General features: G+C 41.9%; 10 protein-coding genes across 20 annotated transcripts; 5 read left to right on the top strand and 5 right to left on the bottom strand.

Annotated features, from left to right (window-relative positions):
* Positions 1-6,062: 6,062 nt before the first annotated feature.
* Positions 6,063-50,498, top strand: desi2 (desumoylating isopeptidase 2). Its single transcript, XM_021576341.3, has 5 exons — positions 6,063-6,393; positions 34,262-34,334; positions 36,312-36,405; positions 46,435-46,576; positions 49,476-50,498. Exons 1-5 carry the CDS (start codon positions 6,346-6,348, stop codon positions 49,743-49,745), a joined length of 627 nt encoding a protein of 208 aa, XP_021432016.1. The 5' UTR covers positions 6,063-6,345; the 3' UTR covers positions 49,746-50,498.
* LOC149974572 (proteinase-activated receptor 2-like) lies at positions 49,923-54,154 on the bottom strand. Its single transcript, XM_090212916.1, has one exon. The coding sequence runs from the start codon at positions 52,411-52,413 to the stop codon at positions 51,550-51,552; it is 864 nt and encodes a 287-aa protein (XP_090069042.1). The 5' UTR covers positions 52,414-54,154; the 3' UTR covers positions 49,923-51,549.
* Positions 54,155-56,026: 1,872 nt separating this feature from the next.
* On the top strand, positions 56,027-57,071 carry si:ch211-132e22.4 (G protein-coupled receptor 4). Its single transcript, XM_036956112.2, has one exon. It carries the CDS (start codon positions 56,148-56,150, stop codon positions 57,000-57,002), a length of 855 nt encoding a protein of 284 aa, XP_036812007.1. The 5' UTR covers positions 56,027-56,147; the 3' UTR covers positions 57,003-57,071.
* Positions 57,072-57,810: 739 nt separating this feature from the next.
* lhb (luteinizing hormone subunit beta) lies at positions 57,811-59,467 on the bottom strand. Of its 2 annotated transcripts, XM_036955522.2 has the most exons (4): positions 59,377-59,467; positions 58,781-58,915; positions 58,458-58,653; positions 57,811-58,254 (listed from the first exon to the last, which is right to left on the bottom strand). In XM_036955522.2, the coding sequence occupies exons 2-4, from the start codon at positions 58,843-58,845 to the stop codon at positions 58,009-58,011; spliced, it is 507 nt and encodes a 168-aa protein (XP_036811417.2). In that variant the 5' UTR covers positions 58,846-58,915; positions 59,377-59,467; the 3' UTR covers positions 57,811-58,008.
* Positions 59,468-59,509: 42 nt separating this feature from the next.
* Positions 59,510-63,414, top strand: cox20 (cytochrome c oxidase assembly factor COX20). Its single transcript, NM_001165068.1, is given in 4 exon segments — positions 59,510-59,619; positions 59,984-60,098; positions 62,319-62,382; positions 62,932-63,414. Coding segments are annotated over 4 exon segments (357 nt in total). The 5' UTR covers positions 59,510-59,589; the 3' UTR covers positions 63,080-63,414.
* Positions 63,415-64,083: 669 nt separating this feature from the next.
* On the bottom strand, positions 64,084-65,937 carry smim28 (small integral membrane protein 28). The gene is made up of 2 exons (XM_090212915.1): positions 65,650-65,937; positions 64,084-65,544 (listed from the first exon to the last, which is right to left on the bottom strand). Exons 1-2 carry the CDS (start codon positions 65,875-65,877, stop codon positions 64,894-64,896), a joined length of 879 nt encoding a protein of 292 aa, XP_090069041.1. The 5' UTR covers positions 65,878-65,937; the 3' UTR covers positions 64,084-64,893.
* Positions 65,938-66,180: 243 nt separating this feature from the next.
* On the bottom strand, positions 66,181-110,735 carry arfgef3 (ARFGEF family member 3). Of its 9 annotated transcripts, none has more exons than XM_090212912.1 (33): positions 110,605-110,735; positions 108,119-108,170; positions 105,533-105,614; positions 105,048-105,179; positions 103,881-103,949; positions 96,788-96,901; positions 96,383-96,428; positions 95,570-95,654; positions 95,150-95,254; positions 94,574-94,904; positions 94,274-94,386; positions 93,097-94,073; positions 92,708-92,874; positions 92,334-92,499; positions 92,065-92,172; positions 85,778-85,993; positions 85,220-85,330; positions 84,807-84,957; positions 84,308-84,595; positions 82,619-82,752; positions 82,348-82,493; positions 81,783-81,962; positions 81,566-81,707; positions 81,164-81,295; positions 80,894-80,994; positions 80,426-80,699; positions 80,096-80,272; positions 79,666-79,780; positions 79,470-79,572; positions 75,085-75,216; positions 74,628-74,758; positions 72,244-73,486; positions 66,181-70,774 (listed from the first exon to the last, which is right to left on the bottom strand). In XM_090212912.1, exons 3-33 carry the CDS (start codon positions 105,566-105,568, stop codon positions 70,583-70,585), a joined length of 6,417 nt encoding a protein of 2,138 aa, XP_090069038.1. In that variant the 5' UTR covers positions 105,569-105,614; positions 108,119-108,170; positions 110,605-110,735; the 3' UTR covers positions 66,181-70,582. The 9 variants fall into 9 exon arrangements, with proteins under 9 accessions (XP_090069038.1, XP_090069039.1, XP_021432011.3 ...); XM_090212913.1 differs by having other exon boundaries at positions 81,173-81,295; positions 105,048-105,176; XM_021576336.3 differs by lacking the exon at positions 110,605-110,735 and adding an exon at positions 109,342-109,774 and having other exon boundaries at positions 80,894-80,997; positions 81,173-81,295.
* A 1,842-nt stretch (positions 110,736-112,577) lies between these two features.
* Positions 112,578-119,250, top strand: LOC110499286 (p53 apoptosis effector related to PMP-22). The gene is made up of 3 exons (XM_021576328.3): positions 112,578-113,007; positions 116,318-116,458; positions 117,683-119,250. Exons 1-3 carry the CDS (start codon positions 112,587-112,589, stop codon positions 117,892-117,894), a joined length of 774 nt encoding a protein of 257 aa, XP_021432003.2. The 5' UTR covers positions 112,578-112,586; the 3' UTR covers positions 117,895-119,250.
* A 19,460-nt stretch (positions 119,251-138,710) lies between these two features.
* On the bottom strand, positions 138,711-153,830 carry tnfaip3 (tumor necrosis factor, alpha-induced protein 3). 2 transcript variants are annotated; one of them, XM_036956110.2, is made up of 9 exons: positions 153,456-153,830; positions 151,945-152,286; positions 144,574-144,764; positions 143,520-143,661; positions 143,080-143,250; positions 142,692-142,872; positions 141,562-142,451; positions 141,052-141,269; positions 138,711-140,877 (listed from the first exon to the last, which is right to left on the bottom strand). In XM_036956110.2, the coding sequence occupies exons 2-9, from the start codon at positions 152,249-152,251 to the stop codon at positions 140,581-140,583; spliced, it is 2,397 nt and encodes a 798-aa protein (XP_036812005.1). In that variant the 5' UTR covers positions 152,252-152,286; positions 153,456-153,830; the 3' UTR covers positions 138,711-140,580. The 2 variants fall into 2 exon arrangements, with proteins under 2 accessions (XP_036812005.1, XP_036812004.1); XM_036956109.2 differs by having other exon boundaries at positions 152,971-153,534.
* A 20,314-nt stretch (positions 153,831-174,144) lies between these two features.
* On the top strand, positions 174,145-175,854 carry LOC110499285 (oligodendrocyte transcription factor 3-like). Its single transcript, XM_021576326.3, has one exon. It carries the CDS (start codon positions 174,352-174,354, stop codon positions 175,096-175,098), a length of 747 nt encoding a protein of 248 aa, XP_021432001.3. The 5' UTR covers positions 174,145-174,351; the 3' UTR covers positions 175,099-175,854.
* Positions 175,855-229,426: the final 53,572 nt, after the last annotated feature.

Below are 229,426 nucleotides of genomic sequence, written 5' to 3'. Positions count from 1 at the left end.
GGGAGGCTAGCACTGGAGTAGTATGATCAAATTTTCAGGATTCTAGCAGCCGTATTTAGCACTAACTGAAGTTTATTTAGTGCTTTATCCGGGTAGCCGGAAAGTAGAGCATTGCAGTAGTCTAACCTAGAAGTAACAAAAGCATGGATTAATTTTTCTGCATCATTTTTGGACAGAAAGTTTCTGATTTTGCAATGTTACATAGATGGAAAAAAGCTGTCCTTGAAACAGTCTTGATATGTTCGTCAAAAGAGAGATCAGGGTCCAGAGTAACGCCGAGGTCCTTCACAGTTTTATTTGAGACGACTGTACAACCATTAAGATTAATTGTCAGGTTCATCAGAAGATCTCTTTGTTTCTTGGGACCTAGAACAAGCATCTCTGTTTTGTCCGAGTTAAAAAGTAGAAAGTTTGCAGCCATCCACTTCCTTATGTCTGAAACACAAGCTTCTAGCGAGGGCAATTTTGGGACTTCACCATGTTTCATTGAAATGTACAGCTGTGTGTCATCCGCATAGCAGTGAAAGTTAACATTATGTTTTCAAATGACATCCCCAAGAGGTCAAATATATAGTGAAAACAATAGTGGTCCTAAAACGGAACCTTGAGAAACACCGAAATGTACAGTTGATTTGTCAGAGGACAAACCATTCACAGAGACAAACTGATATCTTTCCGACAGATAAGCTCTAAACCAGGCCAGAATTTGTCCTTGTAGACCAATTTGGGTTTCCAATCTCTTCAAAAGAATGTGGTGATCGATGGTATCAAAAGCTGCACTAAGGTCTAGGAGCACGAGGACAGATGCAAAGCCTCGGTCTGATGCCATTTAAAGGTAATTTACCAACTTCACAAGTGCAGCCTCAGTGCTATGGTGGGGTCTAAAACCAGACTGAAGCATTTCGTATACATTGTTTGTCTTCAGGAAGGCAGTGAGTTGCTGCGCAACAGCCTTTTCTAAAGTTTTTGAGAGGATGCATTTAGTTTTACTTGCATTTAAGAGCAGTTGGAGGCCACGGAAGGAGAGTTGTATGGCATTGAAGCTCATCTGGAAGTTAGTTAACACAGTGTCCAAAGAAGTGCCATAGGTATACGGAATGGTGTCGTCTGCATAGAGGTGGATCAAAGAATCACCAACTGCAAGAGCGACATCATTGATGTATACAGAGAAGAGAGTCGGCCCAAGAAATGAACCCTTTGGCACCACCATAGAGACTACCAGAGGTCTGGACACCAGGCCCTCCGATTTGACACACTGAACTCTATCAGAGAAGTAGTTGGTGAACCAGGTGAGGGAGTCATTTGAGAAACCAAGGCTGTGTAGTCTGCCAATAAGAATGTTGTGATTGACAGAGTCAAAAGCCTTAGCCAGGTTGATGAATACGGCTGCACAGTAATGTCTCTTATCGATGGCGTTTATGATATGGTTTAGGAACTTTGAGAGTGGCTGAGGTGCACTCATGACCAGCTCTGAAACCAGATTGCATAGCGGAGAAGGTACAGTGAGATTCGAAATGGTCGGTAATCTGTTTGTTGACTTGGCTTTCAAAGACCTTAGAAAGGTAGGGTAGAATAGATACAGGTCTGTAGAAGTTTGGGTCGAGAGGTCGATTAGAAAGGCCTGTTCGCTGAAGTTTTTTAGGGAGCGTTTGACAGTGATGAGGGGTGGTCGTTTGACTGCAGACCCATTACGGATGCAGGCAATGAGGCAGTGATCACTGAGATCTTGGTTGACAACAGCAGAGGTGTATTTGGAGGGCAAGTTGGTTAGGATGATATCTATGAGCGTACCCGAGTTTACGGATTTGGGGTTGTACCTGGTGGGTTCATTGATAATTTGTATGAGATTGAGGGCATCAAGCTTAGATTGTAGGATGGCCGGGGTGTTAAGCATGTCACAGTTTAGGTCACCTAGCAGCACGAGCTCTGAAGATGGATGGGGGGGGCAGTCAATTCACATATGGTGTCCAGGGCACAGCTGGAGGCAGAGGGTGGTCTATAGCAAGCGGCAACAGTAATGGATGGATTTTTAAGAGTAGAAGTTTGAATTGTTTGGGTACAGACCTGGATGGTAGACAGAACTCTGCAGGCTATCTCTGCAGTAGATTTCAACACTGCCCCCTTTGGCAGTTGTATCTTGTCGGAAAATGTTGTAGTTAGGGATGGAAATGTCAGGGTTTTTGGTGGACTTTCGAAGCCAGGATTCAGGCACGGCTAGGACATCCGGGTTGGCAGAGTGTGCTAAAGTAATGAATAAAACAAACTTAGGGAGCAGGCTTCTAATGTTAACATCCATGTAACCAAGGCTTTTACGGTTACAGAAGTTAACAAATGAAAGCACCTGGGGAGCAGGAGTGGAGCTAGGCACTGCAGGGCCTGGATTAACCTCAACATCACCAGAGGAACAGAGGAGGAGTAGGATGAGGGTACGGCTATCAGGACTGGTCGTTTAGTGCGTTCAGAGCAGAGAGTAAAAGGAGCAGGTTTCTGGGCGTGAGAGAATAGATTCAAGGCATAATGTGAAGACAGAGGTATGGTAGGATGTGAGTACATTGGAGGTAAACCTAGGGATTGAGTAATGATGAGAAAGATATTGTCTCTAGAGACGTTTAAACCAGGTGATGTCACTGCATATGTGGGAGGTGGAACTAAATGGTAGGTTAAGGCATATTGAGCAGGGCTAGAGGCTCTACAGTGAAATAAGACAATAATCACTAGCCAGGACAGTAATGGACAAGGCATATTGATATTAGGGAGAGGCATGCGTAGCCGGGTGATCAATAGGGGTGTGAAATGAATGTAGGATAATATAACACATTTGATCTGGTAAAACATAATACAAACAAAAAAACATGCCTTTTAAATTTTTTTATGTTGTTCCATCATGTTTGAAATGCAAGATAAGGCTATAATATAATATTGGAGGTTAGGGGCAATTTAGATTTTGGCCCCTAGATGGCAGCAGTGTGTGTGCAAAGCTTCAGCTTGATCCAGTGAAGAGTTGCAAATGTGCTGAATTGGTCAATTGATACATTTTCAAGTACATAGCTATAGAGAACATACAAAAATGATATGGTTATACAAAATTTAAGTTTACACACTCCCAGGAATGTCTCACAATGGATCGCTAGCTTATACACTGTCTTATACACGTCTAGATAGGCCGTCATTGAAAATAAGAATTTGTTCTTTAACTGACTTGCCTAGTTAAATAAAGGTAAAATAAAAACTAAATAAATAGATGGTGGGGTGGGTGTGGAGCCATAGACAGAAGGGGCTCAAACTGTAGAACCCAATTCCTACATTTGAATATAAAAATAGATTTTATCAAACAAAACTATGCTACATTTTATCTCTGGGACCCTCAGGATGACAATTACTACATGTAAGTATATTATTTACCATCAGAGGTGAATGTATCAAACCAGTTGCCACGATAAGTTTTTTGTTGTTTTGCACTCTTCAAACAATAGCATGGTATTTTTTTATTGTAAAAGCTACTGTAAATTGGACAGTGCAGGTAGATTAACAAGAATTTAAGCTTTCTGCCCATATAATACATGTCTATGTCCTGGGAAATGTTCTTGTTACTTTCAACGTCATGCTAGTCACATTAGCGCATGTTAGCTCAACCGTCCCGGTATAGGGACACCGATTCCGTAGAGGTTAAACAGCATGATCATTACACAGGAGCACCTTGTGCTGGGAACAATAAAAATACACTTTCAAATTTGCAGTTTTGTCACACAACACAATGCCACAGATGTCTCAAGTTTTGAGGGAGCGTGCAATTGCCATGCTGACTGCAGGAATGTCCACCAGAGCTTTTGTCAGATAATTGAATGTTAATTTCTCTACCATAAGCCGCCTCCAACGTTGTATTAGATAATTTGGCAGTATGTCCAACCGGCATCACAGCCATAGACCATGTGTAACCACGCCAGCCCATAACCTACAGATCCGGCTTCTTCACCTACGGGATCGTCTGAGACCAACCACCTGGACAGCTGATGAAACTGAGGAATATTGGGCATCCCTAGTGGCGAAGCGGTCTGAGGCATTGCATTGCAGTGCTAGAGGCTTCACGGCAGACACCTGGGTTCGATCCCAGGCTGTATCACAACCGACTGTGGTCGGGGGTCCCATAGGGCGGCGCACAATTGGCCCAGCTTCGTCTGGGTTACTGGAGGGTTTGGCCGGGGGGCTTGACTTGGCTCATGGCGCTCTAGTGACTCCTTATGGCGGGCCGGCGCCTGTAGTCAGTTGAACGGTGTTTCCTTCGACACATTGGTGTGGTTGGCTTCTTAGTTAAGCGGGCGGGAAGTGAGGTTTGGTGGGTCATGTTTCGGAGGACCTTCGCCTCCCGACCCCGTTTGGGAGTTGCAGCGATGAGACAAGATCGAAATAGGGGAGGGGAAAAAAGGGAACTGAGGAATATTTCTGTCTGTAATAAAGCCCTTTTGTGGGGAAAAACTTATTCTGATTGGCTGGGCCTGGCTCCCAAATGGGTGGGACTATGCCCTCCCAGGCCCAACCATGGCAGCGCAGTAAAATCGTTAATTGTTGGATGTTGCATTTATATTTTTGTTCAATATACATGCATGTATGGCTTTTACCTTATTCTCACTCTATGCTATTCTATAGTTACTGTCTATGTGACTATTTTCAGGAATCAGCTGGCAACTAGAATGCATTACTGGAAAGTATTCAAACCCCTTTTTCCACATTTTGTTACGTTACAGCCTTTTTCTAAAATGGTTTAAATAAATAAAAATCCTCAGAAATCTACACATTACCCCATAACAACAAAGAGAAAACAAGGTTTTAGAAATTTTAGCACATTTATAAAAAAACAAATAACAGAAATACCTTATTTACATAAGTATTCAGACCCCTTGCTATAAAGACTCGAAATTGAGCTCAGGTGCATCCTGTTTCCATTGATCATCCTGAGATGTTTCTACAACTTGATTGGAGTCCAGTAGTGGTAAATTAAATTTATTGGACATGATTTGGAAAGGCACACACTTGTCTTACAAGGTCCCACAGTTGACAGTGCATGTCAGAGTAAAAACCAAGCCAGGTGGTTGAAGGAATTGTCCGTAGAGCTCAGAGACAGGATTGTGTCGGCACAGATCTGGGGAAGGGTCCCAAAACATTTCGGCAGCATTGAAGGTCCCCAAGAAGGCCTTTTGGTAGGCCATCATTGTAAATAAGAATTTGTTCTTAACTGACTTGCAAAGTTAAATAAAGGTTAACAAAAATAAACGAACTCAGTGGCCTCCATCATTCTTAAATGGAGGAAGTTTTGAAACACCAATACTTTTCCTAGAGCTGGTCGCCAGGCCAAATTGAGCAATCGGGGGAGAAGGGCCTTGGTCAGGAAGGTGACCAAGAACCTTATGGTTACTCTGACTGAGCTCTAGAGTTCCTCTGTAGAGATGGTAGAACCTTCCAGAAGGATAACCATCTCTACAGCACTCCACCAATCAGGCCTTTATGGTAGAGTGGCCAGAAGGAAGCCACTCTCCAGTAAAAGGCACATGACAGCTCGCTTGGAGTTTGCCTAAAGACTGATGTTTAAGAACCAATCCTAAAAGTAATGTTGAACCTTTTGTATCTTTATTTCTTGGTATATGAGTACTCTTTAAAATAATTGATAATAAACCAAGGAGAATATAAACCAAGGCTGGGTAGTTATGTATAACCTTCAATTTTCATGACGATTTTGCTAGATTAGCTGGCTCATTTAAAGCAATAGCAATTTGATAACATTTCTCTGAGGCTTCATAAAATGTTGTATTTATAAATGTTAGGTTGAGTAATGGATAGCCGATCCTGTCAATCTCATCAGCGATTTCCAGGTTGACTAAACGACTGTCGATGTATCGTTCGAAACAGCACAGCAGTGGCCACCCGTTACCTGAGAATACAGTCGATTTTCAGTTGGATATTTTTGTGGGGGAAAAAAATTCAACTTGGAAAGTAGTTCACATGATTTGGGTTTATTAGAAGAAATGTCATTTTGGTGTCTGAATGGCAATTTCACGCAGAAAATATTCACTTTCGCTAACGACTCCCTTTCATCGCGAACTGTCTCCAGTAGCTAGCCTGCCAGCTAGTCGACTGCCGTGCACAGCTGTTTGCTTATGGAGAAAATTGGACAAAGCTTTCGGATGCGGGGCTCTTGTGGTGAACTGAATGTTTAATTTGCCTGTTAGTACGATTAACTAAGTCAAGTAGTTAGCAAGCTAACTACAGAAAAAAGATTACTAGTTAACTAGAAGAGGGTGTGTGGATCGAAGCAAACTGGCGAAAGTGCACCAGGATCCGAAGAAATTCCTGATGCCAGTAATGGCAAACGAGCCGATAATTTTGAACGTCTATGATATGGTAAGTTGTGTGTAGGTAAATGTATCATTTTCATTAATCGCATACGGTACATTTTAAGAACACACTTACCAGAATACACTAACTCGCATCTATTACTAACTCGGTAACGTGATTTAATTGGCGAGCTAACGCGTTAGTTAGCTATAAAGTGAGCTAGCTCTCCAGCTAGCTCTCCAGCTAGCTAACAAGATTCGTGTCTGAAACTGAGGATGGAGCATTGGAAGAGCCCTGAACTATGGCTGCTGTATGGCTATGGAAATGTTAACCCCCAAACTAACGGTTTAGTTAGGCTGCCAGCCAGGATCAGGATGTTTGTCCCCGGGGCATCTGTTTTGTAAATTTGTCTAAATCAAAATCTGCCGTTGGTGGGAAACCAGATTTTGGACTCACATCTTCCAAATTCGTTTACTGACGTTACTAAGAGTGACCAAAATGTTAAAAAAATTATATTTGTGTACTTTACTACATTATATAAATAATTACCTGTCTGATTGAAAGCACATGTATATAAATGGCATGCATTGAATAATGAATAATGAACAAGTTGTCTTGTTATCCTGTGAATGAACTATTTAAGTTGAATTTCCATATTAGGAGCTGTGCGAGATGTGTGTTTCTCTCCAAATCTGCTGCTGACTGACCCTGATTAGCCTAGGCCCTGTTAAGCAGACTATGGGTAAAACATTACCCACAGTGTAGCAACAAAAAAGTATTTGACTTTTAGGTCTAATCCAATGTGGTCCGGTGTTTAAATGTATTAAGCCACAACATTCTAATTGCTGTAGTTGTCTGTTTGATTTAATGACAGGAATATGTTAATACAGTTCAATACTGTGTCTAAAGGATACCAAATTATTATTAGTAAAATATTTGCCCAGTAATTCTCGGTCTGTCAGATGGTTGATGTGAATGATCTTTACACCTCACAATGTTCATCCTAAAGCAATTGAATCGGGACTTGGTTATGATAGTACTACTATTGGAAGAGTGCAAAGGTCCTCAGAACAATAAAGTAATTAATAAATAAAAAAAGCTCCTTGTCACAATCGGTCAATGACCAATGTTTTTGGAGTGTCACCTCCTCTTTCCTCCCAGTCTAACTCAATAGCTCCCGTGTTCTAGGTTCCATAGCTCTGGTTTGCTGGAAAGGTTGTATTTCAGACTTCTCCAGTCCTGTTTAACCTTTCAGCTGACCCAAAGTACTGGACCAAGCATGGTGCTTGTTAGATTGGTAAATTGCATTCTGGCTTGAGTATCATAGCTGTGGATGACAACCAAGTGGAAAAAAATGTAGGTGTTGGGTGTTTTGGAACTTTAATAATTTATGTTTGCTGGTGTTTGTGTCTTGTTTCAATGGTGGATTTATGTTGCTGTGTGACATTTCTTGTTAACCTTGTCTCCCAGTCTTGATGTCTGCACATTGACTGGACTGAATGGATTTACCATGCTTTTAAAATAGGCTGACTGAATGCAGTGTTTTAGATGGCTGCTGCTTGACACCACCTGTCCTGTTGTTGATGAGATGTAAACTGACACTGAATGAGTTTGGTACAGGACTGTCTAAGCGGCCAAGTTAGTCTTGTATGCATAGGCTGGTTCAGCTTATCCTACAGTTTTATAGTTGTACAGTATTTGCATTAAATGTCCTCTGATCTATTTAGAGGATATTTTAGTGTCGATTCCCTTTTGTATGATAGCCTATATCACTCACTTGCACTAACAGCAATGGGCTTTATGGCTATAGTTTAAAGATTAGGTTCCACATTGAAACAGCCTAAAGGGCTCTATTAAATTTGTATCACTGAATTTTAATGTAATTTCCGATTTAGGTGACATCTGCAGAATTTACTGTGAATACAGTCTCCCCTAACGTGGGAACTTGGCCTCTAAATTTCAATCATGCTGTAAAGCTGAATTTCTGTGTTACGGATTGAATAGAACCCCAAATATTTTCTATTCGAATTGGACATGTAAAAAAAGACAAAGCCTTTTCATATTTGGCTTTGCTTGTGTTTGCCACAAGGTACAAGCTCCATAAGTTATTCGCTCTATTTTATTGGATCTTGCTCTTAGAGGCTGCTGATGGAATGCCTGTCTTTGTGAGTGCACATTGTCAGCACTGCCAGGGGTGAGGTCTACAATCTGTCATGCTAGCCACAGAAGGCATGGTAAGAGGTCCTCTCTCTCCTGCATGGTTGGCCATTAGCCATCTCTGGACAGTGACAGCATCTCTTCTTTCACATGACTGGCCAATGTCCATGAATGGACACTGTCATACCTCCTCCTCGTGTGTGTGTGTGTGTGTGTATCCTGCTGTCCAGCCATGTATGGCACACACACACAAACACGGTCGCCTATCCAACTGAGGGGATGATCATTATGTTGGACCACAATTCTACTGTCCATACTTCTGATTGGTTTTCAGTTTATTAATCCTCCTTTTCATTAACTATTTGCCAATTAAAGATCTGTAGCCTACTTGAGCATCTTGTATACCCATCCTGCTGTATCCACATTCCACACCCTTTATTAGCTCATTGACATTGGCCTGACTGAAGCTTGGACACAGCAAATGTGGTAACCTTAGTGGGGGTAGGTAGCCTGAAGACATCTAATGGTATTGATTTCACTTGCTCAGTAAAAGCATGTGTCCAGCTGAGCCAGCCTTGTTAGTACTCAGTAGTAGCCTACCTCATTATGAGATTCTTGGAACTCACCGGATTCAAAATGTTCTACCATCGTGAGGCTCCTTTCGCTATGAGGCAGAATTACAATAGGAGCAAGTCGAGAAAATCACAAAGGTAATTTGGATGGATTTTTTTGTTTTTTGTTGGTGAGGTAGGTTGTGATTATCATGAGCTCATTTAGGCCTGATTCTATATAGGCTATTGCCATATAGCCTGTTGGTTTATTTTGTGACCTGGAAGGAGAAGAGAAAGGGCAATGACAGAAATTTTTAAGCGAGCCAACATAAAGTTCAGGAGAATCCCTAACGTGATTCAGTGTTGAAACTGAGTTCTCTTAAAGTAGGCTGTAATAAAGCCATTTCCAGCAGATGATAGCCACCTTAATCTCAAAAGTAAAATCTTGCTTAATTTGTTCAGCTACAAGATTTACTTCTGGGTCTATACGTGTTACAAATTGAAGGTTCCGGCGTTTGGGAAGTCTCCACCGTCGCAAAAGGAAACTCAGCCTTCTCCCAATCCTGATACGTCCATATAAACAGTGACCCATTCCAGCAGATTCTTCGGTCTACATGAAGAATCTTCCCAGGGGAGATTTATAGCCACCATAACCCAACATCCTATGGGGAAAAAAGTGCACTCTCAAAGCAACAAACCCCTCTGTCCTTCAATCAAATAACAATGGGGGGTACATGTACATTTAGGAAACGAACAGGAGAAACCTCAACATACATTCTCACATCAAGCCAGTGTCTGGATGCCTGATTCCTCTCCTCCCTTGTGATTCATCTCACCCCACTCTATCCATATTGCCTTCCCTTTCACAGAGAAACCAAGCCAGGGAGGTATATCTCAATCAGATCTGGGGAAAGCCCAGGGCTTGTTTGACTAGGAGCAGCATGTCAGCTGTTGCTATTTGCAGATTTGGGTTGTTGCGGTCTCCTTTCTCTGCTTTAGATCTATCTGACAGGAGTTTCATTGCTCCTGCAGGCTCCCATCAGGAGGAAAGCAGCAGCACAGGGGAAAAAGGGTCTTTTCATGTGTCCTGAGGGGGATGAGCTCCTACATCCTAGTCCTAATGGAATCAGACTCTGTTATTCCTTCAATGGCTGCTGCAGAAATGAGCCTTCATTGAGGGGAATCAGTCTTTCCTTTGTCTCATTGATGCTTTTTAATTTATGCATGCACTGTAAGCATACTTTACATTATCCGTGGACTATGGATGACACATTTTCAAAATCAAGAGAAATTGCATTGCTACTGAGCATTAAGTAGCTCTCTCGCAGCTTTAGTCTGGTGTTTTTCTTCCTTCCCCTCCTACAGTTTTCACACGGATCATTTCATGAACACAATACTGAGAGGTTGTTGTGTGACTCAGACTGATGGTTAAGACACTGATGCTGTTTTAAGATAGGCTCGCTCGATGATTCATTCATTGACTCCCCCAATTAGTGTACAGTGGTTGATCAAATAAAGAGTGATGAAACTCCAGTGCATATCATATCTCCTGCATAACTGGATTTCCCTTGGAGAGCTGAGTGTTTTTGCAACATTGGTTAATTAGGAAATTATACTGTGCACCACCTGTTCGTGGTGATACCATTTGCCTTGTCAAGATGAGCTGGTATTAGGATTAGGACTAGCCGAGGAGAGCGATTTCACACTGTCCATTTTTTGCATTGCAGTGTCTCAAAGAATTCTGGAAACGTGTTCATATCGCATGTACTACCAGATAATCACAGGGGATGTCTGGCTGCTATCCTGAGGCGGATATGGGTTGACTTGGGATCTTTTTTTCCCCGTTATCCAGCCATGTATTGAATGCAAAAAGTAAAATAGGCTTGCAATTTGTTTTTGCTAGGAAATCTCCCTGCCTCCTTAATGATAGCAGCTTCAGCCAGACTAGTTTATTCAGCGTTGGGAGTCTGAGGACCTTTCCCCTGGATAGACAGAGCTCTCCAGCTCCACTTAGAATCACATTAGAACAGTGCCAGACAGGCCTGCTCATAATCACAGAGCTGGGAGGCCAACCTCTCTCTGCACTTTGAAGGATGCCTTTAATAAGCTTTAAAGTAATTGGGGTCAGAGGGATTCAAAGCTGAGGAGGAGAAGGTGTTAGTGTAGTGTGTATGCCCTCAGCTGTAGCAACCGCTTCTGTTTTGCGTTGTTCCCTTCTAGGTGTTGCTGCATATGAAAGCGTCTGTGCTATTTTAGTCTATTTCCAATGCTATGGTCTGAACTTGGAAATCTGAGTGATACATTTATAGCCATCTGTTTTTTTCTCCCCAAAGTATTCCTGTAATGAGATGACTGTGCCCTCGTACATTGACTCTGTACCGGTACCCCCTGTATATAGCCTCGCTACTGTTATTTTATTGCTGCTCTTTAATTATTATCATTTATACATTTTTTTGCTCTTAACTGCATTGTTGGTAAAGGGCTTGAATTTTTTTGGGGGAAAAATGTATTTCACCTTTATTTAACCATGTAGGCCAGTTGAGAACAAGTTCTCATTTACAACTGCGACCTAGCCAAGATAAATCAAAGCAGTGCGACAAAGACAACAGTTACACATGGGATAAATAAATGTACAGTCAATAACACAATAGAACAATTTATATACAGTGTGTGCAAATGTAGAAAGGCAATAAATAGGCCATAGTGGCGAAATAATTACAATTTAGCATTACAACTGGGGTGACAGATGTGGAGATGATGATGTGCAAGTAGAGATACTAGGGTGCAAAACAGCAACAAATAACTATGGGGAGGAGGTAGTTGGGTGGGCTATTTACAGATGGGCTGTGTACAAGTGCAGTGATCGGTAAGCTGCTCTGACAGCTGATGCTTATAGTTAGTGAGGTAGATGTAAGTCTCCAGCTTCAGTGACTTTTGCAATTCGTTCCAGTCATTGGCAGCAGAGAACTGGAAGGAAAGGTGGCCAAAGCAGGTGTTGGCTTTGGGGATGTCCAGAGAAATATACCTGCTGGAGCACGTGCTACAGGTGGGTGTTGCTATGGTGACCAGTGAGCTGAGATAAGGCAAATACCTACCTATACCTAGCAAAGACTTATCGATGACCTGGAGTCGGTGGGTTTGGCGACGAATATGTAGTGAGGGCCAGCCAAAGAGAGCATACAGGTCGCAGTGGTGGTTAGTATATGGGGCTTTAGTGACTAAATGGATGGCACTGTGATAGACTACATCCAATTTGCTGAGTAGAGTGTTGGAGGCTATTTTATAAATGACATCGCCGAAGTCAAGGATCGGTAAGATACCCTCGTAAAACTGACTATGTTTGGCAGTGCGACTGAAGGAGGTTTAGTTGCGAAATCGGGAACTTTGCATCGGATCATCGCTGCTAGCTAGCTGCTACCTTGTGGCTAATGCGGCTAACACCCCTGTCCCGAAGGTAGCACCAGTTAGCCGCGAGCCAGGCGCATCTCCCGGCTAGCAAGCGAAATAACTACAATACCTCGTTCTCCATCTGGCCTGGACCCTTTGTCAACACGGCGCCCCGCCGTACCATCACGACTGGTCTGCCGCCGTAACTCCATCCGCTGTGCCCTCAACCGGCCTTTGCCGGATGTCGGAGCAGACACTTTTACTTGCCCTGGCCTGCTAACTTTAAACGCTGTGTCTCCCGCTTGCTAGCATAGTAACGACTTCCCTGTTTTATCTATTGCTGTTCACTGGAACCTATGATCACTTGGCTACATAGCTGATGCCTGCTGGACGGTTAATTAATCACGGTTCTCCATTTTGTTTTATTTTTTGTTTATCTGTCGGCCCCAGCCTCGAACTCAGGCCCTGTGTGTAGTTAACCGACATTCTCTGCCCATCCATCGTCATTTTACCTGTTGTTGTCTTTGCTGATTAGTTGTTGTCTTACCCGTTGTCTTAGCTAGCTCTCCCAATCAATACTTGTGATTGCTTTGTCTCTCTCAAATGTCAATATGCCTTGTCTACGGTTGTTTAGGAAGTTATCATTGTTTTAGTTTACTGCGGCGCCCCTAGTCCCACTCAACATGCCTCAGAAGATACCTCTTTTGTCCCACCTCCCACACATGCGGTGACCTCACCCAGCATAACTAGCGCGTCCAGAGATGCAACCTCTATCACTCAATGCCTGGGTTTACCTCCACTGTACCCGCACCCCACCATACCCCTGCCTGTACATTATGCCCTGAATCTATTCTACCACGCTTATAAATCTGCTCCTTTTATTCTCTGTCCCCAACGCACTAGATGACCAGTTTTGATAGCCTTTAGCCGTACCCTCATCCTACTCCTCCTCTGTTCCTCGGGAGATGTGGAGGTTAATCCAGGCCCTGCGTGTCCCCAGGCACTCTCATTTGTTGACTTCTGTAACTGAAAAAGCCTTGGTTCTATGCATGTTAACATCAGAAGCCTCAGCCTAAGTTTGTTTTACTCACTGCTTTAGCACACTCCGCCAACCCTGATGTCCTTGCCGTGTCTGAATCCTGGCTTAGGAAGGCCACCAAAAATTCAGAGATTTCCATCCCCAACTACAACATTTTCCGTCAAGATAGAACTGCCAAGCTGGCCATGCTTTCCTCCTGGCTACCTCAACCCCGGCCAACAACTCCACACCACCAGCAGCTACTTGCCCAAGCCTTCCCAGCTTCTCCTTTACCCAAATCCAGATAGATGTTCTGAAAGAGCTGCAAAACCTGGAACCGTACAAATCAGCTGGGCTAGACAACCTGAACCTTCTCTCTCTTTCTAAAATTATCCGCCGCCATTGTTGCAACCCCTATTACCAGTCTGTTCAACCTCTTTTGCATTGTCCGAGATCCCTAAAGATTGGAAAGCTGCCGTGGTCATCAGCCTTTCCCCCTGAAATACAGGGAAGGAGAGACTCTTGTGATGCCCTTTGCATTTCTCAGAAATCTCATAGCAGAAATGAGATGACTGAAAGATCAATTCAGTTCTCCACCTCTACCCACAACCCAAATTGACTCTAACAGCTATTGGCCTTTCCTGAAAGAACACAAATTGAGTCAAAATCAGGTTACCCAGACCCAATTGAGTTACTGTACCTCTTTTTGTTTATTGATTTACTGTACCTCTTTGTTTATCTGTCGGCCACAGCCTCAAACTCAGGCCCTGTGTCTACCTAATTGACCCCCTCTGCCCATTCATTGCCATTTACCCGTTGTTGTTTTAGCGCTCCCTACCAATACCAATTGCTTTATGCCTCTCTCTAATGTCAATATGCCTTGTCTACTGCTGTTTCGGTTAGTTATTATTGTTTTATTTCACTGTAGAGCCACCAGTTCCGCGCAACATGCCGTAGACATCTCTTCTTGGGTATGAGTTTCTCCCATTTTTCTCTGCAGATCCTCTCAAGCTCTGTCAGGTTGGCTGGGGAGCGTCACTGCACAGCTATTTTCAGAGATGTTCGATTGGGTTCAAGTCCGGACACTGGCTAGCCCACTCAAGGACATTCAGAGACTTCCGAAGACACTCCTGCATTGTCTTGGCTGTGTGCTAGGGTCGTTGTCCTGTTGGAAGGTGAACCTTTGCCCCAGTATGAGGTCCTGAGCGCTTTGGAGCAGGTTTTCATCAAGGAGCTCTCTGTACATTGCTCTGTTCATCTTTCTCTCGATCCTGAATAGTCTCCCAGTCTCTGCCGTTGAAAAATAACCCCACCGCATGATACTTCCGCCATACATGCCTCACCATAGGGACGGTGCCAGGTTTCCTTCAGGCGTGACTCTTGGCATTCGGGCCAAATATTTAAATCTTGGTTTCATCAGACTAGAGAATCTTTTTTCTCATAGACTGAGAGTCCCTTAGGTGCCTTTTGGCAAACTCCAAGCGGGCTGTCATGTGCCATTTACTGAGGAGTGTCTTCCGTCTGGCCCTTCTACCATAAAGGCCTGGTTCGTGGAGTGCTGCAGACATGGTTGTCCTTCTGGAAGATTCTCCCATCTCCACAGAGGAGTTCTGTTAATGACCATCGGGTTCTTGGGCACTTCCCTGACCAAGGCCCTTCTCCCCCGATTGCTCAGTTTGGCAAGGCGGCCAGCTCTGGAAGATCCTGGTGGTTCCAAATTTCTTCCATTTAAGAATGATGGAGGCCACTTCTTGGGGACCTTTAATGCTACAGAAATGTTTTGGTACCCTTCCCTAGATCTCGACACAATCCTGTCTAGGAGCTCTACGGACAATTCCTTCAACCTCACGGCTTGGTTTTTGCTCTGACATGCACTGTCAACTGTGAGACCTTATGTAGACAGGTGTGTGTGCCTTTCCAAGTCATGTCCAATCAATTGAATTTACTACAGGTGTGGCGGTCACAAAATGAAGCCAGCCGGTGATTGTCAATTAATTAACCTGTAATGAACTGTTAATTAACAAACACATTTAGCATCTCCTAGCTTCCACACACAACCTACAAGCCACTGATGAAGACCTTTGGAAAAAGTCTAAATCCATGTAATATAGCCTACACCTTCATAAAGGTGCCCCATTCAAAAAATGTAGAACTAAGAACAGATATAGCCCTTGGTTCACTCCAGACTTTACTGCCCTTGATCAGCACAAGATCATCCTGCGGCGTACTGCATTAGCATTGAATAGTCCCCGCGATATGCAACTTTTCAGGGAAGTCGGGAACCAATATACGCAGTCAGTTCGGAAAGCAAAAACTAGCTTTTTAAAACAGATTTGTATCCTGTAGCACAAATTCCAAAAGGTTTTGGGGCACTGTATAATCCCTGAAGAATAAGAGCACCTTCTCCCAGCTTCCCACTGCACTGAGACTAGGAAACACTGTCACCACTGATAAATCTACGATAATCGAGAATCTCAATAAGCATTTCTCTACGGCTGGCCATGCTTTCCACCTGGCTACCCTAACCCCGGCCAACAGCTCTGCACCCCCCCTCAGTAACTTCCCCAAGCCCCCCACTCCCCTGCTTCTCTGTCACCCAAATCCAGATAGCTGATGGATCCCTACAAATCAGCTGGGCTAGACAATCTGGACCCTCTCTTCCAAAAATTATCTGCTGCCATTCTTGCAACCCCTATTACTAGTCTGTTCAACCTCTCTTTCGTATGGTCTGAGATTCCTACAGATTGGAACTCGGCCGTGGTCATCCCCCTCTTCAAAGGAGGAGACACTCTAGACCCAAACTGTTACAGACCTACGGTTGAAGTTTACATACACCTTAGCCATATACATTTAAACTCAGTTTTTCACAATTCCTGACATTTAATCCTTGTAAAAATTAGGAATGTGAAATTCAGAATAATAGTAGAGTGATTTATTTCAGCTTTTATTTCTTTCATCACATTCCCAGTGGGTCAGAAGTTTACATACACTCAATTAGTATTTGGTAGCATTGCATTCTAAATGGTTTAACTTGGGTCAAATGTTTTGGGTAGCCTTCCACAAGCTTCCCACAATAAATTGGGTGTATTTTGGCCCATTCCTCCTGACAGAGCTGGTGTAACTGAGTCAGGTTTGTAGGCCTCCTTGCTCACACACGCTTTTTTTTCTGTTCTGCCCACACATGTTCTATGGGATTGAGGTCAGGGCTTTGATGGCCACTCAAATACCTTGACTTTGTTGTCCTTAAGCCATTTTGCCACAACCTTGGAAGTATGTCCATTTGGAAGATCCATTTGCAACCAAGCTTTAACTTCGTGACTGTTGCTTCAATATATCCACATAATTTTCGTCCTCATGATGTCATCTATTTTGTGAAGTGCACCAGTCTCTCCTGCAGCAAAGCACCCCCACAACATGATGCTGCCACCCTCGTGCTTCACAATTCGGATGGTGTTCTTCGGCTTACAAGCATCCCCCTTTTTCCTCCAAACATAACGATGGTCATTATGGCCAAACAGTTCTATTTTTGTTTAATCAGACCAGAGGACATTTCTACAAGAAGTAGTACGATCCTTGTCCCCAGGTGCAGTTGCAAACCGTAGTCTGGCTTTTTTATGGCGGTTTTTGGAACAGTGGCTTCTTCCTTGCTGAGCGGCCTTTTATGTTATATAGGACTCATTTTACTGTGGATATAGATATGTTTGCACCTGTTTCCTATAGCATCTTCACAAGGTTCTTTGCTGTTGTTCTTGGATTAATTTGCACTTTTGCACCAAAATACATTAATCTCTAGTAGACAGAACGCATCTCCTTCCTGAACAGTATGACTGCTGCGTTTTCCCATGATGTCAAGCAAAGAGGCACTGAGTTTGAAGGTAGGCCTTGAAATACATCCACAGGTACACCTCCAATTGACTCAAATTATGTGAATTAGCCTATCAGAAGCTTCTAAAGCCATGAAATCTGTTTCTGGAATTTCCCAAGTTATTTAAAGGCACAGTCAACTTAGTGTATGTAAACTTCTGATCAACTGGAATTGTGATACAATGAATTATAAGTTAACTAATCTGTCTGTAAATAATTGTTGGAAAAATTACGTGTCATGCACAAAGTAGATTTCCTAACCGACTTGCCAAAACTAGGGTTTGTTAATGCAACCGCTGTGTCAGATTTCAAAAAGCTTTACGGAAAAAGCAAACCATGCAATAATCTGAGTACGGCGCCCAGACAAACGCATACATATATCTGCCATGTTGGAGTCAACAGAAGTCAGAAATAACATTATAAATATTCACTTACCTTTGATGATCTTCATCAGAATGCACTCCCAGGAATCTCAGTTATACAATAAATGTTTGATTTGCTCGATAATGTCCATAATTTATGTCCAAATAGCTACTTTTGTTAGCGTGTTTGGGAAACAAATCAAAACTCACGAAGTGCGTTCACTAGTTGCAGACAAAACTTCAAATAGTTCCGTGACAGTCCGTAGAAACTTGTCAAACGATGTATGGAATCAATCTTTAGGATGTTTTTAACATAAATCTTCAATAATATTCCAACCGGAGAATTTCTTTGTCTTCAGAAAAGCAAAGGAACGGGAGATACCTCTTATATGAAATGCGCGTGACCAGCTGCTGGCAGACCTCTGACTCATTCCCCTCTCATTCAGCCCCCCTTCATAGTAGAAGCCTCAAACAAGTTTCTAAAGACTGTTGACATCTAGTGGAAGCCTTAGGAAGTGCAACATGACCAATATCCCACTGTAACTTGAATAGGGGCTGAGTTGAAAATCGACCAACCTCAGATTTCCCACTTCCTGGTTGGATTTTTTCTCAGGTTTTTGCCTGCCATATGAGTTCTGTTATACTCACAGACATCATTCTAACAGTTTTAGAAACTTCAGTGTGTTTTCTATCCAAATATACCAACAATGCATATATTAGGAACTGGGACTGAGGAGCAGGCAGTTTACTCTGGGCACCTTATTCATCCAAGCTACTCAATACTGCCCCCCAGCCATATTAACAAGAAATTTGTGGAGTGGTTGAAAAAACGAGTTTTAATGACTCCACCCTAACTTCATGTCAACTTCCAACTTAAACTGTATATCCATTCTGCCCTGCCTTTCTAAAGTCTTTGAAAGCCAAGTGAACAAACATATCACCGACCATTTCGATTCCTACCGTATATTCTCCGCTATTCAATCTGGTTTCCGAGCTGGTTACGGGTGCTCCTCAGCCACGCTCAAGCTGCTAAACGATATCATAACCACCATCGATAAATTAAAGTACTGTGCAGCTGTCTTCATCGACCTGGCCAAGGCTTTCGACTCTGTCAATCACCGCATTCTTATCGGCAGACTCAACAGCCTTGGTTTCTCTAGTGACTGCCTCGCCTGGTTCACAAACTACTTCTCAGATTGAGTTCAGTGTGTCAAATCGGAGGGCCTGTTGTCCGGACCTCTGGCAGTCTCTATGGGGGTCCCACAGGGTGCAAATCTCGGGCCCACTCTCTTCTCTGTATACATCAATGATGTCGCTCTTGCTGCGGGTGTTTCTTTGCTCCACCAATACGCAGATGACACCCTTCTGTATACATCTGACCCTTCTTTGGACACTGTGTTCTCAAACCTCCAAACTAGCTTCAATGCCATATAACACTCCTTCCGTGGCCTCCAACTGCTCTTATATGCTAGTAAAACGAAATGCATGTTCTTCAACCGATCGCTGTCTGCACCCGCCTGCCCGACTAGCATCACTACTCTGGACGGTTCTGACTTAGAATATGTGGACAACTACAAATACATAGGTGTCTGGTTAGACTGTAAACTCTCCTTCCAGACTCACATTAAGCATCTCCAATCCAAAGTTAAATCTAGAATCGGCTTCCTATTTCGCAACAAAGTCTCCTTCACTCATGCTGCCAAGTTTACCCTCGTAAAACTGACTATCCTACCGATCCTTGACTTTGACTTCCAACACTACTCCGCAAATTGGATGTAGTCTATCACAGTGCCATCTGTTTTGTCACCAAAGCCCCATATACTACCCACCACTGCGACCTGTATGCTCTTGTTGGCTGGTCCTCGCTACATACTCATAGCCAAACCCACTGGCTCCAGGTCATCTAAGTCTTTGCTAGGTATACCTCTGCCTTTTCTCAGCTCACTGGTCATCATTGCAACACCCACCCGTAGCACGCGCTCCAGCAGGTATATTTCACTGGTCATCCCCAAAGCCAACTCCACCTTTGGCCGTTTTTCCTTCCAGTTCTCTGCTGCCAATGACTGGAACAAATTGCAAAAATCACTGAAGTTGGAGACTTACATCTCCCTCACTAACTTTAAGCGTCAGCTGTCAGAGCAGTTTACCGATCGCTGCAGCTGTACACAGCCCATCTGTAAATAGCCCATCCAACCAACAATCATCAACATCCCCATATTTGTTTTTCTGATCTTTTGCACACCAGTATTCCTACTTGCACATCCTCATCTGCACATGTATCATTCCAGTGTAATTTGCTAAATTATGATTACTTCGACACTAATGTTCTATTTAATGCCTTACCTCTTTACTTCATTTGCACACACTGTATACAGATTTTTATATTGTGTTATTGACTGTTTGTTTATCCCATGTGTAACCCTGTTGTTTGTCGCACTGCTTTGCTTTATCTTGGCCAGGTCGCAATTGTCAATGAGAACTTGTTCTCAACTGGCATACCTGGTTAAATAATGGTGAAAAGAAAAATAATACTGAACAGTAGTCTAGGTGTGACAAAACTAGGCCCTGTAGGACCTGCCTTGTTGATGGTGTTGTTAAGAAGGCAGAGCAGCTCTTTATTATGGACAGACTTCTCCCCATCTTTGCTACTGTTGTATCACTATGTTTTGACCGTAACAGTTTACAATCCAGGGTTACTCCAAGCAGTTTAGTCACCTCAACTTGCTAAATTTCCACATTATTCATTACAAGATGTAGTTGAGGTTTAGGGTTTAGTAAATGTTTTGTCCCAAATACAATGCTATTAGTTATGGAAATATGTATGACTAACTTATTCCTTGCTTCCCATGCCGAAACTCACTGCAGCTCTTTGTTAAGTGTTGCAGTCATTTCAGTGTCCTTAGGTAGCGGTATGACTTTAGCTTCCCTCCAGGCCTGAGGGCACACACTTTCTAGTAGGCATAAATTGAAGATGTGGAAATATCGTCCGCCGTTATCCTCAGTAATTTTCCACCCAGATTGTCAGACCCCGGTGGCTTGTCATTGATAGAATTCAAAAGTACAATTCTTGTCTTCCATAATTTGGTCTGATATACTTTGTTGTGTCGTGTCAGCATTTGTTGCTGGCATGTCATACCTACAATTGCTTATCTTGCCAATGAACAAGTAATTAAATAGTTGGCAATATCATTGGGTTTTGTGATGAAGAGCCACCTGATTAACTGAATGATGGAGCCGAGTTAGCCTTTTTTCACAATTTTATTTTAATGTGCTCCAAAGCTTTTTAGAATAGTTCTTTTTTTTTCATAGTATAATTTATTTAGTTTAGTCACATGATTTCTTAAATTGCAGTATATTTGCCAAACAGTCGGGCTGCCAGACTTATTTGTCATACCTTTTGCCTAATCGATCTCAACCATACAATTGTTCAATTCCTCATCAATCCAAGGGGATTTAACAGTTTTTACAGTCATTTTCTTAATGGGTGCGTGCTTATTAGTAACTGGAATAAGCAAATTCAGAAATGTGTCCAGTGCATCGTCTAGTTGCTCCTCATTACATATCACAGACCAGCAAATATTCTTAACATCATATGAATCAATACAAAACTTCTTGTATGTGACATCTTATACACAAATTAGGCCCAGCCTTTGGTACTTTGGTTTTCTTTATTATGGCTACTATATTGTGGTCACTACAGCCTATGGATTTGTAATCTGCTTTAAATAAACATTTTGCAGCATTATTAAAGATGTGATCAATACATGTTGATGATTTCATTCCTGTGCTGTTTGTGACTACCCTGGTAGGTTGACCGATAACCTGAACCAGGTTGCAGGCACTGGTTAGTTTAAAAAATATATATTGAGTGGGCAGCTTGATGAGAGCCAGTCAATATTTAAATCACCCAGAAAATATACTTCTCTGTTGATCACATACATTATCAAGTATTTCACACGCATTATCCAGAAACTGACTGTTAGCACTTGGTCTATAGCAGCTTCCCACAAGAATGGGCTTAAGTTGGTGAGGCAGATGAACCTGTGGCCATATTACATCAACAGTATTTAACATGAGATTGTGTCTAAGTTTTACAGGAAGGTGGTTCTGAATATAGACCGCAACACTGCCCCCGTTGTCATTTTTGTATTTTCGGTAGATGTTATAAACATGTATTGCTAACACTGTATCAAAGGTATTATCTAAGTGAGTTTTAGATGGTCAGAATATGAATGTCATCTGTTAGAAGCAAGTGATTGACTTCATGGACCTTGTTTCTCAGGCTGCATATGTTAATATCGGCTATTTTTAGCACTTCTGGGTTGCTTGATTGTTTTTAATGCTTTACTGGGAAGCTTATCAGAAGTAGACTTGCTCATGTTATTTATATTGGAGCTGATAGTGCAGGGTGAGCTGCACACAGTGGTCTTCCTACTAGGGCACACCACCTCAATGCTAACAGTATAACTCATAGTTCATAGGCACATGATTACTGCATACAATAGATGTAGGATCAACAAAGGTATTCAGGGCCGTTCGAGGGACAAATCAAGTTACTTACATTGTCGGCCAACGCCCTTATGATAATGTACATTTAATGCAGCATTTTGATGACTCATTGTCACAATGGTAGGGATTAACTGAGCTGGTCTTGGGTCATTGATAAGTCATTGTTTCAACGCAGCCTTGAAATGAGTGTACAGAGTCCAGGAGCCTTGATGAACTATTTTCGAGAGTTGTCAAAGTTACCTATAAAAGTGATTCCACAGAGCTACAGTAATCTTTTAGGCAGATGTGTAATCCCAGTAGCCTGTTGAATCTTTCACACCCAACGATGGTACTAGACCTGAAATGATTGGCTGTTTTTTGGAATCTTTTAATGTTAAAATCAGTTCTTTAAATTCCGTTTTCAGAGGTTCCGAGCTAGCCCTCCTGATGTCGTTTTGACCCCACATGGACTACAACAGCGTCAGCTCCCGGCATCTTTCGTAGAACTGTCAAAATCAGCCTTGTGATGTCCTGTACTTGTGCACCTGGGTAGCACAGGGTTTTTGCATTGGGAACCAAGATGTTTCTCACCATAGAGCTGACGACGATGACAGTTGGTGATGTTGAATGGGCTGGTCTCTCAGGCAGCCTCATGGTCTCCAAGGAGACCCCAGTTGTCAGAGGACGCTTTCTTTGACTTCCACGGTGAGTGACGTATCTCCATGGCTGGTTGGGTCGAGAACAGCTCCGTTCTCCAGGGAAAGGGGAGAACCCTTCGGGATGGATCCCTGCTGAGCACTGGCCAGTTCGCTGTGGAGAGCCGACATGGCCGCGTCACTTCCACAAGAGCGGCGTCCGGCTACTGGGGTGAAATTAAAAGTAGGCGGTCATGGATTCCCCAGTAGCTTGTGTAGGTTTGCTACCTGCTTGCTAAGAGTAGCCACTTCACCCCTGTAGTCCTCCACAAGCAATTGAAAGTCAGCGCGGTCCACATTGTCCCGGAACAAAGCAAAGTAAACAGCTCCTGCAGCCCTGGGAATGTTCATATAGCGACCTCCATTTGAGACCGCCGAGCCAGCTAGGCTAGCTGGCCTTCTGTGTCTGTCCCCCTATGAGCAATCTGTCAGGATCCCGGGGCAGACGGCAGAACTCACAGCAACTAAGCCAAACAAAGCCGCAGGATCCAAAATAAAAGTATATAAAAACAATATTTATAGAGGGCTCCCAAGTGGCGCAGTGGTCTAAGACACTGCATCTCATTGCAAGAGGGGTCACTGCAGTACCTTGTTCGAGTCCAGGTTGCATCACATTCGGCCATGATTGCGAGTACCATAGGGGGGCGAACATTTGGCCTAGCGTCGTCCTGGTTTGGCCGGGGTAGGCCGTCATTGTAACTAAGAATTTGTTCTTAACTGACTTGCCTAGTTAAATAAAGATTTTCAAGGGAACACTGTCAGCTTTACAAAAACAATAAACCGAGGTCTCGCTTTCAGCTTTCAGCATTCAGCATTCAACAAACATACGTCGCTCTTGGGGCCACATTAGTTCATTTAGCAGAGATTTGTTTCGAATTCCGTGGCAATATTTTATATTTTTTTAGTATGAAGAATACAATTGAACAAAGCTGAATAAAATAAAGGATATTTCTTTCCAAACCATTTGAGTGCACATGCAGCTGTTCTGTGTTGAGTTGGTTAACAAAAAAATATTAATTCATGTAGAGTTATTAATGTAACTTTTGTTCTACAAACAGGCTTTGTTTGGATTTTTAATACATTGCAAGGCTGCATGATTCGACTCTAATGATGTTTTGAAAAAAGTTGCATGAGCTCTTTTGTTTTTTTTGCACAGGCTGTACACACTAAATCAGTCTCTCATTCACCATTTGACAAGCACTTGATAATGCCTCGAATTTCCCGGCGTCCCCTTTGTGTGACCATAATGCCCCGTAAAAAAATCCATGCCTTATGCGGCCAGTGGCCGTTGTGCCTTTGGGCTGAATATAATAATTATCATTACCTTCTTCCTGAGTGATGTGTGCTCCGAAGCGCCTCACTCACATGGCTCTCCATCATGTGATTGGGTCTTTCTCACAGGCTATAAGTGAAGACAGACTCATACGGGACACAACAGCGTGCGTCCTTATCTAAATCCTCTGTGTATATTGAAGATATTGGAATAACTGTCCACACATCTTTGTCTGCCAACAAGATGAGTAAGCCTAACAAACATCAAAAGCACTAGCCTATGGTTATTTACTATCACCCATAGTAAAAAAAAGTAAACCTATGCGAGAAATAAATATTCCAAACCTAGTCTGGGACAGTTGTGGGATGCGATAGATCCCAAATTAATACAACCACTAGTATAAAAAAAAATGTTTTACGCAATGCGGCTGACGCAACATATTAGAATGTTTAGCTTAATATGCTGATAAACTATTAGGCTATTTCTTAACATTATAAACCCAGCAAATCGCACACGGCAGTAGGCTATAAGCGTGAATGTTCCATTAGCGGATAAACACTTGTCAAAAGATACCGCAAATGTGATTATGCATGTAATGCTTTTATTATAGTGGTGCATTTTTATGGTAAATTCTTTCCCAAACTTAAAACTCACCCACTGCTTATGTATTCCAGTTAGGCTCTACACCCCTTGTAAAGCGGAATAATGTGCTTAATTTTAAGACGTTATTTGGCCACTTTAGTTGTGATCCAAACCTTATCAAAAAATATGGGCTAGGCTACATGAGGCGACTATGATAATTTTTTTTATTTTTATAAAACATGCCATTGTTTCTTGCCTTACATCGGGCATCATTCACAAGTTCTTAAAATAAAAATTACCTTGCAGGAGCAGCACTATCTAGTGGTCAGAACCTGGTAATATCAGGATATAGGATAGAACATCAATGACACATTTTTCTATAGGGGCAGGACACAATTCACTGAGAATACATTCCATACATAGGATGAAGAAACTATGCTCCATAATACTTGGATTCCTCATGCCTTACTCATTGTTAGAAAAAGTTCAGTCCAAATTGGATGTTGGGTACTATATTTATTGGATATTATATGAATCCTATAAATAAAAAGAGCCAATTTGGGTGCAGTCAATTAGCTTAATTTCTCAGGTCAAATTATATTTCAAGATATAATGTTGCAGGAATGCTAATCTAATCTGTTTCTAACTACAGAAATTGTTTCAGAACAATCTGAGCTGGTGGGTGTCATGGCTTGCAGAAATGACATGGAACGACTACTCTAAATCGATCACTAACGTTTTGAAGCTGAGCAATTTGCTTGTGCTCTACGTAGTACAGTCATATCTGAATAAGATCATAACCGAGTCAGAAGTGCGTTAATCCTGTTAAATATAAAACGGAAGAGATATTTCACAGAAAAAAATAATCTTCCTTGAGTTTTGTCGGAGTTTACAGTGACGAAAAGAAGTGAACTTCTAACTTCAAGCTGAGCCGTTGCTATGGATACTCGCAGACCCAGACCCATGAGCAGAGCGCATGCAAAGCCTGCCGTGCACAGGGAGCGAGTGACAGAGGAGCAGCAAATGGCTTTACTGAGGAAATTATGTATGATTTCGGACAGGCCCAGACCTTTAAATGTTGAAGTCTCAATCAGACCTGGGTACTAGGGTAGGGGCCTGAACACCGCAGTCATGGTTAGGGCTCGGGCTTAAAGTTCATGCCTGTCCAGGGCTCTAGTATGACTCACTGAGATGTCTCTAGTCATTCACTTTATTCAAACCAAATGCCTAGTGGCAGATTTTCTGAAAGAGCAGATTCAAGTTCTCCTTTTGATTCTAAAGAGAGCTTATCCCTAGCATTTCATGCATACATTAGACGAGTGACTAAGTCAAGCTGCATCTGCATCACTACTCATTTCTGTCTACTTTAGCAACTGTGGCAATTGGGAGACGCAATAATAGTATGTTAACCTCAGTGCTAATGTCACAGGGAAAATACAGATATTTTTTCAATGCAGATGAAAGTTCTGCAATAATACTAGCACTCCGAATGAGCCTGTACTCAATTTGCATGACTAAAGATGTCAAGCTGGATGGAAAAGATTATCTAACTGTTCTCAATTTGAAACAAATCTTGATTGGTTTTGCAATGCAAATGCACACTTATGCATGGAAAAAACAGCTCTGCCAGTTAGTTTCAAGAGTGCTTCTGTTTATGCATCATTTGCTTTTCATGTGCTTATGAGGGAATGGAGAGAATATGTGTAAGTAGGAAAGAACACCCTCTAAAATGGTAGCTTTTCTTTCAAGTAGCCTACTTTTCCCTCTTCAGAGCAGAAGCATCCGTCTGTAGTCGTCACTGTCGTGAAAATTGTATATTAACAACAGGAGACAGTGGGTAGTCTTAATAGATTTTAATATCCTGTGCTGCAAACAGGAATGTATCATTGGGAAATATAAATGTATGGGCCCTGGTGACAATATTGTCGGCCTGTTTTCCCAAACGGATGTTTTGGAGGATTGGGGATGTAAATTGAGGATTCCCTATCTTCAATGACACAGATCAGGCAGCTGCATCAATAATTCAAGAGACACTGGTCCAATCTCAGAGATGGGCTACTCCAGTCCTCAGGGGCCTGATTGGTGTCAAACTTTTTCCCTAGCACCAGTTAACACACCTGACTCCAATAATCAGCTAATCATGATCTTCAGTTTAGAATGCAATTATACTGAACAGAAATATAAACGCAACATGGAAAGTGTCCCATTTTTCATGAGCTGAAATAGATCCCAGAAATGTTCCATATGCACAAAAAGCTTATTTCTCTAAAATGTTGTGCTCAAATGAGTTTACATTCCTGTTAGTGAGCATTTCTCCATCGCCAAGATAATCCATCCACGTGACAGGTGTGGAATATCAAGAAGCTGATTAACCATAACCAGCATGATCATTAAACAGGTGCACCTTGTGCTAGGGACAAAAGGCTTCTCTAAAATGTGCAGTTTTGTAACTCAACACAATGCCACAGATGTCTCAAATTCTGAGGGAGTGTGCAATTGGCATATTGACTGCAGGAATGTCCACCAGAGCTGTTGCCAGATAATTGAATGTTCATTTCTCGACCATAATCTGCCTCCAACGTCGTTTTAGAGAATTTGGAATTATTTCCAATTTGGCCCTACAACCGCAAACCATGTGTAACCACTCCAGCCCAGGACCTCCACATCTGTCTTCTTCACCTGTGGGATTGTTTGAAACCAGCCACCCGGACAGCTGATGAAACTGAGGATCAGCTTCCTTGATATGCCACATCTGTCCGGTGGATGGATGAACAAATTTGTGCAAAGAATTTGAGAGAAATAAGATTACTGTGGGTATCAAATTTCTGGGATCTTTTATTTCAGCTCATAAAAATTGCAACCAACACTTCACGTGTTGCATTTTATATTTTAAGTATACACTACCGTTCAAAGTTTGGGATCATGTAGAAATTTCCTTGAAATAAAATTACTTTTTTTGGTCCATTTTTAAAATAACATCAAATTGATCAGACATACAGTGTAGACATTGTTAATGTTGTGAATGACTATTGTAGCTGGAAACGGCAGATTTTTTTTAATGGAATATCTACATAGGCCCATTATCAGCAACCATCACTCCTGTGTTCCAAAGGCACGTTGTGTTAGCTAATCCAAGTATATAATTTTAAAAGGCTAATTTATCATTAGAAAACCCTTTTGCATTTATGTTAGCACAGCTGAAAACTTTTGCTGATTTAAAGAAGCAATAAAACTGGCCTCCTTTAGACTAGTTGAGTATCTGGAGCATCAACATTTGTGGGTTCGATTACAGGCTCAAAATGGCCAGAAACAAAGACCTTTCTTCTGAAACTCGTCAGTCTATTCTTGTTTTGACAAATTAAGGCTATTCCATGCGAGAAATTGCCAAGATACTGAAGATCTTGTACAACTCTGTGTACTACTCCCTTCATAGAACAGTGCAACCTGGCTCAAACCAGAATAGAAAGAGTGGGAGACCCCAATGCACAACTGAGCAGGAGGACAACTGCATTTCTATAACTTCCTAAATATTTTTTCACACTGGTGGGGAGTGCCAAGATGGAGACACGGTGGCTTTAACACAGCACCGCTTATCGGTCATTGTGTGTGTGTGTAAATCATTAGCCCCATCTGGTGCTTTTGGAAATGGTATTTTTTGGTACTATTTAGCTTCGTTAGGCCTGATAAGTTAACAGTGAGCTGGCTTCAGAAAAACAATTTTATGTCATTTTCCAGACATATCTCCTGTTTATTGGGATCTCTCTCTCTTTCTACACACCATGTGCTTGCTACTCATAGCAGACAGAGGGAAATTAGGTCTGTGGAGGCCTCCAGCCGATCCAGGGGCCTTTGGCGGGCTACACGAGCAGCAGAGCATGTGTCTGGATGTGGTGGGAGCAAAGTAGACTGCCAGAGGCCTTGAGTCACTCCGCACTGACACAGCAGAGGAGCCAGCCACACAGAGACCAGGGTTGTGTTTCTTAGGGAGAGAACTTTTTGAAATGGGGAGCTACTATGTGTAGCTCAGTTGGTATGGGGGACCAATATGAAAATGTATGCACTCACTCTGGATGAGCGCGTCTGCTAAATGACGTTAATGTACTACCTTGTCCAACAAAATGTTTGCTGTGGTGTGCCCTACTGAACGCAACCCAAGGGTGGTTGGGAAGAGAGCTAAACTTTAATAGACCACTGTTCACTGCTAGCCTCTGCATGCACTGTTCTTAAGTACTTGATGTTAAGTATGTTTTAACAGTCCCTTTTCACATGTATGTTACAATGTGTCCAGTCTTAAAGTTACATGCAAGAAATAGGCTTGCCACTACAGTCTGTTAGCTAGGCGATTTATAACTATTTCTTATATCTCTGGTTCCTTGCTATTTCACAAACAAATAGTGATGCGTTTTCTCTTTTGCTTCACTACCAGATGTAGGCCTACAGTATGAGCTGTGTCTTCTCTATCAGTAGCAGGGAATCTCTTGGGTGTCGCTGATCTGTGCTGGATCAGCTCACTCAGCCTAGCTGTGTTTAAGACATCTCCCTGAGTTAATTGGGCTCTTTGCTGCTGCCAAGGTTGTAATGGTGCTGATGGGTGATCGTTTTAATCACCTGGCTAGCCTAGCTTAACACCGCCTTTCGGACAGACCTGGTCGAGCAGATTTTTTAGTGGTTAAGGCTGAAATTATGTTTTTGCACCTATCCTTGAAGTCAGAAGTTTACATAAACTAGTTTTAATGACTCCAACCTAAGTGTTTCAACCACTTCACACATTTCTTGTTAACAAACAAAAGTTTTGGCAAGTTGGTTAGGACATCTACTGTGTGCATGACACATGTAATTTTTCCAACAATTGTAAACAGACACAGTTAATTATAAGTTAAATAATCTATCACATTTTCAATGGGTCCGAGGTTTACATAATTTTCTGTTTAAAAGGCACAGTCAACTATGTCATGGCTTTAGAAGCTTCTGATACGTTAATTTACATCATTTGAGTGTACCTGTGGATGTATTTCAAGGCCTACCTTCAGACTCAGTGCCTCTTTGCTTGACATCATGGGAAAATCAAAAGAAATGAGCCAAAAAAAATGAGCCAAAAAATTGTCGAACTCCATGTCTGGTTCATCCTTCATCTGGTCTGATGAAACATAAATAGAACTATTTGGCCATAATGACCATCGTTATGTTTGGAGGAAAAAGGGGGAGGCTTGCAAGCCGAAGCACACCATCCCAACCGTGAAGCATGGGGGTGGCAGCATGATGTTGTGGGGGTGCTTTGCTGCAGGGGGTACTGGTGCACTTCACAAAATAGATTGCTTCATGAGGGAGGAAAATTATGTGGATATATTAAAGCAACATCAGTCAGGAAGTTAGAATTTGGTCGCAAATGGGTCTTCCAAATGTACAATGACCCCAAGCATACTTCCAAAGTTGTGGCAAAATGGCTTAAGGACATCAAAGTCAAGGTATTGGAGTGGCCATCAAAGCCCTGACCTCAATCCCATAGAACACTGAAAAAGTGTGTGTGAGCAAGGAGGCCTACAAACCTGACTCAGTTACACCAGCTCTGTCGGGAGGAATTGGCCAAAATTCACCCAACTTATTGTGGGAAACTTGTGGAAGGCTACCTGAAATGTTTGACCCAAGTTAAACAATTTGAAGGCAATGCTACCAAATACTAATTGAGTGCATGTAAACTTCTGACCCTCTGGGAATGTGATGAAAGAAATAAAAGCTGAAATAAGTAATTCTCTATACTATTGTTCTGACATTTCACATTCTTAAAATAACGTGGTGATCCTAACTGACCTAAGACAGACATTTTTACAAATGTCAAGAATTGTGAAACTGAGTTTAAATGTATTTGGCTAAGGTGTATGTAATCTTCCGACTTCAACTGTACCGTACATTTTCAGATTTGTTGGTATTTTGGTCCATTTTTGAATTGAGTATTTTCAAAAAGTAAACCATGTCAAACTTGATGGAAATGTATGTTTTCTTTAGTTTATCATACTACTGTTATCAACATTTTGTATGGATTTTAGCCACTATAAAATGGACATGCATCAATCATTTCAAAGCCCATTTCATAGAGAATGTTAAACTTGCCTACTTAACTTAGACCCAATGACCATCTCTTCAAACTAATTAGAAGTTTGGTAGTCTTAATTCCGTGTACTTGTCTTTAACCGCTATTTCCCGAAAGTCACTCTTCCAAAGCGTAAACAATTTTTTTTCTCAGATTCAGAATAATCTTTATACACCAAATTTTGTGTGGTTATCATTACATATATTTTCCAGACTTGCCCAGAGGGAATTGTTGATATGTTTTACATTTGTTTTATTCTAGATAACATTTTATTTGTAAAAAATGCGGCAAAAATGCATTTTACATACACGTCTTGAGTGTTTTACAGATAGAAAGATGAAAAAAGTATTTATCCATAATCTGCTCTGGAAAATTCAGGTTCCGCAGTGTCTTAACAAGTTTAAACAAAATATTTAGGCTGACTGCATCCAGTGTCCAGATTTTTTTTACATTTGTGTGGTGAACCTTTATTTTCAGAATGTAAAAGGCTGCTACTACAATTTCAATAAAGGAAAATGTCTGTACATTTCAGCTGTTTCCAAAGCATTGCTTTGCTATAAAAAAAAAAAAACATACTAGAAAAGTGTTGGCTCAAGGAGAAAATGTTGTTTACACTGCCCTGCTTAGTTTGGCAACTGTCGGGCGAGTGTCGTGTGCTTCCTCTGGAGGGAGTGGTCGAGCATGACAAGTTTGCAAGTTTACATTGCAATAATTTGTGTAGCCGAGGGTATTTTTACGAACATTCTTAGTCGTCTGAAGACCCTCTTTGTTAGGAAAGAGGCTCCTGTTATTCTTTTGAGGTGTGATTATGCTATAAAAAACTTTTCCTATCGGTATGAATCTTTTTTTCTGGGAGACTGCAGTGAAAGTGGGAGGCAGGAGGCCGCCATTTAATTAGCAGCTGTCAAGCTCTCTCTTCTCTCTGAGTTGTGACGCATGCTGTTAAGGACATGACAATGTGTGTTAGCAGGGGTGTGTGCAAGAGTAAGAATGGGGAAAATACAGGCTTATTACAGTAGTCTACGGGTTTTCTGTCAAATAGACAAACGAACATCACCTTGAATAATTTGAAGGTGAGTAATGGCTTGGACCTGAAAGTGACAGACTGAATCCACTGCAATGACACAGACGGAACTGCCAACAATATAATGATGTGGCAGTTCTAACGATCCGTCCGTATTTAATCTACAGGGGCGGGCACGACCAGATTGTACAAGTAGATCAAATTGCCATGGTTACCTGGGGATAAAGGCGTCTGCATGCTTCCGAGCCGAAACAGTTCATGCATACACTGAGTATACAGAACATTAGGAACACCTTCCTAATATTGAGTTGCATCCCTTTGCCCTCAGAACAGCCTCAATTCGTCTGGACATGTCTTTTACAAGGTGTCGAAAGTGTTCCGCAGGGATGCTGGCCCATGTTGACTCCAATGCCTCACACAGTTGTTTAAGTTGGCTGGGTGTCCTTTGAGTGGTGGACCATTCTTGAAACACACAGGGGACTGTTGACCTGGCACATACTACCATACCCTGTTCAAAGGCACTTCAATATTTTGTCTTGCCCATGGCACACAATCCATGTCTCAATTGTCTAAAGGCTTAGAAATCCTTCTTTAACCTGTATCCTCCCCTTCATCTTCACTGATTTGAAGTGGATGTAACAAGTGACATTAATAAGGGATCATAGCTTTCATCTGGTCAGTCCGTCATTGAAAGAGCAGGTTCTTCATGTTTTGTATACTCAAAATATAATATATATTATGATAACATTTTGTGACGTTTTGGTCTTCGGAAAGGTTTTCTTTCTCCTGTTCATGCGCACATTTTTCCCCTGAGGCAAGCTGATGTTCGGTAGCTGAAGTCAACTCCCCTTCGTCAGGTCAACAGTAGGGATTCTTCATTGAAGTGTTTGTTGTCATTCAACGAGAGACCTGGTTTCATACAAATGTTTTCACTTGAGAAATACTATACCAAACATCTTAGTTAGATGTAAAATTGCTCGACTAAGACCTCGGCATAGTCCTATAACTCAATTTTTTTAATTATTTTTTTTATCTTGGATTAATTCAGACTTTTGATCCTAGTTACAGCGTCTTAAGAGGGACAAACGGTACTATTGCAACTTTTTTCTAGTTTTTTTCCGTTTTTTTTTTGTCTTTTTAAAGGAGTATCCGTGGAACAGATGTTCACTTCGCCCAGTAGAGGTCTGCTAGGAGCAAACCAAACCTAGTATGCACAAGCTTTATTAGGTCACTAGCACTTTGGTTTTCCAATTTTGGCTCTGAGTCGGTCATCTATGAAGCGCTCCTGTCTGTATGTCAGATCTGAGAGACTGCTTTGTTCAGCGGAAGGACTGATGGTCCAGATGTAACCTTTCATATTTGACATTTCCCAGGCACATCTCAGTTTAAGCTATGTAGACTGACTGCATGGGACTCTGGGGCATCGACCAAAGAAGGAGGATTTTAGTTCATAGAAAACTATGCTCTCCGATTGTGTGCTGTTGGGCAGTGATTTATTGTTGTCTTTCATTTAGAATAAGTGGATTGAGAACATGAAGTTAGGGCTATAGCCTAACGCGTACTGTATAACCTTACATTACACTAAAATAGCCCAGAAATGTCCTATTCAAAACAAATTATGAGGGAGGTAACATCTATCTTCTGCTTCTCCTCCAGTTGTCTCTCAGCACACTGAGGGCATGTGGAACTCCGTTAGAGTTAATGATCATTAACATGCTCCATCTTAGACTCCCCTGTTTGCTGGCACATCAGAGCCCCGTGAGGCCTAATAAAATTGTGTTTCATTCAGTAGAACAGAGCCTTCAACCTCCTTAGATAATGACACTAGCTCTCTTACTGATGGCTCTCTCCATCAACTCGGAGCAGTAGTAGGACTGGGGACCTGGCTGATGAGAACACGGTGGCGCCAGATGCCAATTAAAAAAATCAAAATAAAATACATTTATTGGTCACGTTCACAATATGCAGATGTTATCGCAGGTGCAGTGAAATGCTTGTTTCTAGCTCCAACTGTGCAGTAATACCTAGCAATAAAATAAAAAAGTAAAAAAACACATAATCCAGAAAAATAAAGAAATTAAGAAGTATCTGAACAAGCAATGTTAGAGAATGTAATATAGAATTGGTATGATGAATATGTCATCCACATCATACAGGGGCAACCGATCATTATCAAATGCATACATGTATCATTACTGAATAGAGCGAGAATGCACATCATCTTGCAACATATGATTAGTATTTTGCTCACTGTTCAGACTGTCAAGCTTGTGTTTTCCACACACTGTCCTTTCATAGAAAAGTGACTTTCACATGTTTTATTCACACCATCTGTTAACCTGTAGTAAACATTTGAAAGAGTACCCCTGTGTATCTGTGTATTACTCATACTTTTCGTCTGGAGGCAGTCGTAATGATCACGGGTGTTTTCGTTTTTTCTTTCAGTACTGGATCAACGAGTTCACCACCAATCTGGGAATTGGCGTCTTTCACTCAGGGATCGAGATCTACGGCAGAGGTAAGGAAACCTCCCCGCTGCTATTTAACAGCCCTGGGTGGGGCTGACTGACCAAAGCTCAACCACACAACCAGGCACTCCAGTGAACTGCTGGGCTGTCAGGTGCTGCTGGGTAGAACTCCTCTGTCTGCAAGGCCTCGTCAAGTAGAGAGGGCATTGAGTCCGATACTATGGTACTATTAGTACCTGACATCAGGACTGTAACAGATGGTGGTAGAAATAAAATAAGGATAGAAGTATAAACTTGTAAGAAGAGTTTCAAATTGTTGTAGCTGCTAACTCGTCTTTACTCATAATGCCTACACGTCTCAGATCCCCCCCCCCCAAAGTACAAGCCATATCAACCCAACCAGAGGAATCTTTGTTAGCTAATTACCAGCTTCACTACAAACCAGACACACACTTTTGCCATTTTATTGTTTCTGGCTATTTGTTATTCAGGATCAAATGGGTTCTTCCTCTAATTAAAAAAATAGACCCAGCTAAATTACATTGCTATGAGCTGCACTGCAGATATTGCGATTAGCAAGATTCAAGACTGCTGTCACACACAGAATCTGCGCATTTGCCCACGTTCGTTTCACGGTGTTACAGCGTGGTAGCCAGGACACCAAAATCGCAGAGAAGTTGAGCCTCACCCTTCACGTTTCACTCTTAATTCTTGCGGAAATTGACCACCTGGTTTACTGTCTGCGTCTGTCATATCTCTGAGTCTATCTTTTTAAAACCGCTTTATTCTAGAATCAGCCTCCCAGTTGCTCTGTCTAGCCTGTGTGTCTTGGAGGATTGGCCTTCAGCCAGGATGTGTTTAGCAGCCACTGCTTTATTGATCAAGAAGGAGAACTGGAATTGTTGTTTTAGTTGAAAACACTGGTGGTTCAATCTGTTAAATCAGCGTCTCGCCTGTGGTTTCAACCTCACAGCTCAGCCTATTAAAAGCTGCTTTCATCTATACATTTTAAAAGAAAGCTCTGAGTTGAAATATATCCTCATGGCAACCCCTTCAGTTGCATGGTAGGATGGACCTGGGTATTTCTAATGCCTGGCTTGTTTACCCTTAATTGAGCTGATTCAGGGAGACTGACAATCCCAGCAACAGATGGTGTGGATTAGGCACATAATTATTGCCTTTTACATTACTTTATGAGCAGCGCAAGCTGGCAATTATTTACTGTGTGTCTGTCTTTATGAGAGTGTGAGTTTGCCAAAACTGACACTGTTTATACATTCTGTGAAATGGATGTGCTGTGTGTATCTATGTCATTTATGGAGAAAGTGCATGAGTTATTGTAATTCAGCACAAGCGTTCAGGTCAGGAGTTAGTAGCAGGCTGCATGAGTACATCAGAGGGGTGGGAACAGGGTCTTTGGAGATCCCCATCCGCTGCATTCATCATGGAGCTGGGAGCTAGACGGACTGATAGCGCTAGACACGGACTGATAGAGCTATAAATACCTACCGCGTCTGCGACTTGGCTTCCTCAGACTGCCTCAGCCCATCAAAACAGACTACAATACTACCCCGCCCGCCCTACACTCACCTCAAACACAGCAATTCCATTATTTTACTTTTAGATCTGTGTATGTTGTTGTGAATTGTTAGATATTACTGCACTGATGGAGCTAGGAACACAAGCATTTCGCTACACCGTAATAACATCTGCTAAATATTTGTATGCGACCAATAGTTAGATTTGATTTGATCACAGGTACACACTCACCTCAAACACAGCAACACCACCGCCACCCGCCCCACAGTCACCGCCACCCGCCCCACAGTCACCGCCACCCGCTCCAACTCATCTCAAACAGAGCAACACAGCCCCACACTTACCTCAACACAGTAACACCACCCCACAGCCCTGTTAATTTCCCACCAACCTCTACTAGTACTACTGTTATGTGCTATGAATCTTTGTATAGTGTGTTTGACTTCCTCTGTGTGATCTGATCAATGGCCTGACCTTTGACCTTTCAGAGTTTGCCTATGGAGGACACCCATATCCATTTTCAGGGATATTCGAGATAACGCCAGGGGATGCCACAGAACTCGGGGAGACATTCAAATTCAAGTGAGTATCATGGCTTAAATGGAGGGCACTTAGGGTTTTCTCACTGTATTTCGAAAAACAAGGTATGGTTAGTTGCCAAATACTTGAGCTAAAACATGAGAACATCCTTAAACCTGTTTGAAGTGGAACCAGTACTGTTGCTGACGTATATGTTCTTTCTTCACTGCTTGTGATGGATTCTGAACTGGTCATTTCTATTCATATTGGTAAAGTAATTTTTTTCCTGTTTAAAGCGGAACATAGGATCACGAGAATACCGTGAAGTCACATAGTGTCGCTTGAAGCAGAAATCCTGAGGGTCACATGAATAGCTAATGGTTACTGACAGTTTTTCTTTCTTCAATTGTTGTGGAGACAACCTGCATGGCCAATTTCTTGTCTTTATCTTGCAATCATTTTGTGACAATAATGCTCCCTAAAATGGTCATCATTATATACTGCCTTCTTGTAAAGGACACTCTGCCATGTTGAAGTGTCGAGCCTTTACAGCTATGTTCAATGAAGCACACTGTTACAATGACAGTGATGGAGGTGGAAGAAGAGGAAAATCCCAGCTGGACTGACATAGAATGTTATGAATACACTTGACTGTATAAGAGTACAGAAGAACGTGTGTGTGGGGTTGGGGTGTTTCTACAGCGTGTCATTGTAGATGTCCATGCATTCATGCAAGCCCCAAGTTGGTGTCTGGCTACTTTTGATTGTGTGTGCGTGCCTGGTTAAGTCTGTGTGTACTGTATGTGTGAGTGCCTGGTTAAGTCTGTGTGTACTGTATGTGTGAGAGCCTGGTTAAGTCTGTGTGTACTGTATGTGTGAGTGCCTGGTTAAGTCTGTGTGTACTGTATGTGTGAGTGCCTGGTTAAGTCTGTGTGTACTGTATGTGTGAGTGCCTGGTTGTCTGTGTACTGTATGTGTGAGAGCCTGGTTAAGTCTGTGTGTACTGTATGTGTGAGTGCCTGGTTAAGTCTGTGTGTACTGTATGTGTGAGTGCCTGGTTAAGTCTGTGTGTACTGTATGTGTGAGTGCCTGGTTGTCTGTGTGTGGGGCTCTATAGCTTGTTTGCATACGTTATGCTCTAGATCAAATCAAACTTTATTTGTCACATGAGCCGAATACAAGTGTAGACCTTACCATGAAATGCTTACTTACAAGCCCTTAACCAACAGTGCAGTTCAAGAAGTGTTAAGAAAATATTTACCAAATAAACTAAAGTAAAAAATAATTAAAAAGTAACACAATAAAATAACAATAACGAGGCTATATACAGGGTGTACCGGTACTGAGCCAATGTGCGGGTGTACAGAACTTATGAACCTCAGCTATCATAGTTGTTGTATCAACTTCAAGTCTGAAATGCATTAATGAAGCCTATGGATAGAGTATAATATAAGAACTCTATTGTGCCAAGGATGCAAGTACCATATACATGTACTGTAGTTATTACCACACATGAGATCCCCACATTGTAGCCTGAACATTGAATATATTCACTGATCATGTACTTTTCCTTGGCAAATAAAGGTGCAGTTCAGTTATGAATCTCTGAAAGACATTCTTTTTCAGTCATATCCAATACCAGGTGTATCAAACTCCATTCTTTGAATGATGCTGTGTCTGCATGTATGTATTACAATTATACACTTCGACAGTGTTTACCGCTCCTGGGAGATCAATGATTACACATTGTAACTATGCAATAGACTAGAAACATGATTTAAGTAAATGCTGATTAATAATTCATATATACATTCTGGGGAAAAACTGCATCTAACTCCCTTCATCTGCATTAATCTGAGGACACAGGATAGTATTTTAATGAGATACTTAATTTCAACCAGTGGAGAATGTGAAACGCTTTATTGAAAGTTCATTATCCAGGTGTTATACATACATAATACATGCATTATAATTGTAATATTATATTATAAATACGAGTTCAATCTGTACATCAATGCACTTATGGTGTGCATTATAAAACGAGAAAGAAAGACGAGGTGGGGAGAGGTGTAGAAGACAGAAAGGGAAAGAGGTAAGAACAGAGGCAGACAGCATATGATTAATGAATTACAGTGCTACCCTAATTCTCTCAGTTCATCACAATTAATCAAATGTTCACATACACATGGTTAGCAGATGTTAATGCGAGTGTAGCGAAATGCTTGTGCTTCTAGTTCCGACCATGCTGTAGTATCTAACAATTTCACAACAACTAACTGATACACACAAGTGTAAAGGAATGAATAAGAATATGTACATATAAATATATGGATGAGCAATGGTCAAACGGCTTAGGCAAGATGCAGTAGATGGTATAGAGTACAGTATATACAAATAAGATTAGTAGTGTAGGGTATGTAAACATTATATAAAGTGACATAGTTTAAAGTGACTGGTGATACATTTATTGCATCCAATTTCTAATTATTAAAGTGGCTAGAGATTTGAGTCAGTATGTTGGCAGCAGCCACTCAATGTTAGTGATGGCTGTTTAACAGTCTGATGGCCTTGAGATAGAAGCTGTTTTTCAGTCTCTCGGTGCCAGCTTTGATGCACCTGTACAGACCTAGCCTCCTGGATGATAGCGGGGTGAACAGGCAGTGGCTCGGGTGGTTGTTGTCCTTGATCTTTTTGGCCTTCCTGTGACACCGGGTGGTGTAGGTGTCTTGGAGGGCAGGTAGTTTGCCCCCGGTGATGCGTTGTGCAGACCTCACTACCCTCTGGAGAGCCTTGCGGTTGTGGGCGGAGCAGTTGCCGTACCAGGCGGTGATACAGCCCGACAACATGCTCTCGATTGTGCATCTGTAAAAGTTTGTGTGTTTTTGGTGCCAAGCCAAATTTCTTCAGCCTCCTGAGGTTGGAGAGGCGCTGTTGCGCCTTCTTCACCACTATGTCTGTGTGGGTGGACCATTTCAGTTTGTCCGTGATTTGTACGCCGAGGAACTTACAACTTTTCCACATTCTCCACTACTGTCCCATCGATGTGGATAGGGGGGTGCTCCCTCTGCTGTTTCCTGAAGGCCACAATAATCTCCTTTGTTTTGTTGATGTTGAGTGTGAGGTTGCTTTCCTGACACCACACTCCGAGGGCCCTCACCTCCTCCCTGTAGGCCGTCTTGTCGTTGTTGGTAATCAAGCCTACCACTGTAGTGTTGTCTGTGGACCTATTGGGGCGGTAAGCAAATTGGAGTGGGTCTAGGGTGTCAGGTAGAGTGGAGGTGATATGATCCTTGACTAGTCTCTCAAAGGTTTTTGAGAGACTAGTCAACTTCTTGATGACGGAAGTGAGTGCTACGGGGCGATAGTCATTTAGCTCAGTTACCTTAGCTTTCTTGGGAACAGGAACAATGGTGGCCCTCTTGAAGCATGTGGGAACAGCAGACTGGGATAGGGATTGATTATGTCCGTAAACCCACCAGCCAACTGGTCTGGACATGCTCTGAGGACGCGGCTAGGGATGCCGTCTGGGCCGGCGGGCCTTGCGAGGGTTAACACGTTTAAATGTTTTACTCACGTTGGCTGCGGTGAAGGAGAGCTCTCAGGTTTTGGTAGCGGGCTGTGTCGGTGGCACTGTATTGTTCTCAAAGCGAGCAAAGAAGTTGTTTAGTTTGTCTGGGAGCAAGACATCGGGGTCTGCGACGGGGCTGGATTTCTTTTTGTAATCCATTATTGACTGTAGACCCTGCCACTTTCTCTTGTGTCTGAGCCGTTGAATTGCGACTCTACTTTGTCTATACTGATGCTTTGATTACCTTGCAGAGGGAATAACTACACTGTTTGTATTCGGTGAAGTTTCCGGTCGCCTTGCCCTGATTTAAAAGCAGTGGTTCGCGCTTTCAGTTTTGCGCGACTGCTGACATCAATCCACGATTTCTATCCACGGTTTCGGTTGGGGAAGGTTTTAATAGTCACTGTTGGTACAACATCACCGATGCACTTGCAAATAAACTCGCTCACCGAATCAGCGTCTACTTCAATGTTGTTGTTCGACTCTATCCGGAACATATCCCAGTCCACGTGATCGAAGCATGGAATCAGATTGGTTGGACCAGCGTTGAACAGACCTGAGCACGAGCGTTTCCTATTTTAGTTTCTGTCTATAGGCTGGGAGCAACAAAATGGAGCCGTGGTCATATTTGCCTTTATGGAGGGCGAGGGTTGGCTTTGTATGCGTCGCCGAAGTTAGAGTAGCAATGATCCAGAATTTTCCCATCCCGGGTCGCGCATTCGAGGTGCTGATAAAAATTTAGGGAGCCTTGTTTTCAGATTAGTGTCTCTAGTGGTGTCTCCTAACCTTCGGGCCAACTGGTGGCCCAAGGCCGGTTATCATAACTTCTTTTGGCTGCAGGGGCAGTATTGAGTAGCTTGGATGAAAAGGTGCCTATTGTAAACGGCCAGCTCCTCCGTCTCAGTTGCTAATATATGCATATTATTATTAGTATTGGATAGAAAACACTAAAGTTTTCAAAACTGTCAAAATATTGTCTGTGAGTATAACAGAACTGATATTGCAGGCGAAACCCAGAGGAAAATCAAAACAGGAAGTGGCTTCTATTTTGAAAACTCCATGTTCCATAGCCCCCTTTGCTGGATTTAACCAGGGATATGAACCAGAATCTTTTTCCTAATGCTTCCTCAAGGTGTCAACAGTCTTCAGACATAGTTTCAGGCTTTTATTTTGAAAAATGAGCCAGAACGATAACATCGCGTCAAGTGGTCACATGAGTTTTGCTCGCGCAACAGAATTTGGATAGGTATTGCTTTTCCCTCCTACTGTGAAAGACGTTTGCCGTTGATATATTATCGATTATATATTTTAAAAACAACCTGAGGATTGATTATAAAAAACGTTTGACATGTTTCTGTGGACATTATGGAAACTATTTGGAATTTCCGTCTGCGTTGTTGTGACCGCTCTTTCCTGTGGATTTCTGAACATAACGCGACAAACAGGTATTTTGGATATAAAAATCATCTTTATGGAACAAACGGAACATTTGTTGTGTAACTGGGAGTCTCGTGAGTGAAAACATCCAAAGATCATCAAAGGTAAACGATTATTTTTGATTGCTTTTCTGATTTTCGTGACCAAGCTTCCTGATGCTAAGTATGCATAATGTAATTTTATGCTATCGATAAAATTACACAAACGCTTGGATTGCTTTCGCTGAAAAGCATAATTTCAAAATCTGGCACGACAGGTGGATTAACAAAAGGCTAAGTTGTGTTTTTCTATATTGCACTTGTGATTTCATGAATATAAATATTTATAGTAATATTTATTCTATGTAGCGCTATGCTATTCAGCGGTTGTTGATGACACTTATCCCAATAGGGGGATTGCAGCCATAACCAGTTAAGAGTGGGTGAGGTGGCAATGACGCGACTGGCTTCCGCTCTCATATCAAACATACCCGCAGACGAGAGACAGATGGATAGAGAGAGAGCATGATTAAGCCTTGTTTTTTTTTATTCTAACACGGTCAGTCATCATAATCATCAGGAGGTGAAATGCAAAACTGACCTTGGATCATTAACTCCGGGACTACTACATCTCTGTACTTCAATGTAAAGCATCTCTTTAATAATACTTCCTTGTTGACCTGACCAAGTGACCTCCCACCTATGATCGTGTTGTGCCCTCTGTGTCAGCCAGTTCAGATGCGGTAGGGGTTTACCAACACAGCTGATATAACCTAGAGGATTTAGGGAGAAGGGGATGAAGTGAAGGGGAGCGAGAGACTGTTATTGTGTGTGGTCTAACCTGGTGTCCACACTAAGTGGTTACAGAGTACTTTATGCTGAAAAACAGGCTCTTTATGCTGACAAACAGGAGATGTCATTATTAGACATAAATACCACTTAAAGTTTGATGATGATTTGATCATTTGAATCAGCTGTGTAGTGCTAAGGCAAAAACAAATGTGCACAGGTGTTTGGAGCATTCCGATATGCCACAGCTGTTGAGGTGTCAGGTTCACCTTAAAGGGTGATTATTCCAACTCTCTGAAAAGGTAGGAACACATATCCCAAACAGAACAGGTGGATAGAATTCGACAGGTCAAGGTATCCTTCCTCCAAACTGCAGTAAGTTGTAGTACTGACATGTCACAGCACTCCAAACATCTCTCCATTAGTGTTCCACTCAAATCTCCGTGGCCCTGTGGTCTTCCTCCATGAATAGGGAACGCTGAGGTGGGTCCGAGGTTATAGAAATGCAAGTTGTGTGTGGCTCTGAGGTGTCTGCATCACATGCATTCCATAACCTCTATCGGAGTAAACCTGAAACGTTTAAATATAGAGGGCTATGTCTCACCACTTGGTTATTGCAAGGCTAACCCCCAGGGAAGTCATGACTTGGCAGCAACAGATAGTCTAATGAAAAATGTCTGAGTGTTTGTGGTGTAAATCTGTAATTTAGCAGCTGACATCTTTAAAAAAAAAAAATTATGAATGCATATGAGACAGGTTCCATGTACAACAAGACAGGCAGAGAGGAAGAGAAAAAGAAAACAAAACAGTTTAACTACCTCTGGTTACGGACACTTTTGGCAGCAATAAAGCTTCCACGGCCTGTTCCCCGGACAGTGAACACCTGGCAATATCTACATTTTTGACCCCTTGATCAGCTCGCACTCTGAAAGTAAAGAAAATAGGTTATTTTTTGTTGTAGATATGAACACAATAACTGAGATATGACCATTCAATCTAAAGCAGCAGATGTCATTTTCAGAATACATCAATACAGCACAGAAAGCTTAACACCAGACTGGTATTGTGGTTGTTTACTAGGTGATGGGAAATATGCAATATGTATACAAAATGATATACTTCTTTGAAAATCCATCTATACCGCCAAAGATGACAATGTATCTTGAAAAAGAGCATTGGAATTAAAAGTGATGTGTTTAACCTATTAACCTGCTTCATTATTTACAGTTGAAGTCGGAAGTTTGCATATACACTAAGGTTGGAGTCATTAAAACTCGTTTTTCAAACACTCCACAAATTTCCAGTTAAGGTGTATGTAAACTTCTGACTTCAACTGTATGTATTACCAACTCCAAGTTCATACATCATTGAAAATGTGTCTATGAATAAGTAAGAATAAAAAAGTAAAATTAACTTCTTAGATTTGGTGTATTTATACATCTTAGTACCTTATCAATTTATGATTTGTATCAATGTGGATGAGAGACTGGGGAGCAGGAACAGAGTATTTTTGCAATGCAACAAAGTGGGATCATTCTGGCAATAATACCTGCACCATCTACACGCTGCAAAGACTCCCTAACTCTTCGCCATTGTACACAATGGCCCATTGCTCTAAGACTTCCTTTGACCATTTTAAAGCCCGCATGGGGCATCCTCGCCTTCATGGCCCTGACTTTCTGGTCGAACTCTTCATCTGACATGTCAGAATAGCATTCCCTGACAGACATATTGTGTTCTTTCATCCTTCTGTAAAAAAAGCTACCCGTTACACTGTCATGAAATATGATTATATATCGACTATGAAACAAATAGGACATGGCCTGCTTATGAGTTGCCATGAAAGAAAGTTAGATTAAATCATCTGAAAACGGCGAGAACAGGCGTTCATAGCTAAATGCTTTTGGTTAGCTTGAGAATAGTAATTGCATGATTTATCATTCTACGGTATGTACGTTACGTTACTTACCGACACTGAATCGTAGGAGATATGTAAAAGTTGGATGGAGGACTGCCCAGTGTTGGTTACCTGAGATGCCATCATCTCACAGTCCTTTGTAGAGGTCCGCTATGACTTCCTTTGAATTGGAAAAAAGTTGCTTTCAGAACAGTTATTGTCAAAGGTTTTGCTCTCGACAAAAAGACACAAATGTAGCTCCATAGCACATAACAATTTGCCTGTGAATAACCAGACCGTCATACAAACTTGCTCTGCAGAATTCTTGATGCACAACCGAAGGTGCTGCCATATCCTGCCAGCACGCCCACAAGCGCCCACAGCACACCCACAGAATGACATGTGGAAGAGGGCGAGGAACGAGATGGGAGTAACAACAGTTTGTTGCAAGTTGGGGAGGGGAGCTAATAGCTGAACAATGGACTATTCAACCTTTTACTAAAGAATAGTCTAATAGCCGAGCTAGGTGTGAAACCCACCTATCACAGACCAGATTTGCCCTAACGACCAAGGGGTAGCTTGCTACTCGATGTAATAAAGTAATGACTTTTCAAATAAGTTACCTTACACGTTATGTTGGCTGACAATTTGTTAGCTACGCTGTCGTTACGAACCACATAGCATATCATTAAAGCAGTATGTACCGGTATGTTAGCTAGCTACCTAACGTTAGTAATTATACATCAAACTTGCCAGTATATGGGGGCCTCTCGGGTGGCGCAATGGTCTCTGTGCCACCAGAGACTCTGGGTTCAAGCCCAGGCTCTGTCGCAGCCGCGACCGGGAGGTCCATGGGGCGACGCACAATTGGCCTAGCGTCGTCCAGGCTAGGGAGGGTTTGGCCTGTAGGTTATCCTTGTCTCATCGCGTACTAGCGACTCCTGTGACGGGCCGGGTGCAGTGCACGCTGTCCAGGTCGTTAGGTACACGGTGTTTCCTCCGACACATTGGTGCGGCTGGCTTCCGGGTTGGATGCTCGCTATGTTAAGAAGCAGTGCGGCTTGGTTGGGTTGTGTTTCGGAGGACGCATGGCTCTCGACCTTTGTCTTTCGTCAATCCCGAGCACATACGGGAGTTGTAGCGCTACAACTCCCGTACGGGCTTGGGAGAGACAAAGGTTGAGAGCCAAGCCTACTCCCGACCGTCACATTGTACAGCGCCATATTTGGACACACCTACTCATTCCAGGATTTTTCTTAATGTTTACTATTTTCTACATTGTAGAATAATAGTGAAGACATCAAAACTATGAAATAACACCTATGGAATCAGTTAAGAACACATTCTTATTGACAAGGACAGCCTACTCCTTCCTCTCTGTTGGGGAATTGAAACCCGGGGAATTGAAACCCGGCGGGCTGGAGAGCTTTGTATGCATCACTGTGTGTGGAGTGAAGGTCTAGAGTTTTATTTATTATTTTTTTTTAATTTTCTGGTTGCACATGTGACAGTTAAGCAGCCCCATGGCACCCCATGGCACTCTGCTACTGATGCCAATGAGTAGAACATGTTCTAAGTAAACTTTGTGTGTTTGTGTATCTGCAATAGGAGCATACTACTGGGAGAGGCTATAAACACCACAGTCATGTTGGTTGAATGACTCAATTGTTTTGGCGTTCTTCTTAAAAAATATATTTCTTTAAATGCAGTATCTACTATAGAATAATTTCCAGGGGTTGCCTTACTATTGTCACGCCCTCTCACATAATGCCTCCAGCATGGATTTCTAGGTCTTTTTTCCTTAACTTACCTTTATCTATATAGCTCTATGTGCACTACTTATTTGTATATAATGTATGTGAACTCCTGTCTGTATTCTGTCTCTAAATGTTGTCTTTCAAGAGCAACACCATATCACCAAGTACAATTCAGAGTGTGTAAATGTCCTTGGTGAATGAAGTTGATTCTGATCTTCAGATGATGGTGGTTGTTGAGTGATGAGGCTGCTCCTGTCTTAGTACAGAATGCTCCAAAGATACTATAGTGGCTAACACTGTGGTCCACTTCTCCCCCACGGCTCATTTTGGTTAGGCTGAGTCACTCCTGTGAAGATGAAGAGCTTCATCTATAATTGAAGTGAACTCTGCCTGTGTTGTCATTGTGCAGATGGTTGTGTAGATTCCATGCATACAGTAGCATTTTTAATCTAAAAGATGACAAAGGGTAGATTATGAAGTCTTAGGCAACATTTTACATCCGCAAAACTGCCCTTGAGCTCGGCAAAAAATCTTGAATACTCACAATAAGTAGGAAGTAGGAATTATAATTTCTCATGGTAAAATGTAAAACATTTTCTTCTATGATGAAAAAATGTGCTTAGAAGTGACCTTCTCTCTCTGTGTTGATCCTGTTCCTGGAATCAGAGAGGCCATTGTTCTGGGCAGCACAGACTTCACAGAGGAGGATGTGGAGCGCATCATGGAGGAGCTGGGGAAAGAGTACAAGGGAAACGCCTACCACCTCATGCACAAGAACTGTAACCACTTCTCCTCAGCCCTGTCGGAGGTAAGGGACGCTCTGAACACACCCACTCTCTCTCGCTCCCTCTTTCTCACCCACTCACGTACATATATTATTTATGCCCAAGCTCTCCTTAAGGAAAGACAAAGGCCTATATCCCTGTGTTGTCCAGGGTGCGTCACAGGGCTGAGCTAGAACATTCTAGGTCAGGGTGCCTGGGTGTAGTGCCACTTTGCCCTGACGTTGAACCTGCCAGGTCCAGCCTAGCACAGTCTCACAAAGAGAAGAGAAGGAGAATCCCCCACCTCCCACAGGACAGACGACAAATATCTCAACCTGTGTTAGTTCAGTGCATTGAGTAAAAGCCAAGCAATATGAGTTTAAAAGTACAGTGTTAGAGCAGATTGGTGGAGCGGGTGAATAATGAGTATGATTACACCCAGCATCTGTGTTGCAGACAGGGATTAGAGAGCTCTGCTACAAGCCCAGACACACTGCCCCAGCTGCCAGGCCTGTCATACACCATTGACAGAAACTCCTCCTGACTCACACACCTACATATGCAAATACAACACACACCTACAGACACACTCATTCTCACACACATGCATGCTCACACAATGCATAGGTTCAGGTTACCCCTGGAGACGGGGGCTCTTCCCTTCTCTGGGCTTTGGTCTCATGCTTACTAAATTAACATTCTCCTTGGAAGAGAAATTAAGATGACCATAACATTTGCTCTGCGGTATTTTACAATGTGACTGTTTGAATAGAATTCCTTGCATAGTTAAATGTTTTTTTATTTATTTTTCTCTACTGTATTATTGACAATGTTTTGTTTATTCCATGTTTAACTCTGTTGTTGTATATGTCGAATTGCTATGCTTTATCTTGGCCAGGTCGCAGTTGCAAATGAGAACTTGTTCTCAACTAGCCTACCTGGTTAAATAAAGGTGGGGGGGGGGAAATAAAAAGATTTCCTCTGAGAACCCAGTGTAATCGACCCAAATTGTTCTGAGAGAGGAAGTTAGGCTTATTGTCCATTCTTACCGAGCATTCTGCCTTCTCCCATCATTTACACCCCTTGGTCTTGTTGATTCCCATCTTTATAATGAAACACTGCACTAATACAGTGGATATTCACTTCTGTGGTGGTTCCTGTCTATTAGGGGCCATCTTGAGCTGTGAAATATGTGTGAGTGTGTTTCCTGGGGACGGTGAAGAGGGAGGTGACTAATACTCCAGATAGTCTTTGGTGTCTCTGACACTGATTATGTCTCTGCATTTGAAAGGCAAATGAAGTGGGCCTGATGACACTCTGGATAAGAACATATTTACAGTGAAACCAGCTCCTCTTCTCCCTCCTCCTGAAGTGTTGAAACACTCATTTACCTCATTGTCTTGTTAACACTTCTACAACCACACACGTCTAGTATGACAATGTATTGTGTAGACTGAGTCAGAGCGTTGTTTCTAGTCATTTACGATCCCCCCCCCCCCCCCCCCCCCTCCAAAAAAATTGTGTTTAATGTAAGCAAATCCTTATTCAAGATGAAATACATACTATGCATAGCCTAAATATGTACTCTTGTTGTAGAGTCCTCTCCCTATTGGATGATATAATTGTTCAGGAATAGAATGGGTATGTCCTCCTCGGTCTGCCTCAGGCATACAGCGCTTCTCTCCCTTCCTTGTTGTGTGGGAAGTATCTGTTTGACAGTTTCATTTTCTGCCAGCCTGATTTGCTCCTGGGATTGTGCACGTTTGCTCCGCAGTGAAGGAATCTGTGAGAGAGAACTTGGAATGCGATTAGCTCTGCAATGTCCACCACAGATCCCCATCTCTAGGTGTGACAGTTATTTATTTCAGACCTGTGTGGTTTCTGTACTGAAATCCTACATCCAGAACGGCAGCCTGTAATTGGTGGCCTAGTTCTCATGGGAAGCCTATATAGACATATGTATGTCTGTCATTGGTAGCCTACATCAAGCCTCATGAGCAATGTCTTGCCTTTTCATGTGAAATGTAGGCAAAGACTAACAACCTCACAATCACATTGTGCAGTTGAGAACATGAATGTCACTGCTCGCAAGGATGTTAACCCATGCACAATTGAAGCCCATCATAGCAGGCTTGTTTGTGGCATTAAGGCTATTTTATAGCTCCATCCCATCAGGCCTCCAGAATGAGGCAGGGCAGTGGAAATGATTATCCTCCTTCTCTTCTCTGCCTCAGTTCTGCTGCTGTTATCACACGTGGCTAGTTTTTCACAGCCAGAGGCTTTTCCCATCCAAGACTGGGTTTTTCCAAAATGGAATAATTCAATTTGACGTCAGGAGGACTAAAGATAAAATCTACAGCTAATAACGCTTTGAAAGAAAGGGCCATTTGTGTTTCTCTGCATTTACTGGGTCAGTTGTTTGGTGTTCACTTTGGACCACATGGTTTGAAAAGATTGGTTTTATGGTTGCACTATTTTCACAGGAAATATATTTTTATTCTGATGTGAGAAATTCTAAGTATGTCATAGGTGTTAGAGAAGTGATAGGGGACAGATAACAATTCAACACAGATGTCTTTGTCAGAGTCTCGAACAGAAGTAAACTCTTCCATTCACTCGGTGATAAAAGGAATGGTCCTGGCTAGTGTCCATTAATGAAGGCATTACATTGTAATGATGTCCATACTTAGCAAGACGATACAGACACACTATTTTCACATTGAAATAGCACCCAGTCCATCAGATGAATAAGGGCCCAATTGAATACAGTCTAGTGCAGTTCATTCTAATACCTCAAGGACCATTAGCTCTATCCTGCTTAGCAGGGCCAAATGCCTTACCGCTACAGTGTCATCAGATCCATTTCCAGTAAGGCCTAGCACTCTAGTATCAGTGCTGCATGTCTCACTGTTCCACTCTGCACTCTTCCTGTCTGTCCATCAGATCCTGTGTGGCAGGGAGATTCCGCGCTGGGTGAACCGGCTGGCCTACTTCAGCTCCTGTGTGCCCTTCCTGCAGAGCTGCCTTCCCAAGGAGTGGCTGACCCCGGCCGCCCTGCAGTCCAGTGTCAGCCAGGAGCTCCAGGGGGAGCTGGAGGAAGCAGAGGACGCCTCCGCCTCTCTGGCCTCCATGAGCTCCATGCCTTCCCCCTCCCTCTCCTCTCCTTCTCCCTCCAGGCTGCCCAGAGTTCCCCGACATCAGCCACGCCGATAGGACTAGTCTCAGGGTTCACCATCGCCTTCAGTGACAGGCTCCGGCAGGGCCCCCCCACATGGACAGGCTTACTGTACTGTACACCACTCTGCCAATAGACACTACCCCAAACCCAACCCACCCCTACCCACCACCCCTGCCTACTGTGCTCCTGATGAGACTTGCCATCCACCAGCTGCATTGAAGCCCCGCCTACACTGATTTAACTGGCAGACTTGAGGTAATGGCTACAGGCTCAGAGTACTGTTGTTTTACACATAGAAAAACAACATTCAGATCATGTTTTGTCATTTCTTCATTTTCTTGGCCTTTATTTTATATACTCAGGACTCTGAAAAATATTTTATATGTTTAGCTTCTTTTGCTTTTCTGACACTTTCGTCATCACTCTATATAGCATTTTTAATCCTCTTTTGTTTACAACCTGTTTGTGTGTGTATGTTTTGAGTGTGTTTTACGATTACCGAGAAGCTACCACCTGGGCCAAACTCCTCCACACTTTTCTTACAACACACACAGCTGATGTCTACCCCCGTGGCAGCTGTGCCTGAAGATTTTTACTGTACCTGCTCGTTGAGCTCTGCACTGTTTCTCTATAGTTGACCTGTTTCTCTCGTTGTAAAGCAGCGGACTCCTTCTTAACCTAGAATATCTAACTTACTTTAGATGTTTTCCACTGTTTTTAGAGTCTTCTGTGTAACTGAAAAGATTTGTATCCCATTTTAAAGTTATTAAAGAAAAATATATGACGTAGATTGTTTTAATGAGTTATAAACTAAAGCTGTTCTTCCTACTGAGTGTGGTGCTGATGTCAGTATAGCTTAATTCCATTTCTAATAGCCAGGAGGGAGTCAGCCTATTTGTGGGCTGCTGCTGTTGCACTTGACTGCAATAACATCTCTGTGACGGAAATCTGATTGGCCTCCATTGTTTGGGATTGTACTTGGCACGTACCTATGGCTATTGAACAACACTCAACTTGTATTAACATGAGTTTTCCTGTTGAAGTAGCAGTTGTTGCCCAAACAGGATATTTTCCCACAGTATATGAAGGCTCCAGACTGATTAATGTTAGCAAAGAGAATCATGACTCCAAAAAAAAACTAGATTCAAGCTTACTGTATTTTCTCTCAAGATGATAAATGTTCTGTGAAACTGACCTACCTGCTCAGGATGTGCTACCTCAATGGGAATTTTCATGGAACTTTGTCAGATGTAGAAGTTCTGGAAAAGTGAGCTGGCCTTCATAACTCAAAAGCCATAGAGCTAACTACTTAACATTTACTCACTGTGCCTTTTTGTCGCTAGATAAGCAATCCTGTTAGCCAGAATTTCCATTTGGAATGAGAACTTAGATTGTCAGACCACCAGGTCCTTGAGCGGTTGCTGGCAGTGTCAACTGTTCTCATTCAGATCTCTGTGTTGACATGTTTTCACCAGCCAAGGCACCAAAGGACCAAGTCCCCGAGATCTACTCTGTGGTGGTGACGTGAGTGTCACTGCAGATATAGCTGTCGTGATGGCCTTTTCCTCTGGAAGTCCTGTTTCTGTTACACCTCTGAGGTGTGATGACCCCTAGTGGCGTAGTGAACACATTGCTCTGTGGAGTTTAAATGAAAAATATGTCCATGAACAGTGCTCTCTGTAGCATCAGTTTATTGAATGATGAGGATGAATTTATTGAAATTGACCTATCAAAGTCAAACAACCATTTTAAAATTATTCCTCAGCACCATTGTAACAGGAGAGGACGATTATTGACAGAATTGAGGAATTCTGAATTTGAATTGATTTATAGTCCGTGCTAAAGGCGTGTCTCAGTGACCGTCTCTGACAGAGTAACCACAGTCTGTGTCTCCTCTGGCTGCCGGCTCAGCTTTTTACAGCAAAGTAAGGACTCCACTACCTCTCTGGGGCCCTTAGTCATGAAGATGTAGAGGAACGGGTCCACTAGAGGATTCAGATACAGCAACAGATTGGCAATCAGCCCTAAGTAGCATACTTCCTCCTTCAACGACTCGAGCAGAATGTTCAGAATGAAGGGAAGAAACAGCACAGTATAATTGGTTAGGATTGCCGCCAATACACCCACAGACCTTTTCTTCTCCGCTGTAGAAGTTGACCTGAAACATAGCAACGCTCTCCATGAGTCGAGGAAGAAAAACAACAGAAAAGGGAAGGGAGTGAGAAGGGCCACTGCAAACCAGAACAAGTATTTAAACACTGCGAGGGCCAGAACAGCGGAGGGTGCTCCCCACATAGCCAGGGAGATGATGAAGGACTGTTTAAGCTTGCTGCAGCTGCTGTAGCACTGGGGGTACGTCACCAGCAGGTGTCGCTCTTGTGCAATGCAAACCATAAAAGTAATGTTGGATATGATGCCAAAATAAAAGATCAGGGTAGCAGTGTCAGCCGATAGGATACTCCCAGTAGCAGCCTGTGGTCTTCCAATGAAACTGAAAATGTCTGAAACAAGAAGGCTGATGACATGGACAGGAACAGGGTTGGGACCCTTGACCAGGTTCTTCATTGTGTAAAGGGCCAATCCAATGGCAGGTAGCCCAACGGCAAAGGTTATCCAGCCAATGACCTCAGCAACACGGTCAAAAGTAGTGTCAGTGTTGTTTGTGTTGTTGTTAACAGACCCTATATTCATATCTTTATCCATGGCGTTCTGGTCATTTGAGCTGGTTTATGATATATTTTTGTGGTGTTTAGTTGCATTTACCGGTATAGTCATTTTGTGACAGTGTCCTCTCATCTTTCACACACTAGAATGACAGCAACAGGAAGAATGTATTAAATACCTTTTAGAAGGAGTATGTGTACAACATTTTAAATATCACATTTGTTTAGGGTGTCAGTGACAGCCTATAGTACATTCTAGGCTACAAACGGCACATAGGCATTCTCCCAAAATCACTTCTATGTCACTCTACTGGCCTCGTTAATAAGACCATGCTCTAACTAGCTACTATTGCTTAAAGGCTACTCACATACTTCCGTCCCGTGTTCATGGAAATTTTATATTTAAAATGTTTCCTGAATTCCATTCATCCCCATAGCATTTAGATAATTTGGCACTGCCTTCCCTTGCCAAAAATAGACAGAGATAATCCATGGCCTTACCTGAAGTAGCTTTGGAGAGAACCGCATGGAAAGAGCGTTGTGAGTTCCTCCTCGGTGTGTTTTACCTTGCTGTTGATGGGTGAACGTCAATTACTGTACCTGGATGATCCCCACAGTAAATGATGCGTCTGGTACCAGGTCCGTGCTATGAATTGGATTGATTTGCTTTTGGCTTTTTTATATAAATGTTTTATTGGTGCTGAATAGCATGGTCACTTATCTTCCTAGAACTGCTAGATAAGCGGTTTCACAGAAGCTATACAGACTCACATTTCCCTAAGTTCCAGTTGAGCTATGCTGATGGTATTGAAAATAGTCAATTTGCATTTTGTACTTTCCTCAGTCTATAAGCCAGGGCATAGTTCCTCCTAACAGACACTGATGTCATTTAAACACATTTCTGGAACATATCAATGAATCTTAAAGAAGCTCAGTCATCCTAACCAACAACACTCAAGAGTGGTTGAACTCATGAACTTCCCTGTCAAAGAACTACAGTACCAGTCAGAAGTTTGGAGACCTACTCATTCAAGGGGTTTTCTTTCTTTTTTTTCTACATTGTAGAATAATAGTGATGACATCAGAACTATGAAATAACACACATGGAATCATGTAGTAACCAAAACATCAAAATATATTTTAGATTGTAGATTCTTCAAAGTAGCCACCCTTTGCCTTGACAGCTTTGCACACTTGGCATTCTCTCAACCAGCTTCACCTGGAATGCTTTTCCAACAGTCTTGAAGGAGTTCCCACATATTCTGAGCTCTTGTTGGCTGTTTATCCTTCACTCTGCGGTCCAAGTCATCCCAAACTAGGTTGAGGTCGGGTGATTGTGAAGGCCAGGTCATCTGATGCAGCACTCCATCACTCTCTTTGGTCAAATAGCCTTTACACATCCTGGAGGTGTGTTGGGTCATTGTCCTGTTGAAAAACAAATGATTGTCCCACTAAGCACAAACCAGATGGTATGGTGTATCTCTGTAGAATATGGTAGCCATGAATTGAAATCAGACAGTGTCACCAGCAAAGCACCATCACACCACCTCCATGATTCACGGTGGGAACCACACATGCAGAGATCATCCGTTCACCTACTGCGTCTCACAAAGACACGGCTTTTGGAACCAAAAATCATTATCCTGTTGAAAAACAAATTATAGTGGGACTAAGCGCAAACCAGGTGGGATGGTGTATTGCTGCAGAATGCTGTGGTAGCCATGCTGGTTAAGTGTGCCTTGAATTCTAAATTAATTTCAGACACTGTCACCAGCAAAGCACCCCCACACCTACATGCTTCATCGTGGGATCTACACACGCAGAGATCATCCGTTCACCTACTCAGCTTCTCACAAAGACATGCAGGGGTTGGAACCAAAAATCTCATATTTGGACTCATCAGACCAAAGGACAGATTTCCGCTCGTGTTTCTTGGCCCAAGCAGGACTCTTCTTATTATTGGTGTCATTCATTGGTGGTTTCTTTGCAGAAATTCGACCATGAAGGCCTGACACTGAAGCATTTATTTGGGCTGGTAACTAATGAACTTACCCTCTGCAGCACAGGTAACTCTGGGTCTTCCTTTCCTGTGGCGGTCCTCATGAGAGCCAGTTTCATCATAGCTTTAAAAGTTCTTGAAATTTTCCGGATTGACAGACCTTCACGTCTTAAAGAAATGGTGACTGTCGTTTTTCTTTGCTTATTTGAGCTGTTCTGGACAGCTTGGTATTTAACCAAATTGGGCTATCTTCTGTATAACACCCCTACCTTGTGATAGAAATTCCACAAATTAACTTTTAACAAGGCACACTTGAATTGAAATGCATTCCAGGTGACAACCTTATGAAGCTGGTTGAGAGAATGCCAAGAGTGTGCAAAGCTGTCATCAAGGCAAAGGGTGGCTACTTTGAAGAATCTCAAATATAAAATATTTATTTCTGTTGTTGGTTACTACATGATTCTATATGTGTTCTTTCATAGTTTTGATGTCATCCATATTATTCTACAATGTAGAAAATAGTAAAAATGAAGAAAAACCCTTGAATGAGTAGGTGTGTCCAAACTTTTGACAGGTACTGTATGTGACCCCACAATTTCAACATTAGTGACAAGTATTTGCACAATATTTTGTTTGTTGCTTTTGTGTGTGGTGGAGGATTATTATCACGTTTCATCATTGTCTCAACATATTGGTTTTAAGTCTGATGGACCTAGACATTGTGACTGACCTATAGAAGTATGGTGGAATATCACTAGTAAGTTTGTTTTATTCTCCAGTAGCTGCCTGTACCACAGCACATCAAGTCTGTGAATATCAAACTAACAGCTTCTTCACCCAAAATGGTGTATGCATATTATAAGATGTGTGCATGAAGTGTACTATGTTACACATCAGATGTAATATTCCTGTTGTCATTCTGAAATACATTGAAGTAGAAACTTAGTGTGGAATGGATTAGGTCCGGGATCTTTTAACCACTGTTAGTAATGTCATGATCTCCCTGGCCAATCAGAAATCGAAGACTGACAAATGCTATAGTAACACAAATTGTGCAATGACTTTTGACATCCTGGAGTGGTGGACTTCCCGTCTCACAGTATTTAAGGCTCAGGCGTACATGCTGTATGGTCACTGGGTGTGCACCGTGAGTATCTGTGAGTATCTGTGCTGCAAAAAAAATAGTCTAGTCATTTAAAAAAAAATGTTTTTACATGTTTCTAACTTTCTAACTGTAGATTCCACATGGTTGCTAAAGGTTTATTTGAACTTTTCTTGTGCTACACATGTTAAACACTGAAATACGCAGTGATGACTTAGTTATTCTTATTTTTTTCTATTATATGATATTCATAAGAAATGTAGTAATGACTCAATTGATTAGTTAATTGCATAAAAAAGAGACGTTTAAGGTATCCTAACATTTACACAATGTAAGAATGTTAATGTCTATAGACATTGCACTTTGACAGGTCTATTTGTGTTACATGTTCAGTTTTACAAAAAATACACAGAACGTAGAACTATTGAGCATACTTCCTGTTTCTTTAGAAGGGAAATGCTTTTAGATTTAGAGTAAAGATGCATAATGCAGCTCAAAACTAGACCTATTTTAAAGAATCATGACCGGGATCTTAGATGTTATAGAGTAAAACACCAGCTATTTCACTTTTTTTCTTAGTGTAGGCACAGCAGGAAAATATTAAGGACCTTGAACTTGGAATCTGAAGAACCCTGCCATTCACTAGTTCCTGCAACAACAAGCAGCATCAAGGATGGAAGCAAGCCTCTGCAATATTTCGGACAACATCACATCAAATAGGAGCCTCATTGAAACCGTTGTACAGTGGACAACATTCTCCATTGGTTTTCCTCTGATCTGTCTGTCAATTTATGCCATGTATTTCCTGATCAGAGCTGATCACATCGCTCCAGTCTATGTAATCAACCTTCTTATTGCAGATCTCATTCAGATTTCAATGAGGCCATTCATACTGTCTGGTACCTGGCAATTTATAGTCATGTTGATTGAATTCTTTGGTATTAGTGCAAGCATTGGTTTCATGGTATGTGTTGCTCTCGAGAGATATCTTGTGATTGCATTTCCTCTCTGGTACCGTTTTCGCCGTAACATCAAATACTCGCTCATAATGTCCTCCATTATCTGGCTTTTTCCTTTCATCCAAATCTCCATGTTTTACCTCACACCGACTATTGAAATTTCACTTATTTTGTTTGCAGTTAACCTCCTCATACCCTTTCCACTGCTTGTATTCTTCCTAGTGGGCACGTTGAAAGCTCTGTCCGTCTCAATCTCTGTGCCAGCTGTCGAACAGAGACGGATTATTGGTTCCCTGGCCCTTGTGCTGGGCAATTACACAGTCCTGTTCCTACCCCTCATCATACAATATCTGATATCAGGGGTAACATGCCAACACAATGTGGAGATTGGGACAATCTTTGAGAGATTCAGCCCCCTTGTGGATCCTCTACTCTATGTGTTCATGAGAAAGGGAGCTAAGGACACTCTGGCCTTCCCCTGCTTCGACAAGCTCATGGGTGACGAGGAGCAGAGACAGGTCACAAACACTATGACCATGACTGATAGTGGAGTAGAAGGCTCCAGGTAGGACAGATCCAGGATAATGGACTGTATTTGTATGATTCACTATGTATCACTCCTATCAACTTTGTTAAAATTATCGGATCGAAACGTTGTCAAAAGCGGTGAATTGGGAGCTTTAACAGTGTGTGGCCTTGTTCTTTTCTTTGTTAAAATTATACCATGCGGGCCTCCCGAGTGGCGCAGTGGTCTTAGGCATACTACAGACCCGGGTTTGATTCCAGGCTGTGCCATAACCGGCCGTGACCGGGAGTCGCAAGGGGCGGCACACAATTGTCCCAGCATTGTCCGGGTTAGGAGACGGTTTGGCCAGGGGGGACGGAACGCTGACGTCAGTTGCCAGTGGATGGTGTTTCCTCCGACACATTGGTGCAGCTGGCTTCCGGGTTAAACGGGCGGGTGTTAAGGAGTGTGGTTTGTGGAGTGCGGTTTCGGAGGATGCATGACTCGACCTTTGCTGCAACTCCCCAACGGGCTCGGGAGAGGCAATGAGACAAGATCGCAATTGGATATCACGAAATTGGGGAGGAAAAATGTGGTTAAAATGTTTAAAAAACCTACTTTACTTTTATTGTTGTTAAAATGTGAAGAGTACATGCCTTGCTTTTTAATATACAATGCATAACATACTGTATTGTACACAGCCCTATTCTTCATTGCACTATCTTTGTTGGGCTTGTATAGCATCTTTTCAGAAAAATATGGACTCCTTTCCTTCAATAAATTGATAATGTGGATATTTGAGATCACTCTTTCTCCTCTATTGTTCCCATTCTCTCCCGGAGTCCCTCTTAAAAGAGGACACCTGAAAGTGGTCAGAGTTGGAGCCAGTTTATTCAGATCCCAATATGAGTACAAGTACATTCACATACAACCTACAAGCCCATGTCTGTAGTACCTATGAAATTTGAGTTCAGTTTGAGTTCACCATACATTGGGCCTACATGTCATTACATGGGCGGGTGTATTATAACATGTCATTCATTACATAGGCAGGCATGTTGGCTGACACGTCACCACATGTCACCATCCGTTAGTACTCTTTGCGTAATGCAGAAGTCTGGCTGCAGGCTCTCGATGGTACAGTCAGAAGTGTCCATGTTACAGAGGCTGCAGTCACAGCTCAGAGCCACAGGGTAGGTGACATGAGGGTCCACCCAAGGGGGACAGTCAGGTAGGCGGATCGTTTCATAGCGGACGTCCCGGTAGGTGCACACATGCTGGTACACGGTGGAAAATGGGCTCTTGAAAACCGGCTCCTGGTAAATAAATACACGGGAGGAAAGGTAAATGTAGATCAATGTTTTCTTTTGTTTTCACGCATTAGGGGTGTTTCTAGTATTTGATACGCAATTATGAAGAACACATTGACAATTTAAGGAAGTTATGGCCTTCTAAATAAGATAACACTAACCACTGTATAGTACATTCAGATGATACTAAACCACTGTATACATTGTACCTTGGTGACGCAGTGGCCACTGCAGATAGGGGTTTGAATGACTAAGCACGTTGGGCAGCCTTCCTTCTCCAGAGACACAGTCTGGTTGATGGGCTGACAGGGCTGCATGAGAGACCCCTCAACGGGTTCCAGGAGAATGCACAGAAGCAGGGAGATCAAGGTGCCTACATGAAGACCTAACATCCTGAAAGAGAGCCTAAGTGAAAACAAATGATTTTCTCTGGCATTAGAAATGGTACAGTGTAAATTGCTTATTATTTGCAAATTGTTGTAATAACTATATATAACAGTAAGAGAAGTCTGATCAATTTAGATAGGTTTACCTGAAGGACTCGAAGGGTTCAGCAGGCAGCAGAAAGTTGTCTTGATGGGCAGTGTGTTTGGGCATTTATACAGTGGAGGAGGCTAGTATTCAGGGTTGGATGCTCTGCTCATGATTTCTCCCCCTTCACAACAACCTTGAATAGAATCCCATGTTGGTAACAGAATGGATTACTTTGACACAATGACTTCCTCCTGACCTCTACTTTGCACATGTGGATGATGACATTGCATCAAAATATTAATTAATTCGACACCCTAATCCCTCAAGAGTTGATGGCTTTATAGGGTCAGATTGACATAATTGTCATAGATTTAGATCCCTGCTGTACACAGGAAGGACATGTTTTAATGTTAATGCTGCACATGTTATCAAGGTCCAAGCAAGTACATTTTGTTGAGATAGAATTTCATTGACAGGATTAACCCTATTAATCACACACTTGTTCATTGGGACAACAGGTAGTCATTTGAGTTATTCTGTGAATAGCCCACTGTTGGATACTGCTCAAGGTTTTGGTAAATCATGCTGTATCAGTTTGAAAGGATTATGACATATAAAAAAGTAAATATATCAAATACATTTTTGAAAGCATACCTTATTTTTCAATAAATAATATGTGTCAGCAATACTTGGAGAAAGACTTCCCGGAACACAAAAGCTTTTGACCACTGTTTCCTTTTATGAACTCGTGGGTTAATTTCTAACGAACCTGCTAGTGCGCATGCTCAGTGTACAGTGTGATTACGAAAGTAAATACAGGCGATGCTGAAGGTAAATTCCTCATAACAGGGTCAATCTAATGCCATAATGGCCGGTGAAGAGGAGAGTGACAAAAAGGTGAGTGTCCTAGACAATGTCATTCAGAAAACACTGTCTGTGACAATGCTAACTTGGCTAGCAGCAACTCATTTGTTGAAGGTCAAGAATATTATTGGTGGTGATGTCGCTACAGTAGTTGCCTAGTTTGCTTCAGTAGGTAGCTAGCTAACGGTAGTGTGCTATAGCTGAGTATGTGTTTCTTCATTAAATGTTTAACTAACGTTAGCTACCCCTCTTTCGTGTCTGCTAGCTAACAGTATGAATGTATGTGATGCTTGATACAAGATACAAGTAATCACGGTTTATATCTCAGTAATTCTCCGTTTATTCTCTGTGTAGTTTCATTTCCCATAATGTGTTTCATATACGGTATGCCATTTAGGGTTTCAAGGTGCTGGGTATTCTGGACGTTCAAAACACACCTTGTGCCAGAGAGGCTCTTCTACATGGATCTGGGGGATCCCTGGCTGCTGGCCTTTTGCACTTTTTGGCCACAAGTACGTTTGATTTCCCTGCAGATTCACTGGCATACATCAATGATTTGTTTGTTTGCGTGTAATCTCAGAACCCATAACCTAATCTCGTGCCAGATACATGTAACTATGTCTTGAGCGATTTGTTTGGATGAAATCTAATCTAATGTTCATTAATATGAGCATAGTAAGAATATATTACTTCTGTCATAGGTTTCTCCATAGATTATATTGACAAGATAGCCGAGTGACTGTTCTAACAATGGAAGTTGCCTCGTGCATCCACATACAGTACCAGTCAAAAGTTTGGACACACCTACTCATTCAAGGCTTTTAAAAAAATATATATATATATATTTTTATTTTTTTACTATTTTCTACATTTTAGAATAATAGTAAAGCCATCAACTTTGAAAGAACAAATATGGAATCATGTAGTAACCAGAAAAGTGTTAAACAATTTAAACATGTCTTCAAAGTAGCCACCCTTTGCCTTGATGACAGCTTTGCACACTCTTGGCATTCTCTCAACCAGCATCAGGAGGTAGTCACCTGGAATGCATTTCAATTAACAGGTGTGCCTTGTCAGAAGTTAGTTGGTGGAATTTCTTTCCTTTTTAATGTGTTTGAGCCAATCAGTTGTGTTGTGACAAAGTAGGGTTGGTATACAGAAGATAGCCCTATTTGGTAAAACACCAAGTCCATATTATGGCAAGAACAACTCAAATAATCAAAGAGAAATTACAGTCCATCATTACTTTAAGACATGAATGTCAGTCAAGAACTGCACTCTTCAAGTGCAGTCGCAAAAACCATCAAGCTCTATGATGAAACTGGCTCTCATGAGGACCACCACAGGAATGGAAGACCCAGAGTTACTTCTGCTGCACAGGATAAGTTCATTAGAGTTAACTGCACCTCAGATTGCAGTCCAAATAAATGCTTCACAGAGTTCAAGTGGCAGACGCATCTAAACATCAACTGTTCAGAGGAGACTGTGTGAATCAGGTCTTCGTGGTCAAATTGCTGCAAAGAAATCACTACTAAAGGACACCAATAAGAAGAAGACTTCCTTGTGCCAAAGAAACACAAGCAATGGACATTAGACTGGTGGAAATTAGACTGGTGGAAATAGACTGGTGGAAATTAGACTGGTGGAAATGGACATTAGACTGGTGGAAAGTCCTTTGGGCTGATGAGTCCAAATATGAGATTTTTGGTTCCAACCCCCCATGTCTTTGTGAGACGCTGAGTAGGTGAACGGATGATCTCTGCGTTTGTAGATCCCACGATGAAGCATGTAGGTGTGATGGTGTGGGGGTGCTTTGCTGGTGATAGTGTCTGAAATGTATTTAGAATTCAAGGCACACTTAACCAGCATGGCTACCACAGCATTCTGCAGCAATACACCATCCCACATGGTTTGCGCTTAGTCCCACTATCATTTGTTTTTCAACAGGACAATGACCCAACACACCTCCAGGCTGTGTAAGGGCTATTTGACCAAGAAGGAGAGTGATAAAGTGCTGCATCAGATGACCTGGCCTCCACAATCACCCGACCTCAACCTAATTGAGATGGGATGAGTTGGACCGCAGATGAAGGAAAAGCAGCCAACCAAGTGCTCAGCATATGTGGAAACTCCTTCAAGACTGTTGGAAAAGCATTCCAGGTGAAGCTGGTTGAGTAAAATGCCAAGAGTGTGCAAAGCTGTCATCAAGCTATTTGAAGAATCTAAAATATAGTTTTTTTTTGGTTATTACGTGATTCTATATGTGTTATTTCATAGTTTTGATGTCTTCACTATTATTCTACAATGTAGAAAATAGTCAAATAAAGAAAAAACCTTGAATGAGTAGGTTTGTCCAAACTTTTGACTGTTATTATGAAACTTATTTTCAATCAAATAAGTCTCATGTAATTCAACACTCTCATAGACCTCCAATCAAATAAGTCTCATGTAATTCAACACTCTCATAGACCTCCAATCAAATAAGTCTCATGTAATTCAACACTCTCATAGACCTCCAAACAAATAAGTCTCATGTAATTCAACACTCTCATAGACCTCCAAACAAATAAGTCTCATGTAATTCAACACTCTCATAGACCTCCAAACAAATAAGGGCTTATCTCACAAGGACAGATTTTGGGCAGAATAAATCCTCTCCTTCAGCTCTTCCTCTATTGCTTCTCACAGTATTTCTCCATTTCTTACACATGCCTTTAATTTGTCATTCACAGGTCGAGTGAAGCGGTCCTTTGACATAGGTTTTGCAGGATTCATGCTTACCACACTGGGATCATGGTAGGTTTTGAAGTCAGTGTTGATTTATAAGCTTAGCCTACTTTTTGGCTAGTTGATGTCCATTAAAAGTGAGAGTCCTTATTTGCTACATCCATTTTTGGACTTACAAATTAATTAAATAGACCCACTGATTCTTGAAATATAAGATTGTTTTAGTCCAATGTTTGTAAACAATATATAGCCTCAACATGGTTAAAACTATACTTTTGCTGTCCTTTCATCCATTGCTCTGTCTGTGAATTTGAGAGTGGTTACTTTTCTCCAGGCCCATCCCTCAGCTTTTTACCAAAACACAGGCGGGGTGACCACTTTATTATTGTCTAATTTTAGAATATTTATTTAGCATATTCATGAGATGTTCTCATCTATTTGTGTAGTACTACAACCCCTATGCAGCCAATTTAGCCTATGCAGCCTATACCCCAAGGCAGCCAATACAGCCTACACCCCTATGAAGCATATACCCCTATACAGCCTAAACCCCTATGCAGGTCCCTATGTATTAACCAGCCCTTTACACTGATGGTCTATTTCTGCTGGCGCTCTCAGGTTCTACTGTAGAATTACCAATGCCAAGCTCCGTATGCAGCAAAGGTTGATCCAAGATGGCATCAAGAACAAGGTCATGTATGAAGGCACGAGTTTGGACACCGTCAGTAAACCAAAAGAGCAGGAGCCTTGCCCTTCATGTCCTTGAGATTATTACATGATCCCGTCGTCAAATCATTGACTCTTTCACACACCCTTGACTGCAGTTCACAATGGCCACAGCCTTTAAATGTTCTTCTATTTATCTGTCTTATTGGATCATGTCAGGCATGGTTTGTCTGACAGATTTGTTATTTCTATGTAAAATATTCTGTAACAAGAGTTGTTTTTGTGCACAATGGTGGATCTATTCATAATTATTTAAGAGATGATTGGTTGTGCGCTGAATAAATATTGACTTTCTGTACAGTGGTAGGCCATCATTGTAAACTAGAATGTCTTAACTGACTTACCTAGTTAAATAAAAATGAGTATGTGTGGACTAAATAAGAGTACTGCAATAGTCTATTACTGGATCACCAGATGGCCACTAGATGGCACTCTGCATCATATCATACCACAGCACTGTAGTAAATCTTCCACACCTCACTATCTATCATCCAGCCCTACTCTCACACATTTGTACTGGAGTGAAAGAGAATGTGTGCGTTCTGGGTCTTTAGGTCTGACACAAAGCTACAGCGGAGAACTAGTCCTCTGTCTCCTGTCCTTCTTTCACTCCTGTTGCCTCTTAAGAGGCATGCATTTCCTGACTGCAAACTGTGTGCAAATCTTTGTCACACCGAGGCTAGGGGCTAAGGCCACAGTGGAGAAGCGGACCTCTCCACAAACTCCCAACACACAGGTGCTGCATCTGTGATGACAGTATGGGTGTCTCGATAGCTCACTGGCCCCTCCAGCTAGGGTCCAACTCATAGCAAAAGTAAAACAATGTAAATTCATATTATTTGCCTCTACCCTGCATTGGCCCTGTGCTGCCACAAAATGGGCCTCTCAGATGGCCTTGTTATTCTCAGTGTGCAGCATTGTCGAGGGCCTACATCCAGCTTACTAAGCAACTTGTGGATAGTTTGTCCCAACGGTCGGTAAATGTCAGTCTGCTGCAACCAGCCAGTGAACTGTTTACAGAAAAATAAATTAAGACAAAAACAATTAGATGTCAAGACTTTAATGTGTTTACAATGAATTGATACATATTTGGACTATCAAATATCACTTTTCTTCAGTTAATGAAAAATATTAAGAAATATCTAAAATAGACCACTCATTTACATTTGGTATTTCATCTTCCTTGATCATGATTATTATATATATATTTTGTTATAGCTGTGCAGTCCAGGAAGGGAGTAATTACATTAGAAATAAGTATTAAATGATATGAATAATTTAACTATAAATAAAAATAGCAAGATATGGTTCTTTCCTTTTTTAAACATGACCAGATGACAGAAGAAATAGCTTTATAGACATTTCTGCAACTGTCAAAAGCTCCTCAGACAGGTGTTAAACAGTATGAAACGCACAGTAACAGTACCATCTTGATCGGCTTATTCTGAATAATTCTGACCATTGACCTCCATGCATTGCTTAACACTATCATGAAAAACTGCACAATATGCTGTACGACACAGCCTAGGAGAAACCCTGGTCTCATACTGTATGTGCTGTTGCCAACTCTTCGGTCATGCTATACATGTTTAGTATGACAATGAAGGAATACAGAGAGGAGTTAGCAAGAGCACAAACAGACTGTTCCATCAGGCTACAAAAGGTACATTTTACAAACACAAAGAGAAGCTGCTCTATGGTTTCAGCTTCTGGCAGCAAGAAATTAAGGAATGACGATCCAGAGATGTTATTTTGATATTGGTCAGGATTCAATCCAGACCGCAGAAGATTTGCGTTGACATTTGCTTAAAATGGTGCATTGCCAGAAAGGAGCTATCCGATTGAATCCTGCCCTTAGTCCGTGGACTGTTCCTTCACTGAGTCTGCATCTGTCCGGGTTTCATCTGTTCTCCCTTGACCAGCAGGTGGATTGGCGCTATTGATGCTGGCAGCTCGATCCGCACCTCTGGAGCTTCTGACAGAGGCAGATCGGTCTATCTTAGGGGGATCCACATCTCTTGAGTTTCTAACAGTGGCAGCTCGATTCAAACCTCTGGAGGTTCTAGTGCCTTCAGCTTGATCAACACCTCTGGAGCTTCGGACACTAGCAGATCGATCCACACCTCTGGAGCTTCGGATGCTAGCAGCCCGGGCTAACTTAGTGAGGGTCTCCTCATAGGGTGTTGGCAGGTATACCATGAGGAAGACTCTGTCAGACATGTCTGTCTCAGAGCTGCAGCTGGGGATATGGTCTCTGTGCAAGGCCAGTGAGGACAGGAAGTCAGTGCTGCTCTCTGGGTCCTGGAGGTCCTGCAGATCTTGGAGCTCCTCCAGGTCCAGGGTGATGACGTTGGTCAGAGCCAATTTGCTGGTAGAGCATCTCCTGTAGACCAGGAAGCCAACAAGGCTGATGAAAAGGAGAGAGGTTGTTGCTATGACAACATAAAGGATGAACTCTTTGCTCATGATGTCCTCACTGGGGGTCAACTCATTCCAGTGGTCACCCTGGTGATAGAGTAAAAGGTGTGAATAACACTAGTTACTTCTATTTCACATACTTTTAAACATTGCATCCATTTTGTTTAATGTGCATCCTGTTGATCAACTCACCTGAGCATGTTTGTCGAGAGAGGGGAGCGGCGACGGCCCAGACCCAGGGACCCAGTCAAGGCTATCTCTGCCCGCTGGCCCAAACTTCATCCAACCGCTATCCAGTAACATCCGCATGATGCTGGGCTGAAAGCCTGGGCTTGGAGCGCAGAGTGGAGCGACAATCAGAGCGATTATCACTCTCGTGTCAGGGTGTACAATACTTACAAATGAGGGCATGACAAGCATGGGTCCAGCTAAGAGATCACTGAGGACGTAACAGTGTCCAATCACAGGCAGGCTTCTCCAATCTCTTTGGATTTACTCACAGCAGCACCACATTTGGCCTACATTGCAAATAATGGTTACGTGGGTGGTTGGTCAACTGATGTGGCGAGTTATTCTGGCTTGTCCCTGTCGGAGAACCAGGTAAAACCCTTTCACCCACAAACACTGTTTTGAGAAAAGTTCCTGACCCCCTCTTAGATGAAGAGAGAGTTACATAATTGAGACCAATATAAATTGTATAAAATAAATCATCAGATCCGGTAATCGATTTGTTTGTTTATTCTACAACACAACATAAAAGCGCTTTGAAATATACTGAGTATGAATACAAACATGAATACATACAATCTGAAGACAAATTACATCAGCAAGGGAGTCAAGCCAGAGAAAGAACACAAACATTATAATAGTTATTTTTTATCAAAGGCAGAAAAAAAGCTTTTAAAAATCACTGACAATATTGGCCCTCTTAGGGCTCTATTAAATCTGTGTCGTTGAAGAATTACTGTAATTCCTGATTGAGCCGACATATGCAGCGTTTACCATGAATGCAGTCTCCACGAACGCTGAAACGTTGCCTTTAAATTTCATGCTGTAACACAGAACTTTCACGATAGGAATTGAATAGAGCCCTAAGCAAGACATTCTTTCTGCCAGGCTTGTGCCATTCGGTTCATCCATAATACCGACCATATAGTCATTCAGAGGAAAATGTACAGAACTTACAAACTGGCAGAATTTTGACGGTATATGTACACTTAGTTGCCGAACAGTCAAATATTCATAAAACATATGCATATTAATAACAATATATTAACCAAATGTTTGTAATAATCAGTTAATTGAATTTTGTTTGGCTAAACACTTAAGATGGCAGAATTAATCTGTTAACAAAACAGTCGTCTTAGTGCATGAAAACGTTACAGAAACCGTCAGGCATGCTCCACACATTCCTTTCTACATTTTAGAACACTTTCACACTCATATTGCCTTAAATTAAGCATTACACAATACACCTCTAGCTACAGGGCCCAGCTGTAAAAGAGACCTTGGTCTCAGTCTGTGTTCTTTGTTGAAATAAAGGTATAATAATACCATTGATGTCAAGTTATTTTAATTCAATTATGTGCTTTTGGTTATAAAACAAAACACATTGAACTGTGTTGAAAACAATTACCATCTCATGGGACCATACTTATGGGTTCCAAAATATTAAATTTTTCTCAAATATTGTTTAAATTGCTCCGAAAGGAATTGCCTTGAATCTTTTTTGAATCATGATCATACAGTATTCATGCACCATTAAGTAATGTGCTCCCACACTGCAGAACATATGGAATTGGACTATTGATGGTTTCAAATAAATGCATCAACACAGTTTGGGGCAGAGGGGTAAAAATGTGTTATAGGAAGCAATGATATTGCCACAGTCTAGGACGGTTAGATACACAAACACTCCGGACGGTTAGATACACAAACACTCCAATCCACGTCCATCATACCATAAACTGATCATTTTGAACAAACTGTGTCAAACAATTGGGTCGCAATCTACCCACAAATTATCAACTCAGACAATAAGGAATAGTCGACGGTTTCTCTCTCAAAGCCGCTTATATGCCTACGCACTCTCTCAGGGTCCTGCTCCCTTTTCATCCTCAATCAGCAGATAGGAAGCTATGGCAGATGATACGTTTCTTGGAAAGGATCAACAGTTAAAAGATAGTGCCTCTATATAACACATTCACAAGCTGCATGCTCAGCATAATTTCCAGAGAGATGATGCTGTAAAAGTATACAACGAATGGAACTTAATAATCATCAGCAGCTTACATCAAGGGCTCCATTCAATCTTTATTGCTGAAGTTCAGCTTTACAGCATGATGAGCCTGGTCTCAGACTATAGGTAACATAAAAAAAATGTACATTTCGGGAAAACTCAAAATAGTTGGTATGTTTTGTTTGGTATGGTTACATAAAACAGAAGGTTACCGAAGGCAAAAACAAAAGGAGGATGTTTGGTTGTAATATAACGCAAACGTATAGTAACCCAAAGGTTGCGTGTTCAAATCTCATCATGGGCAACTTTTGCATTTAGCAACTATTATTTTTTCAGCCACTTAGCATGTTAGCTAACCCTTTCCCTAACCCTACCTACCTTAACGTAAGCCAGCTAGCTAAATTTAACCGCAACAAATTGGAATTCGTAACATATCATACGTATTGCAAATTTGTAACATTGTATGAATTGCAATTCATAACACATCATACGAATTGTAATTTGTAATATATATGGAATGGATGATGGGCATCCACAAATTAATACATACCATACAAATGTGTATTTACTATGATACCCCTGAGTTCAGGTTGGCGTGACTTGACATTTTAACAGCAATATTCCTGTGGAGACTGTATTCAAGGTAAACGCTGTATGTGTCAGCTCAATCGGAAATGACCTTTACATTTCTAAAATCGCCCCAATCTGTAATGCTTCAGCCATCCAGATTGAATAGAGCCCCTAGACACATACAGTGGGCAGGTCTTTGGTCATTGTAGTCATTTTCACCTCCCAAAGTTGATCATTTCATTAAGACAGTAAACAAAAAGGTACATTCTATAATAAACAGTATGTATGCAAAAGACTGTCCCAGGTTGTCAGAAGAAAATACACTATAAAGCACTGTAATAACTAAACTTGACACTGAAAATTCTACCCCCAGTACTGCAATGGAGACCAGATGAGAATACGCTCAACAAATTATGCAATGAAAGCAATTACTAAACTTTTCAATAGTAGAATATTACATTAACTCTCATGACAGAATTCTAACATAATAGCATGTTACTTTCTAGATATCTACATTTAAATGTACTTCTTTTTCAGTTCTTATATATGAAATCATCTTGATTCATTGTAAAAGTGTGTTACTATAATGAGCTTGAGAGTGCTTCCATATAAAAATGTACTATATTCACAAATGCATTTGGCCAACTTCAATTTTTTTCTGATCTGTTTTTTTTTCAATTCTTGCCTATTTTAGAGTACAGTAGAGCTGAAAACCTAATAAGATATATTTATTTGTAATACCTTTTAAGCGCAGACATTTACTACCAGAGATTCAACTAATCTTTGGAGGCCAGCATGAAAATGTCAACTGTATCAAAACATCAGGGAACAAATGTACATTCAAGAGAACATATTCTGAGAGCAGGTGCATCTTATATCTACTAATAAATAATCCACTAAAGTGACTAAAATCCTAGACAAAATTGTGTGGGTGGGTACATAAAAGGCTGTTTTTTGACTGCTCAAATTTACACAAACAGCAATGGCGAACATATATTATAGTGATACATGTACTGAGTGTTCAATCATCTGTCCCTTTTCATTAATACCCAAGCAGATGTCAGCTATTAGAGCAGGGTCAGGGAGGTCAGAGAGGGACAACACGATAGCAATTCCGACATTTCCTATAGAGGGGCTAGCAAGGAGTCCGGGTATGATCAGGGAAAGGCGTAGTGATTGGAGAATCATCATGTTTGGGTCTGACATTATCTAAGGATGACCGTTTCTAGACAGGCCAGGTCTGAGCATGGCTCCAACCCAAACTGTTGTTGAGGTTTGAGGGTATATGAACGAAACATAATCCTGCCTTACAGTATTTGTTGGGTTGTTTATCAACAGCGCTCTCAATAAGGATCAGCATGTGGGGATTTGCTCTCTGATTTCATTGGACATTGATGAGTAACACTCATTGACCTATATGGTGAGATCTCAGGCGTGCTTAGATAATAGCAAGGCTGTATTTCTATCATGTTAAAGAATGGATGGATTTGGGCAGTGGTGTAGTGGAGGGTAAACGCGAGTAAAACAGTTTACCTACCTTTTGCAGATTTTTTTTCCCCGGAAGTATAGGGAGCCTTACTCTTTTCACTGCGACAGCCAATTAGAGTTTATCCACCTATTTTTTCTACCACTGGATTAGGGTCATGTGGTCTGTTTACCTAGAGGGGACTGGGTCACTTTCACCAAGGCCTTGTGACTGGCTGGTGTCATCAAGGCATCTCATCTCCTCTCTTAAACAACATTTGTTAATGTTAATTAATACTAAAGAGAATATCATCCATTTCACTGAGAGGGGCCTGGGCTTGGTAAATAATTTTGCCTGATTTATAGATTGGAATCTTGTCAGAGTGCAGTACACCAATTTACTACTGAAATGTGTAAAGCTAACTGGAACTAATATCTTCATATAGCACAAGATCTGATTTATATACAGTTATTCCAATGTCAAATCACAAATATAAATAAAAAATATATATATTCTTAGTGTAATAGCATATTTGCAGTTGTAAAGAATGATATAAATAATATGTAGTAAACATAAATTGGGGTCTACAATAAATAGCTATGTCAGCTAATTTAAAGACACGACGATTCTATTTTTGGTAAAAAGCTCACTTCCATTTCATTCAGGAGTGACAGCGTTAAAGCAAAACCTAGCAAAGAAACTGCATGACTTCCTGTAAATTACAATCAAACTGAATGACTTCCTGTAAATTACAATCAAACTGAATGCGGCTAAAAGTGGCAATGCAGATTCTCATTGGCTGAGCCTTTGAGACTCCCCTTTACAAACACTGTAAGGAACGCAGCTGCTCCTCACATAGTGATGTCATACATTCTTCCTACGCGACTCAGCCACTCTCGCACTGCCTGGCGCACACGGAGGTCAGTCACGTGACAGGTCAGCTGACTAATGCAGGGGAACACGGCAGGCTGCAGGGCCACGAAGGTAGGGTCTGGAAGGAGCTGGATCTGAGTCAGGATGGTCAGAACCATGTTAGTCCATGCCTAGAGAGAGAGTGAGAGAGGTAGAGAGAGAACGAGGGAACAAGAGAACGAGAAAGAGGATTGAGTGTTTATCCAATCATGAAAAGAGAACTGGACCTGTATCTGGTCATGTTTCCCCTGCATGCGGTCCCACCTGTATCTGGTCATGTTTCCCCTGCATGCAGTCCCACCTGTATCTGGTCATGTTTCCCCTGCAGTTCTACCTGTATCTGGTCATGTTTCCCCTGCATGGAGTCGCACCTGTATCTGGTCATGTTTCCCCTGCAGTCCTACCTGTATCTGGTCATGTTTCCCCTGCAGTCCCACCTGTATCTGGTCATGTTTCCCCTGCATGCAGTCCCACCTGTATCTGGTCATGTTTCCCCTGCAGTCCTATCTGTATCTGGCCATGTTTCCCCTGCATGCAGTCGCACCTGTATCTGGTCATGTTTCCCCTGCATGCAGTCCTACCCGTATCTGGTCATGTTTCCCCTGCATGCGGTCCCACATGTATCTGGTCATGTTTCCCCTGCATGCGGTCCCACCTGTATCTGGTCATGTTTCCCCTGCATGTAGTCGCACCTGTATCTGGTCATGTTTCCCCTGCAGTCCCACCTGTATCTGGTCATGTTTCCCTGCAGTCCCACCTGTATCTGGTCATGTTTCCCCTGCATGCGGTCCCACCTGTATCTGGTCATGTTTCCCCTGCATGTGGTCCCACCTGTATCTGGTCATGTTTCCCTGCAGTCCTACTTGTATCTGGTCATGTTTCCCTGCAGTTCTACCTGTATCTAGTCATGTTTCCCCTGCATGCGGTCCCACCTGTATCTGGTCATGTTTCCCTGCAGTCCTACTTGTATCTGGTCATGTTTCCCTGCAGTCCTACCTGTATCTAGTCATGTTTCCCCTGCATGCGGTCCCACATGTATCTGATCATGTTTCCCCTGCATGCAGTCCCACCTGTATCTGGTCATGTTTCCCCTGCATGCAGTCCCACCTGTATCTGGTCATGTTTCCCCTGCAGTCCTATCTGTATCTGGTCATGTTTCCCCTGCATGCAGTCGCACCTGTATCTGGTCATGTTTCCCTGCAGTCCTACCTGTATCTGGTCACGTTTCCCCTGCATGCAGTCGCACCTGTATCTGGTCACGTTTCCCCTGCATGTAGTCCCACCTGTATCTGGTCATGTTTCCCCTGCATGCAGTCGCACCTGTATCTGGTCACGTTTCCCCTGCATGTAGTCCCACCTGTATCTGGTCATGTTTCCCCTGCATGTAGTCCCACCTGTATCTGGTCATGTTTCCCCTGCATGGAGTCGCACCTGTATCTGGTCATGTTTCCCCTGCAGTCCTACCTGTATCTAGTCATGTTTCCCCTGCAGTCCTACCTGTATCTGGTCATGTTTCCCCTGCATGCAGTTGCACCTGTATCTGGTCATGTTTCCTCTGCAGTCCTACCTGTATCTGGTCATGTTTCCCCTGCAGTCCTACCTGTATCTGAGCCTCTGAGTCTCTAATGGAGACGCTATGGGAGCTTGCTGTAGAACCGGAGCGGGGTCTGATCTTCTCCTGCCTCAGCACCTCTGGCCCGGCACTGAACGAGTGTCTCATGGGCCCCGGGTCCACCAGCTGCTGGGGCCTTTGTGGGTTGGAGGACTCTGGGGCCCTCATCGTCCCTGCCTCGCCCCTGTTCTCTCCCCCCTTGGTCTCCTTCACGAAGGTGGAATGGTTGTGCTGCTGCTTTCTCTTCTTGTACTCCATCATCAGCTTGGTGATGGTCTTGTCAGTGGCGATGGTGTATAGCTTGTTCCCAGCACTCTCCCACCACTCCTTCTTGCGGCCCGCTGGGTCTCTCCTCTCCCCTCTCAGGTGTGGCAGGCTGTCCATGCAGTAGCCAGCAGTAGGGCTGTGTGTGTCCTCCGACGGCGTCTCTGCCAGGTGGGAGCGCACGCTGTCATCTGAGGGTGTTCCCCGGCCGGACAGGCCTCCCGTGGAGGGAGTGGGAGTCTCGGGGGTGGAGGGGAAGAAGGGCAGGAAGAAGAGGGGGTCCCCCCGGAAGACGGGCACTGCCTCGTCCACCAGGTTCTCCTGGTCCAGGTGCATCTGGATGTAGTTGTTGCAGAGGTCCATGCAGAGCTTGTGCAGCCGCTTGACCAGCCAGGCCCAGTCTGCGCTGCTGACCGGCTGGATGCTGAGTGAAGGGATGGTGGCCCTCCACTGGCGCTTCTCCTTCCCCCGCGGGGGACTCACCTGAGCCGTCTCCTCGAAGATGTCCTCGTCCTCAGAGGAGCACTGCTGGGAGGAGTCGGAGCTGCCTTCGCCCTCCTCGTAAAGGATCTTCTTCACCAGCTCAGCAGTGATACTCTCTTGGTTGGTGAGCGTGGCACACAGCAGGGCCTGGAAGTAGATGTTGAAGCTCATGGCAGACTGGCGGTACAGGTTGGCAGCGCCACACACCCCAGACACCTTCATCAGCAGGTACTTGAGGCCCGGGCGCGTGTCGAAGTCTCGGGCTGTGCGGTAGGAGTCCAGCAGCAGGTCGAAGATGATGGCCAGGTTCTGCATGGAGATGTAGCGCAGGAAACCAGATGGTCTAGGATCAGATACTGGGGTGGTCTTCTCCTGGGTCTCAGCATCACCAGGGTGCTTAAACTCCTCCAGCAGAATGTCATACAGGTTCTGGAGCAACACTTGATGAGAGAGTAAGCTAACCACTATAGTTCTGAAAGGAATCCTATAGATCAGATGGAAAAAAAGTTTATTGAAATCATTTATGTAAATAGATTCCTATTTTCCTGATATTTGGTTTGCCTGATTGTCAGAAACATGCAACAACGTACTGGGATTTAAGCTTGAAAGTTTTCCGATCCATTTTTGGACATATAAATTAATGATATGTACCCATTGATTCTTGAGGAATATAACTTAGAAATACCTCATGAGCTTAGTTCAACTGTCGTACCCTATCATCAGAACCCAAAATATAAGCTTGGTTGTTTGTAAACAATAAAAATGTAAACAAACAGTAGCCTCAAAACATGGTTAAAACTATAATTTTGATATCATTGATGGTCAGTCCTTGCATCCATAGCTCTGTGTATGAATTTGAGAGTGGTTACATTTCTCCAGCCCCAACCCTCAGCTGTTTACCAAAACAAAGGCGGATTGACCGATTTGCTATTGTTTCAATTAAGGACTCTAGCTTTAAATCTCAGACATCAATTTCTCCATCCTTCTGGGCATCATATGAGGTTTCTGATAAACAGCATTAAAGAAAAGGTCCTTAACTGAAAGTCAAAAGCAGATTTAATAAAACCATATTGTAATCCCAAAGAGCTTGATCAAAATAATAATACTGTATCAGAGGTCAGAGGACTCTGGGAATTTTCTTATTTTATAAAAAGGGAAAGAATTTCATATCTACGCATGGTGAATAAGACAAAGTCTTCATCATCTGCACAGTAGCTCATGTCATCTGATAACAGATGTTGACATGACATAATATGGTCCATGACATTGAATGGATGCTTAAAGGAAAAATGGAAATATTGAATATACAGGTGGGCATAAATGCTGCTCACAGTAAACCAGAATCATGGTATGGGTGTCATCGAGTGCTCTTACCCAATTTTTCTGTTGTAAGTCCAGCACATGAGAGAGAAATCAGCACATAAGGAGATAGAATATACTGCACATTGAAAGCTACATTCTGAGAATGGGCTGTGAACCTAGACAAACTGTAACACACTATATATAGATAGTGAATAGATTAGAATAGAGCAATGATTCAAAGTTGATGGTGTACTGTACACGACAGGTTGAACACACAGTATACAAAAGCCACCACACCAGCTATGTGATTAAAAGTTGCAAACCTTTTCTGAGTGTGACCATTGGATTGCTGGTCTGAAGGGAGCTCTATGATGAGCACACAGGACTGGGCATGCTCAAAGCCTTCTTTGTTATTGGGGGTTTTAGGGGAGCACTGGGTGTCCAGCATAAACACCTAAAGACAGGAGGAAGATAGGAGACATGTATAAAGTCATACTGAACAATATACATGAATAATGAAATGTACTGTCTACATAGAAGATTTGAGACTTAATACAGAGGTTTGAAATGTTGTTTAATAACAGCTAGATTGATGAATAGTAGTATTTGACACAGGTCGGACTGTGGACAGCCACACATGTATACGTCATTTCACATCAATATGCATGTAAGCCTAGGCCTAGATTCAATCCGGGCTGCAGAAGATCTGTGCAATAGGGCGACTGAAATGTAAAGGTGATTTCCGATTGAGTAAATTAGTGTGTGGTGGTGGAGGGTCACCTGCTGGGCCATGGCTCTGATTCTCCAGTACTCTGCCTCAGCAGAGGGGGAGTGGGACGGAGCGGCCACCTTAACCTCACAGGCGTCCCCAGAGAAGCTGTCTGAACCACTACGGAAACACGCCAGCAGGTTCTACACAAGAGGTAGAGACACAGAAACACACACAGGTTCTGTGTGGCACTCTGGCATGCATGCTGAAGCTATACAGTCTGGAGCACAAGGTTACATACAATGTGATCCAATCAACAGGATCTAGAACACACTGATCAACTGCAACTCTCTCAATCAGACACACATGGAACGTCATACAAACAGTTGAGACAGTGAAAGTATACATACACCTAGGATAATTTTTTATGTCTAAAGAAATTAATGAATGACAGTAATCCCAACATTCATTACTGGAACTAAACATCTAAATTATTGTGGACATTTACTTTTACTAGGGAATTAATGACCTGTCCTGAATGTAGATGACCCTTTTACAACAATTATGACTATTTTATAAAGCCCTTTTTACAGTTGTCACAAAGTGCTTTAAAGCCCCAAAGAGCAAGCAATGCAGAGGAGGAAGCACAAAAAAAGCACAAGCCTGAGAAAGTTGGTCTTGTCCATACAGTATGCCTGCGTGCATATAGAGTCTACCACTATATGTTTTAAGACAGTCTGAATAAACAATGCTGCTAGTGAAGACACAATGCATTCTTAAGTAGAGTAATCTCTTGCAAGGTCTGTTATTGGTAGTAATGCATCATGCATTTAAGCCCTCTTTCTACTACAATACAAGTAGAGACAAGCTTTTTATTTTCTCTCTAAAAAGGCTGCAGCTTTAAGCTTTAAAGAAGATTATATTTGGTCCTCTCATATTGTGCAGGGCTGTGACTGAGGAAAATACTTGTAGTGAGACGTATCCTTCTAAATGTAGCCTACCTAGTGTAGGAATGATATGGGGCTAGATGGAAGCATGCATTCACCTGCTGCCACACACCACAGCCATAATCAGAATGGGTTAAAGGCCCAATGCAGCCATTTTTTATCTCAATATCAAATCATTTCTGGGAAACAAGTACAGTGCATTCGGGAAGTATTCAGACCCCTTGACTTCAACATTTTGTTACATTACAGCCTTATTCTAAAATGTATAAAATATATATTTCCTCATCAATCTACATACAATACCACATAATGACAAAGTAAAAACTGTTTTTTAGAAATTGTAGCAATTTTTTTTATATCACATTTACACAAGTATTTAGACTCTTTACTCAGCACTTTGTTGAAGCACATTTGGCAGCGATTACAGCCTTGAGTCATTTTTGGTATGACGCTACAAGCTTGGCACAACCGGTTTTTGGGGAGTTTCTCCCATTCTTCTCTGCGGACACTCTCAAGCTCTGTCAGGTTGGATGGGGGGCGTTGCTGCACAGCCATTTTTGGGTCTCCAGAGATGTTCGATCTGGTACAAGTCCAGGCTCTGGATGGGCAACTCAAGGACATTCAGAGTCTTGTCCCAAAGCCAGTCCTGTGTTGTCTTGGCTGTGTGCTAGTGTCGTTGTCCTGTTGGAAGGTGAACCTTTTCCCCAGTTTGAGGTCCTGAGTGCTATGGAGCAGGTTTTCATCATTAATCTCTCCGTACTTTGCTCAGTTCATCTTTCCCTCGATCCTGACTAGTGTCCCTGTCCCTGCAGCTGAAAAACATCCACACAGCACGATGCTGCCACCATCATGCTTCACCATAGGGTTGATGTCAGGTTTCCTCCAGACGTGACGCTTGGCATTCAGGCCTAAAAGTTCAATCTTGGTTTCATCAGACCAGAGAATCTTGTTTATCATGCTCTGAGTCTCTTTAAGTGCCTTTTGGCAAACTCTAAAGCGGGCTGTCATGTGCCTTTTACTGAGGAGTGGGCCACTCTACCATAAAGGCCTAATTGGTGGAGTGCTGCAGAGATGGTTGTCCTTCTGGAATCTTCTCCCATCTCCACTGAGGAACTCAGGAGCTCTGTCAGTGACCATTAGGTTCTTGGTCACCTCCCTGACCAAGGCCCGTCTTGGTGGTTCTAAACTTCTTCTATGTGAGAATTATGGAGGCCACTGTGTTCTTGGGAACCTTCAACACTGCAGAAATGTTTTGGTACCCTTCCCCAGACCTGTGCCTCGACACAATCCTGTCTCGGTGCTCTACGACAATTCCTTTGACCTCATGGCTTGGTTTTTGCTCTGACATGCACTGTCAACTGTGGGACCTTATATAGACAGGTGTGTGCTTTTCCAAATCTTGTCCAACCAATTGAATTTACCACAGGTGGACTCCAATCAAGTTGTAGAAACATCAAGGGTGATCAATGGAAACAGGATGCACCTGAGCTCAAGTCTCATAGCAAACGGGTCTGATAACCGAGTCTCATAGCAAACGGTCTGAATACTTATGTAAATAACGTATTTTGTTTTTGTATTTTTATAAAATGTGCCAACATTTCTAAAAACCATAAGGACAAAGCGAAAACGGGTTAACAAATGTGTAGATTGATGTAGAACATTTTAAATGTATTCAATTTTAGAGTAAGGCTGTAACAAAAATGTGGAAAAAGTCAAGGGGCCTGAATACTTTCTGAATGCACTGCAAATACCTTACTGTAATAGCTTTTAATTAATATGTTAAAAATAGCTTTCTAGCAAAAAACTATTTCTCAAGCAAGAATTTTGCAAGGACTGTCTGGGAGTGGTCTGAGTGGGGAGGGGAAATGGATAACTAGCTGTTATTGGCAGAGGTTTGGAACTCTTTCTTATTGTTCTATTAAATAATTCACCATCTGGTGTTGTAATTTTGACTGCACTAGGCCTCTAAACGAGGTGATTTTGTGTCCTATTATTGTAATTTGTTCATGGCATTAATATCACCTCATAAGATCATTACCAGGGAAAGCTTTTTGCATCATTTTCTAAACGGGTGTTGATTATTCCACTGGCCTCAACCCTGAAGAAGGCACAGCGTTGACGAAACATTGATTAGGTTTACCCATTCAATTGTTGGGAGCATATAGAGTGTGTGGCTTGATTTTTACACAGTTTATTCCACTGGTCTAAAATAACCTGTTGAGTCTATGGGGGCGCTATTTCATTATTGGATAAAAAAACGTGCCCGTTTTAAGCGCAATATTTTGTCACGAAAAGATGCTCGACTATGCATATAATTGACAGCTTTGGAAAGAAAACAGTCTAACGTTTCCAAAACTGCAAAGATATTATCTGTGAGTGCCACAGAACTCATGCTACAGGCGAAACCAAGATGAAACTTCAAACAGGAAATGAGCAGAATTTCTGATGCTCTGTTTTCCAATGTCTCCTTATATGGCTGTGAATGCACCAGGAACGAGCCTGCGCTTTCTGTCGTTTCTTCAAGATGTCTGCAGCATTGTGACGTATTTGTAGGCATATCATTGGAAGATTGGCCATAAGAGACTACATTTTCCAGGGGTCCGCCCGGTGTCCTTTGTCTAAATTGGTGCGTAATCTTCAGTTGCGGGCATTTTCTCCTGGGATTCAGGACAGAAAGCACACTTCCACGAACGATATATCATCGAAGAGATATGTGAAAAACACCTTGAGGATTGGTTCTAAACAACGTTTGCCATGTCGATATTATGGAGTTAATTTGGAAAAAAGTTTGGCGTTTTGATGACTGGATTTTCGGGGTTTTTTGGTAGCCAAACGGAGCGATTTCTCCTAAACAAATCATCTTTAAGGAAAAACTGAACATTTGCTATCTAACAGAGTCTCCTCATTGAAAACATCTGAAGTGCTTCAAAGGTAAATTATTTTATTTGAATTCTTTTCTGGTTTTTGTGAAAATGTTGCCTGCTGAATGCTAATGCTAACGCTAAATGCTACGCTAGCTAGCTACTGTTACACAAATTATTGTTTTCCTATGGTTGAGAAGCATATTTTGAAAATCTGAGATGACAGTGTTGTTAACAAAAGGCTAAGCTTGAGAGCTAGCATATTTATTTCATTTCATTTGCGATTTTCATGAATAGTTAACGTTGCGTTATGGTAATGAGCTTGAGGCTGTATTCACGATCCCGGATGGCTAAGTGCAACTGGATAACAACCATGGAAAAATTTGAGAGGAAGTTTGCACCTTTAATTATTTTTAGATGAAACACCATTGACACAGGGGATGGCAGGGGGTTCTGACTACAGGGAGTACAGCTACGACCGGAAGTTACTTTTCGTAGCAGGTAGCATTTTCAGTAACCCTAACCCTTTTCCTAACCTTAAATCTCCTAACCTCCCACGTGAATTATCCTAACCTGCTACGAAAAAGTCAATTCCGGTCGTAGCTACACTACCTCTAGTCAGAACCATGGCACGGCCCAGGTATATACCTTGACAGGCTCCAGGGTGGCAGAGAAGGCATCCTGCAGGGCACAGCATGCCAGACGCCACATCTCCTCAGTGAAGACTGGGCCTACCGTCACCAACACGTACCTGCCACAGGAAGAGACAAACACCTGTCATCTACAGCTCAGTCATACACATTCTGTGTGTGTGTGAGCGTGCACAGCGCAAGTGCATGGTCACCTGATGCAGGAGCAGCCCACTCTAGAGATCGTCTCAGCAGGTTCAGCCACACAGGCCACCAGCAGCTTGAAGAGGTCCTTTAGCATCAGGTTGATCAGATGCTCATAGCCAATATCTACAGGAGGACAGAGATTTGAAGGATACGGACAGAGGGACAACCAGGATCTGGGGGCGTATGTATCAGGGATCTCAGAATAGGAGTCAGGATCAAGTTTTCCTTGCCCATGTAGAAATGTTCAATGTGATCTAAAAGGCAAAACTGATCCTAAATCAGCACTCCTACTCTGAGACCCTGGATACATACGGCCCCTGGGCTACATAAGTTTCACAAAACCTATTTTGTCTGCCTAAGTGCACTTCCATCTCTGCTGACAGCTTTGTGTACACTATGTTTGACCACCACTCAGGAGTCATTCCATGGCCACTGTACCTGAGTGGATGAAGCTTTGAATGTGCTCCACTACCAGCTCACAGCACAACCCAATGGCGTGCTTGAAGTTGGCTGCGGCTATGTCCCAGTACGCATGGTCGCCATGGCTACGCTGGAGCCAGAGTGACATCACAGGAAGAAGAAGCTGGATCACAGAGAATATGGCAAAGCCCGGTCCTATGGAGGTGGGAAGGAAAAAAAACGGTTTTCATGTAGGCTACATTCGTAATGACTATGTTTATCTTATAAAATTATCACCCATGTAAACCAAACTCTAGTGGAGAGTGTTGAATCTGATCTGTCTTTTGGTGTTATGGTATCACTTCTAACCTGGCAAGTTGGTGAGCGCTCTGAGAAGTTCAAACAGCAGTTCCAGGGTGGGGGGCTGGTGCTGCCGGGGGCAGTTTGATACCGCTGCAGTCAGCTGCTCCAGCAGCAGGATCCAAACCTGGATCAAGCCTGTGTCATCGTCAAACTCAGCCAGGACGCAGTCCATGCCATCCTCACTGCTGACAGACTTCTCCTGGGCCCTCATGGGCAGGCTGGCCAGCCGGGCTCCCAGGAACACTGGCTTGGAAGGCATCTTGTAGATTTTGGCAAGCAGCTGCAGAAGAAAACCTCATCATACAGTGTGGATACACTAAACGTAGATGGAAAGTTCTTCCTTTAGCGGGTTGTGTGACCCTTTATTTATCTATTTTAATAGACTTTCTGGAAGCCTGTCTGATAAAAGAACTCATTTTCGTGTGACGCCCATTGAAAATAGCTAAGGTGGCCCATGGGCCAGTGTTTTCCTACCTGAGAGCACTTCCTCAGGTAGTCCAGAGCAGGGAGGCACAGGTCTGTAGAACTGTAGCCAGTGGCATTGACACAGTCCCCAATCTCCTTATAGTCCACTTCTCCTGGGAACAAGGCCAACACACTCACTGATGGCAATCAGAGTAATCAATTCCATTATTTCTTACCAAATAACATGAACATTCAATGTCTCTCCCTAAAAATGTGACGATCATGACAGTAGTATTACACATACACAGAAAAATAAAATGGTGTAATCATCTCATTTACCTGACTTACCTAAACCTTTGACAAACTTCATAAGGCACATGATGTAGTCAGTTGCTGCGTTGGCGAAGACCTGAATGTTGTCGGTGTTGATAAACGCTTCAAAGACATCAAACACAGGTGCCTGAGACTTCCCTGCATTACAGACGAAGCAGAAAACAACCTCAACAAAAAAACAGCGATATACAGGAATCTCCTTCGAGAGAGGAGACGAGGCTCTCCAACATACAGTTTCTCCTGCTGAGACTCTCTCTCATAAGCCATCATTACAGACAACCCAAAGAAACAGAATGCATGTGAATACAATAGAAATACTGTAGCCGGGCAGTACCTGAGGGAATACAATAACACATAGAAACATTGAGCTGTAACAAACTCAAAGACTAGGCTGCCTGTCATACATACCCATGGAATATTCTCCTATCAGGTAGTCTTTCATGTCTGGCTTGTTCCCATGCACAGTCCTCAGGGCACTGAATAGAGGTCTCCAGCCAGACTGGATCTGAGGGGAACACATCTCTACCAGCTCCCCTATGGACGTAACCACCTGAGGGACAAACAATAGGACGTTTCAACTACCGGGTCAACTAATTATAAGAGGTGTGTGTGTGGGACAACTCACCTGGTCCTGCACGTCCTCGTCACACAGCTCCAGCTGCATGATGTGCTCGAAGGGTCTGAAGAGTGCCTCGTTAAAGTGGAAGTGGGGAAGCTCTGCCCAGCTGGTCAGCACCTCCATCAGAACATCATGGATGAAGGACACAGCCTTTTGGGAAACATGGCGCTCTTTGTGGCAGGCAGCCTAGGAGGAGACAGAGAAACAGTAACGAGAACAACGCCCAATGGGCAAAAACTGGTAGAATCAACGCTGTTCCCATGTCATTTCAACAACAAAAAATCTATATGTAAATGACATTGAATCAACTTGGAAAACTAAGGGAATTTCGTATTTTCTCACCAAACTAAATCCAACGGCCGCATGAAATGTTTGTTGATTTCACGTTAGCTCACGAACGTAAATCAAAACTAGATGTTGAACTGATGTCTGTGCCCAGTGGGTCTAATATAGGCCTAATATAACCTGCAGAAAGGGTGAACCTATTAGGCTATACCATATTAGTGATCGTGGAGGAGAGGACATCAGCAAAGGAGGCTACACAGTTGAGACGCATTCCCTGTGCTCCTACCTCCACCAGGTGCGGTGCCACTATGCTCCAGGCCCTCATCATGTGCAGCAGGGGTCTGGTCTTATTCCTCACGATCCGCAGCATGGCCTCCCCCAGCCGGAACAGATGCAGGGCACTACGCCTGTCCATGGTGGACTTGGCCTCTCCTAAAAACACACAGGCAACATTGATGACCTTTGGGACTGTTCTGTTGGTTCTATTTTACTGGGCAAATTTGACCCAGGGTTTTTATCTAAGTCTGTTGGGGATAAGCATGTGCTGTGTTTGGTACCTGGCATGGCTAAGGAGTAGTCTCCTGTCTCAGTGACTGAGTCAAAGAGCTGGGACTGAGATGCTCTCCTCAGCTGGTGCAGGAAACCCACCAGGCTAACCATGTTCAGTTTACTGACAGAGTCCTCAAATAACCTGCAAAAAAGGTCATACATTGGAATCCAAATTATTGCCACTATATTCTTCAAACAGCAGAAAGGAATCACCACAAGCCAATTAGAAAGCTGTGGAACTAGTAGGAGAGTGAAACATCTGCCAGATAAGTGTTTTTATTATTTTCTCTAAAAGCTGCCTAGTGCTTATGTAGTTATATAAGCACTGCAGGCAGGGCCGGATTAATGCAGGGACTCAAGCCTGTAGGGGGCCCAAGAGCCCCAAAAAATAGATAAATAAAATTGTTTATTTATTTTTATCCAACGACAGAAGCCCACTCTGAATGTTCAAAATACACCAGAGAGTAGAATTTTGCCACAGAGGACCAATAGCTAAAAAAAAAAAATAACCGGGGACTAAGTTTTATCACAGGCACATACAGGTAACTTCCAAAACACTTAAAATGTCTTAAAAGGGTGTTGGGCCACCACGAGCCAGAACAGCTTCAAAGTGCCTTGGCAGATTCTACAAGAGGACCTAAACCATGGCAGGAAAATGCACCCCACACATAACATACTGTATACTTTGTATTCCTCATTTACTCAAGTGTTTCCTTTATTTTGGAAGTTACCGGTATGCCTACAGTGGGGAAGGTCGCAATTTGTGCTGCATGCAGCGCCAAATATAGGACAGTCTGTTGTGTTGTGGCCATAGACATATAATCCATAGAAGATTTTTGGAACATCTAACCCTGACAATTTGACTGTTAAACTCATGGATACACTAGCAATGGCTGCCAGACCTGACTTGAATGGGAACTGCCATCTATGGATTATATTTATACGGTTGGTTGCGGCTGTTAGTTTGCCTTTTGCAAATTTCAAAATACAATTGCGGGAAACACATAAGAGTTTGAAAAGTAAATGCCTACCGCTGAAAAGAGAAGACTAATCTTTCTGTAGAACCAATAGATTTTTTTTTCCTTTCTCAACTCCCAATTTTCAGCAGCACTGTTTTTCAAAGTAGTTTATCATGAGACATGCTATGGCCTTGACGAGACCATCACCGGTGAGTAGCCTACAGCTTCATCTTCTTCATTAGGTGAGACAGTGTGACACTGGAAAGTGTATTTAGGTACCCTATAATACACAGTTTATATTTCCTCAGAATATTGTACAAATCTGTGTGTCGCTTCATGATGATTTCTTAATCTGGCCCTGACTGCAGACTATAACTTATCCATGTGTAATTGGCCTATGTCCAGAAGAGAAAGTGCTGCATGACCATGTGACTCTTAATTTGTACAATCAAGAGTACCAAATCACATACTGGTCTGGGTCGAATACAGTCAAATACTTTCATGTACTTGAGCTGTGCTTGATCCACACTGCCACCAGGTGGCCATTTAACATGGGCTGCTGTTTCTTTCACAGACTTTAAATGGCAACTTTTGTATTTCAGCCTAGTCAGTCAACAATAACTATATTGTTTGTTTCATATTGCTACTCAGGCATGAACGTCAATGAAAAAGAGAGCGAGAGGAGAATATGAAACTTAGTATGCTATTCAGACAGTTCTGTAGCCTATACTGCAGTACCTGTCTGCCTGTGTAGATAGGGTGCAGACGGCCTTGGATGCACTGGTCCCAGTCATCAGGCTACGGTCCAGGCCTTTCCCCCCCCTACCCTCCCTTAGCAGCTCCTGGATGGACTGGGGCTGGATGACCGGCTGGCTGCTGAGGGCCAGATCTCTGTCCGGACTAGGCTCACCACACAAATCCAGCCCCAGGTCTACAGCCTGCTGGGCCTGGGTTATGGTCATGGTGGCCTGGGAGCTGCCGTCGCTGAAGTGGCTGTGCTCCAGAGAGCTGACATATTCGCTCACCCTGGATAGACAGAGAGCAGTACGCTACTGTATTGTTCAGTGTGTCGTTACAGATGAGAGTTCACATTATAGATGAGTGTTAGTAACCTGTGGCTGCAACTGTACCGAGAATCCAATGTAATATGCTACCATGCATTTTTCTCAGTGGTTATGGAGAGGGTTGTGACTTTGATCTCTGCATCGCCTGCCCTGCCACAGCTTGGCTGTATTACCTGAAGACATGGGGCCAGCAGTCCTGGTTGTGGCTGCCCATCTCCAGGCCCACGTTGAGGATGGCCTCCATGCAGAGCACATGGGCCGTGTGCAGCCGCACCCCCTGAGGACGTCCCATCTGCTCAAGCTTCTGCTCCACACGCTGCTTGACTGGGAACACACACACCCAACAGACACAGGATCAGATCAGATCCCAGCACTCTGGCTAGCACCGTATCAAAAACTAAAATGTGACCATGTAACTATGGGATCTTTTCTGAAAGGGATTCTTTATCCACTACGTGTCTTGCACAGTAATGACAAATGAAATGTCATCTTTGGTGTATACACTAGTTTTATAGTACGGTATGTGTGTTTGAAAAAGGCAATTGAATCCCTGTGTACAGTATGTTATGTGGGGTGCTGTAAGTACCTTGTGTGATGGCATCTCCAGACTCGCCCACCTCCCTCTCCTCCTTCTCCTCCTGCACACACGAGGCTGCCGCCATCTGGGCCAGAGCCGAGGCACAATTGGCAGCCACACCTAGAGAACGCAAGAATATTCATATTCATTAGAGCTGATGGTAATCAAAGACAAGCTGGGCTGAGAGGGCCTACGGCACCGGTCACAGAGCGCCAGGCCAATATTTTATCATCATATGGTCCTGATTCATATATGTTTTCAAGGACATTTCAATAGCTACACAAATAGACCTATGAAGTATTCAGATATTGTTCAAAATCTAAGCAAAACCTTTGCTTGAGTTTGATTCTCTCAAAACGTGATGTTTTTGTACTTATGTCTTTGTGGACACACATCTAAACCAGACCTGGAATCAAAACGTTTTCTTTCAAATACTTTGAGCCTTTGACCCAGCCAGCCTCTGATCTAAACACACTAGCTAGTGGGTTAACTAAACGCTTCCTGTTGAAGATTATATTCAGTCAGACAGGCCTTATCCACGGTCACCATGATGTTGGATCCTGTTACCTAGAGCACAGCTGAGTCCGGCTGCCTTGCGTAGTCCATCCAGGCTGAGACAGATGGTGTCTCTCTCCCTCTGGCTCTGCTCCTTCAGCCCCTCAGACCCCAGCATGAAGGCCAGGCCCTTGGAGCTGCCCGCCATGCGCCCCGTCAGTGGGGTGGACAGGGTGTCCATCAGGTTCTTCCAGCAGCCCATCAGGATGTAGCGAGCAAACACTATGCCTGAAATAATATGAATGAATGTTGAGTGAGCGAGTGAACCAGACATTTATCTGTGCATTCACCAAGACAATATGTATGAAACAGGGTCAAATGGGGGTTGGGTCAGACCCTTAAAAGCTAGAATCTGCAGCTGAAAGGGTCACCCTGCCTCTGTTTTGGTAAAAAAAACAAAAACAGATGGGCCTGTAGAAATGTAACCATTCTCAAATTCATAGACAGAGCTAGGATCCAAGGACTGACCATCCACAATATAAAATAATTATAGTTTAAAACTTATTAGGGATAGGGGGCAGTATTTTCACGTCCGGATGAAAAGCGTGCGCAAAGTAAACTGCTTGTTACTCAGGCCCAGAAGATAGGATATGCATATAATGGGTAGTTGTGGATAGAAAACTCTAAAGTTTCTAAAACTGCTAAAATAATGTCTGAGTATAACAGAACTGATTTGGCAGGCAAAACCCCGAGGACAAACAATCCAGGGTGGGAAAAAAAATTGTCATAGTATTTCCCAAAGGTTTTCTATGGGAAGCCCTATTTAATAGGAACCTGGTTGCAGTTCCTATGGCTTCCACTAGCTGTCAAGAGTCTTTAGAAATTGTTCAATGTTTTTCTTTTGAGAAATGAAGTATGGCTGTTCATTGTAAGTGTCACTCCAGGTGGACTCTACTGTTTGGTGCGTGTGAACTGGAACGCGCTTCACGTTGTTTTTATCCGGTATTGGAAACAGTTTATCCCGCCTTAAACTTGATCAATTATTTACATTTTAGGATACCGGAGGTTGGATTAGGAACGTTGTTTGAAATGTTTGGACCAAGTTTACAGGTAACTTATTAGATACTTTGTAGTCATGTTGGGCGAGTTGGAAGCGGTATTTCTGAATCAAACGCGCCAAATAAATGGACATTTTGGGGATATAAAGGAATTTATCGACCAAAACGGCCATTCATTGTGTCACTGAGACATTTGGGATTGCGAAAAGAAGAAGATATTCAAAGGCATTTATTATATAGTTATTTCTGACTTTTGTGTTGCCTGTTGCCACCTGCCTGGTTGAAAATGATTTTCATGTGTTTGTCTGCGGGGCGCTGTCCTCAGATAATCGCATGGTCTGCTTTCACCGTAAAGCCTTTTTGAAATCTGACATTGTGGCTGGATTAACAAGAAGTTAAGCTTTATTTTGATGTAATACACTTATATATTCGTGAATCTTGAATATTGATATTTCTGTAGTTTGAATTTGGCGCTTTGCAATTTCACTGGATGTTGTCAAATCTATCCCGCTAACGGAATTGGCGCGCGAAGGGATCACCAACAGGCATTCTTTGAGGCTATACAGTGTTTGTTTACATCAACTTTATTAACAAACATTGGAGTAAAAAAATATATATTTTGGGTTCTGATCAGGTGACAGTTGAAGTAAGCTCATTTATGAGTTACATTCTTCAAGAATCAAATGGGTGTACAGTGCATTCTGAAGGTATTCAGATCCCTTCACTTCTTCCACATTTCATTACATTACAGCCATATACTAAAATTGATTAAATATATATATTTTTTTAGATTTGCAAAAAATAAATAAAAAACAAACTGTTTTTGCTTTGTCATGATGGGGTATTGTGTGTAGATTGAAAAACAACAATTCAATCAATTTTAGATTAAGGCTGTAACGTAACAGTGTGGAAAAAGTCTAGGGGTCTGAATACTTTCCGAATGCAATGTACAGTACCAGTCAAAAGTTTGGACACCTACTCATTCAAGGGTTTTTATTTATTTGTACTATTTTCTACATTGTAGAATAATAGTGAAGACAAACTATGAAATAACACATATGGAATCATGTAGTAACCCAGAAAAGTGTTAAACAAATCTAAATATATTTGAGATTCTTCAAAGTAGCAACCCTTTGCCTTGATGACAGCTTTGCACACTCTTTGTATTATCTCAACCAGCTTCATGAGGTAGTCACCTGGAATCAAATCAAATTGTATTTGTCACATACACATGGTTAGCAGATGTTAATGTGAGTGTAGCGAAATAAGTAATCTAACCTAACAATTTCACTACCTTATACACACACAAGTGTAAAGGAATGAATAAGAATATGTACATAAAAATATATGAATGAGCGATGGCCGAACGACATAGGCAAGATGCAGAATGCATTTCAATTAACAGGTGTGCCTTGTTAAAAGTTAATTTGTGGAATTTCTTTCCTCAATGCGTTTGAGCCAATCAGTTGTGTTGTGACAAGGTAGGGGTGGGTATACAGAAGATATCCCTATTTGGTAAAAGACCAAGTCCATATTATGTCAAGAACAACTCAAATAAGCAAAGAGAAACGACAGTCCATCATTACTTTAAGACATGAAGGTCGGAACATTTCAAGAACTTTGAAAGTCTCTTCAAGTGCAGTCGCAAAAACCATCAAGCTCTATGATGAAACTGGCTCATGAGGACCGCCACAGGAAAGGAAGCCCCAGAGTTACCTCTGCTGCAGAGTCCATTAGTTAACTGCGCCTCAGATTGCAGCCCAAATAAATGCTTCAGAGTTCAAGTAACAGACATCAACATAAACTGTTCAGAGGAGACTGCATGAATATCAGGCCTTCATGGTCAAATTGCTGAAAAGAAACCACTACTAAAAGGACACTAATAAGAAGAAGAGACTTGCTTGGCCCAAGAAACACAAGCAATGGACATTAGACCGGTGGAAATCTGCCCTTTGGTCTGGAGTCCAAATTTGAGATTTTTGGTTCCAACCGCCGCAGAGTAGGTGAACGGATGATCTCCGCATGTGTGGTTCCCACCGTGAAGCATGGAGCAGATGGTGTGTTGGTGCTTTGCTGGTGACACTGTCAGTGATTTAGTTAGAATTCAAGACACACTTAACCAGCATGGATCCACAGCATTCTGCAACGATACGCCAACCAATCTGGTTTGGGCTTAGTGGGAAGGTAATTTGTTTTTCAACAGGACAATGACCTAAAACACACCTCCAGGCTGTGTAAGGGCTATTTGACCAATGAGAGTGATGGAGTGCTGCATCAGATGTCTTGGCCTCCACAATCACCTGACTTCAACCCAATTGAGATGGTTAGGGCTGAGTTGGACCACAGAGTGAAGGAAAAGCAGCCAGCAAGTTCTCAGCATGTGAGGACTCCTTCAAGACTGTTGGAAAAGCCTTCCTCATGAAGCTGGTTGAGATAATGCCAAGAGTGTTCAAAGCTGTCATCAAGGCAATGGGTGGCTACTTTGAAGAATCTAAAATATATTTTGATTTGTTGAACACTTTTTTGGTTACAACATGAATCCATGTGTTATTTCATAGTTTTGATGTCGTCAGTATTATTCTCCAATGTAGAAAATAGTAAAAATGAAGAAAAACCCTTGAATGAGTAGGTGTCCAAACCTTAGACAGGTACTGTACAGTTGTGGACAAAAGTTTTGAGAATGACACAAATATTAATTTTCAAACTGCTGCCTCAGTTTGTATGATGGCAATTGGCATATACTCCAGAATGTTATGAAGAGTGATCAGATGAATTGCAAAGTCCCTCTTTGCCATGCAAATTAACTGAATACCAAAAAAAAACATTTCAGCCCTGCCACAAAAAGACCAGCTGACATCATGTCAGTGATTCTCTCGTTAACCCAGGTGTGAGTGTTGACAAGGACAAGGCTGGAGATCACTCTGTCATGCTGATTGCATTCGAATAACAGACTGGAAGCTTTAAAAGGAGGGTGGTGCTTGGAATCATTGTTCTTCCTCTGTCAGCCATGGTTACCTGCAAGGAAACACGTGCCGTCATCATTGCTTTACGCAAAACGGGCTTCACAGGAAAGGATATTGCTGCCAGTAAGATTGCACCTAAATCAACCATTTATCGGATCATCAAGAACTTCAAGGAGAGCGGTTCAATTGTTTTGAAGAAGGCTTCAAGGCGCCCAAGAAAGTCCAACAAGCACCAGGACTGTCTCCTAAAGTTGATTCAGCTGCGGGATCGGGGCACCACCATTACGGAGATTGCTCAGGAATGGCAGCAGGCAGGTGTGAGGCGAAGACTTTGAGGATGGCCTAGTGTCAAGAAGGGCAGCAAAGAAGCCACTTCTCTCCAGGAAAAACCTCAGGGACATACTGATATTCTGCAAAAGGTACAGGAATTGGACCGTTGAGGACTGGGGTAAAGTCATTTTCTCTGATGAATACCCTTTCCGATTGTTTGGGGCACCCGGACAAAAAGCTTGTCCGGAGGAGACAAGGTGAGGGCTACCATCAGTCCTGTGTCATGCCAACAGTAAAGCATCCTGAGACCATTCATGTGTGGGGTTGCTTCTCAGCGAAGGGAGTGGGATCACTCACAATTTTGCCTAAGAACACAGCCATGAATAAAAAATGGTACCAACACATCCTCCCAGAGCAACTTCTCCCAAAAACCCAGGAACAGTTTGCTGACAAACAATGACTTTTCTAGCATGATGGAGCACCTTGACATAAGGCAAAAGTGATAACTAAGTGGCTCGGGGAACAAAACATCAATATTTTGGGTCCATGGCCAGGAAACTCCCCAGACCTTAATCCCATTGAGAACTTGTGGTCAATCCTCAAGAGGCGGGTGGACAAACAAAAACCCACAAATTCTGACAAACTCCAAGCATTGATAGTGCAAGAATGGGCTGCCATCAGTCAGGATGTGGCCCAGAAGTTAATTGACAGCATGCCAGGGCGGATTGCAGAAGTCTTGAAAAAGAAGAGTCAACACTGCAAATATTGACTCTTTGCATCAACTTCGTGTAATTGTCAATAAAAGCCTTTGACACTTATGAAATGCTTGTAATTATACTTCAGTATTCCATAGTAACATCTGACAAAAATATCTAAAGACACTGAAGCAGAAAACTTTGAAAATGAATATGTGTCATTCTCAAAACTTTTGGCCACGACTGCATATCATTAATATAAAGTAAAAAAATGTGTGTAGCAACTAAGGATAGAGAGCATAAGTAGTACAGCTGTGTAGACTATTGATCAGGAACTAAGCATAATTCAGTATGAAGGAAGGTTGAGTAAGTCAGACCGTCATCTTTGTATTGACCAAGACCTATGCTACAGCACAATGGGGTTGAGTCAGACTCTTAAAACTGTATACAGTACATCCACATGTGTATTGACAAAGACCCCATACCTGTAAAAGCACCAATGGGAGTTAAGTCAGAACCTACACTACATCTATCTGTGTATTGATTCAGCAGCTCTGTAATGTGCTGTGGCCTTATTTGCTGAGAGGCAGTGAACAGACAGGCAGTAAACAACAGTCCCGTTAGACACCTTGAGAGATTTAAGCGCTATAAAAAGCACTCTGTGTGACAATAACATTTCATACAGGGAAATAAGTAGAACTGACAACGGTCCCTTTTCTCCGTTCCATGTTAATATAGTCGTCCCTGTTGATTATGTGTACATAGCTAGCTTATTACATGAAAGCTTTAAAAGCCTAATGGGCAACTCAGCCGCGATTGCCATGGTAACGAGGTTACTCAAGCGCTCGATGGTGCATCTTTTGTTCTCAGTGGTAATAAAAGAGGTAGGCAGATGCTGGCAGCTCTCCATTCCCTCTCCTGTGAGGGACACAAGGAGAACAATATATTTCTCTCTCCATGTAGAGTACAGCATCTAGGCCAGCGTTTCCCAAACTTGCTCCTCGTGACCCCAAGGGGTGCACGTTTTGGTTTTTGCCCTAACACTCCACAGCTACTTAAACTTATCAAAGTTTGATGATTACTTGAATCAGCTGTGTAGTGCACCCCTTGGAATCTCGAGGACCCGAGTTTGGGAAACCCTGATCTAGGTACATACATGCAACCCCAGAGACCAGGGTTCAGTCCCTGTCTCCACCCTTCCCACTCTGTCTCCTCCTAATCTATCTCCCCCGATGTTTGAATAAAGCAAAAAAATACACTACAATATGCCTAAATATCGAAGCAAAATATAGTCAAAAACTGCCTTGTGTAAGCGAGTCAGAAAGGACAGCTGGGGGTACCTTGTGGTGTCAGTACCTGGGGGGTGTCAGTACCTGCCATGAGGGTGTCACTGCCACTCTTGTCACAGCTGAAGGGGGACTGTGTGTTGGCCTTACGGATCAGCTGACCTCCGATGGCACTACTGCCCAGACCATCAATGTCTGACCAGAGACAGACAGAGGACACAACGTGATGAGAGCCGTCATAATAACATAGCAGAACATTTCAAAGACCCAAAGGAGCATTATGTTAATACTTTTATGTTGACATATAAAGAATCCTCATGAATAAAACAGTGTGGGAGAGCTGTGTCCCATCCTACCAGTTAGCATGGTGATGAGGGGTAAGGAGTGTTCCTCTGGTGAGCCCCAGTAGCCAGCCTCCCCCAGCAAGTTCCGGTCCAGAACCTGGAGGTAGAGCTCTTCGATCCAGGCCTGAGACAGCACCACCAGCACCCCACTGCTCTGGATGAGACGAACAAACTCTTTCTGCAGCAGGAGAGAGAATTCAATGGGGATACCATGAGGCCGGGTGGGATCGCTTTAAAATATATAAACCGCATAAACAAAATAATTGGCTACAGTACTATGTCGTGTTCAGCTGATCACAACACTTGTCTTCAGGCTTCCTCTCTACCATACACAGGGGATGTCAGCTTTAGTGCGCCAACACATTGACTCCACAACCACCACTCACCAGGCTGACCAGTACAGGCATGGGCCTCCTGCGGTAGTAGTCCTGGCAGCAGAGTTTGAGGCTGAGGAGCAAGGCGTAGTAGGAGACCAGGTAAAGGCCGTCAGCGTTCATCAGGGCCTGACAGTTCAGGTTCTCACTGCCCTCAAAGCCTGGTGAATGGATGCCGCCTGGGAGAGAGGGTCAGATACAGGGTCAAATAGAAACCATTGACGAAACTAGGACAATTATCTTACCTCGTATCCCCATCAGAAGACATAAAATACTAAATTAGATACTGTAATTACAATGCGACTTTCAATGACTTCTCCACGGATATCTGATGTTCTCACATCCTCCCTTCATTGTCTCATGTCATCTCCCTTAATCTCCTCTCTCTTTGTATCGCTTACCCGCCTGTAGGCCGGAGCAGAATGTGGAGGAGAAGTTCTGCAGGGACGTGTCCACGTCTGTCGTGCTGTGCATCCCCAGCAGGCGAGGCAACAGGCCGGCCAGAGACTGGACAAAGAGCCGAGCGCTCTGCTGGTCAGCCTCCTGGTTCTTCAGTAGCTTCAGGGAAAGGGCTGCCGTCCTCAGGGAGCGATGACCGGGACAATCCCTGGGTGTCTGCTCCTCATCGGCCAGGGAGCAGTTATCAGAGCCCATGTCGGACACATCCGAGCGGCCCGAGTCCTTCTCCGCCGCCATGGAGTACTGGTCACATGAATCAAACTCAGTGCGCGACATCTCCCCCTCATCCACACTGAAGTTGCTCTCGCTGTAGCGCGAGCCGTGAGGGTGCGCCCGGGCATCCACGGACAGGAAGTTAGTGATGTCGGGGTAGACTAGCGCGTGGCTGCGCTGCACCACGTCTGGGGGTCCTCCGGGCTCGGCGCCTGGCTCCCTCACACAGGGGCGTAGCTCAGGGTCAGCGTCCGGCCCGCAGGAGGAAGGCGAAGGCAGCTGGGGTTCTTCACCACACTCCTGCCCCTCTGGAGTAGTCTGTCCCAGCTCCCCATCCAGAGTGGTCTGTCCCAGCTCCCCATCCAGAGTGGTCTTGCCCGTATCTGTGGTGACGCTGATGCTGATGTCAGGACTGCGCTCCGTGGCAGAGATGGCAGAGGGCTCAGAGGGAGCGTGCTCAGACGAGAGGACGTGGCGCTGCCAGCGGAAGTCCGCCTCATTGATCTCCATGGACTCCCGCGTGGATTCTGCCCCCTCTTTCAGCTCATCCAATCGGCGCAGCAGCATGCGGGCCTGTTCTGACTGTAGGCCACGCCCATGACTCAACTCATCCAGAGCTCCCAGGAGGGCACAGGCACACGACACTGAGGAGTAGCAGGCCTCGATGCCCCCCTTCATACAGGCCTCTGTCATGCCATCCATCACCCTGTAGGCACACAGACATCATAAACACTATGTACCAGTTTACAACAGTACTACTTCCTTTTCACTATAGTACATGATGTATGGGTTAGAGGCTTATACAGCAGGTAGACGCATATCTTTTGGTTCACAAGGTTATACCGGTAAAGGTTATACCGGTAAAGGTTATACCGGTAAATAAAATAAGAGAATGTGGGTCCTCACAGTTTGAGCAGGTCCAGGTGAGACTTCCTCTTGGAGAAGGACCTTTTCCTAGACTCAGGCTCTATAACACAGGGACCAGCCAGGTCAAACAAGCGCTGAGGACTTCCCAGAATCTACAAAACGCATACAAAGACACTTTGGTTCATTTTTGTTCATCGCATCCCTTCTGCAACACTCAAACTGGTTCTGTCGATAAAGCAGCAACATTCCACTGTCTAATTCAATTGATTGCTCTATAAACATTATGTTAGGGGATTTGAGGTGACTGGTGAACAGTGAGGAGTCTGGGGCTCGGACCACCTCCTTCATGATCTTGATGGCCTCCACGCGGTGCTGTGGGGGGGGATAGAGCAGGATGCGGTGGTACAGCGACTGCAGAACAGGCTTCATGGACTCCACACAGCCCACCAGGCGCACCAGTTCAGCAGCCACGTAGCAGATGGTCCGCACCACCGGGCCGATCATGGCCGGGGTGGTGGAGGAGCAGCCGGATCCCCGGCCCTGGTCAGACACACCACCTAGAGAGGGGTCTGGATCCTGACACCCCCCTCCGTGGCCGTGGGCCGAGGTGATGGTCTTGTCGTTCACAGGGTTTCCCATGATCACCACCAACGTAGGACAAAGTTGCTTCCTGAGAGCAGGGGACAAGACATGTCACGTGTTTTATGTAGACAGATAATATGGTAACACTTTACTTGAAGGAGCATACTTTATGAAGTGCTCATGTTCTGCTTATGAATGTGGCATGTATGCATTATGAAGACCGTATATAGGGTCCCCTCGAGATAAGAAATCAGACTGAAAAGGAGGCAGGTATTCAGACAGGGAAGCATGACTGTCAATATACTGTATGTGTTAGCCACAGCCAGGCCTTACCAGATCAGGTCTGTGAAGCCTCTGTTCAGGTGCATGGTGGGAGGACAGCTGCTGAGCATGGACAAGATGCACTCTAGGTAGAGCAGCTGGAGCAGCTGGTTCTCACTGTGAAAACAAACAGACCATTAGTCAGAGTGTCAGGCTTTTATCCCAAATGGAACCCTATTCCCATTGGGTTCTGGTCAATAGTGCACTATGAATGGAATGGCATTTGGGATGCAGCCTCAGTGTCTCACCGTAATAAAAGCCAAGCAAGAAACATCTCTATAAAACATTGCTGTAAAACTGAATCATGCTTTGTAGAGGTGACCTTTAAAACAGCTAGCAGGGTAGACAAGGTGGGAGGAATTATGTGTTCTCCGGATGAGAGAGAAACATACAGTTCAGGGCTATAAACTCTGCATAAAGAATCATTCTTACTGGTCAACCCCCTCTAGCTTCTCGCAGAAGACGGTTATCACAGTCACAACGTCCTCACACAGGGACTGTGCAGTGGGAGACACATCTAAAAATGTAAAGGCCAACAACCATTAGAGACACCACACTCAGGAGAACTAACGCAACTGATAACATACCTTATATATAGCCTAACTATGTTAAATACATACATGCGATTCTAAGCTTGGCGTTTTAACTTTTGGGAACATTGGAGAGCTACCGTCCTCTAGATTTTCACTCCAACCCTCATCTAGCCCACCTGATTCTAATAATTATCTAGTTGATAAGCTGAATCAGGTTAGTTCCAACTTTGGTTGGAGCAAAAACCTACAGGGGGATAGCTCCCCAGGAACAGAGTTGGAGAGCCCTGCTGTACAGTATGGTGCAAGGAAGAGATGTGTTTTCGGCTTTTATTCAATTTGTTTAAGAATTCCCTTTATAGTGATTCCAAGTTTGGAGTTTGAACTTTTGGGACTATGCCATTGGGTGCATTGTCCAGGGCAAACTAAATGAAACGCAGCTCTGTTTGACAAATGCATTTGACCCAGGTCTGACAGAACAGTTGAACCACAAGACACACTGCACCAACCCCTCGTAATAGTCTCATCTCTCACACTTTTAGACGTGGACTCGAGGTATGAATCACCCAGCCTTGCAGTAAAAGACGTGTGATGTCTAAACAACCTGTATTCACTGCTTCATAAAAAGGGACATTATAGTCCCTGTGGAGGTATATTCCACCTGGCATGCAAAGGGCAGTGAAGGCTTTTGCTATATAACAGGGCTATAAAGTACCTCTGCGCTGGTGTGCGGGCACTGGTGGGTCTTCGCCATCCACTCCCTGCAGAGATCCACAAGACAATAGTATAGAATTTCAGACACTGTATGGTGGCTTCACTTCATCTATGATTATGCCTGCAATGCATTCCCATGCATATTCAAAGAATTTGTGATCTTATTAGTGATTCTTATAATCACAGCAGTACAACAGTCTACCAAAATGTATAGAACACAGTACTGTATTTTATATAGCTATTTAATGAGGTGATTACAAGCTCTCGTATGAGCTCTCAAGTGTGAAATGAAGATGTGCCTCACTCTAGAACCACTCCACTCCCCACCCAACCTATATTCATTCAAGTTGCTTCTAGTCTGAGTGGGTGATAATGTGAGCGGTCAAAGGTGCCTGGGGTGGCTGACCTGTCTGTGTCTGAGCTGCAGGGCGAGGTCCCCCAGGATCTGGCTGAGGGTGGCCCTCACGGCCGTGTTGATGCTGCGCTGGTGACAGCTGGACATGTACGTCTCGATACACACCTGGAAAACAGGACACACACACACACACACACACACATTACAACATAGCAGGGAGCTTACCGTTACACCCAACGACTATAAATGAAGGTAAGATCTCAAGAAAAAGCTTGCTGGACTGAAGAAAGTCTGACATCAGGAGCGAATGAACATATAATCTTTAAAACAACACTGTGCGATAGCTTCACACTTTTCATTTCTTCCCACTCTACATAAATCAGTATAGAACGGAGGATGACACAAGGGCTGGGAATTGCCAGGGACCTTAAGATACAATGTTATCACAATACTTTGGTGCCAATATGATATGTATTGTGATTCTCACGATTCTATACTGTATGTATAGAGATTTGATGTTCCAAACATGTTGCTCACCATATGTCTGCTGAAGAGGGACAAGAGAGAGCCAGGAGAAAAATAGTTTATCTGTCATGGAAATAAAAGACCTGAAAACAAATTGGCTCCCTATTTAAAAAGAAGATCCAGAAGAAGCTATGAAGGAAAAATACTGGAGTTTTGGTGCAGGTACAGCTAACAAGCGCAAAAATAATATTGCGATATTGTCAATACGATATATCGTCAAAAATAATATCCAAATATGTAACTGTAGAAATGTTTCCCCCATCACTAGATGACACACAGCTAGAGGCCCAGCAAATAAAGCACGACTGGAACATTCTCTTAACCCTCTCCTCTAGTACAATAAAAGCAGGTGTCACCATTCCGAGTGGTTATCCGGCAGGTGAGATAGAACAGAGTGGAAAAGTGTTCCGTCTCATTGTTCACACCTTATCTGCTGGATCCAATCTAAAATAAAGACTCCCAGTCGCTCTGGTAATTAACATGCAGATTCAAATGTGAAAGGCAACTGCTATTACTCACGTTTCTGTTCTGTTAACCAAGAGTAATCCTTGTGCATTTATAATCCATCCTGAGATGTGATTCATGGTATGAATCAACTATACGACTAAAATAAGACTTTAATAGCTTGGTCAGTCGAATTATGAGATGACCGCCTAGACCAATGACTATATAAATAAAGTGACCAGACCAGTTCAGCGGGGCTCCAGGGACTAAGGTCAAAAGGTCAGAAGGCAACTTCAGTTCCTTAAATCTGATTCCAAATATCAACTCTGTTGTTCTCAAAAAAGAAACGTCTTTCTTGGGGGTACTGCATCATAAAGTATAGTCATAGTCAAGGTCACATCTCAAGGAGTGTGTTGACACTAAGGAAAGTGATGATCCCACACACATGCATCTGTTAGTTCTGTGAATAACAAATACATTGAACATGCGTCACTCTTCGAATCCTGGTCAACCTGACCCCAGACCAGAAGATCTGATAAAAGACAACATATTTTTGCTAGGGGGTAAGGATGTTAGGTACAATATAGGATGAATCACAATAATTGTTTTCTAAAAAATGTACTGCAATGGCAATCCTGGTGATATGTAACAATCCTTTGCAAGAACTGTCGCCATTATAAGCATATTAATTATTAATGATGGAATATTAAAAAACGAATATACAGTCGTGGCTAAAAGTTTTGAGAATGACACAAATATTAATTTTCACAAAGTCTGCTGCTTCAGTGTCTTTAGATATTTTTGTCAGATGTTACTATGGAATACTGAAGTACAATTACAAGCATTTCAAGTGTCAAAGGCTTTTATTGACAATTACATGAAGTTGATGCAAAGAGTCAATATTGACTCTTCTTTTTCAAGACCTCTGCAATCCGCCCTGGCATGCTGTCAATTAACTTCTGGGCCACATCCTGACTGATGGAAGCCCATTCTTGCATAATCAATGCTTGGAGTTTTTCAGAATTTGTGGGTTTTTGTTTTGTCCCCCCGCCTCTTGAGGATTGACCACAAGTTCTCAATGGGATTAAGGTCTGGGGAGTTTCCTGGCCATGGACCCAAAATATTGATGTTTTGTTCCCCGAGCCACTTAGTTATCACTTTTGCCTTATGTCAAGGTGCTCCATCATGCTGGAAAAGGCATTGTTCGTCACCAAACTGTTCCTGGATGGTTGGGAGAAGTTGCTCTGGGAGGATGTGTTGGTACCATTTTTTATTCATGGCTGTGTTCTTAGGCAAAATTGTGAGTGAGCCCACTCCCTTGGTTGAGAAGCAACCCCACACATGAATGGTCTCAGGATGCTTTACTGTTGGCATGACACAGGACTGATGGTAGTGCTCACCTCGTCTCCTCCGGACAAGCTTTTTGTCCGGGTGCCCCAAACAATCAGAAAGGGGATTCATCAGAGAAAATGACTTTACCCCAGTCCTCAGCAGTCCAATCCGTGTACCTTTAGCAGAAAATCAGTCTGTCCCTGAGGTTTTTCCTGGAGAGAAGCGGCTTCGTTGCTGCCCTTCTTGACACCAGGCCATCCTCCAAAAGTCTTCGCCTCACTGTATGTACAGATGCACTCACACCTGCCTGCTGCCATTCCTGAGCAAGCTCTGTACTGGTGGTGCCCCGATCCCGCAGCTGAATCAACTTTAGGAGACAGTCCTCGTGCTTGCTGGACTTTCTTGAGCACTCTAAAGCCTTCTTCACAACAATTGAACCGCTCTCCTTGAAGTTCTTGATGATCCGATAAATGGTTTATTTAGGTGCAATCTTACTGGCAGCAATATCCTTGCCTGTGAAGCCCTTTTAGTGCAAAGCAATGATGACGGCACGTGTTTCCTTGCAGGTAACCATGGCTGACAGAGGAAGAACAATGATTCTTAGCACCACCCTCCTTTTGAAGCTTCCAGTCTGTTATTCAAACTCAATCAGCATGACAGAGTGATCTCCAGCCTTGTCCTCGTCAACACTCACACCTGTGTTAATGAGAGAATCACTGACATGATGTCAGCTGGTCCTTTTGTGGCAGGACTGAAATGCAGTAGAAATGTGTTTTGGGGGGGATTCAGTTCATTTGCACGGCAAAGAGGGACTTTGCAATTAATCTGATCACTCTTCATAACATTCTGGAGTATATGCAAATTACCATCTGAGGCAGCATACTTTGTGAAAATGTATATTTGTGTAATTCACAAAACTTTTGGCCACGACTGTGTGTGTGTGTGTGTGTGTGTGTATATATACACACACACAGTCGTGGCCAAAAGTTGTGTGAATCATATACATACATACATACATACACACACATACTGCTCAAAACATAAAGGGAACACTAAAATAACACATCCTAGATCTGAATGAATGAAATATTCTTATTAAATACTTTTTTCTTTACATAGTTGAATGTGCTGACGACAAAAATCTCACAACAATTATCAATGGAAATCAAATTGATCAACCCATGGAGGTCTGGATTTGGAGTCACACTCAAAAGTAAAGTGGAAAACCACACTGCAGGCTGATCCAACTTTGATGTAATGTCCTTAAAACAAGTCAAAATGAGGCTCAGTAGTGTGTGTGGCCTCCACGTGCCTGTATGACCTCCCTACAACACCTGGGCATGCTCCTGATGAGGTGGCCTCCCTACAACTCCTGGACAGTCTGTGGTGCAACGTGGCGTTGGTGGATGGTGCTCAATTGGATTCAGGTCTGGGGAACGGGCGGGCCAGTCCATAGCATCAATGCCTTCCTCTTGCAGGAACTGCTGACACACTCCAGCCACATGAGGTCTAGCATTGTCTTGCATTAGGAGGAACCCAGGGCCAACCGCACCAGCATATGGTCCCACAAGGGGTCTGAGGATCTCATCTCGGTACCTAATGGCAGTCAGGCTACCTCTGACGAGCACATGGAGGGCTGTGCGGCCCCCCAAAGAAATGCCACCCCACACCATGACTGACCCACCGCCAAATCGGTCATGCTGGAGGATGTTGCAGGCAGCAGAACGTTCTCCACGGCGTCTCCAGACTCTGTCACATGTGCTCAGTGTGAACCTGCTTTCATCTGTGAAGAGCACAGGGCGCCAGTGGCAAATTTGCCAATCTTGGTGTTCTCTGGCAAATGAAAAACGTCCGGCACGGTGTTGGGCTGTAAGCACATACCTCACCTGTGGACGTCGGGCCCTCATACCACCCTCATGGAGTCTGTTTCTGACCGTTTGAGCAGACACATGCACATTTGTGGCCTGCTGGAGGTCATTTTGCAGGGCTCTGGCAGTGCTCCTCCTGCTCGCACAAAGGCGGAGGTAGCGGTCCTGCTGCTGGGTTGTTGCCCTCCTACGGCCTCCTCCACGTCTCCTGATATACTGGCCTGTCTCCTGGTAGCGCCTCCATGCTCTGGACACTACGCTGACAGACACAGCAAACCTTCTTGCCACAGCAAACCTTCTTGCCACAGCTCGCATTGATGTGCCATCCTGGATGAGCTGCACTACCTGAGCAACTTGTGTGGGTTGTAGACTCCGACTCATGCTACCACTAGAGTGAAAGCACCGCCAGCATTCAAAAGTGACCAAAACATCAGCCAGGAAGCATAGGAACTGAGAAGTGGTCTGTGGTCACCACCTGCAGAACCACTCCTTTATTGGGGGTGTCTTGCTAATTTCCTATCATTTCCACCTGTTGTCTATTCCATTTGCACAACAGCATGTGAAATGTATTGTCAATCAGTGTTGCTTCCTAAGTGGACAGTTTGATTTCACAGAAGTGTGATTGACTTGGAGTTACATTGTGTTGTGTTCCCTTTATTTTTTTTAGCAGTATATATCCTTATTTTTGAAAGAAAAGCACATTTGTCGTTCATTAAAATAACATCAAGTTGATCAGAAATACAGTGTAGACATTGTTAATGTTGTAAATGACTATTGTAGCTGGAAACGGCTGTTTTTTTCAATGGAATATCTACATTACATAGGAGTGATGGTTGCTGATAATGGGCCTATGTTCCAATGGCACGTTGTGTTAGCTAATCCAAGTTTGTCATTTTAAAAGTCTAATGAATCATTAGAAAACCCTTTTGCAATTATGTTAGCACAGCTGAAAACTGTTGTCCTGATTAAAGAAGCAATAAAATTGGTCTTCTTTAGACTAGTTGAGTATCTGGAGCATCAGCACTCCTGGGTTTGATTACAGGCTCAAAATGGCCAGAAACAAAGATCTTTCTTCTGAAACTCATCAGTCTATTTTTGTTCTGAGAAATGAAGGCTATTCCATGCGAGAAATTGCCAAGACACTGAAGGTCTCGTACAACGCTGTGTACTACTCCCTTCACAGAACAGCGCAAACTGTCTCTAACCAGAATAGAAAGAGTGGGAGGCCCCGGTGCACAACTGATCAAGAGGACAAGTACATTAGTGTTTAGTTTGAGAAAGAGATGCCTCACAAGTCCTCAAATGGCAGCTTCATTAAATAGTACCCGCAAAACACCAGTCTCAGTGGCGACTCCGGGATGTTGGCCTTCTAGGCAGAGTTGCAAAAAACAGCCATATCTCAGACTGGCCAATAAAAAGAAAATATTAAGATGGGCAAAAGAACACAGACAGTGGCCTAGAAGTCCAGCATCCCGGAGTCGCCTCTTCACTGTTGACGTTGAGGCTGGTGTTTTGTGGGTTTGATGGAGCTACAATAACGCTGATCTATCCCCTAAAAAATGTATTTAAAAAATGCATTAAAAAAAAAGACAACTCTCGCTATTTCTCCCCCTGCCTGGTGCTGACGTAGTGGAAAGACCACTTCAGACATCAGTGGCCTTTAATGTCGTGTTCCCTTGCCAACGAGATTAGAGGAAGAACGAGCACCTTGTTTGACTTGGTTTGTTAAGGTTACAGAGAGGAATTAGTTAGGGACAGTCAAGGTCCTCTGTGTCTCTTCCTGTCTGTCTGTACCAGGGATGAGGAAGAGCAGGGCATGGACCATCTCTGTGACACATCAGCAAAGAGATGGATGAGAAATAGTATTCACCCACAGAACACGTCATTAAAATGTATCCCAAAATAATAATGATAAGTTCGTTTTTACCTGTAAAGCTGTAGACATTAATGTGTTAGGAAAGAATGGGATGTATAAGTTATATGCATCTTAACATGCAGGGATGAAGAGGGTAATCTCTTTTCAAATTAAATCCCTCAGGGTAAACAGGATTTTACACCTTCTGTTCCCCGTGCCAGATCGACAGAGCAGGAGCATATATTACATCCAGGACTGCATTAGGTCCAGTTATTTATGAGCTGCTGTTAACAGTACAAGAGCAGCATTAACGCGTCTGCATACATAGATTTGGTTTGCTGCTAGCAGAACTCGGCTAGGCGAAGCGACCGTCTGGGCTCTCATACTCCCTAAAAGACCCTCACTTGAAAAACTAGAGAAAAAAGCTTACATTTCACTGGTGTTTGTCCCTCTCGAGCCAACATAGTCAGAAACACTTCCTCAAAATAGTCAAAATTAATAAGATAAATCAAGAAATGCGTAATGAATGTGTTTTTTTCCAGAGGAGGTCTTAGTCTTTATATCTAGCTAAGATGTTTTGTGCAGTATTTCTCAAGTGAAAATCTCTCGTTTAATGACAACAAGCACTTCATGTTCCCACTCACTCGTAATGCATTAGATTACCATGACTGTGACTACCATAAACGTTGGACGCATAGCAGCAACACAGAAATTCACCTTTGTGATGGATGGTCCTCGTTAGGCTGTTGCTAGCAGTAGCAGGGAGTTGATGCTACTGAGGTGGTGTTTTGTGACACATTATGTCAAGAGTCAGCATTAATCAGCAGCCTGGCGCAAGGCTGAACAGATACAGACCAGACCTGGGTCCAAACACTATTGGGTTTCTTTCAAATAACTGTAAGTATTTGACTGAGCTTGTCTGGAGTGTCAGGGGGGGGTGGAGGTTGCACTTTTAGGACTATTCCATTGCTGTAGGTAAGCTCAATTAGGTGCAGCTAAATTATTTGAAAGAGAACCAATACTATCCAGATCTAAAATAGACTGCAACATCCAGCAGGTTGACACTGGCTCCCTGTTCTCCCTTTGCATATCAGTGATACCTCCGTCAGGCTAGGCTTACCTCAGCAATCCTCAGGATGGAGTCTCCATTGATCTCAAAGGTGGAGGAGTACGTGATGCAGAGAAGGACCTGTAGGGCAAGGAGACAAAGGCTTGTAAAACACCCATCGAACTGAACAGGGAAAGAAGATTGGGGGCAGCTGCATAAAGGCAAGGCTCTCAGAGATAATCCTCTCCATCAGGGAACATCAACTCTGTATAGAACAAACACAATGCCTTGTGTGACTGTGGAGAAAAGTACTGTGGCACTGCTGTCAAAACAGACAGCATCACTTCAACTACTCAGCATAGCACAGAGTTTAAAATAAATTTGGCTAGAAGTATATATTTACTGTCTCTTTTGACAAAAGTGCTGTTTTTGCATTGCCATATCTGGGATGAAGGAACAATAGGGTCTCAGGTAAGTGTGGAGCAGAAGGCAAATGACATGGTTACCCATGGTTACTCAGAGTACTCTTACAGGCAGAATGAACACTACACTGATCTTATAGTAATAACTCTGTGGACACTAGAGACATGAGGTGCAGCCCACATACAGCTAATAGTAAAGTAGGCAGTAAAATAATCTAGTTTTAAAAAGTACAACAAGTGGCATGATCATGAGAGCCACAAAAGCAAACCACAAGTAATCAATACAGTACTGTGAATTGGTGTGCACATGGCAAAGACGACCTTTCACTGTTCTCTCATTTTGAACAACTTTGGCCAGATTTACCACACCAGCAAGTGTTTGCATCAGTTCAAAAATGCCCCCCAGTTGAACATGTTGAAGTCCATTCAGTTACGTCTTGCTGTGTGACATGATTTACTGGATGCCCCATTCTGAGGTGGCTCTGTGCCCAGTACTGTATGATGCAGAGAGAAGCGTATGGTGGAGCATAATAACTGTAGAGTGATTTGTGGCAAACTGAGACCGCAAGTACTGTATCCATGAGTACAACTGACTGGCAACAAGCCAGGGGATGGTCCCGGCTTCATTTTACTACCTGGGGACCCTTTGTGCAATACAGTACACCAGCAGTCTTCACACATCGGCATCAGAGGGAAAAAAAGTGGAATTCTTCATTGGATTGTAAAGTATACTCCTTTAATCAATGTTTAGACCAGCTATAACAGAGACTAAGTCATCTGATCGCTTTTATAATCCCAGTGTGCAGAGAGGACTGACCTTCATGACCTCGACCTGCAGGTCCTCGTGGAGCATGGGGGTCACCCTCACTGCATCCAGCATCTGACTCAACAGCTGGCTCTCCAGAGCCTCCGCCTCCACAGCCACAAACCTGTCCTCACACAGGATCTTCTGCAGTCAAACGAGGAGGAGGAGTAGGATGGAGAATGACACAAAATGGAGGAGAGAGAAGAAGAAAAAAAACACAGGGAGAGAGTTGGACAATACACAGTCAGAAAATGTATACTGTGTGTAGAATATCAGAATTCGCACCAAAAAAATAATAATGCAAATTAGGCTTCACTGAAGGGTAATAGGTTGGGTCTGTAGCAGTAATGCTTGTAATGAACCTACATTTCCTCTCAGAATGTACTGTAGTTTCACAAATGCATGGCTAGCAATGACCCTTTTCCTGTACCTGGTTCAACCACATCTGCTGTTTTGTACAGTACATTGTTGCTGCATGTATAGCTGCTGGACTGTACCTGCATTCCTGTGAGGGCAGTCTGGGCCAGCTTCATGTTCTTGGACTCCAGTGCCAGCTGAAGAGGGAGAAGGCATCTTTCTCTGCAAAGGCGAACATATGATTAAGCTACCGAGAGAAAATACAAACACTGGGGGGCAAAGCTTTCATATTTAGGATGGAGAAGGTTGGATTGAGGGCTCTGACAATATTACCCGTGGAGCTTTCCAACAAGAGATTACAGCTAACATGTCCACATTAAACAAAACAAGAGCAAACAAAGCACAAACAAATCTGATGCAAAAATAAGAACGATACTTTCACATCAACCATGTTATATTCCCAGCCTGTCCCCTGAAACATTATAAAATCACAACAGCCTACAAAAAGAGACATTTAATCTCATATTAATCTGTCTGAAATCAAGGCCACAAATCCACAACACCTATTTATTAGTGGCATTTTAAATCAGATGTTTTGGGAGAATTCTTGTTGCTGCTTGCACTCAAAATGATTTGGCTGATGCAGAAAATCAAAGAAACGGAAAAGCTTTCCTTTTCGAGAACATTGCAGGAAGGAAGATACATTTCCTTTGAAGGAAAGCAAAACAAGCTTTGCCCTTTTTACCCAACTGGAATTACATTTCCAAGTGGCTACAGGGAGCAAGTGTTCTTAACTAGACATGCTTTTTTCTGTTTAATAAGGAGAAGTCTTCTTTCTACAGTATCAGAATCATGCGTCATGCTGAGCTGAACATCAAATCAAAGTTTATTGGTCCCATGCACAGGATACAGGGTATAAACAGTACAGTGAAATGCTTACTTGCAAGCCCTCCTCAACAGTCCAATACACATTAATACAAATAATCACAATAGGTATCCTGCCACGTGTAAAGGAAATTAGCATGCCATTTCTAAAATAAACACAACCTTTTCCTTAAATCAACATACTGAACATCAAATGACAACTTCAGTATAAACTACATAACTATAATTAGATAAAGAGTATGATAACTTCAGAATTACTGGATGCACTGAATCATAACCATATAAGAACACCATTAGGCTACCAGTCATCTACAGTGCCGACTTATTTCCGAGTATGGACTAAAAGCCTATCGGAGAAGGTTCAACTTCATGGATTACTGGTATCAAAGGGGAAGGAACAAGCTCCTGTAATAGTCTACCACTAGCACTGCCAGACTAACATCACAGGGCACACCAGGCAGGGCAACGACCAGACAGCATTCCAAATGACCAGACAGACATTCCAAATAACAGGGTAGCAAGCGTAATATGATTAGATGGAGACAGACAGACACTGAGGTGATGGTATTACTGCCAGATCCAGATCTAACACCAGCCCAGATGAGACATATCACATCTCCAATTTATCCGGAAGGCATAACTCTGACACTGCAGAGACAAAGAGCGCTCCCTCAGTGTAGCGAGCCAAGCTGGATCACCTCGTGGTTTTAAATTAAAACCTTATCATGACCCAATGAATGAGGGTTGTGGTGGCTCAGTCTCTATGCCTTTAACTGAGTGATTGTAATGAAGAGTTGCTCTTTGTGGAGAGCGTTGACTGTTGTCAGTATAATCTCCTCCCTGAACACAAACACTAGTACAGCATCAAACAAAAGAGTCCGGGTTGGGCCAAGTTTGCTAATATCATTGTGCCAGATCTGGATGATACTTCACTGGTATTTAAACATTGGATTCATGTTCAGTTCCAGCATGTTCTGCTGACAGAAATATCACTGAGGAAAGTGGAGGCAGGAGATTCAGAGGTGTGGGTCTCTGCGGATGCTGAGCTGGCAGAAAGGGGCTGAGCCAGATAATGTTTTTGGAGGATTAAACTGTGGAATAAGTCATTTGGAATAAACTAATAATTGTAGAAATAAGAGTAAGAGTGAAAAAAGAAAACCTTGCTAACATGAGTAGTTACTGTTAGGGTCTTATGTGAACTGAACCAAAACAGTCTAAATCATTAATTCTAGAATTTTAGCAGCTTTGAAGGTGAATACTGCAAATGTTTAACTAATTAAGAGTGATAGCACTCTCACAGTTCTTCCTATGATACATCATGTTTTTCACACGGCCTTCTTGCCAGCACAGCAGGTGTTGTTGTTTGTGTGTGTGTGTGTGTGTGTGTGTGTGTGTGTGTGTGTGTGTGTGTGTGTGTGTGATGCTTGGGTGCCTTTGTGCATGACTGTGTTTGTGTAACAGTGTTGCTTCGGTCCCTCTCCTCGCCCCAACCTGGACTTGAACCAGGGACCCACTGCACACAACAACAGTCACTCTCGAAGCATTGTTACCTATTGATCCACAAAAGCCGCAGACCTTGCAGAGCAAGGGAAACAACTACTTCAAGGTCTCAGAGGGAGTGAAGTCACTGATTGATACGCTACTAGCGCACACCGCTAACTAGCCATTTCACATCTGCATGTGTGGGAGAGGGAGTGGTAGGACTGTGGAGAGGTTGACTTTTTGGATGTGAAACGTCACAACAATCACACTGCTTCATAATTAAGTAGCTCCTCAACACACAAACATGACTGACGTCAAATAAACTTTTGATGATGCCTTAAGTCAGTTTCCTAACTTACCTGAGCCGGGACGGTGGAATCGTGGCCGATCCAGTTTGTTTCTGAAGGGTTTCTGTAGTCATATACAAAACAAAAAATATTAAAGTTATAACATCAAATCACCTAGGACTGGACCCATGGTTCTCAGTATCTGTTGTGGTACAGTATCAGAATAAGAAACACAGGTCAGTTTGTTCCAGGTGCTCTAGGAAAACAGGAAGTTCATAAAAATGTATTACCATATGATGATATTCACATTGAAATGGGAGCATGAATAATGTAGTATGTGTGTGGGAGTGGATAAGTTATCCTTGCCCTTATTCATGTGCCCGATGTGCAATATTGCATTCATCTGCAATACCTGCTGTTCATTGATATGCAGTGGCAGCAATGAGGCCAGCTGTCTGCCAGGCAGCCTGTGCTATCGTGTCACTCTGTATTGCCTCAGAGAGAGGTGACAGGCGCCTTGTAAAAAGCAGGTTCCACCAAGAAGTGGACAATTACAGTACTCAGTAATGTCTGTCACAACAACCTTGCATTTTGGTATTGAATGAAAGCAAAATGTTATTGTTGACAGTAAGAGAGCTTGGCCTGAAATGTTAACATGCAAATGTGGTCTGTGTTGATGTGGAAACTGCTGTGCTGTTATTGAATCGGCCTACCTGTCATATTCTGTGAATGAAATTTCCTAAGGGAATCAATAATATGGCACACTATGTGTTTGGCTCGTGAAAAGTACATTATATTACAATACGTCATTCAACAACATTATGATTCTTTCCGCAACTATTGTCCACCTGTCAATTGCGTTCAGGACAATAGAAATTCCCACCAGTAATGTGGCCAAATAGGTGAATGAGTGCTGCATTAGCTACACGGACTTAAAATTTAACGACAGCAACCCTTAGTTGCACTGACTCAACATTTAACAACAGCAACCCATATGGGTGCTGCCAAGCTGGCCATGGCACATAATGCTACGATTGTTTTACACTTTCCAGTAACACGATGAGAATATTTCCGGAAAGTCAACAACAGGCATAGCGGGTACAAATAGCCGATAGTCAAAATAGTTGACCATCTGAATGGCGAACCTATTAAACGGGTTTGTGTTGGGGGCTTTTCAGGAAGCCTGTAACACACAACAGTTGTCATATTTAGCCTATCTTTGGTCAGTTTTCGATTACATGACAGGTCCAACATTGGCTAATGTCTGTAGCAACCTGATAATACAGGCTACTCACCACAGGCGAAGACGCACGAATCCCGAATTGCTTTGTGCTTATTTCCAGATGCGTCCTTCTGTAGCTTCCGCAGTATTTCTTCCATGATAAGACTAAGATGACAAAATTAGCTATTTTAAAATAAGTGCGATGGTCCAGTTCACAGGCGCAGCATCCCTATTCTCTTATGATGATTCACTCCCAGACCAGTGACGTAAGACCGAACGTGAAATCCGCTGAGTTGAGAGGAAGCGTTCATTTAGCGTCGCATAGCTATTCCAGGGTTTTCGGACTGTTATATATTGATGCAACCGAGCGACCTGATCATTCTCATGAAACACCTGCATTTATTGCGAAAAGACATGCCATTCTACTGGGCTGTCTTGATTTGAGTATGTATGGTCCATATCATTCCCCCTTAATTCGTTCTGGGAATTCTGAAACTGTGTCCATGGATCGGCTTTGACGACAGACGCAGGTGGTCTGCGAGTGTCTTGCAATTGTGTTTTACAGTTTTAGGCCTAAGCATTGAAATATTGTTGGGATGAGGATAGTAATATTTCAAAATAAACTATCTATCCCCGAGCCTGAGTTAAATTTAGACATGCAAACACAGTCGTTCTCCATCCGATCGATTCCATGGAATCTGATTCCATGCATTATATTCCTTCTCACCCTCCATGCAACCGCACCGGCTTCACGGTCGTCACTAGTTACCACAGCCACAATGTCACAATTATGGCTAAACCCAATGATGTATATTTACACTCAATGACTAACAGGGGGCGCTGTGTTGAAGCTAACATGCCTCCATCTTGGTACTCCCACACCATTGTAAAAGCTATATGTTGGAAGCTATAGAAATGCATTTATTATTGTCTACGTTCGAGTTTACTAATCCACACTACAACAAAACCTACTCAAATACATGAATGCCATTCATTCCTATGGGGAACTGCTCCACAATAATGTCAGTATCGCCGACCAGCGGCTTTAAAGCCTCTCCATGGCCAGCACATAGCATCTGCAATCGAGATGTGTATTCATTACGGAAACCATTTAACGTTTACCCAAAAGGAAACAAACAGAGCAAACGGAATTAAACGGGAGGGACCTACCTGAATTTGTCCAATAGAAACTCTCATTTGTGTTTTCCATTTGGTGTATTGTTTCTTTGCAACATAATCAGCGAAATGATTACAGGGGTGATGTTTATAAAATCATTGGCTAAACCCAACCTATTTCTAATTATATATTTTTTACAGATTGTAACACAACACTTACCTTAACCCCATTGCTAACCATTGTTTTCAGGAATTTTTACCATATACAATTTTTACTTTGGTAAGTAGTAATCACCGAGCTTCACTGTTGCTACTCCCAACACAACGCAAAACATGACATATGTAATCCTGAAACATTCTATGGAGTAGCTGCCCGACCTGGCCCATTCGCGACATTCTGTAACTCCGCAGAATAAAACATTGTACCGAAAAACACTATAAAGAGGTGTCTTATTTTGATTTTGGATACAATGTTGCGTTTTGCATTCATTAAATAACAGCCTGATCCACATAGTAAAGGTAACTCAAAATCTGTATAAGGTTTAGAATAGGCCTATAATATAGCCTAACATACAGTGAGCAAAAATATAAACGCAACATCTTTAGCGTTGGTTTCATGAGCTGAAAAAAAAGATCCCAGACATGTTCTATGTGCACAAAATGCTAATTTCTCTAAACTGTTGTGCACAAAACATTTTTACATCCCTGTTAATAAGGATTTCTCCTCTGCCAAGATAATCCATCCACCTGACAGGTGTGGAATATGAAGAAGCTGATTAAAAAGCACGATCATTACACAGGTGTACCTTGTGCTGGGGACAATAAAAGACCACTCCAAAATGTGCACAACACAATGACACAAATGTCTCAAGTTTTGAGGGAGTGTGCAATTGGTATTCTGACCAGAGCTGTTGCCAGAGAATTGAATGTTAATTTCTCGACCATAATCCACCTCCAACATTGTTTTAGAGAATTTGGCGGTACAGTACGTCCAACCGGCCTCACAACCTCCAGGACCTCTACATCTGGCTTCTTCATCTGTGGGATTGTCAGAGACCAGCCACCCGGACAGCTAATGAAACTGTGGGTTTGCACAACCAAATAATTTCTGCACAAACTGTCAGAAACCTTCTCAGATAACCTCATCTGTGTGCTCGTCGTCCTCACCAGGGACTTAACCGGCGTCATAACCGACTTTAATGGGCAAATGCTCACCTTTGATTGCCACTGGCACGCTGGAGAAGTGTGTTCTTCACGGATGTATCCCGGTTTCAACTGTACCGGGCAGATGGCAGACAGCGAGTATGGTGTTGTGTTAGCGGGTGGTTTGCTGATGTAAATGTTGTGAACAGAGTGCCCATGGTGGTGATGGGATTATGGTATGGGCAGGCATAAACTACGGACAATGAATGCAATTGAATTTTATCATTGGCAATTTGAATGCACAGAGATGCCTTGATGAGATCCTGATGTCCATTATCGTGCCATTCATCCGCCACCATCACCTCATGTTTCAGCATTATAATCCACGGCCCCATGTCGCAAGGATCTGTAAACAATTCCTGGAAGCTGAAAATATCCCAGTTCTTCCATGGCCTGCATACTCACCAGACATGTTCCCCATTGAGCATGTTTGGGATGCTCTGGATCAACGTGTATGATAGCGTGTTCCAGTCAAAAAGGTGACTTTTCTGTGTTTTGTATTTCCACACTACGAGGTTGGAATAATATTATGAAATTGTGGAAATGCCCTTTTAATGAAAGAAATATTCAGCCTGTTTTGGTGGGATGGAGCTTTGGCCTGCCTGGTGACCTATTAATTAGTTAATATACCAATAACAAAGAAAGTTCCAAACCTCTGCCAATAACAGCTAGATTTCATCTTGCTTGAGGAAATGTCTCTTTACTAAGAAGCTATTTAAAAAAACATTTTAACAATCACGGTAAGGTATTTCATTATTAACCAAAAATGATTTGATATTGAGATAAAAACGGCTGCACTGAACCTTTAATAACATTTATAATTTATCATCTCCACACTGATTGTACTACTACTTCAACCAGTGTGATTCCTGAAAGAAAGTAGCCTACAGTAGACCTTCAGGTGTCATAAAGAGTCCATACAGTGACGAGACCACGCTTTATAGCCCGTGTGGCACTGAAGGAGTTACAATGAGCTGGGTAATATGAAACAGACTGTCAATGGGTTGGGCTTGGAGTTGCTGGTTGGGTCGACTCTCGCCCTTCGTACATGACCAGTTTTACAGGTTTATTAAACAGGTTCACTGTGCACTGATTACATTGCAAACTCGGGTGTGGCTTTTATATTTGATCAGTAAAAAAGGTGTACACAGACCCAGACGCTATCTGGACGCTCGACCGCTTCTATCCGCACTGTCTTTTCTTGTTTTGTCGAATATGTTTCGCTGTGGAATTGCGTATCCAAGATGCAGGTGGATCGTACCACTTCTTTTGCTTTTTGCGATTATATTTGATATTATTGCCATTGCTGCTAACTCGGGATGGGTTGAGGACGAGGGCGCAAAGTCCCACTACGCAAGTATGTGGAGCCATTGTCGAGGGCGGAATGACAACTGGGACTGCAAATCTCTCATGGAATTCTGTAAGTTTCATATTGCGGGGGGAAAACAATGATCCACTCAACAGCCCTAATCATAGTGACAAGGAAAATAAATGTGTATACTATGTATTCAGACATGGATTTAGGGACTATAGTGATGACAGTTACAGGGCTGAAGATCATAACTAATAACCTACCTATACAGAAAAAAAGGTATTCCATGGATGTATTGAATTAGTTTTTAACTGTTTGTAGGGCAAGTGCATAGGCCTAGCCTACTTAATTAAAAAAAACATATCCATATGAACAACCTAGTTCATTATTTTTGTCCACATTCTATTTCCAAAAAGTCCACAATTTCTTTACAACAAGAAAATTAATGCTCTGCGGGGAGTTTTTCAATGGCAAAGTGGCAGCCAGCCAGAGTGAGCTTTGAACAACACTTTATTTATCCTGGCTGTTTTCCATTCTCTTTAGCCTGTCATTTGCTTAGATAAACCCAAACTGGTAGCTGTTTATTTGTGTTGGTGTTTTCCTCCAAATTGTACAGGTACTATAATAGATCAACCACTACATCTCAACCTATCATGGTAATCAGAAAATATTTCTGATCAAGCACGTATCCACTCAGATCGTTTTCTCATACTAAATTAAAATGTTGGCTGTTATAAATATATTGTAAGAATTTCAATCATAGCCAATGGCAGGATGTGTCAAACTTTCAAAGTGAAACCAATTTTCCCATTCTTAACAATAGAATAGACTAGAACCGAATAGAATATCGAATTGCCTTTGAATATTGGTGTTAACAGGCAGGATGAATTCATATCAAGATGGCATTCTCAGTCATGCTGTCAGGGCTATTTTTAGAAGTGTGATGAGTGCATTTACCAAGCTGGAGAGGTCCTGCTATAAACCACTGCCAGACAAGCTGTGGTGAGAAAAGAGAAGTGAGAAAATGTCTCTTTGTCTTCACTGGACAGTGAAAAAGATCCATGTCTGGTACATACTGAACACGTGCTCTTTCTTACTCAGAAAGTACTCCTGCAGTCAGTCAGTTAGAACAGCTGTGTTGTCTGTCAGGTACAGTAGTAGTCCAAATGGACTAGTAGTTTCAGCCCTCGGTAAACAATGGCAACATTGTTGATCTTCTCAGGAGGGGATAGAGCCGTACTTACATAAAGACAACCATTCACTTACCCTATATTGTGGGAAGTCATAGCCCAGTGGAGAACAAAGCAGACAGGTGGAATTGGACTCTGAGAAATGCAATTGGAACAAATACGAATCAAGAGGAATGATATATTCATTTTTATTCTGCAGTGTATGTCGAGTCAGTGCTGCTGGCCAAACATAATGAATGTTTGGGTGAGTGCAGTTGGCTATAATGTCGCTTTCTGACTTGTGCCATCAAGGTGAACTAGTATTGGTATATTGCCACTGGGACACAACTTTGTTGTGATTAAACAACCTCAGCAGGATTTTGTCCAATCCAAGGGCCACTCCCTGTCCCTTCTTGGGTGTGAACATAGCATGGATGGAGTCTCTGGAATTAGTGGTGTCATGCTGGATTGATGATGTTATGGGATTTGTTTGTCTTCACAACCAAACCAGTGTGAACTTTTTGTTGTATATTGTGTAATAACACAGTAATTACTATTGTATCAACATTGTATTAATATTGTATCAACATTGCATCAACATTGTATTAACATTGTCACACAATTGATTAATTTCTTTGAAATTGTCTACCATAGTGATGAAGAGCATTTTTGTCTGATTATTAGTGTTACCCAAATCAGTAGCTGTCATTTAAATGCATGGTGCATGAATGAAATCAACACTCAAAAGTGCACGTATGAACAAAACAGTGCCAAAATTAATTATAATCTCTGTAGATGACGACTCAACTGATTCAAGCACTTCAAGTTCAGACGCATACTTATTCTAACTAACAGAATTGATAGCCATTGGTTGTTTATTTTGAACTTGATTCGGAAAGACACAAGACAGATGTTCCCCATCTGGAGAGTATAAACACTGTCCGGTCTATTTGTGAGCTACCTTCGGCCCTGTAAGCTCACCACACGTTTTGGATTGGATTTTCTGACTGACACTAACATTTAAAGAGATCCTTTGCGACAGTCACACAGCTGTAACAGTTAGCTACTAATACACCAAAGTTGTTTTCAAACATGGACTTGATATCCAGAAAAGCACTTCATTTTGAGTGTCTCAGTGTGAGAATACTTACATTTTCTGACCACAAGAGAAATATTATCCATTTCTCACACCATCTCTCTGTACTTCTATTTAATGTTTGAATGATACTCTCTACACTGTGTTTTAGCACACAGGGAATAAAACTTGATAGACTAGGACCCCCTTGTTAGTTAGAGGGATGTTAGTGCATGACTTCAGTGCCTGAGGCTCAGGCGTAGGCTGCCTGCCATTTGATCCTGACGTCAGAGAGAGAGAGTGAATAATTTCAGGTGTGAGCTCTGCATGTGCATGCAGCAGATGTGACCGTATGTCAGTTAATAACCTACCACTTGTAATGGGTGTAATTACATTAGACATTTTAGTCATTCATCCAGAGCGACTTAATGTGTGTTGAAATACCATACAGTTGTGATACTGTAGGACAAATGTTTGTTCCCATTTCAATGAAACCTATCACTGCAATGAAACCCCTTTCTCTTCCTGTGGATAAGGGCTGCAGTTGTTCTTGGGAGAATGTGGTGTTACGTAATAGAAAAAACTGTTGTTACAATATTTCTTCCAGACTGAGTTTATGTTTATTGAATGAACCTGTATCAGTTATCAAGATATTTCAAAATGTAGGGCTATGTGCAAAGAGTTATTTGTGACAAGTATAGTCAAATCCCGTGTGTACAACTGGAAATACATTATGCAATTTTATGTCAAGTGCTTTGCTAAAAACAATCCACTTTCCCCAAAATCACTCAAATTTTTCCGAACCTCTTATCCTTCAAATTCCAAAATACATTTAATTCCAGCTCCGTAGTATACAGATGTAGGATCTTAATTTGAGCCATTTTGCTACAGCAGGAAAATAATTATTCAGCAACAGGAAATGTGAATTATTATGTGGATTATAATTAATTCACATTTCTGGAGGGGTTGATACATTTTTAGTAATGGAAAATCAAGTCTGAAAATTTAAAGTTGAAATTACAAACTTCAGAAGTCTTAAATCTCAAATAATTAAGATCCAACATCTGTACTTCCCAGCTCAAAAGTATATAGGTATTTAACAATCTTTCTAGAAATATGTTTAGCCCAAGTCGTGTCTATAGATAGTAAACACTGTTTGTTGATGTGTTTTCAGCTTGGGCCCAGGCTGTGGCAGCTCTTATGATCATCGGCCTCATCATCCTCATCATCGCTTTCATCATCTCCTGTATCGCCCTCTGCTGCACCCTCAACATCAGCCTGCTGCCCGTCATTGGGGCCTTGCTCTTCATCACTGGTAAGATACATAAAATGTTTCTGTTGTTCTTGGGGAAGTTGTATGGATTAATCTTACTCCTGGACTGAAAAGTAATCTCCATTGAAAATGCTTTTTAGTCTATTGTTAGGCTTAATCTGTGTCAGGGAAACCAACCCCTTATGTTTTTGTACTTCACGTGTCTGGGCTAATGGAGGAGAGGTTAGTTATTGAAGAGAAGAGTAATGAAATATTAACAACTACCTTGCCTTTGTGAATTCAGCTTGCCTCAAAATGTCTGGCTTCAAGACTCAAACTACAAACACTCATACTTCACTGCGTTCTATGCTCCTCCACTTTCAGAGGGTGCTCAGGTAGCATGGCATCCAAAGCTACTGTAGAGTTGGAGAGTCCTAAAGCTAGTCTTCCTCTGATTTGAACTATTGCCAAGGACAAGAGGGAGTGGGAGTTGTTTGTGTCCCTACTCTGCTCTGAGGTTCAGGGAAGAAGGGCTGTGGTATGGCGTTACCATGGAATCTGGGAGAATGTTCGACGTCTGGCTGAGTCACAGCACTGATCATAGGGCATTGAGAATTACCACTCCCCCTCCTCGCCACTCCCACTGCTCCCCTTCTGCAGCTGCCACCCTAGTGTGAAACCTGATAGCCCAGCCCTGCCTATGCCCAGAGGGAACGAGAGAGGCTACACAGTCAGTCAGAATTACACTGAAGCTTTCTGTCAGACATAGCTGAATCATAGAGCTGTCTGAGTATAAAGCTGATGCATAGTCCTATCATGGGAATGATTGTGTTTTGCCAGTGTTTTGAGTGTAGTAAATAAGTATTACTATTTAGAACTAGTTCTAGCTGCATCATCACTACCTGTGGACATAAAATAGTAACAGTAGTGTCATCGTTATGTGCGATCCATTGTTTGATCCCACTTTGTGTGTGATTTGCCATCCATAGAGTGAAAGTGTAAAATATCAGTCTCAGTTTCTCAACTTTACCTCACAGTACACATTCTTTCTGATTTTCTTGACTTAGTTACCCACCTTCTGATTTAAATGGCACATTGGTGGTGGTTTCATCTAAGCCCATAAAGCTACAGTACTTGCGTACAAAACTATTTCACACACACACCCACACGCTAGTTTTGGCAGGCTCTCACACTCATGTGTCACAGTTCCACAAAGTCAGCCTCCTCCCCTGTTTGGAATTATTCACCACTGACAAACCTCTCTGTTCTGTCTGTTCTTCACCACAGTGGTCATTCAGTTCATCGCCCTCATCATATACCCAGTCAAGTTCAATGACCTGATCTTCGAGGGCCACTATGACTACACCTGGGCCTATGGCTTCGGCTGGGGGGCCACCATCCTCACCATCGGCTGTGGGATCCTCTTCTGCTGCCTGCCTCGCTACGAGGACGAGCTCACAGGCCTCGCCAAGACCAAATACATCTATACATCAGCTTAGAGGAACCACAGACACCCCCAGGCTACATCTCAATAGTCTGAAAAGGCTTCCCTTCTCCGCATCTCCTTCCCTTCATCTGCACTGATGAAAACACAGGATAAGTGTAAGCAAAATAGAGGACACCTGCCAGGTTCTTTCACATCAGTGCAGATGAAGGAGAGGGGATGAGGAGAGGAAGCCCAGTTTAGACTATTGAGATGCATCCCCAGGACAGAAGCACCTCTGCCACCACAGAGGCCAGAGGACACTGACACTTAGACATATCATTGGGATGTCAATTTAGTCATTTCCAACAATGCTGAATGCCCTCTCCGTTGGAAGGATCCCATAGATGTGTATCTCTGTCTAACGCCCTATTTCCGACCCTATACTGACCCACATATTGATTTGAGTGGCCCACATGTTACCAAGGGAGGCTGCCAGGTATGGCTATTCCAGAGGCTTTGTTTCTATCACATTGGAAGTTTTCCACGCTTGACGTTTGTGTAGAGTAGTTGAAGTGACCCAGATGCAATATTTCAGATTATACATAAAACATTCACATAATCCTCCATAATCTTATCCAGACCCTTGCTATAATTCTCCATTGTAAATTAGTTTAATGCAAAATCACAGAAGTGCACTTAATATCAATGTTAAGGAGTCCATCCTTTAGAGTTTGTGGATTATGTCAAGGGTTCTAACCAGCTGAGTAAGAGGGTGTATGTCCTACACACAATGCTAATGCATTTGACTGCAGCATTGTTATTTGGTCTCGTATTAATGGATGTTTTAAGATGTTGCTTTTCAAAGCTTTAATCACTTTAATTCTAATTTGAATTGTTGAGGCCATTGAATGGCAAAACTGAATTATCGTAAGTACAGTAGAGAAAATGGAAACATGAATGTATACTGTACTGCAGGGCTCTCCAACCCTGTTCCTGGAGAGCTACCATCCTGTAGGTTTTCAATCCAACCCTAATATAGCCCACCTGATTCTAATAATTAGCTAGTCGATAAGCGGAATGAGGTTAGTTACAACTAGGTTTGGAGCAAAAACCTACAGGGGGATAGCTCCCCAGGAACAGAGTTGGAGAGCCCTGCTGTACAGTATGGTGCAAGGAAGAGATGTGTTTTTGCTTTTGTTAAATTAGTTTAAGAATTCCCTTTATAGTCATTGTATTATGCAACACAAAGCTGTATCTCAATGCAAGATATTTTGTCTTTTTTTATATTTTTGTTTTCTTACTCCAACAAGGACAATTTTCTTGATTTGAAAATGAATGGGTATGACAATGTGTATTGCTGTATTGTATTGTTAGAGACACCTTTTGAAATCTAAAACACAAATAAAGGGGAAATACAATGTTTTTAAAACGTAATGTCCACTACATTTGTTGATAATGGTAACCAACTTGAAGCACCCAACCACAGACTGTTAGATGTACAGTTCATTCTGCATTTGACTTAATGCTTGTAGGAGACATCTCTTTTAACAGCATCAAGAGAGCCCCATGAGTCTGTTACACAAGGCTAATGTCATACTCAGACGTGCCTTCATTTTCCATAAAATGTGTTGTTGACATATCGAAAAGGACTTCCTATGGACTCATAACAAGTCATGTCAGTTGAAATGGAAAAGGTCATATCCATACTCAATAACATTCTGGTAACCATCGTTGTTTATTTAGTAGTTTAAATAGATCATTTTCAAGTAGTGTCTTTTTTACACAATAAATAGTTTTTTTTCACAAGTTAAATCTTCAGACTTCATGTGTGTGCGTGTGTGTGTGTGTGTGTGTGTGTGTGTGTGTGTGTGTGTGTGTGTGTGTGTGTGTGCGTTATTACAAAAATTATCCTAATTGCATGTTTTGCATGTACTCTATATACAGTTCACTAGGAAAGAGTCCATCATGGTGCTATCAGATATTGCTAGAAGATTTGGAATATTATGAGGTACTTGAGGTAACAGCTAACAGTAACAGAGTATTCCAACTTCAATGACAACGCAATTGCATCCTGCTTTATCCTCTTGCTGAATTGATACAGGCCAGAGGACAGAGACATGACTAGATAAGTAACTGAGCCATCTTATCTAATCGCATGTTTTTAATCAGTAAATCAACCATGTGTTTTGGATTAGTGGAAATGGCGATGCCTCTGCAGTTTGGTCTTTTGCAAAAACTCTGGAGAAATCAGTCAACCAGTAAAAAAGAAAGCGGGACGTATTGGTCCTTTCAGAGATTGACCATGTGGTCAAAGTAATTCCACTCAGACAGTGAAGACTGTCTTTAGGAAGCATGTAGCCCTTGCCTCTGCTGGGAGATTCCCATTGAGAACAAAGGAGAAAGCTTTTGATACACAAAAGAAAGCTAGCTAGAGCACATTCCATAAGGAAAATACATTTAGATAATACAAAGACAGTTAAAGCAACATTTCACTGTGGAGGGGGGAATTTACTCTCTAGAAAAACAAAGCTGTACTATGTACAGTGGACGGTAGATAGCCAACTATATGAATCAAATGAGTCCATTGTCTGTTTTCAGCTTTTATGATTCAGTCTGATCTTTGTGTAAACACACCCATGAGTCAGAACCAGTACGCCACACCTTGGGAGTTGTTGATACAGCGAGAACTGTTTTCTATTCAGCATGCTCTGACAGGAGCTTCATCAGGATCAGGTTAGACGTGTCCTCATCTGAACTCTGAAGACTGTTTAGTGTTTAGAGTTAATGATCTCACGTTGCACATACAAATCAAGGGAATTGGCACACCCTCTTTGTGTACACTGTACATGCTCTGGATTTTAAAACTCTGAAATCCAGGAAGAGCACTGTTTCAGCATTTTGCCTTTGAAATAAATTACAATTTAAACTATACAGTCAAACATAACATTAAAAAAGCATGCAGGACAAGACCTGGGTCTGGTTGAACCTATGTGAACAGGACAGTATAACTGAAGTATAATTTTCCCCTTTTTAAACGTGACTCTGAACAGTAACCACTAGATGTCAGTCTTTACTGGGAAATAATATTGTTTTGGCTTTTTTTATGATACTGAGGACATATGATACTTATGATCAGGTATGTTTGAATGAAGACGATCAAATGGGTTCTCATAATTGCTCCTCACAATACATTTTTGGTGAAACCAGAAGTGTGTAGTAAATATTAATGTTAGACTACTGGATGGGATTGACAGAACAAGCCACATGATGGCAGCATCACCTACTTGGTAAAAGTATGGTAGGTCTACACAAGGAAATTCTCTCAGGTGCATTTACAGTAGAGGTCGACCGATTAATGGCCGATTAATTAGGGCCAATTTCAAGTTTTCATAACAATCGGAAATCAGCATTTTTGGACGCAGATTACATTGTATTCCACGAGGAAACTGCGTCGAGGAAACTGCGTGGCAGGCTGACTACCCGTTACGCGAATGCAGCAAGGAGCCAAGGTAAGTTGCTAGCTAGAATTAAACTTATCTTATAAAAAACAACCAATCTTCACATAATCACTAGTTAACTACACATGGTTGATGATATTACTAGGTTAACTAGCTTGTCCTGCGTTGCATATAATCAATGCAGTGCCTGTTAATTTATCATCGGATCACAGTCTACTTCGCCAAACAAGTGATGATTTAACAAAAGCTATTTCGTGAAAAAAGCACCATCGTTGCACGAATGTACCTAACCATAAATATAAATGCCTTTCTTAAAATCAAGAAATTAGCAGGCAATATTAACTAGGGAAATTGTGTCACTTCTCTTGCGTTCATTGCACGCAGAGTCAGGGAATATGCAACAGTTTGGGCTGGCTGGCTCGTTGTGAACTAATTTTCCCAAATTTTACATAATTATGACATAACATTGAAGGTTGTGAAATATCACAGCAATATTTAGACTTAGGGTTGCCACCCGTTCAATAAAATGCGGAACTTAAGGTTTGTAATCATTCATTCAAACTTTACTGCGTGTGCCAGCAGCTCTTAGCAATTCTTGAATCACAGCGATTTGATTAAACCAAATTGAACATGTTTCATTATTTATTTGAAACTAAATCGATTTTATTTATGTATTATACTAAGTTAAAATAAAAGTTTTCATTGTTCATTCAGTATTGTTGTAATTGTCATTATTACAAATATATTAGCCCGGTATCTGCTTTTTTTGGTCCTCCAATAATCGGTATTGGCATTGAAAAATTCATAATCGGTCGGCCTTCAGAAAGTATTCATGCCCCTAGACTTATTCCACATTTTGTTGTGTTAAACCCATCTACACACAATTTGTCACGCCCTGGTCTTAGTATTTTGTGTTTTCTTTATTAATTTGGTCAGGCCAGGGTGTGACATGGGTTTTGTATGTGGTGTGTTTTGTCTTGGGGTTTTTGTTAGGTATTGGGTTTGTATTATAGTAGGGGTTTCTAGCATAGTCTATGGCTGTCTGGAGTGGGTCTCAATCAGAGGCAGGTGTTTATCGTTGTCTCTGATTGGGAACCATATTTAGGCAGCCATATTCTTTGACTGTGTCATGGGTGATTGTTCCTGTCTTTGTGTTTGTTGTCACCAGATGGGCTGTTAGGTTTTCTCACGGTTATTGTTTTGTTAGTTTTTCATGTGTAGTTTCTTCATTAAAGAACCATGAATAACAACCACGCTGCATTTTGGTCCGACTCTCCTTCACCTCAAGAAAACCGTTACACAATTACCCATAATGACAAAGTGAAAACATATTTTTAGAAATGTTAGGAAATGTAATGAAAATGAAATTCAGAAATATCTAATTTACATAACTATTCACAACCCTGAGTCAATACATGTTAGAATCATCTTTGGCAGCGATTACAGCTGTAAATCCTTCTGGGAAAGTCTCTGAGAGCTTTGCACACCTGTATTGTACAATATTCACACATTATTATTTTTAAACTATTCAAGCTCTGTCAAGTTGGTTGTTGGTCATTGCTGGACAGCCATTTTCCAGTCTAGTAATAGATTTTCAAGCGTTTTTCAGTCAAAATTGTAACTAGACCACTCAGGAACATTCAATGTTGTCTTGGTTGGCAACTCTAGTGTATATTTTGCCTTGTGTTTTAGGTTATTGTCTTGCTGAAAGGTGAATGTCTCCCAGTGTCTGTTGGAAAGCATGCTGAACCAGGTTTTCCTCTAGGATTTTGTCTGTGCCTAACTCTATTCCATGTATTTTTATAATTTATAAAATCCCTAGTCCTTGCCGATGACAAGCATACCCATGCCATGTTGCAGCCACCACCATGCTTGAAATTTTGATGAGTGGTACTTAGTTTTGTGTTGTGTTGGATTTGCTCCAAACATAACACTTTATATTCAGGACATGAAGTTCATTTCCTTGTCACATTTCTTGCAGTTTTACTTTAGTGCCTTAACATTGCAGGATGCATTTCTATAGAGGCTTCCTTCTTTTCACTCTGTCAATTCGGTTTGTATTGTGGAGTAACTACAATGTTGTTGATCCAGCCTCAGTTTTCACCTGTAATTGTTTTAAAGTCACCATTGGCCTCGTGGTGAAATCCCTGAGCGCTTTCCTTCCTCTCCGGCAACTGAGTTAGGAAAAACACCTGTATCTTTGTAGTGACTGGGTGTATTGATACACCTTCCAAAGTGTAATTAATAACTTTGCCATGCTCAAAAGGGATATTAAATGTCTGCTTTAAAAAATTTAAAAAACTACCAATAGGTGCCCTTCTTTGCGAAGCATTGGAAAACCTCCCATGTCTTTGTGGTTGAATCTGTGCTTGAAATTCACTGCCAGACTGAGGAACCTTGCAGATAATTGTATGTGTGTGGTACAGAGAATAGGTAGTCATTAAAAAATCATATTAAACACTATTATTGCACAGAGTCAATGCAACTTATTACGTGACTTGTTAAGCACATTTTTACTCCTGAACTTTAGGCTCGCCATAACAAAGGGTTTGAATACTTATTGACTCAAGAAATTTCAGCTTTTCATTTTAAATTCATTTGTAAACTTTCTAAAAACATGATTCCACTATGACACTATGGGGATTGTGTGAAAGATCAGTGACACAGAAAGTATATATTTTAAACATGAATTAACTCTGGGACCACACAGAAAATGTTTGGGAATAATGGATTATTTAAGTGATAATGCCTAAGAAGCGGTGCTTGGAGGATATTGGCACGGGTCTGTCTCAGGCCGGCAAACCGTGCCAACATATACTCCAAACACCGGCTTCGAGGGCATTATCACTTTTATACAACAGGATACCAACACAATCAAATAATGATTGTCATATTTTAATTAAAAAGGTATTTTGATAAATGTATTCATACTATTTCATCCTTCCACAAGATATAGCCCCAACACAAATCTAGGGTTGCTACCCAAGCCAGCTGGTCATTCGTTCTATTGGTTCGGTTGCCAGAGATGCGACTGTGTCTGTTCTGTGTCTATGGGCACGACCCAGTCGTTCAGTCTTTTTGTTCTGTGTCTATGAACCACGACCCAGTCGTTCAGTCTTTTTGTTCTGTGTCTATGGACGCGACCCAGTCGTTCAGTCTTTTTGTTCTGTGTCTATGGACGCGACCCAGTCGTTCAGTCTTTTTGTTCTGTGTCTATGGACGCGACCCAGTCGTTCAGTCTTTTTGTTCTGTGTCTATGGACCTGACCCAGTCGTTCAGTCTTTTTGTTCTGTGTCTATGGACCTGACCCAGTCGTTCAGTCTTTTTGTTCTGTGTCTATGGACGCGACCCAGTCGTTCAGTCTTTTAGTTCTGTGTCTATGGACGCGACCCAGTCGTTCAGTCTTTTAGTTCTGTGTCTATGGACGCGACCCAGTCGTTCAGTCTTTTAGTTCTGTGTCTATGGACGCGACCCAGTCGTTCAGTCTTTTTGTTCTGAGTCTATGGACGCGACCCAGTCGTTCAGTCTTTTTGTTCTGTGTCTATGGACGCGACCCAGTCGTTCAGTCTTTTTGTTCTGTGTCTATGGACGCCACCCAGTTGTTCGTTCTAAATGTTCAATTGCCATACTGGCTGGCTAAGTTCTTATCCCTTGATTGCTAGCTAGCCAACTACGGCTAACTTACAGTCACGTCAAACATAAAAATAATAACAACAGTAGCTGCATTTGCATTTGTTTAATCTGTTTTCTAGTGACAGTTATTTGGATACATTCATAACATTGAGCTAATGAGGCGTGATTTCGCCTGGCATAAAAAATGTGCTCTCTCGTCAGGACACTGTTGTTCAGAGGAGCTAGCCAACAACTCAGCTAACACAATCACTTCAAACACTGAAGCTTTAAAGACTGCAAACTAACTGCACTTCACTTCACTTCTGCACTGCAAACTAACTGTTTCGTTTTACCTTTTTTCAATTGACCTTTTTTTGTATATATCCATAGAAATTATTACAACTGATTCATGATTTTGACTGGCTGGGAAACGCTGCTTGCCTGTCTGTCTCGTTACGACTCCCGACACGTTCATTACTAGGGGATAGCTGGAGATCGAATTTGAATATTGATTTTTTTTGCAAATGTCGGAGAGATGGTCGCAACCCAGTCTCTCACTAATTATGTACTATATTTACAAATTAGCACAATGTTTGTATGTACTAATAATAATACTCTTGGTATTTGTACATATAGTACATACTTAATGAGAGACTGGGTTGGAGAAACAGACAGCAAGGTTTAAAAAAATCTCAGCTGCTGAAAACTAACTGTTAGTCTAAAAGAAATGTGAGATAATGTCTAGATACTTTTTATAGGGGAGTTCAAGTTTATAATTTTCCCTGGCTGGGATGATGAGACAGTAGATTGCTCAATCAAATAGAACCAAGTAAATCAACATTTTAAAGTCATAGCTGAATGCACTTTTAACCAATCAGCATTTAGGATTAAATCCACCCATTGTATAATTGATGATACATACTCCTATAAAATTTGAATCATGCTATGGAAATCACCTAATGATTTCATGTCATGTGTCTGTAAACTCCCCAGATGAGACACTTAAACTTGGAAATATATACATTTATTCAATTTGATGGGAACAATGGTAGAACAATCAAAAATAATCCCAGGTGGGTAATTCCCAAATTATGACAGTATGACATGATTCATTTATATGAAAAGGCCATGTGGAATTTCAATGAGAGAGGAAATAGAAAAGGTCTCATGACCTAAACCCAGGTTTATACAAATCTCCACTGTTGAAAACTACATTTTAGTCTAAAAGAAATGCGAGATGCTTTTTATAGTGGAGATCAACATTTCTTGAGCTATTTCTTATGTTTCTCCTTAAGCAAAAACTTAAGAAGAAATTATATTCTTGAAAATGAAGGTATTGGAAATTTTCTAAATTCCATGAAAGCAATTCACTCATAAACTTTAAAAAAAAAAAAAATGTTTTAACCAGACAGACAAGTCAGTTAAGAAGAAGAATTCTTATTTACAATGAGGAACAGGAACAGTGGGTTAACTGCCTTGTTCAGGGGAAGAATAACATTATTTTTTACCTAGTCAGCTCAGGGATTTGATCTAGCAACCTTTTGGTTACCGGCCCAACACCACTAGGCTACCTGCCACCCCAGGTACTTCATCTGAAGGTTTCAGCCTTTGACCCTAAACCCTGAGCCCTTGCATGACGTTTTACATCGTAACATCTGAGTGAACCTTAAATGTCCCTTGACCAAGCGAGGGAGAGTTATGCCATTTTGAAACTGATCAGATAATTTGTGATATGACAGTAAATGTAATGTACTAGATACTGGGTATCAAGTTTGTTTGAAGTTAATAAATCAGGGACTATTAACAAGTGTGAGTGTGGGTAAACGTAGGTATAACAACGAATGTAATGTACTAGGTACTGGGTGCCAAGTGTGTATGTGGTGGGTCGGCGAACCTACTGGAATGTATGTGTAAACGTAGGTATGACAACGAATGTAATGTACTAGATACTGGGTATCAAATTTGTTTGTAGTTAATAAATCAGGGACTATTAACAAAAGTGAGTGAAGTTCTGGGGCTACTCAAGTGTGAACGAAAGTGTGTATGTATGTGTGAATGGGGTTAACAAATGTATGCGACTGGTCAGAACTTGTGAATGAAGCACATTTAGATATTAGTCGGCGTACAAATATCGGTCTGGATGGTCTGCGGATAACGGTACAGGCAAGAGACCTGTGTTATACTGAGAATGGTTTACTGACTGATTGTAGTACATTGGGTATTAAGTCGGAGCGCTACTACCAAGTTTGAATGACCTGTGGGTATTTCTTGAAGTCATATCATAAATTATTAGGGGTGGTAGTAACGTTAACATAGATTAGAGTGACGATTTTACATTGGAATTAATCCTAAATTGATATTACAATTTAACCCCAATTTTGTTTAAGTTAAATAAAATAGAACGCAATATAAAAGTTAAAAATGACTAATCAGGAGGTCAAAACAGTATTGAAAACATTAAAGTCTACTCTGGAGAAAGATTGGAAGGAACGAGGGGAAAATTATACAGAGAATGGACAGAAGAGGGCAGTATTTCCGCGCCCAACGGGCTCCCAGTCGACGGGGAGCCTGGTTGAATGCTGGTGACATAAAGAAAAACATAAAACCAATTCGGAGTAGAGAGAATAAGGAGAATCCTCGCAGGGGAAAAGCTTGGACCTTTGAATTGTAATATTTTCTGGGAATTGTCTCGGTGCCGGAGTTTGCGAATACAGACAATTATAATAATATATTTGTTGGCGGGGAAACTTAATTATTTCAATAGCGTTGGTGGTTCAGCGTTAAAGCTTTTGCCTTCAACGCGGGAGACTGGGGTTCGTAAACGTGGGAGACTGGGCTTCGGATCTCAGCCTTGGCATCGATAGACTAAAATTCATTCTGATTGTAATTCAAATATTTATAGGTTTTGCCCGGAAAGATACGGTTGTTAGTGTTTGTCCAAGATATGAACTGAACGTTTTAATAGTTTGTTTAGGTTGAATTGAGAGACCAATTCATTCAAAATAATGGAGAGGCAATTTCTATGTAATACGTTGTGATTCCCAAATGATCTGCTGGAATAACTGGGAATGGAGTCGTATTTTAAAATGCTGAATCATAAGATGAGACAGTTACCTAAATCTGATTAATTCTAAATAATAATGAAGAGACAATTACAATAGATTTGTGCCCATCGAAATGTTCTTATGAATTAAGCGAAGTACATGGTACGTTTACATTTTGGGGTAGAGGAAGTTGGAAGGTAAAACTTCGTCATTACGTTGAATACACAATAACGTTCCTCAAATTATGACAGAGAAAATGGGTTGTGTCATTTAGAGGGGAAATGCATTATAGCTTTGAGTCACTTTACAGAAAAAGTTCCGAATACATTTTTTTTTTAAGTAGCTGAATATCGTTTTACAATAATTCCCGGTTAATGATTTTGGTTTGATTGTTCAGATAACACCATTTGAAATTAAACAGGAGGTTAAGGTATTAGAATCTGTTCTCATTATGGGGAACAATGAAAGGCCCGCAAAGTGGATTGCAGGCTGCGTTTATTTTATGTTAAAGGGACAGTGTACGTTTATCACAGTTGTGTTTGTGTCTAATGGCAGGGTATTTAAGAAGCATTTTGGAGAGACTGTTTGAAGAGAGACTGAATGGGTTTTAAGATATAACCAATAAGGTAATTTAAAACTAATGATTTGATAGATACAATATAATTATTATAACTATTAGGTTTTATTTGTAGTAAACGTTTTAGGTTTAAGGGGATTTCCATGTTCCCAGAGACAAGATATCTTAAAGGGGTACACTCACATATGGAATATTAGGAGTTTTATTTTCTGAGTTTTAATTAAACAAGTGATTTAAAAATAATAATAATAATAAGATAAAGGGTTCTTTAATATGTCTAAATGGTATGGAACACGAATGTAAGGGGGTAGTGTAACCTTTGACCTGTTTTCATGGCTCTCCCAGGTGGTCTAATCAGCCACAGGGGGGTGCCATTTGAATAATGAATGTGTGGTCATAGGTAATAATGTTTTTTTAAGGTAAATTAATTATAATGGAGTTTAATTAACCTATATAAGGACTTTAGAAATTGCCACCATAGACATGTTTTCCCCAAAAAATCCATGAGTTTAGATAAAGCCAAACAGTGAGACATTTAGTTCAAATTTGGAAACAACACACAGTTGTTACCTGATTGTTATGAGAAAAAGAGCTACAGACAGATAGGGGGAAAAGGCAGACAGACGAGCCCTCCCCGCACTGCGGAGACCTTGAAGGTTGGAGAGCAGAGAGGAGAAGTTTTAGAAGGGGCGCCAGGACGAGCAAAGATAACAGAATGGGTAGATAACATTTACTGAGTGGAGACAAAAGGGAGAATTGGACATGTGGAGAACGAAAGGGGTGCTCCTACATGATAATGTCAGAACAGAAGGATAATTTACTAATCTTACCTAAGTCATTATTTAGAGTAGGTAAGGTTGTTACCTGGGCAGAGCCAGGTATCAAAATGGGGATGGGTAAAATGTGGTCTAAGATAGGATGGGGCCTATTGGATAAGAAACTAATAAAATATGTATATATATATTCTAGCTAACAAATAGGCATAGAGGTTAAATATATAATCAGATAGAACAAATGAGAAACTGTTTGTTAACCAAACCTGTATGTCCAAGATTTTATGCATTACAGGTGAATTAAAGGAGAAGGTGACTCACTCAATCCAGTCCATGAGGAGAATAGATGGGAAGCAGCCCATTGGGATGGGGCCATACTAAGTATTCATGGTGACAGCCTTTGCTGTGAGAATAGCTGAAAGAGCTACCGGGGGACATATCACACATTGTTGGAGGGTAAGACACACTAACACTGTCGAACACTGTTCGAGAGGAGAACTGGAATTAACAGAATTCCGGGGGCCATCTCTCGAACGAAGACTTCCTTTTCCCGTTATTCCATCCCTGTGTTTGTTCATAAATGTGGAGGTGTGTCTGGCCTCTGGCTGCTGATGTGTTGTCTGGGAGAGTGTGGGACTTTACAGGAGTGCCCGTGTACCTGTGTAATGGTGGAGGGTGTCCGTATGGGGATTACATGATAACCAATTTGGGACAGTTTTGGGATTGGAGAAGAGGGTATCCTTATAAGGGGATCCCACAAAGGTGGATAGGTTTTCCATGATATGGGGGAAACCTGGGAGCACTGTTGAACTCTGTAAAGGTGATGAAATCCTACTAACCATTAAGTCCATTAAGCTTTCTGATGCAGGAACCTATACCCTCGGTCTGGAAATGAATGGGGCTGACACGACGGGTGTGTTCTCTGTAAAAGTGCTGCCTGAGCCACAGCGGTCCCAGATGAACCAGAGCCAGACCCAGAAACACTCCTCCACCACTCCAGGCCCAACCCTGTCTCCACCAACCAAAATACCAAACCCTATCCAGGTAATTAATGTTAAGGATATCACAGATAGCGACCAATTGGATATGACGGTAGGGAAAATATGTGGTTGGCATACATGCAATATACTGCCAAGACATTACAAAGGAAGGGCTGTTATTTGTGGCCAACTAGGCCTGTATTGGCTACTCATCCATTTGCCTTGGGAAAGGGGGAAGGATGGAGGTGTGTACTGGAAAGTTTTTACCATGTTAAACCCAACTCCACCCTTTTTAAGACTCTGTCTCTAGTGTTCCCGGAAGTCCCTCCTCAAAAGACCATGGGGTGTTAAGGAGGTAACTGCAGATTGTAATAGTAACATGACCATTAATGCCACCTGGCCAGTGAAAGGCTTGAATCAAACTAAGGGTGTTGCTGATGTATGGTGGATGTGTGGCCCAAACAGGCATTTAACACCTGTCCTTAGAGGTAACTGGCAGGGTATGTGTGCTTTAGCCAGTCTGATAATACCACTAACCATTATTGAAGTTACAGCTAATCAGCTCCTGGGATCAACTAGAAAAGCACCTAATGATGTTCACCCGTACTCCAGATATAAGCGTGATGCACCTTGGTCTGAGGTAACGGATAATGTACAACCTTTCAACCTACTAGGTGTGCCAGTAGGTGTTCCTCGGGAATTCCAGGCCCTAAACAGGAATGATTGTTTATGCCATCTACTACCCATTATTGGCCCAGCTATTGTGGATGCCAAACAGACCTCATGGATAAATATAATTACACCCACACTGCCCTTACTGACCGCCAGGCAGACTTTAGATATGATCCTGGCCAGTCAGGGAGGGGTTTGCAAAATGTTTGGTGAACAATGTTGTACATTTATACCTATTAATACTATCCCAGATGGGAGCATATCAAAAGCATTGGTTGGGTTGAACGAGCTTTCGGCAGAAATGAAGGGCGTGGCTGGGGTGGAGGAGTTTGACTGGATGTCTTGGATGGGGGTGTAGCTTGGTGAGTATGCATCACTGGTGGTTACTGGATTTCTGACCCTAATTCTTGTATTTTTGTAATTGATGTGTTGTGCTGCTTGCATCATACCTTGTTTGAAGAAGTCTGTTACAGATGTGGTACAGGCTTCAGGTATGATGCCCTTGCTTGATGCTCCTGAAGGAGATGCAGATACGGAATCTAACTTCCGGAGAAAGATGGGGCTGACTGAGGATGACCCCTGGTTTGCTGTGGGTGAGGATGGGGCTGACTGAGGATGACCCCTGGTTTGCTGTGGGTGAGGATGGGGCTGACTGAGGATGACCCCTGGTTTGCTGTGGGTGAGGATGGGGCTGACTGAGGATGACCCCTGGTTTGCTGTGGGTGAGGATGGGGCTGACTGAGGATGACCCCTGGTTTGCTGTGGGTGAGGATGGGGCTGACTGAGGATGACCCCTGGTTTGCTGTGGGTGAGGATGGGGCTGACTGAGGATGACCCCTGGTTTGCTGTGGGTGAGGATGGGGCTGACTGAGGATGACCCCTGGTTTGCTGTGGGTGAGGTCGTGGAAAGATAATACATAACGTGTACGATATAACTTGTCCTCTCTTATGTGAAGGTTTAGAGTCCCTGGGTGGCAAGGAGCCCACCTGGTACAGGATAGGAGTAGCTGAGAGGACCAGATGGTTTATAATAATGCTTTGCTCTGCTTTACTCTGTTTTCCATGACCAAAGTTTTATCCTATATCTAACATGTCAATAAACAATAAAGTTTTATCCTATTTTTGATAAGTGACACCCTTGTGGGTGTCAAAAGGGGGAGACAAAAGCATATTTGTATTTTTATTTGTTGATTTTTCTTTTATATTTTTCTGTAAAAAAAATAATAATAAAAAATTAATAATAAACTTTTTATTATTTTCATGAAATGCTATTAACGTATTACTATGTTGGGACCGCTGAAATAAAGGATAATGAGTGACGCCCTTGGGGGTGTCAAAAGGGGGACTCTGTAGTGCCTTGCGGTCGGAGGCTGAGCAGTTGCCATACCAGGCAGTGATGCCACCAGTTGGCATGTTGCTACAGTTACCCATTACCGGCTAGCTAGTTTTATAGTTTGGTCATTTATTCCAATACGTTTCAGAATTCCCCAAAATATGTTTATGAAGCTAGCTACGTTTTATACTGACCTCACTACTAGACTAAGCCAATTTGCCAACGCTAAAATCAAATATGTTTCTACAATGACGAAAGTGCAGATTAGAAAACGCTGTCGTGCTATCTCCTATCATCATTTGCGTGCTGACTCCATGCTAAATTATCATGCCACTTTGCCACTAGGCATCCTCATAGAAAGGTGTTGATTGAGCTCATTTCTTACACAGAGCGGCTGTGAGTTGTCTACTTAGACATACCACATTTTTTGAACTGAATGTTCAACATAGTAGGAATTTCAACTATACCAGTGAAAGAAAAACCAGGCATTGTGCCAAATCAATGTTTTATTATTATTATTAGAATCATCACTTCTTAGACTTGGCAGCCGATAGTGGGCACTAGATCTGCACTATCGTCTAGGCTTGATATACATTGGCGTGAATGCAAATTGATTTTAGGACAAACAACTAAGTAAACTCATTCTCAAAATCTGATGTACACCTATACCCTGATCTCATTTTTACACTTACACTTATCCAGAGCGACTTACAGGAACAATTAGGGTTAAGTGCCCTCCTCAAGGGCACATTGACAGATTTTTCACTTAGTCATATGGGGATTCGAAACAACAACCTTTTGGTTACAGGCCCAATGCTCTTAACAGTACCTGCTCCTCCTCCCACCTATGTCTGTAACCTCTAATCAAGGACTTTGGCAGACTCAGAGGCATGGCGCACTTTGAGTGTCTTTAAAGGGACTGTCTCTGGTTCTACAGAGGTCTATTCAGAAACTTTTTTTTCACTGGGGACAACCCCCTGAGGTGAAGATGCACAGGGTTAATTGAGGGAGTGAGATCGGATTTACGGGATCCATCCAACAGTTCATGTGCAGAGAATTAGTCAGCCCACTGTTTTAATCTGTAGATGGACTCACATTTAAATCAACATGCAAATCACACCTGTTCCCCACTTCTTTTCTCGTGCCTCATTTACATATGAGCAGCTTTTGGTTTGGCTCTTTGAAAATGTCAGCGCAGATAACAATCAATGGGAGTGGCTGTACATTATTGTCCTGTTTTGAAACTCTTGCCTTCTCAGTTTCAATGGGCATGATGCTCCTGTGACCCAATGACATGTGCCGTCATTTCTTAGTCAACATTTGAGGGACAGCACATTCATATGAATGTTTTTCTCTTGTCAAAGCTCTTTTCTTATCATGGAAGACTTCAGTTACTGGTTTTCTCAACCGTGTACAAACATTTCTTGGAACAATGTCGATTTTCAAAACAGTTTACACAAGACACAGAACCTTGTGGCCTTTTGCAAAACAGTAAATACATTTTCAAAATGTATTTGCCATCTCAAAACATAAATATACTGAACAAAAATAAAATGTGTAAAATATTGGTCCCATGATTCATAGGCTGAAATAAAAGAGCAAAGACATTTTCCATACGCACAAAAACCTATTTTCTTCTCAAATTTTGTGCACAAATTTGTTTATATCCCTGATAGTGAGCATTTCTTCTTTGCCAAGATAATGCATCCACCTGACAGGTGTGGCATATCAAGAAGCTGATTAAACAGCATGACACAGGTGCACCTTGTGCTGGGGACAATTTATTTAAAGGGAGAGATCAAGCTGATCCTAACTGTTATAGACCTATTTCTATATTGCCCTGTTTATCAAAAGTGTTGGTAAAACTTGTCAATAATCAGCTGACTGGCTGTCTTGTTGTCTATAGAATTCTCTCTGGAATGCAATCTGGTTTCCGCTCAGGTTATGGATGTGTCACTGCAAACTTAAAGGTCGTCAATGATGTCACCATTGCCCTTGATTCTAAGAAAAGTTGTGCTGCTATTTTTATTGACTTGGCCAAAGCTTTTGATATGGTAGACCATTCCATTCTTGTGGGCCGGCTAAGGAGTATTGGTGTCTCTGAGGGGTCTTTGGCCTGGTTTGCTAACTACCTCTCTCGAAGAGAGCAGTGTATAAACAACATAGCTCAGGCAGTAGGATGCTCTCTCCTCCATTTATATGCAGATGACACAGTCTTATACTCAGCTGGCCCCTCCCCGGATTTTGTGTTGAATGCTCTTCAACAAAGCTTTCTTAGTGTCCAACAAGCTTTCTCTGCCCTCAACTTTGTTCTGAACACCTCCAAAACAAAAGTCATGTGGTTTGGTAAGAAGAATGCCCCTCTCCCCACAGGTGTGATTACTACCTCTGAGGGTTTGGAGCTTGAGGTAGTCACCTCATACAAGTACTTGGGAATATGGCTCGATGGTGCACTGTCCTTCTCTGAGCATATAACAAAGCTGCAGGCTAAAGTTAAATCTAGACTTGGTTTCCTCTATCGTAATCGCTCCTCTTTCACCCCAGCTACCAAACTAACCCTGATTCAGATGACCATCCTACCCATGCTAGATTACGGAGACATAATTTATAGATCGGCAGGTAAAGGTGCTCTTGAGCGGCCAGATGTTCTTTACCATTCGGCCATCAGATTTTCCACCACTGCTCCTTATAGAACACATCCTCTGCACTCCTCATCACTATACTCCTCTGTAAACAGGTCATCTCTGTATACCCGTCGCAAGACCCACTGGTTGATGCTTATTTATAAGACCCTCTTAGGCCTCACTCCCCCCCCCTATCTTAGATGTCTACTGCAGCCCTCATCCTCCACATACAACACCCGTTCTGCCAGTCACATTCTGTTAAAGGTCCCCAAAGCACACACATCCCTGGGTCGCTCCTCTTTTCAGTCCGCTGCAGCTCAGCTAGTGACTGGAACGAGCTGCAACAAACACTCAAACGGGACAGTTTTATTTCAATCTCTTCATTCAAAATCTCAATAAGGGACACTCTTACTGACAGTTGTGGCTGCTTTGCATGATGTATTGTTGTCTCAACCTTCTTGCCCTTTGTGCTGTTGTCTGTGCCCAATAATGTTTATACCATGTTTTGTGCTGCTACCATGTTGTGCTGCTGCCATGTTGTGCTGCTACCATGTTGTTGTCATGTTGTGTTGCTACCATGCTGTGTTGTCATGTGTTGCTGGCTTGATATGTTGTTGTCTTAGGTCTCTCTTTATGTAGTGTTGTGTTGTCTCTCTTGTCATGGTATGTGTTTTGTCCTATATCTTTTTAAATTTTTTAAATCCCGTTATTTAAAAATAAATCCTGTCCCCGCAGGAGGTCTTTTCCCTTTCGGTAGGCCATCATTATAAATAATAATTTGTTCTTAATTTAACTGACTTGCCTAGTTAAATAAAGGTTAAATAAATAAAATACAAATAAAAGCCCACTCTAAAATGTGCAGTGTTGTCACACAGCACAATGCCACAGATTTCTCACGTTTTGAGGGAGCGTACAATTGGCACACTGACTGCAGGAATATCCATCAGAGCTGTTGCCAGAGAATTGAATGTTGATTTTTCTACCGTAAGCCGCCTCCAATTTCGTTTTAGAGAATTTGGCTGTATGTCCAACTGGCCTCACAACCGCAGATCACGTGTAACCACGCCAGCCCAGGACCTCCACATCCGGTTTCTTCATCTGCGGGATTGTCTGACACTAGCCATCCGGACAGCTGATGAAACTGTGGGTTTGCACAAGAAAAACAATTCTCCACAAACTCTCAGCTCATCGGCGTGCTCGTCGTACTCATCAGGGTCTTGACCTGACTGCAGTTCTGCGTCGTAACCGACTTCATTGTGCAAATGCTCACCTTTGATTGCCCCTGGCATGCTGGAGAAGTGTGCTCTTTACGGATGAATCCTGATTTCAACTGTACTGGGCAGATGACGTTGTGTGCTGATGTCAATGTAGTAAACAGAGTGCCCCATGGTGTTGGTGGTGTTATCTTATGGGCAGGCATAAGCTACAGACAACGAACACAACTAAATTTTATCGATGGCAATTTGAATACATAGAAGTACAGTGACATGATCCTGAGGCCCATTGTCGTGCCATTCATCTGCGCCATCACCTCATGTTTCAACATGATAAGGCATGTCCCATGGATCTGTACACAATTCATGGAAGCTGAAAATGTCCCACTTCTTCCATGGCCAACATACTCACCAGACACGTCACCCATTGAGCAATTTTGGGATGCTCTGGATCGACGTGTACAACAGCATGTTCCAGTTCCCACCAATATCCAGCAACTTCGCACAGCCATTGAAGACGAGTGGGACAACATTCCACAGGCCACAATCAACAGCCTGATCAACTCTATGCAAAGGAGATCTGTCACGCTGCATGAGGCAAATACTGGTCACACCAGATACTGGTCACACCAGATACTGGTCACACCTGACAGCTGCATATCTGTATTCCCAGTCATGTGAAATCTATAGATTAGGGCCTAATGAATTGATTTAAATTTCCTTACACAACTAAAATCTTTGAAAATGTTGTATTTTGCGTTTATATTTTTGTTCAGTAAAAACCATACTGTATATCAGCAAAATTGCAAATACATTCATCAAAATAACATGACTGTCTGCAAAGGACGACAAAATGGTAACGCATCATCCAAAACACAACCAAAACAAACTGCAAATGCATACAAAAAGTTTGTAGTCACACACATAGTCATTGTAGTCATTGTATGCAAGGAATACGAGACCACATACTGAAGACATTCAGACTGGTTAAGGTGTTGGTTTGACAGTTGCTGGACCTGGGTTCAAGTCCCATTTGGGGCTACAGCTACCCCTCAAATTCCATGCAATATACTTTCATGGTCGGTTTCATTGAATTGCCCATATTTTTACCTACAACTTCTGAGTCCGTTGGAGAGGATCACCTCTGATCTACAAATATTATTCCTTGCAAAATAATAGGTTTTGTGCGAGTTAATATTCACAGAGTTACGCTTCCCATGGCTTAGGCAATCCTTCAACCACATGCCAGACATTGATTGATTGATTGATTGATTGATTGGAGACAGCTTGTGCCAATTACAGAACATTTCCTAGGATTTCCTACCTTCAGCAACACTAGTGAATAAGGCTAGAAATGCCAGTTAAAGCAGTGCCTCAAAAAGTGCCCCAAAACTCCTGGTCCTAGTCATACCGTACTTCATACTCATACATGACCATGATGCAAAATGAAACTGTACGTCTCATTTACAGCAGGTACTTAAGGTTATTCACCCCATGGGCATAGTGTACATAGTTACCATGATCAACTTGTTTGTCTTGCTTTTGGATAACACGGTCAGAGTTGGTTACACCCACTGCCGATTGCAAAACAGAGTTCGCAGCTCAACTTCCTGAATTGAAACAGAATACAAGAGAGTCCTGAGCTAGAATAATTTCACATAGACCTACGTTTTAACCCTTGATAATGTGCAACAATGGGGTAACTGCCAGGTGATAACACAGTCGCCCACTTTGAATGCAAAGTTATTTTCAGACCACCACATCTGCCCACCTGCCATGTCAACGGCTTTTGGCTGACTTAGGTAGACTCTCAATTGCATTCTCCTCACATCCTCTCTCCTTGCCTCCTTCTCAAAACCCATTGGAGAAGGTCAAAGGGGAGGGAGGCAAGTAGAGAGGACGCGAGGAGTATGCAATTGAGATTCTCCCCTAGTACCCACGCTAACGCTATTCCTCCCTCCCACGCACTCCTGAAATGTCACCTCTGCCCAACAACCTATATCCCCTCCCTCACCCTAACTCTCCCTCAGCAGCGGTAACTTCTGATGAAGACTTTCCTTTCAGCTGTGACTCAACTGTGAGGATTCTGAAGGGGGTTGCCTGCTTTTCAAGCACTATGGGCCAAGGCCGTGAGAGGTCAGACGTGTGGGTTTACTTTCAGAATTACATTGTTAGAAAGAGTGAAAAAAATGTAATGAGAATTTTGTTAAAGTGAAACACGTATGTGTGTGTGAGAACCAAGATGCTTTAGAAACGTAATGTGGATGGTTTAGCTAAAAATATGAGCAGGTCAATGTGGTAGTGTCTAGCTGCACTTTGGCACAGGCCCATATGTCTCCACTGGAAAACACACCACACATCAGTACTAGAATCCCTCTAAAAACAGAAAACACAGAATAATGTCATTTTTTAAAACCAATCATTGAGCAATATCCAGTTACTCACATACGAAATGTAGAAATATGTTCTGTAGAGTTTGTTCATACGCAAGCACACACACACACACACACACACACACACACACACACACACACACACACACACACACACACACACACACAAATATACACAGTGTTGAAATAAGCAACAAGACAATGTCAGGTTTTCTTAATAAAAATAATTCATTTCAGGACAACATATAAATAAGTATTGAAACGCACAATACAGATAATATTTGATATGAATAAATACTTAACAAACAAAACAAAGCTTTTCATACAATACCCTATTATTGAAAGGTTACACAAAAATGTATCTCACAACTTTTGCATGTTTTGTTACAACTTTGCGTGTTTACGTCTAACATTGGAATGTCCCTATGCATGTCAAGGAAAGTACCATCCTAAATTCCGGAGCAGCTTATTAAGTATTGTGCAAGTAGTATGTGATGATCAGAGTTCCGACCCATAACCAAAGAGCATGTACTCCTTTGATGTCTCGTAATGAACTGACTACTAATTGCCCTTATATTATATTATGTTTATCATCTGATTAAAGACCAGATCTCTATCTAGGCTACCATAAATCTCATTTTTAACAGACGTCAGATATGCATATTGAACAGACGTTCTTTTGTTTCAACGTTGCGTTGGTTAAGAGGTCACAAGAATGCTTTGCAGATGATGGCACGTTTTTTGGCAGGAACAAAAATGTCAGTTCAAATATATAGATATAAAGGAAGAAAAGGAATGTCAGTTTGCTTGCGCATATCACACAGGTGTGAGTACTGGAGTGAGGCATCGTGTGAGCAGAGCAGATTTCAGCAGAGCCCCTATGATGAAGAGGTACTCTACTGCAAGCCAGGTTCTACGGGTGGAGAGGTATTTTACTGCAGGCTGGGGCCTACCAGCTCATGGTAGCTAAGAGCACTGGCTGCCATGCCACAGCTACATGGTGTGAACCAAGCTCTTTCATTTTTTTCCCCACAGGTGTATTTGTTTACCTTCTCTTGGCCTCCCTCCCTCCTCTGACTGAGGTATTGAGCTCTAAGGGGATTTCTCCTGCACTTATGTTTTCTTTCCTTTCCTTTCAAACACACACTCCTTTCTTCACTGGCAATCCCCTTGGACGAGATCAACTGAACTCTGCTCTTATCTTTCTCTGTAAGTTAGTCATTAACTTGGAGTCTGTGTGAAGGTAATTGCCCAGCATTAACAGAGGCCACATATAGAACATACTGTAACACGGCACAACTCTCAGGGCAAGCATTAACTTGTATTTCTACAGTACAGATACAAAAGTGGTCAACAGCAAACAAGAACACAACCACAAAAGGCAACAGCATCTGTACTGCCAGCAGACATCTATGCGGCGGTGGGAGAGGTTGAATATTATTGAGTTCTAACTACTGTTTTCTCTGTCATGTCAGAGAACCTCCATGTTTGCTTTCTGTACAAGTAGCACCATACTTTTAAGGGTCCTGCCCACTCGCAAATGCTCAGAGACTGTACATTAGCGGTCTAGGTAGGTGCAGTTTTTGAGACTGTAACTACTCCTGTTTAAAACCGAATTTTGACTAAACAAACTCCTTTTGGCAGTGCATGATGGCTTTGGCACAGCTCTGCACTTGTCAGAACTTTGGTCAATGAGGTTCTTAAACAAAAGCTGTGGTTTATCACATTATTGTGTAGGTAGCTAGCTGCTTGATAGATCATTCCTTGGCCGTATTATTAAGCAGTTTACACATTGCGCTTTTTTCAAGATACAATCAGTAGTCCAGCATGATACAGTATGTACTTAGATACATACTGTACATATGTTGTCAGTTTTATGACACGTATACCTCACCTCTCGTCCTGTACACGTGAGATAATAATAATTGCACTAAGAGGTATTCTGCCGGCCATTTCTACTGCCCCCGCTCTTCATGAACACATTTTAAAATGGGCTTTTGGCCGTAAGGTCACTAGTTTCAGAGATGCATTGACTAGCATCGTGGCACGGCCATTTTAATCTTCCCCAAACCTTTGGGCTCACCCCCTGTAGATCTGCTTAAAGAGGTCACATTCATTACAGTAGCCTTGCTTCTCTTGGTTAGCATAGTGCTCACAGCCTAGGGTTTTACAGCGCTGCTTTGTCTTCTCTTTAGGTGCCCCTGCCCTCTCCCTGCGACTCTCTCTCTGCCCCCGCGTGTTTCGCGTGTGGCACTCTGGACACAGGTCTGTGCAGCCGGGGGAGATGTTACTGCAGCCACTCCGCCTACACGTTGCCTGGGTCTGGGTCTGGGTCTGCGTCTGTCTGGTTCTGTCTCTTTCTGGTTTAGCTGTTCGCTGCAGAGAGAGAGAAAAACAGAGGAACATTGTCACTTGTGGAAACAAATCATTCTATCTGATCTAAGACTTTTATTTACTCTCTGAAACAATTTTTTAAAATTTTTATTATCTGCAATTCAAAATGTGGTGTTCAGCCACTGGGCCCTGTGTGAGAGGGAAGGAGACACTCACCATGACCAGTGGAGGGGAGTGGGTGCCGGGAGCCCTGGTAGCAGCCTGGTTGAGCCTGGTGCTCTGCTCCTTTACGTAGCACTTGTTGCAGTAACCCTCCAGCATGACCTTGCCCATGGCCCCACAGTCCGGGCCCCGACAGCGCGAAGCATCCTGGAAACCTGCCTCTGACGCGTGACGACTCTGGATTGGAGCAGGGGGAGGATGAGGGGTCGCCACTGGGGGAGGTGAACACAGCAAAACCACACGTCAAACTCACATATGACCACACACAATATCAACTTATCTTGAGATTCCAGTAAATGTGCAGGTTTCCCAGTACTGTCTAAACATTTTGTTTGTTTCATGTTGTCTCTAAGTATACTGATATAAGTAGATTAATAGTAGACATGACAACTGTGGGTTTGATGTGGCCTGATTCCCTTTGATAAAATCAAGGTTTTGCTGGGAAATTATTAGAATAGCATTTCTTGTTAAAATGACTATGAGCAAGCGGCTGATTAGACTTACGGTGGTTGGTCTGATAGTCCAGGTAACAGATGGTGCAGAATCCAAGATTCTGTTGAGTCCCGAAGAACTGGCATCCCGACCTCTTACAGGGCCGGCCAGACGTGTGGCCGTTGAGAGCCGAGGTGCCTGAGCGCTCAGAGTCCCTTGGCTGGGGCTGGGTCCATAACGACCCAGAGGAGGCCTCTATCCTGGCTGTTGCCGGTGGCTGGGGATCCTCGCCCCTCTCCGTAGCAGTCCTCTGGAGGCACGGGGGGCACAGTCCGTTAAATATCCTGAAGGCCTTCTGGTGGCACACGTTGCACCGCTCTGTCTCCTGCTCCCGTCCCGCGCCCCACTGGGGCCAGCCGAGGTGGGCAGGCAGGGGGAGGCCCGAGGGGCCATCAGCAGTGGGTGCATTCTGCCGGGTGTTGAAGCAGCGTTCACACAGACCATCGTGCTCCACGCTGAGGGTGAAAAGGCAGCCGGGTGTCTTGCACTTCATGGCGTGGGTCTCGCTGTACAGGCTGAGGCTGGGCGCCGTGGGTGGGGGAGGGACGGAGCGTGGGCTGGATAACACTGCCCGGCAGCCACTACTACACTCTGGCTCACAAGCCTGACCACCGCCTTTCGTAGGAGCAGCCTCTATCCTCCCATTAGGCTGGCCCTGGCGTTTCTCAAAGCACTCGTGGCAGTGTGGCTGGGTGTCCACGGAGACGTAGAAGGTGCATCGTGGTGTGGCACAGCGGATCTCGATAAGGGACAGCTGGGACACGGAGAAGGGGGGTGGTCTATGGGGCTGGGCGGCCCACAGTTGGTCCTTGTCTTCCTGCCAGCGCTTGTACTCGTGGTTGACCAACTGGAGGTAGTCCTCCATCAGGTTCATGTCCTCAGGCAGGTTCCCTTCATCCAGCCTGGGAGAGGCAACATGGAACACACTCAGAACTATTGATAGGCTAATCACACACCTCTCGGCCAGGTCGTCATCTATTGACAATTGTTTCTCAACTGACCCACTCGACTAAATAAGGTAAATACAAATGAAGTACTATTATGCCACAAACATACTTTTAAAAACAGATTTGTAGTGCTTTTTAAACCATGCTTTATATCCTGTTCTCTGTAGTTCCCCATGCCTCTTGTGTCCCACCCACCTGGCAGCGTTGATGATGCGTGTGGTGTCATAGCCCAGTCCAATGACAGGGATTTCAATCAGCATCAGGTAGTCCTTCAGCAGCCTCTCCTTCTGCGTCTGCTCCTTCTCCATCAGAAAGTGCACCTTGAGCTCCTCGAAGTCCCCACGACCCGGGTTGATCAGCGGCACCGCTCGGATCTCTGGGGCACACAGTCATAATAATAATACATGAATAATACATAGGTGTTAGGTATATACCACTTTTCTGGGACCCAATGACGCTGTACAACAAAAACAGCAGAAGAAATTACTAAATTTAGTAGGATGCGGTATATAGGTCACATTCACCCTCATTCTACAAGCACTCCTCAACAGTGTAATCTATCAATGACGGTTACTGTACACACCCGGGCCACTGTCTTTGATGGTGATGAGGGGGGCAAAGTGCTGGGAGTCGTAGCCGAGCACTATGGGGTACTTGTAGCACTCCCCTGGAGGCCAGTGTAAAGGCAGGTAGATGCCCCCCACATTGAGGGGAGAGAAGGAGGAGCAGGATTTCATGCTACGTAGCACCTGATCTGTAAGGATACAGCCATGAGTTAGACACTGGACACCATACTTGACTGATTGCTTCTACTGCAATAGCAGACAGACCTACAGAAAGAGGTACAGAAACTGTACACACCAGACCAGGGTCAAAATAATTTGTCAAACACTTTCAAAAATGTGTGCTTGAGTTTGACCTGTACAATTGAACCAACAGAATAGAGACGGAGCATACTTGTACAATGTAAACAACACTTCTGATGAACTGAATGATGAAAGGCTCCATTGAGAAAGGCTGTACCTGCGATGACGATGATGGGCCTGCGGAGGATGTTTGAGAGGACAAAGATGTGTATGTCTTCCAGGGAGTCAAACTGCAGCCCGTTGCTGCTGGATACAGGTGATGCCATCTTGATGATCTTCTCCCATTCCTCTTCCCAATTCTGAAAATACAAAACATTTTGAGATAGTAGTATCATAATGTTCAAAGCAGCCTAACAGGTGATACTACTAACAGACCTGGGTGATACTACTAACAGACCTGGGTGATACTACTAACAGACCTGGGTGATACTACTAACAGGTGATACTACTAACAGACCTGGGTGATACTACTAACAGACCTGGGTGATACTACTAACAGGTGATACTACTAACAGACCTGGGTGATACTACTAACAGACCTGGGTGATACTACTAACAGACCTGGGTGATACTACTAACAGGTGATACTACTAACAGACCTGGGTGATACTACTAACAGGTGATACTACTAACAGACCTGGGTGATACTACTAACAGGTGATACTACTAACAGACCTGGGTGATACTACTAACAGGTGATACTACTAACAGACCTGGGTGATACTACTAACAGGTGATACTACTAACAGACCTGGGTGATACTACTAACAGACCTTGGTGATACTACTAACAGGTGATACTACTAACAGGTGATACTACTAACAGACCTGGGTGATACTACTAACAGGTGCTACTACTAACAGACCTGGGTGATACTACTAACAGGTGATACTACTAACAGACCTGGGTGATACTACTAACAGGTGATACTACTAACAGACCTGGGTGATACTACTAACAGGCGATACTACTAACAGATCTTGGTCAAATATATACAATACGTCAAACACTTTCAAATACTTGGGCTGCACTTGACATAGCTTGCCTGGTACAATGACACCAATGGAATAGGCCCAAAAGTGCAAACTCCAAACTAAATTAAGCACGCCTTACTATACTTTCCAAGTATCTGACATTATGCAATTATCATTATGCACCCAGGTCTGCTATAGTAACACCATCCTAGCCGTAGCAGGGCCTCCGTTCCTCACCATGGTGCTGTAACGCAGGCCAGTCTGGGTGAACTCCTGAGACTGCAGCAGCTCAGTCTGGAAACGGGCTCTGAAGTTGCCCGTGTCTGTCTCCTTTAGCACGCTGAACAGGGCCTTCCTCAGGACCAGGTCTGTGTCCTGCACCCCCAGCATGTACTGAGATGCAGCGTGGAGAAGACAGTTCCCATCTCCTGCAACACATGAGAAATGGGAGTAGATATTACATACGGCACAGGATCCCCACTAGAACACATGTAAACAATAATAACATGACCTAGACTAGCGTAAGGGGGATATCACATCCTTTATTAATAAAAAGCCTGTGTCAACAAATATGTCGACTGACTTTATTATGTTGACGCATTCCACTTTGTAGAACTTTGAGCCAGACACGTACAGTAGATGTTAAGTTTATCTCCCGTCCTTTAGTATGAATCTGTGTTTATGTGAAATACAAAGTGCCCATCCTCACATCACCACAGGTAATACTCCAAGTCATTAACGGCAAAACTATCCATGACAGACAAAGACCCATATGGCTTGGAGAAAAAAGTCTAAAAGGAGAGGGGATTTCCAGACAAGCTCTCACAGAGCTCTTTAGGCATCCATTATATCTGACCATCATTCATCACCTTACAGAGGAAATATAAAAAGGCCTGAGAAAGATTGATGTCACAGACTCTATCAGCACTGTTCGTTTTTGTGGTGTACTTTTATTGCATTCCTTTTTTATCTTCTTTGAGAGACCAGAGAAAAAAAATGTGCAGGTACTGTGGGCTTTGACACATTGGCCTGGTCCCACACTTTATGTACAGAGGGGAGAACAAGTATTTTATACGCTGCCGATTTTGCAGGTTTTCCTACTTACAAAGCATGTAGAGGTCTGTAATTGTTATCATAGGTACACTTCAACTGTGAGAGACCGAATCTAAAATCAAAAATCCAGAAAATCACATTGTATGATTTTTAAGTAATGAATTAGCCTTTTATTGCATGACATAAGTATTTGATCACCTACCAACCAGTAAGAATTCCGGCTCTCACAGACCTGTTTTTCTTTAAGAAGCCCTCCTGTTCTCCACTCATTACCTGTATTAACTGCACCTGTTTGAACTCGTTCATTGTATAAAAGACACCTGTCCACACACTCAATCAAACAGACTCCAACCTCTCCACGATGGCCAAGTCCAGAGAGCTGTGTAAGGACATCAGGGATAAAATTGTAGACCTGCACAAGGCTGGGATGGGCTACAGGACAATAGGCAAGCTGCTTGGTGAGAAGGCAAAAACTGTTGGCGCAATTATTAGAAAATGGAAGAAGTTCAAGATGACGGTCAATCACCCTCGGTCTGGGGCTCCATGCAAGATCTCACCTCGTGGGGCATCAATGATCATGAGAAAGGGGAGGGATCAGCCCAGAACTATACGGCAGGACCTGGTCAATGACCTGAAGAGAGCTGGGACCACAGTCTCAAAGAAAACCATTAGTAACACACTACACCGTCATGGATTAAGATCCTGCAGCGCACGCAAGGTCCCCCTGCTCAAGCCAGCCCTTCAGGCCCATCTGAAGTTTGAGAGAAGGTCATGTGGTCTGATGAGACAAAAATAGAGCTTTTTGGTCTAAACTCCACTCGCCATGTGTTTGGAGAAAGAAGAAGGATGAGTACAACCCCAAGAACACCATCCCAACCGTGAAGCATGGAGGTGGAAACATCATTCTTTGGGGATGCTTTTCTGCAAAGGGGACAGGACGACTGCACCGTATTGAGGGGAGGACGGATGGGGCCATCTTTCGCAAGATCTTGGCCAACAACCTCCTACCCTCAGTAAGAGCATTGAAGATGGGTCGTGGCTGTGTCTTCCAGCATGACAACGACCCGAAACACACAGTCAGGGCAACTAAGGAGTGGCTCCGTAAGAAGCATCTCAAGGTCCTGGAGTGGCCTAGCCAGTCTCCAGACTTGAACCCAATAGAAAATCTTTGGAGGGAGCTGAAAGTCCATATTGCCCAGCGACAGTCCCGAAACCTGAAGGATCTGGAGAAGGTCTGTATGGAGGAGTGGGCCAAAATCCCTGCTGCAGTGTGTGCAAACCTGGTCAAGAACTACAGGAAACGTATGATCTCTGTAATTGCAAAGAAAGGTTTCTGTACCAAATATTAAGTTCTGCTTTTCTGATGTATCAAATACTTATGTCATGCAATAAAATGCTAATTAATTACTTAAAAATCATACAATGTGATTTTCTGGAGTTTTGTTTTAGATTCCGTTTCTCACAGTTGAAGTGCACCTATGATAAAAATTACAGACCTCTACATGCTTTGTAATTATGAAATCCTGCAAAATCAGCAGTGTATCAAATACTTGTTCTCCCCACTCTATCAGTCTTCTATTGTTGTCATCATGCCATACAACATGGCAAAAAAAGACTGGACCACTAGGCCTAAGACACATACAGAATTGGTTTAAACTCTAACTGTATTTTAATTAGACAGTTGTATGGTCCATTGGCACGTTAACACTGAAATAACCTAAACTAAATAAGAGAATGAAAGAACAGCCTTCAGTGATGACTGGATAGGGTGACAGACAGGGGCTGAATGAGTAAATCAGGTAAATTACGAGTTGCGTATGCAGGTTTTAATCCAAGTTTAAGAAATGAATGGTAAACTGTATGGAGAAAATGTTGACTCTTATTGCAGGGCGGCGGGTCTTTTTGTCATTGTGAAACACATCAGTGAGTACGGGGAGCCTAGCTCGTCTGAAATACCCTGCTGCCTGCCACACTGAAGAGAGGAATTTCCCTGAGTGTGGTTCTCTGTGACTAAGTGCCGTGAGGCTGCCATTCGACTCTTTCTTCCCTTGTCTGCTGCTCCATAGACATCAGACTCTGGACTTTCCAGAGGGGCGGAGCTTGGCTCGGCTGGAACGCTTTCTCTTTACGAGCTTCGCCGACGACCAGTAGAGGTCTCATTTTTGCGTGGGATGATATATTTTTATATTTACACACGCATATTTCTCTACTTAAAAAAGGAAGTTCTGAGTACTGACATGGGACACCTTCTGCCTTCCTCTTTTTTGTCTTCCGCCAGGCTGAAGAACCAGTCTGGGCCTGTAGAAGTGAACACTGTGTTGCACCACTGTTTTTATATATGTACTACTATATGTGCACTGCTATATATGTATTACTATGTGCACCACTATGTAATATGTACACCACTATTATACCTATGTAATATCTGCACCCCAGTCTGTAGATACCTGCTGCCAATAGAGGCAGGACATGAGCCTAGTAGGGATACAAGGGAAAGGGGCCTAAAATGTTTTTTCTATTTCTATCCTTTAAATAATTTGATGTATGAGGAGAATGCTTTCCGTCAGTAAAGGGAACATTCTACCCGAGCAACAACAAACCTCCACACAGAACAGGAAATCTTGATTATGTTCCATCTTAAGGTTGAATCATACTGGACAAAAACCTATTTCTGGTAAAAACACACTATGCTTGTTGTGTTGTCAGAATCTTCATATGTAGACATAAAACCTATACTTGGGGTGTATTCAGTGATTTGAAAAGATTTGACATGTTGCAGATAGAAATGGAATGAGATCTGACACAATTGCCTATTTTAAATGATAAATGGCAAATGTAGATGTTCTTCTACATAATACATTTCTATCTGAACTTTCTGTAATGTTGCACTCTGCCGAACACTGTGAACAGATCCCTACAGTTGTATATTAATCAGACAATAAAAAATAAAATAGGTAACCCTGCCTTTGAATGTCTGCCTTCAGACTATAAAATCTTCTTGGTAAATGGGCAATTCCCTGGGAAAGTCAACCTGAGCATGCACAATAAAGTTAGTCATTTGCAAACGAAACCACTTTCATAATTATCCAAGGTCTAAATGTTGGAGTGCAATCTTTATTTAACCAGTTGAATTTGGGCCAATACAGAGTAGGAGAGCGTGTTTTCCCACTCACAGCTGTCCACTAGTGTTTGTTAAAAGGTTGAGATGTTAATGAAGTAATACCTAATGGAATGTCTTCAGTTGTATTTGCTTATCTTACAGTCTTGTGAAGATGGGGGGTGGGGGTGGGGGGGGGGGGGCAATGTAACATCTAAGCCCCTTACATCGGATCGTCCTGAAACTTTCTCTGCAACGTTAACTTTCATCTAGTTGTTTATATATGAGTATCCTTTTTCAGCGTTATGATAGTCGTAACATCCATAACGGTTGTGGATGTGATGGATATAGATGTCTCATATCTTACCTTCAAAAGCATGTGCATTCACACATTTTGTGTGCTTGTTCTGAGATGTATTCTTAGACTTTTACAGAAGTAATATTGATATATTGAACATTATGTGATATAATTTCCCATACATGGTAGTAGTTTTTTTAAGATAGAAATATGAAAAGAATGCTTATCCACAATCTGTGATTAGTCCTGGAGTGTTATTCAAATGAAACCCCCCAAAATATGCTGACTTCATTCAGGGTCCAGTAAAATGGATTGGTGTTATATGCACATCTACAGTATTTTACCACATTTGCATAATGTTATATCATATTTCCAATAAGGTGTAATACAAGAAAAATGGCATATTTGTGTCTACATTCAGTTCGTAACGGTTCATTTTGAAATACACTACCGTTCAAAAGTTTGGAGTCACTTAGAAATGTCCTTGTTTTTGAAAGAAAACCTCATTTTTTGTCCATTAAAATAACATAAAATTAATCAGAAATACAGTGTAGACATTGTTAAGGTTGTAAATTACTATTGTAGCTGGAAACGGCTGATTTTTTTATTGAATATCTACATAGGCCCATTATCAGCAACCATCACTCCTGTGTTCCAATTGCACTTTGTGTTAGCTAATCCAAGTTTATCATTTTAAAAGGCTAACTGATCATTAGAAAACCCAGATTCAAAATTCAAAATTCAAAAGATTGACGAGTTTCAGAAGAAAGATCTTTGTTTCTGGCCATTTTGAGCCTGTTATTGGGCCCACAAATGCTGATGCTCCAGATACTCAACTAGTCTAAAGAAGGCCAGTTTAAAATGCTTCTTTAATCATAAAAAAAACGTTTTCAGCTATGCTAACATATTTGCAAAAGGGTTTTCTAATGATCAGTTAGCCTTTTAAAATGATAAACATGGATTAGCTAACACAATGTGCCATTGGAACACAGGAGTGATGGTTGCTGATAATGGGCCTCTATACGCCTATGTAAATATTCCATTAAAAATCTGCCGTTTCCAGTTACAATAGTCATTTATAACATTAACAATGTCTACACTGTATTTCTGATCAATGTGATGTTATTTTAATGGACAAAAAAAATAGCTTTTCTTTCAAAAACAAGGACATTTCTAAGTGACCCCAGACTTTTGAACGGTAGTGTACATAAAGGAAAACAACGACCCTGATAGGATGTGGGGTATGGCCTTAGCCTATACAGTATATTATCAAGGCTACCTGTAATCCTAAACTACTATGCTTTTTGCTGACATCTTAAAAACGTTCCAGATGACCAAACATTTTTATGTCTATTTCAGACTCCGTAACTTTCATAACGGAGGATGTAACATCCATAACGGTAGCTATTTCCTTCTAAAGTAATATTGCAAATTAAAATCTTTTCAAAAGTATTGTTTTTGTGTTCAACCAAACCTTTCCTTCGAAATGGCTATCCATGTTTCAACCTAAGACTTACAAACTCACAGACTTTTGCTAATATGTTCAGTCTTCCCAAAATGCTTGTCCATTTCATGTAACATCCATAATGCCTCTTACTTGCTTCATTTCTCCACCATGCCAATATTTAGATTTTCGCTTTTTGGGGATATACACTCACCCTAAGGGTTACTATAGATGCACACATCTACATTTTCATTTATATTTTGTTTGGCCATTCTGTGACACATTAAAGTTGTGATTTTGCCTAAAATCAGTACGTGGTATTCTCAGTGTTCTCGTTTAGAATACTGTGATTTTTTTGTCAGCAACAAAATGACCATCCATTATTTGGCAACAGTGGGAATCCACTGGCTCACAATGTCCTGCTTTGTCTCTCATGTCCTGCTCTGCTTCTCCTGTCCTGTTCTTATTCACCGGTCACCTGACACAATAGATTAATTCCAGTGAGTCAGCAGCCAGCCAGCAACAGACAGGGTGGTCCTCCTCAGTCTGAAAGTCCTCTGCTGAAAGTCATGGCTGCTGTGTCATTCAGAGGAGAGGCTACTGTATACGCTGATTTCCCAAATCAAGGCCTAGCTGGGCCCTCCAGAAACTTCTATGAGAAAATGCTATCCTTTCGTAAGGAAGGAAATATGTATCATGTTAAAGGGTGTTTCTGAATTGGATTTCCAGGAAGACAAACTTTTGTTATCACTATCATTTTACTGGAAATACTGTAGTTTCAACATGTAGGGAAAAGCCAATAGCCTATGATTCATGTTTCATGTACTGTTACTTTGTTATGACAGCATTAAATTACCAAAAGTTCAAGATGTCTATTCCACAGGTGATAAGATATTTACCCTCAATAAGACAACACAAAAACAAGCCTAATAACCTGGTTATATCTCCTCCTGACAATAACATTCCATATTTGCAATGATTCAATGAAATTACAGGATTGACATGGTAACTCACCCACGTGTGAGTCAAGACAGGTGGGTGTGTTTGCTGTATGATTTGTGAATAAAGGTCCAACTCACTTAGCTACTTATTGAGAGAAGGGGTATACCCAAACCTCCACTGCAAGGTATGAATCTAACCAGACGGAAACTGAGCACTACAGAGTTTGAATGCGTCAACAGAATAAATTCAGTCAACATGGTCTTTAGAAATATGGTGGGGAAATTATCACTATGACACCATAGAATTTCTGCTTTGGGATCTCCCACATAATTACCCTAGACGTCAGGATTTAGATACGCTGAACAAATCCTGTACTGTAAATCTTCAGAGTCATGTTAGGTACCAGTCAAATCAAGAGCTACTAATGGTCATTCTAAAAGATAATCAATCTCACCATTGTCATTTACCATAATGTCTGAGTACCCGTGTTTCCCCTATATTGATTTAGCAGCGTTGGCCCAGCGCTTTTAAATGGATATTCGTTGGCTCAATGACTGGAAGTCTATGTTAACAGCTAGCATGTCATTGTGCTAACGCTAGTAGCAATGCACCCCACTCCCCCAAGTTACCCTGCCACTGCTGCTGAAAGAACTCATAGGGGAAACAGTATGAGTAACTCTTACTCTTCAGTGTCAAGGTCTTTCAAACTCCTTTGACAAATACCATCTCCCCTACTACCAGCAAGAGGAACAGAAACCCAAACTAATACATTACCATTGGTTCTCAATGGCACCATCTTCTTGACCTCGCGGCACCAGTTGAGCTTCTTCTCCTGCTCTAGGGAGCTCTGCATGGCCCTGTCCAAGATGGCTGCCTGGATGACCTGTTGGAAGGCCTGGGGGAACTGGCTCATGCGGATCATCTCCAGGGTGTAGCGGTGCATGCCCCGCAGGTGGTGCATCAGGCCTCCGCTGGCCGCCGGCTTCACCACATCGTTGGGCACCCGCTCCCGGATCTTGACCGCTTTCAGCAGGTTACTCACAAAGAGGAACTTGGGCAGGAAATTCTGTCCCTGGGACATGGTGTTCACCAGATGTAATGTGTACAAACGCAGAACTGAAGAGGAGAAAAATAAAAAGTTGTTGGTTGGTTTCATTGGCAGCACGTGGTTCTGATCACTGGACTATATGGGCCACTTCTAATACTAGACAAATTGTGGGTAATGAATAAAGACAAACAAGAGGGCTTTTGTGTTCTTTTCCAAGTTAGAATTTCCCCACAGCCTCTGCCGCCCCAATGGGATTGAGGCACATGACAGACGCCTTCTACAAACTGATGGTGATTTCCAGACCCAAAGCCACTGCCCAGACCCACAGCGCTGGGCAGTGGCTAGTAGAAATCATTAGGCCCACTCACACCCACCATCACAGAAAAGTCGTTAATACTGACAATGATGCATAAGTGTACAGGATGGAACTATTAAAAACCCTTACAGTTCTTTTCAGTATTCAAGATGGAGGACCATTGAAACAGGAACTTGAAAGTAATGTGTTTTAACATCAAGAATAACACATTGCTCATGAATCATAAGTAATCTCCCATCTGTAGAACAGTCTGTCAGATATCTGTACCCATTTCATTTATGACAATAAGCTGTTAAGACCTTATGGAAAGGTACCTACCTACAATGTGAAATATACTGTAACTGTATATTATGGGCACCATATACATTATTTAGAACAAAACAATTCAAGCAACAAAGCAATTCAACCATCCATCATCAATTACGGTATAGATTACCTTGAAGGCGCATAATGTCATTGTAGGAGAACCTCTAAATATCCATGTAATAAGGAGACTGTCGCTCTTTCGATATTGGCAGACATTGAAGCGTTGGCACAATGGTGAGCGCTGCGGTTTACACAAAACACAATAACAGGAGTCTGCTGACGTCCGGATTACGTAATTCCTCTGACAGCAACGGTTGAAACATTGTAACATTGCATCGCGAGTATTGTCAAAAACATAGTTACAATGTAACATTAATTATTTATTCCACTGGGTAATGTTTTTTTAATTGCTTGAGGGTGACGTCTTCGTAAACAATGGCTGTCAGAACCATGGCGCCCATGCCAACGCGCATACCTCTGTCTGTGTCCCCAGAAACTCAATGCTACGACCAAGGCCTCTCAATGTTAGTCAATAGTAGATATATTTCAAATGCTTAAATGAAAGTGAGTTACAATCCTTGGTAAAGAAATATATAGAATATGAATGAATATTACCTGTGCAATATGTCGGTACAAAGACTACCAACAAAGCCTAAGGATGCTCCGGGTAGTCCTCTGCCACTTCAATCAGGTTAACCGCAGCAGTCCACACAACGCCATTCAGCTTTCTGCACAATCAATTCTATTTTGGTTGATTCACTGTATAGACCGTCAAAGCATAGATCACGTCCCCCAACTTAATTTAGTTAATGTAGACCGAGAAAAAAAACTGACTAAAGGGGATTTCCAGTGTTAGGGACTTTCCACATATCTCTGTCACAACCTTCAGACGTAGTTACATCTCACACACAATAGGTGGTGTCTGAGCGAAACGCCATTAGGCTACGTTCTCCGGGTTGTGTTGGTGACGAATAGCGTACTGAAATGCCTGGTCCCACCTACCGTGCACAGACGAGCGTTAGTGAGCACAAAGAGGGAGCGTCATTTTCTGACCCTTGTGAGACAGCCAGCCCTAGAATAAATAATTACATTGAAATGAGAGAAGTCCTGAATCTGACCTAAACACTGAATTAGATTCATGCATAAAATGTAGGCTTACATACGCTAGTCGTATTATGGGAGAAATGTATTTATCCAATCTATTTTACCTTCAGTTAACTAGGCAAATCAGTTAAAAACAAATTCTTATTTTCAATGACGGCCTAGGAATAGTGGGTTAACTGCCTTGTTCAGGGGAAGAAAGAGATGTTTACCTTTTCGGTTCAGGGATTCGATATTTCAGCCTTTCGGTTACTAATCCAACGCTCTAACCACTAGGCTACCTGCCGCCCCAAAATGCATTGCCATGAATAGAATATAATGCAATATAATATAATTGATACTTCATTGTCCAATTGGTTAGAATGGCTGCTGGTCTGCCTCTCTATCCTCTCAACAGTGTAGGTAGGCTACACATACTGTACTCAAGGATTTGCAAACACATTTACATGGAGATATCTGATTAATCTCAAATAATTATTCTAGGGTGAGTTTTGAGTTTATTAACAAATGTAATGCATATAAAGGATATGTGTAATTACACGTAACCTCTTGTCTACTCTACATAGACAATTATTTGCACCAGTCTTCATAACCAACCCTCAGCTACACAGAGCTTCATACTTTAACTGCATTGTAAATAAGAGTGTTTAGGTGCTCCCCCTCTGGTGTAATGCAGTCTGATGAAGGTATGTTGCAGCAACTGTAGAGGAAGTCAGGAAAGAATTTACCTGGTCCTCTACCAGATAGGAAATGTGCAGTGTAGAACAAAATCTATACAAATTGCAATGGCATTATTGCTAATGAAATCCATGGTCCAAAAGCATGACAGACAGCTCTATCAATTAAACTGCAACAATTTGATTTCATACGGTATACAGTACAATACTAAAGTTAAACTTGAGTCATTACTAGCGCTGCGTCACTATAGTCAAAGAGGAAGTGGCGAAGAGAGAGGTTTTACTCCGCCCTAAATCGTCTACGAAAATAAGCCCACTAAGTGGACATTTTTTTTTGTGGTGTCGTATTTGGTCAACAAAAAATATAATTGCTAATTTGCTACGTGAGGCTTATTTGATCGAATAGACGTTTCGTAATAGTTAGGTTGTTACAAATGCACTGATATAAGTGGGAATAAACGATTTATGGGAGTTGTGCCTGTTGTCATAGAGATAGATAGAGGACTCATCGTGAATATAACCCGCTTTAGCATGGACATTGCTATTTAGGGCTTCCACCATTTTAAAGTAGTCAACTGGGTGGATATTCCTATGAGTTGGGCGCAATCAGCCAATAAAGAAGAAGAAAATTGACTACTTTAAAATGGAGAAAGCCTAAATGGCGCTGCTCATGCTGTCACAGACGCTATAGTGGCACAGATACAAAGAGGAGTCCTCCCTCTCTATGGCCTGTTGTTCACACCCGTATCTGCCCTCTCATTGGCTAGAATGGTCCCACCTGATCTTGCCTCCTCCCGCCTGCCTTCCGTCTTGGAGGACATGTATTTCCATTGTTAGAGCGGTCACTTGACTATCTTTTCAATATAATAGACAATCTTTGCTATAGTCTAGCTAGCCTAAAGCTATTGCTTGGTGATATCAATCCTAAGCAGCAGTGACATCTATTGGATATAGTTGTAAAAAGTAATTTTTGGGAAATATGCTAAAATTAACACAAGGGGGCAGACATGTTACGTGGTGAGAATGTCACAGAATGAAAGGTGGCCTATCATCCAAATTGACATGCACAAAGCAGATGCTCCATATTCTGCAATGGTTTAAATACTCCATGAAAGTACAAAACACAGATGGTACCAAAATATCTTACTCAAAAACAGTTCTCAACAGCATGAACTAGAATTGGGTGCATAGGCATGTCTTGAATTTCAATATTGATTGGTTCCCTCACCATCAAGTGGTTGCATTCACTCCACATGTAACTGTTTAATAACTACAATCTTGTCGTTAAGGTTGGTTACTGCAGTGTATTAATCCATGGCTTATTCATACCAAGACAAAGATGAGAGAATCTTGATTGATACACTGTATACAATGAGGGTTTGGTCCATATAGAATAAGAATTCTAATTGTATGGTTTGGTCAATGGGCCTTCAATGTGGAGATAGGGTGCACACAAACAATATACAAGTTTGTTCTTGCTTAGTATTTTACACTTATTGAATTCAGTATTTAGCCAACCGCAACATTTTATCTGCTACCTTTCTAAAGGGAGGCTGGTGGTCAATGGACTTTACAAATGAGAAATGTAACCACAGTCATACACAGCAAATGCTTTACTGTATTCGACCACTGCCCTACAGTGCCTTCAGAAAGTATTCTCACCCCTTGACTTTTTACACATTTTGTTGTGTTGCAGCCTGAATTTAAAATTAAGTTTAGATTGTTTTGTCACTGGCCTACACACATTACCCCATAATGTCAAAGTGGAATTATGTTTTTCAACATTTTTACAAATGAATAAAAAATGACAAGCTGAAATGTCTTGAGTCTGTAAGTATTCAACCCATTTGTTGTGGGAAGCCTAAATATGTGCTTAACAATTCACATAATATGTTGCATGGACTCACTGTGTGCAATAATAGTGTTTAACATTATTTTTTAATGACTACCTCTTTTCTGCACCCCACACGTACAATTATCTGTGAGATTCCTCAGTCCAGCAGTGAATTTCAAATACAGATTCAACCACAAAGACCAGGAAGGTTTTCCAATGTCCCGCAAAGAAGTTCATCTATTGGTTAAAAAAAGCAGACATTGATTATCCCTTTGAGCATGGTGAAGTTAATAATTACACTTTGGATGGTGTATCAATACACCCAGTCACTACAAAGATACAGGCTTCCTTCCTAATTCAGTTGCCGGAAAGGAAGAGAAATGCTCAGGGATTTCACAATGAGGCCAATGGTTACTAAAACAGTTACAGAGTTTTAATGGCAGTGATAGGAGAAAACTGAGTATGGATATACAACGTTGTAGTTACTCCCCAATATTAACATAATTGACAGAGTGAAAAGAAGGAAGCCTGTACAGAAAAGTAATACTAAAGTAATACTGCAAAAAATGTGACAAAGCAGTTAACTTATTGTCCTGAATACAAAGTGTTATGTTTGGGACAAATCCAATACAGCACTTATTGAGTACCACTCAATATTTTAAAGCATAGTGGTGGCTGCATCATGTTATGGGTATGCTTGTAATCATTAAGGACTGAGGAGTTTTTCAGAATAAAAAATAAACTTAATGGAGCCACAGGCAAAATCCTAAAGGAAAACCTGTCTGCTTTCCACCAGACACTAGGAGATTAATTCACCTTTCAGTAGGACAATAACCTAAAACACAAGGCCAAATCTACACGGGAGTTGCTTACCAAGAATACAGTGAACGTTCCTGAGTGGCCAAGTTACAGTTTTGACATAAATTGGCTTGAAATCTATGGCAAGACTTGAAAATGGTTGTCGAGCAATGATTAACAACCAATTTTACAGAGCTTGAAGAATTTTAAAAATAATATTGGGCAAATGTTGTACAATCCAGGTGTGTAAAGCCCGTAGAGACTTACCCAGAAGGATTTACAGCTGTAATCGCTGCCAAAGGTGATTCTAACATGTATTGACTCAGGGGTGTGAATACTTATGTAAATGAAATATTTCTGTATTTCATTTTCAATAAATATGCAAACATTTCTAAAAACATGTTTTCTCTTTGTCATTATGGGGTATTGTATGTAGATGGGTGAGAAAACAATATATGTAGTCCATTTTGAATTCAGGCTGTAACACAACAAAATGTGGAATAAGTCAAAGGGTATGAATACTTTCTGAAGACACTCTATAGTGAACAGGAACAAAGTGACACTCATGGAACTATATTATGGTATACAGGGGTCCCAGTGTTTCAGAACTTCATGAAACAAATTGAAAGTACCTTTCATCTACTGTGAGCAATGGGAAGAAAAAAGTTTGTATCATAAACATAAACCGAATGGCTGGGTGTGCTGTTAAGATCACATAACTTGACATTTTGAGTTTTAAAGTGCAGTAAATGCATTTCGCACACACAAATAACATAATAATACAATTATATTTATGAACATTCTACAGCCTTTTGTATATTCTTGCCTGTCCTTTATCATGTGGTGTAGCACCTGCTAAACTGACAGTAGTATTTGCATGATAAAACATATACTGTAAGTTGTGTGATGTACTGATTGCCTGTTGAACCTGCACCTGAGGGGTTACAACCAAACTGCCAAGCATGGGAAATTACAGGGCAAATCACTGCCATACCATTGGCCCCAGTGCCATCTTGAGTCCAAAAGGAGGTGGGCAGATTGGTCCCTCACTTTTCACAAAGACGCAAAGGCGTGCTCTTTATGAAAGCTGGGGAAGTCTATAAAAATCAGCCTCTGATCTCCTCACCGGCAGTTTACCACTAAAACATTTTTATAATCAGCCTTTATTGTTCATTCCCTCCTTGTGGGAGATGCGCCCATGTTCATTTTTTAAAAGGGCAAATCAACCATAATTCAGTTTATAAACTGCTGCGGCGGGTGAGAATGCCTGGATGAATATTCATTAGCCTCCCTCAAGCTGCCACGCACTGTGATTCATTAGGCATATGTAAATATCACTCACTTTAATTGCCCCTAAACTGACTCAACATAATGTTGTCATTAGCAAATTATTACTTATTTGTGATACTAATGGTACAGTATGCTGTGCATGTTAAAAAACCCACATATATGATTGCAATTATAATCCCCTTTTTCAGGGCAGTTTGTTGTCCCATTGTCAGGGTGTTGAGGAGTCTGGCGTATTATGGACAGAGTTGGGGTGATGGTAATGAGTGAGTTAGGGAGGGAGGAAGGTGGGAGCTCTCGTCTGCTCTGTTGATGTGCCAACAATTAAACAAACTGGCACTTTGATGGGTTTAGGACACCGTTGATTTTCCTCTCCCTCCCTGCCCTCCCCTGACTTCCTCTCCCTGCCCTCCCCTCACACACGGCAGCAGCGCTCCTTCACCATCTCATCTATCCCTCTCCTTTGCAGTGATTACCAGGATTAGTATGGCTGACTGGCATTAGTAGAGCGGTGTTGTAGAGGTGAGGCTGGGGCAGCACACTGCATGGCTTGTGACTGTGGTGTAGCCTGCCTCTCACAACCTTCTCCATTTGCTGCAAACACAATATTTTGCTACTTTTACATCTTTCACAAGCGCATCAAGACTGCACGTCTTGTAAACCATCTTTCGTTTACTCCACTTTTTCATCAATAATTATCTATTTTTTTGTTCTCTTCTTTAAAAGTGGAATTTTGAGAAAAATATAAACACAAACAAATCTTAACTGATAATAGATTCTGTGCTCTATTTATTTTCTTAATTCCCCCTATTAGAATAACATATACATGTTTATTTCAGGTGTTGATAAATGCTTCTAATGTTTTCAAAACATTTGTGTGTCATATTTTACTTAAAAATATCAACAGTGCCTCTATACATTGCCACATTTTGCTACATTAGCAAATAATTACATTACATTTTTTATCAAAGAATGTCCGCATATTTCATTTTATAAATGTGGCTTATTAGGCTTTGTTTGTTATTGGTAATGAGATCAGAATTTGTGAATTCAGTTAACTGATTTACAAATATGAACAACTTTAACTTCAATTTCAGTCTTTATCTTGTAGATTCTGTAGATTATGCCCATTCCAATTCATCATTCTCAAAATTCTATCGCTACAGAAAGAACAATTTCCTTCACCTAAATTTGGAACCAATTGGTGTTTCCTTTGTCAATATACTTACTGTTATAAACAAATTTATCCTCACCTATTTATTTGGTCAGTCATCAACAGACACATTCTGCTTTAGTAACTAGGGATTTAATGATAATGAGAGTATTCATGATGAGTTGTTTTTGTTGTTGTTATAAAGACTGGTCTGAAAATGAGACTATTTAGTAATCCAGGCATGTATCACAAGTTCATGGTGACAAAACCGTCTTTGACCCTAACAGATCCTTAACCTGAAACTGGTCCAGGTTCTTGTAATTCAGTTGGGAATATATTCAGGGGGAAATCATGGAAATGTATTTGATGAGGGTGATGCCACATAAAACATTTTTAACTTCCACTACCAACACTAATACTCCCTCCTACCCCTGTAACCAACAACCTCAAATCCCTAACTCTGGGCATCACAAACGTGCACATTTTTTACAACCCAGCAATTAAGCTGTTTGGAGTTTTTTATGGGGCCAGTTGCACTCGGCACAACAACCATGACAAAACGGGGGAACAAAAAAAAGAAGAGGGAAAGTAAGAAAGGGGAGAGGGAAATGGAGAAAAGGGGAGAAAAGGGAAAAGGGGAGAAAAGGGAGAACGAGGAGAAAGGGGAGATGGAAAAGGAGAAAGGGGAGAGGGAAAAGGAGAACAGGGAGAGAGAAAGGGAGAATGGGGAGAGGGAAAGGGAGAAAGGGGAGAAAAGGGAGAACGGGGAGAAAGGAAGAAAGGGGAGAGGGAAAGGGGAGAAAGGGGAGAGGGAAAGGGGAGAAAGGGGAGAGGGAAAAGCGAGAAATGGGAGAGGGTAAGGGAGAAATGGGAGAGGGTAAGGGAGAAATGGGAGTGGGTAAGGGAGAAATGGGAGAGGGTAAGGGAGAAAGGGGCGAGGGTAAGGGAGAAAGGGGAGAGGGTAAGGGAGAAATGGGAGAGGGAAAGGGAGAAATGGGAGAGGGTAAGGGAGAAAGGGGAGAGGGTAAGGGAGAAATGGGAGAGGGTAAGGGAGAAAGGGGAGAGGGTAAGGGAGAAATGGGAGAGGGAAAGGGAGAAAGGGGAGGAAAGGGATAAAGGGGCGAAAGGGGAGAAAGGGGAGAAAGGGGAGAGGGAAAGAGGAGAGGGTAAGGGGAAAGAGGGAAAGAGGAGAAAGGGGAGAGGGAAAGAGGAGAGGGTAAGGGGAGAGAGGGAAAGAGGAGAAAGGGGAGAGGGTAAGGGGAGAAAGGGAAGAAAGGGGAGAAAAGGGAGAGAGAAAGGGGAGAAAGGGGAGAGGGTAAGGGAGAAAGGGGAGAGGGTAAGGGAGAAAAGCTAATAAAGTAATGTGATTGATGATCCTCTTTTCCCAAAGGGTCCAACACCATGTAAATTGGCCCAGACAATGCATTATGGATAAGGCAGTTGAGCTTATAGCTTGTTAATGTGTCCCTCCCTCCTAACCCACACACAGCATCCTTCCCTCCCCACTAGCCTCTCTGCTTCTGTGCCGGCGATGACATGGTCACCTCATTGTCAGGGCATGCGGATCTTTAGGTGCAGATGGAGAGTGGTGTCTCTGCTGCAATCTGCCAGACATTGCTGCAGTGCGGGGGTGAGTGTGTCTGAGAGAGGGAGATGCTGAGGCAGAGTGGAGACTTGCCCAAAGACAAGCAGTCAGCAGAGGACAGGACTGCGGCCATGTCCCATCGTTCCTCTGGTGACCCGGTGTGGTCCACACAGCTAGGCGTCCTGTCCAGGGAGACAAACGTCAGGCCATCTGTTGAAAGTTGGAGAGGAAAGCGCTTGCTTTGTTAGCCTAATACTGGGATTAGATTGAGGATGATTGGCCGAACTAGGGGGTTCCATGACCATGAGTGGCGCCCTGATCATTATACTGTTTACTGTGTCATCCCATTCATTTGACATTTCATGGTTATGGTGAGGGTTAGGGTAAGAATAGCTGTCCCTGGATCAGTGCATCCATACTCGCTCAACAGGTCAAATCCAAAGTTTTACGAAATCCATGCAGCATGTGCAGGGATGATATTCTGCATGCAGTCAATGGCGTAATAAAAAGTGAAACCTATCTAACAAATGTGTCACTGTTTAATTGATTTATGGTTGAAATATTAAAGTAATTTTGTATTTTACAAAGTACAGTAACCACACAGCATTTATATAATTTGCATCCAATTTACCATAAAACTATTACCAGTTCCAGTCAACACAAAGCCAACACAAACCCTTTCATGGTGAAACAGTACAATAACCAACTATAATCACCTACCTATCAAAGACAATTTTGGTATGATGTACTACATCTCTAAAATTGAAGTCAGTGCATCTAAGTAAATTGATAATTAACTAAAGTTACACTGTGTTTGCCACTAAATAGAGATGTATGGGATGAACCCCCATCTTTCTCCTTCACAGGAGCTGGCAAACAGGCGTATATTAAAAGGGACACATTTAGCCGTTTTCTTCAATGTCGTAAAGAGGCTGTTTACATGATTGTTTTAAAATCCATCTGCTTCTTTTGACACGTCCAGATAATGTCGGGATTGTGTTGATTTGAAGGAATTTGTGCACCATATGCTGCCAGGGCCAGGCACCTTCATCTAGGCGAGAGACACTGCTGCAGGTCTTAATGGCAACATCATTTTAGCTTGTTTATCTAATGCGACTGTTTCATGTAATTTATAGAGCTGTTGGCTGGGTTCATTCCACCACTGCATGCTAAGGAGACAGACATAAGATATGCTAATGCAAATGTTGGCCCGAACTTTGCAGCAGTTAAACAAAGCATTTGCATTTTGATATAGCACATAATAAACTGGTTATTAGCATTTTAAATATGTCAAACAAACTTGAAAAATGTGGGGTGCGCTGTTGGCTTTTATAGCTCACAGCCACACACACCACAGCCCCATATGAAAGTCTGTGATTTAATGTTTTTGTACAATGTCACATAAAGATGCTTAACTCTGTTGACAGGCCTAAACTGTCAATTATTCAACACACAATTTGTAAAAAAGGACAGGAACAAGTATATTACTTTAAGTAAGTCCCATTAAGATTCTGTTCAAATGTGCCTAACAGAATATGTTACAGTATCCAACTTTGAGAAAACTATTGATGTCCTTTGTCCTCTTGCTTAAGGAGTTGTAAACATCACGTTAAGACTATTTGATTAAAGACATTAAGCTATATGACTGCTATGGAGCAAGACTATTCATCATCAGTTACTAAAGAGCACCTTTGTAATTCTACAGATTCAATACATCTGATACAGTACAGATGTAGGATCTTAATTTGATCACCCTCTTGCAGGAGATGCAGGAAACGTTAAACTTCTAGTGTATTTGAGGTTTAGAAAGGCTTCTGAAGTTTGTCATTTTCACTTTGAAATTTCAGACTTGATTTTCCTTCACAATTCTTTTTATCAACCCCTACAAAAATGACCATTAATAATAATCCATATAATAATTCACATTTCCTGTTGCTGCAGGATTATTTTCCTTCTGTAGCAAACGGACAGACGGACTGACGGACTGACGGACTGACGGACTGACGGACAGACAGACAGACAGACAGACAGACAGACTGACTGACGGACGGACTGACGGACTGACGGACGTATCCAAAGGGACTGGAGGACAATTATAAGAGTACAGATGGTCCTGTAAAAACACACATTCAAACTCAGCCCTTTTGTTTTTATGTATTTTATTAGAGAAGCTGGTGTTGAATATATGTTTAGATTTACAATCTGATCAAACCAACAACAAAAATGACATATTTTGGGATCAGGCTGTTGTCCATTTCTATTAGGAAGAAAAAGTGACAATATGAAAATGGTTGATTCCATTATTCAGCTTTTGAGATTTTACATTTCAATTGTACTTCTAGTAACTTAGATCAGTTTTACGATATCTGATAGTGTGTGTGTTTGTGTGTGTGTGTGTGTGCGTACATTTAACGCATGCGTACATGTATATATCTTTAGGAGTAAGCTGGTGAATAGAACCCACATGATTCCCAGTCATCGGCAAGGCATTCTGTCCGTGCCACTCTCACCCCATTAGTATGGAAATGAGGCTGGTGTGACAGGTGGCCTCACAACCAACACAATTAACTTTCTCCATTAGCTGATGTGCTGACAAAACAGAGCGGGGCCAGGAGGAGCACAAAAACATAGGCCCTAAGAGAGAGCCACAGACAGACATGTCCCATACTCCCTTCCATTGCCTGGGCGGGCTAGAATGACTCTCATAATATCCCCAAATTATCCGTCTCTCACTGCTCCCCACCGTTACTGAAAGGAAAGATTTGCACCATTCATCCTTTTCTCTTCTAACCCGTATGTTCCATCATTTTGGGACATGGATAGCTTTCTCCAACAACTGCCGCTATGGTCTGTGTGACAAGTTGTCTCTCTTGCTTAGCCACCTCTCGCTCTACACCCTCCCCCCCCCACTCCACCCCTATGTGCGCACACTCATGCACACACACATATACACAATCCCTTTAAAGCTACTCTCAGAGGGATAATTTATATATGCAAATGATTTGTTTCTTTGAAAATTTCTCCTTCCACAGAGAGGACGATTCTGCTTTGACAAGAAACGGCGACAAATGAGACTAATACCCCAAATTGCTGCATCTCCTATCACAGGCCTATTAGCTATTCATTTATGGGCGAAGATTCAAACAACCACAGCCATGAATGAATTGGTGTGGCTCAATTTGCTTTTGTCTTATTAATGTACCATTTTTATGTGGACCATCTGAAAAGGAATTTGGGTATCCAGAAGAATATTCAAACTCATTACACTTGCCAAAAATGTCTCACTCTACGGCAGATGATTTGAAGAATGTACAGAGTGTTCGGGTTCTATTGAAGCACTGAAATAGTTTGGAAATGATAAGGAACTACTGTACTAAAAAAAATGCAATTCCATGCAAATAAAATGGATAAAGTAATTATGTTGGAAATACACCACAGAACATTTGGGATAGTGCAGCATTTATTTCCAGATCTCCCACACAAGATAATTGCTTATTTTCTATAGATAAATAATATACTGTAAATTGTATACTGATGTTGCACTTTTTTCCAATCCAACTACAACTTAGTGATTGGCAAGAGGAGTCCCTATGATTTGTCAAAAGCATCTCAACTAGCTCTCAATGCTACAGTTATGCAGGTTGAGGCTGTCTGCCTTGCGCATTAATTACCTCAATATTAGTTTAACCATGAAGTGAACTGGAGGCCATACTGGTATCTGACGCAAAATAACGGCCCTTGACAAGTGAGAGCTAAGAAATATTTTTTTTTTTTTTTTTTAAGTGAGTGCTAAGGAGCTATGTTGTCTCAGTGATGGGTCTGCTCTGGGCTCTCAGGGGACTGCTACAAGGTGAACAGGGAGGTGAAGAGGAGAGAGTGAGAGGTGTGCTCTGTTTCATGTAACGGTTCGTTAGTTCTAATGACTACATGACGGCCAGCTTATAGTCATCAGGGTAGTGTGATTGACAGGCCGGAGGCAAGGCTCACATGTTCTTTTAGACACATCCTACAACCTTCCCAACATAATCTCCATCAGCTTCTGGAGGAGCAGCCTGACTAGATGATACTTTCATACTATTCCTACTCTTTATACTATGACTAGAGGAAAACTTTCAGTCATTAATTTCTGGTACATTTGTTGTGACAGTTTTGAGACAAGTTTCCATGTACATGGAGATTTGACTTAATTTGCTGTATTTACAGGAAGGCTTTGCGTTTCTTTTCTTGCTCCTCCGCAGCCCTTTCTGTTGCTGCTGTTTGGTTGACCCGCCTGCGAGTCTTGTGTTTGGGTGCGATAAAAAGAAAGAAAGAGGGAACGCAGAAAAAAAGACAGGAGAGCGCAGAAGGAGAGGAAAGGCCACCAACAATAAGAGTTTGTACAGGAATGACCCCCAGGACTAACATCCAGCCTAGAGTAAAGAAATAGACTGGGGGTGAGAGTTTGACAGGCTTTACATCGCTATAAAATCATGGCTGCTCTTAAATGCACATTTTCAATCAGTTTCTTTGGAGAGTAAGGTGCTGCAAGTAAGCTCCTTGAGATGAACGGGGTAGCTCGGTCATATTGTTTTCACACAATCTTCATGGCCACAAACTACTTACTCATTCTGTAAAATAATGGTAAATGTTTGCAAAAATCATAACTGCTCTTAAAGTTTAGTTAACTTCCTCAGAGAGATCACAATGTACTCTCTACTTGATAACACTGCACTTTCCTATTTGGTCAAATCTAAATTGTTACATTCTTCTGCAAAATCAAGAATGACAAAAAGCTATTCAAAATAGCTATGAACAGATGTAGAGTGACCCAGACTGTCTACAAGGGGTGTGCTAGTGGCCTGGAGAGGGATGGTAATGGTGACTGGGAGGAAGAAGTTCCCTTCCAACTGGAAAGCACTACATACCATCCCTGATGGGGATCTCTTAGCTGATAAAGACAACGTTTACCCAATGTGTTATTAGTAAACGATACTTCTCTGGGCTGTCTTGCCTATTGTGCCCTACGTGTTCTGTGGCTAAGCAGCAGTGTAGGCAGTTCGTTCCACCAATTTTGTGTTTTTTAAGAAGCGTCATTTTGTAGGATTCTTTTTTGTTAAAATTATGTCATAAAGAGCACATGTTCAACTTAATAAAAAACATGTTTTCCCAATTCAAGTGGTTAAATACAAATTTGACTACAGTAAGTGTCCATTAAGTGCCAAATAAAGTAACTGGGTTGATGATTTCATCTTAACAAAACACACATTTGCACAACTATGGGACAAAACAGACAGGGTTGGTTTAGATTGTTGACAACATGTAAACTATAGTTAGTCTCCAATGTTTATTGAAAACATAAATAAATTTGCACAATAAGCACTTCTTCTCTCTCAAATACGTTGTTACAGTTGTAGGATAGCTAGCTAGCGTATTTGAGCCATATTAGCATTGACATGAAATCATTCTAAACACCTCAAAACAAGATAGGGTATCAAGAACAAGATGACATTTGCTAAAACTAGTCAATTATGATTCCCCACATGGCAGTTTCTTGTCATTCCTTTCAATCCTTTACCCAGATTTTAGCAGAGATGCAGAGAAGCATATTTTGTTTGTTTAAAATAAGAACCACCAGTCAGGAGGATACAAACAGCTCAAGAGGTATGCTTAGATTCGCAGAAAAATACTTTATGATAATATCATGATATTTGTGTATTAATTATGATTCCATGATATATGCCTGTATTGATGTGTGTTATAATCCCACATAGTGTAATGTGGATGTAATATCCTAGGCATGTTAGTGCAGTATATTGAGATATGTCATTTACAAGTCAGAATAACACCCTCATTAAAATGACAATTGAACCAGTAAAGCGCTATGCTTAGATAACCACTGCAGAAAAAAATACATGTATATATATTTTTTTTTACATATAATTAGACATAATGATTATGACTCGAAATTGCATAAAAACAACAGTTTCAGGTGTTTGAAAAATGCAAAATTCCAGAAGAGTGCGGTCTAAAATAATGGGTGCATAACGCCCCTGCGCAAAAGGCACTCTTTTCGTGGAACGACCCAGGCAATATAAGGTGGTAGTGCTTCAAGATACAAGGAGGACTCTGGAGGACCTGATCATTTTATTGCTTACGAGGGGCATTGATAAGGAACAAGCAGGGCCACCATGCTCTTCAGCAGTATGGGTGGGGAGGAGAATCCCTCCCTCTCCTCCATCTTTTACTGAAGACTGCAAGGTCATTTTGGTTCAAAATGTCTTTGGACAGGATCAAGGCTTTTTTTCAGGCTGTTTTTTTGTCACAAACACACACATCTGCATTTTCAACTCCTTACCTCCCACTTTGTCGATATGTGCGAATGTGTAATTAATGAAACAACCCCTCTCAGATTGGTTCAGACAATGGACAGTGAGCTTTTCACCAGCCCCTGTTGGCGGCCAAAGCAAGGCCAGTCCCTATTCTCCTTACATGTAACCCCACTCTAGCACAATGCACCCCTCCTCTGTCCAGCTTATCTGCCAAGCTTACATATTAATCTGTTCTCTCCTACTCCCTTCTTGGGGAGCCCCCATGCAAACCTTCATTTTCTGGTCATGTGCACCCATAGGAAGGGGGCGAACCAGACACAAAGTGACATAAAAAGCAGAATAGGGGCTGCCAGGCTGAAACTGAGCCTGAAAAGAGGCATGGGAGATGAACAATTGTCCCCAGTGAAAGGGACGGTTAAAAGAAGGCGCTGAGGGGCTGGTACAGCGATGGAGTCCAAGTCTCTAGTCAGCAAGCTCTACCCACCAGACAGAAAGAGCCATGCTAAAGCTAAACCAGGGCCCGTGGGCCATCTGGCTGCTTGAGAGAAGGCACAGAACCACAACCACGCAGGCATACCAGCACTCAACCACTATAAGGGAGGTTTTGAGGGTGTTTGTTCCTCCTGACACCTCTGACCTCACCAGTAATGCCACACTATCACCGTACAACTCCAAAATCAACAGGTCATCACTTACATGTTTCAACATTAATGCCCATCCTATCAATGGATGGAAAAGATTGAGATGAGTGAGAACAGACTTGGACATACTATAGGCTTCCTCTGATAAAAAAGAATCTGCTACATGCATTTCCAGGATTCTTTTTCAAAGCTCAAAATGTAATCATGAAGACATGACTTACTTGAGAGTTTTCAAAGTGTTTTCAACTAGATCAAGTGCTTGCTTCAACATTTCAACGCCTTTAAAAAGTAACAGTGCTAATGGCCTGGGTAGGGAGTTTTGATTGAGTGAGTATTACGTGAGTTACAGCTGTGTGAACTAAATACCCCTGAATGCCTCAAACAGCTTAAGAGAGTTTTGTTTCTGAACTTTTCAATTCAACAAAGAACATGAAAGAGCACATTTAGCACTGAAATGTAAATGCTCTTGTTTTGCCTAATTAATGTAAATGTCTTCTCAGAACAAAACAGCTCTCCAAATATTAATTAGAACCTAAATATTCATGGTGAAGCTCCTTGTGAGCCATTTAATTAGGGAGCTTTTATTGTTTGATCGTAATGTTAATTAGATATTTCTAATTTGAAGATTTGTTTACTTGTCATATAACAGAATACAGAATCAACGAACATAAAGTTTTATTGATATATCTTATTTAACTCAGCAACACCATGGTACAGTATCTGGATTGGAAAAGTCTTAAAGCTAGAATCCTTAACTGAAACAATAACAAAATCGGCCGCCCCACCTCTATTTCAGTGAAAAGCTGAGTGAATTGTCTGGAGAAATGTAAACACTCAAATTCATAGACAGAGCTATGGATGCAACCAAATAAAAATGAAAAGAATAACGATTTAATTACATTTGTCTTGTGCAACACTATCAAACCAACTCCTTCAACATTCAGCAAAACATTGACGGCCTCCAAGACACGGCTCTGACCTTGACCCCTCACTCAGACTTATGTTTCCCACCAAGACCAGGGCTTTTCAATCCAGGGATGTTGAACTCATTCTGTCTGGTTTCAATGATGATGGTGGAGTACATTCACTTTACATGCTGACTATTGCTGATTCATTCACATTTTACTACTGTTGGGCCTTCGTGGGTTATTGGGCCATTACTGTGCCGTGCAGGCCACCCTGGAGCAGCTGAAAACGGTGGTTTGTTGTGCTGCTAATTATATTGTGTCTCTGCTGAATAGATCCTCTTAAAGGACTTACGTGCTGAGACCAGGGAACCAAGGGTCTGTTCAGGAGTGTCCCAAAGTAACAGGCCATTCAGATAGAAATATGTTGTGTAAAATAGACATGTAAACAAGAGTAAGGAATATTCAGTATGCTGCACACTCCTGAACTTGGTCATGTGTATATTCTGTGTTCAGCATGCATTGCTGAATAAAATTACTGTTTCAATCTGAATACATTCATTTTCGAATGGCCACAAGTTAATACAAAAAACAGTTACATGGACTTTCATTAAAAGCTGTTGATCAGGTTTTGTATCTGTTCTTCGGTTGTCTGTTCTGATTGAAGAAACTTAAGAGTGAAACTTTATGAACAGAAGATAGTTGAAGCATTTTTTATAACAGTAAGGCCCAAAGAATCTCAAATATTATTTTTTTGTCCATGGTGTAACTCACTTCACCCACAGCGTAAGCAGTAAATCCAGGGCGGCTCAGTGTTGGTCATTGTGCCAGAGGATTGTGTTGGTCCTCAGACACCAACCTATTATCACAGATTATTGTGAAATAGACACAAATTACTTATTCTAAATTCGGAGACAGGCACACGTAAAAGTCCACTTTTCGTGTACAGTACACTATTTTGTATACAGTACATTTCAATCCAACCCAGACACTGTGGAGAGCTGGAGGGTTGTTCAACTTCCTCGACCATGCAGGGCTGACAATGTGGTCCATCAAGAGGTTTCATTCTGTCCACAATAAAAGTAGTTCATTCCAATTCTGGCCATGGTGACAGAAGCCCTGTTTTTACCTGTCATTAACATGCATCCTTAATCCTGATCTTGTCCTGATTTTGATCTGATCTTGTCTGTTTACACTTATAAGATCAGATCACAATGCGTCTTTTAATTGTCTAAAATTTTGGGCTCAATCAGAATGTGGACAAGATCAAGAAATGTTAGACCCAGGTATAAACGGGGCTTTAGAGAGCACAGCATCTAAACTCCTGTAACACAGGAAATTAAATGTGATGTGTGTTATATGTTGTTTTTGATGATGACACAATACTGCACTTTTTATATTCACCATTTTTTGATCGTACAGAAGATTATTACGGATGATTTTGATCGGACAGAAGATATATGAAAGTTGAAGAACAACTTTCAAGTATCTAGCATGAGCTGTATATGAACAGGTAAAACATATGGCTACACACAATGAAGCTTTTTCAGACAGCACTTGTTATGCCCAAAAACCAGACTCTTTTGAAGGAGTTGTTTTCTCTGCCAGCATTCTAAGCTGACCAACAGGGTTGTATGACTAAATGGCATCAGGTCTGTTTTGGGAGAAGCTGCCGAGAGCGTGGGGAAGAGAGAAAGCGTGGGATGGGGTGAATAATGAAAAAGCAGAGGGGCTTAAGAAATGAATTGAGGCACATTAGAGGCAACCTGCTGGGACTGTACCGCTAAGTAAGAGGGATTTTTTTTTTAAATCCTCAATTTAGGCCAATGTCTTGGTCCTTGGTGCAGGGTAAGCAGCGTGGGCCTAGTGCACTGGTGGGAGGGTGGGAGGGGCCTCACTCATTCTGCTGATTGGTGTTTCCCTCCCCTGGGGCAGTTGTGAGTAGGTGAGCCCCCCCCCCCCCCCCCCCCCCCACTCCACAGCCACACAAACCACCATGACACCTTCCTTTCACCTCCCTGCGCCTCGGAGCAGTTCCCTCTCCCCCTGGCTCTCTCTCATTGAGACATTTCTCCACATTGCCTGGATTAGGAACACTTTCACTTAGATCTATGTGGTTGCCCCACAGACAAAGAAACACTTGGGGACAGGATTAGTAGGATTAAAAGGGATTCACATATGTCCAGTTCAAGCAATTGGTATTCAAAGCTTTAAACTTTCAAATGCCACCAAGAGAGAGCAAAGAAGTCCAGCGCTTTTCTTTGCATTGCAGCACCTTTATGAGGGATGGTTTCTTTTCTATTCCAACAATGACATGGTGGGGGATTTTATTGCTGTGGAACACCAAGTAGAATATGAGATTGAGTTTTTTTTTTTGTGGCTGGCACTATTGGATGGATGATGCTGGTACCCCTCCAATTACTGTGCATTCAATTATTCCTCTCCTCCATGACAAAAGAATACGTCCCTTTGAAGATAGGAACTATCTAGTCTCAATGTTTTCTTAAACTTCAGTAATATTGTTCCCAGTATCTCTCGTGTGTTTTTTGATACTTCATCACAGAGTTGGTTCAATTTCTATCGAATTCTATCGAGTTAGTTTAATTTCTATCTAGTTATCTTCTATTTTTCAGTCATCCTTCAAATGGTTGTATATATTTGTGTCCAATATAATGCAGATGAAATGACTAATTAAGTGATAATGAGTGGTTTCTGTAATTGTGGTCATTTTCTGTCCATTGGGACACAAGTTTTCATCAACAAGTTTTATAGTTCTACATCAACATTTCTACAGGATAAGATTCACTGATGTGCATGCACTGCCATACATTCTGTTTCTAGGTTAAATGTATTTATTTTAAGGATGAACATTATTAACACAATTATAACATTATTCATGACTAGAGGATTGGTGGTGTTATTATTGTTATTATTATTATTATCATTATTATTATTACTTGTATTATTACTTTTATAATAATTAGCATTATTATGATGTTGAAAATTTTCCTATATACTTTTTAAATGTCTTATTCGTTAATGTTTCATGTTTTATGTATTGACTAAAGTTTATCACAATATTGCTGATACTCTCCACAAATTAAACGAGACTACTGCAGTATAAGGATACATTATATTCGTTGAAAGTTATCTTATTAAAGTGTTGGAATTCCTATGTAGGCTAATGTAAATTACACATTTAGAAAAAGTAAGTAAATAATCAGCCTATTAGCCTATAGCTAGGCCAATAAAAAGTTTCGAATGTTCTGTTTGAATTGAACAGATATTTAATTTAACCTATACGCAATTCAAGGTTCAGAATGGTGGTACAGTACGCTATGAAGGCCTACCACATGTACCACATGAGCAATATATTTAGGCCTAATGTAATATCATTAGGCTATGCAGGCATAGCGTATAGGCCTACTAAAACCAACCACCTTAGGAAAACCGAGTTACGTTGCTACATTTGGGCAATTCATCTTCAAGTCTAACTTTGGTTTCCATTCTGGAGGTGGTCGCATTTTACCCCCAAATTTAGTAAGGCACTTAATGAGATTTGCAGGGGTAAAAAGGTATGACTATTACGTCTATATATTTACACACCTTATGTAGCAACAAGAATTACAACAGGCTAATGACATAACATTGTTATTAATATAGACATAATAATAATAACAGTTGTTGTTGTGGTTGTTGTCATAATCAATTCAAAAATATTTTCAACATAATACTAAATCCTCTATTTAATAAGCAATGACACAGTATATTTGTGTGAATCATTTGTATAACTAAATGAAAACCACATGTAGTTTTTGATTGGAAGTTGAGTAGCCTACCTACTCTGTTGCAGTTGTGCATCAAGCGTCCTGGCCCATTCCATTTCCAGCTTTGCCTCTGATGGGGATTACTATTTTTTGGCTGTCATACATGGCCTATAATTGTGATGATATAATACATTCATTTCAAATCTAAATGGCATGTTATGGCAGGTGTATACCTAGGGTGGAAGGTCACTTCACTTATAACAAATACAACCACGAGAGTCAGATAACATATAAGCAATGTTACGCGGATTCCTGCATGGCTGAGAATAGTGAGAAACGGAAGATTTATCAAATCAGGTCAAACAGATGCATTTTCATACAGGATCTGAAAATGAATTAATGAACAAATAAAGTACATATTATAGCACGTTATAATGATAGCATATCATGAATTAGTCTAATTTATGTACCGGGAACGTGTGAGATAGGCTACCTTATTTGCTTTTATCAAATTCTAAAATCAATATCTTATCCGTTTTCGGGAAGTCCCCTTGTTAACTGCTAATTACTGAAACGTCATGAGGCTGAATAGACTTAGAATCGATTTGCTTATCAGGCTATTCATGTGGTATTATGGAATATATCATATTATGTTGCTCGTGAGCAAAAATAACGTCCGGTTGTGCGTCCGTCATTGACAGTCTATCCTAAACGCCAGCGAAACTCATCAATGTTATTCCTTCTCTCTCGACAGCACGACAAAGTTAGATTGTGCATACTGCAAATTAACGTATTTTCCAGCGATTTGGAGAATATAGTGGTCGATCCCAAACACACAATCAATAAAACACGATGCATGACCAGGCTCCACCACATGTCAAGTTTTCCAGAATTTGAGTGCTACCCAGTTTTAATAAAAGCATTTAAAAAATGCATTACAAACAAAGTGAAGCTGATCAAACAATACTTTCAAACTAACCCGTTATTATTTCTAGAGAGCCACAGAGAGTTTTCAAGTTGTCTTGGTTTCAGATGATCCAGGACTGAAGTGTTCCCCCCACGGTGGCATTACAATGAATAGGAATAGATGTCCCTTTGGTCAATGGGACAGTCAAAGGACACCGCCCTGTATAATAATGGGGACGTCATCCTAACAAGACCATTATGAAATGAATAGGAGGGCTCTTTTTGTTTGCCTTCTCTCAAGCAGCACTATAAATACTCCGAGCGCTCTTTTACCTCACCACAGAGCAAGAGGTGCACCCGCGAGATAAGATTACTCGCAGCTATCCGGCCAACAAGCCCACTGTGTCGACTCCTTCGTTGTTACCTACACCTCCTTCCCAAAAAGAGGACGGAACTCAAACGACAGAATCGGGTGATAGAGTGTGACTTAAAAACAGGGCAGAGATAGAGAGGGAAGCAGCGACCTCCTACCCAAACCGAGCTAATAAAATGCATTCTGACTCCAGCTCGAGCAGATCTTCCTCACCAGACATGGATGGGATGTATCTCAGAGACCACCTCAATTCAGTGTCCTCGACGCAGAACGAACTCCTCCAGAAGATGACGAGCGAGCACCTTTCCAGGCACGGGGAAAAGTCACCTGGCGGGAGCAAGTACAAACTCAAGAAGCAAGTGACCGAGCAAGAGATTCAGCATCTGAGGCTGAAAATCAACGGACGGGAGCGCAAGAGGATGCATGACTTGAACCTGGCGATGGACGGCCTCCGGGAAGTCATGCCGTATGCACACGGTCCGTCCGTGAGAAAGCTGTCTAAAATTGCCACTCTGCTGCTCGCCAGAAACTACATCCTGATGCTCAACAGCTCACTGGACGAGATGAAAAGGCTGGTTGGAGAAATCTACGGCGGACATCATTCTACGTTCCACTGCGGGACAGTGAGCGGGCACTCTGGCAACCCAGCGCATCAGGTGCATCCGCTGCTCGGGAGCGCGCTGTCCTCGTCCACATCCTCCACCCTCACCACCACTTTACCGGGACTAACCTCCATCCGAGCACCTCATTCCCTAATGAAGAGTGCCCCTGCACCCCCTCTTCAACTCGGCAGCGGTTTCCAGCACTGGTCAGGTTTACCTTGCCCGTGCCCCATATGTCAAGTACCTCCACCCCCTCATATTCCTATCAGTTCAGCGGGACTGACGAGACTTACAAGTGAAAACAAGGACGTGATGAAGTAATTTGGGACATCCGATACAGAATGGTGTCAACGTGTACAGTAAATTGTGAATTGGACATGAAGAACGAACCTCAATGCATGCATTGTTTGTCTGTTTATTTGTTTTTGCGTATGAGATACTCTAAATATCCTCCCTGTAACAAAGATCCTGTGAAAATACTTTTTTCATGGTAAAACTTTTGCCGGTTATTTGGTGTCACCAGAGATGCATTCACACAGTGTACATATGTTTCTTTGTAAAAAAAAAAAACTACTTCTAAAACATTAAGCTGTAGATGTCTGAATGTAACCTTACGTTTCGAGCACTGAAGGTGATCGTAGCACAACATACTTACTGTTCTGAAAGGGCGAAGAAAGTTGCATGCAGATTTAATATTTTTGTTTTTTACATCATTTGTGAAAGTGAAGAATGTCCTTTCCTTGTAACAAGGATGGTGAAATCGCATTCTACAGTGTATGAACATTGTATTATTATATATTTAGTTCGAAAAAGGTTGGCATTATATGGATCTTGATTACTCCATAGAATTCTGAAAATGCTTTTAGCTTTGTGGCGTTATTCTGTGTCCATTTGTATGTAGAACTTCTTTAGCATGGCTTCAGAACAACTAAAGCATGATTGTTTTGCTGGAAATAATTTGTTATGCCCAGAGACCCTGCGTCTTTATTTTTGTACATTCTTGATGATTGATGAAATATTTATTATTGCCCAGTGTTCCTGGATGACATTTCAATAAAACTGATATAATGAACCATATATGCTGCTTTGTCTGTCCATGCCATGTCATAATGTATCTAATATGGCCTCAATTAAGGACATTTATTCCGGTGGATTATTTATTCATAGATTAAAGCCATTTCTAAATATACGTTTGGTCTAGTAGCCTAATATGGATGCTTTGAGTGATTGGAATCATGCAGTCGGCCAATAATGCCTGTACTTTAATGTCACTTTTTAATGAATTTGTAGACCGTGTCCTAACATATCTATAGACTGTATACAACGTTTTAATACAGTCCACATAAGAGGTAGGCCTGATGATTCCTCAACGTAGGATACTTGCTAACTTGTATTTGTTTCTGTTCATTCATTGTGGTGTAGTGAGAGCAAAACATTTGCTTTGCAGGCTGGCAAAATAATTATCCAGTGCAGTTGGCAATGTTTACACGTGGGCCTAATACAATCTGTTGTTGGAACGTCCACTAGATCACACAAGTGCAGAAATAGAAAACGAAGGAGTTCTGAATACAAATGACACCCATGGGGGTTAGACGAGTTTTGATGCAGCAACTAACACCAGTAGAAACGCTGCTTAAACATCTGGGAGCATCTGCAGAAAAGTGTGGGCATTCTGCTTGATTGACTTTAGATTCCCTTCAGCCAGAAGACATTTTCCATTTCCCACAAATGAACCAGAAATGAACATTCCCAGTATTTATCCTCATACTGAAAATAATCTTCATTAAACTAATCTTTATCAGTGGGTAGCATAATTATTAGACCCTCATTTTATTGATCACATCTGAATGCACATTTGAACTATCATGTACATTGCTAGATCTATACTGTATGTAGCTTACCTAGATAAACACATTTTCTGTCCAGAATTATACAAAATCCTCATGTTTGCATTATAGTGATTTTCTTGTGTTGACGGAAGTGTTTAGAGAGAGTAGGCCTATCGATATAAACACCCGATAATGAATGGTTTGGCTTAACTTTCTCAAAACATTATTACATACTTTCATTGTTAACTCCAATTTCATGATATTTTAATAACATAATGATATTTATCCGAATTGCACATCCCAACACCACCCTCACGTCTAACTGTTGATATTAGGCCTACTTCTTATAACAATAACTCAACCATTTTAATAGGTCTACAGTAGCCTTACTAAGAATATATAAATAATCCATGTAAATATAATGACATGACCGATATGCCTGGGCCTATATTTTAAACAAATAAATTACTAATACAACATATTTCTGATCATACAATGTGCTTCAATTATTTCATAATTAGATGCGCGTTATGGAACTGTTGAGCCCTTAAATGCTACATGAACCTCCATGGGATCAGAAAGCGCTTTGGCAGGTCCCCGGAGTCCTTTCACTGGCGCATCGCTGATCAGACAGGCAGAAACAGAATGTATGTTTGTGGAGATTACAAGTTAATTGTTCATGGGGGAATGTGGATCGAAACACATCAGAAGACTTCGTTGGGATTACAGGATCCTAAATGCAAGAGATTATGCATTCAGCAGCCATTATTCGAGCATGTAAATGAGCCAGTAAGCCTTTTGTAACTTTGTCGTTGGAAAGCTCAAGTTCTCTCCTCGTAGTAACTGCTGTAGGTTGGGAGAGTGAAAGGGGGAGTTCATTTTACACTTTGTCTGACGGATAATAACAGTTACGGTTAGACTGTCCATGCCAGATGGGGTTTATATAGACGGGTTGCAAAGCCCCATCAAAACGAAGCTTTTAAATATTTTGTTCTTAAAACGGTGCCAGGGAAAGATTCTGCCTGGCAGTAATCTTATAATCATGAGATATGTTTAAAAAAGAAATAATACTTTTCAGTATATCAGTTCAGATTTATCATGCCGTAAAGAACATTTACAATCCAGTGGTGTGAGAAAAATGTGCCAGCAGTTATTTAATATCTTAACCTGTTACTCTGCGAAGTATTCTTAAAATTATGATATTCCTAATATACAATGATGCTTGCTTGATGATGTAGTTCATAATATGAACTATATCATAAAGTATGCCTAGCAAGCAAGTATCAATGGATATTAGCAATGCATGTGAATATAACTATGTGCTGTTCTACCATCACTCCTGTAACATTGATTGATCTTACTCCAAATTGGGAGTTCACATGCATGCAATTTTGCAAATGCTTCCAGAAAATATATTGGACTCATATGGATAATCTGACCTTTGTAAATAATAAAGAATGAATATTGAGGCTGCAGGTACCCTAGTGGTTAAAGCGTTGGGCCAGTTACCGAAAGTTTGGGAGGCCGAATCCCCGAGCTGACAAGGTAAAAATCTGTCGTTTTGTTAACCCACTGTTCCTAGGCCGTCATTGTAAATAAGAATTTGATCTTAACTGACATGCCTAGTTAAACAAAAATATCATGAATATAGTTCAAACATGTTGTGTGATTGATTACCCTTGAGAGGCAACTATCTGGACAAAAATATGTTATGATGTTTGACCCTCACTCCTCCAACACATTTTACATCAATAATAATTAACTATTGGAAAAAGCAACAGTCAGCAAAATATGCATTTATTTCTTATCATAAAGGCCCAGTGCAGGTAAAAAAGGGATGTCCCTATGGTTTATTTATATTTTCACACTATGAGGTTGGAATAATACTGTGAAATTGTGACAATTATGATAATGCCATTTTAGTGTAAGAGCTGTTTGGTGGGATGGTTTTGGCCTGCCAGGTGACATCACCAGGTGGTAAATTAGTTAATAGACCAATAAGAAAGAGAGTTCAAAACAAATCTGCCAATAACAGCTAGTTTTCATTTTCTCCCTCCCCACTCAGACCACTCACAGGCAGTCCTAGCAAAATTTTTGCTCGAAGAAGCTATTTTTGTTTATTTTTTTACCATTTTAATTGAAAACAATCACAGTAAGGTACTTCATTTTTACCCAGAAATGATTTGATATTGAGATAAAAACGGCTGTATTGGACCTTTAACATCATTGGACATGCTATCTGAAATAAAATATAACCAAAAACAGACAGTTATTATTAACAAAATTACAGTTAATTAGCACATTATGTAAAAAAAATAAAAAAAATACATTTTCCCTTTTGTAATGTCTCTTCTTTCCGAAGTACAATCCACAATAGTACTAAAAAACTGATTTACTATCAATTGATCATAGTATAATTTATTTTTCAGAATTTTGAAGAAAATATAAATTTTGTCATATTTATTTGGTAAAAACAACTGCCATATAAAGGGACAGTACATCAAAATGTACTTAATGATATGCCTTAAAAGTGAATAATCAATTGATCCTGAGAGACAGTGACTTGATTTTATTTATTTACTTACCCCACAGAAGCTTTAGCATTGCTGTTAGCAAGCCAATGGGAGTGTTAGGGGCTAATGAGCTATGGCAGCATGTTTCATAAAGCCTGCCCAAGTCCTCAATGTAATTTCAAACCAAATGTTATAGCAACCAAAATGTCATTACTAGGATATTATAGGAATTCTCGTATTTATATAACATTTTCAGTAGATAAACAGTTTTTAGCAGAATACACACCAATGAGCTGTTTGGACAGCAACTAAGCATACATTTAAGGTCATTTTGAGTTCCTATACAGTCACAACTGCTATATACGCGTATAACCATAGGTGAGTATGTAAAGGGCTCAGGCTCACCAGGTGATCTGTCTATCTGGTCAAAATCACAGGGAAAGGGAGATACCTAGTCAGTTGTACAAATTAAATGTGTCTTCTGCATTTAACCCAACCCCTCTGAATCAGAGAGGTGCAGGGGGTTGCCATAATCAACAACCACATCCTCGACGCCCAGGGAACAGTGGGTTAATTGCCTTGCCAGAAGACAGATTTTTACCTTGTCAGCTCAGGGATTCGATTCAACTACCTTTCGGTTAAAGGCCCAACGCCCTAACCACTAGGCTACCTGCCACCCATACTGATACAGGTCCATCCCCCTCCACCCACTGAGGGTATGGATAACTTGGATAACTTATTATGTCTCCAGAGAAAACTAGACTTAAATAAAGGTCTTATTGATCAAAATACTAAAAGCGGAAATAGGTGTTTTTGTCTGGGGTCAAAATGGCCCCAAAGTCCACATTGATACAGAAACACTAAACAATTATTTAAAATGAATAAAAACAAGTGGATTAACAAAGTCATGAACAATTGGAAGGGTGAATAAAACACCTTTGAGATACAGTATGATCCAAAATATTCCTCTGGGTTCAAAATGACCAGTCATTTGCTTGAGGGTTAAGATATGAGTACTCTTGTCATTTTTTGAGAGTCTGTTTGGATTTCTTTGTTTTGCCCTTTATCCAAACATCATCTCTGTGAGCTTGTGGAGGAAAACTCTAGGTAATTGTATCGGCCTGATAACCTATTTGGTTGCTATGAATTAGACGTTACTTGGTAGTTTTCTCTCCATGCAACTCCCTTTGTTTTCTTTAATTACAGTTTTGCAGCTAATAAAATTGCTCCCTGCTGGAGATTCATCAGACATGCTGATTGTCATGATGATAACACCTCTGTGAACAAAAGTAGTTTGTTTATAGTAAGTGCTGCTGTGGTAGAACAGTGATGAGTGGGAAGTTCTACATTAAATGCTCCCATACAAAAAATATTGAATGTACTTTGATTATTAGTTTTTGATTTAGACTATGCAGGTTGAATAACTTTTATTAACTGTAAAAAAAATATTTAAAAAATAGAGCTGTATATGAATCCAGTAGATATTATTTTTTTACTTCTTAATTGTTCAGGCTTACAATTCTCTGGCTGAAAGAGTGAGATAGATAGAGATTCGCTACACCACACCAGCTATTCTATTGGTGCTTATTCAGAACCAGGCAGATTGGAAGCCTAAATAGCCTTAAAACAACATAAGGGTCACTAAAGAACCAATGAGAAGGACTTTCATGCTCCCAAGTAATTTCTTGAAGGGTTTAAATGAAAAGACAACCCTGCTAAGTAGCCCCCTTCTTTTCAGCAGTGACAAATGGCCAGTCATCTTCAGTGGACACACCTGTTACTGGAAACACTCCACATTATACACGTTGAGAGTGGCCTTGTTAAGATCAGATTCCCCTCAAAGGTTCCGCACAATAGATATGCATGCTAACAATGCTGCTGGCCCAGAGCTAAAAGCTCTGCGTCAAAGCAGGGCTTGTGCCGGGCAAGACTGGGGGCTGCAATTGAAAATACATTTCAGTTGAATAAGGGGCATTGGCTGCATCAGAGGAGCTGCTGCCCCCTCATAGAACAAAAGCAGTTGTGGGGATAAGTTATTGACTCCAGTGACAGGGTGAATGCAGTTCATTATGTTTGCCAGTTCTTGTGCACTCTGAGTCTGTCTGGGGTCTGAATTAGGTGGCAGGTGCAGCAGCCATTGCCTCTCTGCCCCAGGGGAATGCCTGTCATCAGCTGATTTCATAGACAAATAATTATCCCATATAGCCAAAACAGAAAGCATATTTCCATCATAAGCACATTTTGCCACAGCCATTAGTGTCTGAGCTCATTTGCATGTTAATTGTGCAGTTAGAGAGGTCTATGTTGACGTTTCCCTTCCTCACATTTTGATTGGAGGGGAAATGGAACTAGGAAATGTTTTCTATGCTTGTTCAATTGTTGGTTGGTCATAATATCTTGTTTACACAATTTGGAGGATTGGTGGATTTGTAAAAGGATCAGTCTATAATTCTCCCAGAGCCTGTCAACATCACAAAAAATCTAACTGTGTTGCATAGTCATATTTAGAAATTTACATTTACATTGCACAAGCTAATGTAGCGAGAGTTTGGGACTTTAAGGTTCTATCTGCAATTATACAATGGGTGGGTCTAATCCTGAATGCTTATTGGTTAAGAGCGCATTCCAGCCAGTGTCTATTCCACAAGTTACCACCGGCTAAATCTGACGTTAAAATGTCTATTTACTCACTTCCATTTGACTGCGCAATCCACTGTCTCATCAACCCAGCTAGGCAAATTATGAACTTGATCTAATGTAGCGAGTGCTTGGGACTATAAGTTTCTATCTGCAAAAAAAGATGACTCTGAGATAATTGGGTTCAATGTTCCGAACCCTCATTGGTTTGAATGGTGTCAACAATTTTGATCTTCAATTCTTTTGAACTTAACAACAGCAATTAGGATGTATAGGTAGAGAACATGGAACAGAACAAGGCTATGTAAATAACTCTATTTTGACAAATGCAGATATCACCTTATGGTCCCAAGCTCACGATAGGGCCTAGCAATTCTGGGTGACTCATTACTTGCATTTATCTGATTTATGGAGAATTATGTTTATGATAGACGTTATTGATATATTGATACCTTTTCAGACAAATAACGGATTATGCCAGACGTCTGAGGCATTTTCAACTGCAAAATGGGGGAGATCATCTCACTCAAGTCCATGGAACCAGTCAACCAGACACCTGCTAGAATAGCAGGCTGTTTACACACTTCCAACACAACATCCAAGTCGGCTTTGGTGTCAGTTTTGTGTAAATACAGAAGAGAGAGAAATCAAGCTACCGTTTCTGTGAGCAGTAATGTCCTCCCACAGTGTCTGACAGATGGCGTTCACTAGTTGGCCATAAATGGCTGTCACAGAGTGTTTGTCTGTCTGCCAGTAGCCTATGGTTAAGGGACTCCCTGGGAGAATGTTACTGTCCTGACACCGCTGAAAACGAACTGTCCTTGATTGTCAACCACCGACAACCATGGCCCTCGCGCCACCCCAACCTTCTGGCCAGAAAGGCTAGGTTGGGGGAGCAGGTGCAGAGAGGAGAGATATATCTATTTAAATCATAGGCTACCACATGCTTCAAATCTGCCCTGAATAAAGCCACTCTCCATGATGATATTGGGGACATGTTCAACATAAAACAAGATGTTTCTACTGTCTGTGTTCAATAAAAGGAATCAACAGGAGAGTGTTTGCTGAGTGATTACCTGTAATTTCCCTTTTCCCTTTTCAACAAAGGATCATCGTTGTAAGGATAGAGGGGCTCATTTCCAATGATCATAGGACACAACATGACTCATGATCACCTGAGTATCTGATGCCCGTATCAATAGAGACAATCAAAATAGTGTATTCATGCACATCAAACAGAACTTTGTTTGTTGAAAGCATTTCCTCATTATCATAGTCTTGGACATTAGTGAGACAGAGCGTTTAGTCGCAGTGATCCATCATGTGTGTGTGTAGGGTGAATCTTAGTAGACAGAAGGTGGGGGGACATTCCCCAGAGAGGGGAAAGGAGGGAGAAGGGTTAAAGGGGTAGAGGGGGTGCCCGTGGGCGGTGGTCTGTGTGCCAGCTCCTAGCCTGGCAGAGGGCACTGTGGCTTGGCCCCACTCAGCAGGAAGTTGCTGTGTGACAAAGTGAAACATGGACGTGTGAGGAACAAGCCATCACTGTGTCCCAGACCACAGAAGTTAAACGGACACGGCAGATACAAAGAAGCCGATACATTTTCAATGTGGGGAAAATAAATGGAATAAATTCATTTGAATTTACGAGACTAAAATGAATCAGAACTTTTGAATCAATGATGATTTTAACCTTTTGAGGGTCTCCTACTAGATCTAGGGTCCACCATCTCCAAAATCTTAAATCTACAGTAAGCTTGCTTACAGCACTAGAAGACTGGGGAGTATGACATGCTCAGTAATCCCTCAAATCTCCTGCACAAGTCGACTATCAGCTAAGACATCCTCATTGGGGCCGGGGACCACAGGTACCCTTAAGACACACAGATTTTTAAAAATGGATTTGCTCCCTAGAAGGGATATGATTTCAAAATACATCAGATTGAACAGAATTGATACAATGAATAGTTAATCACACACACACAAAGGCTAGTCTGGACCACTAATTAGGGGCCGAATGGCAGGGTCCTCTTGTAGCTCCTTCAGCTGACACATCTCATTGGCTTCTATAATGGGGAAGCTGTTTAGCAGGGAGACGGCTGATGCGCTGACAGCTTGGCAAAATGTGCTTGCCTTAGCGCCACATGATGCTTATGGAAATGAGGAGGATGCAGATGGGACCGCGAGGGCCCGTGATCAAACTACATAGACTTGATGGGAGTTTACCACGCGTGGACAGTTAAGGTATGGTGAGATTCAGGTAAGGGAGAAGACGCTGTCGGCTCAGTCGTGGCTCTATCCAACAGAGTTTATTTAATAGCAGCCATGCGCCAACACCACAGTCCCTCCTTACCCTCATCTCACTTAACTCCATCTCACAAGTCTCTTGGCAGAGCGGCAGTTGGCAAGCCTCACCAAAGTAATCATGTGCCAAAGTGAGTCCGTCACAGTTGGTGATTTTGATCAATTTCAACTTAAACAACGGACAGACAGCTTGCCGCAACAAACAAACATGTAAATATATGTCAACACATTTGTATGAGTTGGAAGGGCTGCTTTTAAAGGGGAAGACACTAGATTGATACCAACAGCCACTTTATCAGATGATAACTACGATCTAAATGACAGTGTATTGAATATAAAGTGGATCCGCCTTCATCCAGAGTGCACACTGTTGGGAGAGAGGAACCACACAGCCCATGCATCCCTATAAATCCTAAATGTTGAATGGAGAGCTAGGAGCAGTGAACAGATCTAATTATAGGCAGGAATTAACAGTGGTATGAAAACAGAAGCGACAGCACCAGTGGTCTGCCTGCAGCATGGCAACGAGAGCCCTGACGTCTGGATGGGCCAGTCATCATATGGACAAATCACAACTGATCTGGGAATGTAATGGCTGCCAGATGTTAGCGCTTTGTACCAAATGGCTCTCCTGGGAGCTCACCTAATCTGTGAGGAGACATCACATGGGGGGATGTAGCGTATGTTTGTGTGTGTGTTTGTGTGAGAGAGAGACAGAGGGAGAGAGAGAGAGAGAGAGAGAGAGAGAGAGAGAGAGAGAGAGAGAGAGAAAAAATAAAACAGAGAGAAAGAAAGAGAAAAAGGGAAAGCTATGGAGTAAGTGGAGTTAAGAGTGCTAGAAGCCTACTTAGCAAATGTGAAAGTCTTCCCACACCAACTTTTACTTTTACAGAGGAAAACCTTTACTAGACATTCTCTAATCTGAATTCACAACCAAGAGTTGAACAATAAAGACAAGGGGATGTTTACCAGCCGTCAAGCCCCGCTATGTTCCTAAGCTGTAGTTTGGTTTATTGAGCCCTGTGGACGGGTAGTACAACAGTCAGTATGGTTACAGCATGGCACTCTCATTGTCTTCCATCTCACAGCAATGAGAGATGTTATAGTATGGGTGGAATTAGCTCGCTGCCTCAATCTAACCTGCTATGGTAAAGGCAGCAGATGTTGGCTGATAGGTGTTGGATGCTGTGATGGAATCCAGCAGCTGGTCACCATGACAGTCCCAATCAGGGAGGATAGTGACACACTGCTATAAAAAGGCCCCGATCCAAGCATTTGGTATGTAAAGTGTCACTTTATTTGTAGGTGGACATGCATTATGCCCACATTACCATCGGACTCAACTATGAGTACTAGTCTAGGAGATTATTCAATCTAGAAGATTTGGATGTTTCATAAATATGTGTCCTTGAGTTGTTTTGACCTGCAAGAGTGACTACAAAACACATGCATGATGGCACAGCCTGGTTTGGATAGGAAGTCATCAGTAACTGGTGAGAGGGTATTCATCGACACACTTGCATTTCAACTTGGTTGTTTTGGTCCCCCTCTCAGGCCTGTTGAGAGGGCTCACCATGCAGCACCCTCTCTCCACAAGCAGAGGATATGCGACAAGGTGTCCACTGTCACTTTCTGACAGGGGGGACTCCAAGCTTCCAATGTCCTGCGATGCCTCATCACTCAAACCTCTCATCCGTTCTGAGCCATTGGTCTGTCAGAAAGGAACTCCCCCATCTGTCCCTATCCCTGTCACTCAGGGGGCAGGACACAGCCTGATTATCCCATTAGAAAGTCATTAAGTAGCCTTAAATGTAAAACACCATCTCCACTGGATCCTAATGTTATTGGAAGCTGCATGTGAATACATGCTCCAGACCCCATGGTGATGCAGGCTCAGCCTGAGGAAGCTCTGTGCAGTTCTGTCACCACTCCAGACAATGAGCCAAAATGGCACACTTCTCTCTTGTGTTGTTGGTCTGCTGAGCTTTAATACCACTTCACACATCTGCCACACAGGACACTACAGCATGTCACTTCCTTTTTAACAGCCAGGCTCAGTGGATAGACTCAATGAGCAAATACAGATATAGGATCTTAATTTGAGCCAGTTTGCTAGAGCAGGAAAATATTCCTGTCGCAACAGAAAATTATAATTATTATGTGGATTATAATGTGGATTATAATTAAAGGATCATTTTGTAGGGTTGATACATATTTTGTAAAGGGAAAATCAAGTCTGAAATGTCAAAGTGGAAATCACAAACTTCAGACGCCTATTTAAACCTCAAATACACTACAAGTTCTCCTGCAACATGGTGATCAAATTAAGATCCTACATCTATAGAGATGCTTGCAGTATGCCCAGGTAATCAAATGAGCTGGGCAGCTATGTGTTTAAATATTTTGCTTTAGCTAGTTTTCTTCTTTTCAGAAAAGTTCTACATTTATGAGCCGATTTCATTTACTTGTTTCCATGGAGGTGCATTTTAAACTGCCACTTTATAATTATACATACTCAGACAATTCCATCTAAATCTCAAAATATACAGTACATCTATATGGTGCCTGTATGAATGTATTTTGTCAGTCTGTTCGGACACAATACACGAAGAAGCAACACAAAGTGACTGACAATGACAGTTGACCAATAATAGACACCGATTAAACCACATGGGATGAGCCTGGCTGGGGCGTAAGGCAACAGCTTGGAACATCTCTCGAAAGACAGGAAGGCTAGGTGACACGAGGCACCACTGTCACTTTCTGACAGTGAAGACCAGCAGTCATCTAAAGGACTGTCATAATTCACCTCCTCACATCCAACCTGATCAATCAGTCAATCAGAGAGAGAGACCAATTCCACCCTCTCCATCTGTCTTTATCCAGGCAGAGAAAAGAACATGATTTTCCTATTAGCAGCTCATTAAAGGTAGGGACACAGTTTCCACTCTCTCCAGATCACATTGTTAAGAGGGCCATTTGAATACCTGCGTGGGTCTTTGTTCCTGAGCCCTGGCCTAGGGAGCTCCTATGTTATGCACAGGGCTGCTGTGGTCTTAGATGGGGATGATCCAGGCTCATCCATCTCCTACTGTCAATGTGGTCACCTCCTAGAGAGATCAGTGCCCCTCCCAGAGACTGCACACACACACGATTGTCAGTAGCTTGAATCTGATGGAGAGGGGGCTATGAGGACAGGACTGCTGCCACACCCTCCCGCCCCCCACTGCTGTCCTGAAACATTCATGGATGAATTGTTCACACTTTAAACACTATTATAATTGTGTGGTGATGTGAACTCTGCTGCACCATCACCATCGAAGTCACTACTCAAAATGCCTTCTCCATCGCGCCAAACCCAACTGGAACTCTCAACAAACCGTGTTATGTTAGTAGCGCTTGCGTATGAGTGCACACATACATTTCTGCTGCTACTGTAGTTACATTGCTAGGACAACTTATTAACAAATATCATTGTTATTCCAACCTGTGTTTGTTGTTCGCCATCTCGTGTTGTGTTGTGCTGTTTATTATGTTGTGTTTTGACTTTTGTGTCTCATACACTTTTTATATCTAGATAAAAACCTGCAACCTTTACCATACCCCCCTTTTCTATATACCCCTATCTCTTTATACCTCCTTCTCTTTATACCCCCTTCTCTTTATACCCCTTTCTCTTTATACCCCCTTCTCTTTATACCTCCTTCTCTTTATACCCCCCTTCTCTATATACCCCTATCTCTTTATACCTCCTTCTCTTTATACCCCCTTCTCTTTATACTTCCTTCTCTTTATACCCCCTTCTCTTTATACCTCCTTCTCTTTATACCCCCTTCTCTTTATACATCCTTCTCTTTATACCCCCTTCTCTTTATACTTCCTTCTCTTTATACCCCCTTCTCTTTATACCTCCTTCTCTTTATACCCCCTTCTCTTTATACATCCTTCTCTTTATACCCCCTTCTCTTTATACCTCCTTCTCTTTATACAGACTTCTCTTTATACCCCCTTCTCTTTATACCCCCTTCTCTTTATACCCCCTTCTCTTTATACCTCCTTCTCTTTATACCCCCTTCTCTTTATACCCCCTTCTCTTTATACCCCCTTCTCTTTATACCTCCTTCTCTTTATACCTCCTTCTCTTTATACCCCCTTCTCTTTATACCTCCTTCTCTTTATACCCCCTTCTCTTCATACCCCCTTCTCTTTATACCCCCTTCTCTTTATACCCCCTTCTCTTTATACCTCCTCTTTATACAGACTTCTCTTTATACCCCCTTCTCTTCATACAGCCTATTCTTTATACCTCCTTCTTTTTATACCTCCTTCTCTTTTTCCCCCTTCTCTTTATACCCCCTTCTCTTTATACCCCCTTCTCTTTATACCCCCTTCACTTTATACCTCCTTCTCTTTATACCCCCTTCTCTTTATACCTCCTTCTCTTTATACCTTCTTCTCTTTATACAGACTTCTCTTTATACCTCCTTCTCTTTATACCTCCTTCTCTTTATACAGACTTCTCTTTATACCTTCTTCTCTTTATACAGACTTCTCTTTATACCTCCTTCTCTTTATACCTCCTTCTCTTTATACAGACTTCTCTTTATACCCCCTTCTCTTTATACAGACTTCTCTTTATACCTCCTTCTCTTTATACAGCCTTCTCTTTATACCTCCTTCTCTTATACCTCCTTCTCTTTATACAGCCTTCTCTTTATACCTCCTTCTCTTTATACCTCCTTCTCTTTATACAGCCTTCTCTTTATACCCCCTTCTCTTTATACCTCCTTCTCTTTATACCCCCTTCTCTTTATACAGCCTTCTCTTTATACCCCCTTCTCTTTATACCTCCTTCTCTTTTTACGGCCTCCTCTTTATACGGCCTACTCTTTATACTGCCTTCTTTATACCGCCTACTTCATACAGTCTACTTTATACAGCCTTGTTTTTATATCGCCTTCTCTTCAGACCGCCTTCTCTTCAGACAGCCTTCTCTTCATACCCCCTTCTCTTTATACCTCCTTCTCTTTTTACGGCCTCCTCTTTATACCCCCTTCTCTTTATACAGCCTTCTCTTTATACCCCCTTCTCTTTATACCTCCTTCTCTTTTTACGGCCTCCTCTTTATACGGCCTACTCTTTATACTGCCTTCTTTATACCGCCTACTTCATACAGTCTACTTTATACAGCCTTGTTTTTATATCGCCTTCTCTTCAGACCGCCTTCTCTTCAGACAGCCTTCTCTTCATACCCCCTTCTCTTTATACCTCCTTCTCTTTTTACGGCCTCCTCTTTATACGGCCTACTCTTTATACTGCCTTCTTTATACCGCCTACTTCATACAGTCTACTTTATACAGCCTTGTTTTTATATCGCCTTCTCTTCAGACCGCCTTCTCTTCAGACCGCCTTCTCTTTATACCTCCTTCTCTTTATACCTCCTTCTCTTTATACCTCCTTCTCTTCAGACCGCCTTCTCTTCAGACCGCCTTCTCTTCAGACCGCCTTCTCTTCAGACCGCCTTCTCTTTATTCCGCCTTCTCTTTATACCTCCTTCTCTTTATACAGCCTTCTCTTCAGACCGCCTTCTCTTCAGACCGCCTTCTCTTCAGACCGCCTTCTCTTCAGACCGACTTCTCTTTATACAGCCTTCTCTTTAGACCGCCTTCTCTTTATACCTCCTTCTCTTTATACAGCCTTCTCTTCAGACCGCCTTCTCTTCAGACCGACTTCTCTTTATACAGCCTTCTCTTCAGACCGCCTTCTCTTTATACCTCATTCTCTTTATACCGCCTTCTCTTTATACCTCCTTCTCTTTATACAGCCTTCTCTTCAGACCGCCTTCTCTTCAGACCGCCTTCTCTTTATACAGCCTTCTCTTTAGACCGCCTTCTCTTTATACCTCCTTCTCTTTATACTGCCTTCTCTTTATACCTCCTTCTCTTTATACAGCCTTCTCTTCAGACCGCCTTCTCTTCAGACCGCCTTCTCTTTATACAGCCTTCTCTTTAGACCGCCTTCTCTTTATACCTCCTTCTCTTTATACCGCCTTCTCTTTATACCTCCTTCTCTTTATACCCCCTTCTCTTTATACCTCCTTCTCTTTATACCGCCTTCTCTTTATACCTCCTTCTCTTTATACAGCCTTCTCTTTAGACCGCCTTCTCTTTATACCTCCTTCTCTTTATACCGCCTTCTCTTTATACCTCCTTCTCTTTATACTGCCTTCTCTTTATACCTCCTTCTCTTTATACAGCCTTCTCTTCAGACCGCCTTCTCTTCAGACCGCCTTCTCTTTATACCGCCTTCTCTTTATACCTCCTTCTCTTTATACAGCCTTCTCTTTATACATCCTTCTCTTTATACCTCCTTCTCTTTATACAACCTTCTCTTTAGACCGCCTTCTCTTTATACCTCCTTCTCTTTATACAGCCTTCTCTTTATACTGCCTTCTCTTTATACCTCCTTCTCTTTATACAGCCTTCTCTTTATACAGCCTTCTCTTTATACAGCCTTCTCTTTATACAGCCTTCTCTTTATACAGCCTTCTCTTTAGACCGCCTTCTCTTTATACTGCCTTCTCTTTATACCTCCTTCTCTTTATACAGCCTTCTCTTTATACAGCCTTCTCTTTAGACCGCCTTCTCTTTATACCTCCTTCTCTTTATACAGCCTTCTCTTTATACAGCCTTCTCTTTAGACCGCCTTCTCTTTATACCTCCTTCTCTTTATACAGCCTTCTCTTTAGACCGCCTTCTCTTTATACCTCCTTCTCTTTATACAGCCTTCTCTTTATACTGCCTTCTCTTTATATGCTCTTCTCTTTATACTGCCTTCTCTTTATACTGCCTTCTCTTTATATGCTCTTCTCTTTATACCTCCTTCTCTTTATACAGCCTTCTCTTTATACTGCCTTCTCTATAAACAGCCTTCTCTTTATACCACCTTCTCTTTATACTGCCTTTTCTTTAGACCGACTAGTTCATAGTGTACTTCATACTGCCTTCTCTTTATACCGTCTTCTTTATACCTGAAAGGTGTAGGGGGTAGAAATCGCAATGTAGTTAACTTAAAGTGGGCAGCATAACCCTTTTGCCACAATTTAAATAGCATTACATTTTATTAGGAATGATTTCTGAAACAACATTACAGTAAAGGTCTTTAAAGGCTTTCTAAAGGCTCATTCAGCTTTTAGAGTTACAGTTGGTTTAAGACCAAGTATTTTGAGAAAAGTGATAATTTGCCTTCACTTTCACTGGCATGTTCTTGACCAGTGTTCAGGCCATCTGTTGTGTTGTCTGAGCTGAGACGTGTGTTAGCAGTGCTTGGATTGTAACATTACTGGACTGACCACGAAGTCATGTTTGCAGATGGTAAAGAAATACTGATTATGACTCTATTGTCACAGTAACAGTGGGAAAAGATCCCACAATCTGGCAGATCAAAATAAACACATTCATATATGGGAGCGAAGTCATCTGGAGAACATAGAGACCCTGAGTAGGAATGGATTATCATTGACATCTGTATAAAAGAATGTGTGTGATAAATACAAGTCTTCTGAGGCTTTGTGTGTGTGTGTGTGTGTGTGTGTGTGTGTGTGTGTTTTATTCAGTATTGTATTCAGTAAAGCACTTTTGAGCAATGCTGGAATATTGGAGAATATTGTTTGTTGTATCAATATTGACAATTGCTTGTCAGGGTTCATTTCAAGTTGTCAAAAACACACGGAAGACATTCTGACACAGATAAAGAAAAGCACTGATTAAGCACACTTTTTTTCCCCAATGTCACACATCTAACAAATAACATACTGCACACAAAAGGGAATGTTTTAAAAAGTATTATAAAATATTTCTGTGATTTATGAATAAAGAACAACTATTGTGTAGCAATGATAACAAGCCTGGGGGTCAGAATAAAGCGGAGGACACCTTCTTCCTTTTTCCTCTGGACCCATGTTGTGCTGCGGCTGCACAGCCATTGTGTGCCACTCAGCAGTGTCATGAGACAATCATCAAAGCCCTGCAGCGGCCCATCGCCCTGCCTGCTCCTCTCTCTCAGCCTGGCCTCCAGGCTGCAGGCGCCAGGCCCAGCTCACCACTGAAAGCTCCCACCCCAAATTCTGAAGGGTGTGAAATCAGCATGATTAATAATTACAATTATTTGCAAATGTGCCAGCTGCTCTTGAGCAGTGGGTACCTTTGATTTATGGTGGCGTAAACGCTTCTATCCATTGTGTTCCGGAGGATGGAAGGGGAAAGAGGAGAGGGAGGGGAGATTTTTTGGATGTCCGCCCTGAAAATATGATTTCATCTTCCGTACCCCCTTCCTGTCCCCCCTCCACCCCACCCGTCCCCCCTCCACCCCACCCGTCCATACCCCTTACCTATTCCAAAGTCCAGAGTGGCTTTTCTTCAGATCTCAGAGGACAAAACCTCTTCCACACGGGGCCTCATAGGCGACTGGGGCCAGGAGCGCTGTTATCATTGTCTGCAGGGTTCTTTGATCCAGATCTGCCTGCCGCCCAACAATGACAGATTCTTTATGCTTCAGAACCGATTTCAACATGAAGCAGACCATTTTTCTAAAATAACATTGCTTAAAGAACCTGTATGATGCAGATGTCCTGAGTAAGGGGATTAAAAATACATTTTAGGTGACATTTTAACTACTGTATATCCACATTGTTGATAAACATTAGGGCCGGGAATTGCCAGGGACCTCATATGTATTGTGATTCGATACTATGATTTTATTGAGATTCGAGGTTCCAAACATATTGCTCACCATTTGTCTGCTGCAGAGGAACAAAGAGACATATGACAAAATTAGTTTTGATCAGTCATGAAAATTAAAGTACTGAAAACAAATTAAAAAGCGATGAAGGAAAAAGAGTTTTGGTGCAGGTACAGCCACCTAGAGCCAAAATAATATTGCGATATTGTCAAAAGAATACGATATATCGTCAAAAATAATATCCCATATGTAACTGTATCAGTGTCTCCCCCCCATCACTAATAAACATGTCTGTGTTTGAGAGCAGGTTCCCATCACAATGCGTCATAGCCATAGTGGCCACTGAACCGATGCCAGTTTTCCCATGCAGCGTTATCTCAGTATGCCTGTTTGGCTCCAGACCCAGAGGAAATCAGACTGCACTCTGGCAGGCCGAGAGGGCCCGGTGATGTGTCCATCAGTGGCGGGACGATGCACTGAATTAACACACTCATTAATCACCATCAACACAGCATTAGTCCTGATCATCTCCAAGAAGAGAGAACCTGACAGCGAGTGGCCACGAACCTGTCCAAAACCTAATTCGATTACTGTCCCACCAGCATCTGGGTCTTTTCGAGGGGGTTTGGTTGTGATGAAATGAAAAAGACAAGCCGTTCATGCGTATAATAGACATCTAAATAATCTTCATGCAGAGACCTGTGCCGAGTCGACAGGAGTTGCATGGTCACAAAGTTTTCGGATCAGGTGATGAGAATCATCATAGGATTAAACAATCTTGAATCTGTAAATCATTGTGATATATGTAGGGTTGACTAGTGACTAGAGTAACAGACAGAATCAGCACAGCCCCTACGAGCATTCTACAGCATGTACAACGCCTATAGGCAGCCAGGCAGTGACAGGTCATAGCCAGCAGAAGCCGCTGCCCAGAAGGCACTTAAGACCTTGCTGTAGCCGCACTGTAGCAGCCTGAGGCGAGGGGAGGCTGCCAGTCAAACAGCTCCGACTTGCAAGCGGCCCTATTCTACCTGACATCCCTCTGCAGATGGACCAGTCCCCCAGGTAGAGGCCTGCTAAACATGCCATTAATCATTGCATAAACCCAGCCCAGAGGGAGGACCTCAGGTTAGCCATCATTTGGAAATAAATTGGGTGAAAAATAGCTCTGGCAGTCTGAGGACTGTGTAAGGCTGTCCCTGGAGGGACCCTGCTAAGTGTGGAAACAGCCTTATCCAAGTCACTAAGTAATCTGTCAGTTAGTTAAAGACATCATCATTCATTTGGCCTAATAGGGCTGCAAGTGATGACAATATCGTCTGTTTGCTTTCAGCTTTTGTTATTCATCTTCTTTATTTGCCTGCTTACATGCCTCTGATGAAATGCTTTAGGATGCTACGTTCCTCTGATGAAATGCTTTAGGATGCTACGTTCCTCTGATGAAATGCTTTAGGATGCTACGTTCCTCTGATGAAATGCTTTAGGATGCTACGTTCCTCTGATGAAATGCTTTAGGATGCTACGTTCCTCTGATGAAATGCTTTAGGATGCTACATTCCTCTGATGAAATGCTTTAGGATGCTACGTTCCTCTGATGAAATGCTTTAGGATGCTACGTTCCTCTGATGAAATGCTTTAGGATGCTACGTTCCTCTGATGAAATGCTTTAGGATGCTACGTTCCTCTGATGAAATGCTTTAGGATGCTACGTTCCTCTGATGAAATGCTTTAGGATGCTACGTGCCTCTGATGAAATGCTTTAGGATGCTACGTTCCTCTGATGAAATGCTTTAGGATGCTACGTTCCTCTGATGAAATGCTTTAGGATGCTACGTTCCTCTGATGAAATGCTTTAGGATGCTACGTTCCTCTGATGAAATGCTTTAGGATGCTACGTTCCTCTGATGAAATGCTTTAGGATGCTACGTTCCTCTGATGAAATGCTTTAGGATGCTACGTTCCTCTGATGAAATGCTTTAGGATGCTACGTTCCTCTGATGAAATGCTTTAGGATGCTACGTTCCTCTGATGAAATTCTTTAGGATGCTACGTTCCTCTGATGAAATGCTTTAGGATGCTACGTTCCTCTGATGAAATGCTTTAGGATGCTACGTTCCTCTGATGAAATGCTTTAGGATGCTACGTGCCTCTGATGAAATGCTTTAGGATGCTACGTTCCTCTGTTGAAATGCTTTAGGATGCTACGTTCCTCTGATGAAATGCTTTAGGATGCTACGTTCCTCTGATGAAATGCTTTAGGATGCTACGTGCCTCTGATGAAATGCTTTAGGATGCTACGTGCCTCTGATGAAATGCTTTAGGATGCTATGTTCCTCTGATGAAATGCTTTAGGATGCTACGTTCCTCTGATGAAATGCTTTAGGATGCTACGTTCCTCTGATTAAATGCTTTAGGATGCTACGTGCCTCTGATGAAATGCTTTAGGGTGCTACATTCCTCTGTTGAAATGCTTTAGGATGCTACGTTCCTCTGATGAAATGCTTTAGGATGCTACGTTCCTCTGATGAAATGCTTTAGGATGCTACGTTCCTCTGATGAAATGCTTTAGGATGCTACATTCCTCTGTTGAAATGCTATCAGATGCTACAGATTTTTTATTTAACTAGGCAAGGCAGTGAAGAACAAATTCTCATTTACAATGACAGCCTATGAACAGTGGGTTAACTGCCTTGTTCAGGGGCAGAACAACAGATTTTTACTTTGTCAGCTCGGGGTTTTGATCTAGCAACCATTTTGGTTACTGGCCCAACACTCTAACCACTAGGCTACCAGCTTTGAGGGTCATTTGGAAACGAGGACAGTAGGAGAGGGAATTTTCAAATCCATGTGCTGTCAGAAAAAGGTTAGGCAAAGGTCAACATGCAACTAAACAATTCTACTAGAGCTACACTGGTAAATATATGAAATCATTTTGAGTCTCAGATGATTAAAAAACAAAGATGGACTATGTTTTTAGTGAGGGGAGGAAATCTTATAAACACATGAACACATTGACTGACATGGTGACAGAGACCGTTGATGCTGAAATTAATTGGTAATTAATTTATAATTCCAAAGACTGTCAAAAGATACACTGAACATAATGTCATAATAATATCAGTGTAACTAAAGCATTTCTGAAATGGTCTTTAATGGTCTGAAATCTATCCTTAAGGCCAGTCCAGTCATGATTGTACGCATTGTCACCTTCATGGTCACCTCTGGGATGACGGCAGCGAGCGTTCCCGTCTGTTCTCCATGCAACGGATTAGAGGAGCATGTAGCAGAGCTGTCTACTTCAAGATGATTTATGACTGCTGGGACACTGCCTTCCACTGACTGCTTCAGCTGTATTGACATAGTTATTGTCAGCAGTGACAGTCCACAAAGCCTCAGGCCAGGGCAGGAGTACACGGTCATATCAGAGCCTCTGACGATGCAGTACATTTAATATTAGTCCACTTGAAACCAAGCAGGTTCATGCATGGAACTGCTTGGGTAAAATATGTAATTCATCTAGCCTGTTTCTTGGCTTAATTCGGCGACAACAATATTGGGAAAAGTTTGTGATTGGCATGTGACTAGAGGGATTCCAAGTCTTTGCAAAACATTTGCCTTTGATATTATACTGTGGACTATGGCCCCAATTCATGAGAGCAACAGCTTGTGGGGGCATGCATTTAACAATTCTGATACAGTATTAACATTCTTAGTGAGCCCCCCTGCAATTGATTGAATTGTGGCCTACTGTAGGTTTCTACTGAGGCAAATCAAACTTGCTATAGCCACTCTTGCGCTTAATTAAGGGTGGCAGAGAGCCTAGTGGGCTGAGCATTGGGCCATTAACTGCAAGATTGCTGTTTCAAATTCTAACAAAAATCTGTTGATGTCCCCTTGATCACATCAACAGAGGGTGCTGTACTACTATGTCTGACCCTGTAAAACAACACATTTCACTGCACCTATCCGGCTGGTGTATGTGATGAACCATTTTGTTTTAATACACTAATCCCAATCCAGACTCCCAACCAGTACTGTTCCCACAGAGTACCTGCATGGCCTAAATATTTAGAACCCTCTTCCCGAAAGTTAAACAACTGAACCTTCTGCGAATGTGGGGGATTCCCTTCTTTATGCACAATTTGGCTGCAAATTCAGACATTTTGGCTGCCCAGAGGTGGAACAAGCTACTCTGGCGAATTTCAGTCATGTGCTGCTTGTCAAATTATGCTGTGTTGTATGATCATTTAGATGCAAAATAACAGTTGTAGCCTATGTTACTTGTGGTTAAAATGCAGATTGTCTGCCCCATTGCAAGTGTAGACTGCATCTTGCTTGTTTGTGTTGCAATATCCTTAGTTATAACAGATAGGTAAGGTTATTGGTTATTCAGCTGGTGGCCCAGATCCGGCCCCTTTATTAAACTGAACAAAAATATAAACACAACATGTAAAGTGTTGGTCCCATGTTTCATGAGCTGAAATAAAGATCCCAGAAATGTTCCATACCCACAAAAAGCGTATTTCTCTAATATTTTTGGCACATATTTGTTTACATCCCTGTTAGTGAGCATTTCTCCTTTGCCAAGATAATTCATCCACCTGACAGGTGTGGCATATCAAGAACTTGATTAAACAGCATGATTATTACACAGGTGCACCTTGTGCTGGGGACATTTTTTTTCTGCAGTTTTGTCACACAACACATTGCCACAGATGTCTAAAGTTTTGAGGGAGTGTGTAATTGCAATGCTAACTGCAGTAATGCCCACCAGAATTGTTGCCAGAAAATGTAATGTTAATTTTTCTACCATAAGCCGCCTCCAACATCGTTTCAGAGAATTTGGCAGTACGTCCAACCGGCCTCAACCACAGACCACATGTAACCACGCCAGCCCAGGACCTCCACATCTGGCATCTCCACCTGCGGGATTGTCTGAGACCAGTCACCCGGACAGCTGATGAAACAGAAGTATTTCTGCCTGTAATAAAGCCCTTTTGTGTGGAAAAACTCTTTGGCTGGGCCTGGCTCCCAGGTGCGTGGGCCTATGGCTGCGCCCCTTCCCAGTCATGTGAAATCCATAGATTAGGGCCTATTGAATTAATTTCAATTGACTAATTTCCTTATATGAAATATAAGTCAGTGAAATTGTTTAAATTGCTGCATGTCGAGTTTATATTTTTGTTCATTATAATTTAGACTGGCCCTTTGATCAATTCTGAACATGAATAAAATATCTGCTAAAAACTCAGTCTGGCTTTCAACTTACTCTTGAAAGTTGTAATAGTTGGGTAGTGCATCATCAGTTCCTCTTGTCATGTCAGTCATTGCACGTCTATAACGTGTAAGAAATGCCCAGATCAACTAGCCCATGTTAGCTATTGTTTTTGTAGCCAGGTTTTTTAGCCCATAGATTTTGTTGTAATGCTTGAGTCACTCAGATATCACATGAATTAACATTAGACATGGCAAAATGTATAGAATCACAAGAAATGTTGCTTTAGAACTGCTACATTTTCTCTGCAACCCATGACAAAATGTGTAGAACTGCAGGAAATAATTTGATTTGATTTATTCATTAGGATCCCCATTAGATGACGCTATTGGCGACAGCTAGTCTTACTGGGGTCTGACACATAACGAAAAAGACATAACAGACAAAAGACTACAATTTACATACATTTAAAAACATTAGCGTGTAGTGTGTGTGCATCAGTTACACATACATGTCGGTACATACACACAACAAGTAGGTCACATGGGGGAGAGGCGTTGTGCTGTGAGATGTTGCCAGGTTTGCTGTTCAGTTGCGCTATATAAGATGGAAGGGAGTTCCATGCATTCATAACCTTGTATAATACTGTACGTTTCCTTGAATTTTCCTTGACTTGGGGACTGTGAAAAGAGCCCTGGTGGCATGTCTGGTGGGGTAAGTGTGTGTGTCAGTGCTGTGTGTAAGTTGACATGGCAAACTATTTGGAATTTCCAACACATTAATGTTTCTTATAAAAACAAGAAGTGACGCAGTCAGTCTTTCCTCAACTGCATAGCATTAATATTAATATTAGCCTTTTGATTACAATGAAGAGCAAGATGTGCCGCTTTGTTCTGAGCCAGCTGCAGCTTAACTAGATCATTCTTTGCAGGACTTGACCATATGATTGGACAATAATCAAGATTAGATAAAACTAGAGCCTACAGGACTTGCTTTGTGGTGTCAAAAAAGCAGAGCATCTCTTAATTAGGGACAGACCTCTCCCCATCTTTACAACCATTGAATCTATATGTTTTGACCATGACAGTTTACAATTTAAGGTAACGCCAAGTAATTTAGTCTCCTCAACTTGTTCAACAGCCACATCATTCATTACCAGATTCAGCTGAGGTCTAGAACTTAGGGAATGATTTGTACCAAATACAATGCTCTTAATTTTAGTTTATTACTGGCCACCCATTCCAAAACAGACTGCAACTCTTTGTTAGAGCTGCCCTGCAGTACACCACACTACATGTCTGACATTAGAGAAGCTTCCATTAAAGTTAAACCCTCTGAGTTCTATTAGATAGCTCTGAATCAACAACATGGCAGAGGTTGAAAAGCCACAATACATGCGTTTTCTCAACAACATGTTATGATCAATAATATCAAAGGCTGCACTGAAATCTAACAGTACAGCTCCCACAATCATCTTGTTATCAATTTATTTCAACCAATCATCAGTCATTTGTTTCAGTGCACTACATGAGTTGAGTGCCCTTCTCTATAAGCATGCTGAAAGTCAGTTGTTTATTTGTTTACAAAGAAATACCACTGTTTTTGGTCAAACACCATTTTTTCCAACAGTTTGCTAAGAGCTATCAGCAAGCTCCTGAGCGGCACGGCGGTCTAAGGTACTGCATCACAGTGCTTGACACGTCACTACAGACACCCTGGTTCGAATCCAGGCTGTATCACAACCGGGCATGATTGGGAGTCCCATTGGCTTCCTTCCAGGCCTGAGGACAAAGACTTTCCTCTAGGCTCAGATTAAAGATAGGAGAGGCTATAGAGTCAGTTACCATCCTCAGTAGCTTTCCATCTAAGTTGTCAATGCCAGGATGTTTGTCATTATTGATCGATAATGTTAACTTACAATGCTTTTCTTTCATTATTAGTTTTTTTAATGCATGACTATGATGGCTTACTGTTTGTTGTTGGCATTTCCTACCTAAGTTTGCCACTTTGACAATGAAGTAATCATTAAAATAATTGGCAAGATCAAATGGTTTTGTGATGAATAAGCCATCTGATTCCATGAAAGAGTTGAATTTGTCTTTCTGCCCATAATTTCATTTTTTTCCCATCATTCTTTATATCATTGATCTTGGCTTCATAATACAGTTTCTTCTTCTTTTTGTTGAGTTTAGTCACATCATTTCTCAATTTGCAGTAAGTCAGCCAGTCAGGTGCATGTTTATCAATAATTGGAAGAAGACATTTCATAAATTCATAAAGTCCAGCATCTGGATGCTCCTTATTAATCACAACAGACCCAAAAATATTTTTAACATCATCCACATAAGAGTCACAGCAAAATATTTAGTTTGATCTCAAAATATTTGGTTTGATACACTATTTTAGGCCCAGCTGTTGGAACTTTGACTTTCCTGGAAATAGCCACTATACTATGACACTGCATCCAATGGGGACAGATACAGCTTAAGAACAAAGTTCTACGGTATTAGTAAAAATGTCATCAACACATGTGGATGATCTTGTTCCTGTAGTGATTGTAAACACCCCGGTAAGTTGATTAACAACGTGAACCAGATTACAGGCACTTGTAACAGTAAGAAGCTTCCTCTTGAGATGACAGCTTGATGAAAACCAGTCAATATTCAGGTCCCAGAAGAAAGTATACCTCTCTGTTTACATCACACACACTATCAAGAATGTCACACATATTATTTAGATACTGACTGTTAGCACTTGGTGGCCTATAGCAACACCCCAAAAGAAAAGGCTTTAGATGTGCCAGGTGAACCTGTAATCACAACACTTCAATAACACTTGACAAAATATCTTCTCTAGGCATTATAGGGATATGGCTCTGAGTATATACAGCCACACATCCCCCATAAGCATTCCTGTCTCTTCTATAGATATTATATCATTGTATTGCTACTGCCGTATCATCAAATTAGTTATCTAAGTGAGTCTCAGAAATGACTAATATATTAATGTTATCTGATGTTAGCAAGTTATTGATTTCATTAACTTTATTTCTAAGGCTACATATATTAATATGGACTATTTTCAGCCCTTTCCTGGGTAGTGTATCAGAGATAGACATAATATGGAAGAGCAAACAAAGCAAGATAAAAAAAGACTTTCAGCAGTACATTAATCAGTTGATGTGTGTAAGTGTGTGTGTGCTGCGGGGTTGAAGTTAGGAACCCATAGGTTTGTCTCTCTCATCCCTTCCAGGATTCTGGGAGGGAGGGTGTACAATGAGCCTGTCATAGCGGACATAAGCAATGTCCCCACGTGCTCTGGGAGCTTTCATGACTGGGATCAGTTATTTTTCTCTCCTGGCGCACAGCTTCAGTATAGTCCTCTTGAAGAAGATACAATGCATTTGGAAAGTATTCAGACCCCTTGACTTTTTCCACATTTTATTACATTACAGCCTTATTCTAAAATTGATAAAATAAAAATAAATTCCTCGCGATCTACACACAATAACCCATAATGACAAAGTGAAAACAGGTTTAGAGAAATTTTAGCAATTGTATTAAAAGTATAAAACAGAAATACCTTATTTATTTGGAGGGGCGGCAGGTAGCCTAGTGGTTAGTGCGTTGGACTTGTAACCGAAAGGTTGCAAGATCGAATCCCAGAGCTGACAAGGTAAAAATCTTCTTCCCCTGACTGAACAAGGCAGTTGACCCACTGTTCCTAAGCCGTCATTGAAAATAACAGCTTAACTAACTAGGAATAACTTGCCTAGTTAAATAAAGGTAAAATATATTTTTTTATTTACATAGGTATTTGCTATGCTATGAGACTCAAAATTGAGCTCAGGTGCATCCTGTTTCCATTGATCATCCTTGAGATGTTTCTACAACATGATTGGAGTCCACCTGTGGTAAATTCAATTGATTGGACATGATTTGGAAAGGAACACAAGGTCTTGTGCATGTCAGAGCAAAAACCCAGGATTTGTCCGTAGAGTTCCGAGACAGGATTGTGTAGAGGCACATATCTGGGGAAGGGTAACAAGAACACAGTGGCCTGCAGAGATATCATTCTAAAATGGAAGAACTTTGGAACCACTAAGATACTAAGCGCCTGGCCAAACAGAGCAATTGGGGTCAGGTCCTTGGTCGGGGAGGTGACCAAGAACCCAATGGTCACTCTGACAGAGCTCCAGAGTTCCTCTGTGGAGATGGGAGAACCTTCCAGAAAGACAACCATCTCTGCAGCACTCCTCCAATCAGGCTTTTATGCTAGAGTGGCCAGACGGAAGCCACTCCTCAGTAAAAGACACATAACAGCACGCTTGCCAAAAGGCACCTAAATGACCCTAAGCACACAACCAAGACAACGCAAGCGTGGCTTCGGGACAAGTCTTTGAATGTCCTTGAGTGGCCTAGCCAGAGCCCGGACTTGAATCCGATCGAACATCTCTGGAGAGACCTGAAAATAGCTGTGCAGCTATGCTCCCCATCCAACCTGACAGAGCTTGATAGGATCTGCGTAGAAGAATGTGAAAAACTCCCCAAATACAGTATTGCCAAGTTTGTAGCGTCATACCCCAGAAGACTTGACTGTAAATGCTTGTTGAGCTCGTTTTGTTTGTTTAAAAGATCCTTCACCTGTGATAGAGAGACACCACTGACCTCAACGGTACTCCTGCCGGCTTTGGTTTTTATCACGGTAGCAACGTAGGCTACACTGTTACTCCTCATAGTTCCAGACAGGGCAGGTCACAGGGAAGATTGAAAACAAAAACAACAAACAGCAGGGATCTAGACAGCCACAAGCCTGAGACAATCTGCTGTCCCAGCCACAATGGTTAATGGCGTCGCGGGCTGCGTTCAAGCCCTCAAGAAACCCCCCCTAGCTTAATAAACAGCTCCTCTGACTCGGCTGGTCGGCAGGATCACTGGACATGCTGGATTTTCCCCAATGCTGGAAGAGAGGCCTGAGTGAAAAGGTTTGGGAACCACTGGTCTTTAGTGTGGTTTCTAGTGCTTTTGACCCCATTCCTGAAAGCTAAGATTCTCAGGAACACGTGCATACCGTACTCCTTAAATCAAATCAAATCAAATTTTATTTGTCACATACACATGGTTAGCAGATGTTAATGCGAGTGTAGCGAAATGCTTGTGCTTCTAGTTCCGACAATGCAGTAATAACCAACAAGTAATCTAACTAACAATTCCAAAACTACTGTCTTGTACACAGTGTAAGGGGATAAAGAATATGTACATAAGGATATATGAATGAGTGATGGTACAGAGCAGCATAGGCAAGATACAGTAGATGGTATCGAGTACAGTATATACATATGAGATGAGTATGTAAACAAAGTGGCATAGTTAAAGTGGCTAGTGATACATGTATTACATAAGGATACAGTCGATGATATAGAGTACAGTATATACGTATGCATATGAGATGAATAATGTAGGGTAAGTAACATTATATAAGGTAGCATTGTTTAAAGTGGCTAGTGATATATTTACATCATTTCCCATCAATTCCCATTATTAAAGTGGCTGGAGTTGAGTCAGTGTCAGTGTGTTGGCAGCAGCCACTCAATGTTAGTGGTGGCTGTTTAACAGTCTGATGGCCTTGAGATAGAAGCTGTTTTTCAGTCTCTCGGTCCCAGCTTTGATGCACCTGTACTGACCTCGCCTTCTGGATGATAGCGGGGTGAACAGGCAGTGGCTCGGGTGGTTGATGTCCTTGATGATCTTTATGGCCTTCCTGTGACATCGGGTGGTGTAGGTGTCCTGGAGGGCAGGTAGTTTGCCCCCGGTGATGCGTTGTGCAGACCTCACTACCCTCTGGAGAGCCTTACGGTTGAGGGCGGAGCAGTTGCCGTACCAGGCGGTGATACAGCCCGCCAGGATGCTCTCGATTGTGCATCTGTAGAAGTTAGTGAGTGCTTTTGGTGACAAGCCGAATTTCTTCAGCCTCCTGAGGTTGAAGAGGCGCTGCTGCGCCTTCTTCACAATGCTGTCTGTGTGAGTGGACCAATTCAGTTTGTCTGTGATGTGTATGCCGAGGAACTTAAAACTTGCTACCCTCTCCACTACTGTTCCATCGATGTGGATAGGGGGGTGTTCCCCCCTTAGAAGGGACTGTGACATAAAATGCACCTAATGACTGAGGAAAATGAATTCAAAGCATACTAGCATACTGGCATTAATTTGGCATTACGTGATTTGACATATATTTGGTGTTACTTATTGAGATGCTTAGTTTTCAGATGATTTTAAAATGATCTAATTACTTTTAAGAAGCGTTTAATAGTAACAAAAAAAATGGAAATAAATGGTGAGAGAGCATTGCGCTTTTTCCTTTTCAATGGTAACCACATTTTTTTGGATGCAACTTGACTCACGTTGGTTGTCTCTTATTATGTTTAGCAACATATAATAAGTAGCTAAATTGGTGTGCGTGCTTTGCTTTTTTTATACAATTCTTCCGAAGAATAATCGCATGTGGAAAATGTCCAGCCCCCCTGCAATGAACCTTTCAATATTTTTTTTTATTTTTTTTTTACATCTGGCCCCCGTAAGGGTATAGCCCTGTTCTATATCCTAAATTAGCCTCCAAAATATAGCCAACATCTTTTTGGAATGTTCATTCAAATCGCTTCTGGGTTTTTAGTTCAGCTGTTCAGAAATATGAGGCAGAGATGTAGGCTACATCATAGGTATAGTAATACATGCCCAGAGCGTGATTTGGTTGTTTAGTTCTGGTAAACAGGCATCCGGGGGGTGGCGGGACTAGGTCGCGCAGCCTCATCAAAGATATTATATAGTTGACAGGTCTAGTAGTATTTCAACCACTTGAGACGGTGCTTAAAATGCACAAAAGAGTAAATATGAATGTCCAGGTTACGATCCTTAAGACAAGTAGCCATCAGTATGCTTCCACGGCGCACTATGTAACAATAGGACTTAAAGGGAGAAGGCTTACACATTCCCTCTGATCTGCAGATATCCATTGTGGACTGGACTTTTTAATTAATAGGCTAGGAGGAAGAGCATGGCCTTTGTTTGTCCCCTATCTGTTTGTTCCCATTCCCACACAGTCAAGGGCACAACATGGGAGCTCATCAGTCACAGGGGTATCACTCTACCTGCCTGGCTTTGATGGCAACCTAAAAGAGGATTGGCCTGAGTCAATCTATCAACGTTGGCATGTGCTGACCTAACCTGGCTGTGTTTTAGTGAAGCCACAGTCCTTTCCCCATGAGGCTCAAATAATTATTAATCCACTGTGATTGTCCAGCAACTTTTTAGTCATTTAGGGTCATCAGGGAAAGGTCATCTGAGGGCGACACAGTGGGGATGAAACAATGTGGTGGTTTTTGGGGGAGAAAGTGTGGGTTTGGATGCCTCCCATAAACAGCTTTAGGCTGTCAACAAATGCTGGGTCAACAAATGCCAGTTTTCAGTCTGTTAACACTTGGGGACTGGTGAGTGTATATCATTGGCTCTCTATAAAATATTGTTCACCTCATGTACATTTTTGATTGAATTTATTTGCCCCCCCCCCCCCTCCAAAAAACAAAACTATACTCTGCTACACTTTTAGTATTTAAAGTAAAACGATTACCAACTGCTTTATTGTGTCAACTTTCTTGATAGAACTCCATCCATATCATCATGAATATCTTCTTTACAAAATGTTATGCTTCAGAAAATGCTTACAATATTTTTATCAGAACAATAATATTTAAATACATACAAATTGTGGTAAAATATTTTAGTCACTAGTTCTATGGTGACAAAAAGTTGGAACATTTCAAAATTCATTGCAAACACTAACCAGGTTTCCATCCAACCTTTTTATCTGAGTAGTACATTCGTGACAGGCCTGATGTCCACAAATCAAAATACACTAGACAAGGTGGGATTTTTTTTTGTCAGTAAAATGTATTATGCAAGAAATGTCACTGGAAATGCTTTTATGCACAAATATTTATATAATAACCATCATATATTCTATGTGTGCGCTCTAGTCAACAGTGTGCAGATATGTCAATTTGATGGAAACACATCTCTGGTGGGAAAATGCACATATTGTTTCTATGCAGATTTTTGAATATTCGCATGAAAATCTGTCGCCAATTGTATGGAAATCTAGCTCATGACATCAAAGTCCCTTTAAAGACAACGTTTACACAAGTTTCCCAAGGCCCTCAGAGGGACTTAACCTGGGAACCACAGGGATTTAGTATGTGGGAGCTTCCATATAAAACCCTCTACCTCAAATACAAGGCAATTTATGATGCACTCTCATTGTGGCCTAAGGAGGCTTTGTCTGGAACCATAGAACACATATTCTAAAGATGTTTGGGTTCTGTAGTTCATAAATCTCCACCTCGCCTTTGCAGTGCCGTCTGAGAGCCTGCTCTATATCATATTCAGTTAGGTCTCAGTGCCACTTATGAATGGTCAGTCTGAGACTCAGACACTGGCGGGTGGTCTGCCACATGAGGGTTAAGTATGGTTCCGTCCAAAGAGCTCTCAGTACCCGCGGTTGTTAAAAAAATAAGTTATGTGGGCTTTATATCTTTTGGCAGTCAGAAAATTGACAATACTGGCAAAGTAACACATTGCTGCCCTAAGGCTGAACTTCATGCTTGAACAACATTGCTTCCAAGAAATGTATCGGACTGGTCATCAAAGCAAGGTAAGAATCTTCAAAAATGCAATTCATTGCATTCCTTTTAATCTAAGAATAGGGGAAAACAAAAAAAAGTTCTCTAAACTTCACTGAAAAGGCCAAGAGAAGTGCTTAAGTGTTGAGATTCATAATTTAACTGGTCGGTATAGCTAACATTCAATTTAAGGGCTTTAAATAACCCTCAAACATCCAAGCAATACACATTTTTCAAATGACTACCAATGAAATAGCATTTTAAGTGAGAGTGCCTTAATCTTGGCTTAGCCCCTGATTAAGAATGAGGCGAATATTAACATAATACAGTATTATATGATAGTGGAACCTGTGGATTTGTGAAGTAGTTGTCTCTACTGAGCTGATCGTATGCTGTCCTCAAAATCAATGCTTCTGGACTTCCTGACGGGCTTCCCCCAGGTGGTGAGGGTAAGCAATAACAAATCCACTATGCTGACCCTCAACAAAGTGGCCCTTCAGGGGTGCAAGCTTAGTCCCCTCTGATTCTCTTGCACCAGCTCTATGCACACTCACTGGACTCTACCTACACACTCAAACATACTACACTGACACTACAACATACACACACACACACACACACATGAATATCGACACCACACACACACACATACTACATTGACACTACAACACACACACACACACACACACACACACACACACACACACACACACACACACACACACACACACACACTACTCTGTTAAATATATCCTGATTGCCTAGTCACTTTTACCTACATACATGTACATATTACCTCAATTACCTCAACTACTTTGTACCCCTACACATTGATTCGGTACTGGTACTCCTTGTATATAGTCTCGTTATTGATATTTTATTGTGTCACCATTTCCATTTTTGCTAATTTTTCTTACTTTTAACTCTGCATTGTTGGAAAAGGGCTCTTAAGTAAGCATTTCACATTAAAGTCTACACCTGTTGTATTACGCACATTTGACAAATACAATTTGATTTGATTTCATTCTCTACCGTTGAAAATATCAAAGAAAATACAAATCATTGATGAGTGAGAGCTGAAACTGGAGACATGAAGACACGTCACTCAGAGCCTGACTGGAAGTTCCCCTCCTCTGCACATGGGTCCATTGTTTAGCTGCCACAGAGAGCACCATCCCCATTCATCACAATGACAAAGTGTCCTTTGGGCCATTCCCACACAAACAAGATACACTTAAAGCCACAGCGGCCAGGTACATCACCACGGAGACCAAGGGATAGTTGGGAATGGGCCCGGCTAAACCGAGGGGTGGTGTCAGTTCCACGGCTACACTATAGGCTGGCGCTCACCTTTGACATGGCCCACTGAATGGGAGTTTGTTTTCTGATTTCCACGGTTAATCTTCACATGGAGGAAAACAAAACACCAGTAAACAGGGCGGCTGGAGGTTCAAAGCGGGCTGGAAGGCCAGGGTCCTCGCTTCAGCTGTGTTCACATGAGAATCAATCTGTTTCCATTTTTTTTTTAAGTGAAAGAGGAATAAAAAAATGATGGGGGTCAAATTTGAAAAGGAATGAGGTTCAAAGAACTTGCAGTGGACAACACTGTACCTCTCGACCAGGGCCTCCCCAACAAGTCTCTAGATGTCTAACTCACACCAGGGACTCAGATTATCATGGAAAACATTTTTTAAACATCTAGGGCAAAATCTTATCTTGATTGCAGAAGTAATCAGACCTCAGTGAAATGTATAGTACATTACATGCACAAAAATAACTTGCTTATGTAACTACTGTTCTGGCCTCTAATGCTCATTGTCATATCAACTGCATGGATAGACTAGCTAAGCAATTAAATTTATTGTGATAAAACTAATTGCGAATTTCTATTTTTCATGCTATTTCATCATACAGTTTAAATTATTTTTTAAACACCAACAATTTCTCATTAGATAAAGGATTGTTTGAATTCCTCATGAGAGAGTGGTGAATAAACCGGAGGACTTCCTATATCACTCCGCATTCTGTTGTCAGGCAGTTCATTCTGACAGGAAGGAATGTTGTTTTATTTGTATTCCCTTTCGCAGAAACCAAGATTTCTGTCAAGAGACAGCACAGGGACAATGCGAGGGGGAGAGGGATGCTTTTGGCTCTTTCTTTTTTATTTCAGCACAAATGCTTAGACATCGCTCGGCTTTCAGCTAATTAAGCTGTTTTAAAGAGAGCTGGTCTAACACTGACATCTTGGTAGGGAATCATGGAGTCAATGGGGCGATAGTGAAGGAGAGACATTTATGGGGTGGCTTTTGCCATTGTTTCCCCCACAAGGATCTTTTCTACTTGGCCGCCTCTGCCGCAGTGACCTGTACAAGGAAAAGAATGCAAAACCTAACCTTGTCGTTCCCCACAAAAGGGACAATCGCAGAATAAGAATTTCACGGTGCTGTGCTATAGCTCTCCCCTGCCAAGATTCCAGGGATATTTAGTCAGTTCTTCAGGGATTGTAATTCACTCTCTTTAGAGCGACACAGTATGGCAAAGATCTGGGGCATTCTGTAACACAGATGGGCCATACTGGACATCATGGGTTAGGCCTGCTATTTCCTTTGGGCCACATGTGTATTGTTGTAAGAGTCTTATCATAAACCTTTGGCCATTTCAAGCCATTGAAAAGGTGATTGTTGCAAAAAAATACTTCCTATTCACAATGCAGGGTTAATCAAGACACTGGAGAGACCATAGGATAATTAAGCATTATGGCCCGAGGAGGTGTGTTATGTGGCCAATGTACCACGGCTAAGGTCTGTTCTTAGTACGAGGTAACGCGGAGTGTCTGGACACAGTCTTTAGCTGTGGTATATTGGCAATATATCATAAACCCCTGAGGTGCCCTATTGCTATTATAAATTGGTTACCAATGTAATTAGAGCAGTAAAAATAAATGTTTTGTCATACCCATGGTATACGGTCTGATATACCATGGCTGTTAGCCAATCAGCATTCAGGGATCGAACCACCCAGTTTACAAATAAATACAGTTTATCCAGCCTGATGGCCACATGAATACTGTTAGCTAATACCACTAAAATTAGGAAATTGGGGAGGGGACTGTGAATCTGTTTCCGTTCGTCCGTACAAGTACGTTAGTGACATGTGATATCTCAGAAAGCACTGGGCACATTTTGATTAAACTTGGGTGAATGATGCGTCTTGCCATAGGGATCCGGCATTTACAAAATTACACCTATTGGCCAAAGGTGGGAGATGAAGTAATGAATTGAAATGTGTTAGTCACACGTGATATCTCAATTGACCCGAGGGGGCACTACATCATTTGTGGGGGACGACATGTTTACTGTTGCCTTGTTTTCTCTATAAATCCATGTAAGTGTTTATGGAAGCCACTATCCATTAAAAAATATGAAATATAAAACAAAATTGTCACAAAAAGCAGAGGAATGGATAATTCAACTGACTTGGTAGCCAAATGTTTCAGTAAATTATTTAGCAAAGTTTTCAAGAAGGGAAAACAGTTGTTTCTGCCACCTGTTCCTCCTTTAATGAGTGTTCTCAACCTCTTAGATTAAAAAGGTATGATGAATGCAAATGAATGGACAGCTTTGAGAATATCCACTGGTTAATCTACAGAGGCTACAAAGCCCCCTTCTGTGTCAGCTAGCTATATTTGATACCTTTCCAACTTGTTTTGTCTGTACAAACCCAGGCTTATTGCTAATAGCAATGCGGACCCTTCCCTCGGTCAGATGGCAACACTGACGTTGGGCTCAAGACTTCTATTATCTGTAGTCACCATAACTTTTTCAAACAAAATTGTCAACACCACCTGCTACTTTTCATCACTTTGCCAATTTTGGTCTCTTTTGCTAGAGCCATGTGTTGTCATAATGTAGCGCCATTACACAAAGTGTTTAGCGTAGCTTCAGCAGAGCCAGCACATGATAAACAAAGCGCACCAATTATAGAGTCATTTATGTGTTTGTTGAGGCTTCAGATTGGTCCAGCTTTCTCTGGGTGACCATATTGCCGGGGTCACAATGAACATTTGAAATGCTGTTTTATTAGCGAACATGTGATCCCTCTTTTTTTTATGCTCAAGAAAAAAAAACTTTGTTCCTTGTAACAATTTGGCTCCAAGTCTCCACACATTGCTCCTGCGTCTGTACCAGCATGTGTTTCTGGGATTGTTCTGGAAGGGAAAATGCCGAAACAGCAGGGAGCAGAAGATAAACAGGCAATTCGTGACTCATTAAAAAAGGCAATGGTGGCCAACATTGTAGAGGGTGTAAGGACCCTCGTTCCAACTGGGCTATAAAGTTTTTCTCCACCAGCTGGACCAAGCATCTGTCAGCCCGCGCAAGGAGAGATAATCTGTTACAAATGATATTGAAGCGCCGCGTTTAAAAAATCTGACGACTTACATAACCGTGCTGATTGAGAACCCAGGGAACGGTTTGAGCAATGACACAGCTTAAAGTCATCAAGTTATGGCCGCCGCGGCTGCTGTGCAGGGTGTCTGGGTGTGGCACCTTTCTCTGGACCCTAACTGTGGTCAAGCCAGGTCTTACAGACTCACCCTGGATATGGTTTCACAAAGCAAACACCCTATTACAGTCTGGCTGGCTGACTGGAAGGACAGGGTTTAGTCCTACTTGCCTACTTGGATTGGTCTCACCTATTCCGAGAGAGAGAGAGAGAGAGAGAGAGAGAGAGAGAGAGAGTTACATTATGAAGGCTTTGCCCCATGGGCCATGGTACATTGTATACAGTAGGGTATGATATGGATTCTTTATCAATACAATGCCTTCCCCAAAGCAGGACAATTCAATTCTGCTCCTGGTGGGCCAAAACACTTCTGGTTTTCATTCTTGCCATCTAATCAGGGATTCAGGTCTGGGAAACCACGTGAGTTGAATAGCTCTAACCCTGCTGGAAATAAACTGTGAGGAGAAGATGAGATAGTAGACAGAGACTAATGTTGCACTAACTTACGGCACCTTGAATGCAAGGTCATCAAAACTACTCAACATCTAAAAAGTGTATATCAGCATAACTTTAGCACGAGGAAAGTTCCCTCCTTCCCTGGGATGTATAACTATGTTTACTACCTAATTAAAGTACAAGTGCAGATAAAGGCATGAAAAATAGATAAGCTGGGACAATGCCACATCTAGTTCCCTTCCAAAGGAGAAATGTCTTCCACTTAAAAGTCTTTGCAGCGCGACAGAAGGCTCCGTTCATCCCGCTGCATCAGGGTATAATTCAGAGTTTAAGAAACTTTACGAGTCCCTCAACTCATTTTTCTGGAATATAAAAACATCAGCATATGGCTGAGAACAGCACAGGGCTACGAAGTCAATTTCCCCGATGTCACATTGGGACAGGGGTGACATTCATATTAATACTATCCCCTTGGCCCTGTGCTCTATTTTACTTGGGACGAGACATGAGAGAGACATGGATTTTTTTGGTACCGCCAGGTTTCCTGAAGAATCGAAGGCAAATGTTTAGCATCGCCACCAGAGCGACAGAAGCGGCATGGTTCTCAGCTGCCAAAGGTTGAGGCTCTCTCCATTCTCAAAGCAGTATTAAAAACCTGCTGTTTCATGCCTATGAATTACAATATTTATGGCATTTATTGAAATGGCCCTGTTCTTGTGCAGGGTTGTGCCCACACTGAGTCCACTCGGCAGATGGGATGCAATATGGCCCGTTTCTGCCTGGACAGATGTGGCGCCCAGCATCACACGGCCCTGAGGAAAATCTGCACCAAACCAACATCTGGAGCTGTGGGCACCTTCACCCTCTGCCAACAAGCTAACTTCTCCTTGGTGGTGAGCTGGGTTGCCAGATCAGCAGTGAGACTCACACATCTCCTAGCAGTACCTCCAGTCAGGACCAGTGGTGTAAAGTACTTAAGTAAAAATAATTTAAAGTACTTTGCTGTATCGGTACTTCACAGTTTAAATTTTTGCCAAATTTTACTTTTACTCCACTACATTCCTAAAGAAAATCATGTATTTTTTACTCCTAACATTTTCCTTGACACCCAAAAGTACTAGTTACATTTTGAATGCTTAGCAGGACAGGAAAAATGTCTATGTCACGCACTTATCAAGAGAATATCCCCGGTTATCCCTACTGCCTCTGATCTGGCAGATTCACTAAACACACATGCTGCATTTGTAAATGATGTCTGAGTGTTGAAGTGTGCCCCTGGCTATCCATGAATTAAAAAAATCAAGAAAATCGTGCCGTCTGGTTTGCTTAATATAAATTATTTATCCTTTTACTTTTGATACTTAAGTACATTTTAAACCAGATACTTTTAGACTTTTACTCAAGTAGTATTTTACCGGGTGACTTTCACTTTTACTTGAGTCATTATCTTTTAAGGAATCTTTACTTTTAGTCAAGAATGACAATTGGGTACTTTTTCCACCACTGGTCAGGACATATCAACATTCCTCCACGTAAGGGTTGGCTTAGGACAGTAGCTGAGTGAAGAGGAACCCCTACAGTTCAGAGGGGCCATGCTCCTCCCTGTATGAACGCATCCTGCTCAACACTTATCAAGTTACAGTTAAGGGTCTCTACCCTTTGAGTAAGGCATGGAGTGAAAGGGTGTCACTCATCCTGGCTGCTGAGGGGTCCAGTGTTGGGGAGTAGTGAACTAAATTCAAATCTAGGTAGTGATTTCAGGAGATAATAACTTTTTTTTTTGCCATGCAGCGGTGTAGTTAACTACTGGAACTACACCATCTTTTTTTTGTTGCAAAAATAAAATAGAACATGATTGAAGTAGGAAATAACTGTCTTTCTTATTCGGCGTCAGACATGCCTGTTGTGTTAAATATCCTATTTAACTATTACTGTACATATACTTTTCTTCAGATATACTACATATTCTATCCACATACTGTCCATATTGTCTATACATCCCATCACATACATATATATATATATATACAGTACCGGTCAAAAGTTTGGACACATCTACTCATTCCAGGGTTTTTCAAGATTCTTCAAAGTAGCCACCCTTTGCCTTGATGACAGCTTCACACACTCTTGGCATTCTCTCAACCACCTTCATGTGGTAGTCACCTGGAATGCATTTGTGTGGCGCATTTGTGGGGTGCACCTCAGCCATGCTCAAGTTCCTAAACGATATCTTTACCGCCATCGGTAAGAAACAATACTGTGCAGCCGTATTCATTGACCTGGCCAAGGCTTTCGACTCTGTCAATCACCACATCCTCATCGGCACTCGATAGCCTTGGTTTCTCAAATGATTGACTCGCTGGTTCACCAACTACTTCTCTGATAGAGTTCAGTTTGTCAAATCAGAGGGCCTGTTGTCCGGGCCTCTGGCAGTCTCTATGGGGATGCCACAGGTTTCAATTCTTGGACCAACTCTCTTCTCTGTATACATCAATGATGTCGCTCTTGCTGCTGGTGAGTCTCTGATCCACCTCTACGCAGACGACACCATTCTGTAAAGTAAAACTAAATGCATGCTCTTCAACCGATCACTGCCCGCATCTGCCCGCCCGTCCAACATCACTACTCTGGACGGTTCGGACTTAGAATATGTGGACAACTACAAATACCTAGGTGTCTGGTTAGACTGTAAACTCTCCTTCCAGACTCATATCAAACATCTCCAATCCAAAGTTAAATCTAGAATTGGCTTCCTATTTCGCAACAAAGCATCCTTCACTCATGCTGCCAAACATACCCTTGTAAAACTGACCATCCTACCGATCCTCGACTTCGGCGATGTAATTTACAAAATAGCCTCCAATACCCTACTCAATAAATTGGATGCAGTCTATCACAGTGCCATCCGTTTTGTCACCAAAGCCTCATATACTACCAATCACTGCGACCTGTACGTTCTCATTGGCTGGCCCTCACTTCATACTAGTCGCCAAACCCACTGGCTCCAGGTCATCTACAAGACCCTGCTAGGTAAAGTCCCCTCTTATCTCAGCTCGCTGGTCACCATAGCAGCACCCACCTGTAGCACACGCTCCAGCAGGTATATCTCTCTGGTCACCCCCAAAACCAATTCTTCCTTTGGCCACCTCTCCTTCCAGTTCTCTGCTGCCAATGACTGGAACAAACTACAAAAATCTCTGAAACTGGAAACTGCTTTAAGCACCAGCTGTCAGAGCAGCTCACAGATTACTGCACCTGTACATAGCCCATCTATAATTTAGCCCAAACAACTACCTCCCCCCTACTGTATTTATTTATTTTGCTCTTTTGCACCCCATTATATCTATCTCTACTTTTCTTTCACTGCAAATCTACCATGCCAGTGTTTTACTTACTATGTTGTATTTACTTCGCCACCATGGCCTTTTTTTTTTGCCTTTGCCTCCCTTATCTCACCTCATTTGCTCACATTGTATATAGACTTATTTTTCTACTGTATTATTGACTGTATGTTTGTTTTACTCAATGTGTAACTCTGTGTTGCTGTATGTGTCGAACTGCTTTGCTTTATCTTGGCCAGGTCGCAATTGTAAATGAGAACTTGTTCTCAACTTGCCTACCTGGTTAAATAAAGGTGAAATAAAAAAATAAAATAAAAAAATTCAATTAACAGGTGTGCCTTGTTAAAAGTTAATTTGTGGAAATTATTTCCTTCTTAATGTGTTTGAGCCAATCAGTTGTGTTGTGGCAAGGTAGGGTGGTATACAGAAGATGGTCTTTTACCAAATAGGGCTAAGTCCATATTATGGCAAGAACAGCTCAAATAAGCAAAGATAAATGACAGTCCATCATTACTTTAAGACATGAAGGTCAGACAATCCGGAAAATTTCAAGAACTTTGACAATTTCTTTAAGTGCAGTCTCAAAAACCATCAAGAGCTATTATGAAACTGGCCTTCATGAGGACCACCACAAGAAAGGAAGAACCAGAGTTACCTCTGCGGCAGAGGATAAGTTCATTAGAGTTACAAGCCTCAGAAATTGCAGCCCAAATAAATGCTTCACCGAGTTCAAGTACCAGACACATCTCAGCATCAACTGTTCAGAGGAAACTGCGTGAATTGGGTCTTCATAGTTAAATTGATGCAAAGAAATTATTACTGAAGGAAGGGCTCTCAAGTGGCGCAGTGGTCTAAGGCACTGGCCGTGATTGGGAGCCCCATAGGGCGGTGCACAATTTACCTAATGTTGTATGGGTTTGGCCGGTGTTGGCTGTCATTGTAAATAAGAATTTGTTCTTAACTGACTTGCCAGGTTAAATAAAAATGACATGAAGAAGAGACTTGCTTGGGCCAAGAAACAAAGCAATGGGCATTCGACCCATGTAAATCTGTCCTTTGGTCTGATGAGTCTAGATTTGAGATCTTTGGTTCCAACCTCCTTGTTTTTGTTTCAGTTGAACGGATGATCTCCGCATGTGTGGTTCCCACGTGAAGCATGGAGGAGGAGGTGTGATGGTGCTATGCGGGTGATACTGTCTGTGAGTTATTTAGAATTCAAGGCACACTTTACCAGCATGGCTACCACAGCATTCTGCAGCGATATGCCATCCCACCTGGTTTGTGCTTAGTGGAACTATCATTTGTTTTTCAACAGGACAATGACCCAACAGATCTCCAGGCGGTGTAAGGGCTATTTGACCAAGAAGGAGAGTGAGGGAGTGCTGCATCAGATGACCTGGCCTCCACAATCCCCCGACCTCAACCCAATTGAGATGGTTTGGGATGAGTTGGACCACAGAGTGAAGGAAAAGCAGCCAACAAGTGTTCAGCATATGTGGGAACTCCTTCAAGACTGTTGGAAAAGCATTCCAGGTGAAGCTGATTGAGAGAATGCCAAGAGTGTGTAAAGCTGTCATCAAGGCAAAGGGTGGCTAGTTATAAACTATATTTTGATTTGTTCACACTTTTTTGGTTACCATATGATTCCATGTGTTATTTCATAGTTTTGATGTCTCACTATTATTCTACAATGTAGAAAATAGTACAAATAAAGAAAAAACCCTTGAATGAGTAGGAGTGTCTAAACTTTTGACTAGTACTGTATATTTCCAGGCTGCATCACATCCGGCCGTGATTGGGAGTCCCATAGGGCGGCGCACAATTGGCCCAGCGTCGTCCGGGTTTGGCCGAGGTAGGCCATCATTGTAAATAAGATTTTGTTCTTAACTGACTAGCCTAGTTAAATAAAGTTTAAAGAAATAAATAAATACAAATATATATATATATATATATATATATATATATATATATATATATATATATATATATATATATATATATATATATATATATATATATATACATACACACACACAGTTTATAGATATACTGTACCAGTCAAATATTTGGACACATTTACTCATTCAAGGGTTTTTCTTTCTTTTTTACTATTTTCTACATTTGAGTGGTCTGATGCAGTCTGGCTCCACATGGGTCTGTCATGGGCTGATGGACCAGTGGATTTTCCGACCTCATAGGGGGTCAGGCAGGGGCTGCCGGAACAAAGCCTTACAGAGATAGCAGATATACACAGTTCACTTTCAAGCAAGGGAAATGTGAACTTATTCTCTGTGAATTGTACAGATGTTGTGAGAAAAACTTCAATGACAACAAAAAAGGTTTGAAATAAACAGATAATAAAGAAAAGTTCCCACAAAGAATGTAATGGCAAATCTGTTTCCGTTGTCTTAGAAACGTTTTGCAGTAGGTAAAAATAATAATAGACAAGGTTTGGAGCCCAATTACACAATCTCAGAACAATTTCACACTACAACAGGCAGCAAGCAATTATCCAACTTACTGATGCAATAAAGGCCTTTAATTTAGCTATTCTTATTTTACACGGTGGCATACTCAGCTGTGATATATCAGTAATGCAAGCTGCTCACAAAGTTAAAACACACAGTGCCCTCATAAGGGTAAAATCAACTGGGCAGTAATTAAAATCCATGCAAATACAAAGAGTATCATATTAATTAGATATTAAACACACGCCAAGAGTTAAAATCAGACAAGTGACATCTTAATAACCGCATCTACCAAATGTTCTATTGTGGAGAGTGGACTGTTCACCATCATCACTAATAACTAAATAACAATTACTCCCAATTTACACTCAGTTTGTTAGGTACACCAACCCGTTCACGAAAATGGTTAGCTCCTACAGACAGTGAGTGGGTCATGTGTCCATGGCTTTTTATATAAAGCAGGCAGACAGGCATCAAGGCATTCAGTTATTGTTAAATTGAACGTTAGAATTGGCAAAACAAGTGACCTAAGCAACGGCCGGTCTCCTGGGCTTTTCACGCATGACAGTGTCTAGGGTTTACTGAGAATGGTGCGACAAACAAAAAACATCCAACAGCTTGTTGATGAGAGGTCGAAGGAGAATGGCAAGAATCATGTAATAGTGGTGTGCAGAACGGCATCTTGGAATGCACAACTTGTCGGTCCTTGTTACGGATCGGCTATTGCCGCAGACAACCACACCAGGTTCCACTCCTATTAGCAAAACACAAGAGGCTCCAGTTGGCACGTAATCAACAACTCTGGACAATTGAGGAGTGGAAAAACATTGCCTGGTTTGATGAATCTCAGTTCCTGTCGCGTCATGTTAATGGCAGAGTCAGGATCTAGCGTAAGCAGCATGAGTCCATGGCCCCATCCTGCCTGGTGACAACGGTACAGGCTGGTGGTGTAATGGCGTGGGGAATGTTTTCCTGACAGACGTTAGGTCCCTTATTAATACCAATTGAGTAACGTTTCAATGTCCAGAAGAATTCAGGCTGTTCTGGGGCCAAAAGGGGTTCTGAGTAAATGAGCATGTGTTGGAATAGTGTGTCCAGCGTTTACAGTGTTGGGAATTAGCACATGGGAATACAAGATACTTAAAATGATGTTGTCGTATCGGCCCAGTGGTTCACTAAGATGTATAGCAAGACCAATATTTTTTTTTAACTAGACAAGTCAGTTAAGAACAAATTCTTATTGTCAGGAAGCATCCACTTCCACCACAAATTGACGCAAGGGGTCCGGATGGATGCTGCTGTGAACTGATGCTTCAGGTCCACAAAGGCTTTGTCAACAGCTGGAGACCATTTGAACGGTACCTTGGGGGAGGTGAGTGCCGAGAGGGGGGCCGCCAGGGTGCTGTAATCTCGAATGAAACGGCGGTAGAAGTTTGCAAAACCAAGAAACATTTGCAACTGCACCCTGGAAGTTGGTTGAGTCCAATCCACCACTGCTTTCACCTTTCCAGGATCCATCTGAACATTGCCCTCAGCAGTGACATATCCCAGAAAGGTGATAGAAGAACGGTGGAACTCACACTTCTCGGCTTTCATGAACAATTGATTCTCCAGGAGGTGCTGAATTACCTGTCTGACATGGAGTACATGTTCTTGGGCAGATCGGAAAAAAAACAGGATGTCGTCCAGGTAGACGAACACAAATCGGTTTAGCATGTCCCGGAGCACATCATTGACCAAAGCCTGGAAGACAGTGGTGAATACAAATGGCATGACCTCATTCTCATAATGTCCACTGGCTGTGTTGAAGGCTGTCTTCCACTCATCCCCTTCGCGTATCTGGAACCGGAACGTGGGGAGACGCAATGAGAAGGAACTGTATTGTCTCACTGTGGTTACCAGAAACCCATAATTGAACGGGCACAGTACTATGGGTGACTTCCCCTATAGAGCGGCCGTCCAGTGCCCTAGCATCCATGGGCACAGAGAGAGGCTGAGTGGGAATACCAAACTCCGAAGCTATTGTGGCATCCATAAGACATTCATCAGCCCCAGAGTCAATGGGCACTCGGAGAGACTTAGAATAGTCTCCCCACAGCACAAGAGCAAAAAGGGGTGTGCGGGTGATGGGAATTAGGGAACTCCCAGTCTGACTCACAATAGTACTGGTAAGCAAACTGATAGCCTAGGTCTTCCCAACTGCATAGGCTCAGGAGTATCCAACTCACCCGTCATAGATTCACGAGCGAGCTCGGGTGACTTCAACGCCTCTCGGAAGAGCTGCCTTTGGATACTTCTGAATTCCATAGGAGGTGAACGCGCCATATCGGGTGCACGAGTGTGCCCGAGACCAGACCTCCTTTCACTCTTGCATTCCCTTAGGCGTCCATCAATTTTAATGGTTAAGGCGATAAGAGAGTTGAGGTCCACCGGCAGTTCCCGAGCAGCTAGCTCATCCTTTACCTCCTCAGATAATCTGTGCAGAAAATAATTGAAAAGATACTCCAGATTCCAGGCACTCTTGGAGGCAAACGTGCGAAAGTCCACCGCGTCGTCTGCCACACTGTCAGAGTTTTGACGTAAGTCAAGCAGTTTGCTGGCCGCCTTTCTCCCGGACACGCAAAAACTTTTAGAGTAATAATATACGCCATATTCGATCGGTCTGAAAAAAACGAAGATGGCTGTAGCTCAAACATAAGCGAGCACTGACAAAGAAAACCCCGGCAGGCACCAGGATTCCCCGAATATCGCTCTGGAGGAGGTAATTGTGGTTCGCGGGGAGTCGGGATAGGCTGTTCAAACTCACCACAGATAGCGGAAAAAAATACTGGGTGATTGGGGTTTTTCAGAGGTGGCAGACAGTCTGAGCTAACTCTCTGATTTGCTCCATAATAGCCTTTAACCCATGGTCGTGGCATTCCGTCAAGGAACTGAGCCCTTCCAAAAGGCCCTGTAGCAACTCCTGATGTCTCCCAATGGTGGCTCCCTGCAGGGAGACAGCTTGTCGGAGCTGGTCCAAGTCTGCTGGGTCTGTCATGGCCAGTTCGTACCATTATGACACAAGGCGAGACCCAGATGCAGACACAGGAGGCAGATGGTGGGAGTCTTATAATATTTACTAATCCAATAGGGTAAGGCAAGAGAATGGTCGTGGACAGGCAAAAGGGTCAAAACTAGTTCAGAGTCCAAAAGGTACCAAAGGGCAGGCAGAATCAAGATCAGGGCAGGCAGGATAATCAGGCAGGCGGGAAAGTAGTCCAGAGTCCATCAGGAGTCAAAACCGGGAAGACTATCAAAAGAGAATATCAAAAGGAGTACGGGAAAAACACGCTGGTTGACTTGACTAAACATACAAGATGAACAGGCACAGAGAGACAGGAAACACAGGGATAACTACACTGGGGAAAATAAGCGACACCTGGAAGAGGTGGAGACAATCACGGTGACAGATGGAACAGATCAGGGCATGATACAGTGTCTGTTGGAAAGCAGACTGAACCAGGTTTTCCTCTAGGATTTTGCCTGTATTTAACTCTTTTCCATTTATTTTTATCATAAAAAAAACTCCCTAGTCCTTGCCGATGACAAGCATACCCATAACATGATGCAGCCAACACCATGCTTGAAATTATGATGAGTGGTACTTAGTGATGTGTTGTGCTGGATTTTCCCCAAACATAACACTTTGTATTTAGGACAATTAGGTAATTTCTTTGCCACATTTCTTGCAGTTTTACTTTAGCACCTTATTTGCAAACAGGATGCATGTTTTTTACTATTTTTATTCTAGAGGCTTCCTTTTTTTCACTCTACAAATTAGGTTCGTATTGTGGAGTAACTACAATGTTGTTGATCCATCCTCAGTTTTCTCCTTTAACTGTTTTAAAGTCATCATTGACCTTACGGTGAAATCCCTAAGCAGTTTCCTTCCTCTCTGGCAACTGAGTTAGGAAGCACGCCTGTATCTTTGTAGTGACTGGGTGTATTGATACACCATCCAAAGTGTAATTAATTATTTCACCATGCTCAAAGGTATATTCAATGTCTGCTTTTTTTTTTACCCATCTACCAATAGGTCAACTTTGCGAGGCATTGGAAAACCTCCCTGGTCTTTGAGGTTCAATCTGTGTTTGAAATTAACTGCTCGACTGAGGGACCTTACAGATAATTGTATGTGTGGGCTACAGAGATGAGGTAGTCATTCAAAAAGCATGTTAAACACTATTATTGCACACACAGTGAGTCCATGCAACTAATTATGTGGCTTGTTACGCACATTTGTACTCCTGAACTTATTTAGGTTTGTCATAAAAGGGCTGAATACTTAGACTCAAGACATTTCAGATAAACATTTTTCATTAATTTGTAAAAAATAAAATAAAAACATAATTCCACTTTGACATTATGGGGTATTGTGTGTTGGCCAGTGACCAAAAAAATCTAAATTTAATACATTTTAAATTCAGGCTGTAACACAACAACATGTGGCAAAAGTCAAGTGGTTGAAAACTTTCTGAAGGCACTGTGAATCGGAATGGTCTTTTTAATATGTCCCAAATAGAATCTCAGACTCAGAGGTACAAAGCTGTGACAGAATAGGGACCTGGGATGCCACCTCTGTTCAGTTCCCTTTCTATGAATAATTAGTGATGTGTGTCAATATTGCGCCCCATAGTAACCATATGGTTAGTCCGGGCAGACAGGCGATTGTTTGGTGCTGTGAAATATTGTGTTGCCCTGTGAGTGCTGGAGCCAGTGGACGCAGGAACTGACAGTTACATTGTGTTAGTGAATGGGAAAACTTCTGAGGCAGAGATGCGAGTGGACCCAGACAGAATGTCCTGACCCTGGATAGAAAGGCCGATTTGACATGGTATGGGCTCTTCCTTCATCTCCTCAGACTAGCCATTAGGCAGACCAAAAGGAAGCCCACTTAACTTATGGATGCCTTTCAAATAGGACATTTTCAAAAAAGAATATATTTATGTCAGACATGTTGTGGGAAAAGCCTTTCTCCTCCACTTTGATTTAGTTAAACTGGTTACTTAACAGTAGTAGCATACTGGTTAGCTTTCTTCTTTAAAAAAAAATACAGTTAATACTATGATACCAGAATACAAGTATTTTGTAAGATATACCAGAAACAATATCTTTATAAACGGTCATATTCAGTGACTGTCTTGGTATTTGGATGTCATCCATCCAAACATTTTCATTATTTTATTTGTCAGGGACCATATGCAACTTTATTGCAGTCAAATGCAGCCTTTTGATGATTTTGCTTTCCAATTTGATTTCCATATGCAGTTACTCTATCCCACAGCAAATTCAGTGTGTATGTGAATCAGAAATGTATTATGGCAGCTAGGTACCACGTAATTGACTTTTTTGTTTGCTTATTTATTATATTTATAAAGTAACACATTCAAATTAATTGTGGTTACTTTCTCACCCATAACTATTTTGGGGGATTACTTAGTTATCTCTTTTGGGAGTTTATTTTCAATACTTAATATAGAAATAGTACTCAGAGCCAACCAAAACTATACTATTTATATGTACAGTAGGCTATTGCTTCCAAAAATGTGTAGTAAGAAAGTTTAGGAATCTCAGAATTAAAGTAATTCCAGTAAAGCAGCTTTATACCACCATCATATGCTTCTCATTGTCATTTAAAGGTCCAACACAGCTGTTTTATAGCCTAGTGGTTAGAGCGTTGGGCCAGTAACCGAAAGGTTTCTAGATCGAATCGCCGAGCTACAAGGTAAAAATCTGTCGTTCTGCTCCTGAACAAGGCAGTTCGCCCACTGTTCAATGGCCCTCATTGTAAATAAGAATTTGTTCTTAACTGACTTGCCTAGTTAAATAGAGGTTAAATAAAAAATACAAATAATAATAATAATATCTCAGTATCAAATCATTTCTGGGTAACAAGGAAGTACCTTACTGTGATTATTTTCAAATAAAATGGTTAAAAAAAAAGAACAAACATAACTACTTAGCAAAGAGCAATTTCTCAAACAAGAATTCTGCTATGACTGTCTGGCAGTGGTCTGAGTGGGCAGGCCAAAACTCCATCCCACCAAATCAAGCTGAAATTTCAGGCGGTCTTTTCAAACTACTCCTACACTAAAATGGCATTTTCACAATATTATTCCAACCTCATAGTGTGGAAAAATATACAAAACACAGGACAATCAGGTTTTTAACTGCACTGGGCCTTTAACAACTGTACAGGCCATTTGATATAGACCATATGCATAGCAACTTTGTTAAATCAATTAATAAAAACAAAGAATATTAAGTTGTTCTTCCAACAAACATGTGATATGACCATGTTATTTGTGATACAGTATATTGCAGAATAGCTGTGCTTAAGTCTGAGAAAATGAGAGCAAGTGCTTATATTGTATGTGCAACCTGATCAAAAACCCATATCTCCTCTGATGTTGTAATCCACATCACTTTCATCATCCCTCTGCCAATTAGCATTCTGTTAGCCCATTCGGCTTTGTTCTCTAATAAAGACAGGCTAAATTGATGCCCCGTCCGCCTTTATCTTAAAAATAAAGTTGAACAATTAAGGCTCATGTCTCTTTGCACAGCTTTTGATCCTTCACAAAGCTTTCCCACTTGCTGCTTTTGGGGATGTAATGTGAGCGCCCTGGTGGACCTCAAGCGAGGCAGTAACAAGCATGGGACGGCTCCCTTGTTTTTGCTCAATCAGGGGCATTGAGCGGCAGCGTTTAAACTATCAGTATGATTTATTTGTCTACATTGACCTGCAGACACTGCTTAATTACCCTGTGATAATATCAGGCAGCGCCTCCTGACACCAACAGAAAGGCCAGCCCCTCGTGCTCTGTGGACCAACTGTTGACCTGATGGTCGGCATGACAGGCAGGGGTTATAGGTCAGGCCCGCACTGACCACTCCACACTGTTTCTCTGTGGAGACCGGAGCCGAAGACCATGCCCATGTAGTCAGGCCGACGAGGCTGCTGGGTAAATTATTCTCATTCCCCCTAACGAGGTGTTAAAATAGGACGATGGACAGGACAGTCCCCAGTAACGTCGTGATGGCACTTAACCAGTCAGTCTGGCCCAGAGTGATAAATCCTTGACCAAATGCACTCCTCTTTTACAAATGCTAAGCTCATAATTGTCATGTCCAACACCTTCATCATTAAATATTCAGTGTTGTTCTGCTTTAGGTTGATTACCTAAGAAAACAGTGATGTTGGGGAATTGAACTTTTCACTTTCTTTAGAAGTTCATAATACATGACGGAAAGGAAAAGTAATTTTGCACTTTAAAAATGTGAAATAAAATTAAATCTTTGCAACAGTCAAGGTAATGAAAAAGGATATAGAATTGCTTGAAGTGAATTAAGGCAAAGTTAATTACAAGGCGAATGATGTCTGGAAAACAAACATTTAAAAAACACAGCTTGATACTAAAGAAACATTTAACATGTTCCTTCTTTGTTTATTCAATTGTGTTTTCTATATGCTTTGACACCGGGGGGTAAGCTTTTTTATATCAATTTGAACAGTCAATGAAAGTAAATGAGAAGGTATGAAAAAATCATGAGACAGAAAGTCATTAAAATCCATACTGACTCACAAAGTATTTTACCAAACAAAGTGCTGCCTTGTCATTGCAGAAAACTGAAAAGGAAGTTGTACCCTGTCATTAGATGGTTTCTCTCTGTCGCCTTGATGGAATATGATAACTTGTTGCAAGTCAACACATTATCAAAACAACACGAAATGTCTCTGATTTGGAAAGAATAGCAAACACGATCAATACAGTAAGTCTTCAAGGGTTTGGCTATGCAGCTACAGTATTACTTTGATCTCTCCTTGACAGTTCTCAGCTACAATAAACCGTTTTCTTTCTCATTATTTATTATCAAATTGACGTTTCATTTCATGACTAATGAAAGTTTTTCTTTAGGTGGGTACATTTGCAGATGGAATTTCACAAATTAAAAGTGTTAAACCCTTCCATCAAGGCATCAGTAAGGCACTAGAATGGATGTAAATACCTTATGTGCAAAGACAAACAGAGTTCCATTAAAGTTGTTGCCTCCTATGTTTGACTGATGTTGGGGGTGCCAGATAAAAGTAAGGTAGCCTGATTCTTCTAGTGTGAACAAAAGCCAGTCTCTGCGGGCCACAGCCGCGCTCCCCACAGACTCCAGTTACCTGGGAGCCTGCAGCCTGGAGTCTGAGTAATGCTCCCCACACAAAGAGCATGACAGCAGAAGTGTGGAGAGAGTGATGAGGCGCCCCACTGGCCCTGCCTCTGCGCCTCTTCTCTGGTTCTCTTTCAGCCCTGTCCATGCCCTAGTGCCAGAGGAGAGTAAACACTGTGTGTTCACACCAATAGCCTCTTTTCTCGTGCCGCCATTGGGGCCTGCCAGCAATGTGGCCTGAGGAGCTAGTGAAAGCCAAGATCTACTACAAACAACATCATTTGTGATTCAAATTGAAAGGGAGTTATTTGATAGACATGTCAAATTAATCTTCCCTTCAAAACTTCCCACTTAAGTTAAGCAAAATCATTACAATAATCACAATTACATTTGGTGTAATACTAAAAAAAATATATAAAAAGAACGCCATCCGACAAAACAGACTGTTAAACAAATCCCAAATATTGATATTGCTGATATCGATGTACTAATGCATGTTGAATTAGAGATTGATTTGTAACCAGTAATCAATAATAATATATTGAAACTAAAATTACTCAATGCTTAAAGCCTGATGCAAAATTTCTGCTAAACAACTGGACCCTCTCTCATATCTTATCACCCACCCCATGCCATAAACACCCTCCACCCCCTCCTCCCACAGCCACAAGTGTCCCACAGGGCAGAAGCGCCAATCTCTCTCCAGGGTGAGGCAGCCCTCCCTCTACTCAGGGCCCCATTGTCAAGGAACCCACATCCCCTGGCCTTGGGAACTGACTCGCAACAGTTTGCAAGTCTATGTGCTTTGCTCAGAGCCTGCAGATACCTTTGTCTACACCAGGCAGGGGAGCTGATAGCGAAGTTGGAACGTGTCATCATAGGGCACCCCAAGTCTGCAGAGCAGCCACATGGCTCCTGGGCCTCCCAGCCACCATATCCAACAAGGACATTCAAAGCACTGGCCATTCGTTAAACAGAAACTGGGACCCGGTCCCCATGCTCTTCCTGGTCTCATCGCTGTGGCAACAAACAGTAGAGTATGGATTTGTAAAGGCTAGACGCAGCCCTGAAGTACCGTTTCTAAAGGGTCGTTCTTAAGCTCTCCTTAAGCTCTGGCTGAACAAGCCTAAGAGGCTTTTGGTTGGTTGGGGGGTATTGTCCCATTGCATCAATGCAATAATATCTACAGTGCCTTCAGAAAGTATTCATACCCCTTGACATATTCAACACATTTTGTTGTATTACAGCCTGAATTAAAAATGTATTAAATATATTTGTTACCCATCTACACACAATAACCCATAATGATAAAGTGTAAGCATGTTTGTAGACACTTTTGCAAATGTATTGAAATATCTCATTTACATAACCATTCACACCCCTGAGGAAGTACTTTGTAGAAGCACCTTTGGCAGCGATTACAGCTGTGAGTTTTTCTGGGTAAGTCTCTGAGAACTTTCCACACCTAGATTGTGCAACATTCGGCCATTATTATTATCTCTTACAAATTGGTTGCTGATCATTGCTAGACAACCATTTGCAGGTCTTTCCATAGATGTTCAAGTAGATTTAAGTTATAAATGTAACTCAGCCACTCAGGAACATTCACTATCTCTTGGTAAGCAACTCCAGTGTAGATTTGGCATTGTGTTTTAGGTTATTGTCCTGCTGAAAGGTGAATTAATCTCCCAGTGTCTGGTGGAAAGCAGACTGAACCAGGTTTTCCTCTAGGATTTTGCCTGCGCTTAGCTCTTTTTTAATCCTAAATAACTCCCCAGTCCTTAACGATTTGTAAGCATACCCATAACATGATGCAGCCATCCATCTTGATTGGTTGCATCACTGCCTGTTATGGCAACTGCTCGGCCTCCGACCACAAGGCACTACAGAGGGTATTGTGTACGGCCCAGTACATCACTGGGGCAAAGCTTCCTGACATCCAGGCCCTAAAAATTGTCAAAGACTCCAGCCACCCTAGTCATAGACTGTTCTCTCTGTTACCGCAAGGCAAGCAGTACCGGAGCGCCAAGTCTAGGTCCAAGAGACTTCTAAACAGCTTCTACCCCAAGCAATAAGTCTCCTGAACATCTAATCAAATGACTATTTGCATTTTCCCCCACCCCCTTTTACACCTACATATTACCTCAATTACCTCGACTAACCAGTGCCACGGCACAAAGACTCTGACCCTGTATATAGTCTCACTATTGTTATTTTACTGCTGCTTTTTAATTACTTGTTACTTTTATTTCTTATTCTTATTATTTTTTCTTTTTTTTGAACTGCATTGTTGGTTAGGGGCTCGTAAGTAAGCATTTCACTGTAAGGTGAATCTACACCTGTTGTATTCGGCGCATGTGACTAATGCATTTGGATTTGACTATTGTGTTGTATTGGATTTTCCCCAATTATAACACTTTATGTAGACTTTGTTTGCCTTGTTGCAAACAGGATGCATGTTTTGGAATAGTTTTATTCTGTATAGGCTTCCTTCTTTTCAGTGTCAATTAGGTAAGTATTGTGGAGTAACTACAATGTTGTTGTTCCATCCTCAGTTTTCTCCAATCACAGCCATTAAACTCTGTAACTGTTAATGTCACCATTGTCCTCATGGTGAAATCCCTAAACAATTTATTTTCTCTCCAGCAAGTGAGTTAGGAAGGATGCCTGTATCTTTGTAGTGAGTGGGTGTATTGCTGCACCATCCAAAGTGTAATTAATAACTTCACCACACTCAAAGGGATATTTAATGTCTGCTTTTTTTTTGCCTTTTATCTAACAATAGGTGCCCATCTTTCCGAGGAATTGGAAAACCTCCCTGGTCTTTGTGGTTTAATTTACATATGTTTGAAATGTACTGCTCAACTGAGGGATCTTACGGATAATTGTATGTACAGAGATTAGTAGTCATAAATAAAATCATGTTAAACACTATAATTGCACACAGAGTGAGTCCATGCAACTTATTATGTGACTTGTTAAGCAAATCTTTACTCCTGAACTTATTTAGGCTTGCCATAACAAAGGGGTTTGTATTTGTATGTATTATGGATCCACATTAGCTGTTGCCAAGGCAGCAGCTACTCTTCATGGGGTCCAGCGAATTTAAGGCAGTTACACAATTTTAAAAACATTACAATACATGTATTACAGAATTCACAACACACTAAGTGTGTATACTCAGGCCCATACTCCACTACCACATATCTACAACACAAAATCCATGTGTACGTGTGTGTATAGTGCTTATGTTATCATGTGTATGTGTCTGTGCCTATGTTTGTGTTGCTTCACAGTCCCCGCTGTTCCATAAGGTGTATTATATCTATTTTAAAAAATCTGATACTACTGCTTGCATCAGTTACCTGATGTGGAATAGAGTTCCATGCTGTCATGGCTCTATGAATACTTATTGACTCTTGACATATCACCAAATTATGTCCTTTCAGCTTTTCATTTTTTATTAATTTGTTCTATATATAAAAACATATTAATTAAAAATGAAAAGCTGAAATGTGTGTGTGTATATATATTTAATCCATTTTAAATTCAACATGTGGAAAAAGTCAGGGGTTGTGAATACTTTCTGGAGGCACTGTAGACGCACAACATACAATTGCTTCAGAGCAGGTGAAGATGTGACATCTTGACATAAACAATGTATTATTTGAATATCAATTGACAAAACAGTTGGGGCAGGATGGCAGGATCAAGGAAATTTTTACATTTTGGATTAGTAATTTAATACTTGAAAAGGGGTGTCTACTGCAAGTAAAT

This window comes from Oncorhynchus mykiss, chromosome 20, assembly GCF_057628025.1.
Source record: "Oncorhynchus mykiss isolate SJ-2025 chromosome 20, ASM5762802v1, whole genome shotgun sequence".
In the NCBI taxonomy this organism is placed as follows: Eukaryota; Metazoa; Chordata; class Actinopteri; order Salmoniformes; family Salmonidae; genus Oncorhynchus; species Oncorhynchus mykiss.
The sequence above is the reverse complement of the archived record's forward strand: the minus strand, read 5'-3'. Positions and strand labels throughout refer to the sequence as shown.

Coding starts and splice junctions, on each gene's coding strand:
- lhb (XM_036955522.2), bottom strand. CDS start 58,845: ATGCCCAAACACACTGCCCATCAAGACAACTTTCTGCTGCCTGCTGAA. Junction 58,654..58,780: donor GAACCCTTCGAGTCCTTCAG/GTAAACCTATCT, acceptor GTTTTCACTTAG/GCTCTCTTTCAGGATGTTAG. Junction 58,255..58,457: donor GTGGCCACTGCGTCACCAAG/GTACAATGTATA, acceptor TTTATTTACCAG/GAGCCGGTTTTCAAGAGCCC.
- LOC149974572 (XM_090212916.1), bottom strand. CDS start 52,413: ATGGATAAAGATATGAATATAGGGTCTGTTAACAACAACACAAACAAC.
- tnfaip3 (XM_036956109.2), bottom strand. Junction 143,662..144,573: donor GCCTGCGTTACAGCACCATG/GTGAGGAACGGA, acceptor TTGTATTTTCAG/AATTGGGAAGAGGAATGGGA. Junction 140,878..141,051: donor ACTCCCCTCCACTGGTCATG/GTGAGTGTCTCC, acceptor CTCTCTCTGCAG/CGAACAGCTAAACCAGAAAG.
- smim28 (XM_090212915.1), bottom strand. CDS start 65,877: ATGCTTGTCATGCCCTCATTTGTAAGTATTGTACACCCTGACACGAGA. Junction 65,545..65,649: donor CTCTCGACAAACATGCTCAG/GTGAGTTGATCA, acceptor CTCTATCACCAG/GGTGACCACTGGAATGAGTT.
- arfgef3 (XM_090212907.1), bottom strand. CDS start 109,426: ATGGAAGAAATACTGCGGAAGCTACAGAAGGACGCATCTGGAAATAAG. Junction 82,494..82,618: donor CTACTCCTTAGCCATGCCAG/GTACCAAACACA, acceptor GTGTGTTTTTAG/GAGAGGCCAAGTCCACCATG. Junction 79,781..80,095: donor TCAAAGCTTCATCCACTCAG/GTACAGTGGCCA, acceptor GTCCTCCTGTAG/ATATTGGCTATGAGCATCTG.
- desi2 (XM_021576341.3), top strand. CDS start 6,346: ATGCCAGTAATGGCAAACGAGCCGATAATTTTGAACGTCTATGATATG. Junction 6,394..34,261: donor TTTTGAACGTCTATGATATG/GTAAGTTGTGTG, acceptor TTTTTCTTTCAG/TACTGGATCAACGAGTTCAC. Junction 36,406..46,434: donor GGGGAGACATTCAAATTCAA/GTGAGTATCATG, acceptor TCCTGGAATCAG/AGAGGCCATTGTTCTGGGCA.
- si:ch211-132e22.4 (XM_036956112.2), top strand. CDS start 56,148: ATGGAAGCAAGCCTCTGCAATATTTCGGACAACATCACATCAAATAGG.
- LOC110499286 (XM_021576328.3), top strand. CDS start 112,587: ATGGGTTGGGCTTGGAGTTGCTGGTTGGGTCGACTCTCGCCCTTCGTA. Junction 113,008..116,317: donor CAAATCTCTCATGGAATTCT/GTAAGTTTCATA, acceptor ATGTGTTTTCAG/CTTGGGCCCAGGCTGTGGCA. Junction 116,459..117,682: donor GGCCTTGCTCTTCATCACTG/GTAAGATACATA, acceptor TCTTCACCACAG/TGGTCATTCAGTTCATCGCC.
- LOC110499285 (XM_021576326.3), top strand. CDS start 174,352: ATGCATTCTGACTCCAGCTCGAGCAGATCTTCCTCACCAGACATGGAT.